This window comes from Centrocercus urophasianus, unplaced genomic scaffold, assembly GCF_019232065.1.
Source record: "Centrocercus urophasianus isolate 14NV4802_14NV808 unplaced genomic scaffold, USGS_Curo_1.0 seq_22, whole genome shotgun sequence".
In the NCBI taxonomy this organism is placed as follows: Eukaryota; Metazoa; Chordata; class Aves; order Galliformes; family Phasianidae; genus Centrocercus; species Centrocercus urophasianus.
In genome coordinates, this window is record NW_024884778.1 from 2,716,578 (window position 1) to 3,004,935 (window position 288,358).

General features: G+C 40.4%; 1 protein-coding gene across 1 annotated transcript; it reads left to right on the forward strand.

Annotated features, from left to right (window-relative positions):
* Positions 1-120,281: 120,281 nt before the first annotated feature.
* Positions 120,282-231,728, forward strand: CNTN3 (contactin 3). Its single transcript, XM_042823521.1, has 21 exons — positions 120,282-120,350; positions 162,284-162,417; positions 184,630-184,725; positions 196,870-197,073; positions 197,396-197,498; positions 198,499-198,683; positions 205,852-205,988; positions 208,182-208,311; positions 209,545-209,695; positions 217,398-217,525; positions 218,961-219,136; positions 222,325-222,442; positions 223,547-223,705; positions 223,796-223,945; positions 224,515-224,585; positions 225,436-225,670; positions 225,820-225,935; positions 226,312-226,498; positions 229,081-229,193; positions 230,840-231,008; positions 231,595-231,728. Exons 2-21 carry the CDS (start codon positions 162,363-162,365, stop codon positions 231,693-231,695), a joined length of 2,784 nt encoding a protein of 927 aa, XP_042679455.1. The 5' UTR covers positions 120,282-120,350; positions 162,284-162,362; the 3' UTR covers positions 231,696-231,728.
* Positions 231,729-288,358: the final 56,630 nt, after the last annotated feature.

The window sequence follows — 288,358 nt, forward strand, 5'->3', positions numbered from 1 at the left end:
TCGCATGAGAGGTCTGATGATGAGAGTGGTACATCTCTAGGTAGGTGTTACTGAAAGTGCTACCTATTTATGCCTTCTCCTTGAAAAATGTGAACTGTTCACATTTATTCAAGGAAAAGGCATAAATGGGTAATAAAATCAAAAGAAATATTGTTTCAGTAACTACAGAAGATGATCAGCTTTTTAGAGCAACACGTCTAACAAAGAAATACAGTTTCTGGCAACCTTGCTCTTGCAGTTTTCAAGGACAAAATTCAAGCAACTCATCTACAGATTTAAGTCATTAATCAGAGAGATATGATTTTGTAGAAGACATAGTCTATACATTGACAATTTTCTTCCTGTTGGCACAATGATGAAACAATAGATTTAAAAATATAAAAGCTGCATTCTTCATAAATAAAACTTGACTAAACCAACTGTTCAGTGATTCAAGCCAGATAGTCTTCATATTACCTACATTAGAGGAATGTACACTCTCTTTACCTGAATTTACCTTCAATCACAAAAAAAATGATTTTTTTCATTGTTTGGATTAACCATCCCAGATAGCCACAGCATCAGACAGTGATTCCAGTTTCAAGATTTGATATACTATAAAACAGCAAGAGATTTGTTGTCTGCATATTTTTGTTCATTTTTTTGTTTGTTTGTTTGTTTGTTTTTTTTTTTAAAGAAAGAAAAGAGGATCTGCTGTACAGAATGCTATTCCCAATTTGAACTGGTTTTTCTTGAAGAGTAAGAAAAGCTGTGGTTTCCTTGCACTGCTGACTTCCCTACAGACTTAGTGACACCTTTTAGAAAAAAACCCAACATTTCACTCTCTCAGCAGAAAATGAAGCAGAAGAAGAATAAGTGTCAGAAGAATTTGACCAGTTAAAGCATGGGTGTTCTGCCACCCTGCCTAGAAATAGTCAAGATATAACCTATATAACTTGCTCCAATAACCAATGCTATTTTATAAATTATGGATGATCAGTTATGGTTATCTCAGAAACATGTAAAATAGGAGCTCACTAAGAGCTGAATAGGTTATTGTCAGTACATGGTGTTTTACAACCTACATAGAATGCTCTCAGCTAAACTACACCCAATTTAACACAAAAGAGCTCTAAAATGTTTCTGTGCTGAAGCAAGCTCACACTGTTGAGAGCAACTGAGTGATGGGACAGCCCTGGGAATGGCCTAGGGCAGCAAACCTCACTGAGCCCATCCCCAACTCCAACCCACCCCTACAGCAGGCTTGAGGCTAGAGATCTGAATTTGCTCACTGGGATCACCCAACAAGCATTTATCCAGGTTTGGACATAAAGCTTCTCTAGGAACATCACTGCCCCTTGGAAAAACTGTTTGCCAGCATGACTGGCTCTGCAGAATGAGTATTGGCAGTGCAGATTGAAAATGATTACATAAGATTTACCAGATAAAAATGAATTTTAAGTATAAGCATCACTGCATAAATCAATGTATAAAATAAGAACCTCTAGGAGGTTTTTAAGAATTAGATTTTGGATCAGAAGTACAGCAGAGAAAGGAGATAGAGTGATTCAGGAAGAAGTGACAAAAGGAAAGTCCAACAAGAAAACAAGACCAGCAGAAGCAAAAGATGACACTTGGATTTCCTCTGTCAGGCTGAATGAGAAAAGCAAAGAACTGGGCTGCATTAACATTGAAATTAAAGCCAGAAAATCTATATTCCTGTTCTGCAAAAAGCAGATCTCTAAACACCTGTAACATAATATTACTTCTCTGTTACTATTCAGAAGCCAAATAATTTTCTCAGTTACGCAGATGAGCCCACGACAGATTTTAAACTATACCTCCTATATTTTGAAGATATATTTAGTAATTAAAATAGGATCGTGTGGTGGCAAGTGTGCTTTCTCATTCCTTAACATCTCCTTTAGCAACTGGCAGTAAATTTCTAAAATGCATTCATTTATGAAATATGACATTAACTATGCTGCCTGAATATGTGATCACCACACACCTTCATTTCTTTTTGGAGTGGAGCTTTGCACACTTTTAGACGTCTAGTTATTTATCTGTTAAGCAAAGAATGCTTTCTGACAACTGATTTCCCAAAAGAATTAGGATTGTTTGAAAATGAACTGAGCTTGTGCATAACTTTTAATGTAGGAATTCTTATTCCCACAAATCAAATCATCTGGCTGGGGGGGAAAAAAAAAAACGTTAGGAAAAAAGACAGTCACACATCCAGATTTGCCTTCTGACTCCACCTCTCGAAAAACACTTCAACCCATTCTCTGCAGACACTCATCGCTCTCTCAATTACTCAGTGGCAGCTGATCAGCACATGAATAGAATGAAGGCTACAGAAGGTGTCAAAACTAATTCCAGCAGAGCTAAATCAATGTTAAACAACAGCTTTTTTATTATTATTTTTTATGTTTGTTCACTGTCATATGGGAGACTATAAATGTGAATATTATAACCAAATTCTATCCCTAGAGTGACCAAGAGCAAAACCAAATACTTGAATGTTGGTTCGGAGTCCATAACAAAGGTTTTAGAGATGAAGTGATAACAAATGCATGTCTCACTGTGTTATAAAACCTTTTACATTTTCTTGAACTACAAATAGGCTCTCCTGAGAATAGTATTCATTATGTTGAGAGAATTTTCTGGCCAACTTTAGATCATGTTCTGTTACTGGATTGGGTCAAGCTGAATGCAACTTTTAGTTTTCAATCAGCTCAGTTTCCATGAACATAGATCATTTCAATCATTCTTTTGATTTTCTAATGAAGGAAGGTGTAAGAAATGCACAAAGCTGTGCCATAGAATTCATATTTCTCTTCCTATCTTTAAGTCTCCTTTTATTTTTCCTTAAAAAATAAAATAATAATAATAAGATTTTCATATCAATTAACATTTATTAAATACATCAGAAATCCAGAACTTAAATGGAAAACTTTGTTGAACTAAACTCTTACTGAATATGTATCACTGTTATCACAGGATAAATTTTTAAAAAGCCCACGTTCTAAGAGTTGAAACAGTGCTATTAAAATCAGAAAAGTCTTTCCCACTTTTCCTTATGCAAATACATACATTTAATACATTTTGGTCATACACAAACAGACAACTCCAGTTCTAGAGCAAACTGCCTATCCTTCCCATTAAGGGTAAGTGGAGAGAATGAGCTTCACAATGACAAATCCTCATTTCTTCAGTGCAGCTTATTTATATTTAGTTTTATTATACATTTAGAGCCTGATCAAAGTTAAATAAAAAAATAAACAAGTAGTGCATAGCATCCAATTATGGCTCTTCAAAGGCCTGTTGAAGTTCTGTGGCACTTTTAGTTACTGCAAGGTGATCAAAGTTATCATAACATTTCAGAATTCTTTATAAATTTGGGGTTAAGTTAAATAGCATAGGATATAACAGCAGTGCTTCTTACCAAACAATAACATGCAGACAATACTAAGGAGAGAAGCTGACAACCCAAGATATAACGGAATACAGATGTTTACCAGTACACAGAATTAACTTGATTCTTGCCCTGCCACATGGTTAAAAACAAATTTGTAGCGCAGTAATTAATTACTATCACAATCCCAGAGGCACAAACTAAAGACCCAACAATCATTGAAGTAATGAATGAAGACCAAAGTAGATAATATGAACTGCTGCTACTAAACCAGCAATCTAACTGCTGTCTGAATCGTCAGGAGTGCAGATTTTACAGGGGGTGGATTGTGCTCACAGCTTACAGAATCATAAAAGATCCACCAAGTCATAAAGGCAGCCATTAAATAAATGTAGAATTCATTAATCCTGCAGAATACCCAGGTGGATGGAACCCAGCTGTAAGCCCTTCTCCCACAGGTCAATGGATGGCCCTTTTACTTCTAGAAATGCATTTAACCACCTTACATTTTTTAAAATTTATCATGGATGCAGCACCATCGGCAGAACAAAGCAAAGAGAAAACTATATCTTCTATTTTTATGACATTTCAAGTTTCCTGACATCAGAAACCAGTTGTGAAGATTGCTTACTAATCTTCTGATCAGAGCAAATCTGATAGGAAAGCCAATTTTCTATGCCTTGAGAAACTTCTGATGATTTTTCGAAGCATGCCGATTTGGATGGGACAACCATATTTCTATGGCTCCTTGTTTAACAATGTGCTCATTGCCTGTTTAGAAATCCTGCTGTATTATAATGGCTATCAGTTTTGATACTGATGTAAAACTAGAAAATCTGTAAATTGCTCTTGCATTGAAAAACATATTGAACATATAACCACACGTTTTTTCTTCCTTTTTTTTTTTTTTGATGGAGTGTCAGTATGTAATCACTGTGATACTAACAGTCATGAAATAAATGCCTGCACACCAAGCACAGAATTTATCTGTAGTGCCTCCTAACAGGTTTATAATGGCAGCTGTGACAGACCCTGCCTAAGTCTGACATTACAAACATCCGCAGTGTAATAATTCTGCTGTGAAGTGACACTTCTGAAAGCTAGTACCTACCCAGATTTGTATCTCCCAGCTTTTTTGCCCAAACATTAAGTATTTCACACAACAAAAACATCACCTCAATTGCATGAGCTATAATTTTATGAGGGAGTCTGTTATCAGACAGAGCTACAGAAAAAAAATTAAGGCAATTTGATATTACTGACAACCAGCTGTTACGAATTATGCAAATCTCTATGATGCAAAATCGGGGTATTGCTCTGTAATGCACAGCAGCACCTCCATATAAATAAAGTTTAAGAACAAGACTATGACTTCACACACCTGCCTGCCAAAAGCAGCAACAAGCCAAATGAACAAGGCTAGGAGCAGCTTCCAATGGATTTACAGCTCCTAACAAGGTTTGCACTGATTTGTACTGAGCTTCTCTATGCTCTAAATACAGGACAGCATTTTCCTTCTGATCAAACTACTCTTGTCAGAAAGTTAAAGCACTTCAATGACTCCTAAACTATCCCCATATGGCCCACACGAACAGCAAGAATCAAACTGTCTCAGTACTCTCAGTACTCTCTGCCTAAAGTCTAGGTCTAAAACCAGTCCACCTAGGCTTTGGGTAAAGAAATAGCACTCCTTAGCTCCTAGCACAAAGAAAATGGACATAACAAATTTGTGGTGTGTGGGGGAGCTGCAGAAGAGAGTCAACTCTCTTGACAGCATTCCACACTAAAGCTACAGAGACATTATGTATAATCAATGAACATACAGATGTTATAATTAATACACAGGAAAGTTCGGGTAAGTAAGATTATTGCAACAGAAGGATAATAAATGAAAAATGCTCACTGATGTTGTAGGCTTGCAATACCCTCCACAAGGAGCGGTCTCCAGGAAAAGACCCTTCCTCAGTGTCAGTCACACTTCAATGGGATCTAGGAGAGATGCAGCCAGGCTCTACCCCTTCCTGTAGGGCAGGTGAATTGCCTTCACCTGTGCTCCCATGGCTGACTCATTGCTTGCCTCAGGTGGTCAATCAGAGGTTCAGACTGTGATTCAGCAGTTCCCATACACGTTATATATCATCTTCTCTAAGGTCCTCCTTAGCTAATGATTATTGTTTCAAGCTGTTTCAGTCTGACTAGAAACTCACTGAAAATAAAATGTTATGAGTTGCAGTTATAGGCCAATTATTAATTGCTCAGCCTTCAGGACTTTGGTCTTTATTTTTAATATGTTCCCTTCTCATTTCAAGAAGGGATGCAGTGATGCGAGGAACACCTTCTCTCTTTTCATTAAAAGCAATTTCTAGCACTATTCTAACATTGCTTCTGTAATCCATCCTGTATACTAGTCATCATAAAAATGGCATCCTTTCTCCACTTATTCAATGGGAGGAAGTAGTATTTCTTAAATATTACAATGCAAATACATCTCCAAATTTGGAGATAACTATTTGTATAGCTAAGATATAACTCGACCTGGCAAATAAGAAAAACAAATGCATCGTGAAGGCCAACAGAATGAAGAAGGCTCCCAGGTGCTGCTTAGTGAGATGCTTTGCTAGAAGCTTTGCCTTTGATTGCTCTCCCAGGGCAGAGCAGGTGCAACCCAATGCAGTTCCAATCTCATTCAATTACTTTGCACCCAGTAAATGATGGAATCGTGTACCTGAAAAGCAGCATTAAACTGTCCTTTTTAGATGAACAGTACCTCATTGAGGCTGAACAAAATGGTTGAAAAAGTCATAGCACGGCTTTCAGTTTTGGAGCAAGTTTCAGAAGCCAATGGCTTAATGCTTATGCCAATGGCTTAAGGCTTATGCCTTTATGGCTTAAAACATATTCAAGAACAGCACATTAAAATGTCTTTCAAGTCTTGCTAGCATACATGACTTTAAAACCTTTTCTACATTTTCCTTCTGTTTTCATCATAGATCACACTCCTTTTACACATTCACTGGGCAGATTTACAACAAATATAAGTCAGCATCATGCTACTGATGGCAAGAAAAGTGTGAAGATTTACAGCAGCCATGAATCTAGCACTTACTCCTCAAAATAGTTCAATTTTCTCCTGTACCATTCCCCTTCCATTTCATCTAATTTTTCATATGTTCTTCTACATCTCATGATCAGGAAACTCTTAGTTGTACCCTAAAGAGCATAATTTAAACTGGTGGGAATAATCTTGTCATTTGGTCTACAGTAATTTATTATGGACATGTCCAAAATTTTTGAAGTCTTTGCTGGAGCATTCTGTGAGACAGGGCAAGAAACTCACTCGTATTCAAAACTCCAGCAATACTGCACATTAAAAAATTATATATGCTGATCAATAAAGTGTGAAAGAGCTGATGAAACAGTCTGCATTTTTCTGGGACAGTAATTTTGTGGCATGAATTATTTATAAGGACTATGAAGCAGAAGCAAAAAAAAAAAAAAAAGGACAAGTAGAAGTAGAAAGCATGCAGCTTACCTTATCACTCATAATCTTGCAAACAGCCACAAAGAAACTATAATCATTTGCTACATGCTGGGACATCAAAGAACAATGTAATATTGTGGCATGTAAAAATGTACTATAATACATTAAAGAAATTAGTCCCTGGTGAGTTTATACGTTTCTGCTTCCTTCCTAAGAGAGAGCTACCATTTCTGCTGACAAAATAAGGGTTTCTTTAGAGCTACTTGCCAAAATATCGAGGAGAAAGTTTACAGTAAAACAGGAAAGGTTGCTGCTGCAGACAAGGAGGTATTCAAGGCCAGGCTGGATGTGGCTCTGGGCAGCCTGGTCTGGTGGCTGATGACCCTGCACATTGCAGGGGGGGTGAAACTAGATAATTATTATGGTCTTTTTCAACCCAGGCCATTCTATGGTTCTCTGATATGATTCTATGATTTCAGATTTGTGATAGGCAAAGAAAGGTGAATTAGAAAATTACTTCTCAGTAACTTGTGAAGAAAGTGTCCATAGCTATGGTCTTATGGTTTATGTATGATAGAAACCGTTACAGAGAACAAAACTAGAACAGTTCGTTAGTACTTGGATTTGGTTCGTATTTTTTAAGTAATAATGTGCTTATATGTTTCATGTAATAAGAAGAAAAGATGGAAACTGCAAATGTATGGAGTCCATACGGATGACTCAGTGATTTAATTTTGGATCAAGGATGTGTTTCGTTTGTGTATTTATGCTTTTATTTCAATCAGATATTTAAAAAATCATTCAAGTATTTTTTGTCTATATTCCCAGCTAAAAGGTACTTAAAGAAACAGCCAATACAAATCAAAGATGTTATGAGTATGATTTAGTTCCATAGTCTGAGATCCAAAATTAACAAATCTTTAGGTTCGGACTTTGGATTCAATTACTGCAATAACCTTACTAAAGCCAATGAATGAACCTGGCCATAAGGGAAAGATTATGAAAAAAATAAAATAAAATAAAATAAAATAAAATGTTGTATAGTTGGAAAAATGGACAAACTGAAGCATATTTCATTTCTCTCTTGTTGCAGAAGTTCAAAAATTAATGTCCTTAGTTCAAACCAAGTAAATAGAAAAATAATATGGAAAACTGTTAAACTAAAAGGAATTAAGGAAGGTTATATTTTCTATGTCATTTCAGTTTTTCCTTTTCCTCACCATGCTGACAGGTGACTGCTTGTAATCAGGAGAGACTAATCAAGGTCACCTGGGAAGTACTAAGTGCAAATTCTGTCCTATTCTGAAGTGTGAAGTCAAAACAAAGCTACCTGATTTATTCTTTTACCATAACTATGTTTTTTTGTCTAATTTTCTTTAAAAATTAACCTTTCCTTATGATCAGCTTCCACAGCTGCCTTTTATCTTCAGAGTGCTCACATTTCCATTGCAGTCACCACTTTCTTTTGGCAAGGCCATCATTTTTAAACACACCTCGGTGGAAACACCGCTCTCAAAAGCTGATTATAGCAACTGCTACGGAAAACTCTTCTGCAACATATTCTGCAGGCTCATCAATCAAACCCGAGACTAGAATAATATCATGTTTAACCTTTCCTTTTCATTATTACCATCCAGGCAATATTGTTTGCAGAATTCCCGGTGTCATTTCAATGGGGGCTGTCAGTCTGAGGCACCAAGCAGATTTCTTCCAAAATGTACATGCTGATGCTGCCTTCTTTCTTCAGGATCCCTCCTGAAAAGTTGCTAACAGTTGCTAATTAAGTTACTAAAGGCTCTCATTATGTGTTGATATACATGACAGCAAAATTGGTCTCATGACAACTCAATGTCACAGCACATGAACATGCCATAAATATTTCCAATGTACTGAACTGGGAAAAGGATGTCTCATGAGAAATGCATTTCCAAAGGCAAGAGGCAATAATTGTAAGTTAATCCCTACTTAAGTTTCAAAAATAAGTAAAATATTATTAAAAAAACACTGAAATTTGTAGCTACATACGTGAAAACCACAGACTCATATCTTAACCAGCAAATGGATTGTTGTCATCTGCTAACAAACTGTAGGCTCAAATGAATAGTATGGCTTTGGTGTGCAAAGAGCCCAATGACTTTCAGTTGAACTATGATAAATGGTTAAGAAAGCTTAATATGTTGCTTCAGAATTTCTAATAGACACATCCACCTGTTATTCAGTGTAAAACTCCCTTCTACTCCCTTCCCTGTTGCCATTTCACCTGTGGTTGTTGTTTGTTGTTATTGTTCACAGCGGTGATTTGTTTGTTTGTTTGCACTTCTCTAATCCTGAACAGATACCCAATACACAAAGAGTTTATGAAATGTGTCCCTGCATCTTTTAAAATCCAAACAGAACTACTCGTTCCGTATATGAATCCACTGTCAGTAAGAAGGCAAGACTATAAACTTACAGTTTTATCAATGCTTAATATTTGCTTTTCCTTCCCTATCAGCGGGAGTTTCTTAGTGTTACACCCTGCTTAGGGTTTTGATTTCCATCCTGTGTTTTTCACCCAGGACTGCAGACCAGTTATTTCTGAAATATGAGTAACATTTCCCACTGGGTACCTATAAAATGCACTGAGACATATTCTAATTGCCTATGAATATTCAAAACCTCATTATTGTTACTAGTTTATAATTATCGTATTCCCCTGACAAAAACATGCAGCACACAATAAGAAAGGCAATCCATTAAAAATGTTGACATTCATGTTCAACAGTTTTCTTTCTTTTTTTTTTTTTATTAACTATTAGGCTTTTTATCTTGGCTACTAAAATCATTTCTAGAACACACTTTGTTCCATATCTCCCACATTGTACTCCTCCTGCAATAACATTACAATTAATTGTCTGTATAGTTACTAACAACAGTGCTATCTTGCATAGCATACCCTACAGATTAGGCAATATCATAAAAGTATGTGCAATTATATAAAATATCACTGCAAGGCACAGTTTTTCTCCCAGTGCCAAGCTCCATGCCTTTAGTGTTCACTGAACCACTAAGGTTCAGAATCTGTGTTCAACTTGGAAAATGGGGAACAAGCCTCATATTTGAGACGTGCAGACAGGACACACTGGATATCTTTCATCTTACACCTGCAAAAGCAGGATGAGTCAAGAAGATTTTATCATCTGTACTTTGGTTGTACTTAGGCATGCAACTGACAATAGAGCTGCTGAAGTCAAGGAGCGGTGGTGGTATTTATTTTCCAGAACTTGGAAAACCAATAAACATTGCAAACAACTCCCTGCAGCTGCTTCTAAAACCACGAAAGTTTCAACCACGCTGCTGCAAAGCAAAAACAAAGCTTTATAACTTCAGGAGTTCACCCTTCAAAGTGACTTGGTCTCCTCTGGCGGCAGTCCCACAGAACACACAGAGGCCTTCTGGCAGCCTGCAGGATGCAGCAGGAGCCACAGCCAAAGGCACACCTCTGAGACTGAGCACGGTCTGGCTGTTCAGGGTGCTGGGAAGACATTTCAGTAAAGCCTGTAATGGATGAGCAGGAACACCCTGCTATCTCATCATCAAACCCATCCTCTGCTCTTCTTACTTTGTACCTGGACCAAGCCTTATCTACGCTATAAGACAAGAATACATTCATTCATTATTTTTTGGGCCTCTGTGTGCTGTATCTGTACAAACAGATGGTTGGGCATTACCTAAACAGACAAGCAATCTAAAGCAGAAAAGGATAAAGCAGAAAAAAAAAAAAAAAGCAAAAAACAACCAGAACAGCACAATGCAGAACAAACTTGACAAAGCCAACAGACGGCTGCAGAGACAACTAATGGCATTTCCTTCCAACACCAAGTTTGGTTATTGTAAGGATCTGATTGAGCAGTTGATATGTGACCCACCTGCAGTCAGAAGCTACACACATACAGACACACAGACATCTCTTTCAGCCAATTCTCCAAAGCTATTGCCACTCCAAAGGAATGATCAGAGTGCAGACACACCAGCCACAGAGCAAAGGCTACCTGGAAGGATGGTTCTTGCTCTGTCTCAAGTTATTCCTGAATAACTGTAGACATTCTGGTATTGGAGAGAACCCTCAGAGTAAAGAAGATTTTGTTTCTATTTTGCATCACAAAAACGTTGGTTAAAACTGAAAAAAAAAAAAAAAATACAAAGATGTTGCACAAAATATGTGCAGGAGATATTTCACTTTAAACATAAAACAACTGAGATACCTAAAGTTTTCAGGAGAGGAAAAAGAATAAACAACAAAAAACAAGCCTTGTCATTGAAAATGCTTTGCGTTCGCCTTTTGAAAGGTTAACTTGTCAGAAAGGTCAGAACTTTTCAGGTTGGATTTTCAGAGAACTGAAGTCAGCTCATCTGCTGACTTCACAGATGTGCTCGGTGCTAGCAGCAGCCCCATGCCCACAGCAAGGGAGAAACTGAAAACTGTTTTTTCTCAAAGGAAGACGTGGATGTATTGAGACAGAGCTTGGGCAAAAATGTGTATCTTTTCTTTAAATTTGGCTTCCTTGGTTATGGGATGTGTGTCCATATGTAAGTGCACATGAGAAGTACGGAGAGAATAAAGGGTGGCTGTCAGAAAAGCTATAGGATCAAGATTAGATTTGACATTGTTCACTGACCAAGTGAGAAAAGCAATGTGCGTGGTTCAGGCAGGAGCTCAGCTCCAAGAGGGAGGCACAGCTCTGCAAATCCTGTAGCAGGGTCTTCAAAAGAACTCAATCTAAGCACACTCAGTCTTCTGCTTTCTGAGATACGAACACTTCTTTGGATTCTAAGTAGGAGCATAGATGGTTTAAAAACAACAAAATCCACCAGGAATGTCCCATTCTTCAGCTGGGCTTGGGAAAAAAAGCATTTCAGTTATGTATCCTTTCCCAGGCCTGTCTGTCTGTCTATCTTTTCCCCTAACACCTCCACTGACTGCATGCTGCTACAGAAGCACACATGTTGGGGCTGAAATATTAAGCAATACTATAAAAGATTTCCATGGTTTCCTTAAGAGGATGTTCTGAATACATATGGAACAAATTACTGTTTGCTTTAGGGAGAGAAAATGTCAAAACAAGTACAACTCCCTAATGCTGTAACAGTCACTTCCAAAGGATGGCTTTTCCCACATCATCTTATCTGAAATACTTAAGAGTTCAGAACAAGAAGCAAATTTGCCATGATGCCACTAGACAGCAACTGCTGTGAAACACAGGCTTGAATTGGAGCCACTGACATGAAGGCAGCACAGAAATGAGTCCTTTTTTATCTCATGGCACATCTGCCTCACGGGGCTGGGAGTGCGCTGTGTCCTCCTCCGTTGCTGTAGGTGCACAGGTTTTCCTCCAGCTGTGCAGCAGCAATGGGGCAAAATGGATTTCAGGCTGGATTCTCGGCCACACATTCCTGGTGTCTCTGCATGTATCTAAGCACGTGTCCACACACACACTTACATGTTTCTTCAGCCAAGACACATAGCTCGGCAGGCATCTTGTGTTTCTCCTCACATCTGGGGGAATACTGGTCATGGCTCATTCATATCTAACATACACTAATGCTGTAATAGAGATGTCATGATCTAGTAGAGGGTCAAAGCCAAAGTGCCTGTTTTTTCTTAGGCATGTAAGTATCCCTTGGGAATAAAAATAAGGACACTGGAGTTGGAGGGTGGGGAATTCTGCATGGTTCTCCTGCTCTTACTGCTGAATAAAATCACTGTTTCTGTTCGAACACTCCAAATAATGGAGGTAAAACCGGAATGAGAGAACAGACAGCCTTGGTGCAGAGCTGTGAGAGAAAAATCTCAACTCCTGGAAAAACAGATGGCTTCCTGAAAACACTTCTTTTGTTTAGCTTTCAGATTTCGCTTTCAAAAGATGGTGATATTTATCAAATACCTTGATTGCTACATTGGCAAGCTTCCGTTACCTCCCTTAAGTGGATGAAAGCATCATGCTTCTGCTTCTGTGCATGCTTGCTTATTCACAACACATGCTGTAGCAACTCGAGGCACAAAATAATTGCAGCAAAACGTACAATATAACTTAAGGTACATCAAAGCATGTAACATTAAAAGAAAATACTGCTGTGGACAGAGCGTGGCAATCAGTCAATAAAAGGAGCCAGTTCTGCCACACGAGCAGCAAAATGACCTGGGCATGTTATTCCACTGCAGAACCTGGAATTTCAGCTGGAACGATGAGGTTGTAGGATAAAGAGTAGACAAGGTATTTCTATTGCACAGAAAATGAGTTGTTCCAAAATGAAATTAAGTTCACAATTTGAAAATGCTAGACGTGGTTAATGTAATATTTCTCAGATCCAATTTAGGATGCATAAGTTCAAGCAGTGCGCCCTGTAGCTTCAGTTTAGACATAAATCAGACTGCAGTCATTATTTCCTGTCCAATAAGGTGGATCAAATCATGCCAGAATAATAAACTGTTTAATGAAAAAGGATGCAGTCAGACAATGATCCATATTTAGCACTGATGAACAAGAGGATGATACCAGTGGAGCATGAATTAACACCTGAGGCATTTACTTAACAGAAAATTGAAAATTAGAATCCTTGTTTTGTGAAAATGAAAACAGAAATATAAAGAAGGAGATGTGGGTTAAGAAACAAGAAACCCCTACATGGTAGATAGAAATAGACTGAGCAAAATCCTCTATAAAGCAGTTTATTAAAATAATACTGGACATTTTCTTAACTGTTGAACAACACAGAAAATTTTCATAGCCGTTCTGGGGTTTCTTTTTGCTCAGGATTAGAACACAATTTAGGGTTGCTTTCCAGCTGCTATGCAAAAATCTTCCACTTATTTCCAAGGACCTTCCTTTCCCTGGGATGGATGCTTCAGTCAGAGATCTGTTTGCAATACTTAATCTGTATGTAATTCTTCTGCATCCAGATATCTTTAAATAATGTTCTTTTCCAGTTTTCACCCAACAACCACTCTGCAACACCTGTCCTCTCTATCAGCCATTTCTGAGTTAGTACAAATGTAATGACACTTGTGACAATTACATTCTCTGCTATTCAGTTGCTAACTTTCTCTTTATAAGGCAGTAATTCTCATTAAGTGCTCCTTGAGCAATCAATTGATTCATTAACTTGTAATAAATGCTTTTAAAATGCAAATTAAAGACCAACCTGCAACACCTATTTAAAACACTACCAATATTTTACAGATAGAAGTGTACACAGTTTGCATTGCTGTGCTACACATGGGCCCAAGAAACGACCCTTCCATAGAACACTGCCTATAAAACAGCCTTAGCTCATCCAAGAACCTGTCTCAGGCAAGACATTTTCTGGCCATAAAGATAAATGCCATGGGGAGCCACAGTTGTATGGGATGTACAAAATTAGAGATCAGATACTGAATGTTAATTCAGCGTATGGATTTGACATATAATACATCCTAAACGCACTGACACTGTCAGGTTATTGATCATTAAATACAGTTTGAAGTCATAAAAAAAAAAAAAAAAAAGAAATTAGAAAGAAAAAAAAAAGGTCTCAGTATAGCAAATGGAAAGGGATAAGCTGAAGGGAGATCCTAACTGCAGTTGCACTGGTCACCAGTTGGCACTCCCCATGTTTCAGATACAAGCTGTAACAGCAGGGTTCTGATAAAACTGGCCCCAGATCTGAAACCTGCAGGTCTTTCATAGGGTTTCCCACTTTCTATGAACAGAAATGTATGAAAAGATCAGACTTCTGTGATTTACTCTTTGCAATTTAGTGAACATGGAACTGCAAGAACATGAGGCCAACGAACTGTAAGCACTGCAGCTCAGCTGCATCCCACCACAAAGGATCCACACATCTCCCAGCCCAAGATGAGCACTTACCACAGAGCAATCACTGATTGTAACCATTTAAATCCGAGAAAGTCTTGAATCAGAATGCTGAAATGAGTCATATAAGATTTATATGAATAATTTCTTCCCCACTACTGATCTCGTAATTTTTTTTTGACAATAATGTTTTCATGCAACTTTGCTAGTGCTTAGACTTCCAAATACTTCACACCGAGTAAATTATTTACAATTTTTCAGCAGCTAATGAATAATTTCTTTGTGAGCAGCTTGCATGAATTGGCCTGCTCTGTTCTGAGCAAAGTTTCTCCATTGCCCACACCCAAAAATACTTCTTTAGCCATTTCAGAGAAACCGACTTGGGGAATGACATTGCCTCAACACAGTTCATACAGATAATTATCTTCCTGTGATTTTATCAGTCATTTTTATAAAACTGGTTACTGACTGGTTTGTCTGACGTTGCCAACACAGAAATCAACTGTTGATTCAGGAAAAAGCCATTAAACATAAAATAAATGAGTATCTGATGTGTCACTCCCTGAATGAATCACTGTCTTTATTATCCACATCTCTGCATAATTCTTCAACTTTTAAGACAAAAGCACACAAAGAATGGGTGAATGGAAGAGTTGAATTTCTTTCATCAGTTTCAAATACAAAAAATAGAAACGTCTGTAGAAGAATTCTACAGCCCACTGGTTGACCTGGGCATGTTGTGCAGGAAAGCATTTATGAAGTTGAAAAAAATAAAATAAAATTCATGGGACTTCCTAATAAATTTGCTCAGTAGCTCAGAAGCAGTCGCGAGACATTGCTCTGTAACACTGATGCAGATAAAAGCTGACAGACTCCTGGTTCGTGAGTTATTGGAATGCACTGGGACAGTTGTAGCACATCCACAGCATTTGGAATTTACCCTGGAAGCTGTACTTTTACACCCAGACCATGTTAGCACGGAAGAAAGGTCTGCATTCAGAATATAACCAAGTGAATTTTGTATTCATCGTTAGCACAGCATCACTTTGTCAGTTTAATACGTAAGAAATGAATAAACTGAATAATATAGTATATCATCTCTACTTTTCTCAACTTATTTTGCTAACATCGATAATCAGCTTCTAGTAAAAAGATCAAAGAAACCATATTCCATCCTGGCCAAATTATCCAAAATAAAGGAATCCCAGAAGGAGCCGTAGATTCCAAGATCTGCAAATGCAGTTTGATATAAGATTGCCCTCACCAGCAAAATATTTTTACTTAGTTTTCCTGGAGTAAATTTCATTGCAAAAGCCAATAGATGCGTTTGCCATTATTTCTATGAAGCAATCAACTTCATTTGCCAGGGAAAAAAATGACTGTTGCTCTCTGCTGCAGGACTAAAGAGGGAGCTATTGACTAAGAATGGCATGAATATGTCAGCGTGGATAAAGATATTCTCAGTGCTGAGGAGAAGCCCTTTTTATCTGCTGACACAGTCTGTGGTAATATTGATATGTGATAAAATACGTAATGATCCTATGGTGCTGTTGCATCAAGGAGTTGCATTTCTTAAGTCAGATGCCTTGTAAACATTGTCGGTAAAACCATCTTCAAATAAGTCAAAATAGGTTTTGGGTTTTGTTTAAGCTGTTCAGTCCTGTTTAGCACAGTGCTGGTGAACTTAATTTGTGCAAATGCTTCAGTAAAATAAAGGTGTTAAACTCAAGGCACACTGAAAGCATGTGCATTGAGAAGGCAGAATTCCTCTCAGTGTCTGCCAAGTAACAACAAATTCTGTACCTGCTGTGTGCTGCTGTACAGGGTTGGAATGCAGTGTGGGAAGATGTGGTTGGTGTCGTTTTGGTGACTCATCAGTATCTGTAGCATCTGTGAAGTGTTTTCATTATGGCTCATCATCAGCCAAGGGTTATTTGGGAGACAGTTTCAGGTGCTGCAGAATGACAGGATGAGGTACCAGCAAGCCAACCTCAACTGCTGCTGTCCTTGCACAGAGTCTGACCTGTGACAGTTCTCTCTCTTCTATATGTCTCATCCCAGGCAAAACTAACTATATTCACATCCATACAACCAGACATTTTTCTTCTGGGATTTTGTGATTGCTTGAATGAAATCTTCCAAGACAGCTGTGGGTATATTCCTTCCCTTCCTACAGAATTATGTCCTAAAACTAGAAAAGACTGCGCATACACTATGCACAAGGACTAGGTAGAGTTTGGATGAATACCTTCACAATTGAAAACAACTGTCTTTGTGCCCTTTGATTAAAGCATAAGAAATGGTGACACGAGTGTTCCATGGGACTGCACTTTGCCAATGACCAGTGACGAAGCATTTCTAATTGTTTATAGAAATAGAAGTGAAGACTGGGGAAATTTCAATGAGGCTTCTTCCCCATCAAATCCTGAAATAGGATTTTTCCACATCTGGGTAGGTTTATGAATTTTAATAGAAATGTTGCAAACCAATTCCTTTCTATTGACAGTGATTAAGCTACATTTATTTTGCTGAATCTATTGCATTTGTAAGTGTTGCATTTATCTCAGAACTAGCAAAAGGATCCAAAAAAATTCATAGCTAAGTACGTATCGCTCGGTACAGTGGCCCTTCCTGGAATAACACTGCATTGCTGGATTAAGACATGAAAGTCTCCCAAAGTGTTGTCTGACCGCCAGAGGGAGGTCACACTGCTCCACAAACAGACCGACACCGCCGAGAGTGACTGGGGAAGGCTAATTAAAATGAAAAACTAATTAGGAAATAAATAAATAATCACAAAAGTTTCCGAGCAAAGAGCTCCCCCATATCTATCAGGAGATTAAATTTCATAAGGAATTAAACAAAAAACCAAACAAATAAACACACAAAAAAAACCCCCATCAAACCCACAGCACATAAAAGCAATTGCACTTCAAATTTTGAAGCTGTGATAATGAAGTTCCTGATCGTTTCATAGCAGCATTTCTTTCTTTAGGTAATATGTATCTATCTGAAATTTGTTGCAAGTTTACGTTGTGGTCTGACTGTGGTCTCAACTGCTTCACATTTTCAGTCTTATCTTCAGCTTTATATGCTGATATACCATTTTCGGTACTTCAGAACTTCAATTTTTCCTCTTCTGAGCTTCAGGACTCATCCTTGGGGGTTGGTCCTGACAGCCTTTAATGCACTTTATTTATGTGGCAGTCCCTGCAGACAAAAAGGCATACTCTTTGAACACAGAGTTCATGTATTTCACAAGACTGAAGACCAAAGACTGGGGGGTAGGAGCAGGGGACAAGAAAAAGCAGAGAGCTGTGTGGAGGACATTGGGTAGGAGTTAGTTCCCACTTGCAGCAATAGCTAAACCTATTTTCTTTGGGCTGGTGCTCGAGTGGTATATTTTCATATATAGAAAAGGCAGGGTACAGAAGAATATGGAAATAGATTTCTGTTAGAATATTATGCCTTAAAGAATAAGTAACCCCTATGATCCAAACTAAAAACCAATTAAAATCTTTATACCACAGTACACTATCATGTATTATGTATATGCCGTACATTTAGCTGAAAAGCTATTTCAGAAGTGGTTTTAAAAGTTTAAGAATATCACCAGTATGAACAACTCAATATACGCAGCTTTATGGGCATATTAATAAAAGATAATTCCTTTATACATAGAGAGATCAAGCCTTCTGAAAATTTATATTAAAGAAACTAGAATTAAGATATGGGAATTTTGTTCAGTATCTCACGGGGAAAAGTTTTCTGATTTAATATCTCCTTTTTTAATTTCATGTCTGTTTTCGAGCTCCCTCTCCAAGTGCCAATGGTCTTTAGAATACCAAATAAATATTCGCCAACTCCTAAAACATACAAATAGGAAAATAATTTCATCTTCTAATGCTACCTGCAGCTTGTTAGTCAGTGTTACATGGACCAACAAATAACAAGAGAAAATCTAGAAGCAAGTTGTTTGTTATAACAAGAAGATAGATGCATTCCTACAGCCACAGAAGGAAGAACAGACACAACACTGTAGAGGAAATAGAGGATAAAATAGAATTTAAGATGCTGCCTGTGATTAGTATATCTATTTCAATATCTATAGTCCTCTATCTCCCCCCAAAATAATACAAGAAAGAAAAGACAATTAATAGGCATTTCTTTTAAGTAGACTCAAAATACTTTTTATGTATAGGTTCCAGTGACATTTTCTTTTAACTCCACTGATCATCCTTAGCAGTGGTTATCAATTTCCATAATAATTATAGAATCAAACAAGAACTGGGATAAATTGATGAAAGCTCATTTATTCTGTTCTGTCCTGTTTCTTGATATGGATCCAAGAGAAACTTTACGGTTTTCCTTTATCATTACAGTTTGATTTCTGGGGGTTTCCTTTGGCTTTGTTTTGTGACTGCTTTACAGACCATCTCTGATTTCTGGCCAGCTCTCAGTTCTACAGATACTGATGCAGAATGTGTTTTTTCTCAGTTTCTCAGTATTCTCACCAAGCATTAAATCCATAGAGCAATTTTCAAGCCTTCAAAAGAAAATGTTTCTATGTCTCGAGTTTAACCTCGGAACAAGGCAAATGTTTTAAAGCACTACAGTATGGTTTGTATTCTTGCCCCTGTCCCTACAGTGTGGCTAGTGGAGGCAGAGGGGCACAGAATAACTCACAGTCACAGGGACTGCTTCTTTTGGACCCACGACCCAAAAAGTTCCATCTTGTTTTTCAGTTCACCCTTCCAGCCACAGCAGTGCACCAGTGTTAAATTTGGCATGTAACTCACAGTCCCAGTACTGTCAGCCCTCAGAGCTGGGGGCTGTACAATTTCAAATCGTCTCTTTGACAGTGAAAGAAGGAACAATTCTAAGCCTTCAAAAGTAATAAATTATAGCAGGCTGAAACTTCCCAGTTATTGGAAGTGATAGTTGAGATGACTGAGTCAATGGGTGAGCTGTCAGTTCTTTGAATGCCACTTCAAACTCAGAGCAGATATCCATCAAACATAGAAAATTATTTATCCTTGTACTGTAACACTTTGAAATGCCTGTATCAAACATTGGTGTGAATTTGCCACATAAATGAAAACTTCAGAAAAAGATAGATTCTTTTAGTCCCAAAGTCAGAAATGTTCAAGATCTCTCTCTCGTAAGTCTGGCAAATTATTAGTTTTAGCCCTAAATGGCTTTTAGCTTTCTAATAGCAGCCATTCTTTCAAATCTTAATCAAAATATTTTGCTAGCCTACCCAAATAAATGAAGAAATAATTAGTGTAGGGATAGGGCAAATTCATGCCTCGTGGCTTGAAACTTAGATCATAATATTGATCAATGGGAAGGTAACAGAGCGTTACTGTATTTCATGACACAGGTGCCAACCACATGAAAAAAAAATCAATGTGAGCAATGATTCATTTTTCAATCTCCAGTTTGATTCAGAGATCACTGATCAGTTCTTTTACAACAAGCGCTACGAACCAAAGCTAAGACAATGATTCTGACAGGTTTACCAGGCTTCAAGAAAGCTTGTATCACATGGCATTAGTGCTCTGCAAAAAACTCACCTTTCTTTCACTTCTCTAATAAAGATAGATATGTTCTCCAGGAATATTTGAATGATCTCTCCTTCTATGCTTGTTATGCCTCATTGCAATAGTTTGAAGACTTTATGGAGGAGAAGGGAGGCTGAGCTTTACACAGCTACAAAACCCTGTTTGCAGCCTCTGTTGTTCTGAGGGCCAGCATAAAGCCTCAAGAACTCTTCATTCATCTAGGCCACTAAAACACAGGTGCCATGTGCAGAAGAGTTCTTGGGAAATGAATAAATGGCAGCTTTAATTATGCAGTCACATGGAAAGCATGTCAGGATTTTTAAAATGTTGTAACGAAATGGAATGCAAACGCAGAATCATGTGTAGATGTGAAGTTATTCGCACCATGAGCATTTTGAGAAGCTGATTATGGTAGATAGATAGGTGCAAATAAACTGCTAAGCTTTTCCCATTCACATTCAAAGCTTGATAACTCCTCTCTCTCACACACACAGAAATAAATCTGAAGATCAGAAACAGAAACCAGGTAGATGTAAAGAACATCCATCGTATATGGACACCACAGGTTGGTGGGCATCCACTGGGCCTTCCCATGCAGCAATGAACTACAGAAAGACTTCTTGGTCATTCTCTGCAGAGCACACTAAGAAACTTAGGCAAAAAAGGTTGTACTGCTGCAACTGCCCTTAGGTGCCAATATCAGTGCTGGCATTTGTGAATATTACATAGAAAAAACCTTCTCAGCATCTTGAAAAGTATTTCTTCAACTGCAATGATAAAAAGATATAACATTAAATATTGAAGTTAAAAAATATCAAAATAATTTCCACTTCATGGAATATTAATAATATTTCATTTAATTAATAGATGTAGAAATGGATGCAGTGAGATTTCCACATGAAAGGCCTGCCATAAGATTTGATCATGGCCAAGGAACACAAGTCACTTGTGTGAGGAAGGGCACACAGTACCACCCAAGCTTTGCACTGCCACAGTGTCCTGTCCTGCCATTGAGATAATGACCTGTTAAGATAATGATCTCTTGAGATAATGACCTGTTACTTGATCTGGGAGGACCAGATGATACTTGAAGCAACCTGTATCATCTGCACATACTGACAGCATGTCGTCTCAGTGCTCCCTGGGCTTCAGCAGCTCAGGGCCATGTCCCCTGCCCTGGGGAACTGTGCCATGCTCACCACCCTCTGGGGCAGACCCTTTCCCTATCCCCCCCCAACCCCCCCCTGGTGCAGCTCCATGCTGCTCCCTCAGGCCCCATCACCACCCTTCTGCTCCCATCATGAAATCTCAGAGCCATCACACAAACGACAGTGCAATTCAAAACAGAGCCCAGAGGAACAGACGGGCTAGAATACAGTTCCACATTTCTTTATTCCATGGGGACTGCACAGCATGGCCTTGAACACCTGGATTGAGAAGCACAAATTTCCTGTACAGTTAACAGGAATTTGTCATGGGGACGCCTTACGAAATTTCAATTCACTGGGATGAAAACCAGCAAAAAATAACTGATGAATCGCATCTCTTCCAAATATAAAGACTGCTAAAATGTCTTATCTTGCAGTACAAATGTAGACATCTGGTCATCAGATGTTCATATTCATATTTTTGCTGATAAATACACGTTGAGTGGGTGGCAGTTACCAGCTGTTTGTTTTTTTTATACAGAATTGTTGGACAAATTGTCTGTAAACAGGTGACAGAGCATCATCTCAGGACTAGCAACGGCATTTTTTTCCCCCCAGAGAAATAATGCTTTAGCAAAAATGCATTTTCAGCTTCATAAACCTGCATATTTATGGGTTGAATTTTCCTAAGTGCGATATCGGCTGAGAAACAAGGCAAAATAAGAAGAAATTATTTCATTAATTTAGATATAGTAAGGATGAATCATTTCAACTTATTTTTGAAAAGGTATTACATTTGAATATTTTATGTTAGATATTTTGTATGTTAAAGCAAAAAGAAATATTCAGGATTACATTTAAAAAAAATAAACTGAGTTCTTCAGGTTCAAATTTCTAATATTCTTAGGAGAGAAAACAGAGCTGATTTGTTTTTTGAAAAGGGAAGTGAGGCCAATAGAGCTCAGTGAACCACGTAGGGCAGGATAATATTCAAGTACCCTTTGGATACCAAACATCACATCAGTGAATAGATTATGCCTTCTCCCCACAGAAGGGAGCAGTTGGCTAAAAGCATTGCCACACCACTATCAAAATCCTTAATTACTATTTCCAGAGGTTTATTAGGGTTGACTAGGTCTGGCACAAAGTTTTTCATCAAGCACAGAAGGACTAGGAAGAAAATCTAGGGAGAGTCCTGTGCGCCAAGTTCTAGCCTGGAGCAGATTGTAATGGCTAAGTGGAGATAACTGACAAATAAATCTATTAAAGGCAAAATTTATATCAGAAACACTGACAAGCTCATCAGCTCTAACTGTGGTAGTGGTCACAGCTGTTATGAAGTGATGGCATCAATTTAGAAAGAGGATATTGCCTCAAATCTGAAGTGATGAGTGGTGTCTGTAAGGCAGCATCACTTTGCTGTCAGTGCTGGCCATGCATACAGCTGTGGGTAAGCATATTTCTAGCCTGTTCTATTGGTGTAAGATATGAATTCAACTAATCAAAGGCAATAAAATAAGAATAGGGCTATTCCACTGTACAGAATGACAGCTGCAGTTAATGCTTGCATATTAAGTACTGTGTCTGAGCGCTTCAGATCTCCACTATTTTAATATCCATTAGACAGAAAGCTGGCATTTGGCCCTGCTCACTCTTCCTCTCCAGGATGAGCTCCTTATAGTGAGCATGCAGCCTATCCCATCTGTCCTTCTCCATCCACACCTCTTTCCTCACTCTGAACCCACACCTTGCTCCCTTCACAAGCAACTCAGGGCAGGGCTGGCAGAACCAGGTCCTCTCCTTCCATCCCTGGCAATGAGCATCAATCCTCAGCACCAGGCTGGGCTCCCTGCATATGGAGACTGCTGAACCCTCTGCTGCTGGGCACTTAGCATGCAGGCTGGGAGCAGAGCTGGATACCAGCAGTCTGCAATGCAGTCTCCTGGTCAATAACTTCTTGAACTCAGAAAGATATCTTTGATTTTATCTGCAGATATGTGGAAAAAAAAAAGCCCAAATACTGAAACAGCCTAAAAGCTCATTTTGTGCCCTGAATTTAGCTGAAATAAAGCTCAGAATCTTCAGGGCTGACCCAGAAAAGAAACTATTCAACCATTAAGTATTCCACATAAATGGAAATATTTACTAGGCCATCTATATGTAATTACCCTAGGCTAGACCATTGACAGAGCACACTGAGGCTATATTTTATTTTCACCCAGCTTGGCTACTCAACTCATTTTTGGAAATCATTCCTTCAGCCTGAGAACTTTCCACGCAAGTCTAAGTCCCTGCAAACCTCAGGACTGTTGTCATTGGGAGAATACTGAAACTAAACTTTTGCCTCAGTTGACAAGTACTAAACTCTACAGATCAAACTCTGATTTTCAGATTATTCTTTGATATAACTGACTCTCAGCAGAAAAGGGATATGCAAGACTACAAAGATCCATGTGTTCCTTTCGGGCAGGATTCAAACACAGTTTAAAATTAGCTTGGAAATATCTGTGTTATTATCTATCCTCCTTAAGGTTCGTTTGAAAAGTTCTCACTCTACCATTTATACAGCATCTTTTTTTCATTAATATGCATATATTTCCTTTCATCCATTTAAGAATGTGATAAACAAGCTATGCTTCTCACTGATGAAGAACTGAACACTGGTTTGAAACACCACTTATTTGAAATTCATAAATCACTCTCAGTGTAATTCATTCTCTGCTTTCCATCCCTCACCCCACCTCTGCTGTCACTCAGAAAGCAGCAGCCAGCCAGCAGCTCACTGTGTGGCACTTTGTGCTCATTCATGTTTTGGTCCACAGGAGTTCTGAGAGTTCACTTTCATCAAAATAGCTTCTCTCTTAAGAAGGTCTACCATGTAGTAAACATGTCAGTATTTCTATTCGTTACAACTGTTAATTCTGCTTTTAATAATTGACAAATTTAGCACTAATATACTCTGAGAGTATGTAATAGTCTTATTTCTTTTAAAATAGTCTTATTTCGTTTAAAATAGTCTTATTTCGTTTTAAAATAGTCTTATTTCGTTTAAAAGAGTTCTTCAAGACTACGTTCACGTATAAAGTGGAGCAGAAACAAGACAAGCAGCTAAGTCAGTGAAACCTGACTGATTCAGTGTCCTTCTATCATGGTGTGACTGCATCAGTCATCAAGGAAAGACTGAACTGATGTCACCTCCTTGGACTTCCATAAACTAGGGGGCCACGGCCTGCCTGCAGAAGGGGGGTTTGGAACTAAATGGTCTTTAAGGTCCCTTCCAACCCAAGCGTTTCTGTGATCTGAAAAATCTTACATGTGGTTATGGCTCCACAGTCTCTTGGTGTTTGTGCCAGATAAAGGTAGATTTTTCTTGATTCCTGAAATGTGCTTTCGTGCAGGCAGTACAAGAGGTGTTCGGCTTCTACTGACACTCCTAATTAAAATGAGTGGTACACTTCCATGAAAGCACAATTAAAGCCAACTACTGCTTTTGGTTCGTTTTCAATACGTCAAGTAGTAGCACATTGCAGCTATGGAGAGACCCTGCTACTCATAACCTCTGATGCAGAACTAATAATTTCACCCACATGCAAAGTCACAGCTTGGCTGGAAGTAAAAATGCTCAAAAAACAGATTTCATATCAGACATCTAAAACAAAAACAGCTGCAACTGATCCAAACAAAATCCTTTCAAGATCTTTATATGTGCACACTACAGCTTTTAACTACTTTCAACATGTACTTTGATGGAAAAGCTTTCAGACTCATTTCCATAGCAGAATTGGAATCACGGTAGCAATCAAAGCTGAATTACAATAAATCTGTCATTTGCAGATAGAAAAACAAGATGACATATTTGGCCCCTTCATTTATATTTTTCTGTACTAATTTCTTCCCTAATCCTCTCATCATTTCAATAAAGGGAAGAATCAATTTATTTCACATTAATATAAAGCAGATCAGCTCAGACAGTGGTGGTTTGTGAAGGGGACCTCAGTTGTGTGTTTCCACAGGTCCCAACAAAGGGTTTTCTGAGACACATATGCTTCTGCCACAAAATGGGCAGATTTTCAAGTTTCCAGTTATTTAGAAAAGGTAATTCAATTCCTCTTTCTTTTTTATTTCACTCTTCCTCTCCCTCAAGAAGGATACCAGAGAGAATACTGATTAATCTAAGAAACAGACTGATCCTTTGGAGAGAAATGCTTACAGGGCATTTTAAAGACAATTATGGTCAGGTACTTTATACACCTCCCTCACTGTTCACCCACACTGAACCAGAGTACCCAACACACGGTGCTTTGTTGCTAAGGTTATTAAGTCCATAGGCTCCAATGGGAGCTAAGAAACGTGGCAGGGCCATGAAGTAGCACTGGAACATATGCCTGCAAACTAGTTTCTCCTGAAGCACCACAGAGCACCTTGGATCAATTTTAAGGAAATCATAAATATTCCACGCACTTTTCTTCAATAAACCTCTCTACCAGCTATTATATAACCGAAGAAGCATATGGAATTACATGACTTTCAGCATTAACTGTAATATTACTTAAGAGACTTCTTAATTTTTAAGGATGTAAGGACACGTTTTGAATAACAACAAATGTTGGCTCAGAAGCTGGCCATTTGATTTCAACTGACCAACAAGGGGGGAAACCTGTCCTGTTGGTGGCTGTGATAGGACAGCAGCAATTTCCAAGAGCAAACAGGTCCCAGCTATAGCAACAGCACTGACAGTCACTGAACAGAGCAACAAGATCGATTTCACTTTATCTAAATTCAGTCTCTCTACCTTAGAGATGATTTCTGCAGAACTGGAATAAAGGAAAATATTCAGCAAGACAAATTAAACAATTACAATTCCCATACAGTGCCATCATGATTTTTTTTTTTTACAGCATTCACTGGCTTCCTGAAAATCACGAAACAAAAATGCAACAAAAACCCTACTACTCTATCATCACCAAAGTCCAGCTTCAGTGATGTACGGCTCAGATGCTCCTTCTCTTGCCACCTGTCTGTGTCTGGTAACCCAGAGCCCAGCCTGGGGACTGACACCCCAGCCTGACCTTGCCCTTGACTTGCCAGGTGATCACTGAACTGTCTGACACTCATCATCATCACTGGGCCTGATCTCATCACTGTGGGCCTCTCTCATGATCAGGACCTTTTGCTGTCCCTGCTGGCACCACCAGCACTGCCCCACATGGATTTCTCTGCTGAGGGAGCACACAGCCTGCCTGTTCCCTGACACCTCAGTTATAAATTTTCATAAGAGCAAACACAATCTTGGAAGAGCTGTACAAAAAATACATGTCTAGGTGCACATCTCCTTCTCAAACTCTTCAACCTCTGTGCAGTGTAATAAATGGTCCTTACTGACTTTGTTGCTGTATCATCACGGACAAATAAATGAATACACCACTAGTCTTGTGTCAATGTTTCCTAATGAGAGCTTTGTTTGAGTTTCCCTTTTCAAGTATGTGCAGAATAATGGAAAGATCACAGTGAAATATGTCCCTCATATTCTTTGATGGAAATCATAAACTCTGACTACAGAGCTCCAATGATTTAGAGCACATCCAAAGCGCAGAGTAAAATTGTAAAATCCATTCTTTGCAAGACACTGCTGCACCTCTCATTGATGTGCTTTTTTTTTTAAATGCAGTATATAGAGTCATACACATTTTATATAAATGAAATATATATAAAAGCTTTTCACCTGGCCATGCAATTATGCAAAAGGAAATGTGAATATTTTATCTATGGCACTCACACTAGCTTAATGAAATCTCTATTCCCTTAAGTAGGAGAATTAATATTTCTGGATCTGAAGAGCACTGGTTTAAGTCTTTAAAAGGATCTATTTCTTATAACATAATGAAAGCGTGTTCACCTAAACTAATCATAGACAAAAGCTAAGCTTTATGAATGGAGTTTACATTTTTTGGTAAACATCTAATGAATCCACTTAAATTTGTTTTTCCAAGTTACTGGGGAGGATCATTTTGTGAATTGCCATTGAGTAGTCAGAGAAAACTGCAGCAAGGTTATTCATTATTCCAACTGGACGTTCAAGATCAAGATGCAGTCAAAAGAGTCATTATTAACGGAAAGCATAGAAGTCTTTTAATAATGTCAACCCACTTAAATTTTGCAAGTTCACATTTATATAGAAATTAGTCCTCTGGTAGATTTTGCTATTTAATTTATCTCGTGAAACAAGTAGGACAGGTGTATGCATCAGGAGTCCGTAAAAGCGTATCAGTAAAAATCAATACGTTCGTTTATCTTGCTCTACCAAGCAAATGCAATGGGATTTATAGTCAGATTAGGGCACATCTTCTAAATCTTATTTATTTTTAACTCTGATTTCACACAAGATTCAAGAGGAAGGGAGCTGAAGAATTAGGAGTGTCAGATGGAAAAGGCAACAAGAGAATAAGGAATGTAGAGGGGGAAGACATAACCTAAGTAAATGAAAACATATGTATACACCTCATCAAATTCTATGGCAACCAGGGTAGTTTTCTGATTTCAGTAAGCTTTGAGCAGGCTTTTAACAAAAACTCATTTGCAGTTGTCAGTAGAACAGAGAAGACTTTTGTTCATATTTTACTAGCTAAGACAAAAGTCAATTTTTCAGAAGTATTGCACGGATTTCCCCAAGATGTGACCTTATACATGATCTGGATCAGAAACAGTGATGCTGAGAGATGATTTTACATAAACACAGGTAACATTAACAGATTGTTTTTCAGACTTCAACACTACTCAGGCAGTATCGAAAGTCAGGTATACTACAGAGTGGGTGTATATGCAATATCATGCTTGACTTCTAAATATACCATTTTACACAGGTAACCACAGTCACTTTAAGTGACTAAATATAGATTCCATACTCAGATATGGCAGTTTGCATGAATACATAACTGATAAAAAAAATAAAAGTAAATAAGCAATGGAAATTAAATAAAACAAATGAAATATTTATCCTAACTTAGATACTCTTGGTTTTCCACAGCGTTTGATGAAGGGAGTCATTTACCTGCAGCCCTAATAACAAGGTCTTGAGAGATTCAGTGTCTTAAATTGATTGCAATGCTATCAACGTACATGCAGAGAAGAGGAATTCTATTTGCTCGGAACCTTTTTTTAACTATAAAAGTGAAAGGGAAATCTGAATAGCTATATTTCTTTTTAAGCTTTCTCAGAAGCCTACATCAAACGTGGATCCAACATTATTAGAAAGATAGAAAATGCAAGGAAAGATATTTGTATTCATATGCAAAAACATAACTTGAAAAGCATACTTCCTCTACAAAGGTGTTTATTAAATGGAGAGAAGAGAGCTCAATGGGTTATCCTTTACTCCAGAACAATCTTTCCCCCTATCCAAATCCTTCTAAAGAAATCTTCCAAACAGTTCCTCACATTCTTTCACTAGTGACACTCTACACTTCTCCAGCCATTATACGTATCTAAACACAATGCTTTCCTGAAAGCTAGAGCTGTCAGACTTCAGAGAAACGGCCTTATTTTTGCTTAGTTTCTGACAATTTGTATCCTGCTTCAAAATTTATAACTCCCAATGTTTGTCAGCCTTTTCTTACTGTTGACAATGTGTCATACAACACTTTGTCTTTGTGCACGGATCATGGTGACCTGCTTGTTCTCTGGCAATTTATAGCCACCATACAAACAAAATGCAGAGAATTGAGATTTTTGCTTTAAATTCAGCAAATCAGTTCATAGGATCAGAGCTTGCTTCCAACTTGCTCTTTTTGTTTCTTCTTATTAATAAAATAACCATTTTCTGTGTTCCTGGCAATTTACACACAGCTCCCATAAAATGAAGTGCTGGGATTTTTCAATATTAAACCTTGCAAATATTCAGAGCAGACATTTTTAAGCCTGGTAGTTTTAACTGTGTAACAGTGCAGTGTGATACGAAGTGACTTATGACTCAGATACAATATTTGTATTTTGTTTTGGCTTTCTCCACAAGAAACAAATCATTTATGACTATTAAAAAAAGGTGGATATCGATAATGCAGTCAATTAGATTGAGCCTTTAGGCTTCTTTAAACTGTGTTTGGTTGTGCAATTGGAATTTAGACTCTTGATCTGCTCACAAACCATAGGAGGTGTAGGAAAAAAAAGAGATACAGCACAGAAAACGATCCCATTTTGGTTGTCATTTTATGAAATGAACGTTGCTGGTGGCATTTCTATCTCTTCTACACTTTATAGATCTATGAAAGCTTGTTTCTTATGGCAACCACAGCTGACAACTGTTGAAACATTATTCACACTTCAGTAGAACCTGATGGGGGTTTTTAGCTTATTTTTAAATGGACTGTAATTTATTTGATTGTATGCAGAACAATGATTCAGACTGCATGGGGTAAATTCTCTAGGTGGTGAGAAGAAGGTACAGTATAAGCACAAATCCTGATATTTGTTCATAGAATTTACCTGCATCCTTCTGTTTATTCCTTTGAAAATGCACCACTGTATCTCATTTACAGTGCAATCCTATAGGGAATGCCATCAACTCCAAACAGACTGGGTCACACGTATGGCTCCACATACAGCACCATGAAGCAAAAGCTCCACAGGAGGACATGACCTTGGGATTAAACTTCCATGCAACTAACAAATTCCCTTTTTTACTTAGATGACCCCAATGCTTCTCCTCAGTACATTTGAACATGGCATCGAAAATGAGATGGTAAAGAGATGCAAAACATAGATGTATATTAGTAATGGATTGAAGGCTCCTGAGCAAAATGTGAGGGGAGGAGAGTGTCCTCATCCATTGTACAACGATGTTAAGATGGACAGCTGGCAATGCCCCTGATATTATTTGAATACATTGCACAGCAAATTTTGAGTTGTATTAAAGTCTCATTCCCTGCAACTATGGCTTATAACCAAATCCCCTCTGCCTTTTCAAGTAAAAACATGTATTTCTAACCTGTAGGATTGTGGGAAAGAAAGAAAGACCTCAAAAGCTGCTTTAAAAAAAATGTTTTAAAAATTGCCTTTGAAAGTTTCATGAATTTATGCTAATGTAAGCAATATCAGTTAAACTTCTTGAGGTTGGGATTAATTCAGTACCATCAAGGTAACATCCCAGCATTAATCTGTTCAAATGACTGGGATTAGGCAGCTGAAAGCTTTTAATGTTTGTTATTAATTTATTTTTGAATGATTTAGTAATGGGAAGGCAAGGAAAACAAGAAGTTATCTTTAACGCTTTCTGGCAAAATTTGTACTCACTTGTCATCATGGCATCAGTTTCCTAAAGAATCAATAAAAGAGCAGTAATAGAATACCCTGCTATTTAATGGCACCACAAATGAGCACATTTCCATTAAATAATTTTGGAGATATCTCCATGAAAGCTTGCAAACACCTACAAAGCAGAGCGTCACTCTGGAAAGGTGAGTGTGTTAATGTTAAGGACCTGTTATGTTGTCTATGAATACCAGTATTTTTTTCTTTCAACTATGTGATAATATTTGTAATAAGGGCACCACCATCTATAAATCAAGGAGATAGCCAGGTTTGATAAATCCAATGACAGTGGCAAAGTCTGTGAGTGGGAATAACGGAGCAATTCATATTTTCGGCCAGTTCTGTTTTCTTCAGAATTGAGAAAAATTCTTCAGAATAGACAATTCTGTCTTTTATTTTCTTCCACAAAATTACAAGGATAAAAAAGTTAAAAAACAAAATGATATAAAAAAATCAGGAGTGAATATTTTTATCATCAAAAGTTATGGAAAAAGGTGACTTTATATCAAACAGATTTATAGACATGCACGCTTTCTGATATTTTTCTCCTGCTCAGAATAACATAATTCTTTTTTACTAAGATACACATAAAATGTATTTAATGTTTTAAGCTCTTGTGCTGAAAGTCGTCATCTTGTTGCTTTTTTGAGAAGGGAAATCATACCAAAACTATTGAAAATCATATTTAAATCAAGTTGATAACTCACTCTTCACATTTTATACCTTTTCTTCCATTACCCTTAGTCCATTGGTTCATCCATTTTTAAAAGGTTTAATTTCCAGTTGGATCATTGACTGCATTTGTAGCAGGTTCTCTTTCCATTGTGAGTTTATGAGGCAAATAGCATGAGTGTTTTCACTAAAAGCAAGAGGTTTTTCTTTTTTTTTTTTAAGCTGTTAGTAAATCATTTCCACATACAAGTAAGACGAGGGCATTAAGGTACACCAAAGCTTTCATAACACTACTGATACATACTGCTCCTCAGCTATCATAATTCCAATGGCCATCGAGGTAGACAGAAAGCATGCAGAATGTCATATGCAAAGTGCTGCAAGTGTTTCTTGTCACTGTTTAAAGCCACTGCCACATGCTGCTGTTCAGTGACTAATTTAAGACCGCTACCACAATGTGAGCTGGGCCTTCAAGAGAAATTTTCTGTTAAATTTTCCCTCTACATCATCCCCATGGCAGTTTTTCCAGGTGATGAATTTTGGAGATGGAGCAATTGAGAAACTGAGATAGCTTAGAAACTGTGCTTTAAACATTTATCACTGGCTCAGTACCTTTTGAAGACTTCTGGAGATGCTGCTAGTCTGTGCTTCACAAGAGGGTCAAGAATGATGCAGACCTGCACCCTGAGAACATCAGGAAAGTTAATCCAAGATGATAGAACAAGTCGAAGGTGTAAGTTTCTATTTGTAGCAATATGTGCTTGAGTCTAGCTCAAAGAATAGATAAGGCAAATGTATCAATACAAATACACCAGTGTAAAACAACACTAATATCTGAGGGTTTTATACACATTAAAATCTCCAGAGTTTAGGCTCTTTACAGACTCTTCTTGACCAAGTTAACTTTAGAAAATAGGAAAAAAAGTGGCATGTGACCTGCAATATTTCAGATCATCGCTTAATGCAGGATTATACACACAGAAAAGATTTATAAGATACCTATTATGATATTCTAATCATAATTCGAAACATATATTCTAAAAGATGAATGTGATTTTGGTAATAACAGCTTTCACCACAGAATTGCACCACGTCAGATGCTGTGCACTGAGCTTTGGGAAGGATCAAGTAAATGACATAGAGATGGTTAATAACATCTCAGGGAAGTCACGTTCAGAGTCACAGTCAGCAGATTAACACTTCAACGAGAATCTGTGCCCAGTGGGATCATCTTCTCATGAGCGAGAAAACACTTCTAGCTCTGACAGTGAAGAGGGAAATGAGGAAAAGTTTGTATTCTAGAGCTTTTAACATCAAAGTCCATCCATTTGTTTTAGGAGTGAAGAAATGAAACCCAAAGCCTGGAGCATTAGGAGCACAGAAGTAAAGCCTTCCATCCACCATCTGGTTCTTTGGAAGAACTTCTGTTCTAGAGCGTGTTTCCAGCTCTGAGCACTGAACTTCTATAGGAGTTCAGATGCAGCTCCTGCCTCACACAGCTCATAAGCTATTTGAGTAACCAGCTGCAGAAGGATGAAGATGCTGAGGTTGCTGAGTATTCAGAATCCCTTTCTGTGGCAGGAAGCAAGCCAACAGAAACTTGCTGATACTGACATTAGCAGATTGATGTGAAGGCCAGCTGCAGACCCCGCTGATTCCTGAACACAAATGGAATAACACCACAATTTCTCAGCCTATCCAGAGCTCCCTTCCTGGCAGCCCAGCAAGTGTCCTCTGGGTATGGCAATAGGAAGGTGTAGGATTTTGCAGAAGAGGCTGTGTGCTGCAACAGCATGCAAGGTATGCCAGCCTTGCCTTACACCCAGCTCCCTGAGCAGATGCCTCTACCTCCCTCAGCAGAAGTGATGACCTCACTGGAAAGCCTGCACTGACAACAGCACTTAGCTTAATGACAAAAGGAATCCTGTAAAACGAGGATAATTATTTGTAATTCAGATAAGAGGCTAGGTAGGTAGGTTTTATTTAGGTAGGTTTTACTGCTGAATCACTTCATCATAGTAATACTGAAAATAACAAAGATAGCCAAAATCACAAATAGGCTGTGTTTCTTTCCACAATTACTCACATCACAACCACCAGAAATGTAAGCACTAAAGAAGATTCATATTTATGCATGTTTGCATAATATTTTTCCTACTCTTTTTCTTGATAGCATGGGCTCATTTGAAATCTGAATTATTTTTCATAGCACTTGGGAAAGGAAAGGGAATTCATTATAAAGACTCTTATAAATATTTTTTAATTTAACACTGGATCAAATATCCATTCATTTATTTGAACACTGACTGCAAAATGGTGATAAAGACAGTTGTTTAAAGCCTAATATTCTCACAGAGTGGGACTATTGACTTCATGCTCTTCATTAGAAGGTTTTTACATAAAATACCAAACAAGCGCAGAAGAAAGATATTTTGTGCTAAAGTAGGGTAATGCACAGGAAAGATTTTAAATACACATGTTAAAAAATAAAAACACACAAAACTGTTGTTAACTTGGGAGAGAAGCAGACTGATAATTACTGCCTGTATTAATCACAAGTCTTTAAATACCTCAACATTACGTATACAAAAGGTAGAAGTACATGCAACTCATGGATATGAAAAAACGAAGTGTACAGACCTATAATTTTTAAAAACTGTCAATAATTTAAGGATTTTGATCATTTAGCACAACATGATCATGCCAAAGTCTGGCTAAAATACCATTTTAACGTAAATTTCCTTCCCTAAAATAAAGTACCTGTTCCTGCAGAGAGCATGGTCATGCCTGTCTGCAATTCCTACCACTGTTATTTTTGAAACCATTTTTCCAGCTCTATGACACTCTCACCACAAAGCTGGGCACAACTTACCTTACAGACACAGCCCTCCTGTGTCTCTATGCAGCCTTCAAGCAGCTTCCATTTCTCGTGGGTGATGGTTATGCTACTCATCACGCATCTCATCCCTATTTCAGGTACCACTGCTCTTCAGAGCTTTACTCTAAATAATTCTTCTCAATTATACGTAATAGATGAGAAACCCAGGCTTCTGCAAATGTTGAAATTAGCTCATATGTAGGAGCAGTATAATTTTGTGCATTACTATATTTGTATTTTTAAAACTTTATGTAATTTTAAGCCAAGAGATGCTTCCTGCACTTCTTCTCTGCTTGGGCTTGAATTTAACCTTAGGTGGCTATTTAATTTAGTCCTTATTATCCTTATTTACAGAATTCAGAGTTACTAAACTAGGACTTAAGTAGACAGAGCAGATGGTGCTGTCTTTTCCTTCAAGGACAAAAAATATGCAGTCAAATCTGGACTCCTTAAGTGAAATAAGATGTGCGGAGCCTCCCTGTGCAATGGTACACCAGAACTGCCCACTGACTAGCTGTCAGAAACACAGTCCATTTGGAAGTCCAATGATAATGAAGAATTATAGTGCTTACTCTTGCAGCTCATGAAAAAAAACCCTCAGTACATATTACAGAAAAAAAAAATTATTTGGAGTACAAAGAAAAGGAAGACAAGTGCAAAAAAAGATTCATAGAAATTGTAGTAGTCCAAGAGGAAACTTACACCCAGAATGGATTAAACAAATAAAACGTGCTTGCTGAGGTTTTCTATATGCATAAATGAGTGCCAGTGAGGCTTAACTGAGATTAATGTGGAAATAATGTAGGAAAAATGTAGGAATAAGGACTTGTGAAATATTGTTAATTTTTTTTTGCTCTTCTTCCCAAATTCCTGCAATGAAGTGGTGGGACAGATGACTTTTCACTTTCCAGAACATGAAAACCAAGGCCTTTTCCAGTAGATATTTCTCTAAAGTTCTTACACATTCTTGGCACATTGTCTTTTACTGAAGCTCATAAGTTCTCTATTTACTCCATCAATTACACATGTATACATCTACATAAGCAAAAACTAAAAAAAAAATCCTTGCCATTATTTTAATACAAGAACAATTAGTGAAAGCAATTCTTCAAAAATGTGTATCTCTGGAATAAAAGTTTACTTACTTTTCCTTGCAGACAGGACAGCGCATAGAAGGGCACTATCAGCAGAGTCTGAGATGGACGCTGAGAGATGAGAAACAAGTTTAGAAAAAGACAAAGCCCCACTTCACACCTTGCCAATTGTCAGTGGGTGGAATGAGATGTGTGTAGCAGAGAACAAATGAAAGCTTCGAAGAGTGAATCAGAGCATTCATCAAGATAAGCTGCAACTGTTCAGTAGTTAAGCATGACAATCTCTTTCAATCCCAAATTTCTGTCATAACATTTTACTCAAGTGCTTTTACTAAGATTAAATCTTGGTGTGCTATATTACCTATGCCACCTAATCAACTTGGTTTAATATGACATCTTTTAAAACTTTTGTTTTCTATGTTATCTTCAACCATTCAGTATGATCTTTTACCTTAAGGGATGTTGTATTCCTTACATAAGCTCAGAGTCTGGGTCAACAGTTTTCTAAGTGAGCAGTGATTCTTCTTGGCATCTACTCAGTATCTGTTCAAATTTCTGTAGATGTCAAATATGACAGAGCTGCTGATGGCTTTCCACTGCATAACTCCTGAGTCCTCCATAATTTCCCCTAAATTAATGTTTGCTTGGGACCAATAGGTTATACTGGAAAACAAGAGAAGGTAAAGAGGGAAGGAGCCTGAGATGGGCAACTAAATAAAGACAAGTCTGTTGCCAGTAGGTTTACATTCTTTCTACAGAAGTCTCTAACAGAAAATTATTAAGCAACTGTGGAATTTTAGAGGTTTAGATTTCTGAATCAAAGAATTTTTTTTTTCAGAGTAACATCCAAACTAGATTTAAAATCATCACTGGAGAGCATTGCTAGACTTTGAGTCCAAACATCTCTCTGGGGAAAGGATCGTGTCTAACTCTTGTGAATTCAGCATCTGCCAAATCATACAAGAAACCTGACAGCCATAAATAATCCCACTGAGATGTGTGATGTGTACAGTGTCCTTACACTTGTGCAGTACCCATGACCAGGGGGCTGTGGTTTTGAGTAAGACTTCCAGTGCTGCAGTACTACAAATCTGAAATACAACAATACACATTTCTTGCTTATACAGTCACAAAGGATGCCATGTCAGGCAGAATTTTCCAAGGCACTATAAATCTTCAAATATCTCATAGATGTATATTAATTCACTTATCTGGAACTTGGCACCTCAACTTTTTTCCTCTAGCTCTGAGTTTTGGGGTAGCATTGCTGTTTTAACACTGCAAACCTTTTACCTGTGAAATTTAATTTTAGGATAAACCATTTCTAAAGAATATTTTTTTACAGAAAAATTAAAGTCTATGACTAAATGTTATTGCATTCTGTAACAAAATTATATTTGCTTAAAATCTTTTTTTAGAGGTTGAGCTGTTAGCTTGCTCACCTATAGCCAGCTAATTTCTCAGCATCAGTTTATTCTATTTGCAGTTTAAAATATAAGTTGAATATCCACTTTCAGCATTTCCCTTGCCTGCATTAGTGAAACCACCTTCTCCAAAGACTGAGAAGCTCCAGGTCTCAAAGATTAAGTCTTCCGAGATCCAGAGAGACATTGGAGTGTCTTCTGAAGGTCCTGTTTCCATCTGAGATTTGTATTCATAGGTGTGGAGCTCAAAGTAAGCATGGAGAAAAAAGTGGCTTACATTTGTGTTTTTAGCAAAATGCCCTTGTGAAAAGTGGCAGGAGGAAACAGAACCACGCGAGACTTGGTCCAGGCAGCTTCTGAATCCTCTCTCTTTCTAATAGTTTCCTGAATTTAAGTATCTTCTGTGCCACCAAATGCTAATCTGTGTGCTAATCTGTGCCTGTTTTCACCTTTCCTCTTTGCTAAACTTGAGGACAGCAGATGGGCTATGTTTATTGAAGGGATAACCTCATCTGCTGTTTGTATTGGGGAAGAAAAAAAGTGCTCACTGATGACTTCCTACTGACACCTCCAGCTGAGGCTGACATTTGTTTTTCTAGCTGTTATTGGTTTCTAATTATGTCTGGATATTCAGAGGATCCGCTAATTTGCTCCATAATTTTTGGAGGAAATTTTTAATTCCCTTTCAAGCTCTTTGCTAATTTCATTGAATTAAATATGCAAATATGGTGGAATGAAACCCATGGGGACTCCCCGGTGATTCAGTTCAGGTGCCTCAGTAGAACTGTCCTCTGCATTGCAAATACAGATCACCTGGCACACAAGTAGTTAGGATGGATGGCCAAGAAACACAGCGAGGTTTTTCTTCTTCTGTGCTGTCCCATTGACTCAGTGAGTCGACACAGGTCAATTCTTGTTGCTGGGTAAAGGAGCCATGGGCAAAAGCAGAGCAGTATGGAGCCTTGAGCAGAAGGTGGATGCTGTAAATTGGATTGTAAATTGGAGACCAGGGGACTCTTTTGAACTGATGAGACCACAAAAGACACCAATGCTACCAGCATGGAAAGAATGTTGTAACAGTGGTACAATTTGTTTTTCATTTTCTACTGCATCCTAAGAGCTTAGCCTTGGATCAAAATAATCTTATCATTAAAATTCAAACTTTATCAATGTATCACTGATAATTTCAAAAGAATGGAAAAAATGAATTAAGTTATTTTGGAGATCTTACTGAAAACAATTCACCGTTACTTCAAGAATATTTCAAATAAATGTATGTGGATGTATCCTACAGGGATAACATTGTACAGAAACATTTTGTCTATGGATTTTATCAATTATCATGCATCAGCAAGAATACAGGACCCTTTCAAGTTGTTTGTAACATTTCTATATGTTCCTATTTTGTAAGTCTGTTTCACTTTAAAAATCTGGGTATGTTTGAAATAATTGGAACAGTTCAAAAGAGTGAAGGTAAGACCCATGCACATTAACTAAGGCCCTATTATCTGCTTTGCAACGTGCCTCATTGCAATGCTAAAATGTGTACATAGATTCACAGCAACTCACAGATATCAGTTGATTCCCTTTATAGTTTCAGACCACACACACACTACATTCATTCTGTTCTCCCACTAATTTGGTTAAAGGCTGATATTATCTTTTATAGCTTGCAACAAAAGCCAGTCTTCTCCTGACCACCCCAATCATATCAATACCCTACAGTGAAAATAAATTGAAACAGATCCCTCACTGTTAAGGAAAAAAAAAAAAAAAAAAAAAAAAAAAAAAAAAAACAACTTGTTAACTTTCACAGAATTTAAACTGAGTGACTGCAATTGGCACTATGAATCCAGCAGCATAATTGTTTACTCTTCTTCCTCCTCACCTTCCCTAATGAGCTTCCTGGTCATTAGGCTGCTTCTACATGAAAATTTTCATTTGTTTTATTTTCCTGTAGTGTGATATTTCTTTTTTGGTGCAGAAAAACTGTTTTTAAGGAATACAAAATATCCTATCACAGCATTAAAAAGCCTTGGTTCCAGCTGAGTCTGCCAACCTCCTCTTTTCAAAGCCCCTTTGCCTACCACACATATAGGAGTTAGGATACCAAGCAGTATTTTCTTGAGACAACTATCTGCTGGCCTTGTTGGTGAGTGTTTTCAGGGCAATAATAATTGCTAAATTTGCACTATGCAATTTTGTATGTTTCTGGTTCCTCCTCTTGCAGACACGGACCTCCAAGCTCCAGAAATGTGCACAGGCTGGATAGTCTCGGATATATCAACAGTCCTACAACACAAATTATCAATAAAAATTCAGTTTTCTGTGAGTGAAAACACCAGTCTAGTAACAGGAAAGTCATGGGTCTAACAACTGAGCAATTGTTTGGATACAATACAAAAACAGAAGAGAACCATCCAATTTAGGTTATACTCTCCAAAGAAATTGGCTGTAGTCTCATAAAATCAATGAGAGGGTATCCAAAGCTTATATATGTCTGGCTGTACTAATATGTATATATTAAACAACATCTTCCAAGCCACAGACAACAAAACCCTTAAAACTCAACAGCTCAGGCAGTAGAAACCCATTATTCAGCTCTCTAGTGGCTAGCAGGCCTTTGAAAAGCCAGCTGCACCAGGTGGTCCATACAAAGGCAGTGGGTACAGGTTGTTCTAAGCCTACAGTCTGCACAGAAAAAGGAGACAAAAGTATAGGAACCACTCAAGTCTGACGGCTTCCCTGAGATGTAGAAGAAATAATTAGATTACATTTTTGTAATTTTGTAGATTCTGGTGTGGAGCTGTGACAGTAAAGAAGTTTTTCTCCTCTCTGCTAAGCTGTCATTGGTGTTCAGCTTTTAATTTATAATTGATCCTTGCTTTTAGCAAATTGCTATGAGAATATTTGAATTCCTCTTACAGTGACTCTCTCAAAAATGGTAATTGTGTAAATAAAGCAGGTTATGATAATGTATAATAATGCTGCAGAAATTTTCTCATTCCTGTTTACCAAATGAAGGCACAAGGAGCCCCAAGGTCAAGTCAGCAGTATAACAAGAATTAAGTCCTGACCCAGTACCAGCCCACAGTACAAGGCTTCTTCTCCTACATCACCACTGCTGCTTCCTAAGTGCTGAGCTTTACATCGCTGATCCGTCCCTAACGTTCTGCGGAGAACATTTTCTCTTTATCCACAGAATAAACAATAGTAGCTCTTGATCTGCACTGTTGCGAGGAGGGGGTAGGTGAAACTGAATAATCTTAAGAGATGACTTGGTGGATTATAACTGCAGTTTAAAAATACAGTTTTTTAATTCAGTAGCACTTACCAGTTCAGCAAGTGTTGTGGTTTAACCCAGCAGGTGGCTCCACACAGTTGTTTGTTCACTCCCTCCCCTTTCTCAGTGAGATAGGAGAGAGAATAGAGAAAAAACAAAGTAGAACTCATGGGTAGAGATAAAACTCTTTACTAAGATAAAGAAAAGGATAATAATTATGAGATTATATATATATGAATCTATATAGCAAATGATGCACAAGCAATTGCTCACCACACCCCAACTGATGCCCAGCTAGCCCAAAAGCAGTGGAAGAGAGCAAGATGAACTCTCATTCCCTTCAAAACTCCTCCCACATGATGTCATATGGTATGGAATATCCCTCTGGCCAGTTTTAACCAGCTCTCCTAATTCTGTTCCCTCCCAGCTCCTTGGGCCCTTTGCTGCAAACATCCTGGGCTCTGTACAACACTGCTTAGCAGCAACTATAAACATCAGTGTGTTATCGACATCGGTTTTCTTCTAGAACCAAAACAGAGCATCATACCAGGCACTCCAAAGAAAACAATTCTGTCCCAGATGAAACTGAGGCAGTAAGAAAAAAAAACATACTCAAGAGCACCTTCAGATTTTGGATCTGTTACTTTAAAACATATCTAGTTCCCACCACAAGCAGCAAAAAAAAAGGACTTACATCTTCCCTGTTCCCCCCCCACCCTACAGACAGCTGATAAGAGTCTCACTATTGCAAGAGCAATCATTCTGGAGTACTCAGAAATCAGATTTTATTTCCTCAAGTCAAAAAACCTTCCTCTCTGGCAACACTGCAATCATGTAATGGGATGTCAGACAACAGTTGTGATTAAAGTAATAGTATAATTAAAAAGAGCTAGGTGTGGACATAAAAAGTGTTTTTTTCTTTCAGGGTCTGCTTTGACTCATTGTTGAACAGCTTGCTGCAGATCTTTTGCTGCTTTCAGAGTGGGGTCATGTATTCTTTAGCTGTCTTTTTTTAAAGCAGATTTTCATCATAAAAGAATATTTTATTGCCACTGACAACACAGGAGATATTCAGCAGGCAACAGAACTCTGTCCCACATCCCTGTGACACACAGAGGATGAGTGCCAATCTCTGGAGCCAGAGGAGTGAACCTAGACCTAGCTGATTTCAGAAGCTGTTCCTACTTATCTTTAAGCACTGTGGGAGAAATATGCAACCTGTTGTGCAGTATGCTTGCTTTCAACAGCAGAAAAAAAAAAACAACATTTAAACCTCTGGTTTAAATCTGTTGAAATATATGATAAATTTTAAAATATTAAAAATAATTCATTATCAGAGGTTTATTTGTACTCCATAGACCACTTCACACCTTCTACTACACTGATCAAGTCTACATAAAACTTTTACTCTGTATCTCTTCATAACAATTCATGCATGGATACTAATATCATACAGTCGTGATTTTGTTGTACTACATCCCATAATGCATAGCACAGGGGCTATAAGGGTGTTTGTGCCTGTATGCTTTATTTTGCACAGGTAGTAACAGTACCTCTTACTATACAGTGATTTTTACTGAGAAAAAATGTTTTCAGTTTGAGACATGGGGCATCTTACAGCCTGATGCTGATTACATCTCCTCCTGACTCTTTGTTATAAGTAGACGCCTGTGGACATCATGCTCTTTGTCCAAAGGCTCCACACCTTCCACTTGTAAGCTGGAACACTGCTACATGTGCATTTAGTGCAGAAGTAGGTAGATCTGGTGGAAATTGGTAACTGGTGTATTATTCTGTGACTCTGTGTCTTCTGGGCAACATAATGGCTTAAGTACTTCAATCATTCTGCAGTGGCCAACCTTCTCAAACATCCCCATATGCAGTAGTTCCTCACTGTTATTTCAATTCAGAGAGATTAAAAGAACAGTAAACAATTAAAAACAGTAGACTGAGAAACTAAGCAGTATGTTCATACAGCGAATACATACATTACCAGATCCCTGTACAGTAATGCACTGTCCATTTTGTTGACAGAGTCTATTCTGTCAAATGCAGCTTAACTGAAGAAAACAAAACACAGCGTACATGAAAGAAAAATACTCCTGGGCCCAGTACTGGAGATTCAAGGCACCAATAACTACTTAATATGTATAAGAGACACAATGGTGGCAGCAGGCTTCATGAAAGATCAGAATTACATTCTGTTCTTGAGGTTTGATACTCTTTGGAAAGAAGCAATGCAGATAACCTATCTTTCCACATCAAATTACAAATCAGAAATCTTTCTTGGAAATGGTAAAACAAGATTTTGATGTGTGTACCTAAAAGCAAACTGTGTTCTTTGCTGTTGCTCTTATTCCCCTTCTGCTCCTCACTGTCTTCAGAAAGTCAGTTGGGTAATTAGGTCACATCCAAAGAAAGACCATTAAAATGATATTCACCTTTTTCTACCGACAGAAAGAAAAAAACAAACCACTCCTAACACTGAATAAAAATATCCAACATTTTTTCTGTGGCTCTGAATTTTCATCCTTAATGCACGGTGTCTATTTGTTGTTAAATATTTATGTAGCTAGGGTATTATTATGAGTGATATAAATGCTGTGTGTAGAATAAAGAAAACATTACATTATATTTTCTAACATGTCAAGACTGTTGTGCAAAAATACATCCTAAATATTTACATTCAGCAAGAAGAAGCATTTAAGCATAAATTCTACCAGACAATTGCAGGACTTATCTCTCCAATATATCAATCAAAGGAGACAGTATTTCCTCAGTTAGCATGCAACTACAAAAATCCTAACAAAGGCAAATTCCCTTCCTATTGTACAGGAATCTATTTCCTGAGGTTGTGGTGGTTTTAAGAGAGAATTCAGGTACTGTGGTAGTTTCCTTTCCCATCCTCAAGAACACTCATTGCCAAGCAACTGTCTGCCAAACCAGCAAAAGCAGACTGGGAAACTGGTCTGTTTTCTGCTTCATTATTTGCTTCTAGCAAATTCATCTCATTCCAGAATCTGGGCATCCCTGTCAGCTTCTGCAGTCATTGCATCGATTGAGAGCAGTGTTTATAACAATGCAGTACAAATTAGCAGAAGACCTGGAAGCTTGCAGCAGGACTGAGGAACAAATAGAATTGTCTCCCATTGTCACATTTAAAAGCATTGCAGACAAAAAAAAACAGCAACAATAAACAAACTTGGAAGCTTGCTTCAGAGCTGATGAGCAAGTAGTACATAATCCTCCCATACAGAAGGCCTGTAGAACATTGCCAGTCTTTTGGGATGGCAACCAGATGGTGGGAAGAACGCAGTGACAGCTTGAGAAGGCTGCATGGCTATCTGTATGAAGTTCTTATAGCAACATTAACCCAAGGGTTGTTGGGAAGACAAGAAGCAGAGATCTCTCTTGGAAACTCTGAAAAGCAACGCTAGAAAAGCAAAATATACACGTGTATGTGAGATGAAAGGAGTGTTACTTCTTATCTACCAAGGACAGATAATTCAGTTATATTCTGCACATGACAGCAGAGGAAAGGTGATACAGAAAAGCTTGGATGTTGCCTAGGAACTTTATTGTTTGCTCTCTTATTTTATTTAAGCTATTGTAAATTTGAGCAAAAATGAGGAACTATTTTTGCCTTACCCAGGGTGTTTCTCCATTACTAATATTTTTAACAGATGGTACTGTTAAACTCAAAGCTAAAAAGGAACGCAAAATAGAATAGTAAATATTAAATAGAAGAAGCTACCATTTTCAGGATCTCTAACCATTTTTCCAAAATAAAGAAATAAAGATACCTTTATTGAAACAATGTTCTTAAAAAAAAAAAACAACAACATTCCTTTATCTCCTACCTCTCGAAGGGTCACTGGTATCTTGATGCAGGTACTGGAATTTACCTCAAATTTATGACATAATGCGTTTCTCCACTCTCCAGACTACCATAAAATTAACATCTGACTTTATCAGGACTAAGATATTGCTAAACCTAGCAAAAGTAGGTGTTAAAATCTCAATATGGATCACTTCCTATCGATACAGATAAGGGATCTTCAAGCCCGAGTTAGTGATGAAGAGTGGAAAACCTTCATTTTAGCAGTACAAAAGCTCAGTCACATGGAGCGGAATTTGCTTTTATCACAGCATGAGAGCAGGCAGGAGCCTGGACAGGAAAACTGCTACCTGAGTGATCGAAAGAAAACACACAAATGATAGACCTTGAAAATCAACTAACTCGAAGAACTAACCTTAGTTTTATGGGGTGGCACAAGGGCTCTGCTGCCGTGACATTTTGTTCCCCAAAGACACCAGTGCTGCCTCTTGCAGTATTGCTAATGCAGAGAAATTTTCCACACACCCGTTCAGTGCTCCCATGGAAGCAGCAATGTTTGACAAAGACAACCAGACCTTCTCTATTTTCCATGGGCAAACACGGCTTGAGCATATTATTTTCTGTTTATTTTCAGAACAAGGATGAGAGGCCAGTAAGAGTTCAGAACACATGTATTATTCTCTGTGCAAACAACAGGGGAGATAAATGAAAAAGTGAGAAAGGAAAGAAAAAGCAAGTATTTTATAATTGCTATCAAGTCCTGAATATGAGATAGAGCAGAAGACATTGGAGACTTTGCTCAGCTGCCTCGACTGGCTACATGCAAGAGATGAAAACAACCCCCTTTTCTAGACTGTAAGCATGAGCTGACAGTAGGGCATAATTTGGAAACATTATTATAGCCATGAAGATACAATCAAAAGAGAGACGCTTTTCCCCATGGCTTTAAGCCATGTGGTTAATGCAGCTTCCAGTGCTCAGCTGAAGCTGCTGCAAGAAGTGATGAGAAATTTCTACCAAAAAATCTGCAGAACTGTTTATCATCATACAGAGCTCAGACACACATCTTGCAACACCAAGTGGAATCACAGGCAAATGGCCTTAGCAACACAACTTGCTGCCAGCTTGTCTGAGCTGTTACGCTTTCCAGCATAAACACAGTGAAGACTACATGGAAATATAAACCTAAAGTGATGGGAAACAACCTAAAAGTCTGGCCAGCTTACCTGTTGCCTTGATTGAAGTTCTAACACCATTTTTTACTAATATTTGAAGACACATAGAACAGTTGCAATACTGCTTTTGAATTCCAGACTTAAATTGCTGAATGCACCGCTCCTTACCAAAATGCAGAGCACTCTAAAGGCATTCATTGCCTAGTTCTCTGCACAAAACTGCCTGCTGAGAGCTGTCATGAGCTTCTGTTTGACCCAGCATACATTTCCTTCTCTATACTCTTCACTACTTTTTTTGCCCTCCAATTATATAACAAAAATGTTCTTCATCTGCTTTCTGCCTTCAAGTCAACTCTAAATATCACACTTGTAGCTCAAACAATTACAGTGAACCCACATTCAGGTCAGGGAGGCATAAGAGTCAGAAAAATTACCCTGAGGTTACATGGTGTCAGAGATGCTCCTCTGCACATCCTACTCCTGGATATAGCCATCCTATTGACCATGGATAAAACATCCACATTAATATCTGGCCTCTGGACTGAGACTCAGAGCTACAGGTTGGCCAGCACACAGCCTCAGACATTTGCCTACTAGGCTCACAGAGACACATTTAGTGGGCATGGTGGTGATGGGGTGACAGTTGGACTAAGTGACCATTTCCCAACTTTATTCTATGACTTCCAGATATTGCCCTGATGAGTAGACAATAACCTTGGGATGACATCAGTTGAGTGAATAAACAAACATTCAGAAATACACACCAGAAAGATTTATCACCTGGAAAGACTGATAATAACAATGTAATTTCCTATGAGAACAATTCTAAAAAATACAAACACACAATTCAGGCCATCTCAGAAACTGCAGACACAAAGTTTGGATGAATCACAGGCTCATATTTTGCATTTACTACAGAAGCAGACATAAGGTTTACTGAAATGGTAGCTTGCTACCTTTTAAATGAAAATCTACCTAACAAATAGAAAAGCCTCTGTCAGGAAGCACAGGAAAATATAATTCCTCCTGAAGACTGGCCTCTCTGGGACACGGAAGAACATCTTGAACACTTACAGTGGTAATTCTGTAGCATTCATGGACTCCTCGTTAGGTACTTCCTGGTTCAATTCTTGTCTAATTGCAGGAAGGTAAAACAAAACGCTCTGCTTGCATGAACATAATCTTCCCAACTGCATTAATTAACAAATAACCAAAAATCGAGTTCTCCCTACCAGCCATAGAAACAGGGAACACTAAAAAGCTTTAATTTCCCAGTGCCCCTATCACACTGCAGCTGTAACAGCCCAGTGTCTTCATGAGGATCCATGATTTCCTTGGACTTTTTCACATTTGATTCCAGAACGTTGCCACAGCTGTGGATCTGTGTGAAGGCAACCACGGCAAGAAATGCTCACTCTCTATTCTAACGCTCAGTCTATTCTAAAATCTTTCTGGAGGAAAAGAAAAAATTATATGTACATATTTATATATGGTAATATCATGTATTACCCTGGAACTGCAAAGAAAAAAAACTGTTGTGCTTATACTCAAAATAGCTTCAATAAATATAAAAAATAGAGCAGTTTAAAATGACAGGAGTTTTTAAAATCTGTAATTTATAAAGGTGTATTTTTAATTTTCATATCTGGAAAAGCTGTTTGGGCAGTTTTAGAAGCCCAACGTAAATGCAACTGTAAACATCCAATTGAAAAGCATAAAGATAAGTTGTTCATTTGCATTTTTATCTGTGTTGTCTTACAACCATTAATTGTGGAAATGAAATAGAGAAATGTGTATTAAACTCTGGGCTACTGGAAATTAATAACACATAAGGAGTAGAAATATCTGGAAGTTAGGGATGACCTCCATGTTTCACAGGAAGATTAATCAAAGCACAAGTTAAAGTTTGCAATTTAGAGCACGTCCTATTTCATAACTATACAAGCAATAGAACAGTTTCAGCAGAGCTTTCAGATTATCTGATGGTAACAAAACTGAAGCCAATGCTCCCATTTTTCAGGCATGAATCACCACACACGTAAGTTAGAAGTGCCTATGTTTAACTGCAGCAAATTTTAATCATAGGCTATCAAGTGGCACATACACACTTGAACACACACCTTCTGCAAAGCTGCTGTTTGCATTCATTTTTAAGCCATTCACAGCTCAACAGGGCAGATCCAAGCTGATGCAAATTGTGATGGCTGCATGAAAGGCAATGAGGCCAATGAAAACTTACACCAGCTGGGAATGGATCTTTGCATCTGGCTATTTAAAGAATCAATCTTAGAAGGCTTACTCACTCAGGTGACTTCTCTGACTTGCGGCTGATGAAGGACAGATTTGTGAGCAAAGGCCAGGCAGAACTCTGAGGAGCTGGGTTGGAGCATCTCACAGCAAAATTTGGCTCCTGGTTCTATCTCCAAGTGGTACCCCTAGAAAGAACGTATTAATTGCAAATGTAATCAGCTTAAGCTCATTGAATAAGCAAGTGCATTCTCTCAAGCCATACGAAGCTACAGTCCCTGTGGAACATAATTTTAATTTAATGTTCTTGTGTTAATAACTAAGAAATGTCATGGCATTTAAAGTGCAGGACTTCATTGTAGCCAGCTTCTCATCAAATTTAAGGCTGCACCCCATCACCAGGTGAGGGAAGAATCTGAGATGGGGCAAGCAGAAGACAGAGGGCCAGAAATTGCTTACAGTTGAAGTGAAAGCCCACACTTTTGTTCCGAACATGGGAACTCAGGGCTATAATTTGACTATGGGCAAACAGATTTCCTCAAATGGAAAAAACACACAGGATGCAGAATACCTATCTAAATGAAAATGACACAGCTTTATGTAAACCAACTTCTTTTGACAGTCCAAAACTGCCTCCCCAACTCCCACATAACAACTGCTAGGATGCAGAATTAGGAGTACCGTGTAAGCAAATCACACTGTTCATTTGAGCATCCTCATCACCTGTTAATTCTGCTGAGGACTCATCAGCAATTTTTTTTTTTTTATATTAGTCTCAGTATATAATTAGTGTTAATTATTACTTATTTCTATGTAGCAGATGTGTTCTGCCTTTTCTCAGGACATATAAAACTTTCAATACAGCAAATTACTGTCCATTAAGAAACTGAGGAAAGTGCAAAATAATCTCATTTCCACTTCCCAAGAACAACCAGGGAAGTTAAGAAGCGTGCCCATAGAATCCCCTTCTAGCCATTCTCCCAAGCTCCCAAGTTACATTTCTTAGCTTAGTCTCACAGGTGACCCAAGGCATATATATAAAGGCACAAGGCCACTGATAGAGCCATGACCCAAGTTAGCTTTGCTGATCACAAGCTTCTGTCCAAATGTTATTCCTATGCTTTAAAAAGGGAGGACTGCACCTCTTTTTTGCATATTTTTTTTTGAATCACGTAGAGACATATGTAACCAAGTTCCTCATTTCCGTCAGTTTTCAGTGGAGCAGACTCTTGCATTCCTAATGTAGGCAGTTTGAGACTTCTCCCTTGAATCTCCATTTCATCTTCACCCTCTCTAAACGCATTGATCCAAAGCTTCTTACAGGTAATTCTGAGCTTCTTATGCATACGGGTCACTTCAAAGGAATTATTTAGCCCCAGTCTTCAGAATTTCAAAAGCGTCAAAAAATGTTCAATGAGGTTTTGATCAGAAATATAAATTCTAATGAAAATAAAACACTGCTACAGTTGAAGGGAAACTTCACGAGTATTGAAAAAAAAACCATTTTGTTCACTATGCGTTGCTTGCCCAGCTGCTGTACTGCCCATATCCCTTTTTACATCTGGACTCAGGTCCAAAAGTCACCCAGATGAATCTGAAAGAATTGCTCTCCTTTGCACATCTTTCTGTATGAGCAAACATAATGGAGATGAGCGCAAGTTGAACAACCTGTCTTCAGATAGGGCTGGAAACAGAAAACAGATTTATTTTTCTACATATAGATCTACATAGATCTACAGCTAGATCTATACAGACGTACAGCTAACCTAACGTCCCTGGCACTGCACAACAGGTGTTGAACAGTGTGAGGAAGACACCAGCTTTGTGACAACCTGCAGGTCACCCTTTGGGGTTGCTCTCTCTGCTGGGAAGGAGCCAGCAGAGCCCTCAGAGGGTTTGACTACTGCAAACAGTGCATGCACAGAGCCTAGCACATAGGCTCATTAGTCTAGAACACCTTGGTACTGTTGCAGAGGGAATGACTAATAAGCATAGTAAGACCGTAATTAACATATTAATGAATCAGTTCACACCTTCTTCAGTGGAACACTTTTCCTGTATAAACAGCAAAGCAGTCAAAAAAAAACTCTTGCGTCCATACAGACTGATAATCACAGCTCACCTGGCTGCCAGAGTTAACGAGCATTGAACTCTGTTTAAAAACCCTTTTGATCCAACACTTGCTTTTACCCAGCAGTTCTTCATCTTTTAGATTTTCTGTTTTTCCTCCAGGGAGGACAGAGAAAAGCCCCGGTCAGAGTCTGAGCCCTGTGTGCCACCGAGCGCTGCTTGCCTCTCCGCTGCCGCTGCACAGCTGCAAGCAATCGCTCACAACACGAAGATGAGAAAAGTAAGTGAGAAGGATTGCATCATGATCGATGGCATGCACTGATGAATGGCGTCTGCTTTTATATAATTGTAGTTCTCAAAGCAGCAGCATTAGGACGGTTATCTGCCTTCAGAAACAAACTGTCAGCTGCAGGATCTCACATTAGCAATATCATTAGCCAGCTCAGTGTTGGATGAAAACCTTATCTTAAACACTCCTACTTATATTGAACTTCACCCACCCGTGCTAGTCATTTAATTTTAATGTTCCATTTCACCCAATGTATTTATCTGTTTTTTACTTCTAAATTTTGATCTAAGTCTCATTTCCCTTTTTAGTGAAAAAGCTGTGTTTAACTTCGCTGTACTTCAGCTCCATGACTCAATACAATGGTTTATGTCGTGTTCTACTGAGCTTTAGAAACATGAGGAAAATACAATGTTGATGAGGACTGCACTGAATAGCTCACTTCTCATTATCCCAGAGAAGTTCTATTATCATAGAGTACAGAGATTACCTTTGGGCTAATAAGATGAATGAAAAAGCGACCTAAAGGCAGAGACTTTTGCTCACGTTGCAAAGATTACATTTACAGCATGTTTCACCTTAGGCTCTCTGCTCATGTTTACCGAGACTTAAATATCATAATCCCCAAGAGAAATTTAAAGCGTAAGGAAATTAAATAACATTTAGTACTGAGGACGTTAGCAACGCTGTTAAGAAATATCAATTCCTTTGTCAATCCAGTGCCACTTTACCCCTATCCAGACAAAGGGGTTGTAATTACTGGCCAGAATCATATGCACTCATTCCGTGTGACACAGCTACCATGCTGGGATCCCTTCCCTTCTGCCTCCTCCCATCCTAGATCAGCCCTGTGTTCACCTCTCCTTGTGCTACAGCAGCAGTCAGCAGTTCTAACCAAAGACCTCAGACAACAGCACAATATTGCCGTATCTCTGCAAATACTTATTAATATGTTTAATCTATATGAGGGTAAGCAAGACTACTGCCAGCCAAGAGCCAGAGCCCAGATGTCACGGTTTTATGTTATTTGTTTAATCGGGTTTCAGTATTCCACAGTAAACACACAGTGTGATAAGCAGTCCCTTCACTTAAGATCCGAGATTTCCTCCCATTTCCCATGGAATTTTCTCTATAAAGCTCCAGAGTAAATGTTTGTGATCCTTCAGCAATACGTTGTCATCACTATGCTTTTGACAGCTTGGGAAAAAAGCTCCTTTTACGTCTCTGTAATTTCTATAGCTCTGTATAAAAAGAAAATGGAGCCAAAGGAACAACGTCCAGCAGTAAAAAATACGGATAGTTAGGCCCTATGCCTTCTGTTCTTTTCTTTCACAGTGACCTCTAAGATCTAAAGGAGAAGGCAAAGATCCAGGACTAAGAGTTTGGAGCCAATGTGACCTTTTCTTTAAGCTAGACAATAAACAGTAAAGGGTATTGTTAATACAGTGCACAGGCATTTAGCCACATGTCTCATTAACTTTAATGGGAGTCTCACCTAAATATCTGATCACGACTTCAAAAGTATACCCTAAAGTGCAATGTCTGGGGAAAAAAATTGCCCAGAGAACATATAAAAAACGAAGAGAAATATGAAAGAGCAAAGCCAGACACAGAAGTACACGTGTGGGTAGGAATACATGGGGGTTATTTGCATGTTCTGTGAAAAGAGGCAGCTCACCTCTCAGCCAGGCACGAAGGTGCTTCGGGGCAGTCAATTGAGGTAGATCATAACTAGCAGGGAAAAGGTATCAAAGGACTGGTTCCATTAGCAGCAGCAGGGAGAGCTAAAGAAAAAACATAAGGGGAGTCCATAGGGAATATCAATCTGCAAACCCCAGTGTGACAGTTTTATGTTCCACCATAATTTAATATAATAGAGAGATGTGGGCACTAAAGCATTCAGGTTAAAGTATTCATGAATAATAAAATCATCTTCATTTTATCTGGTCACATTCTATTCAAAATTATTTTACTATCTTCCAAAGGGTAAATCTGGCAAGCTTTTTGAACATGTTAAGATAATTTAAAAGTAACTGCTTAAGTTGTTTAAGCTTTTAATGGCTTCCTCCACGTCAGCTTCTGTGAAAACTATGAATGGAAGAGGAAGAGGAGAATTACAGCATTCATATAGAACAGAAGGGGTCAGGTTGTACTCAACAGGATTTAAACAACACATCTGCACACAGCTAACTTCACACGTAAACACTGAAGTGTTTTTTAAAAATTAGATTTGAAAATCAAAACGACTCTCTGAACAGAGCTGTTCTTTCACATTTACAGGATTACCACTGCTGGTTTTACTGATTCAAACCAGTCTGTGGTGTCTAACTGATAAAGCCAGTATCATTTAGCGTGGTGATCCCAAGCTTGTTCTTTCTGAGCCTTTTGGGCAGGCAGCACAGCACAGCACAGCACACTCATGGCACCATCCTGCCTCACACTGGAACAGCTGCATCGCTCCCTGCAGCACCTCATGCTGCCACAGCACAGCACAGAAACACCCGACTTCATCTCAGAAGCCAGCACAGGTTTGCAAAGCATGATGAAATCAGGCCCCATGCCTTGCCCCAAACCAAAGTGCAGTTGCCCACTGCATCACGCAGGGTCACACATTGTGTGGCAGGAGTGCTGCTGCTGCACACACCCTCACAGCTCCTTTAAGCTTCTGAGCCCTGTAAATCAGGGTGCAATTTGTTCTGAGTACTCCATGAGTTTTCTTCCCCTGTATGCACTAGGCCTGATCCAGAAAAGCTTTTGGGCACATACTGAAAACACATGAATAACCAAATGGCTTCAAGCTGCTCAGTTCCTCCCTTGCACCCTGGCATTTGGCATGATTTTCCTAGAGCCAAGCAAAGGAAACAGCAAATCATTAACTAAATAATCTTTACCCATGACAAAGACATTAATCAAAATGTCGGCATCCATGTTCCAGAGGGGCATTTAAACCATCATCTATTCATTCCTTCCAATACAACCCAATGTCACTTTAACTGAGCAGCATTCAGCCTTCCTTCCAAAAGTACAGAAGTATGTAAACTAATTTTAGCTTTATGTAACAATTTCCATGTAAAAATGCAGTATTTAATGGGGTTGAGTGAAAGAAAAAAACAATCAGTTGCGAAAGCCAGTATTGTGTCAAGCAAATAGGAAATATTCCATATCTGAACACATGCAGCCTGCCACCTGGACAAACGTCTAATAAAAAATAGCCACTCTTTTCTTCTCAACAGTGCAAACCTGATTGTTAAATTCCCATGTGCCCTGGTACCCCTCCCTTTCATTTCCCAACGATTCAAATGCTTCAATTTTAAATCCTTCAAAAGCAGATCTTCAACTGTGCATAAAATGTTAATTCAGCGAGCAAAAAAGCCCGAACCAAAATAAGCCACCTCCCCCCCCCAGCCTGCATTACCACGCATTTATTCCTCCTCAAAAAGAAAGCTTTTTTGTCATGAGCTACACAAAACACAAGACAATGTATCTGGAAATCTTGTTATATTACACAAATTATCCCACAATTGGAAACGAGGCTGTTTTACTTCTCCAGAGAGCAAGAAACCAATGCAAAAAAAACCACCCAAACTTTCCAGAAAATGTGTTGTTTCCTGTTGATTTTATTGTTTATTAGAAAACTAAGGAGAAATAAATGGAGCTACTGCTTTATTGTATATCCCTCCTAAATGTATAATTGTGGCACTGAATACGCTTTTCCTCTTGGAAAAGGTAATAATCAGTAATTCTGAACAAACATCAGACCTTGGAAAAATATAGGAATAAAAATAGTTTTATAAAGTGATGCAATTATCATAGTTTTTAATGCAAGTCCTCTTGGCTTTGATGAAGCATTTGATCAGCATAGAGTATTCCTGCTGAGAAGGTGGAATGACTGACAGCAGGCCCTGACAGGGGCTTGTGTATATCAAGCACTCTTAATACAGTGACTCAGCCAACAAGAAAAGGTTTCCTGAAAAAATATCACAACTTGGCATGTATCAGAGGTCTCCTTAACAGAGGTTAAGCAAAACCTTGTCATTAAGTCATAAATCTAATGTAATTTAAAGCAGCTTCAGTATGGTTGAGGAAATTCCACTTCTTTACAAGCAGGAGTCTATGGGATCAGCAGGGGACTTGCAGCTCCACCTTAGTGCTTGGAATAAGAACCACGAGGACACATACAAGCTTGTTTTCAGTGGGTCATAGCTTTGCACACAGCAGGTCTTCTGCAATCTATGCTTTACTTTCATGGGTAATAAATTCTAATGCTAATGTAAACAGGCTTACATGAATGAGAATCAAGTAAATGTAGAGAATTTAAAATATATTTTTAGTTGAAAACATGGGTTCCTGGTGAGATTTACTGAGGTTATTTCTCATCCTAGCTTCTCCGTGTTAATAAAATATTGCTTATCTACCTGTTCATTATACAACACCTCCATCATCAAGGGATTCTGTCCTGATCTTATATTCCATTACTTTTTCTGTTTCCTGAAAGCGATCAGCAATAAAAATAACCAAATACTTTGCTCCTCATTTATAGTTGCTGGAAGACAAAAACATTAAAAGGAAAACCTTCCAAGTATGGAGGTTGAAATTTGGTCTCCCAACTGCTTCATACAGCCTCAAATTTCTGAAATTCAGAGAAATTAACCTATTTCTTAGAAAAGTTCATTAATGTGGACCCTGCAACACTCTTGTATGGCTGCATCCACTGCTTCCCAGTCCATTCCAAGATCTGCAATTTGATGATGACACCATTCATGTTCTTGCACATCATCATTCATGACCTAAACCCCAGCTCTCGCACCTATGCCTCTTCCTTTGGCCAGTCCACCTCCAGCATTGGACAGATGGAGTAAATAAAGCTAGGTGGGTGCATGCAGAAAACACATAATTAAAGGACACCATTTAGAACTGCTATGAAATAAAGTGTGGAACTAAGGAGTGTGACAAATGAGCAGTTCCTTGACACTTGTGAACGTAGGCAGAGGTGAAAACAACATCTAAGCAGATCAGATACCTTTTTTCCACCATATATTACTGTAAGCTCCACTAAAATCGCCAGTCATCAGCTTTTTACTTTTTCCTCCCTTTCAGGAATTGTTTTTTTCCCCTCAGGAAATGTGGCTCTGTACACTGGGCAGAACAACAAAATATAACTTGTCTTTACTGTCTGAAGACCCAAATCTGTCAGTCATTTACACCTTTTCTATCATTTGCTGTAGTCACAACAGTGGATTGTGGAAGTCCAGCTAGTGTTTGCCTCATACTCCACCTTCAAAGTTTATTTCACCCACTTGTTTCAACATAAACATTTAGAGCTTGAAGACCTACACTGCACAAGACTTTCAGGTTCTTTAGTGATCTCTATTTCAATCCAAATTACAGCCTAAAAAAAATAATAATCCTTGAACAGACCGGATTATGAGTAACATCTTCTCCTATCATTCTGTTCTCTTAGTGATTTAACCTTTGTAACTCGAATTAGGTGATAAAGTGCAGCTTAATGGATATACCAGAACTGAATGTTGCAGTGATCAAGAGAAAGAAGGGGAAGAAGTCAGACAGTAATGGGATCTCTCAGGCTGATTATTTGACTTCTTAAAGGTACCTGAATCTCTACTCTGAGGACCAATGTTAGTTCTTTTTCACACATCAGTTAAATGCTATTGTTTTGGAGATGAAGGTTTTCTGTTTGTTTTCATTTGCTGTTTTTTTTCTTTGCAGAAGAACTCATGTTCTGAAAAATACAGTTTTGGGCAACAAAAACATAAAGTATTTATCAAGTGTGTCACATCTGAGTAATCATTTGACAAACAAATCAAAAATAACAAGTTGTCCTTTGAGATGTCAAAACATTTTTTTCAATTGAATTTCTCGATTTAAGAAACTTCTGGAACTTCTGCAGAAAAAGCAAACTTTAGCAAAGAAAATATTTGTAGTTAAAAAAAAAAAAGAAGCCTCACTTCAGGCAGAAAACCAAATCAGTTCTCCATTCAATTCTAATTTCTATGTAGAAGTATTTTTCATTATGAACACAGGAGCTTGATGAGGTCTAAGCTATGGGCCACCTCATCTGCAGTATGCAGCGATTTCCTGCTCGAGATGTTCATTATGTCTGCAGGCACCAGTCCAGTGGAATAAGTAGGCTAGACATCTATTGCTAGATTTTAAACGTAAAAAACATCACAGTAACCCCAATAATCTACCATAATAACACCAAGAATGAGGTTTGGTTGAGTGCGGGCCACCTGGCCAGGATGCTGCTGGGAAAGGCATTCCAGCAGGGTAGTGTCCCAAACCAAGAGGCTGAAAGCACAAAGCCATGATTTGGAGATTAAACTCAGAATTTAGGGAATTTACTGGATGCGCAACTGGCAGCAAGAGCAAAGAGAAGGTTTGTTGGGCCAGAAAGTTTTGGATGAGAAATGTGGTATAACTCTTCCTGCAACTCTGTAATTTTAAAGTACAGCAGTGAGCCCCACTTGAGGCAGCCCTCAGAGGCCATTTGGAAGGCAAGCCAGTGGCCACCTGCCTGCTATGCAGAACTGCTTGTTCACAGCACATGCCATTGCTGTTCTGCTGCACGAACTGGCTGCCTTTGAGCTGCCAGGTGGATCCCAAGCTGTTATCTTTGAAACCCTTCGTGGTAAGAAGGCTTTCAGAAAGGGCCTACCTTCTTCCCTCCTCATGCCATGCTGCAGTATCTAATGCCAGAAGGGATATTCGATGGAGATGTCCCACATGGCTGAAGTGAGGGCAAGTCAAGGACCTTGGAATGAGAGCAGCCAGATGCAAACACAGTGGTGAATAGAGAAGAAGGATTAAACAGTACTCTCTGTCAGGTGCTCAGCTCCACTAATCTGGAGCAGTCATACAACTGCTTTTCCAGATCTCCAGTAAATTCCTTTATAGAATGTTGCCCTACTAAGTCTGTCCCATATTTTGTTTGCTAAACCTTGTAATGGGCTGGGGTAGAAAATTGCAAAGCCAAAGTAAAAAGATAAATACTGTTTGGGTTCCTGCAGCAAAACACATTGCAGGGCTCGCAGTGGATATTAACACTGCAGTTTTAGAAGAGTGTTTTGAACACCTGATTCATGTTTCTTCTACCTACAGACATTTTTTAATTAAAATGAAACTAAAACCAAAAACGTTTATTAGAGGTCATCAACTTATTGTTAAATGTATGATAGTATTGTCATCATTTTGGCTCATAGAAATTTGACTCATTGGTTTAAACAAGGCTGTGTCAAGTAATGCTCCAATAAAACAAAAGGACAGTTCTTGCCCTGAACAGCTTACCTGTACAACAGCATATATTGCCTTTGCTACTGCCTCTCTATTTTCACTTGTCATAACAAAGAGAACATCCCTGCTGTTGCTGCAAAAATAAATTACTATCCTATGTATGGATCTTAAATTCCTAAGCTAAATTCTTTCTTTCAGCTGATCTTTCTTTGACTTCCACAGGAAGGTTATATATGATTCTCTCAAAGCTTCCCCCCTCCCCCACACCCTCCCAGTCTCAGATCAGGTTCTTCATGCGGAGTGTTGGGAAAAATTAAGTTGGGTTTATGTTAGGACAAGGGTGTTCTACTTCAGTTATTTATTACTATAATCACCCCACGGAACTGTGCTTTTCTCAAATTGCACATATAAATTATCAGCTATTACTCCCTCCTACAAAGGTTGATGCAACCTCTTGTTTTACAGATATAGTGAAATGTAGAGGTTAAAACATGCTTATGACTTGATTTTTTTCCTGCTTCACCAACTGCAAAGAAACAGAAAAGGAAGCCAACACATTACCATATGAGCAGCTTATATGCTAACTGGAATTATATATAAGCTTTGTGAAGCATTCTGATATGCTGTACATGAGCTTTGAGAGATCGAGCTTCTCACTCTTATTCATTTTTCAATTTTCAGCTTCAAAGATCTTGGACATTCTCCTCTAGGCTCATCTACAAGCACGAATCCAAGGTCTAGTCACATTGAATGAGTTTCTCAGACACAGGATTTGTTGCAGCAGTATTGAGACAAACCAGAAGAAGAAAAAAGGAAGAAAGTTGATGCAATATTAGAGTTGCTTTCATTTATCCCACATGCCATGACAATTCTATTGTCCTTCAGAGATGGAAGTAAATTTACTTTGTGGAATATGACTGAGATTATCTGTTTATGTACTTTATAATCTGCTTTTCAGTAAGTCTTTTGTGCACTTACATGCAAAACTGTTCTCTATGGTTCTGTGTTAACTATTGTTGGAGATACAAGAGCCTTGCTGACTGCTGACAATCAACACTACTGCACAAGGCTGTACTCCAACTAGGGGTTTAGTGAGAGAAGCATGGGAGATGTCATGCCATCTGGTGAAGTCAGTTGCAGATAGAATTAGAAGATGCCTGGGAAAGCTGATGTCAAATGCTGTCTGTGAAGGAAGAAAGGCTTTCAGGGAGGAAGTGTTCATCAGCAAGAAGTTAGGTGGTATATAATCACCACCTCAGCCTCCTTCAGGTATTAGAAATGGGTCTCTCGGCTGTGGTCTGCTAATGAAAGAATGTATGAGGAACCAATGCCATTCATGTATAAATAATACTGGAAATATATATATATAATCATTTCTAGTATAGGTATAAGCATTTTAAACTGCTGGCATAACACACGTACCCTAAAGAAGCAGGGACATGGCTGTGGGTCTTAAACACAACTGCTCTCTACTTCTTATTTTTAAGAGCCATGCTTCTCAAGCCTTTTTTAATCCGGTTTTCTCCCCATAGGCTTTTTACTACGTTCTCCAAAAATCAGTGCCTTTCAGATTTGCAATGCTCATTCCCCGCACAGCCGTATAGGTAACACCTCAGTAAGGAAGAAAGGCTCCCAAGCCTGCTAATAGCCAAGACCACGCTTTCTTAAATTCCCTCTCACTTTTCCTTTCCAGTCAACATCAATTTAAGCATATACTCTCCCTCTCTCCCCAGCAGGGGTAAGACACTTACCTGTGGCTGCGACACAGCTGTTGTGGCCTCCAGCAGCACGGGACAGAGCACAGACAGGGCGCACATCTTCTCCGCTGCAGACAGTTCCACCTGAGCGCAGGTCTCTCTGCTGTGAGAGAAGCCATTTCGGAGCACATTGGTACAGGACTGCCCTGCAGGCCCAGGGATGGCAGCGAGCTTCAGCCAGGTACGTTTGTGACAATACATGTGTTCAAAACACAGCCAAGGGAACAACCACCAGCAGAGATAAGCTCGGCCTACAGCCAGCCACAGCTCTGTGAGGAGGGCAGTGGGCTGCAGCCGAGGCCTGCCTCAGGCCCGTTGGGGCCTGGTGCTACCTCTGCTCCCTGTTCACAATATTCAAACTCAGCAAACATTTAAAAATCATCGAGGCGGAGGTGCTGCTGAGAGACAGAGGGATGCTTTTGTGCCTTTAGGTTCATTTCGGCAAGGCTGTGGTGCTGGGTTTTGCTGGGAGCTGTATCAGTGTTTGCAGCAGCGCAGGGTGCAGCGCATGACTTTGTGCAGCACATGGCACTGACCAGTCCTTTTATTCATCTGAGCGTTTGAATAAGTTATTACTAGGAAAAAATAACTAGAACTGCAAAAGAAAAAAAAAAAAAGGAGCAAGGTAAGGCAAGGACAAATACATAATTATGAATGTGGGAAAAAAAAAAAAAAAGTGGTGCAGCAGAAGTTCATGTTCTCCTGTGTGGAACACAGCCCAGTTAATGTACAATTTAGATGCAATAGTTTTTTCTGGCTGGGAAATCCGTTTGATTTTTTTTTCCCCCAGCTTACCCTCTTAAAATTTTCCTGGAGAAAAGAATGACAATAGAACTGAATTCCTTCAGCAGGCTGCACAGATTCATTAGTGAAATTATCAAAATAATGATTTCAAGCATGTGTCAGCACAGGAAACAGCACTGCACTTTTACTGGGAGTTATCCAGCATTCCACGTCTGCCATAATGTGAACGCACAGCTTTGCCATCTTCACTGCAAGAAATACAAGGTCTTTAAAAAGCTATATTTGCCATGTTCCTGCACATGCTCTCCTCATAATTTCAGATATCAAGGCTTGAACTGGTAATCAACCAGCTTCCTTTGCCCTCCAGAAAGTGTTTTAAGTAGGAGTGATCTTCTGATGTTATTTGATAGTCTTTCAAAAATCAGCTATGAAAATAAGTGAGCCATATGTTTCTTCCCCCACTAATTAGGCAGCCTGAGTCAGACCCACAGCTCCTCTGAAACAAAGTGTAGGGTGAAGGAGGCTCAACACCATTTGTGTTCCTCTGGAATCTGGTCTGGGATCTGCTCTGGAATCTGGTACATCCAAATGTGAAAGGTGGTCTAGCATCCCTCCTTACTGCTCAGGAAACACATCTTGACCATCCCAGACATTTCCACGTCAATTCTGGAGCACTACAGCAGAAAAATATGTGTTCCCATGTGCACAACACTGGTTCATACATGGGATTTGGATGGAAAAGGGTGGCTTTGTCTGAAATTGAATGTTACTTGCCCACCAACTGACTGTAGCTTGGAGAATATTTTAAAAGATGAGGAAAGGAACTGCTAAATTGGATGAGGAGAAGGCAAACTGAAAATTGCCATTGCAGTTGGGGGTGGCAGCAGCATGCAGCAATTTAAGGCAGTATGGCTGCCCTCAGGGCATGTGCTATTTATCAAACTCTATCTAAGAGTCTATGCAGCTTGTAGATTGAATATTTTCTCACCTAGACTGGCTGGCTGCTTACAACAACCCTCCACTCCTTTTTTTTTTAGCTTTCTCAGTGTTAAACTCCTGTGAGAGTAATGCTCTGCCTCCCATTAAAGGGATTGAAATTATAAACAAAAGCACAGGAATAAAAGGATGGCTGCAAGATGACATTGCTTCCTGTGTGTGTCTTTCCCTGTCCCAGCTTCAACAATTGCTGCTTAGTTCATATTTAGATTTTCCTGCTGTTCCCTGTTCTCAGCTAGTTTCTGTGCTTCAGGTCTCCCCATTTTTACTGTGCTCAAGACAACCAGTCCTATTTTTAGCCAGCACTGCTGTTATAAACATGATTTATTTATTATAATGAAGTTAATGATTCAAGATTACAATGGAGGAGATACTGGAAGAGCCCAATGAAGGAACAAACCATATAATGATATCAATCTGCCCGCTAACCCTTCAGAATGGTCCACAAAATGAGCCTTCCAGTGCAGTGGAGCGAAGCAAACAACTGATAACACTGAAGCTGGATATATAAATAATAATAATTAATAAAGCTTTTTTTTTTTAGAGATTTCTTCACAAGTTTTGCTGATGCATTGAGAAAGTTCATAAAGGAAAATGGGAAATTATAATAAATGGTGATCACAGCAATGTCATCCACTAACAGACTCTGATTCTGACCTATTTTATAAGCGTGTTATTCAAAATAACTCCACTAACATCATATAGCACTGGAGCAGGAAAAAAACAGAATCAGTCTCTGGGTGCTCGCCAAATAATCTGACACAAAAGCACAAGGGGAAATCTGAATAAACTCATAAGTAAAAGAATGCTTTAGCATTCTTTAGGATATTTTTTTTTCCTAAATTGGAAGCTGTTTTAATGACATACACAAAGTTCATCTATGGAAGATCTGTTGCAACTAAACTGGAACTATAAACTGACAATGCAATGGTAATCTACATATGTGAGTGTAGTATTTGTTGCCCAAACAAAGGAAGAAAGAAATGATAATACAACACCCTTCTTCCTCTAATGGAAGCATATGCTTTGTAGGCTTAAGGAATCTGGCAGGATTATTGCTAGACCAAATCGTACAAAGACTGGATGAGGCTGTAATTAACTGAAATTAGGATTTTTATTAGAGAAATATTCTCATGGATCATATCCAGGTCAAAGAATGTAAGGATGGAGGAAAAAAAAAATCAGAAATTGAGGATGGGATCTAGAGGAAGGGCTACATTTGTGCTTTTAGACTAGATTATAAAGATTTCAGTGTTTTCCTGCCTCTGGTTCTTGAGTATCTTCACTTCAGTGGAGAAGTTTTTAGGCTGCAATTATACTGTAGGATAAAGCTGCTGGAGTCCCTTGGGATGCTTTATAAATAGCAAGAACCTGGGTCTGGACATTTTCTCTTCTCCTTACAGAAGAAAGCCTTCACGGAGGAGAGCTCTGAGGAGTTTGTACCAGAGTTGTACACACAGATATGTCTTGTACTTGAAACATAAAGAGCACTGGAGCTCCTTAGGAGGAAGGGTACTGTTGGAAGTGCTCTCCCTAAGAGAGTCAGTATTGGCAATGTGCGTGTTTTATGGTCTTTCCTTGAAAGTGTGGCTTATCTTTCTAAACTGCAGGTTACTTTTTCTATTAAACACATAAACTATGCTCGCTCAATGGATGTCAGAGTCCTGAGGAAAAAAAGAAAAAAAGCATCTGTTTTCTTGGTACTCGGAAGAGTGATTTGAGGTGTAGAAAGGGGGAATAAAATTAATGCTGGGTGACAAGGCATCTACATCCTTTAGATGAGTGAAACAGAATGACGAACAAGGCAGCAACAAGAACATTAATGATTTGAACCCAGAAAAAAAGCAGTGGTCCCACTTAATTGAGTTCATCATTGTTGGGTATAGGTTGATGGGCTCAGAGGCAGAGGTGTCTAATGCTCATGTTGAGAAAACATGAATTAAATCTGAGACTAAATTGTGGCACAAATGAAGTGTGGGTACCTCTGAGTTAGTCTTAGCTAAACGCCTGAAAAAAGGTGCAAAACCTTTAGATGCTGGCCTATCTCCACTGCTGTTTTGAGTAGAAGTAGCTTGCAGGGCCTTGTTGAGATGTGCTTGCAATGGGAAACATACTTGTATCAAAGCTGGCTTTTTGATGGTGAAGAGAGGAGAGTGATTCTGTGAAGAACAGGTTTTGTGTGGCTGTGTTATTGCTTCGCAAGAGGCAAGTCTTGATACCTTGCATTCTTTTCCCTGGTCTTGCTCACACGTATTGCTCTTCCATTCCAAACTTTTCTCCCCCCTTGGAACTGTCAAAGTACATTTGCCAACTAACATGAGTAGAACCAGTCATTGCTTTCTGTTTAAAAAAAAAACTATACAAAAATTCACTCTAGATTTATAAGAAAGGAGAGGACGACGGAGAAACCTTTTTTAATAAACTTGCTATTTGAATTACTATTTAAGTTTCCTTACCTCTTCTTTCAAGTACTAATCTGCAGACTTGATTAACTTGTAAGCTCCATTTCATTTGTTCAAGTTTTAAGTCCTTTTAAGTGATTTTATTTTAGAACACATTCTTCTCTGTCCTGGGCTCTGGATACAATAATTTCATGAGAAGAAAAAAAAAGAATGATCTCACTTTTTATGCTCATAACAAACAATTGCATTAGCTGATCTAAAAATAAAATAAAAAGAAACACCCTCTGAGGCAAGTTTCAGCAAGTGCTCATGTCCAGACTAATCTAATAAATGTTTGAATTGAAGTTTGATGTTGTAGGAGGTGGAAGAAATGAATGACCTGTCTACAAAGATTTACCTCTGCTCTTTCCACTGAGAGGAATTTGCTTAAAATTCCCCTCTTGCAACTGTGACTGTGAGAATCCCACTCTCTGACCTCTGCATTATTTGTTATCTGTCTTTTTCTGCTGTCTCAGTGCCTTTAGCTTTTCAACCTCCCCTCCTTCTGACTTCTCTGAGAGGTGGTAGGATCTCTACTCCCCACTTTTTCCAGCACCACTGCTATTCCTCCCTGTATACAAATGTGGTGAATGATTTCCCCAAAGACTCCACTGGCAAATATTCCAGTGTGTTAACCTGCTATTTTGTTGAGTAAAACTGTAATATATCTTTGTCAGTTCATACCTGAACATATGGTGGTGTTTTAGTTGTGCATAATTTCCTTAATCTCCATCAGGAGGTAGGGAAGAACAATGCACAAGAAAACTATTCTTTCACCCTTGGTACCTGATCCAAAGCTCCTTGGAGTTGTTTGGTGTTTTTTAAATGACTACGGATGTTGTCACTTGGAATAAATACCTCTCTAGTTACTCACTGCAGAAATCCTATGCTGTGTGATATAGTGTCTTTTTTCTTTCCTCTTCTTGTGTTGCCCAAATGATCCTTTACAAAGATGTGTGTTGCTGGGACTCCTCATCTGTGTGTCCACCCAGTAGTAGTCTGCTTTGCAAAAACATCTGTATACATCACTGCATCTTCTATGATATCTGCAGACCAGTTTAGCAATGGGATTGTGGTCATCAACATTAACGAGGATGTGACCCAATGAAGGCGAAAGAGGAGATGCAATAGCACAATGATACTCTTCTATTCATTGTATTGGATTGTGCTCAAGTGAAGAGTGCTGCAGCAATACTCAATTTGTCTAATAATGTCTAATTTGAAAAGGCATAGCATTTTATCTTGAAAGTTGTTTTTAAGGGAAAAGAAGCATGTTTAAGGTCCCATATGAGTCAAGGTGAAATAAACTAAGCCTTCCCAGGTGAGCGCCCTATAAAACAAAGCTCCTTTCAAATGAAGGGAAATATCAATGTTTTTACTCTTCTGCTTTGCAGTTGTTAAGTAGAAATTACCACAAGAACTTGATGCAAAAGGAGTGTAAACTGTATCAGAAACACTTTACTTAACAGTCTGTTATTTAGTGCACTTACTAAGGAAACGGCCCCCAGAAGAGCTCCTGCAGAAGGTAACAGATGTTGTCCTCTGATTAACCAGGAATGGTGAAAGTTTAATGTGTGCCAAATCCTGAAGTCCTTACTCAGGCAAATAAATAAATAAATAAATAAATAAATAATTAAAAAAATCCAGTACTTGCATTAATTATGAATGTGATAATTAAGATAATTAAGAATGTGATAAAAGTATCAAAATGCAAAACCAAATCCATTCAAAAATACAGTGTCAAACAGCTCAAGCCTTGTCTGACTTGAGCTGTGTATTCTGTTGGCCTCAAATCTAGTGTTTTTGGTCACAGGAAAGGTTTGCTCCAGAATGTTTCCCTGGTAGGGCGATGAAAGTTCATGAATTGGATGAATTATACTAAAAGGAAGAATCCCAGTCCTTAGCATCTCTGCTGGCATCCAAGACAAGTTAGATATTGGGAAACACACAGAATAAGTTTCTTTCCAATAAACAGCAAATAAATAAATGAATAGATCTGAAGAGATGATATAAAAAGACAATGGCACTGAAGTATATAATGAGTCTGGACCTATGCTACTGCATTTATGTAGGCTTTCCAGCAATAAAGTAGGTTAAGAGACAAATTAATTGTGTGCTTCCTCTTCATGAGAAAGAGACCGATGGTAGTTACTATGGCAACTACTTGCAATTCATCCTATTAACTTTCTTATTGCAGGAACAATCAATAATAATACAGATCGCTTTAGGATAAAATATACATGAGGGTTTTTTTCTAAAAATATGTATCGTTTGCTCTACTTTCCAATAAAATGTGATATGTTCTTAAAAAGAAAAGACAATGTTAGACAGAAGCAAAACTTTGTTTTGCCTGAAGGAAAAAAAAAATGGTGAATCAAGTTTGTACCAAAAATCAATCTTCTCTTAGCAACTTCAGCAAACTGTTCAGATTAATTTCTTCTGAAATGTTTTGACATTTGTGCTCACTTCCATTGTGAAGGTTATGCCTCATTTAAAGGCATAATATTGCATGCTGATATTTCTGCTTAAACTAGTCATGAGTGCTTATACTCTTAAGAGGTCTAGGTAACCCCTCTAAAAAACCTTTTGGAAGGGCAGAATTGTCTTAAATGGCTACTGCAGATCCTGCACTGTGCTTCAAAGAACTCTTCAGACATGGAACAGCAAGAGGAGCCCTGTCAGGTACCTTCTAATTCCTGTGGTCCAGGCAGCAGCAACAGAAACACTGCATCTGTCTTCTGAGGAATGAGGACTTTTCAGAGGCGTGTATCAGATACTCAGTGGTTACCTGCTTTAGTTTTTGTGGTTGCTAGGAGACACAAATTGGATGGGGTTTGCAACCACTGATTTCAGAGCTACTCACCACTGGCAGGAAGGTACCCCATATGCAAATGAATATAGTTAATGAGTGCTCTAAAGTACGAAACTTAAAGAACAACTCTGGGTTGCATGATTTGTCAGTGGAAGCATGCTGTGTACTTCTGGCACTTCTGACAGAGCAGTGGATCTTTAGTTCAGAATAGTGGTTAGGACAGTGAGTTGGTCTTGAGTAATCTTTCTCAACTCAGCTGAGATCTTCCTGTGAGGTTTCACAGAATTTACTTTGCATCTCTTTCCCCACCCCACTCATGGATGGTTCTGTGCTGCCTTGTGTGTACTGCGACGAAGGTATAGTTGTGACTCTAAGGTAGCTGGATGGTAACTGGATGAGATTAATGTAGTCTAGAAGTTGTGGTTGCTCAAGGACTTCAGCATAAAAATACCAACTTGAGATTTCAAGTATTTCTTTCCCAGGTAAGGTGGAGTCTTTCCCTTTCTTACAGTGACAGCTGGGTTGTACCAGTTGCCTGCAAAAGGAGCAGAGATCTATTCCAGCCCCCAGTATTGATCAAAGTCACTGCTCTATGTTCCTTGTCACTGAATATGTCCCTAATACATCAGCAGTGGATGACTCAAGCTCTGCTTATGTGCATATGATTGTAAATATGTGAGACTTTAACATCATCCAGTTTATAATACTTGCAAAGGCAAATATGGTTTACTGCTATTTCACTTAGAGGTGTGAATCATAATATCTTATAGCAAATTTAAGGTAGTAGCCCTGTGCGGATTGCTGAGGGCCTTCTCTCGTGAATGTGTCAGTTTTTGAAGGCAGAATTTTCTGAAGATGCATGGCTGTTTTACTAGATCAAATGCATAAATCTGAGCTGCCTGAGAAGGAGTACTGGCACAGCAATGTTTCTGTGTCATGGATAAATCTGTACATCCTAACTTTATATCTGCTGTCACTTCACAGTCTACAGTTCTACTTGTGTTTCCCCTGATGGTCCCTTCCACAGAATTCCTATGCTCAAAGTAAGAATTAAAAAATACTCTTAAATTTGAAAATTTGAAGATAATAAACAGATTATTAATCTGCTTCCAACAGAAGCTGCTGATCTGCTGTTAGAAATTTCATCACACTTCATTAATATAAAAATGACCTGAACAGTAACAGCTTAACTTTCTTCTCCAATTCTCTTCTACCACTAAGTTATTTAACTTTTCTTCATGTGATTTGGATTCTTGAACTACAAGTGATCTTTGGTTCTTCCCTTTATTTCTTTGACCTATGCATGTTTTGTATATTTCTCTTACCAAAAACCTTCAAATAACTTTTCCTTTCAGCTGCCCAAAAACCATCCCAAACTCTTACCTCAGAAGCATTTCTTTTGCCTTTCTTCAGGACATACTAAAGCTATTTTGGGTTTTGATGCTTCTCAAAAGACAATCTGAACTGCAGTCACAGACTTAGAGATGTCTAATCATACTTACTATATATTCTTCTTTTTATTTCTCTTTTTCAGGCCCAATAAGGATAAGCTCTATAAAAATGTATCTTTATTTACCTGATTAGTCTTTTTATATTTTTCCCCATTCCACCCCTATTTTTAGAAGTATAAAATCAGTAATTATCCACATTATTAAGCAGTTTAAATGAAGGCTTACAAAGCTGCCACCCCTTGCCTCTTTCCTCTCCCTAGCCAAAGAAAAGCCAGGAAAGCAAACCAGGCAATAAAATAAATAATAATAAAAAAATAATCTGAGTATCTTAGGCTGTTCTTGTACAACCCCAATAAAATAAGACCCGACAATCAATCTGCCAGTTTGGTGCTCTCATATAAAAAGATGAACAGCAGTTCTCAGAGGATGAATTTAAAAGCTCTGCACAACTGCTCTCTTTGAGACTTAGTTTCTCCTGCCCTTTTAGTCTTTGGTTTTGTTTTTCTCCTACTTTTTCTTTTTTTAAATAAATAAATAATGATAAAAATAAACCTGAAGAGAAAACTGTCACAATATATTTGTAAAGTACTCTGAAATGTGAAGGCTCTTCCAAGACCAATAATGCTGTGCATACTGGGACTCTTCACCAGTTTGGTTAAGTAATACTCCAAATCAAGATGTTGTAAATCAAAATAACATCATCCTAAAATGGATTTAGGGACAGATTGCAGTATGAAAGCAATAACAAAGACTTCACAGGCAGGGCTTCTCTGCTTAGAGCAACCTGTACAATATATCTGTGAAATGATGCAGTGGGGATCCGTATAGCAGGTGGCACTGAGAGCTGAGAGTACAGCGCCTGCAGGGATTAAAAAAAGAAAACAAGACCTGGCAAGAAAAGTCAAAGCAACGTGATGCCATCAATTTAGGTTCTTGCTGCCTCAGTTGCCATAGCTTGTGTTCATGGATGAGAGCTGTGACTGAGCGACACAAAAGTAAAGAGAGGAGACTGAGCAGTCACTTGGAAAATAACTGAACATGCTTCAGTGTTTGTTGCAATTCTTTTCTTTCTTCTTAAGAGAAGAACTTAATCTTGAACTCCTCACTCTCTGAGGCAACACTGATTCTGTAAACTTGCTCTATTTGAGATCACAAGGACTAAAAAAGTTCTTGCTTTTGAAGTCTGTGTGTAGACATTTTATGTTGCAGGAACTCCTATTTGCATCTGTGGTATTTCAACACGCCATGTATTAGTGCAAGAAAAAGCCCTGTGTGTGTGCATGCATGCACAGTGCAAGAAGCTTTTTGAAGTCCTAGTGCTGCTGTTTAGCATTATTAACTCCTCCAAATATCCCTGGTATGTCCCCTTCCCATGAGGTAGCACAAGAGAAAAAGCAAGCTTTCTCTCTTCTACTGGGGATTTGCATTTCAGATTTCTTCCCTCTTTCAGCCTCATAGGGAGCTCATGTGGAATATTTATTTTGCCTTTTGATCAATAGCCACTGTACCAATTCCTCTCATCTATAATTCTGTCAGTAACTTTTTTTTTTTTTTTTTTTTTTTTAAGTCAAAAGCACGAAGAAAGGATTTTAAAACATCCAGTCTGGACACTGTTATGCAGATTTCAAACTCTTTAATGTCACTTGAAATATAGCTCATCATTTTGGTAGACTTTGCATTAGAGCCACACTTTGACATTATCTGTCTCAGTATTATATAACTTGTATTTTCCTGCTTAATTTGTGTTACAGTTTGGTGCCCTTCTACAGAAAAATGCTGTAGTCACTACGGTATGTGAGATGCACCCATCTCTTCTCCATTTTGCTGAAGTCACTTATGTGTTTAAATAATGTCAGTTTTAAGTGGGCTTGAGAAAAAGGTAGAAGAAAACTGAGGGATTGACTCTTTAGTCTCCTGGCTAATGCACTCTGATTTGGGATGAGAGATGTCAGGTTCAATTCTCTGCTTCAAATAAGGAGGATGGATCTGAACCTAAATATTCTGTATTCCCATGATTAACCCTGGGCAGCTGAATGAAAGACTCTACTTCTTTCTCCTCTTGGTTATGCTTGTATCTAATCAGGAAAACATTCAGATCTATGTTATGAATGTGGCACGTTCCCTTCAAACACAAGATTTCCAAATCATAGGGCTGACAGGAACCTATGAGGATCATCAAGTCCAACAGTGAGCATTTTCTCTCTCAAAGAAAAAAAGAAAGATTGAAACCATAACACATTCCTCAGCATTTCAGTATTTCCTTCAGGCAAACGCAGGTGTTGTCACAGTAAGCAGGCTGGCTTTTATTTGGGTCCCTCTAAGAACAAGGTGAGAATCCAGCCAAGAGAATCCGACCCCTGGCTTCCAGGGGTGGGAAAGCAGAGCTAAACTGGCTACCATTTGGTGGATCTACACCTTTATACACCTTTCGGTTACTTGAGAGAGGATCTTTTTTCCTCACTGATATATGAGAGACTTATGTCTCCACTGGAGCTTTAGATGTAAAGCACACCAAAAATTTCAAAGAAACACAACGTTAATAGTACGTAGATTTCTTTTCCTTGATGTTATCAAGAGCTCCCACTGCAGTTAGTAGCATCCTGCCTGCTGCCAGTACAAGAGTTCTGTTCTTTAAGAAGCTAGAAACAACATGGGGAGGTCAGAGGATACCTCAGCATGAAAGCAGTCAGCATCCATCAAGAGCACACCACAAATTCTGCAGGTGGCAAAATTTGCATGCTTAAGTACTACTCAATGCCTGGTACACAAGCATCTGATTTTAATTTGCTATGAATTATTTTTAAAGGGGACTTGACTTATTTCCTGCTTTGATGCTTTTTCTAGGGAAGGAAAACAAAATGTACAAGGGTTAAAAATGAGGTGGGATAAATAAAGTATGTTTGATAGGATAATGATCCGAGACCAGCTGTTGCTGAACAAACATTTATTATTATAAATCATCAGAGGCCTAATAAAATATAGACTTACCATAATAATACCAAACAGAAATGCTTATGTAATTATTAAATATGCAAAATTCAAAGCTCCCTAGAAAATTAATTTTTGTGGGCATAGGCCCAAGTCTACTTCTCTTGCATGCACATCACTCAGACACCGGTGCAGAAAATCCTGTGCCTTCGCTGAGATTTACTTTCTCATTTAAAGCATGATTTACACTGAGACAAAGCAGACATAATTGTGAAATACCCCTGGTTATGACTTATCACTGCTAGAGAACTCCATATAAATGTACATGCCCTGGCATTCTTTCTTCTAGGGAAGAAGTGGAATGCATTAAAAATGCCAGACATGACAAGCTATACTAACTTGAGTGCTTGAGTACGTTTCTTTCCATAATTTATATGCCATATATGTATTGACATACAACAATAAAATACGCCAATATGTTGACAATCTCCAAAAGCTGAAGAGTGAGAAAGCTGTGAATAGTAAGCAGTGCTGGTGTAGCTCAAAGTGTAGCTCAAAGTAGGAAAGTTTGCTTGCACATGTTACAAGGCATCACTTGTATTTACTCTATCTTCATTCTCTTTCCTTGAAATCTCTCGAATCCCTGCCCAGATAAGACTGCCTGAACACGCTTGGCCTATCAATGCTTTGTGGTACTGCAGTGCTGCCCCAAAAGGGATGCTTTTCCAATGCTTGGCTTTTGACAGTGGCATCCAAAACGAAAACCCTGTTCTGCTTGAAAGTATCAGCAGCCTTTTGGTGTCTGTTCCTGCCACACTGGGTACTCACCATCTGTGCTGGATGGAAAGCAAAAGATGCTGACAATCTGCAGAGTAGAACAGTCATTACACTTTACTCTGTGGCAAGATCTTTGACTGGCATGGGGTTAAGCTGAGCAGGTATTGAGTGGCTTTAGAAAAAGGAGCTGTAGGTATCAAAGAGTCTCAAAATGATATTTTAATCAAGCTTTGCTTGAGCAATTTGCCAATTACATTCAACTGCACTTAAAATTCTGACAACTCCATATTTTTTTTTTTATAGAGAAAATGCAGAAAATTGTTTTGGGTACACCACTGCTTATTCTGAATACCTCAAAGTCACATCATCCAGGAGAGATTTTGGCAGATCCTAGCAGAAGTCATATTTGCAATTTCCTTTCCAACATCACTTTGGAGTAAATTTCGTCACCAGTATATTCTTCTTTTCCTCTCCTTGCAGTACTTTTTTCCTATATTTAAGTATGTATAATGGATCTGCTAAAAAACATCAGAGACCATTAAGCCAGAGAAGCATGAAATCAAGTAGAAATTATTATTTTAATTCTATGCACTTGTGCATAACCATACGAACATGGTGCCAAATAAACATTCATCTGAACTCCAGCTCGTACTCAAGACAGTAATCTGATTTTCAGTTTGGTAGCAGGAGATATGAGCCTGCAAACATTTCAAGAGAATCTTAGCTGCAAAAAAACAGCTTGTATATACTCTGAGAGGCAAAAGAAAATGTCAATTTCTCAGTAGTAATTTTATTGTTCGAAAAACCTCTTCAAATGGCAGCACTGGGGCTTGACAGACAAGGACCAATCTGTAAATTGTGTTAATCGTGTGCAATATAGAAGCATAAGCTCAGTGTTCATGGGCTGCACAATCCTGCCTCGTTGTGAGCGGGCTGAGTTCCAGCCTCATGCACAGCTTCCAAGGGGAGCCTCTGGTTTGACTTGGGCTAGTTTGTGAAAGAGATCATTGGAGCATTACAGATGTTGGAAACTGTAACAAGTAACTTTTTTTTTTTTAGTGATCATTTACGTATAGTGATAAATATTTGTCTAATAAGCCTCGTAATGAGGACAAATTATCTTAATGTGGAAAGTGATATTTGGAGTAAGACCAAAACATCTTAATCCTTTTTTCTCTTACTATAACAACAGCTATTCAGTTATTTCATTTTAAAGATCTCTTTTTCCATGAAGGAACTTTTAGAACTTTCAGACAGAGGAGGAGAGTGATGCTTTATTATGAACAAGATTACCAGTCCTTTGTGTTTGTGTTGGAGTGCTGTCATGACAGTGCAGGTCAGAGACAGAAAAGGTCTCATGTCTTCTGGAAGGGCATTGAAGTGCAGAGGAAAAGGGCGCTTCCCTAAGGTCTCAAGAGAACTGGCCAAGGAGAGTCTCCAATATGGTCGCCCTGGATCCCAGATTAGTATTTGGGGCATTTAACAATCTTTTCTCATTAGTGTCACTGCATCTTAAAAGTGTTCTGGGCTCGTGGGTAATTCCTGGGCATGTCAGCAGCCTACTTGCAGCTGTGAATAAATTCAGAACATGAAAGATGAAGGAAAGGTGGGATGATAGAGTAGACCATCAAAGCTTGAGTTGGCAGAGGAAGAAAATATGCAGTGGAAGCAACTGAAAAGGAAAGTCCTCTCAGGTATCTCATGTCACTTAAATGTGGTTTTAACGACTATCCTTGAAAGCAGCAGTCTAACAGGGGGAGATCTACAGGCCCTACTTACCCAAATAACTTGCCTGCTACATCAGATTATTTATAATTGAAAGCTGAAGCTTTCAACAGCTCTTCTCACTTTCCAGCTGTAGGTTGGTTCAACAGCTGTGGTTTAATGCTGTCAGACTGGAACTGCGCTGGGCCATTCTCCTTCAGTGACAAATGCAGACGAGCTCCCAGAGTTCCTGTGTAAAATGCAAAGTAAGGCATCTCAGCCCACATGCTGCCTTCTAGCATGGAAATAAGTGGCTGTAACAAAAGGATGAAACAACGTTACCCCGCATTCTGTGCATTTCTGGCTTCTTGATGTTGTCTGCGCTGCCCTTTGCTCTGTCATCTCTCTCCCCAGCTCTCAGAACAAGGAGGTTACTGTGGCATACTAAAAGAGCTGGAGGCAGTTAATGAATAACAAAATGGAAAGTGCACTTTCACAGACTCCGTAATTTCTGCAAGTGCCTTACTGAATGGTAAGGCATCTGAAATCTCCAACCTGGAGTTTCAAAGAGGGGAAAGAGGGACACATCTTCTCAGTGTGTGCTGTGTGAGAAGGAGCTGTGAGCTCTAGAGGGTCTCCTGCTGTCATTGTGGGGGTGACATCTTCCACTGCCCTCAGAGAAAAGCTTTTACATCTGCCCTTTCACTCTTAAGAGTGCTTAGGTTTTTTAAGCCAGCTGAAACTGGGGTCCCTTAACCTTTCTGGTTTAGATTCCTGACCCTGAAAAGAAGATGTAGCTCCAGCACATGCATCAAAACTCATTTTGCTGCACATGGGAGAGGCAAAATGCCTCAGCAAAGTCAGGAAATCTATAGCTATACGGAAACTCACCCAGAGCAGCTTCATAGCACTTTGGATGCCAAAGCCTGTACAGGTACCCCGTATTATTGTCTTTGTGAAAACTTGCTGGTCTTGTATCTTTTTAGGTGATTGTCATCAATGAAATTTGCTTTATAGCAATGAATCCGCACAGTTTAAACTCTTAGACTGAGTTAAGTTCAAGTCACACAAGAAGTAACCATATCTGATTAACATCAAAAACATTAGCTAGAAAATGGGAACGAGAACTACTGCTACTAGATCTTTAAAAACATTGCATATTTGAGCACTGTAAGAAAGAAACAAGCTTATTTGGAACAAGATGAAGAAATAAATGTGCAATATTGCCTTTTTGCTATCTGTGAAGACTTTCTCTGTGTCATTCTAAGTAGCAGGCTGTCACCCACTTGGCGTGCACTGTGCTTTCAGTGCCATGTTGAAGTATTTCCACTAAGATGATGCTGCACGTGGGCTCTGAGAGCCCTTGCCCGTGCTAATGGCCTTCCACAGCTATGGACTGTAACCTTTTGCTCACCTGTACCTCAGCTCAACAGGGCAGAATTTCCAGCCAAAGGAGTATTTAGCTGATCAGAGGAGATGACACAAATATCAAAGAAATTATGCTCAAGCCAAAGAGGTATGTCTCTGAAAATAAACTTTAAAGAGAGAAGCAAGCAACTGCATGGATTTTTCTTAATACTTTTCATGCAGGATAACACATCTCCTCTTGGCTCTGGTTGAACATTTTCTCCAGTTAGCCCCCTTTGAGTTAGTCCTGTAGACTTGCTTTAGTACTGAAGTGACAAAGAATAATCTGCAGTTGTGGAAGTCTCTCATGGCTGAGCACAACGCTCCTCACCAGCAGGTTTCTCACTCGGATCCAGCAGCTCCACTGTTTCTTCCATTGCAATGTTCCTTAGCTACTTGAGTACACTGTGATAGGAACGTTGGCCTGCATACCTTTCACATCTGTACACACACACTACAAAATATTAATTTAATCTATCAGGGAAGAAGCTTTGAGCTGGTCAAAGGACGGCAATGCAGCTAACCATTCTGCCCTTTATCTGCAGCAGCTTTTCCTGTGTAATATTTGCATAGGTTCAGAAAAGAACTGACTCTGCATGAATTATTGTCTTCATATTTTTCTGCCTGGAACATGTTATCCTCCCAGTGTGGTTTTCTGTAACTTGCAGAAGAGGATGGCAAAGAGCAGAAGTAAAGTAATTTCAAAGTACCTAATTTATCTGGAGCTTTTTGTAGTTTGAAACAATGGTGAATATCCTCTTGTTCCTCCTTTGTTGCCATGGATTAGGAGTGATCAGTACTCCTGCTTAATCCTAGTGCTTATTAACTCTTGGCTGGACAGTGGAAGAAATGTTTTGAGAGTGAATGCTGGGATTTAGGATCTAGGAGCTGTCTATAAACTTCATTTTAGTCCTAATGGAACAGAGCCATCCAAGGGAAGTATTGATTAAACTGCAACACCAGGCAGGCTGGGAAATTCTGTTTCTAGGTAAGGCTCTGACTATTCTTCACAGCAAACAAGAGCTCCTGACAGCACTCTGCCTCCCTTCAGGGGCCGGTGACGTGCACCAGCCTCTGCACAGAAATCCTGTGGGCTGGCAGCAGCAGGTGACCTGATGGCAGCCCGGGTGCAGGCTGTGCTGCCTGCTGCATGCCATCAGCTTCATTACAGTAAAGGCCTGCACTCACTTGTAAGATGAGTTTTTTTCCTTTTGTACTGCTTTTGTCTTCCACGTTGCTGGCAGCAGCTCCACTTCCCTTCTAACTGCCTTTTCACTGGATAATTCAGATTGCAATCTTTCGCTGGTTGTTTTTGTTGTGGTCTCTTAATTTCCTGATTTTCTGACACTTCTTCTTTCTTGCTGGCACGTTGGAAAGAATAATGCAAAAGAGTAATCAACAACATGTGGTGCTGCAACTCTGCTTGTCTGTTGGCCTTATCCCCCCAGTCTCAGTGCTCTTTGCAGAGGAGGACAGAATTAGTCCCAAGTGAGGCATTTCCCACAGCCCAGATTTTCTATCTCTATTTCTTTTCTATGACTCTGGAATTACTCAGCAGGTAGCAGTGAGAACAATAGCTAGATTAACACAGACCTCTTCTGCCTAACATCCTGTGAGAGAAACGATACATAACGCTGCAAAGCATCATTGTAGGTCTTCATTTCTTTTGAAATTTGATTTTAACATTTTTTATAATCTTAGTAGTTAGCAGTATGGGGGTGGGGGGAGAGCAGGTTCTGGAGCTTTTGTTGTTGTTGTTTTTAAAAGAAAGTGTGTAATATCTTCTTTATTGAACAAAAGCTAGTTTGATTTTTATATCTATGGGAGGAGTGGCTCCAGCGAGGAGCTGGGCACTGAAGTGATGAATTCCATCGTGGTCCTATGAAAACTCCAGCTGAGTGCTCGGCTCAGCACTGCACCCTTTGTTCTTAGCAGGGCTTTATTTAAGATGTAATCTAAAGGCATACGAGTGGATAAGAAATGTGATTGATTGCAATGTTATTACTAATAATTCTTCGTGTTAAGTTGCATTCTTTTTATCTGCCCTTTGTCACTGTGTGCTCCCGCTCATAAATTTTAAGCTTAGCTTTATATTTCACAGAGAATTTTAAATAGCCTGGTTCAGTAGTAACATCTATTGGAACCAAATTTAATCTATGGTGATCTTTGAGGTATAACACACTAAAAACTACCTGAAGTGATAATAAGGCTGTGCCTCAAGAAAACTTAGAATATGCAGAAACTGTACATTTGTCTACTTCATACCCAATTAGTACATGTAAGATATCTTTACTGTTTAGCATTAAGAACGCTACATATCTTATTTTACCTAGTTTTTCTAATTTAATATAGATTAATTCCTAAGTAGTTCTTACATGATCAGCTAATTTCAATTTCTATTCAAGAAAGCCACATAGATGTTAAAAAACACAAGTGGTGTTGTGAGATGGCAATGGAAATTGTAGCAGTGGAAACATAAATTCTGTCTAATTTTACTGTAATTCTGCAGGAATACTTTTTTCAAAACACTGCATCAATTTCCAAATCCATTTGTTATTCATTTTATCAGACAATAATGAAATCATTTAATACACTATAGTCTGTCATATGTACTTCTCTTGGTGTTTCATTTTAATTTAGCAGTACTTAGTAGACAGTTAACTGATTGCCATTCTTAAATTTAATAGGCAAAATCTATCTTTATCTTGTTCTCTTCTATAGATTAATATTAATCTTATTCTAAGATAAGTTTCTACCATTAAAACAGAAAGGATTTCCTGAAAAATAATCTTGTCTAGAAGACTTACCTAGATCATATACTTTCTTGCTGGAAAAGGGCTGAACACTTTTAAAAATCCTTCAGCCTCCTGGAATGGTATTGCTTGATCAGAAACAAAATGAGGTGGGGAAAATGGGGCTCTTCAGACCACCCTAAGTCCAGATTCAGATAATAATTGATGGAGAAGAGGCTCAGAAAAGAATGGAATCAGGACTTGATGAGAAAATACAGGCAATACTGGCTTTTGTACTCATCGCATCTCTAAAGCTTCCTCAGATGCAAGATTTGGGCTGAGGATAGAAAAGGTGAAATATGAGAAACAAAGTGGATTCCAAATAACGTGGAGATGATGGATTTGTCTGTTGCTTTAAGGCTGACGTGGTCTCTGGGCTGCCTCCATGAGAAAAGGCAGCAGTTGAGCCCGCACTCTGGGCATCACCAGGGCTAGAACCAAACACCAGAAGATTTTCCCTAGGCCTTGGCATGGCCATATGGTTAAACCCCTGGACTGGAGAGGGGACCTGCAGAGATACACACCCTCAGCAGGGCATGGGATATGAAACACAGGGTTTGCTCTCAACTCTGCTTTGTATATCTTTATCCTTTTTTTTCTTTTAATTTATTTTTTCTTCTTTCTTCATTTTCTTTGCCTTCTGCTTAATAAGAGCCTGGCTTAATCAGCCAAGCCTGCATCTTCTGTAGCACTGCTGTGAGTCTGTGACCAATGAGACAGCTAAAGGCAATGCCCTGAGCAGCCCAGTGCTGCTAGAAGTTTGCCAAGTCTTGCAGTGGCTGATAAGAGCATGTGCTGTGCTCAAGCTGCTCCAGCTGCTATTGTGCATTTTTAAATGAGTTTAGGAGTGGTGGGGGAGTTCCAGGAGGCTGGGAAAAGCAAATGTTGTTCCAGTATTTAAGAGAGTAAAATGAGATGACCCCAGTAATTACAGGTTTGTCAGACTGGCTGCTGGTCCTGGAATGTCTGATGTAGAATTTGATTAATAAAGGATTAACAGTAGAAATCTAATTAATGCCAATCAGTAGGGGCTTAGAGAAAGCAGATCCTGTCAAAATTACTGTTTTGTGAATGAGATTACAAATTTTGTTGATAACCATAATAATGTTCGTCTAATAGCATTCCATAAAGTATTTGACTTGGTTCTGCATGATACTGATTAAAAAGAAAAAAAAACCACAACAGAAATAAAAAGTCGACGTAAAGACTGTCTGTCAGAGCTCAAAACAAACACTACTAAAGGATCCTCACAAGCCATACACTACTTTTACTTATGGACTCCATTAATTTCTTATTCCTTTGATATTTTCAGCCTTTTTAATGACTTTCAAAGGAAAGTTGTTACAACTGGGCAAGCCTGTAAATGACTGGTTTTGGAGGAATGCTTTAAAAGAGAAGGACCAGTCCCCGATACAAAACATGAACCGCATGTTTGCATCCAGATTAAGAAACAGGCATTTTAGTGGAACTACATGTAATGCCACAGTTAGAAACAAGGGTCTTCACTGAATTCAGCTCTGGGAAACTGATATTGAAGAATGCCCTTGGGGTCATAGTGTCTAACCATGATGAACGTGAGCTCCCAACATAGTAATGGGCAAATTATATTCCATACAATTTAGTACAGATGACTCTGCTGTGTTACTAATATGAATTGCATTAACATATAGTAGCAAAACTAATCAGCATTGTATTCCACACGGGCTAATAAATGTCAAACCCTTGGCAGGGTCTCAACTCAGCTTACATTCCCCTAGTGCACTTGCTCTGATTTAACCAAGGGTTCTGCCTCCACCTCTATTGATGCAGTTCTGCTGGCTCCCTCATATCAGATCTTATGATTGCCCAACTGCTGGGAGAATTGTATGAGCTAGGATTGTGAGGAGAATGGACAGGTTTCTACTGGAAGATGAGTGACGCATGGACCAGAGAAACTGGAATGGGAGTTAAATGGTTATTCTTGTCACTAAAATAGTTAATAGTTCCAGAATTTGCCAACTTGGCAAAAGGGGAAGATATCAGCAGTGAAAAAAGGACATGGAAGATGACTTGTATAAAGATTTGGGATAGTTTCTCAGAATTGGAGGGGTTAAACTGTCTACCCAACTTGCATGCTAGCAAGTCCCAGCTTGTCCCATTTATAGTGGCTTTAAATCCCTTAGTCTGCTTGGCAAATTGTTGCTGGCTCTTGGAGGAGTGGATTGCCAGCATTTTTAGTTCATATTTGGATAGAGGAAGAAATATCGGTGTTTGGTTGCTGGTTGCAGAAGATGATCTTAGAGGTCTTTGATACGTTAATGATTCTATGATTCTATGGTTTTTTTGTTTGTTTGTTTGTTTGTTTTCAAAGAAATATTTAGTCCTTAAAATGGAAAATCTTGGATAATCATGCAAGAATTCATTAAAGATTTAATCACTTTTGTGGTCAGGGAACACAGCTAAGAAGTACATCCTCCTTGATTAGTAGTAGCTAGGAGTTTAAACCAGCCTAGAAATATTGTCAGTGCTGGTAGTTAAGGTGATTAACTGTTGGAGAATAGGTCGTGTCAAACTCAAGCCTAGAGGTTTTCCCGGATGCTCCGCTCTAGTTCTCTCAAGAATAAATTCAGGAGAGTCTCATGGCTTGTATTAGGCAAAGCACTGTACATGCCCTCCAGCCTTTCAATCTTGATCTGAAGTGAGGATGCAGAAGAAAATCCATACCAATTAGAGAAGCAAAATTGGTGATGTGTCCTGTTTATTGGTTTCACTGGGGCTTTAGGAGGTTGGGGTTGTATTTGTTATATTTACGTTTAATATTCCGTTCTGTATCTTTGAATTCTTTTACTTCCAAGATTTAGGTTCAGTAGCAAATAGAAGATAGTTAAGACTGTTAAAAATATATATTTATATCTTTTATAATTTATATATATTTATATATTGTGTAAATGAAAAAACACAGCCAAACAGAGTTGTCTTTATAAATATATCTTGAGCCTCGGGTAAAGGAAATACGACACTTTGATGTATAGTCCAATTAACTGATACTTTGATATTTGTATGTTCTAATACAACATTTCTTCATTTTAGTAATCTTTAGAGATATGTTTGAGGTGGTTATTGCAGTGAGATTAAGGCTGAGGTCCTTGAAACCCCCTAAGGATCTTTTACTTTTTATTAGATGGTATACTGCTCTAATAATGTTAAAACCTTTTAATTCAGTGAAATGAATTTACTCAAATTTGATACAACAGAACTGTCACTTATCCTTTACCCACAAGAGAGGAAATTAAAGCCTGAGTTTCCAAAGGACCTTACTCTAATGCTGAAACTCTTTTGAAACTTTGATCAAGAATATCTTAAAGGCAATTTATCTTTCTTTCAAAGATTAAAATTTGGGATTACATCGACTTCAGTGATAAAATATATATAATATTATAGAATGAAATCCCAGCCTTGTTATAGTAAATAGCAGTTTTGGTGTGCTCAGCACTATTTGCTCCCCTCTGAGATGGAGATGTGACACACAAGGTAAACTTTGGAGTTCGCAGGGTTGTTAGATGTACTTTGCTTTTTTTAAATAATTGTACTGCTGCAAACTTCCTTAAGCAATGTCCTCTGCCTTGTGACCACCATAACCAGCTCTAAAGCAAGACTCTTCATCAATAAAAGGACTCACAGCTCTTGATAACAGAATCGATTGCAAAGTACTTTATGTAAACACTGAGATTAACATTTAGCAGAGCAGAATTTAGCAGCAAAGTAAAAGCCAACTTTTGATGCCACTCACCAATCTGAGGGATCAAGTAGAAGAGTTCTAGCATAATGTCAGTGATAAATGCTGCAGGAAGTAGAATTGGGAGTCTTGCACAATGACTTTGAAAACATCATATCACTCCCAAGAGCCTTTGATGTTGAAGGAAAAGAATTTGTGAGTGTGGTCCAAGTGATAAAATCAAACTGCAAATTATTGCCTGTTTTTGTCTTGAATTATTCGCATTGTGATTCCCAAACTAGCATTTTTCTTGGGGGTTTGTTGCCTCAATCAACTCTTCCAAAGGCTCATTTGAGGCTTTTGAGCCTGAGAAACTTTTTTTTTTTTTTTTTTAATAAAAATAAATAAATCAGAAAGCAAGCCTTTTATTCTGGATTGATTCTCTCAGGTACTTCGAACACCGGCCATAAAGTCTATCTGCAGCAAATGTGAATTCAGCCCAAGTCCAGGATGAACACAAAGCCCATCTGGAATATGCTGTAAAAATGGACAGTCTGAAAGTCAGGCTGAACTCCCCTCTGTAAACATCCTGTGTGTGAGACTCTGCACCTTCAAACGGGGATGCCTGATGGAACACGAGCAACACGGTGCCCGTGCTTCCTGCAAGAGCTGTGCTCACAACCTGCCAGCACTTCTGCTGCTGTAGCTTGGAGAGCAGCCATCGTGCTTCCTGCTAGCATGTTCAGATTGCGTTGGAGCAGAGTCATGCAATCCCCCTTGCTTTCAACAGAAGTTGTGCGGTTTAAATTAATGTCAATAGGGGATATGCACAGGCATCATGGGAAGAATAGACTTCACAGTGTGCTAATTAAAATATATTCCCCTTTTGTACTTTTCCCTAGCACCCTACTCTTATAACCAATTTACTCTGCAGAACTGATTATCATGCTAATAGCATTCCCTCCAGTTCTCAAATAGGACTCCAGTTGAGAATATCCATTAAATGTAAAGTTATATAACCTGTGAGGTGCAATATGGGAAGTAAAAACTTGTTAAAGGCTTTCTTTGGTATGAGTTTACTTTGTTATGGCTTTCTGCTTTTCAGCTTTATTTTTGGATGTTCACATAACAATTTCCAGGTGCAGATTGATTGATTCTATAGCTGAGGAGGAACGCCAAAGAAATCTTCTTTCATGCACTTCCTTACTAAGCTTTTCAGTTTCTTTTAGGTTGTGCTTTTACCTGATTCTTCCTTTACTTTCTCATGCTGTTGTTTTGAAGTCTTCCCCTTCTCACTTTATTGTTGTCTTTAGTTTTCCTATTTTCTTGAGATGTAGAGGTGTCTGTCATTCCTTCATCCCCTCCACACAGCCATACTCTTTCTTTAGGTTCAGTGGATCTCAGCATGCACTCAGTCCTGCAAGTGCTATCAACAGAATACTGAGAAATGAAGAAATAAAAGTAGGTCAGGGTGGAACTCCATCATCAATGCTGCTTTCCAAGGAGCACCTGAATTTTCTTTGTTTTTCATACAAAATGCTGTCCATGAGTCATTAACTTTCATTTAAAATTTAAAAAAAAATTCCATTAGCAGTACTCTTCCATAATTGGGCTTTAAGCAATATCTATTTTGATATAGATGTACTCCAAGTACTTTCAAGCTACAGTTTTCCCAAATTTTAGGTTTTTTCCCTCTATGGCTTAACTGAGATTTCAGTAGCAGCAGAATTTCACTCTATGTCTTTCATGAAATTCTCCACTAGAGAGCAAAGCTGAGAAAATAGATGAGCTACAAGAACAGGCATCTTTCTTGGAGACTGCAGATAAGGCACTCAATCATGCCAGCTTTTTTGGTTTAATTTCTGTTACAAAAGAGTGACTTTCCTGTGCAGCAATAACCCTTTTATAAACTGGTGGCAAGCAGCTGAAGCACTCCTCAACGTGCCCACTCTGTGGAGGGTCAAGTCTTTCTGCCTTTGGCAGCTGACCTCCATGCTCTTAACGTTAGGTACGTGCAGGTGGAAAAACACAAATTGTTAGCACAAAATGGTATATAAATCTTGAGGGAGCATCATCTGTGTGAGCGAACCAAAATGGGACCATGCGTATGTCTCTGATAATCTTCTGGAGTCCTCACCAACAAATGATCTGATCTTTTTTGAAAAGGTACAGTGATAGACCTCTCTAGCAAAGCAATTTCTGTGAAAGTGATTGAATAAGGCAGGTGCATGTAAGGAGGCCAGGTTCAACAAGGGAACCATTTCTGTTCTTTCATGTACAAGCTAGCTAGATAAGACAAGGCTGTCCTGAGAAGTACAAAAAGTCAGGAGATTATTTTCAGGCCAAGCCATGATGATTAAGACAGGTACGACTGAAAAGCCCGATGGTCAGACGATGTGTTTCTTTCACTCAGACATGGCATAAAGGTAATCTAGATTGAAAAATAGGTATACAATCACTTACTTTAGTTAAATGGGTTTAAACTTGTCTAAATGCTGTTAAAGTGGCAGCTTCCTTTGATAAGGACAGAGCAGACATGTCAGACAGGCATAAATGTTCATAGGGATCATCTAATAACCAGCTCAGTGCTGTGACAATTTCTTATTGCTTGTAGTGAATCGCAGCATCAACATACCTGCTTGCAAAATTACACAAATAGCATGAACATGGTAAATTTACAACAGACTCAAGATTGAAAATGCTTTTTTGTCTGCCAAGCTCCCAAACTCTTAAATCCTTTTGTCTTGATGCAGTGCTGCTTTCATAAACCCATGCAGCACTGATGTTTGCCGTGGGGGCTAATATAGAAATAATCTACCTGTAATTAAAAAAGATAGATATCTTCCAGCTCAAAGATTACAGCTCATTACTTTCCTTGGTCTCATGTGAAAAGTAGTCTCATCTATCTTGTCAAAAAATGTAATCCAGGAGTCTTGCCCATTTGAAGAGCATAAAGGTTTTATAGAAGGACGCTCAATAGGAAGAAGTGCTTGTATTTGATATGGAGAAAGTTACAGGAGGAAGTTATGGCCTTCAATACACTGTAATGTTACAGCCAACCAGACTGATTGCAAAGAAGCTGATGATTGCAGTTGTTTTGTCATTAGTTCAATCTGTGTTGCTCTGCAGAAGATTTTAATAGCTGATACAATTCTTAATGAATGCAAGCAAAAGTAGCAGCTGAAGAGAATTCAGAACTGCCTTCCTTAATAGCTGCTGTGTCTTTTAGAGTCCTGAGTTCCTTGACTGAAAGAGCCGGAGGAGGACAAGGCACGGGCAGACATTCCCCTGCAGAAAACAGGTGGCATGGAAGCACTTGCTTACACTGCTATACCTGGAGGGTAGAAGCAAGATGTGATGAGACAGTCTGGAAGAGCTCACAGTGTGCATTTTGTGTTGTGGGGTTGTTATGGTGAGAAACTCAAATTGCTTCAGTATCTCATGGAATTGCATCCTCCTGCAAGTGCTAGCAGGGCACATAGGGAGTTTGTTTTGAAAGTTACCCCAAGCTTTCCTTAAGTGGTATTTCCTTTAAATGCAGTACTGTAATAGGTTAGTGAGAAGTTTAATATATGAAGTGGCTCTAATTCCAGCCTGGAGACTGAGTGACAAATATATCAATGCATGCAGCATTTTACAACCTGTGGCTTAGCTATAGTTTCTGAACCAAACATCCGCAAACCACTCAAGTTATATGATTCATCCATGGTGCACAGTCCTACTTAAAAGAAAACACATACATGCAATGGATAGATATGAAAACCTAAAAGAAAAGCTCCCCTGTAATCTGCTCACATGCTGGCAGTATATTATAAGGAAACACTTAAACACTGAAACTAGTCATTATGGTCTGAGCAAAAAAGGCAAATCCCTTGACAGCTAACGACTGGAATTGAGTCTCCAAAATGATGATGATGAAGATACAAGTAAAGAAAGGAGTCCAAAACTGAAAAATGTCTTACTCACCAGATGATCCCATGTCCCTGAGGAAGTGTGGGGAGTGGAAATGTGAATCTCTTCCTACAAAATGGTAGTACAGACTGAAAAAAAAATGAGAATTTGTGTATTCTTGTACATGCAAAGGCATCTTTTTTGTCTAGCTTGTAAAGCTCTGATCAATGTGCTGGTCTTCTACTCATCCTTGCTGTGCTATACTGGCATATCATATTGGATTTAGCATAATTGGAGATATTTGAGCCTGTTTTGAGCATCTTTAGTGCTGGAGAATATATGAGGAAATAAAGCAAGTAGTGCTAAGGGAAGAACAGTTGCACATGAGATGCTCAAGAATTATATCCCTGTTAAGGTCTTGTGTAAGCTAGGGCAAAAGGTTGCAGTGGAATATGTGAAGTAAACCTACTGGAAACGTCTCCTGGGCACAAGGCACTTTAATGTGAACAGCTTAACACACATAAAAAGCTGTGTGCTCGTAGAGGCTCCTTAAACTGTTACCAGTCTTTAAATTTTGGGCCAGATAGTGCCCGAGTGATCAATTCTTAAGCATACAGCTTGCTGGCCTTTAATGCGGGAGAGCAGAAAATGTGTTAAAAATGCAGATCCTCTGCTTCCACTGAGGGCTGAGGCAAGGTAGCTTTTAATTTCTGATCTCAGCAGTATCTGTCCTCCATTCAGCCTAATGTTAGGGATGTGATTTAGAAGGCATTACAAAAATGGAAAACTTACCAGGAAAACAGATTTGTTTATTAAGGTATATTTGTAATGAAAGATCTGTAAGTAATGAAAAGAGACACAATAACAACTCTAAGCAAGCAGCAAGGCAGATTTAAGATTGTGAAATGGATTTCCACAAAAATCTTGGTAAGTCTCCTTGAAGCATATTATATTTAAGTGTATTTCTCTTACATATTAGCTGTTGCTTATTAACACTATAGATGAAGTTGAAAGGAAAGTTTTTAAGTCACCCAGATTTTTAGCCTGATGGTTAATAATTATGTGGATCTCCAAGAATTGTGGTGTTTTGTAATTTCATGCTAAAATAAAGTTGTAAATGTAGAAAATAATTATTTCTGGTGGAAATGTGCATACAGGCTACATAATGAAATGCAGCATACACAATGCTAGCAAAATCATAAAATCTGAAGCTTGTGCAGAATGACTAGTAAGAGCAGAAATTTTGTTACTTTACCTAATAATAAAACACTCGATGTGGAGCTAAAATTTCGTACTGAGGTCAATTCTGATTATCTTAGTTCCTAACCAACTGCTTGATCCACAGTGTTTTAGTTTAGTAAGAGGCCATCCATCAGCATCTACTTTCAGTCTCGAATGAAAAGCCCAAGTTGTGAGTTTGAAATGCAGCCAGTGAGACCTCATAGTTTGTTGTCATGCCAAGCTGAAACATATTTCAGAGGAGAAAAAAGGCTGAAATGCTGTTTTCATATCTGTTTTGTCCTTTATGCTATAAAATGTTCAATTACATATCCATAGTGGCAGCAAACAATATGCCATTTTGTATATTGAGAAGTTGACATATTTCATGTCATCTTTTGTCACAATCCAAAGAATTTCATGTATTCTTTTGTTGCTTGATTTCTTTAGAAATTACCATAAAGTAATTAGTACTGCTCCTTGGTAGGAATAAAACATTTTATGTGCCAACACACTTCTGATTGGTACTGTAATTAAGGAAAAACTGTCTTGAACAAGAAGATAAGCAATGAGTGTACTAAGTGGGGAGCAGCTGTTATCAATATCTTCTGTTTTCAAAGACAGGAGAGCACCAGATACCAGTGAGGTGATTACAATGAACAGTTGTAGAAGTGCATGTAACCTGTTGAGTGCAAGTAACCTGTTGAGTTAGGTTGGCAGTGTGGGAAAAGTGAGCTTTTGGGAAGTTTTGTGGATACTTGTACAGAGATCACTGGAGGAGGCAGGTGATGCTGGCTGGGACATTCCATGCCTTGGAGTAATGCTCCTCCTCTGCCCTTACCTATGGACTGATAGAGAATTTTTCGAAGGGAAAAGACAAAAATATTGTGAAGTAATGATTCAAAACAATGGGAAAGATCCTTTACTGTTGCACAGAAATTTTGCATTAAATGTGCAACTTGTTTGGCAGCAAGCATGGCAACACAGGCTGTGGTTCTTTCCAGATCAGCTGGTGAACTGCAGTACTAGATAGAGAAGTTAAATGATGTCTTGAGGTATTTCAAGCCAAAGCAGTATTTCTACTCATTACAAACACTCTATCATAAAACATTCATTACGAATTTTGTGTAACAGTGTTCATAAATTCCTGAAACATTGTCAGTCTGCAAATCTGGGGAAATAATGAAGAATTGAGCTTAGATTCCTGCCTCCATTAAGGCAATAATAGATGTGCACTTGAAAATCTTGCAGTTGAGCAGAGTATTTTCACAATCTCTTCAAAATAAAGGTTTATCTAATACAGAAAGGAAAATTGTTTGAGAGGAGAGGTGGTTATTTCAATAGGGTACTGAGCCCAGACCTTACCAAATAGTAACCTAGAGTTGTGTCCACAGGCATATAGAGCTAAAGATCTGCAAGGCAATACTCTGTATGGTCTAGCTCATTGATCATGTTTTCAGGCAGTATTTCAGTTAGAAAAGATAATATTCTAGCCCATTTGAATTTTTTGAGCTATCTTAGACTAATACACATATTTTATTTAGAGATTGTGAAACTTTTGTGTTGAAAGACTCTTGAGATGTGCTAGTAGATGTACATGGCCCTCCTACCAGTAATTATGTATGAAAGACAAAGTTCCACAAACTGAAAATGTTGAAATTCTGTTAACAGCATCTGACATCAGCATGATTGAAACCGTCATTCAAAGTAGAGCATTAGTATCCAACATGCAATTAATGCTTCACTGTTTTCTGTTTAGGCATAATAAAGAAGGCTGCATCCTCCCTGTAATATTTACCTAATTTAAATTTTTTTCTTGTTTTTTTTTTTTTTTTCTTGAATTTGGCTGCTTTCATATTTCAGTGTGTAATTTTGAGGCAAACAGTATATAAACTGCATATGGAAGTAGTGATAAAAAGTAAGCATGCTGCTTGCAGAGAATAATCCTTGCTGAATTATAACCATGTACCTTTGATTAGAAAGGCAGACTCTGCTGGATAAAATACACAGAAAGCACGTACTGTCATGGAGGGATGAGGATACATCTGATGCTTTTGAGAAGTCTCTCCCAGTTAAATATGTTGAAGTACAAGATTGTATTGCCACACCAGAAAACAGCAAGAGTTTGTATGAAGAATACAAACTCAGCAATCAATTATTTTGGACCAGACTATGTTAAGCATCTGTTAATGGGCTTTAGGAATCCATACTCTCCAAATGCAAGAGTCCACCATTGGACACAATGTGGGGTGGGACAGCCCTTTTGTCCACAGTTCTGACAGGGGATGGAGGACTGTTTTCCTCTCCTCTGAGAAGGCTGCTACATCTTGTCCTTGGGGTTTGCAGTGAGCTACCTCCCTACTGTTCATCGCTCCAGGTTAATAAAATGCAATATTCTTCACCTCAAATGATATTCAGATGAGTGTTTTTAGCTTCTCAGCATGAACTCATGTAGTTACACTGTGCTTCAGTCACAACTAAATAGGAATTTCCTATTAGAAGGCCAACAGGCAGATGGCCTGGGCTATAGGGATGCTCTTTGGACAGGTGACAAAGCAGCAAAGGCTTAAGCACCTTCTGCTCTTCCCCTCCTCCCTCCTCCCCATGCCTTCTTCCTCCTACAACTGATTCATGCCTTGGTTCTATTCCCAACTGTTAGCAATTTTTTTCTTTTTTTTAAAGATGTTTTAAAGAAGCCAAGAAATGTATGAAGCATTTGTTTGGGAGTGACTCAAATCTTTTTGTTACAGCTGCTAAATGAGAAAACAAAAAAGGTCATTTTGCCAACTAGTGGCTGGAGGGTTTAGTCAAAACCTGGCACCACTAAGTAAGACAAGGATTTATATATACATATATGTATATATATATATATTTTAAATTCATGAATTGTCTCTCCCGTTGCATAAGCCCTGAATACAGATTTGCTTTATTGGCCATTTCACAGCTGTTGATTAAAATAGTTCATCACAAAACTGCAAATGTGTTTATTTGGAGGAGTTTCACACAAAAGAATAGTCAAGTCCTTCCCCAAATCAGCTCCTGACAATAGAAAAGGAATTAAATGACTCAGTGGTCAATTAAAATATAACACACATGCAAAGTTTTTCTCAATGTACAGACAGGGAAGCAAATGAATAGAGAGGTTAAAATGTTAATTAAAGGTCGAGTCATATGTCTCATAAAACATCAGGCATAAAAAAAGCAACAAAAAGCTTACAGAATAGAGGAAAAGAATAGCATAAAATTGATGATAAAAGCAAAAGTAGAAAAAGAAAGGAATCATGCAGTAGATATTAATATGAATAATAAAACATGTTTCAAATGTATGCGGAAGAACTTAATAAAGTAGAAAGCCAGGCCTTCAGGAGACAGCAAAATGAATTTATTGACTGAGGAAGCAGCCCTTGATAAATAATTAAAGAAATTATTTGCTTCATTGTTCTCTGGGGAGCTCAAGGGACAGATGCTGGCAGCTGCTATATATCTTCATGGATGCTGAAGGCAGCATGTCACGAAGGACCTACAGTACCCATAGGGTGGAAGCAATGCAGCTGCAGTCAGGCATAGCTCTTGTACCAGAACAGAAAGAGGAACTGGGAGAAAAAGGGAAAGGGAGCTGTAGGTCTGTAATCTGAGGCTCTCCTGGAGACTTCTGGCTGTGGCAATAGAATGTGGACATTTTCTGAGTAATGCAGTTCAAGTAAGACAAGTCAATTGAGATTTATATCACAGAGAAAAAAAAAAAATCTTTTCTTCATTTGTGTGAGCTAACAAGCAGAAACATGAAAAATAAAATCCATAAGGACTGAAGAACCTCGTCGATGCTATCTGAATAAATAGCTTAGGGTAAATGTGAGGATCCTTCCTAGCCATTCTTAACCAGCTAACTTTGAATTAAACCATTTTGCTGTCACTGTGATTTTATTTTGTTAGTGGCCTCAAGATTTAAGAATGCTTTTTTTTTTTTTCCCTGGTGAAAATACAGCTCCTGACAGGAACCTGGGCTTCAGCTCAGTTGCTTAACATGTTAATAGCAAAGTCTACACTATACTGACTTTTCCTACTTTGTGGAGAGTACTTGTTCAAAGACAATCTATTATATTCCAGTCTGAAAAGCCTTTGAAAGACAGGAAATAATGTACTGCTAGCAGAGCTGGGTTTTCAAGATGTATTGAATTTGCTGTGTAAATGCACAGCCTTATTAGCTCCAAAAGAGAAATAGGAGAGAAACTTTCATTGACAAATGGTATCTTAGGTCATGAGTCAAGGATGCCTTTAAGAACATATCTAACTTGAAGCACACGAGTTGTTCTTGGGAAGAAACATTATAATTCCGTCGAAAGAAACGTCACAGCCTGCACATCAGTCTGCAGAAAGACATGGAACTGGCACAGGAAGAAAAGAGAAACGTAAGGAAATGGAGAAGGCTTTTCTTGTTGCCCTTGTACGGATGTGTTAGGTTGTGCTATTCAACTCAGCCTCCTCGATCTCCTTTCTCTCAAAATACTGCGGATTACTGCATTTATGCCTGATGGGGAAAACTGATATTGGATCAAACAGTCAAGTCCAGCTGTGCTGAAACATTAACAAGGAGGATGTACTCAGTATCTCTTCTTGTCTGTCCATACTTGTACACAGATAGAATATGTAAACTCAGTGTAAGCCAAATAAATAGCTTTCACTACTGAAGTGTGAGCTTGCAACTCATGAGTGCTGGAGCATGGCACCAAGGTGAGGCAGGCGTGTGTGATCATCTTCAGCACTGGAAAATAAATTGATTCTGAACCTTTCACTGTGTCTGCTATATTTTCCACTTCATCTGAGTATTTACATTTCATCTAGACATGGGGACATACAATAGCCCTGGAGCTCTGGATCACATAAAATTATGATCACCAGCAGTCAAACACATCTGCTGCCTCTGGTGTTTCTCCAGTGCCAGGAAGTCCCCCACGGCACATGCAAAGACTGTTCTTTGTGTTGTCTTCTGGCTTGTGCCACTGGTTCCTGCAGGGAAGCTGGTGATCCAGGGCTGGGAAGCACCAGTGGAAAAGCTAGAAAACAAGTGATTGTTTTGTCCTGCAAGAGCGCAGTGTTTTGACATTTGCTTTCATTTCATTGTAAGATGAAAGACAGATACATCCTCCTGCTTTGGAAGTGCCTTTGTCACATGAAGCTGAAGGTGCCAAGGAGAAGGAGAGAGTGAAGCCCTGGGTGTTTTGCCTGGAGCAAACAAGTTTGAACAGGACTAAACCTCACCAAAGACACAATGACAAATGGCTTGAGATGATAAAGACAAGAAAAACATCAGTGGTGTTTTTTTCTGAAGAAAAGAAAAATGTTTAACGTGTATCCTCAGAGGCTCATAGATGTTGCCAGCCTCAGGAGCCACCTGAGGTGGGGGAGTTTCCATCCCACTTCCACATCTCACTTAAGATCACTCTATAATGAAGGGAAAAGAAACTCCAGGAGCCTGATGGTCCCTGAGGAGCACTTCTCCCTCTCATTGACTTCTTGCTGATGAATTTGGGTTAAAGAGTTTCTTTTCATTTTCTTCTCTCTCATGTCTGATCCAACCCAGTATTGGCTATTTAATTTTAACAGCCTCAAAGGCTGTATAACTTTTCCTTTTAAAAAGATTGTTTTCTTGCAGAGCATTTCATCGTGAGGTCTGAATCACTCAGTCCCTTCCTTCTGTCTCTTTTGCTTTGTTTTTGCCTCTTTCCTTCTCTCCTGGATTGATACTGGAGAATACAAAAGAATAACACACACAAATATTAAAACAGAAATACTTCTTCCATTTGTGCCTCACTCAGGGCAGTGCAGCTTCTTGTTCCTTCTCCTGAGAAGTGTCCACATGTCAGCTCAAAAAATAGAAGTATAAATAAGAAGCTGTAGAGCTACTTTTCAGGTGTTCTTGAAACAGGTGAGCTGTGGGCCCAGAAAAGCTGTAAACATCTGTGTTGAAACCTGTGATTCACAATTCTGCTATTGCTGGTTTTGCTTTAAAGCTAGTGGAAGCCAGAGAGAATGACTTTTTGGTTTGGTTGTTTTTTTTTTTTTTCTGAGAGATACTGGGAGGATTTTCCACTCTGTCCCAGAGCTGTTCTGCTACTCCAGTGACAAGCTCTGCACTAGACAGATGAGATAGAAATGTTGGCATTGGAGCACTGTGTTAAACAAGCTCTCTGATTACGCTCGGCACAATTCCTCTTTGAATTGAATGGAAAACTTTATATGGATGGGATGCCTGATCAATAGGGATTTATAATAGAAGCTCTGTTAATGGGACAAATGTATAAATCCCATGTACCTGTATGTAATGACGTGTCTTTACTAGCTTATTTTTGGTTGGTTAAGTATTGAATTCTAATTGGGGAAACTTTGGTGAACAAAAACCCAATGGCCATGCAGAGAATGCTGACTGCAATTTGCAACTTTGTTAAATAGCTGCTTAAAAAGTCCTTCAGATAAATAGCAGCTGCAGGAAAAATCAGATTAAAATGCATGTATATCCTCAGCATTGGAAAGCTTCAGAATTAGCAGCTTCACTAATAGCCCACAGTGATAAAGGATTTCCTCCCGACATTAACACAGTACATGTTTCAACCTGAGTTTGTAAAGCCAGCTCAGGACATGACACAGTGTAAGCTGTGAAGTTCTTATGTCTTTTCTGTGCTTTTTCTGTGTGAGCTGACAAAGCTAAATGCTTCTGATTTAGCCACAGTACCAACCTAGTGCTTCTGCCTGGTGCTGTACCAAATACAGGAAAGCAAATTCACCACTAAGTGAACATTAACTATTTCAATTTCTATTCCTTCCTGCCCTTTAGACCTAAAAGTCAGTCTACCTTTATGAGGCTTACCAGAGCTCCTCTGCTTTGTGCCCCAAACAGGTGTACCCACAGGGATTTGAAAATATAACTGACAGAATTCCAAAGGAAAAAAAAAAGAGAAAAATCAAATGCAAATTAATCAAGTTTTCAATATTCAACTAATTACATATTTTATTGATAGGAACAGAAGAAATCTATGTTCCTGTTAAAGTTGTTTGGTCTGGTATATTGGGAGATTGATCAAAGTTGCTGAGAGAAATGGTTGCCTTTGTGGGAGATTGCCTGAATAAAGATTTCAGTGCTGTGCTTTCCAACAGGTAAAATGTTTCATTACTCAAGATCCTGGAGTATGAAGATTCTTTCAGTAGATGTGTTTTGCACCGAAATGTAATTGAAACATACATCCTGTGCAAGAGATGCCTTATGCTACAATGAAATAAATACATTGCAAGGTAGACACCATTCATATTGAAATAGGCAAATGGCTTGACTATTAAAACATGACATATTAAATCAGGTGCACCACTTGGAGCCCAAAGTTTTAGGCAGTGCTTTGTCATAAATTTCTTTTAGAAAGACAATTTTGCACTGCAACATTTAAAGCCAAAGTGCTACTTCCATTAGATACAAGACGTGGGGCGTAGTATGACAGAACTGTCAAAGTGGATTCCTTCTAAATTACTGTATTCCTTCATTAGGGATGAGTCTACATTGGTTTTCTAGTCAGACAGTTTCGTATGTGAAGCACGTAAGTATAAGTCACAGGGTAGGAGAAAAAGGAAACGACTCAAGGAAGGAAATGAATTCTCAATCATGAATGATTGTGGATTTCATTTGTGGAAATATCTGTAAATCATACTGTGGCATTTAGGTCCATTCTTAGAAACCTTCGTTTACTCTACTTCTGTATTTCTTTATAACAAAGATAAAGAAATTGTAGAACAATTATTCCAAAAATAAATGCTTTTGCAATTAATGCAGGCACAAAAGAAGAGTCTGAAAAATTAAACTCTCATCTTTTCTTCAAACACTGATGTTTTAAAATCTTTCTGCACAAATCTGCAGACACTTTTCTTGTTCTGTCTTTAAAGAGTACAGATTACTGTCTAAATTAATATCCATTATTTCTTTTTTAGTGCTTCTTAAATGAGGTTGAGAGCAGTCTTAGGCAAACACTTGATTAAAATGGTTGTCTCCATGTCAGTCAAGGCTAGTGTGTTTGCAAAGAGATGAAGCAGCATGCTGATTTATTCACAAATATATCACAACAATCTCTTTTTCTTTTCTTTTTCCATTACTAGATAGTAGTGCGCCGCAATATTTTGTGTGTCAAAATAAGAAAATGTTCCATCCACATTCCCTTCCCCAGGGTTTGAGTTTGCCTGTCAACAGACCAGAAGACAGAGCTGATAATGGTAAAGACAGGACAGAATTCACGTCTCTGAAAATAACTGCATATGCATCCTTCATGGGAACAGTCCTCAAAATACCTGCAGGCTGGGACCCCTGCCCAGCCCTGTATTTAGCAGTCTGGGTTTGACTGCAGCTGCACCTTTGTTTCACTAGTCTCACTCATTAAAAAGAAAAAAAGGTAGTTTTGTTTTCTTTCTCAAATTCATAGAAATGCAGCTCATAAAATTTCAAACACAGATTATTTTTATCTGTACCAATGAAAACAGAAAGAGGTGCTGTTTTCTCTTTTAGCTGTTGGTTGTGGGAGTTTTGTGCATTTTTTCTTTTTCTTTTTCTTTTTTTTTTGGCTTTGGAAAGTAAATGATGTCCCAGCTGGACAAAGGATCAGTAAGATCAGTAAGATCACTGATCCCTGCTCCCCTGACCATGGCTCCTGCACAGCCACCCCAGCACCGCCCCACCATGTCATGCAGGGCAAGTCTTCATGCTGTGAGCATAGTGTTACTAGCTTGCAATTGCAGACAAAGACCTTTCCTTTCAATTTCAACCCTCATTTGAAAAAGAGTACGACAGTTTCATTGTATAACAGCAAAGCCACCCTAAAGCCGGAAAGAAATGTCAGTCTGGTGTAAGGAAGTGTTTGGAGAATCTAACTGGGTCCCAAAGCACAGTGTATTCTGGTGTCTTCCTTGATGGCTAGGATCTGGATTTGTGAGCAAAACAGTGCATGTTTGACCTTAAGTTTCCTGTTTGGCTTTTCTCAAATACTTGCTTGGGTCCTGCATCGTAAGACAGATGCTGGATGTCGAGGAGAGAAATTCATGGTACTCAGAAAAAGCATCTGAATCATGAAAGCCAATGTTTGGATCTCATATTTATGTCCCCAGTGAGAGCTGTTTCTCTTGGAGCATTGCAAGCGAGGCACAACAGTGAGGTGAATTTGGGATAATGAGACAAGAGGAGCACCTTCTGTCCCCTCTTGTGTGTTTGGTTGGCCCTTCCTTACCACATAAATAAAATGTGCTGGTGGAGTTACAAGGCCAGGGGGACTGAACATGGAGAGGTGGGCTGCTGGTGGTGCCTCTCAGCAAACACAGTGACGAAGGGCTGCAGCCTATCCGAGTAATTGCACAGAGTTCCCAAAGATCTGTAATTAATAATAATGATCAGTCAGCTTGGATTCTTTATATTTTGTCTTTCTTTCCACATGTTCACAATAATGACATAATGAACCATTAAATAATATTATTATTAATTAATATTATTAGTTAATTAAATAATAACTGTATCCCCAGGACTGATTTGATATTGGGTCAAATTATCATAGCTCCACCATAAATATTGGCTCTGTGTCAGTAGGAGCTTCTTACACTATCTTACAGGCTAACATTTCTCATGCCTGTCTAGGAGCAGGCTCTCCTTCAGTGATGGATGAGGAAATTGTGATGGTAAACAACTTTGATCTAGCAGAAAAAAAGATATTAAAAAGATCTTGCTGAAGTGAGGCTAATTCAGATTTGAAATGAACATTTTCAGCCATTAAAATAACTTATCTTGGAATTAAATCGACTTTCTTCTCTGTTATACCCTTGAATCAAAAGCAGTCAACTTTGAGAAAGTACAGCCAAAGAGAATGGGCTTGATGAACAAATTACTGAGCAAGGCTGCTCAGCCCACGTTATCCAATGCGACAGACAGTGATTATAGTGGTTTGATCTGAAAATCAGGGGGTTTTATTATTCTCGTGTATATTCTGTAATTTCAAAATTAGTTTTGGAGATGTTTAAAAGAGAAGTCGCAGCACGAACTCAAATATTATGTACGAAATAAGCAGCAACTTGTTTTTGCTATGCTTTAGCAAGTCAAGAGAATAAGAACTGCTTTTATTCCATTTCCAGTATTTGGAGAGAACGTGCAGGACAGTTAGGAAGAAAATGGTGATCTGAGCAAGAGAAGTGATGGAAGTTTTCTCCTGGGAAGGAAACTGGAAGAACAAGAATAAAAGAAAATGGAAAAGAAGCAGTAATAGGTAACCCAAAAGCATGACAGAATGGTCTTCTGGCTTTAGTGATTTCAAATTTTACTATAGTTTCACACCTGAAAAGTCTTGAACTTTGTGTTCCAAGTTCAGTTTTGCTTTTCATTATTAACAGTGAAGGATTATTCCTGTCTTTATTTTGTAAAGAGAATTAAGAAAAAATTCTGTAGCTCATACTGGCTGAAAATCAATGACAGTTTCACGGAACTGGGATCAAAGTTTATAATTTTTAAATTTAATTTAATTTAATTTTTTGCTGCAGCAAGATCCCTAAAATAAGCTAGGAATAAGTTAGGCAAGGTAACATTGACCCACTCTCCTTGTGAAGCTGTAATAACAGGCAGGAGGTGCGAAAAGGTAAAGCACGATTTTGGTGCAAGTAACCTTAATGCTGATAATTACTGACAGCAGAAAGAAGGGCAGCCCCCTCTCCTGCTGCTGCGAGTGCCTTATACTTCAGAGAGACCATTCAAAAAAGAACAGTCCACCAGTGTAAAAATACATAGATGTGGTAATATAATGTCAGGATTGTATGAGTTAGACTGAGTAATGTGCTGTCTGGCTGGCTCTAACCCCTCAGTTAGAGCTTACTGACTGCTTTAACTTGCACATCGAATTCTTTTCCCTAGGCTTGCTGGAAGCATTATACATGCAACTCATGCCACTGGTCTGGCTCTGGGTTTTCTTTTCCTTCTACTGCATCATTTCTCATATTCTAGGGAAGATTATTTGGAGATCCAAAACACATGACAGAAATCATTGTATGTTTCCTGCAGTCAGAATAAGTGCCGTCCTCTAGCACTAACACGTATTCAGTGTTTAAGCTTGTTTTTTTGCTCTACAAACTGGTGGAAATACCTGAGGGAGGTAATGCTGTTCTGTAATCATCGAGGTTGCTCGGAGACATAGTGGTTGGGCAGCCAGCACTTCCTCCTGGGACTCTTCTTTACTGCTCTTGATGTCCCCAGACAGAAACATCGCTTTCCATCGCTTTCTTCTTATTATTCAGCGGGCATCTTTTCAGGTACGAAATGCAAAGGGAATTCTTCTGTAGCTTATACCTCACTCCCAGACACAAAATTCTGCTTTTTAACACAATAGCTGCGAGATCCATACAGTTTTATGCTTGCCACGCAGATGTTAGACTCTTCACTATTTGTCATGCATGTTTAAATTCCTCTATTAAGTCCATTGCCAGAAGGACAGACTGTCACCAGCTGAATTCACTGAACTTTCTGTTTTTATCAGAATTTCTCTGAAGTTTGGGTCAGCTTCATTTTAGATCAGGATTTAACAGCTCTTTCCTATTCTGATTTTACCTCTGTGTAATTGTAAGTTGTGGCTGTTTGAAGTACTCAGGAAATTATTTATGCTCAATAGCTGGGATTTCCTAAGAAGCCAAAGAAAGGTGGGCATTAAAATCTAATCAGACTTTAATGGGAACCAGGTACTTCAACACAATGAATAGTTCAAACTTACAGAAAATCCTACGGACTGCAAACTAGGCTAACAGCTACAAAATGTGTGCACGGAGACTTCTGCATTCTTCTGCAGATGCCATTGAAAAGATTGAGGTTGTTTTCCAAAATACACAGTGGAGGAAAACAAGCGTATAAACATAATAATGGCAGTCGATGAAAAATATAGCGAGGGAAATTTCTTTTCACTTTATTCCCAGCAAATGAAGAGAGTGTCAGTCGCTCTCCCTGCAGCCCTTTGGGATGGAAATTTTGCAAAGCTTTTTTCAAAATGTTCTATTCTTTGGTCCTAAAGGAATTCTTAATCAAGCAAAAATGACACCTGGATTTACAGCTCCTTCCCTCCCTCTTCCAGCCCGCACTCGCTCTTCTTCTACTTTTTTTGTTAGTGCTGAATTCATTCTGAGAAGCCTTAGAAGCAGAACTGTGCCTGATGTTGGGATTTTTTAGGGTTTTCATACAGCATCCATTTTCTGAGTGTTAAGGAAGCACTGGCATGTCTGCTTGCATCCACAGCCAAGATGTATATAAAAATTAATCAAAACGGAAAGTATGACACATGGCGATGGCAGTAGAAAGCTAAGGTCACTGAAGTCAGTTGGCAGAATGGCTGTATTTTTTGATTACCCTTAGAGTGAGGCATCATCTTAATTTCAAATGTGAAAGAGCAAACAGCAGTTACTGGGAAGGGTCTGATTCTTGCTTAGTTAATGGCACTCCTCTGTTGACTGAAATCAGTTGATAATCTAGCTTGGGGATTCAGGGGAGAGATTCCCAATTTATATTAATTTAAATGAGAGGAGAATCATGCTCAAAGAGTGTTTGTGCAGCAAATGGTTTCTGCAGATATATTTCTATTAATTTTGCTTGGAAGAAGGGCTTGTGTGATAAAACACTGCTAGGGAGCTTTACTTACCTGCACATCTTTTCAGGGTTTGAAAAATAGTCCCCTTCTATTTTCAAACAATATGCAGTCGTTCAGTGGCAAAGACAAATGCACACTGCAATGTTTAGATTTAAATTATATGATTCTGGAGGTCTAAGTGGAGGGAACATGCAGCATATTTCTCATTCATTGGAGATACGATCTGTGTGCACCCATGCTGAATCTCTCATGAGTTTTTACTCACGCCTTCCTGCCAGAGCACGTTTTTACAGTATGTTGGGTTAAGCCTTTGAACAAATTTCGTCTAAATCCTCAAATGAGGATTTTGATGCCCACTGAGGTGCTGCTGGAAGCAGAGATGGTGCTTTGGAGCAGCATACCCTGAAAGTAGAGACCTTGCAGCACCAAAACTCCCCGTGGTGTCATTCAGTACAGCTGCATGCAGGCACTGTGAATTGTGCCAGCTCAAGGCCTCCCATTTTAGTGCTCCTGCACTGGCTGAGAGCAAAGGCAGCCTCGCATGCCCCCTTCTCAACTCTTGGTTTCCTTGGTGGTCGTTTCCTGCTTTTAAATTGACTGCCCATTTTTCTGTTTGTTTCCTGAGGATGAGAGAAGTGTTCTTTTCCTTACATGCAAAACATCCCAAGCACACCCCCAGGTCCATTTCTGAGGCACTCACTCAGTGCCTGTGCTCCTGAGTGCATCATGGGACTATGAGAGGAGAAAGCATGGAGCAAAGTACAGAAAATGGCTCACGTGTGTCTGGGCAGGAATTGCAGGTGCAGAACCTGGTGTCGTCTGTTTTCTTCTTCTGTTCTGCTGTGTGTGATATTGCAGGTGCTGAAATAGAATCAACTTAGCAGCCATTAACTGGTCTCCAAAATAAGCATTGAATTGTGGTTTGTTTTTGTTTGTTTGTTTGTTTTTTAAAGTCAACAGCAACTTGTATAGATTTTGTAACTGGGAAACCCAAATGCATTAACTCATCAGAGAAACTGGAATTATACATGTTCATTGCAAAACCCTTAAACTCGGCTTCTAATCTCATTCCAAATGTGTGTCTTCAAGTGCAATGCACAGCTTATGTAGTGCAAATACACAATATCACGAAATGATGTTTATTTCCATAGTCCCCAGTCTGCAAACACTTACGAATACATTCCAGCTCAAATCTATGACTACTCCCACCGGTTTGTCAAATTAAGCACACACATAAACTCTCCCAACATCAGAGCCTTAATTTGTGTTGCCTTGAACTGGCAAGGGGCCCATATTCTATGTAACTTTAATTCCACCAGACAGTTTCTGTGTGCAGAGAAACGCATTTTAAAAATGGAGTGTCTGTATTAACAAGCACTTTCACGAGCAATGAAACTAATGAAGCCTGCTTTCTTATGGTTTTGTGTCTTGTAGTTGGATTCTCTGGTGCCTAATAAAGTGAGAACTCCATCTGAAGTTTTCCACACAACGGACGCATTCATAACGTCTTCCTGTACAGGAGGAAAGGGACAGGAGAAATGAAGGTATTTTGTCTCTTTTTTATTAAAACAACAAAAACATGCAAACAACATGTGTTCCTAACACTGACTTCTCTTCATTTTTTATTTTTATGGAGCTTGGAGAAATGTGATATTTTTGAGATGAACATTGGTTAAAACTGGTCATGTAGTTCAGAAGCTGTGTGAAGAAGGAGAGGACAGCATGATGAAGCTGATTCCATGGGTCTCGTATTCAATATGGTCCCATATTGACCGTCTAAAAACGGGACCATAATTTTTAAATTCTAATACACCAGTTCCAAGATGTATTGGGATGACAGTTATAAATGAAAAGAACAATTACTATTACAATATCAGTAACGTATGCTTCTCTCCTAAGATGAGTGTAAGCAAAGGAACTAACTAGCAGCCTCTTTTAAGCATCATATCTAGATATTTCATATCAAATACGTTTCAAGTTTTCCTTGGGTCATCCAAAACTAAACTCTCATGTTTGCTTTGTGGACAAGCTGGATTTCTTGGTTCCTTTCTCTGGTTATTCCCTTGGGGAGAAGTGTATATTATGAAAACACATGATTACAGAAAGCTGGGTAGGATTTTCTAATGGAGGATGCCCGTATCGCTTGAGATTTCTGTTTCAAAATGCTCAGCAATAAGACTGTTTGAGTTTGAAAAATGCTATTAGGCATATTCAATATTAACATCTCAGCTCCAGCAGGAAGCCTACCATTGATAAATAGACACTTCATCTGAACTTGGCACAACCTTCAGTCAGCTCTGCGTAACTCTGGATGGCATTACAGATTGTGAACAGAGCAGAATGCATTAAAGACGGATCAGGTGATATCAATTCAGCATCTTGCTAATTTCAGTATAAAATATTTCCCCACGTATATGAGAGCATGTTTACTCCAGGAATAAGTACAGTACCTGGAGGTTTTGTTATGTTTAAAGAGGCAATCAAAATGTAACCAAAGATATCTCTGAAAAAAGATACCTAAACCTTGTTTCTCCCCTTCCTGTGATATCTATTAATACTACATTTCAAAATCTTCCAATGTTTCTTATCTCCTCTACTTTGAAGGGTCCGTATGTCACAGAAAAGTCCTCTCCTTGTATGATTTAAAATATATGATGTATTTTAACTGTTACAAATCAGTTAGAGTTTAATGCAAAGGCCAATGAAATCTTCCAGGCTGTATTTTAAAATGTATGCTATTATTTAACACTCATATTTTAATAGTGGTGCAAAGGCATCTGAGAGACACTAACAGGAATTAATAGCTTAAGTGTAATTTCAAAACCCTGAATTTGCATCTTCTTTTAAATCAAATTCTTCAAATTAAGCTGTAATTTGATTTCTTACCCAACTCTTGTGCCTATAACATGCTGTGCCTGGTGTCCTTTCTGTGTCACAAAGTGACACAAAAAGTGCCATCATCAGTCTCAGCCCAGCAATTTTTCTTCTTAGTGCCAAATGTTCATATCTGGATCTCACCTGTCTCTTTATTATTAAGATACTACACACTTGAAAAGCCAGTTTCATATCAAGTTGTAGCATATGGGAAAATGGAGAGGAATGCACAGGCCTGTTAATAGATGCAGAGAGGAGAGGTTGTAAAAGGTGATGTTATCTATTAGAAGAACAAAGGAGGAGTGATAGCCCTGAGATGGCTGATGGAAAATCAATCCCATAACATGCCATTAGTCTGTTAATATCAGACAACTTAAGCCTGGAATCCTTGCTGTGGGTATAATGCAATATTCACCATTTGGAATACACCTATGCAGAAAGTAAATTAACTTTTTTTTTTTAAAAAAAAAAAAAAAGAAAAGAACAGCTATAGGAAATACAGCCCCTGTGTTGGCTGACCTCTCTATTGCAGTCTGTGCTCATCTTTCCCACATTTTCAGAAACAAGGTACACAAAGGCAGAAGAACTTTGTTCAAGCCCATGTAGTCCATGTCCCAAATCAGGAAGCATGTGGTAGAGAAAGGACTTCATGGCAGAGAGATCTGTTGGTCTGTCAACAGACACTCAAAGCCATGAGTAGATCTTTTCCTGACACAGGCAACTATAAATCTTTGTTGGCAAAAATATTTCTGGATAGGAGAAATAAGCCCTTACAGACCTCCATAAAGCACACATTAAAACTCGACCTCTATTCACTTGCTGCTAAGTTTACAGTTTTAGCAGAGCTAAATACAATCTGTGAATACAGTGTCTATAGTGGCAAAATATGGCTATAATGGCACTTGTAGCAGACAGACTGTACCCTACATCCCCAGTGGCCACAGTAGCCAAGAACCCTCAAATCTTCCCTTCAAAACTGAAGGAAGTCCCAGTTTGAATCCTGCTGCCTATCTCCACACAGACCTGCCAAAAAATACTGTCTCCTTGATGGCCTTTCCAGCAACACTTCTTTAACACAATCTGTGGCTTTCAAGCCTGGGATGTCTTGACTTCATCTCTCACTGCCACCCCTGCACCTCTCCATGTATTGCAATAACTTTCATTTTTCCATCATTCCCCATGTCTCTCTGGAAAGGCAATTCATAACCCAAGAACAAGTAATGGCTCTCTGAGTCCCAGCACACACCAGCTGCTTGGAAAAATAGTCAAAATCATGACAAGTGAGCACCAAAATGGATGAAAGGTGATGCATCTTCTTTACGATGCAGATTAACATTCAGTGTGTCCCACAAATACATGCTTTCAAGAAGTTTACTGTGTGCAGTATCTCTACAGGAGCCTTTCAAATGCATTTGCATGAAGCCAAATTGCATGTGTGGTGCTTCCTTCTGGTAAGCAAATTCTATAGATTTCCTAGTAGAGCATCAAATTCGTCTTTCAGAAAAACAAGTATTTTCTTAAGCTTCCTATATTTTAGCTAGAACGGCAAATCCTTCATCCAGCACTTACAATATCACGTACGGCCCTACTTGAAAGTTTTGGGGTTTTTTTTCTTCTTCTTCTTGTCTTTTATTTTTTTTTTTCCTGGGCCAGTAGAAAAGTAATTATGTTTTAGTGACCGAAAAGAGTATTCTTTTTCATAGGGATTGTAAGTTCATGGAGGCTCTGACAGGAGCGGGGATGAAGTGCATGGGAAAGGTTCGCCACAGTTCCGAGGGGACTCCATCAGGGTCTGTTGTTATTAAGTTTAACACCAACTATATTTCTTACGGAGTTATTTCCCTCTCTGAGGATAATTTGTCAGAATTAGACAGGCTATTCATTTCTCCCCGCTTGTAAATACCTGGTGTGTGCTCCATCACCTGCACGCTGTTCCATACTACAAGGGGACTCATAAAAACATGCAAAGGTCTGGTTAATAACTAAGGAGTACTGGGCTTAAGGGTTTTTTTCATACTAATTTTTAAATGAAAACTATTGGCTGCCTCTTTATTTGCTATGCAAGGCATTTTCATGCCCAGTCATGCACTTTGTATGGCCTAATAATCTTCTGGATGCCCGGCAGCAATCCAAAAACCCCACCAATTGGTTTTCATCTTCTGTCTCTTGATGAATTTTAGTACGCAAGAGATTTAGTCAAAACATTCTGGGAACACAAAATGCTCCTGCCCTCCAACTAGGAATTAATGTGCTCTTGAATTAAGCTGATAAAGAACATACACATCTACCACTCAGGCTTCTGTCAGTGGTTAGAACAGTTCTCTCTGCTGATGGAGACCACTGAGCTGTACTCCTGTAATGAACTTCCACCAATCTGTTTGCCCAGGCTGTGGCTGAACAAAAGAATTGGTATTTAATTTGATGTAATACTTCAGGTGAAATGCTGGTTTTGAATGCATAAGAAACGACATTAGTGAATGGCAGATTAAAAAAAAATCCTTAGCATTAAAATAAATTTGTTTTGTTACTGTTAGTAGGATAGGCTAGTCTTCATTTACAGAAAGCAAAGCAAAACAAACTTCCTTTACCTCAAAATTCATTGAAAACATTGCTGTGGGATATAATTAAGCTTCTATATTTCAACTTTCAATACAGCCACATTTCTCAAGGCTTCAGTCCCACAAAAATTTGTTCTTTCTTGGCTTTATGTAATGGATTGTTTGCTTGTCCTCATAAAAAAAAAAAAAAAAACAACAACAAAGAGAGAGACAGAGAGAGAGAGAAAGAAGAAAAATAACCTTTTGCTTTCATTGAGAGTAATATTCACCTCTGCCTGCAAAGGAATGAAAAGTAAAAGCGTGTGCGTGTGTTTATGGCTATGTGAGATCAGTCTGAACTGGGTGAACATCAGATCCAGAGCAGCTGATGACTGTTGTTGTGATTAAAACTCTTCTTATGAATTAATTGCTTCAAACCAAGGCAACTGTCAGATTTGGGCCATATCTCTATTAACATGGGCTTAAATTCTCACAGTCAAACAACTCAAATTTTTGCTGTTCATTTCCCTCTATCTCAACCCATCCTCCAGTGAAAATGGCAGGACAGCTTTCCAGGCAATTTTTTTTTTTCAAATTGAAATAATTTTAAATGCTCTGCATAAAATTTACCCTTGAGAATTACTGCTGGGTACAGCGGTTTAAGACAGCTCAGAAGCCAGGAGATTAATCCGGTTTGTAGATGAAGTCATGTGCTGGGATGCTAGGTTGATTAGAGAACATTAATTGTTTTTCTCAATTATAGGGGAGGTTTGTCATTGAACTCAGCATCCTTTCAAATCCTAAATTTGCAATACAACACAGGCTATAAATGGTACAATATTAAAACATCAGAACACAGGTTTGATTTGAATGCTCGATCCCTTTGTTTGCCCATCAGGCTCCAGGTAAACTGTAGCATTGAGGAAATAAATAATAAATTATAACAATTAATAATTGATTGTATTTCTTGATCTCACCGTTTCACATTCAGCGACCTACCTGGCCTCCTCTAAGACTACAAAGATTACCTGTCAGCAAATATCTTCTAATGGTTGCTTTTACCTCTTGTTTACTGGCATTGTTGACCCCATTCACATCCTATAATGTAATTTTAATGGTGCCTTTATAATCAAGGAGTGCATGTGGCTGAAGGAACTGTAGCTAAGATTCAGAACAACTCCAAAGCTTACAAAGCAGCTTTGCCTGAATGCATCCCTTTTCCCTTACATTAGGAGTACAAGTATTAGTTGCAGTGATAAACATGTTAAGCATACGGGGGCCATTGATTTCAGTGGAATTCACAGCAATTCAATACCTCTCTGGAAATTTACCCATATGCCTAGAAATTGGTTTACAGGAGGAGCCTTGTTCTGCTGCTGTGATGGGTGCAAGAGGCATAATAGGCCAGGCACCCAAGCTGCACAGCCTCTAAGCCCACACCTGCCCTTAGGATTTGGCTTAGGCACACGGATCAAATAACCCTGGCACGCAGGATTGAGTTTATGGAGCTGTTTAGAAGAAAGTCAATAAGTAGCAAAGAAGTGAATGAGAAAAACTTACGTCCATTTTCATTTTAATAGTTCACAAAATTATCTCCAAAGTCAGTACACTGCAGCAATAAGCTCTTCTGAAATTAAGTGATAGTCACTAAGAGAGAAATCGGCGGTGAAAACTACCCAGAAAGAAATTGATTCTGTATTTGACATGAAATTGCATTTGTGAATTTAATATTGCTGATAACATCTATTATGCTTGACAACTTGCTATGGTTCTTATAAAAATACAGTTAAGGGAAAATTTATAAGAAAACAAATACTGTGCATATTAGCAAACTGAGGTAAACTTTCTTTTGAAAGAAAATGTACGTTCACATATATATCTGTACATATATAAGTGAATACACGGCTCATGTGCCCCATCTGCATCCATGCATCTAAGATAATTAGTTATGCATGTATATCCCAAGCTTTTTAAAAAATGGAAGCCCATGGATTGTAGCAGATCCCACTACTGCTTAATGGATCTCTCTGATTGGAGAAAATGAGAAATGGGGAAAAGGAGGCTATCGGGGGGAATTACCCAAAGCTACATAGCTGCATAAAGATATTAACAAAGCTGGCAAAAGTGGTTTCCACATCCAAATGGCATCACAGGCTTGCAGAGTGGAGCTGACAATGTCATATACGGGGCGTTCCATGCTAAACATCTCAACACAATGTCCAACAACATCCATTTCCACAGATGTGTAGACAACTGTCTGGGAAATGATATTGGTAATTTGGGAAGAATGAAAATATCTCCAGTATATGACCCCACTGAAGAACAGCAGGGCTGAAATCAGGAAGCTCAGTTTTCTCTTAGCACAAGGGTGTCTGAAATAGAGGTCCAGTCCCCAGTGTGTAGTGATAGAAGCATCCACTTTGCCACATAGGCTTTGCTGCAGGTCTTCTAATGCAAACTTCTGCCATGTAAGCTATTGAACTGCTGGCAGTTAAAGTGAGTCAAGGTGAAAACAACCATTTCCTTCTGCTACTCATCATGCTGACCATTACTGACTCATGCTTCCTTGGAAAAGGCCTGAATCCATCCCTGCATCTGTGTTGAATGGTTTTCCATCTCACAGCACAATGCCAATGAACAGGAAAAAAAGAAATCTGAGTAATCAGTGCACTGCCATCTCTGATAAGAAGGGATCAAGGAACACTGCCCTTTAACTACCTGCTTAGCAATTAGCAGGATAAAATCACCTTTTCACTTGGGGGTTCAGAAGCTTCTAGAGCCTTCTAGCTCAGCTTCAGATGGATGAAGTGAGCAATAGTCACTCTCAAGAGTGCTCCAAAAGGCCCTTGGTCTGCAGTGACTGCAGTCTCTTTTTGGAGGCATGCCCAGATCCCCCAGCAACGTGATCTAGCAGTTGGGAATGCTCTGTACACAATCTCTGCAATTTAATTACAGTCAAATTAGTTAATTAATCAGGATATCAGCTTAAAACAGGAAAAAAAAAAAAAAGCGCCATATTTTCCTCTTCCTCTCTACACCTCAAGACTCAACTGATGAATGCATAAAGTAGCAAGGTGATAATAGCTGCTAGCTCCTGCTGTGCACAGGCTTCATTAAGCTTTCACTGAACTCTGTTGGTAAATCCCTTCATCCCATTCATCAGCAGATAGCATGAATCTGGTCTAGCTATTGATCAGCCTGTTACTCTGGTAGCTGAGCTAGTCAAAATCCCAGATATTCATCCTCACCATACCCCAGGAGAGAAGTGCTTTTCTACCTTCTTGCAGAACTGCTGAGCCAGAGACTTGCTGGCTTCTGATTCCAAACTGGTTACCTGAGCAGCACAGGAGACACAGGTGAAGCCTAATGTCTGAAGCCATATGTACAGTTTATAATGGATAAGGGAAGAAACACAACCTTCCTGGCCTCAGACCTGCATCCTAACCAGTGACCTAGTCTTCCCTCTTACTCAGGACAGCAAAGTTCTAGCAGAGAGATAGGGATGTTCTTCTGTTTTCTTTTAGCCTCATAAATCTCTGAAGCAGTTTGGAATGAACCACTAACCCAAACAAAACTCAACATTGTATTTTCAATAACTTTAAAGCTAAAGAAGCTGAGCTGCGACTCGGTTACAGAACAAACTCCCCCTGACTCACACAGTGATACCATTCAGCTAACGCTTGTCCTTCACTTGCCTTCAGCATCCCCAGAGGAAAGATTTCTTTGCTTTTTCACTAATCATCTCTGACATGAAGTTGGCCAAGTGAGCTGTGTGACCACGTCAGGGGTGTTCTGAATCAGCCTCTCCACATGCAGTGAAAACAGATGGAGAACCAAAGACCTTATTGCCTCAAGCAGTGGGTTGTTGTTTGTGCTTCTGTTCTGTGCCTACAAAATGCCACCTTCTGAGGCAGGTGTATTATTAAACACAATTTTCACAGGTGCAAATGATCATAGAAGGTGCAAAGCAGTCCCTGCATTTATAGCTGAACCTGTTCTGGCTTGCTGCAGCATAGAGGTGGAAGAAATACGTGTTTCCTGTTTGGCTTTATTACCTAAATTGCTTTCTCAGGTGAACCAAAACACAAAGGAGAGAAGAAGATAGATCAGATCAAAATGATTTATTTTCATCTTTACTACTTCCCACTAAGGTGAAACACCCAGCCCAATTCAGTTGTACGATATGCTTTGGAGAGGTAACATCCACAGTGTGCTCTAGGAAGCATAACTGCTCTTCTCCTCTCCCTGGTCTCTATTTAGGCAATAGTTCAGCAGTTGCTTATGCAAAATAAGGAGAAACAAATTTTCAATTTCTTTTCCTCTCTGAAGAAATTTAAATCCAATCTCATGTCTGAGATTTCCCTAATCACTACCATCTGTGCCTCTCCAGTGCTCCCTACTCTGTTTCTGCTTTTGATGATTAGGTAAACGGAGGCCATAACAGCAGTTGGAACCAGGTGGTGCACTCCTGATGGGGAAGTTGTACAGAAAAAGAGAGGCAGTGGTCCACAAGCAGTCTGCTCAGCACTTCTCCCTGCCTGCTGTCCTGTACGTGAGCAACAAAACATTTTCTTTTAGCATTCAGTTAGGTGCTGCTCCAAACCCACCTTTGCTAACAACAACATTGGCAGCTTGTCTTTGCCAGTATCACCTTCCTGTCACCTTATTCCCTGCTCCCATTCTACCTGGGCAGCATCCTAGTTCAGCACAGAGGCTGCCTGCATTTGGGCAGAGCCTGGGCAGCAAGAGCTGAGCAGGCAGCTGGGAGAGAACCACTCCTAAACACACCACAGCTGAGCAGAAACCATCGCATGGGTGTGCCTAAGTGCCTGATTACTGACTCCTGAGAAACAGTCAGGTGAAAATGAGGTTGATTGTGATTGAAGACTGCTGCGTTGGAGCTGAGCGGAGTCAGTGCTAATCCATGCAGCAGGATGAACAGAGTCCTTCAGCAGTTTAGCATAAAGCTTATAGTGATAGGGCAAGATGATGGATCAAGGAACCTGATTTACTCACTTTGGTTTTGGTGAAGCAGTTGTGGATATGTTTGTGTGACTTCGTGTGCCCAGCAGAACACAGTAGTGCTTCTGAAAAGGTAAGTCTGGCTGAGGCAATCTGGATCTCTTAGACTGGGTTGTTTGTTTTTTTGTGGTTTTGGCCTCGTTTCAAAATCTAACTGTGTTATGTGCTCCATTGATCTCAGGAGCTCTTTGCAAACTGATAAATCTCTGCTAGGCTGGTTGATGTATGCTTGAGCTTGGCCCAGGCTGTGCTGTAGGAGCTGCCCTTGGCGTGGCTGGTGAGCAGATCTGAGTAACTGGGTCTGTGGTGGGAGCCATTGCTGGGTCTGATATGCTTCTGGCTTCTTTCCTTACCTGCTGCGTGGTGGGAAATGTGCTATATCCTGCTGGTTTGGTATTGTAGTTGTTTTATGCCTCTCTTAATTCTGTGTTGTTTTTATGCCTGTCTTGACCACAGCAGAAAATACTGAGCAATGATAGCACACGAAGGGCCTCCAGAAGCACAGGTAGAGGGCTTCTGCTGAACTGAGGAGAATTTTAATTAGCATTTCTTTCTGATATTTCTGGTACTGTGTATGTAAATGCCTGTCTGAGGAATCACACTGAGATCTCTGTGGTGACAGTGAACTCTCATCTTCTAAGAATGTGACACAGAGACAAAACACAAAGCAAAAATCCGTTGTCTGTCATCAGGTGTTTTTTTTTCCCAGCCCTCTGGTAAGAGAAAGATAAGCTGTACTTTGCTGTGTCGTGGAGTGATAGGAGAGAGTGGTCATAATGAGCAGAAGAAGCTGTGTAGCTTCAGTGCCGTGGGAGTGCCGTCCACGTCCCTGGATGGTGCTGCTGCAGAGCAGAGCCAGCCATCTCCTGAGGCAGGGCTGCAGTCACGTTATCTGCTCCAAGCTTGAAAAATCTGTTTTTTTTTTAAAGTCTTGTTTTGTGGTACTCAGCTACTGAGTAAATTCTGTCCTTGTACTCCTGTTTTTATGTGTTATGTAGGCTTAAAAAATAAGTAATTGCATAGCCAATATGGCCATTAAGGGCTGCTCAGCAGCAGGAAGCGAGTAAGGAGGATAAGGGGAACACAAGAAAGGTATCAGCATGTGAGAGGCTGTGCTGTTGTTTTCCTCTTTTTTTTTTTTTTTTTGCCCAGTCTTTGCTTTATCTTCTCTTAAATCCTAAAAATTCTTTTCCAGGACCAGAAGGCACCCTATAATTTCCCAACCCAGTGCATGGATAGTGGCTGGAGGTGGTGCTTGACTTTGTCCATGGGGTTAGCATTTGTTTCTAACTACGAATCCTGGAGTTCTGTTGTGATTCTTGAGGATTTAACCAGCTTTTCTCTAAAATCTGACTTCAGAATCTCAAGCAGTACTTTTACTTATTGCCAACGTGATTGTGGCCATGTGTTGCTGTCCCTTGGAGCAGTCTTTTCAGCCTTGCTCCCAGGGAAGAAAAAAAGTTTGTTCCCATGATGTTCCTCTGTACACAACATACCTTTCCAGCCCATGGATGCCCAGATATTCTCCCTTGCCTGGCAGCCAGAGTACTTATGAAACATCACCAGCTGGCTTAATTGACAAGATTAATCCTGTTTCAATGTACCTTTAGCTTCACAAAAATTATGTAGATTTTCTTACTACACAAAAAAAGAAATTGTTTGCAGAAACTAAACTGTATTTTTTCGAACAGTGACAGTTTGTATGAGCCAGTAGCTCCAATAACAGATCAGAACAAGCAATATATGTGTTTTGCCTGAGCAGCAACAGTAATAAGTATGGGATGGATACAATCAAAACATACTGAGCAGTTCATGAATTTACCTGGAAAAGCTTCGTTGGAGGGTTGGGACAAAGGATAGGTGACCTCTCTTAAATATAAGGTGACAATCTGATGGAAGTTCTTGTTAGGTCTCTGTATTATACATGCTCTCTCATGGGGACTTTCAGCTCTGGTGCTTTGTGTGCTAGAACAAGGCAAACAACTGAGTTACTGGATTAAGAATTCAAAGCCAGTTGGACTAATGTTACTAGATCCCATTTGGCACAGATCTGCTCCACGCTCATATGCATTTCAAAGACACAGTCATGACAGCCTCTCTTTTTCTAAAATTAGGAAATGTGACTTAGGAGCTGAGCTGTGATGGGCTGTCCTGGCCCTGTGCTGTGTGGGCGTGGGTTCATCCCACTTGGAGAAGTCATTGACAGCACACTGTCCAAGGAACAGAGACACAGAGGAAAATGTATTATTTCGGTGAGTGTGTGGGCATGCTTGTAGGAGATTTTTGAGGAGCCTTTGGTATTTCATGAACAGGTACAGTTGTCCAGAAAAGTTTCAAACTTGTCTGGCAAATTGGAGTGCCTTTTTTAACACTCTGAATCTACTTCTTTAGCAGCTGCTGTTTAGTGAGTATCTGACAGTTAGAGGGCCTCTATTTCAACCAAAGGTTCTTCCTGCTTTAGCTCAATAGAGCCATTCTCCATTCTCCATGTGTTGGCCATCTGGATGGCAGCTGCCATACCCAGGCCTTACTTTTGTCCATTATCTTACACATTTCAATAAATATTTGCTGTATATTTGCCATTATTTTGCATATCTTCCCACATTTTACAACGCAAGTTTTCCACTGGCTGGGTCTTCACTGTAAACACATTAATCATCCTAAATTCTTCACGGATCTAATTGCTGGGTATACGCTATTTTCTGGAATTAATGCGTATTCAGATATAGAAGTGGGGGAAAAAAGTAAAAACGTTTAACTTTGATTAATTAAACTGTGTTGATTTAACAGATGGCGTGTTCTGACACCCACCAGGCTTAGGTTTAGATTTGTGATACTTTAAAGAGGGATCTCTGCCCCTATTATTAAATGATTTCTGAATCTCTACACAGCCCACAGATGTTCAGCTCAGGCTGGTTTTTGTTTTGCTGGCTTGTTTTGTCTTCAGCTCATGGCTGGTAATGATTGATTCAGTTCCGGGTTTCACTGAGGTTTTATATTGCTGCCTTATAAATTGAATCTTTGCTATGGAACCACTGTATTGTTGTTCTCAGGCAGACCTTGTTTTTTCAGTACTAGCATAGAAGAACTTAGTATTGAATCACCTTTCTACCAGTAAAGAATTAATTAGCCTAGGGAGGCCCTGCTATACTTTGATTATTTTGGGAAGAACCTTTAGAGAGTTCAGAGAAATTACAAAATTAATTTGGAAAGATGCAAGACTTTACAGGTTTTTCTAGCTGGACTCTCCTAACAGCTGTTTTCTTTGTGCTGCTCACACCGACTAACACCTATGCCTGTGTTCTCAAATACTGTGGGGTAAATCATTTTACTTACAGGTATATGCTTTTAATTATGTCCTATGCAGAAACAGCTGGTGTTGGACTTCTCTAGGGGTTGTTACTACACTAATACCCATATTCCTGATGGCCCAGGCAGCGTTATTAAAAATGAGCATGTCCCCAGGTTTTATTTACTTCTAAGTCGCTCCTCCTTTTCCAGTTGTTGTATTTTAATCTAGGAGCTGCCACTAATTGCACAGTATCAAGACTGTGCTTACGCAGCCTAGATATGCCAAAACACTCACCAGGGTTTCCAGGAAGCAGATTTGTAAGATGACATGTTCCTTGCATGCTTTCTGGCTCACCCTTGACTAATGGATTCATTACCCACTTGTGTACATGTGACAGAAAAACAAATAATAAAATGACTTCATTACAACGGAGAATGTAAGGGTAATGTAATGCATTTGCTTAAAACGATGGATTTGCAGTGAACAATGTTATACAAAGAAAAAACACATCAGGGACTCTCTCAGGCTTGTAGCCATGAGCCTGCAAAGCTTTCTCTGTACTGGCACTGCTATAGAGGAGCTGGTGTGACCTGCTCCTTGCTTGTTCGCTTTGGGGCACATCACAGCCCTGTTCCCCCCCCTGACTTCCTCCTCCTCCTCCTCCTCCTCCTCCTTCTCCTCCTCCTCCTCCTCCTCCCAGCTGGGCTCCTCAGGACAGTCTGTGAACTGTCCCTGCTCTGGAGAAGCCTGTCTGTCAGCCCCATTAATTAGTCCTCTTCTGCTCATAAGCTCCAGGCTGCTTCCCCTTGTTTTCAGCCTCTAAAAACTGGGTAGTGCTCTCAATATCTCTCACGATACATAAATTATATAAGCAGTACCAGCTTCTTTCAAGATTTATGACACTGAGCTTGCTTTGAGCTCTTTGCAGAGTTTACAAATGACATAAACACAACAAAAGAGAGATTTGTGAGCTGGGTTGTGCAATGCTCTACACATGCTCCTTTATATTTAGGAGAGCCCTTCAGGGCCCCCTTCTGTAAGCTGATGTTGTAGGTTGTATAGATCCTGTTGCAGGCAGCAAAGCTGCTGAAATGTGGACTAACCCTGTCCCCCAGAGCTGCTGAATTACTGTGAGTGGTTCCACAGACACAGCCCCGAGTACCAACCTCTGTGTTGAGACGAGCCAAGCTGTAACTCAAAAGCAACGCAGCTTGCAAATCATCTGGGCTCAGCACCGTGCAATAAAGCAGGAAATGTCACTTTTCTTACTTCTGAATTTCAAACCACGTTTTGTAACCTTTATATGCCATAGTGAGGGCCTTTATTTGTTTTTAGCTTATGTTACTTTGGAAGGTGTGACACAGAACTAAAAATGTTGCCTTTACAAACCAGCGGGGCAGTGGGACTCCAGGCTGCGTAACATGAGCTGAATTCATAGAAATGGGATGATGGAGAGTATAAATGCATGCATTCACTTGAGAATTTGGTGATTTCTTTTGGTGAAGTTTGAAGTGTATTATATTGAGTCTTGAAACCATCTGGTCCTTCTGTACTTGAACCCTAGTAGGGAAGAAGTGGGGGGAAAATGAGTGTAGTGACATTGGTGGGATGAGAGGAAAAATACAGTGAAGGAAAGACAGGGAAAAAGGATGGTTCTTTGCTTTTACCAAAACTAGTGCTAGCACCCAAGGCAGATCTTAAATGAGTGAGAAATTTCTCTCTCTGTAGATTACTTAATTATTCAAAATCAATAAGAAACTGTTGTATAATGAAAACTCAGAGATCTGTATATAAATGCTTAAAATTTTAGGTCAGTGAAGCAATAAGTCGACTTAGGGTAGTCAGGAAGACTAATAGAAAATACCTCAAATTCTCATGTATTTTCTTTAAAGTCGACATAAAACAGGAGCTAATAGTTCGCATGATTCTGGAATAAGTTTAGGAATTGTCATCTCTTTGTTGATCCCATTCCATGCAGATAGCTAAATCGTGCTGTGCTGCTGACAAGCCCTTGCAGCACTGCATTGCTGTTTTGAGAAGCATCCCTCACAGGATGCTTGATTGACAGGGATGCTGCAGTGGCTCTGTGAGGGGAAAAATGAAACCATAATGACTTAATATAACTCTTTAAAGATGCTGTTTTGCATTACGTGTTTGGGGAGGGAGTATGTTTGAACTACTTCAGTGACCTTTATTTTGTTTCTTCTATCAATATTGTTAATATTCCTGTATTTATTAAGTTGCTCCAGATTTAGAAAGAACACAGATCGCGTACCCCAGATGTGTGCGGGCCATTTGAACCAGGACTGTGTTGTGGATCCACATTTAAATCATTTTTCCAACATTAGCTAAACATGTCAGGTCTCACAGAACGTTGGTGCATTCAGCAGTTGTGGCATTTGGGGCTTCTTTTTGTTGGGTAGTTTTTAATCATCAAGAACATATTGAACACGATAGTCTGTGCTGTGGCAACGCAGTTGCCACCACTCTATCACTATATCACTGCACAAAAGCCTGGTTCTAAGCAGTTCTCTTAGTACAGCTATTATTTTGTCTCTGATATTTACATGGTATTGCAATGTAAGCCCATAAAACTTCCACAATACGGATATAAAATCCTCGATTGCTAGGATCCCAAGCCAAGTTCCTGTTTGGCTAATGCATTCTATTTAAAATTCACACTTCAGTTCCCAATTTGTTGTTGATTGGACTCTCCTTTGCTTTCTTGCTCTGAGCCCATCTGTGTGTATTTAAGCACCCCCTGTGCCCCCCCACCCCCCCCGGAACAGCACTGGAGGGAACTCAGTGTTAAGTCAAACTCTGTGCCCTGCTATCTTGGCAGCCACAGCTCATGAAGTCATTCTGTCTGGTTCTGAGCCACGGTTGGTTGTGCTGCTCCCATTACTTCTACTGCAAAACTCTTCCAATCTCTCGCAGTTTTTTTGATGCCAACTGACCTCTGAAGGCTTGCTTTTGGACCATCTCCTCTTCTGTATTTTAATATTCCAGCAGAGTATGCTTAATATGCATGTGAACATTGCCACAAAAGCAATGCATAGTTTAAATGTCCCAGACAGTGTGGTGAAAAGGTCCATCAATACTCAGAGAAGGAAGACAACAAGATAAAGGTTTTTCCTTTTATCCTGAACATTCCATGGAGTTGTCAGCAAATGCTTTCCTCCATGTGATTCATTACATACAGGGGAGAAGTAAAATACAATGTCTACTTCTTGCTGAATCTGTTACTGACAAATAGTTTCTGAAAAGGTCCAATGCATGATAGCAGAAAGACACAGTCTTGGAGATAACTGTAATTAATGTTCTGACTTCATGGTAAATGTGTAGGAGTAGTGTTTGAGTCTTTCTTTCCCTTGCATGCTGGTGATGCTCACTGAGTATGAAGGAGGAATCCTCCCGTGTAAACTCTTCTGTATACTCTTCTTTATTGTAATTAACCTGAGTCAACAATACTGGCTTGAGCCACTCCTTGCATGCTTAACTTTATTTATGTTGTCACTATTTGAAGTCCTTTTTAAACAGAAGATAATTATCCAGAAAACAAATAGAGCTAGAAATCACAATGCTCTGCCCATGTTACCCATCAGTGTCTGTTGGCCATCCGAGAGCTGCTTCAGCCTTCAAGTCTTCTGCTGCAGGACATGGTTATCTCCCCGTTCTGCATCTCCAGCAGCTTCCTTAGTGCTAAGTGAGTTGCCCACTTTAAATATCTTTCTCCTCCAGCTACACAGATAAGCGGGCTTATAGTCTTAGATTAGATTAAAGCTAGCTCAGATATATCAGATAGTTAATAAGAATGTAATTCATCATATGTAAGCTTCATTTGTGTTAAAAATTGGCTTGGAATATTCTCTAATAGTAGAATCTGTCTAGCAATCAAAGTGCTACAGTGTTCAAAGCTTTTATTGTACATAATTCATTAATTTTCAAGTTTTTATTTTAAAAAGTGATCTAAATGAAGAATAGAAAGCAACACAATTCATTTTATGAGAAATTTAGACACTTAGTCTGAAACAAAACGTCACATATTCTATCTCAGTAATAACAGGTGTGACATTGTCAGCGTCCTCTTTGTGATATCTGTGGAAGGAAGATATCCAATGACATTCAGAGCCAACTGTCAGCTCTTCTTTCCAGGACAGATACTTGTTACCTGCTTTGACAGCATTTCTAGAAATAAGTTTATGTATGAAAGAATTGTGCGGTAAGATGAAAAAAAAATAAAAATAAATTAAGAGAAATTAAGCAGAAAGGGAAGTAAGGATGACAAGCAGACCAGGAAAACCTGCTGGTAGTAGTTTTAGCGACCAGTTTGTGGCTGAAGGAAGTTCCTAATGTCTGTTCTCAACATTGGAATTCAAAATGAGTATTGCACCTTAGGACATAGAGCAGGTCAATGGGGGAGTGAGGGCCAGCTGTCTGTCTGAGCAGTCGAGATGGCTTTTATTGGTGTTGCTTTAATTCTCGTATTACCCTCATGTGTGCAACATGCAAATGCTTTTGCAACAATGAGGAGGTTACTGAGAGGCTGCTGGTGGTGTCTGGAGGTGGTGGTCCTGCTGCAGCTGCTGCTCTGTGATGCAGTAGAGCCTGACTTCTTGTAAATGGATCCATAACTGGATAGAGGACTACCACAAGACTGCTGGGAGAAGGAAATACAGTTGTGAAACGTGTGAAATTGTCCCTGCAGTTTTGTTCTGTTCAGTTGAGGTCCATTTAAGGAAAATAATAATGGGGGAAGGAGTGCAATTAATGGCTACAAACTAGTTTATTTAGGTTCCGGCAAGCCAAGAAATAACTGATGGAGAGGAAATAAAAGTGGGATTGATGTATGATTGATACATTGGTGCAAGGTAAAAGTGTAGTTAACAATGCCATTGCTAACTATCTGAAGTGTCATCTTGTGTCTTTTGCTGTGAACAAAACCCTTGAAAGGCAATTCAAATGCTTGATATAGGAGACAATCATATTATAATTTCATCTGTAGGCTCAGTTAATAGCTTGCAATGATTGTATGTATCTCTATGATATGAGAATGTGATGAGAATGCTTGCACAGTGTATGCAGCCATCATAAACCCCAGGCTGGAAGTAGAGCTTGGTTTGCAGTTCCAAAATGGTAACTTTTATTTGCTAAAGCAGCCAAAACGATGTCAGATTATGTAAATGACCTGTCTTCAGAAATGGTCCCATGGTTGGTATCTGCTTTTGGGGATCCTGGGGCCCCCCCCCCCCCCCCCCCCCCCCCAAGGCAGAATATATTTATTATCAGTGGCAGACTGGATAAAATTCTGTAAGGTTTAAATGCTGTTACTGCTTTTTAAAGAGAATATTTCTCTAGCCATATATAAATAAAGAGAGTGCTTCAGTGAGTGCCAGGACAGTCTGAAATATTTAGCCAAGGAGCTGAGATAAAAACAAATTACTCATTTGGTAATACTCATGGCTAAAATAAAGTAGTTCTTAACAAACATGTGGACAAGTTCCTAAAAATAAAAGCAGCAGCATGCTGAAAACGTTTATTCAATATGCTGTCAGAAAACTTCTCAGAGATTGAATGCTTATAGGTAGGTTGGTGTGGAAGATAACTACTCTCTATTTTGAGCTTCCCCATAGCAAGAACACCAGAGAAGTAGAAAGTAGACCAACAACAGCTAACGGTGTTTGGGTTTTTTTCTGAGGGATTTGGTTTGGAGCACAAATTGTGCAAATATCCAAACTGCATCATGCGTTCATGGATAACTCTAATCTATAAATAACAGCACTGATATCTAAGCACAAACATAATATTGAAAAATTTTGGCCTATTTTGGTGTGTAGGCTACACAAATAAAACAGGTGTGTGCTCGCCCCTTATCCAGATGTAGCATTTCTTCCATGAAAATGGAGGCTAGGTTCTCTAACACAGCAGCAGGGACTCTCATCTTCACCCAGCACTCATCTCTTCCTCTCATCTCCTTTTTTATGAAGCTGATCTTTCATCAGAGTGGAGGCAATGGAATATGTCAAAAAGTAGGAGCCCAAAAGGCTCCTACTGTAAGTCCTGTTGCTCAGTTTTATAACATCAACTTGGAAGGAAATTTCTTTTTAAAAGATTTTTTTTGTTAATTATTATTATTATTATGAGGAAGATCAGAGTATTGGAAATCTCTTGGTATTGTCAGTGCTCAATCCCATTGAGTGGACCCTACAGACTTCTCTAATTATTCACAAAACATTTTGAGCAGATGTCCATAAAATGAATTATCTGCTGTCTGCCAAAAACTACTTCTGGCAGACAGCATAGCAGGTAAATAAAAAGAGAGGTTGAAAACATGAATAAAACATGAATAGAAGAGCTTAGGGCATTTTGATTCTCATAAATTCAAAAGCACCAGTGGGATCCATAGAGGTGTAGAAAGGAGCCTCCTGTACGAAAATATGTAGAAAGGAGTCAACTTTGGAGGAAATACTCTTAGCAAGTACTTCATCCTCTTGGTGGAAGCACTGCTGTGCCAGGTAACAGACAACACTTTCAGATATGGGGTGGCAGTATTTTTCTGTGCCTACCATGGGACGCCAAGAGTCTGAACTTCCAGCATCAGTCTGTGTCCTGGGTCACTAAATTTAGTACAAGTTGCAAATTCTTGTAGTTCTTTCTATTCTGTTGTTGGCAAGGGCATCTCTATATAAGCCTTGCTTTCAGTAACCAATTAAAAAACGAAATCTCCTGAGCGTAATGCTTTCCTAATTAAGGCAAGCTGTTTTGTGTTGTTAGGATCACAAAAAATGTAGCATCTACCTTCTGAACAAGTTGAACATTGCAGTTACTAAAACTCTGTGAATATAAACGCTATTAAAGAGAGGTATTTAAAGGAACCAACCTTATGTTAGCTTGTGAGGTTCTTAGATGGCATGATTTCAGGCAGGTAATATATATAGGATAAAACCAAAGAAAATATCAAATATTTGAGAGGAAGGAAGTTTCCAAAGGCTTAGTATCAAATTAAAAAGTACTGTATTCTGTACTGCTTCACAGAATAATAAAAAAAAATCACAGTATTCAGGAAAAAGTTTTGTCCTACATCCAAATCAAAATCTTGTCATGTTGGACAAAATGGACTGTTTTTCTGTTTAGAAGAGAAAACCTGTAATTTGTTGGAGGTTCATTAGCAAAGAAAGTAAATACAAGCATAAAACAACATGAAGGAATAATTCTGGCATATGGGAAAAGTTTCCACGTAAGAAAGTGGAAGAAAGAAGCATGAGAGGACAGAATGATTCAAATACTGTGATTAAAAGAAATGATAGGCAGGCAGGTAACTTCATAAATAACAGATCAGACGTGGTGACGGCGGTGTCATTAAAAGCAGTGATAAATTAATGCCAAGCAGGGGCCCATTTCTTTGTAATACTTCTGACATACTCTGTGGAGCCATTGTTACTAATTCATACAGGATTATACATAATTGGGATGTGCAATTATAACAGTTGGGGTTCAGAAATGACAACGTCCTCTTTCCTTCAGGGATCTGTAATTTATTCCATCACCTTGAACTTGCATTATACAATATGCCAAAATAAAATTTGCGAATGTTCTCCTAAATCCTGCTATCTTTGGTTCATACTGTATGTGTAAGGGAAACATGTTGAGAAGATTAAAAATATGGGGAAGAATTACCATTTTAATACTTGTCCGTAAGGAGACAATAGAAGGTTTTCAGCCTCAGTAAATCCACTTTAATTTATGTAAATAGTTCAGGCAAAATGGTTCTTTTGCATTGTCTATGTGAAAGCAGTAGCAGCAAGAGAGGGCTAGAAAGGTCAAGTTCCATTTGTTTACCAGAAATGGATCTGGTGTAAGTGAAGACAGATAGTAAGAAAAATCACAGGGGCTGTGTTTTGTAGGGATGTCTTCCCATTCTTATCCACCAAAACATTTCCTTACAGCATTAACTCATGTGAAGTCTTATGCAAAAACTGCCAGGAGAAATACCTACGTTTGCAGAAGTGTGGCTGATGCAGTTTCCCTGAACTTTGAAATTTCCAACTTGGAGACCAATCTTAAATTCAACTAATGGTTTTTCTGCCGTCTCTCCAAGCTGCTGAGATATTCTTTTCTTCAAACACTTGTTATCCTAATAATCTGTTTATACAGAATAAATAAAGTGTTGCCATGGGCAACCCGAAGCTCTCAAAAGGAGGCTTCCTAAAATAGGAATTTCTGGGGCAGAGAATGGCTTGTACAGATTTGGTTCTTTCCAACTGTTCCTTTGTCACTGCCTTTGCTCCTGGCACTCCTCTCTGCATGATTCAATAGGTCTTCTGCTGCTGTTAAAGAAGCAGAAACTGGAAAAATGGCTTACTAGGGTGTTCCTTGAATGTTACAGGAGCTGGGTAAGAGCCATGTGAGCAGGAACATGAGAATCGAACTTACATGAGAAGGTAACTGTACAGCTGGCTTGTTTATGAGGGCATTAAGTATGCTGGAGAGTTCTGTACGGGAGCTTCTAGCTATGGGGCTACACAGCTGTCTTAAAGGGAAGAAAATAGGAGGAAGATTATCTGGCTAACTTGTTGGGAAATGGAGGAAGATTTTGTTTTCCATTATAGCTTTATTTTTAATGTAACATTGCACGTGTTTCTTTGTGCTAGAATGCTCTCAGCCACAGGACATGCAGATACATGTACGAGCTTTTCCAGGGTTAGGAGAGGATACTGTATGTATCCTTATCCTATATGCATATGTAGTATATGACTGCTGTCTTCTGATGCTACTGATGTCTTTTGATGTCTACTGAGCAGTATCCCTTTCACTTAAGGACTGAAGAGGCACTGGGATACTTTCCTGCTGAGTTATGCAGGATTCCTCATGTGGGATCTGCCAGCCTTCAGTTCTGTTCTAATACTTTTTGTCCTCCTACAAAGGCAATTTGGCTATGCTTTAGCCCAGTGCAAGGACATGGCTTGTGCTGCTGTGCTTTTTGTGTGTCAGAAACCAAAGGTGTCAATTGTTATGTCACTGGCTTGCCACTTTTTTTTGCTCCATCTGAATTCAGTTTACAATGAAATGCTTTGGAACAAAGCCAGAGATAACCTTGAATGTCAGAAATTGTATTTTTAAAGTGATTCTGGATGCACAGGCAGCCAAAGAAGTTCAGCCCCTCTTCAAAGTCATGATGGGAGTATTGTAATGTAGATTGCATCGATTTGCTACTAGTTACTGACAGCTAGCAGGATTTTTTTTTTTTTAAGTTTCTCCACAGTGCCTGAAGAATAAAAAGTTCTCTACTTTAAAAACAAAAAAAAAGTTGTATTTTCATGCAGATGATCCATCCTAAAAATAGTATCCATGTTATGTGTATGGTAAAACTCAATTTTGTATGCTTTATGGCAGGATTGTAGCACAAATGAAGCTTACTCTTAAGCATATACGTAATGCCACAGACTCTGATGCATGCTTAAGTGCTTCCTGCTTACTCTTAACTAATTAATTTATTATAGAGAAGCAACAGAAATGCTGACTTGCAATGTGATGACAGTAAGGTTGCTCTAGTTCCGAGCTATCCTTGTGCAGGACCAGTGTGCAGGTGTATGATGAATGAGAGTTGACAAGCTTCTACAATGAATGCTTGAAATACCAAAGCAAAGACTACTGGAGCGTAAAAGAAACACTGTACCTGGCCATAATTCAACCCAGGACTCCATTTACAAGTGTAATAAGAGTAATAGAAAAGATTAACTTTCATAGGAAGTTAGCTTGTGCATTTATACACGTGTTTTTTTTTTTTACAAAGTTCAGTGTATTCTGGGCTTTGTTTCTACACTTATCTGAATGACTTCAGACCATTGGTAATGCTGTGGAATTCTGTACACGATGTTTATAAGGCTGCTTTGTGCTGGGGACTTGGGTTTTGCAGTAATATCTGCCTTTCAGGCTTAACCATAATAGAAGCAGTGTAAATTGCAGTGTGTGCTCATATCCTTTCTTCTGTAAAGCCTTTGGGGCTCTGCCTGGACAATAGCTGTAGTCATATGCAGAGGTTTGCATGCTAGAGGAATGTTCTCCAAAATCTGGTTCTATATGGAAGTGACTTAGATGCAGTTCACTCTTTGTTCAATACCATAACATGAGCTGTCCTCCACAGCTGCTCATTATATGAGGACTAAGTGATGTAACACGTAGCCTTCCCACAAATAGTGTGATTCAGTGCACAAAAGAATTGCTTGCATAGTGGAAGGTGTTTCACTTTCTCAGGCTACAGAAACAAGGGCAAGGATAGTTCACCCTTAGGATCCATTTCCATCCTGTTACTCTGAATTGATATGCCTGGGATCAGGGTGAAGACTGAAACCCGTATTTTCAGAGTCCCTGGGCAATACTGCAGCCCCTGGGGCTTCCTTTCTTCCTGGCCAAAGCTTATAGCCTTATTGCTCTATCAAAAGGCGCAAACAAACCAACCCACCAAAACAAGATCAGTGAAGAGGCTGTGTTATTCAAATGGTACTTAATCCAATATAACAAAATGTGATTATGAAAAAAAAAAAAAAAAAAAAAGAGAGAAAACTAAATCTTTGTTCTGCTTCTTCCTTCCTCTCAACTTCTGCTCCATGTTTGAATTCCACGGAGGTTTAAAATAACCCTCATGAAAAAGTTGCTATCAATTGCATCTCCAGCAGCTTTATTATTTTTGTGGTCATAGCCTGTCAAAGCTGGAGCAAAACACTGTGCAAAATCCCTTTTTTTTTTTTTTTTTTGTTGTTGTTGTTGTTGTTGTTGTTGTTGCAGATCCAGGAGCACAAAATACAGCTTGCTCCAGCTATAATTGCTGCCTTGGATTTCAATTGGCCACTTCCTAGCTTTATTCACAAGACAGCTTTATTGCATTTTGAGATCTGATTATTAACTGTCATGAAAGCCTTGCTGCCAAGGAGGACTGACATCCCCAGTGCTAAACATGGGGAAGCTGTCATCCAAAGGCGACACAGTTCCTGTACTCAAATATCACAGCTGTTTATAATGCCACCGTGGTGGTCCATGGCCACATCAATGCTAAGAGATGTCAGAGCCTTCGCTGGAGCTGCAAGGCCGTGTACCTGCTGGTGAGGTGCCAGATTGCATCCTTGGAGTAGGTTTGTCTAGCTGCTGGCAGGAGAAATGCTAGGGCTGTGTTGTACATCCAGCATGCTTCACATGAGCTTCCTTGATTTCATTCCTTGATTTCATGTCTTCAACTTATAGCTATATTTGTGTTGTCATCCTTCATCACTGGTGAGGAATATTTTGCCTCGTATCATGTAGTCCTTTTAGGGCCACAGAAAAATACCAGTATTACCAGTTAAAATAATTTGGAGTTTCCTCAGGCTTTCGAAGTATTTTGTACAAATCTTCCTCTTCATAACTTTCCTTTTTTCTTTTCCAAGAAGCCCTTGACTATGACCCCAGCATTTTCAAACTGTGTGTGTATGCATCTCCATGTGTATGCACATATAAATATATCTACTTCTTTAAAATTGCATGTAAAGCTGATATTTGTGTTTTGGCTCACCTCCACTGGAAAGTGTGGGTGCAACAATACTCATGTCACCTGCTTAAGGCTCTGTACCTTTCCTGGAAGGTTTTCTTCTGTCTGTTCCTTGTAATGCTCATAATAGGCACTGTGCTTTTTTTCCAAATGGCTCCAGAGATAACTATTTGGAGGATAATTTTCAACTTTGAGGATAAAGACAGTGCAACAGAGTTGGGTTCTCTACTTAACTGCGAACGTGAACGTTTCATTTCCCTATATATTTGCCATCATTCAGCTCTGTTGTCAATTGTTCTGTGTACTCCAAGTAAACTTTGTATAGTTGAGGTGTTTTGCAAAACCCATAGATCTGAGCTTGCAAATATCTTGGTTCTGGAAGTCCAGCTCAGCTCCTGTACGCTGAGCTCTTGCATGACTTACACTCTAAACTGGAGGTCCTTAATGTGATGAGCCATCTATGAATCTTCACTGTAACAGGTTGGGGGAAATGAGGGAAAACATTAACCTTTGTGCTAAGTGCATTAACTCTGGGGATGTTCTTAGTAAGGCAAGGGAGGGTCTAATCAGAAAGATTAATCCAGTAGTACCATTAACTAACTCCCAGATTTCAGACCTCTTGCAATTGAATTGGAAGTAGTGGGGTCTAAGAAATGATTATAAACGTGAGTACACAGGCAATATACTGCTATTTAGTAGAATTACAACTGTTTTGGACGAGTAACTAAGCCAACACAAGAGGAGAGAATCCAAATAAAATTACGTTTCAGTGGAACGTGTGAAAAAGTTAATGAGGGAATTTTGGGAAAAGCTTTCTAGGGTTTAATCTGAATATCATTGGTAGATGCATAAATAAATCAAGGAAGAACAGATTGCTATCTAGAACTTAAAACCACCTGTAACCCTCTGCGTGTTTTGGTTGTTTTGTTTTATCAAGGAAAAAGAATTTAATGTCTGAAGTCAAAGTTAGACTCAATCAATATGTTCAGGGCTCTTGAGAAATTTTGAAAATAGTTTCCTACTTGTAGTGATTTAGGGCAGTCAGGCATGTAAAAAGATCGATTTGGTTGTGAGAAATCAATGACCTCCCCTGCTAAGATTCCCAGCAAAATGAGAAGTTGCCAATTACAGTGGGAGTTTTGATAAGGCCAGCAGGAGGAGGATGCTCCAGACTCAAAGAAACAGTGCTGCAGTGCAATAGCTATTATTTTTTGGGCCGTTAGGGTATGAGACAGAGGCTAAGAATGGTATTCTGAACATCTTATCTCAAAACTCCACAATCTCTCATGGCAGATTAGCAGTGCTGATACAAACCAAAGAAGCAGAGCTTACACACACATGAGATAATCACATCCATCTACTGGTGATGTTTGCAGACCTCTGCTCAGCAGGTGATGGCAGTGCTCCTACACTGCAGCCTTTCAAACCTCCCATCAGAACTCCCTCTGGCCATAACACCATGTAAAATATGACGGATGTGTCTGCTCTGAAACCACTGTTTAACAGAAGTATTGGTATTTTCTTATTCTCTCAGCACTGTGGTCGGTTCTGTGCAGTGCTAAGCATTGCTATGTGCCATCTACTAAAATGCCTGTTGTAAGGATGGTCTGAGGCTGGGGATGAAGCACTGGGACCTCAATGTAATCAAAGGTGTGTGAGGATTGAGGACCCACCCCCCAGAAACCTGACTGCTGTGGCTTTATGTAGCGCTCAGTGATTCATCCAGAAGGGAAAGCCCATTCCTTCGTTACTCTGCCTTCCATGAGCAGCGTTTTAGAGGAAAGCCAAATAGCTGTGCCTACAGGATCTCACAGAGATTCCTAAAAGCTGATAATAAGGTTTGACAGTCATGTCATAATTGTTAACAATGATACTGGAGATATGCCAGCAACCTCACGCTCTTGCTGCTTCTCTGGATGAGAGGAATTGCTTTATAGCTCTAAGTCTGCAAACCGAATTTGACATAGAGGGACATTTCTCACAAAGGGAAATACAAAGCAATGCATCATATTGTGCCAGATTATACAATGGCTTTTAGGATGAAGTAATGAAGAAGAAGAGACTTTAGTGAGACTTCATTACTGTTCTCTATACATACAAATATATTATACAGCTAAGAAAGCTTTTAGGAGCATGGTAGAACAGCCTGATGAAAGGTTTGGCAGCAGGTATGTGGAATGGTCCACTTATTTACCACCACTAAAACCAGGAGTGATTGATTCAAGTTTGCTGATGAAATCTTACCTTTTGAAAAGCCATTGCTCATTCTCTGTTTCCAGCACCACGCAGAGAAAAGTTTCTTAAAGTGTAGTTTGGGGCTGTTTGTGCTGCTCTCCTGTACTGCCATTTGTCCTGGTTAACATGCACCCAATAATGTAGCTGTCAGAATAAATCACAGCAAACGATACTTTTTCGTATGGGTATCACGAATTTCAAAGCTCAAGGCTCTGGGATTTTTTCAGGCCAAAGGAAAAGGTTAGCTCCTTCTGAAATTTGTTGACCCTCAGACAGCCATAACTCTTTAAAACCGTTCCCTGAAAAAGGAATCAAAATACAAATCAACACTATAAAATTGGCGTATGAGAACAATGTCCTTTTTGCCTCTGTTTATAATGCCTTTTCAATGGCTTTATGAGAACTCATATAAGCAAGCCCATGCAGACTCCTGCAAAATTTGTTAATTATTATAGACTGTTGCTTACCTTATTGTGGAAGCTGTCAGTAGACTTAATTAATGGCTTCTTTTTCTTTGTCACGTGGATTTTTGATTAGCAGTTTACCAGGTCACTCTCCAAATCCTCAGGGTCTCAGTAGAATTCTGGAAAATACATTATGCATATGCTTGTGCTTGCTCCTAAACTTGAATAATTTCTAGCCAAGAATTATTACATCAATTTCACAGCACTGCAGATAGAGTCCTGACCACTCCAATTATCTGTCTACTCCCAAATACAGCAGTAGTAACTTCAAGCCATCATAAAAAAGTTTATTAATTTAGCTCCAGTGAGAGCCAACCGTTTTACTGCAGTGCAACAGAAAGCTATCTACCACCATGTGAGAAACCCTTAGCTATTTTTCTCTAAGCTTGGCTCTCTGAAAGGACTTTCTAAAATTTGCAAGTATGAATAGTGGGACCTATACAGAATCTGCATGAAAGCCTTCCTAAATCCCTGCAAGAACAAACAAGCATTTAAGGCTAGAAGCTGATATTTTCTTAGTCTCAAAACAGCGCTGGTTGGCTGGGAACTGCAGCAGAGTTTAGCTCTCTTTTTCTCATAATTTCTAAGGGCTTTGAGTTTGTTTGTTTACACACTTATTGGTGTGTGCTTTTTACCCTTTGAGCAAGTTTTTGCCAGTAACAGAATAGAAACTTCTGCAGTAGCAGAATATAAACTTCCAAGTTCACTCTTAACCCCGTTCTTCCCAAGACTTTTCCGTCTCAATATCCTGAGCACTAAACGTACCTGTCTTTCAGGCCATGTCCAGCACCAACATTGGCTGGCATTCCATTTTGCTCCCAGATCATACAGCTGGGATGCCAGGTGGGCTAGTGGGAAGGATAAGGCGGCAGTGAGAAGGGATGCCACCAAACAGGTAAATCCGTGCATCAAATGGCCAGTGCACCACAGAGCCTTCCTTTGTAGAGGAGCTTCGAGCACCCAGATGAACTGCTGCAGGGGTAAGGAATGGAAGAGGAAGCTCTTTGCCTAGGCAGAATGGGATGCTCACCCCAAGGGGAGAAAGTACCAGAGGTGGGGAGAGCTCTCAGAAGGTCTAACTGGACAGAGCTGCCTCCAGCATGGTACTTGTTCTGTGCTTTTCATATGCCAGAAATCCCATAGGGATTCTTTTTCCTTTGCCAGAAAGGCGGGTCTGGAATTCTCTTTTGAGAGGATTGCTTTGTTGACAGCAAGAATTATATTTTTCTGCTATACTGACTGAAGTGTTAAAGCAAACCAAAATTCCCTAGATTGTGGAAAGCTGGCTGCAGCAGCAGAAACAGCCATTAAAACTAATCTGTCTTTACAATCTGATCCCCACTAGTTATTTCAGATGTAGAGATTCTGATGCGCTCTTTGAAAGCGTTAGTTGTCATGAGTATAGAGATGCAATTATACCAGTAGCTTTTCACTTTGCATTTTTTTGCTGGTTCCAGCATCTGAAACCTGAAATTCGAAGTCTGTCTTTGAATCATGTAAGGCCACTGCCAGAACTGGTAGCTCCACGGCCACAACTTCATCAGCTATGCCTGGACCAAGGGGAGCAATCCAGGACATGATGCAGGATTGCTATACCCAGAGCAGGGCTCTCAGGGTTTGCAGATCACCTTAATGTGCCTGCTGTGAGTGTGGAGCCTCATGTACTGAGTGTTGAATAATGAAAGGCAGGTGGGGTTTCCTCTGCTGTTCCCAGAGGTTATGCATGAACCCCCACAGCAGTCAGAGAAACAGAACACAAAAGCACTGACCCAGATTAGCTGCTGAAAGTGGGAAGAGGAAAACAAGCAGCTCCTGTCCATCACTCCTAACGCTGCTGAAACTGACTTTAGAGAGACATGTACCCGAGCACGGTGCCCAGGGTAAAGGCCATGCTCCATTTCACATTAATATCAAACTTACTTTGAGAAGTCAGGAGGTCTTCCTCTGAAGTGAAGATGAGCTGTTGCAGTGCATGGACTATTACTAGCACAGATGCTCCAGGTTATGAAAGTGCAAAGACAGATTCGTGGTGTTTAAGTAAAAATACCAGCGAAGAGGCAAAATGGAGATTAGAGAGGGGTAAAAACAAACGTAATAAGGAACTGATGTGAAGTAACGATCTGAAAACTGCTTCAAAGCCACTTCAGTCAGTGAGTTTTCATTTTCCACTTGTTTCAGTTGGCTTTTAATCAGGGCAATAAAGGAGAGACAAAAATAGATGAATGGAAATCAGAGAGGTGTAATCAAAATGTATACCTTAATTTGGAAATGGGACATAAGATGGGCACTTTTGCCTTACACGGTGATTAATTTGATACTTTTGAAGATACTTTGAACAACAGTCAGACTTTAATTAGGAGAGAACATAGTAATCTAATAGGCTTTGCAGATTTCTGTAGTAGGCTAACTATAAAATGTATCACCTATAAATTGAGGTTCAAAAGGTGACACAGGCTCAGAATATTAAATACCAACATCTCTCCCTTAGTTGATCTACCTGTTACAGCAAAATTTATTGCCAATCTGGCTGCAACATCTGCATAACTAAGGGACTTGTTAAAGAGAAATGAAACTTGTCTTTCTGCCAAAGTTTGGAGAGGCTTAAACAGAAATTAATACCTGTAAGTTTTCCTGGAGCGTTTTTGAGAAATTATCAGGCTGGCAATACCTGCTGCTATTGGGAGGGAGGAAAAAAAGGCACATTTCACAGTGGAGCTGAACTTGCTGCATAGAAATGGTGATGCTTTGACATGTTTACTTTCTAAGTTTGATACTGTTGTTAAGGTAAATCTGTGCTATCAAATCCAATACTAACAAAGCCAATCTGATATATGATCTGTGAAAATGGGCTATAGTCGTATTTTCAAAAAGCCTCACATGTTGATGCTACATACAAAGCAGGTGGTTGATACTGCAAAGCCCATTGTTACGTGCTAGTGTAAGGTGGCAATTCAGACAGCTCTGTCCTTTGGATCATACGTTCTGTCTAGAATGGCTGTTGGAGAAATACTGCAGGAATAGGAATATTATAGTTGAGATGGCCTTTGAATGCACACGTTGTGCTTAAACGTTAATAATTTGAAAAATCAACCGTGACGATGTATAGGGATGCTGAATTACTCACATTTTTCTTTTATGTTCCTGTCCTTGAGGGGGAAAATGTTTGTATGTGTTTAATAGGGACTGCTTTTTATTAAAAAAAAAAAAAGTGCAGATTCAGAGGTGTTTATTTGGTGAACAGCAAATCCAGACTTCGGTCAAGTAGTGAAAAGATGAGTTTGGCTGAAATTCTGCGTATGTCTGATATCTTAACTTTCACTTCCCAAACTTTCAGTGAAGTCACGAAGAAATCCCTTTAAGCAGCCTGGTGCTCCTTCAGGGATGAGTATGAAGCTACCTGGACTGAATTGATGCTAAAATTCCCATCTTGACAGTTTACCACTTAACAATTTCTGTCAATAAACTATCCAGCTGCTTATAGTTAAACATGCTAATAGTTCTCTTTCTGAAAATTTGGAATCCTCAAGTTCCTTTTAATTACTAGATTAAAAAAGACAAATAGTGCCAAGGTATTTACTTGATGGCATGTTGCTTCTCCTTTCATCACTGAAGTATGATGCCTGCAGTTTCTACTACTTGTGATAACAGACCCTGGAAAAGAAAATAATCTTTATTATTTAATTTTTAAGTCTGAATTCTCTATTCTTTTCTCAGTGCTCCTCATTGAGAACTGGGCTATTCTTCATTAGCCAGCAGGAGGCACGCGTTCCTACTGAGCAATATTAGACTTGCTAAGAGACATGCCAGAACTCCAGGCTCAGAGTACAATGACTGCACTGCACACTCTTTGAAGTCTTGAACTTAAAATTGCAAGGGGCAGAGAAGAATCATTTAGGAGAGAGCAGCCAATGGTGCGAATTTAGATCCCAGCTGACAGTGCTGGGGATGGCTAAGTGCTGAGATACCGAATTCATGACCTAGAAAAAGAAATGTTGATTAGCCAGTAGTTGGTGGAGCTCCAGAAACCAGGTTGCTGAGCACTTTTTTATTTGATCAAATCATTCCATGGACTGTAAAAGATAGAGCAGGGAGATGACTTGAATATCTCCAACAATGTACAGACGACTTTTCATTCCTGTTCAAACTGCGAGAAACTCATTCACCTAATTTGTGAACAGTGAGGACTGTGAACAATGATTTTCTTTCATAATGCTTTGGTTGTTATGACACCTTCTGGTTGTAAATTTCAGTTAATTAATGGTAATTATTACATCCAGAGCATCTTTGAGGCCAGTGTGATGCAATAAGTGAAGGTACCATCACCTTCTTCTCATGTAAGTCCTTCTGCACATGACAAGTTCATGTTCTGTCATGCCCATGGGGACAGATCTTTTCTTCTTGACATACTGACCCAGACAGAACCAAGATGCTTTGTGCCTGTGGAGTTTCAAACTTCCGTAGCCTTCCAGGTGTCAGTCATGCAGCTCCTTCATGCATATTTGATTTCTGCCTTGAGTGGTAATATCCTTGCTTTTAATGTATGTGCACGTTGTGCAGTTGCTGTGGGAACCATATCTTTGAGGTTACGTGATTTTTTTTAAAAAAAAAAAGGTATTTATAGATTCTATTTATTTTGCTTATGAATCAACACGTTAATATTGATGCAATGGAAGAAGAAAGGAAAACAAACTTCTGAACAGAAAGCATAACATCAAACACAGATCTGTTTGTTTTTCTCTACAGCAGAGTTCCCACAACAGGCACAATTGCAGCAACAGAAAGGGAAAAAAAAATATACAAAACAAGAGAAGACAGAACAGGATAAAGCAAGCAGCAGACAGCTGAGTAGTTAATTTAAGTTGTTAAGACCACGTTTACCAGTCATGCAATGAGATTGCAAAGTATCATGGCATCTTCTTCTGGTTCTTGCTATGGGGCCCCTGGCACTGAAGCTCACCTAAGATGTGAGGTCAGTGCAGCAATCTGCTTGATGCTGGTGCCATGCTGATCCCTCGGGTCTGGGTGGTCACAGGGAGGGGTTATGGGGTGGCCAGCCAGGCTTCAGGTTCTCCTGAGCTCCCCTGAGGGAGGACTACAGAGGAAGGATCCAGTATTGTCTTCCTATGTATTAGGGCATGAGGAGAGTTTAGCTGGGCTGGTTTAGCACTTCCTTCTCAGATGTGCTTTTTCTGTACTGCTATTATGTGAACTACAGCCACAGGAGGTGTGTGATTTCAATGAAATGTGAAAGGGAAAGGGAATTCTTGCAGCTGAGGGGGCTGGGCGCGAGCTGGGCAGGGCTGGGAAGCGTGAGGGGTGTGAATATGTATGAGACTCTAATTGGCTCCCATATGTAATCAAGGTGCCTGCAGTTCCAGGAACATCACCTAATTGTTGTAACCAATTAACAAGTTAGAGTCTCCTAGAGCCACGCTGTCCCATGCAATTCATTCCAAGAGCGAGGAGAGGAATAGCCTGTGAGAGCTTCCTGCAGATTAGAGTACCTGGGGCTCCTGGGTAGAGCAGGTCACACTGATGTTGTCCCAGCATCACCTCTTGACCTCCTTTGGGTCACAAACTGGCGTTGTCTCTTGGTGTTCTCAGTGTGACAGAAGCCCCTGCTGCAATAGGTTGTGCTTCCCTGGTGTCAGGGCAGGCTGTGTTAGGAAGCACTGAGCAGCACTGGGCCCTGGTTCTCAGAGTCTAAGAACTTCTCCTGAGCTTAATGCATTCATCACTGCGGCATTCATGTGTGTGCCGAGGAGATGCCAGGCTGTGCTGGGGCTCTGTGGGCACATAAAATCATGTTGGGAACGACCTGCAAGATCTAGTCCAACCATTCTCCCATTACCATATTAGAGCTGGCAGCACCCAATTCTTTGTGGCATTTGAGCAAGCATCCCTCCTCACCTTACCTCTTCACCACCAGTGCTGAACGTAGGCTTGCTGGGTTTTTAAGTGCACAGTCCCAGTCCTTTTGTCTGCTTCCTATAACTATCTTAATTGTTTCTCTCTCTCTTTTTTCTTTTTCTTAAATGCCAATTCAATTTTCCTTGTTCCATGCAGAACGTAAGGTTGCTTTTTCTTCTCCCCCCAGCATTTCAAGTCCCTTCACCTGCTTCTCTGATTGTTTGTCTCTGTCTGGTTCTCCTGTTTTCTCTGCCATTCCCAGTGCCTTTACCCACCCATACTGCTGCATCTTTCCTTTTCAGCACATTTGAACTACAAGGCAATAGAAATGCTCTTTGTCTTTGATATCATCATGTGATATATTTAAAAAAATAATGTTTTTTACTGATTCAACAAAGATTTATAGTAGATTTTAAATAGTCTTTAGCCTGGAAAACTACGGGATTTTTTTCTTTGTCCAGAACAGCAATAAAGCTAAATCCATTTGGAATGCATAGCAATTCAATGCAATACTCATGTCTGACATGGTTGTATTTACTTCTATTATAACACAATTCTCTGCAGACAAGTCAGCAGAGAGAACTACACTGTAAGCACGAGAGCCTCTGCTTCTGTGTATGATTACAGCTCATTTTGGTGGCACAGATTTCTCTGGCAACAGAGCACTTAATAGTGGACCAAGATTCCCAAAACCCCATGTTATTTGTCCCTACCTCATTTCCAGATTCAGTTATTTACAAATAAAGCCAGTTACAGGGTGCATTAGAACTTAATTCTGTGATTGACGATTTTGCTTCTGCTGGTAACTAAACTCCCTTTCTACTTCAGAGGGACAATGTTGGAGCCAAAACAAGGGGCAAGATTATGCTGGCCTCTTCATCTACTGATTATTATGTTTTCTGGAAGGTAATTATTTTCCCTCCTCTCTGATCGATGTAGTCTGATATTCATTTAATCTGTAGTCTGTAGCTACAAAAGGCAGAAACGCGAGGAACCCAAAATGATGCGTTTTCCCAGTAGGCTTAAAGAAAATTGTGAAGCAGACTTCCAGGCCATTGCTGTTTTCTGCATGGATGTTGCAGCTGTTTTAGATAAGAACGTTGTTGCCACTGTATTGAATGGATTTTATATGATGGTATAAATATGTCAATTAGTATTTCAATTAGCATCCGTGACTAATCCTGCCCACGCTGGGAAGTTGCAGTATGCCAGTTCCTTACCAAAGGGTATGTTTGTGTTCCTTCGTTATTCAACTCTACTGTTAGTTGGTAACTTGAATAGTGGGGATAGGACAAATTATGAGCTTTCTTTTTCATGGGAGGTGAAGGATTGGATAGAAACATTCAGCAGAGGGCGAGGTCCCAAATCTCCTGCACTGTACAAAATTCTGTGTTCTATTGCACACTGTGCATGAACTCCTACAGGCTTTCTTTCAAATGGTTGAATGCTCCAAAGTTTCTATCAACTTTGTAAAGGACTTTGTCATACAGTTTTGTTCTCCTGCTCTCTGGCTCATTGCAGACCTCCTTAAAAATCTCATTAAATTGCTTATCCTTATCTTTACTGACATACCATCTGTGCCATCATCTTCATCTATGGCGAAACCACTTTGTATTGCCTTACCAGTGTAAGTGGTCTTTTTTTTTTTTTTTTTAAACTTAAAATTCTGTGAGAAATTAATCTGCTGATGTTTCATAGTGAGAATAACGTAGTCTTCAAATGTAAACAGAGCCAAAGCAATGAAAGGAAATGGGTTTATGGTGCTCTGTTCTGATACCCCCTGCGAAGAAGGGATTTCTCATTTTTCATTATTTCTATTTTGCCAGTAGAGGGCACAAGTGCTCAAATCACATGCGCTCCGCACGCGGTGTGTTGTGCTGAAAGCAATTAAAAAATATATAAATAAAGAAATATAAATCTATTTCCATTAACGAACATTTAGGGGAGTTTTTCTCCGTTATCAGGAACTGCTAACAGCAAAAAAAAGGTTAAAGTTTTAAAGAATGTTGTGTTCCAGACTTGCAAGAGTGGGTCTTACTGTAGTTCGCTGGCAGAAAGCAATGCTCGGGGCAATGCAATGAAGGGAAAGAAGGATAAAGAGACGGCAGTGCCTTGGTTATAGTACAATCTTACTGTAAAATCATCAAACACAAATTAGCTGCTTGTAGATACTGAGAATTAGAAGGCTTGGCATTTGTGTATTCCAATTTTATATATAAAAATTTAGCAAATTATATTAAACAAACAAACAAAAAATAAACCTCCCATCTGCACTGGAAAATCAATTCTTGGGTAATTTTTGGTTGTATTGCTCTATCTGACATTCATGGAATGGAAATGAGAAAGGAGGAAAAACCATGGGCTTAAAAATGACAAAAAGAACAGTTGTGCCTTGTATGCACATCTCATGATAGGCTTGAGCCAGTGCTTATTTCTAGAAAGGCTTTAAAAAATCCCCAATTTGATAGATTAGTGGCTTCCTTGAATCATAAAGGAACAATGAATTAACAGTAGGACAAAGTTTAACAACATTCAGACACAACTGTGACTTCCTTCTCCTTTCTGCCCAGTGTCTATACATTTTTGAAGATATCTACGTGCAGTATTTAAAACTGATTTGTCTTGTTGCTGACTTTTGCTGAAGTGCTGCAGCTGAGGAGCAGCTTTCCTCGTGCCTGCAGTTCCTCTCGCAATACTCTGTAACTGAACTGAGCAGCAGAGTAACTTAGAGTTAGCAATCACTTACTTAATAAGCGCGTGTTCCAGCACCTCCAGATCCCTCTCAGTCTTCACATGGGTGCCTCTACAAGGCAGAACTACAATGACTTTCCAATTGAAAACAAGGAGAAACAGCTGTGTGGGACCTCTACCCTCCTGGAATGTGTTTTATCAGCGCAGGGACACAGTGCAAACACAGCTGAATGCTTTGGGTGATTAAATATAATCTGAATTAGAAACTGTATTTGTTGGACGCTGCAGCTGCATGCATTACATATATGAAAAACGTAGATAATTTTAGAACAGGTATGCACAAATGTTAATTAAAATCTCTGATTCTGTATTTGGAGTTAGATGGCAATGCATTCTTTATTTCCAATACAAGTTCTGCAACTCATTTGTGCTGGACAACAAGATGAGCACATGAATGTCCTCAGGATCTTCCTTTTTATTTTAGAGTTTTCTGAGGCTCTTTTACAATTGGTTTCAGTATGTAAAAGTCTGCAACTGCCCTCATGTTGAGATCCAATGACATTTTGGTTGGAGGTCATTTATAATACTGCTTTCCTTATTGTTTCTGTTCAAAGTGCACTTGCATGGAGCCATTTGTATTCATTACAGATGCAGAGTCTTCCCATCAGGGTATTTATAGATCTCAAAATTATTAGTGCTTGATTTAGGAAAGCATTCTTAAGCAAGACAGGAACGAAAGCATACGTTTTCACAGAGACAGAGGTAAATACTGGCTGAAATATTTCACTGAACTCAAGTTCTTGAGTCACTTTCCATCTAGCTTACTGTTCAGGTATGCTGTTTTTCCTTTTGCTTTGTTTTTTTTTTTTCATAGGTTGGCATCATTTACGTTCATGGTTTTCTTTGCCTGCTCTTGATCCTGCTGACAAAGTTTAACATTAAGTGCACTTACTCTTACTTTTCTTCAGGCATGCTTGGAATACCTGAGTAAACTCATGAATGAGATTGCATGATGCTAAAACCCAAACCTACTTAATCATGTTAAAATTAGAAGAGTCAGGTGATTTTCAAGACCTACATACAGAACTACAGTGCTGGAGCACAGCTCCGTGCTTGCACAGAGGATGCCACATAAGCAGCTGATGGGTGATATGATGAAGATAATTCCTGGGTTTGGGTGTTGTGATGACTGCCTTGAATTTCCCAGCTAGAAGTGAAAGCTCTGGAGGTGACTAAAACTCAGCACTGCATTTGGAAATAAATACCCTGTGTTACAGAAATGAAAATATGTATTCTTGTAACTTCTGTTGAGCATAATGAAAAATCATTCACACTAAGAAGGGAAGGAGGAGTAGCTGACTGTTTCCTCCACTCCTCCAGCATGATCACATTTCAGAATGCTTTTAAGGAGTATTTCTTCACTGTTCTAAACTTTACTAACCACATCTTTACTGGCAATGGCTGTCTGTGCTTTGGTTTCTGTCTTCCAGCTCTTAACAGTAAACTCAGAGTGGTGCTTTGGATGCATTTAAGCACTGGGTGTTCAACTCCCAGCATGAGATTGGAGTGGTTTCCCATTCTGTTAGAGTCCTCATGCCAGGAGAGCTCCTTGGGTTGTTGTGAACAAATACCCCACTTCTCCACTGCACTCTTGGTAATATTAAAGCATCAGATTTAGAAAGCATTCTATATTTAGCAAACTGCTGAACAGTGTGTGAGGCACTTTGTTTGAACAAAGAATGGCAGGGTTGTGGGAATATAACTTTGCATTTAATTCTATTTGATTAGGAAAGCTACCAGTCTGTCACTTAGCTTTCAGGACAGCCTTAAAACGTCTTTGCCTTCCACTGAGTTGCTAGTCAGGCCTCCAGGCATCAGGTTTGCTTCTGCTTAGCATTCCAACTCAAGGTTGCCAGTTAATATATAATGATAAGAACAGATCCTTCGCATTTTAATACAGATCACAAAATCAGGCGGAAGTACTGTGAGAATAACTTGATATATAGGGAAGTAATTCTACTTTAATGCCTAGTAGTTGCAGATGTTCAGATTTTGTAATGTTATTAAAATGAGCTTCTATTAATAAACAAATATTTCAATGACACAAATCTGCAACAAAAACAAAACTAAATTACCTGTTTATTGGCATTTCAGTCATTCATTTGTACCAGGAAAATGCCTGTATGTCTGCAAATACCGTGCTCTCACCCTGTCCTCTTTCCCATAATTCACAGATTACTTTTATGCCTCCATCTACCAGTATGTAAAATCATTTCACCATTTTAATTTTCTCTCTCTGTGATTTCAAGATATTGTATATCAGTTTGCACTCACTGGGCACTTAACCTTCCTGTTATCATTTTCTTTCTGTATCGTGCCCTCTGGTATGACAACACATAACTCACTTTCTTTTATCAGTTTTATATTAGTCACTGTGGTCTGATCTGGGTTCGGGCTGCATTAAGGAAATTTGCATCCATACAGCAACACCGCTGTGGTTATCACCAGCATAAACCTTTAATGCATACAGCTGGTGTCAGGGCAAAGCGAGGTTTTCAGTGCTGCCATTTAATCCAGTCACATAATTAATTTCCTTAATACAGACAGGGCCTCTCATTAGCCTCCCCCTCCCCGTCCTTCCCCCTGCTGCTCCAAACACCATTTGCACTCTCTGTTTATTAGCACCAACAGGAGCTCATGGAGACAAGGAAATGAAATTTTTAAGATACTGGTGATTCAATCAATTGCATTTGATGCCAAAGTAAGTGTTACCATTGACTCCACTGAAATTGGGCTAGACTGTTGCTACTAAAAATACTCCTCCTAGACCTGTGGGGAGCAGAGTTATACGGAACAGTGGTAAAATGCAGATGGCCATTGGTGTGGGGAGTATGACCAGCACTGCTGTCAGTGACTGTGGAGCAAGGATGGGAGGGCATGCAGCTGATGGCCTGGCACAGCCACAGCAGGGAGTGCTGGGCTCAAGGAGACTGTGGATTATCTTGTGACATACAGATCCAAAATGCCTCCTAGCTACTGCATCTGATGTTGGCCTTGAAGAAATGCAAAACGTATTATTGTCCCTGCAGAGCAAGACCTTGGGGAAGTGGCATCAACGTTGGCTCAGAAAGAGAAACACTTATTAAAAATGAGAATGATTGGCTATGTGTTAGACATTTTTAAATGTGAGGTTTTGTGAATAGTACTGGAGAAAGTAGGTTGTTATATACCTTCAACTGCATCCAAAGCATCATATATTTTGTCTGTGTATTTTGGTCATTGACATTACTGTGCCTGAAAGTGTGATTGGAAAATGGAGTCTATAAAAACCCTTATACCCAGAAAGATGGAAAACTATGTTTACAACTGCTTGTCTAATTTTTAAAATTCTATTGCCTGGTGGCCAATTCAGATTCAAGGAACTGATCAGTCTGCTTCCAAAGAAACAGCTCAGTGGTGATTCCTGTCCAGTGGTGATGGCAGAGCAACAGCCTGCTGGCTACGTATCCATGTGACCCTACAAGCCTTTTGCAGAGCAATTCGGTTTAAGCTTGAGGTGACTTAGTTGGTATTTTTTGCCTTGGACAGGAGAGATTTTGCAATTGAAGGTGTCTAGGAGACAAGCTATGATTGATTTGTTCCCTGGAGGAAATTGTGGTGGATCTGAGCCTACTTGTTACTGGTGGCTAAATTCCATCTAAAAACCTGGAAAAAACAAGGGCTGTCACAGCACGTAGCAGGCAACAGCAGAAAGCAGTTCTATAGGCAATGCATGGGTTGAAAACGCAGGTGGAAAGCATGACTTGAAAGCAGACATAGCAACTATGGCAGTTGGCAGAGCTGTGTCAGGGCTGCAATCAGCAGAGCAGGTGCTCTGATAGCTGTCATTTGTGCCAGCTGATATCAGGATGGAGGTGGTTAATTTGAGTCTCCCAACCAGATTATTAATTATTAACTGGCAAGTTTTTTAGCTGATTTACTTAAATATCATATTCATTTATCTGCTTATACCCATGCCACGCTCATAAATTAGTTTTCTTTTTTTTCATGTTAATCCTTAAGAAGCATTAATTAGACAACGCTACAGCAGAAGCATTGCTGTCCTTCTCATGTAATTCCTGTGATGTGCTGTCAGTGATGTTTGAATGACAGGTGGGAATGAAAAAAATCATTAGGCTGGAAGCAACACGAGACGTTTAATTAAATTATTATTGAGCGTGTGTATTAGAGAAGCATTCTGGAGATCTGGATGGCAGAAGGGCATCGTGGTGTCAGGTAGTGTGTGGAAAATGTGCCATTTAGCCCCAGAGTCTTCTGTCTGCAAATTGATTATCTTCACAAGTGTATGGTAATATAGCAAGTTTGCAGTGTTTCCTGAAGTGAATAATACAGGAAAAAATACTTGCCAAGTGACTACTTCTAAGTATTACAAAATAAGAGAGGGGAAGAGTGCTCTATTTTCTTAACTCCTCTTCCCAAAGGTTGGTCAGGTCTCTGACCTCACAATCTCATAAAGTGCTTGCCTGGCAAACTTCAGAAAACCTGCATCTTTTCTATGGAGCAACTTGCTAGCTGTGATAGGGAATTGAAGTCCCTCATTTAAATAATTACTGAAACTGAAAAATGTATTAGTTGGCAGTGGCAGTCAAAAGGTGGGACTGGGTGGGAGGCAGACAAGGGCGCTGGGCACTGGGGAAGGCAAACTGCAAAATGCATTCTCAACATTTTCTCTCCTATGGTTGGTCAAGCATAAAATAGTGGCATAAAAACCCCGTGCTGATCTGGCACAGCTGATGCTAACAAGTTGAGAGCCACGCTGTAGGGCTGTGACCCTGCCAGCTCTCGCATGCCCAGAAGAACCAGGTGTAATGAATGTGAGCACGCCAGGTGTGCAGAGCTGCCCACGGCACTTTGGGCTTTGCTCCTTGTGGACCCACGCGCTGCAGAGGCATTCATAGCTGCTGTTGTGCCACCTGTGCTGGGGTCTGCTGTAAAACTAGAGCTTGGCCCTTGTCCTGTAAGAATGCTTAAAAAAGGCAATTCTAGGCAAAAGCCCAAGGGTGGATTTTAAGACATAGGATTCCATGCTTTAGGCCCTCGCCTGACTGGTAGCAACAGACTGAGCGCCTGCTCTGTGCCATAGCTGAGCTGAACCATGTTAGTCTGCGTCTCAGTGCTCAGCTCATGAGTGGGAGCTCGTTATATCACAGTTACTCCATCACCTCTATGAGTCCTATGCGATTGCGCTCTGCCAATTAAAAACGTCTCGTAGTTTTTCAGAGATAATTTATTTTTTTTGACATCCTTTTCTCAGAGCGGTGCCACATTTCATTACAGAAGCGATTGCATTTCAGTGTCAGACAGCCCTTAATTACAGACGCAGACATTCACGGAAAGGTAACGACGGTCTCCTCGGGTCCTCGCAGTGCACGGGATCCCAGAAGCCGTGCCAGCAGTTGGCACCTTCCGCAAAATAGAGCTGAGGGGGAAGAGGGGCAGCGTGTGCTTCACTGCACCGTGCATCGCCCTGCGCGGCGAGGATCCTGGAAGGTAACGCGGCTTTGGGAAACGCACTGCTGGCTGTCGTAAGGGGCTTACAAGAGTTCTGCTCAGCTTCGCTGCAGCTGCGCAGCTCTAACAGCGCGATCACCTGGCGCGAGGCTCAATGAAACGTCTCCCCGTCTCATGCACGGAGGCCGACGCGAACCTTTGAGTCCGAGCTAAGGAGCCCAGTCATCGCACCAAGTTTTTGCCGAAGCTCCGCACGCGCCGCCCCTCCCTCAGCGCCGCTCCCCCGGGCTCTGCCCGCCTGGCGGCCCCGGGCACGGCGGCGGCAGCGCGTGTGGGCGGGCAGCTCGCGCCGATCCCGCCCCGTGCCTGGAGCTCGGCGCTCCCCGCTCCAGAAGAAGCGTCGGGCGCTGCGGGAGCCGCAGGATTACGGCGGGGCCGCTCGGCGGGTGCGCGGCTTCGCGTTCGGACTGCGGGCGGGGCGGCTCGGTCCGAGAGAGTCTGTCCGGCGGCCGCGGGGCGCCTCGTTCGCTCGGCCCGGCGGTGGGGACCCGGCCGCGGTCGTGCGGCTGTCGGCGGCGGCTCCTCTCTCGGCTCCGGGTTTTTTCGCTGCTTTTACGGACGAGGAAAGGAGAAGCGGCGGTGCGGGCGCTGGGTGCGTGCCCGGGATCTCTTGCTGCCCGCCGGCTGCGGTCGCCCTTCCCAGCACGGTACGTCCCCTCCCGCGCGGCTCGCTGCGTTCTCGCACGTTTTATTTCGGAGATGCCCTCGGGGCGCTGCGTGCGGCTGTTGCTGAGCGCCGCCCGAAGTTCGGAGCGGTTCTGCCTTAGGGCTGCGCTGTCCGGCTTTGCTTTTGCAGGTAACCGTCTGAAATTCAGCGAGAGCGCGCGCTGCTTCTCCTCCTATTTGGCGTCGGTGTGCGAGCCGGTAGCCCCGCTTTGCTTTCGCATCGCGGAGGGCCGCTCCGTTCCGCTGAATTCTGCCCAGAACTTTTCCAGCGGGCGCAGGAGGGGCTGCACGGGTTTGCTCCGCGCCCGTCCCTGCAGCAGCAGCAGCAGCAGCACGCGGCTCCGCGCCGCCGCCCCGTGCCGCTCCCCGCCGCGCCGCCCCGCTGCTCCTCGGGCGGCTCGTGGCGTTCGGGGTGCTAAGCGGCGCTGGGTGACCTTGTTGCTGCTCTGATTAACCCAAATTCGAGAGCCGACAGCCTGTTTCGAATGGGAAACGTGGCAGCGCCAGCCTCGGGTGCGGGCTGCTTGATCAAGATTGCTGTGTTAATGGCATTGCTGCTGATGTGTGCGTGTCGTACCGATCTTAGGGTGTTTGTTTGATACGAGATAAAATATCACGGGGCTGGGAGCAGCAAACTCTTTAAACTATTGACTGATGCTTTTTGCGCGAGGAATTTGAACTCGCTGGAACTGCATGCTAGGTTTGGCCAGAGAAGCACTCGTTGCTGCTTTAAACCTGTGGGAAGTTGTGAACAAAATATTGAAACGAGGAGTGGAAATGCTGGGCTGGCTGTAAGCGTCTAAGCCCTCTGCGGGGTTATTTCTGGTAAGTTGGCACGAGACTTTCAGAATTAAACTGTGGCGTTTGTGAAAGGATTTAAGGGAAAATGGTGCGAGTAAACGCGTGTGGTTCTTAGCAGAGCGCTGCTGATCTGATGTCAGGACTGCGGCTTGAAGGTGCGTTGTGCTGCGAGCCCCGTACAGCTCCCCTGCTCATCAGTCACCTGCGGGCTCCGTAGGGTTTCTGCTTTTCTGCGTTCTCTGTTCTAGTGCTGCCTTATGCTGCGAGCAAGCTGGGCTGAGCCGAGGGCGTTGCAGCAAGCAGCGGTGCAGCGCTGCGCTGGGTGCTGAGGGCTGCAGGATGGCACCGCCGTCTGTGCCTGGGGACGGGCGCTCCTTGAGCTGAGCGCTGGGCTGGAGCTGCGCCGTGCCGCTGCGTGCTGCTGGGGCGCTGAGCTGGGACGGTCGCCGTGTCTCAGCTCTGTACCCGCAACGGCGGTGGCCGTGCGGTCCCAAGGCATCACATCCACACCTGGGTGCTGTGGGCCCGCAAAGCACCTCGGTGTTGGTGGAGAGCAAGTCTTGTAGGCGTGAGCAGCACCTACGAACGTTGTGACTGCCTCCTGTAATGCTTCTGCAAGGGCTTGTCCTCCAAACATAACACTGCAAGGCATTTGTGCAAGTGGAACGTTTGTTTTCTTGGAGCAAAACTCGCTGTGCTTCATATGTTCTAGTGGCAGTGCTGTCATGGGAAGCTCCCGCACTTTGGTTTGAATTTTTAGGTGTTTGTTTTTTGTTTTTTCTTTGTGGTAGAAACTGACTCTCCAAGTGCCATAAGCCCATAGTTTTGTATCTGTGTAATTGGTTATTACGCATTGGGTGCCATCCACAAACATGGTTTTCCACTATTCTGAACCAATGAGAAATGCGGTGTGTTGCTGTTATCGGTGAGGAGCCAGAAAGCCTACTGAGAGAGGGGAGGAATCATCAGAGCTGAGGAATGACTGCACTGAGTGTGCTTCTTGGGTATGGGAAAGACTTCGGATGAATTAATTATGAGATTTAATGGAAATTGGGATAAGTGGGCTGTCTGTTCATCTGTTGAGGTTGTTTTTTTGGTCTATTTTAATTTTTAACCTTGGTGCTTACTTTGGCATCTGGGTCTGTCATGTTCTGATAACAAATATGTTATCTTTTGATTCATATTTAGAAATCAGCACGATATTACAGTCGGATAAGATGCAAACATGCATGTGTTCAAACTGAGTGCTACTAAAATTACAGGTGTCTGTACAGGATGACTTCTTCAAGAGCCTGTTGTGATGAATGCATTGCTTAAAGTCACGTTGTACATGGATGATGCCGAAATGGATTAAATGTCAAGGTACTCTGAAAGCAACTTTTGTTTAAAGAAGTTTAGAAACGTATTCTTGTTCTTCAGGGTGGTTTCCATGGCATGCTCAACCCCTGGAAATGAAGGGGCAGAAGACTCACTTTAGTGCTCATGATGTGAATGGTTGTGCTTTTGCTGCTGTCCTTAATGAAGCACCTGCAGTGGCAGGAAGTCTTTTTCCAGCTCTTGTTTGAAGACCTACTACTTAAATTTCTGTCAGAGGCAGCCTCTTGCAGCCAAAACAGGGACAGATCTGTCACTGATTTTGCCAATTAAAAACAATTAAAATGCAGAAGCATGAACTTGATAGAGCTGCAGCCTTCTCTAATGCTAACGTCTTCACCTTTGATTTAATGAAGCTGTTCAGAGTCACAGCCCCACTTCTTGATGCAGAATTGAGTATCCAGATTTCATAGCATGTGGTGTAGGAGAATGCATTGGAGGAGGAATTTAATGAATCATTGGCGATGCTTTGTCATGTGCCTTAACTTGGGAAAGGATCAGAGAGAGGCTGCAGGACTGCATGGAGTGAGATACATCCCTGTTTAAAGGTACTGATTTGGTGCTCAGGCAGCCATGTCTCTCTCGTGTCCATTGACAAATGAAAATCAGCCCCAAGCTGGTGGTGGTGTTGGATGGCCTTTGCAGCACGTGTTCTGACAGAGTTTGGGTAACGAGTAGAAGGAGAAAAAGTATTTGATTGCAGTCATAGAATCATTAACAGTCAGAAGGACCTCTGGGATCATCTAGTTCAACCGCCAGCCCATCCCCAAGTCGATTAAAATTTGCTATCTGTGGAATTTCAGTGTGTTGCATCATAGAAAGAGAAGAGGTCCTGATACAGGCTGAGCGGAGGGGCAGAAGTTCAGAAGTTCTGCCAAGTTCTGCTTGGTTGCATGAAGAAAGAGAGGTGCTGGTTTGGAGTAATGGGGATGGCTGGTTGATTAAAACTGAGCTCGTGATGCTTGTAACAGTGGCTTCATTTGGAACAGTTGTTGATTTTACTCTCTTGAAGAAGCACTTTTTAATGTATTAAAGTAATTATTCTTCAAAATCAGTGAGAGCTTTCATCTTGCATAACTGATGTGTTTTTTTGTTCCTAGCTTTCACTTTTAAGTAATGGTCTCTCAAAGAATAAATAAATGGATCAATGTAAGGAATAATTAGCTGGCAGGGCTGCTGCGTTTCCAGCTGAGTGACGCAGCGGTTGTTGCTGCTCAAGTGCTCAGTGCTGACCCACGTCCCATCTGAAACCTGTTTGTGCTCTCTGGAGAAACTTATCTGGTGAGAGTGGATGGTGTTTGAAGACAGCATGCATATATTTTAATATTTTGTAGGAAACGCTCTGTTTGCAGCGTTTGCCTTCGTGTGGTGCACAAAGCATTTAAAAGACGAGTGGTGGAGCTACCAACATGGAGAGCCCCAAGGAAACAAGTCCGAATGGAATTCTGAGCAAGAGAAGAGAAGGGAAAGAGAAGGAGCAGGCTTGGCTGAGGAGTGCTCCTTGATTGGGCATTTGTGGGGTGCAGAGTAAGAACAAAATGGAGGCTCCTCCATGAGGCGGTTGCACTGCAAACTGCTGCCGGTTGTGATGGGCTGAGCGCAGGTGTGAGGATCTCCCTGAGGGGAAATGCATAGTTTTTATTTAAAAAGCAACTATTCCTGTCTTCAGTGTACTGACTGATGTTTTTTTTTCCTCTTGCTCTGCTCTAATGTCCGTGCCATGTTTGCAGTTTGGGGAGCGTATTTCAGTTCAGTACAACTCGACGGTTCCAAGCAGTGCTGTTGCTTAGCATACTTAGGTCTTTTATGAAATTTAAAATATAATAAATTACAGCTATTTGTAGCTATAGACCTGTATTTGGAAAAAATTGGTGGGGAAAATCAACTATTTTTCCACAGCCTGACTTAATGTAAGGCATGGCCAGTGTCCCTCTCGCTCGTGCTGAGGTCAGAACAATCATTTTCAGCCTTTTGTACTGCTTGACTACATAAGGAGCAATCCAGTCTAATCCAATCCAGAGCAGGTCAGTGAATGATAAATGTAGTTTAGCTTACAAGCATACTGATGTTCACAGTTCATTTACAGAAAAATCATGCATCTCTGCTTCTGAAGACTCTCCATTTGTTAAAATCAGCTTCTCTTGGAATTCACAGTACGGCATGAGATGAAAGAAACTGCTTTAATGGCATATTATTGTAGAAATATTTTACGTGTAAAAACTGGGATATCAGACTGCTGTGATTCACGCAGAAGCCATAATTATTGAATCTAACCAAGTATTTTAATTTCGTCCTGGCTTAAGTAAGGTTTATGCAAATAGCTAAAGGTACCTTTTTCCCCATTGATCCTTTCAGTCAGATTGGTCAAATGGGCTGCATGTATACCTGAGGGAACAGGGTCTTGTCTTTGCTACCCATTACCTTAGGGAGCATCATGGAAATAATGGTTGGAATATTGATGGAAGAGAGCTGCTGGCCAGGCAGTGAGCTCTGGTGGGCCTGAGCTGTGTGTGGGCTTCAGGGCAGCAGTGCTGCCTGGGCAGTGGGGCTGTGCCGTGGTGTAACCTGTATCTGCAGAAAAATAATGTCTTTATTTCCAAAGTTTGTGATTTAAAAACCACCAGTATTGACTACAACAGCCGTTTTCTTCATTAAATAGTAACTTTTTTGTCACTTTCTGTTTTAAGTACAGTGCAGGTCAGCATAATGTGCAAATGAATGGTAGGAGAGCTCTGTGCTGCATCCTTGGTTCTTTAACGTGTCAGCCAAACGTGTTGATGTAGATTGTAAATGATAATAAAAAGAAAAGGCTGTGCATGCATGTATCTTTTACTAGGGTAATTTGTAAAGCACGGGATTCTGCTAGGTCAGTGCCTGACCACCAGCAGCTCCTCCATGGGAGCGTGCTGTGCTCCTGGAATGTGCTTCTGGATAACCACCGCTCTGAAATCTGCTCTTAAAACTTAGAAACAGAGGTGTATAGAAGCCTAGCAAGCAGGCTGAAAGTGATCAAGAGTTATTAGCATGTTCTTTCTCCTGTGTGCACCCAGAGTCTTTCCTTTCCGTTATTAAGACTAGCAGAAGACCCTTTCTTTTTAAATTCAGAATTTCAAATCTGGACTTTGTGCACTGTTCTCAGTTATGCAAATGCTGTGTGAGAAATTCTTTGCGTATCAGCATTTTATAAAGTATTTGGAGTTAAAGTCCATATAATCTTTAAGGCTATTCCGCTGACTTTTCTGTCTGCAGTCAACTTTTTGTTGCAGGAAACTCGTAACGTTTCTTACAGTAAGACCAGAGGGTATATTTAAATAGTTTCAAATAATTGCTGCAATTGATACACTATTTTAAAACAGCATGATTTATAAATGTAATGGTATGAGCAGTGTGGGATGATGATTATACAGATAATTATTGCGTGTTATCAAAGCAGTGAGGGTTTGAAGGTGGGATTTTTTCCCTAGTGTTGCCACAGTTACTGCAGAGATCTGTGTTGTCTTTTCCACAGCTCTTGCTGGCAGTTGTTCTGAGCTTGTGTTCCTTCCCAGGGATGCTAGCCATCCGTGGGCCCCGTGGCACAGCCTCACGTGGCAGCCCTGCTGCAGGCAGGTGGGATCTCAGGGTTGCAGTGAGCGTATTTCCTCTTGCTGTAAAGCAGTTAAATCATATTACACCATTTTCTGTTATTTCCTACCTAGTGGAACACTGGGCTTTCTTAGAACAGTTTCATTAGGAAGTTCAGTGTGATGTGGTTTATTTCCATTCATTCAGGTGATGGTGTTGAGGGCTTTGTTCCACGAATGCTGTGGCTGTTAAATCTCTCCATGCTCTCTTTTCTACCCCTTCTCCTTTGAAATGTAGTCCTTTGGAATGCCGAAGGAAAGGATAGTTGCAGAGAAACCAGAAATGCATTGGAGGAACAGCTGGTGCTCTTCATTTCTTCTGGTGCTGCCAACTGAGAAGGACGGGCGAAGGGCACAAGGACAGGAAGGAGGCTGTGCTTTGTCACACTTTCAGGCTTTGTCCCTCAACACCAGAACAGAAGGAACCCCTGGCCCGTAGCTTGGGAGCCAGGTGCCCATCTCAAGACATATCTGCTCATGTGGAACCGAGTCTGTAGGTAAAGAGCAGAGCTGAGTTATTGCTGGAATGGGTCTTCTCTTGTTACGGTGTACTGTTGGTTTTGATTTTGTTTTTCTTCTACAGTGGGGTGTGTACCTGAATAGTTGGTGGGCCACTGCTTCCATTCTGAGTTGTAAATGTCTGTCCCTGAAATGCGTATGAAACTTAAACCCTAACAGCGTCTCTGTCACATGAATCTGGGCTTCATTCATTTCACTGGTCCATACAGTGCAATTGTTAACGATGTCAGTTAAGTTCTCTTTAACCTTGGAATTTGAGAATAGAGTGTCTTACAGTTATTAAAAGGCAAGCTTTGCATTGAAAATTTGTACTGCATCATAGGGGAATTTATTTCAACATTGATTGATTGGAGTTAAAACAAGTGAGCAGCCTTGCTGCCTTTGAGAGATGCCTGTTAAGTGCTGGGTTCGAGCAGTGCTGCTGGCTTTTGGACCGTTCAGGTCTGCATCTGGCTTTTTAGGAAAACTCCTAATGTTTTTGTACAGGAGCTGGCATTCGTTATGTATTAGAACTGGCTCCAACCCTTTCCTTTCCATCTGTCCTAATTTTTGCTCGTGTTGACTAAATACATGGAGAGTGTGTTTTTTGACTGAAGATGAATGTATGAAAATGAGTATCTGCTTTGGAGAGTCCACACTGAAAGGATAGACTCTGTAATTTTTCTCTCTTCTTTATTATGAGATTACATGTGAATATGCAAATTGGCTAGCATAAGAACTCCTACAGAGTAATGGGTGTAATTTATTTGGGGTTTCCAAGTGTTCTCGTGTAGCTGCCTTTCCAATGAAGCAGAAGCTGCAGGATGCGGTGAATTGAAGCTTTCCCTGGGAATGGTGGTCAGGCTGGTAGGAGAATATAAATATTGGGTTTTCTCTTCGAAGTGTCTTTTCCAGCCTCTGTGTCTTGTGAACTGGATTACTGCTTAATGGCTTAAATCATTGGCAAATGCTGCTGAGCAATACTGCTGCAAACGTTAATGGAAGCAAAAGTTGTTTAGCTGTTCTGTTAGTCAAATCAGCGGAGGTATAAAGTCAGTCCTTTGGAGATGTAGTGGAAGGGTGGTGCTTTTCCATTAAAGGCTGCTAGGGATAAGTTGGTCAACTGACAACAGTGGAAAGGGAATCAGCAGCTGAGCCAGAAGGTGGATTTCTACCTTGATCCCCCCTGTGGCTGTTCCCCACTTATGAGCATAAATACTTGCCTTGGTGGTTAATGGGTGGATTAACTGTTAGATAAAAGGTCAAATTTTACGGAATTTCTCCTAAAATCTATTCACAGTACCATCTGTGCTTAATAATGCTGTTGTTTCCTTTTTCTTCTGTGGCCAACATCTTTCTAATTTGTATCACTGAAAACCTCTAAATGGGTCACATAGCTTGGGATCTTCAGGGAGGTGATTTGTAAATTGCTCCAGTCCCTCTCTTCAGGCAGATGTGCTTGTTGGATGGGCTGGATGTCGAACGGAATGGATGACTGCCTGCTGCTGTAAGTTTGGGGCATGACCAGGATTGAATTTGCTATTTCAAAATGAGATTTCTGTGTATTAACTTGAGTTATCTGCTGAGTGGGACTGAGCACCAGAATATGGAAATGGGGAGGAAACAGTGCGACTTGATGAACAAATGCCACGCTTAAAAGAATAACTAAATATTTAGAGTCCCTTTAAATGTTGAGGACTGAAATATGCAAAAATGTTGGAAATGTGCAGGTTGGCTCTGTAGGTTTGGTGAATATCTACTGTTTGGTCTGTAGAACAACACTTAGGGCAGAACACTTGAAACACATCCCATGACCTGGCTTCCCTGCCGTGGAGGGGCAGTGCTGGCAGGATGCTGAGGCTCCCTGCTGAACGTCCCCTGGGATTTTTTTCATTTTTTTTCCTTTTGAGTTAAAGCCTGAGAGCATTAAAATGGAAAAGTGCTTCTTTGATTCTTTGCTTGAGGAAAGTGAATTGATCTGGTTTTTTTAATCTGTTTTGTAACCTGATTTGAAACAGACAAACTAAACCAACTTTAACAGAGAGGGCTTTTATGTTTATCACCCATATGCTATACGTTTTATGCATCAGTCTCTAGCTCTCACATCTTATCTTTAGGATTTTTATTTTTATTTTTACCTCTCCTGTTAATTTTGAAGCAAGCTGCTGAGGTCAGGTGGTTGCAGAAGATGTTTTCATATAAAAAAGAAGATGGGGAAGAGGTCACAGTAGAAATGAGAGTTTTAGATACAAATTTGCAGAATTCATGAGCTGAGGCTGAGTTGTAGAGTTTTTAACACTCTCAAGCAATACAGGAAACATAAGTTTTTAAGTTTCTTTTATGTCAGTCATTGCTTTGTGGGGTGAAAAGCAGTTTTCTATGGTGTTTTTTTTTTTCTTTTTTTCTTTTGGATAATAGATAGAGAACAGCTAAGGGCAAAGAAATCAAGTAACTTATTCTATAACCCTTGAATTTGACCTGCATCAGCCCTGTGTCTGCTCATTGCCAGGTGCAGGTGATGCCAGCTCTGCTGTTGGAGAAGTGTTGGTGTGGCTGAAGCCTCACAGTGATGAGTGCTGGGGAAAGCAGAGCTCTGGTTGGTAAGGCTTGTGGTGCTTCGTGTGGGGTCTCCAGCTGCAGTCCATAGCATCGGCTCAGGCATTTAAGCTTACATTTTTAAGCAGCACGCACCTCCCCTGAGTAAAGATTTATTGATCGGACAGAGATGTTCTGTGTACTCGTTAGGTTTGTGTGCACATCATTAGTGGCATATGAATAGCCTCTATTTGTACACTGAGCATTTTCCACCAGAGAAGATACCTGTTTTGTTGCTTTGATCGTTAAAGATTTTATTATTCGTACCACGATAATAGTAATGAAAAAGCATGAGGTGGACCAAATGACTGCATGCTCTTGATGAAGATGAGCCTTCCTTAGGTTGGATATTGACCAGCCATAAGGACAGCACGCTCTGATGGCCTTCTGGCAAGGTAGCAGGAAGCAGCTGCTCACTGCAGTGCCTGCCTCCTGCTTGGGCATTTTCTGTTTTGCCTTATTTCCTAATGTTGACTAAGCAATAGTTAATTTTGCCATTTCTGAGACAAAAGCTAACGTGAAAGCTAATTATTTTCTTTTTCCCCTTCTCCCCACCCCTCTGTTTGAGGTCTGCTGTGTTCCTCATTACTGCTCCTTGTCTCATGTTTTTGTTATTCTACAGAGTTTTGTTGAAATTGTAGTGGGAAGAAGTGCTGACACCTTTCAAAGAATTAGCCAAGGATTTGTGGTTTCGAGTACAATTACTGAAGTAGTCACGTGTAAGCAGTAGTTTTCCTTTCATATCTTTAGCTTCATCTGCTTATGGATGTTCCAGTTCTTCATTAGAGTTGTTGTAATTATTGGACTTTGAATCTCGAGTTGACCATCTTTAGCAATACAGCAGCAGAGAAACTACAGATCTGTATAGTTCTGATGAAGAGCTGTGTTTCTAGTGCTTTGAATGATGTGGTTTAGTCTACTTGAGAATCCTTTTTCCTTGGTAAGCTTAAAATGCAAACAGAAGAGGTGCAGTACTTAACTGTGCTCTTTTTGTGTGGCTGTTAGATGGTAACAAGTACAAACTTGGATGTCAGGGGGAAATTCTTTACAGAGAGAGCGGGGAGGTGCTGGAACAGCTGCCCAGAGAGGCTGTGGATGCCCCGTCCCTGGAGGTGTTCAAGGCCAGGTTGGATGGAGCGCTGGGCAGCCTGGGCTGGTATTAAATGTGGAGGCTGGGGGCCCTGCATGTGGCAGAGGGTTGGAGATTCATGATCCTTGAGGTCCCTTCCAACCCTGGCCATTCTGTGATTCCTTCCCTCTTCTCTGGAGAACAAAATAACGTGGTGGCTCTTGCTTGGCGCTTCGTTTCATAAGAAGTTCTTTGGTATTATGTAACTGGTTTGTTTGCTGGCACCTGGATGCTGCATTGTGTGTTTCATCAGGCAATGGGAAGCCCTTCTGCACAGCTGTTCTTCAGCGCTGCTGGCTTTGACCTTGTCCTGTCCTGTCCCAAGAATATCTTTTGCTGGGATGCACTGTGGGCTGATTTTCATCTGAAAATAAACCACAGAGTTTATCAGAAGTCCGTTCTTTGCCTAAAATACTTGGAGTATTTATAACTGTGTTGTTTCTACAAGCATTTCCAGATGACTGTAAAGCAGTTGCTTCTTAGGCTCTGTGTTGAAAATGCAAAACAATCTCATTTGTTGTCCAAGAAACTGGGCTTATTGTGCACATACCAATTTTGTAAGAGGGAAACATCAAGGAGTACAAATATAGCACTTGTCTCCTCTACTGAACTGGATCTAAGTGTTAGTGGGTCTATGCATAGATGTTTTTTTTTCCCCTTTCTTCTTTCTGCAGTGCAGAGTAACAGTACTCAGGAGGCACCATCCCAGATGTAACTTGAAAACTGTTGGTATTGCTGAACGTACTTCAGAGTTGGGAAAGTTGCATAAGCTCCTTATGCAAAGCTACTACCTTAAGCTGCTTAGCAAAACTCCACCACCTCGTGTTTCCTGCCTTGAAGCGATTTTAGCGTAACGTCATCTCCTTTTCGAGCATCTGAACATCTCAAGTCCATAGGTTAGATAATGTGCATAATTAGCTGCTCATGCCTGTCTGTTTTCCTGACAGAACAGAAAGCTCCCTTTGGCATAGTAGTGATTTTAAAAAAGCATCAGTAAAACGTGCAGAAAGTGATGGAAAGCAGTATGGAAGGCACTAAACACATTGGGTGAGATTTACCCTGAAACATACACCGCTTCTCTTTCGTTCTGAGATGGACACAGTTCTTCAGCACAGAGTAGGTGTGGGTTCTGAGTCCTTCCATCCCCTTAACTCACCTCCTGGCTATGGTGTGGTAGTGGAGCGCTGCTGCTCCCTGATGCCTCTTCCACTGTAGCAAGATGAGAGTTGTTTGTAGGCCTCTAGCATGGAAATCACTGATAGACATATGAGCACTCTGTCTAAACTTGTTCCAAAAATGAGTTATTCATTGGTTATTGTATTTCAGACTTTTTAAAAAAAAGTAATGGACAAATCACAGATTTGATAATTGATTTGCTTTATATAATACAAACCTGAGAACAGCAGCAGAGGGCTGGAGATTTTGTGTCATGCTGCTGCTTAGCCCTCGGTTCCCTTCTTCATTCACCTGAGGGAAAAGTCTCCACTTCCATCTGACTCTCAGGAAGTGTGTCAGTCTGGGCCTGAACACTGCAGAGAGTTAGCTGCCTGCAGTTTTAATTAGCATCTCATACAGATTCCAGATTCATAAGGATCCACATCCCCTTCTGGCTCACTCTTTCTTTCCAGAAGACTCAACAAGTTGTCCACTAAGTCTGAGTACAAACAGTTCTGTTTTAAAAACTCTGGACGCTTCTGTCTAAAAGCTGTTATTCCTAGAAGTAAAATTGCAGTGATACTTTATCATTGATTGCCAAAGTTCTGTTAGGGTTTTCTTCCCCCGCTGTTAAATGTATGTAGATCCAATTAATATAAGAATGTGAAAAAAGTCCTGAGAGCTTGCCTTAGTACTAGGCCTGGAAAACTTCTTTTATTCCTTTGTATCAGTTGAATTTAATGATCCTGTTGGTCAGAAAAAGGCTTCTGAATCCTTTTGAAGAACTAAAATTGCTTCTTATGTTCTTATGGAAACATGAGTATTGTAGGCATGGTTTCCAATAATTTTGCAAAGGCTTTTCTTAGGGCAGCTTATGCCTTATGTTCTTGCTTTAATAATACCTCATCAGAGCCATAATCTCTTCTTGGGAGCCTGTTTTAGCCTGAGTTCCAGTCTTTTTTCACATTGTATGCAATGAAGGATGCAGAGGCTTCTCAAATACTTGTAATAATTGCAGCATCTTTCATGCCATGCACTGGGAACTTGACTATTTGGAATTCATATTCGACTCAAAATAATTTGTCTCTGTGAGTAAGGGGAAGACCCCATCTGATACATATTGAGTACACATGTATGCTCTTCACATCAGGTATTTCCTATTGATGAGAGTGACTACAGAAAAATGCAGTGGTGAAGATCTCTGATCTCATCAGGTTTCTGTAGGAAAAGGTGCTGAAAGGTGCTAAGGGCTGCTTCCTCCTGGTCTTAGGGGTGTAGGGAAGTGTTATGTGGAATTATCAAGAAGGCTTTGCTCTGGACACAGGGTGATGCTAGTTCCATCACAGATAGAAGCTGTGTATCGCTGGGGATAGCTTTTTAAGCTGTATGCCATGTCTCTAGTGTAATTGTCCATTTCTGTTGTCTACAGGCATTTTTCTGACGCACAAGTGTTGTTAAAATATATACAAACAATTTCCACTCGGTGCCATAAATGAAAGGTGGTAGTGAATCTTGTGAAAGAGAGTGAAGAAGCTTGCCTGCTGGGGAAGCACTGAGCTTTCTAGTTCAGTGCATTTATTAGTTCTTAAAGAGTTATGAATTTAGTTGGAGGTCATTCTGGAAAGGCACTTTCTCTTGGTCTGCAGTACACGATTAATAGCAAGAGCAGTGCCAAGTACATTAAGACACAAAGTGAACCTTGGAGGGCCAGAGGAAAATAGCATCTTGTGGCAGCAGGAACCTGTTGCTATGTCCCTGTTAGATGCTGCGGAAAAGAATGTTTCTTCTCTGTGAAGAAAAAGTAATGTTTGAGAATCAGAGGAAAAATACGAGCTTTTTAGTGAGAAAAGCAACAAGTTTTGTTTGAGCATAGATATTTTGTAACTCCGTTTCCAACTTGTTCGGGCAGCCATGAATGATTGCAGAACAAGATTATAATTGAGATAAAATAGAACTCCTGAACCTGAAAAATTAAATTTGGAGTTCTCAAATTCCTGATCTCTTTCTTTGACCTTTCCATGGATTTGTTTTCCTGCCAGGGCATTTTGTATCCAATTACTCTTAATGCTTTACAAGGCAATTAACCTCCCTCTCCCATCTTCTCCTCCTCCTTTGGTTTTCGGAACCTCTGTCAGCCAGATGTTTCCTAAGTTGGATTTAGTTCCTTAGTCAGGAAATTGATCTTCCAGTACATCACACGTTCTTAAGTTCATCACCACTGAATGTTATCTCTGTACGTTCTGTTTAGCTCTCTGCTCCTTCCAGGAGTGTTTCTTTAACCAAAACTGACAAACTTACCCAGCAAAGCCAGTGCAGTCTTTATCGCATTAACCTTGTGCTGGTATTTAAGGAGATCTTGTTAAGTAATTCACACACTGCTTTTCTCAACTCTTTTTTTTAACATAGAAGTGAAGTCTTGTTACCTGAGAAGGATAAAAGAGATACTTTGCAGTCTAGCACTTAGTACTGTTCTTCTTGGCCACTGACCAAATGTGGTTACCGTCTTTGTGCATTAATCTTGGGATAGACCCTGAAGTTCCTCTCCTAGTGTTAATGGAAGAACATTCTGTTGAAATTTAATTTCTTGCATTCTGCTTGTTTCGAATGGTGGTCTTATGTTCAGAATGAGTTTCTTTTCTTGAGATGTAAGTAACAGGGATATCTGAGTTATGATCTCTGAACTGTGCAGAAGTGAGGTAACTGGCTGCCGCTTCACTGCTGTTTTGTCCTTTTTGCCCTCTGCTTTCTGTGGTAGGGTGTCTGTGTGCTGTCTGCTGGTGCTGAGTTGGCTGTGCAGGGATGTGTCCAAATTAATGCTGTGCAGGGGGCAAAAAAGAGAATGAGGAGTGGAGGGGGGAGTGTTCTATTTAAATAATAGTAATAAAATACCATATTCTACAGTCTTAATAGTAACGGTGCCATGGTTTTGTTCTGTTATGCAGTGCAATGTCCCTAATCAGCCCCAGTAACCTACTGAGCATCTCAGTGCTTTATCCAGTGGGTGACATTCTACCTGTCAGCAGTTTGTGTTTTTCCTGTTAGAATCTCATTTTGGATTTGCTGTCTTTATCACAGGTCTGAAATTTGGCTTAAATGCTGTATTCACATTTTCGGGTAATATCTCATACTGTCTCTTTAAAAAAACAAACAACCACAAAAATGCATACAAATACTGAGGAACTTTCTTTCTATCCATACAAGAGGAAAGTCTCAAACTAAATAACTTTTACAGTGAAACTTCATTGACATCAGTGCAGATTAAGCTGCCTGGGTCTCAAATAAGAAATGGGGAGCTGGAGGAAGGAACTGAAACGTGTTCAGATATAACCATTCAGCCATGACTTTGAGCTTCTCTTTCCTTTCATATCAGAGCTCTATCCTGCAGGGGATTATTTTCTTGCGTGTGACTTAGAGTGTGATAATCACAGACTTAGATTAAGGGTACCTGAGGCAATAACTCCTGGAGCTCAGTTCTGTGCTGAAATTGGTGAATTCTTCCATCAAACTCCTCCGATCCCAGACTGTAGGTATTTTTAAAGAAAAGACAAGATTGCATATGAAATGTATGTTCTTGTGAGTGTACGTATTTCATAAAACATAGAATTTTTACTTATGTTCTCTTTGCCTATATTACGGAAGGCTTTACATACTGTGTTTTAGGGGGCGAGTTTAGGAAATGCTTGGAATGTTTTTGCAGGTGCTTGAGACTGGTCTGTTATTGCTCTCTGGTATTTGTTTGCTTCCTGGATGCCTCGGTTTGGGAAGGTGGACATGCCTGAATTCCAGTTCCTAGCATTTGAAGCCTCTCAGAAGGGTAGGAAGAGCATTGCCTGTCCTGTGCTGTACCTCTCTGTAGGTACTGCATCCCACTGGGGTATTGGGGTGCTGTAGGGAGCCCTAACCGTTGTCCCTTGGGCTCTCCAGCCCCCACTGCAGCAGCACTGGGTACTGGTGCATTCTGGGGTATGATGAATAAACTTCATTCGGGTCAAGGAATATCCAATTATGAAATCAGTGCATGCTGTGGGAAGCAGTGAGTTATATTTTGGCAACCATGCAGAGTAAGATAAACTTTTAAACTAATGATTTGTATGAGATATTTTGGAAGAAATGCTGCATTACTTGCACCTCACCAGGCACTATCCTCCACGTGTTCATACTAAGGCCACTTGTATTTTTGAAGCCTGAAGTACTGGCTCATTGGCAGCATCATTAGCATCCCAAGGCTCACAGTGCTGGAGGTCAGCAGGAGCACTGGAGAAGTTGCAGTTAGCTTTTGGCAATGGCTGAATGTGGAAAAAAATACGTATGTTTAAACTTTAATAACACTTTTGGGGAATTTCAAACTTTTCTTTGTGCTGAATAAACACGATTTCTCATTACTGTAGCTTGAGAACTTTTATGAAGAAATTTCAACCTGAAAGTCTCAATATGCTAAAAATGTCCTTCTGCCTGCATGAAGTGGAGCTGTGTATACTTTTGGTACCAATGATGGCATTTTACTTGGAAACTCAAAGTGAGATTGATGGTGAGTAGGGCATGGAAAATCTGTGTGAACACTGCAGCAAATCTCCAAGTCTGCTCCTCGGAGTTCCGTGACCAGCATGAGGCAGCAAGGCCAGGATCTGAGGTTTTTATCAGCAGTGTGCATGCTTGAAATCATGTGTCTTAGCTGATGCTGTGCATTTAAAGAGTAGGCCACATGTAAGTCTGAATAACTGCTATTTCATCTGTGAGTAGAGGCCCTTCTGTTGTTACTCTACATCTTCGTTAACTCAGATGCCATGGAAAGAAAATGTCAGATATTTTTTTTTAATGTTTCTGATTAATCTGGTCCATTACATGCCATTTCATGGGATGTGCTAGCTTCTGCTGCTTCGTTGAACAGAAAAAGATGGTTTCAAGATAAGGTTGAAGGTCCTAGGAGTGAACTGTGCAAATATGCTTTCTCTTGTCATCCCTGAGTTGGTAAATATGACTCTGTTTATCTTCAGTATTATATTTTTTTTTTGATCTGGAAAGATTAACTGGCTGTCAGTGTAAGACTTTCACTGTACCACCACAAAAATTGATAAACCAGGTTTGAATGATGGTAGCTAAACACGTTGTCAAACTTGATTTTACTGTGCTCACAATAACTGTATTCCATGTGAGTTGGGGATGGAGTTAATATTGCTTATAATGACTTGCTAATTTGAAATTTTGTCACATAGTTGATTTAATTGAAATAGTTGAAAAAGATTCTGATAAACATTCCCCTGTACTTAGGGAAAAAAAAAGAATGCAAAGCTGATTCCTTTGTAAAGCTTTCCCATAGGTGTACCAAAGTTGATTGAGGCAGGCAGTCCCTACAGGTGGTCGAACTGCGTGCAAAGCAAAGACCTCTGGCTAGATTTGAAGAGGCTCTCAAATTGCTGGCACAGAGGTTAATGTGCAGAACTGTAGAAGCTAGCGGTCTTAAAATAGTGTAGGTTTCCTGAGGAATTTTAATATAAATTACGTTCCCTAATTATTTATTTTGCAAGTTTTCTGCTTTTATTGACATGAAATAACTGCCTGTGGTAAAAGGCTCAGCTGAGTTCTGTTCTGCGGTGGTTACAGCTCTGCAGGTTTAGGTTCAGTGAGTGCTGGCGTATCCAGAGAAGACCTCAATGACAAGAATAATATGTGAGGTAGAGGTGCACTGTGTTGCTGTCTGTGGAGAGATTAGTGTACAGTGAGAGAGGGCATCCAGTTATTACAATTTTTCTTTGTTCCACTGGGAAAAGGATGGGCTAGAAAAAGCATAGGGCAAGGGAGGATGGTCTGTAAACCAGAACCATCCATGCAGTCCCTGTATCCATAAAGCTCTATGATGCTTGTATAAAGCACAAAGAATATATGGTCAGGTAAAGCAGGGGATTGCAACTGGAAGTCGATAAATAGAGTAAGATCAGAAGTTGTAAAACTCTGCAGAATGGTTGCTGCTACTTTTCTTCTGAGCTTTTGTAAATTCATTTTGTTAAAAATGTCTGCGGTGCTTTTAATTAAGCCTCTGCTAATGACGCACTGCAGATGGCTTTAATCCTACCTAGGGCTTGTTAATAGCGGAGTTCCTCTGAAAACTTTCCTGCTCATCTTTCTATTCTTACAGCCCAGCTTCATCAGGATGATTTGTCTATTGCTGATATCCCTATAGGGACAGGGAGGCTGAGTGAGAGCCACAGGCAGCCTAACAACCGCTAGGAGCCTGCAAAGGCTGCTCGTTAATGAGTGGCGCTCCCATGCAGCGCTGGAACCAAGATCTAATGAGCCCCCAAAGGAGCCGGGCCGATTGCAGTTTTCCTTGGAGCACCGTTTCCAACTTTTCTTTGGAACAAGTCATTGTATTGCTTAGTAGGGGTTTTAACTGTATTTTGTCATGCTTCTTAGCTTTTAATTGGTTAATTCTTATGTGTCCAGAGTCTAATTCAGGTGTTTTAGATGGATTTTTGTGTGGTGCCAGTAGTGGCTCAATAGTACTTGTACTGCATCTCAGTTTTTCAAAGCCTTGCCATCCTCAATGTGAAATTACTCAGAATCACTAAACCCAATGTCGTGTGGAATTAAAGAATGTGAAAGGAGGAATAATGTTGAACAGCAAGTGCTCTCATAGTGAGATCTGCTGAGCTGCCAGATAGCCTTCATGGTGCTCTGTAAGGTGAGGCTCTGCTAAGCACTGCTCAGCAGGCTGCCACCAAAGTACATCAGCAGGTCTTTGTGAGCTGGCATGGATCTTGCTTATCCCTTCAAATACTCAGATTGCAAATGCTGTTGCTTTCTTATATGATCTTTGTGGAGGATCCCCATCATAGACTCATAGAATGGCTTGGGTTGAAAGGGACCTCAAGGGTCATCAACCTCAACTCCCTGCCACAGGCAGGGCCACCAACCTCCACATTTAATACTGCACCTTGTGTAGCAGAGAAGTACAGGGAATGGACTCCAGCACTTCAGCTGCAGATAGAAGCTCAAGTGGATTTCAATATAGAGATTGCCAACTTTGACACTGGATGAGATCAGCTTTAAGTTATTATTTATACATATGTTCATCACTTTTGTTTCTTGTTTGTCTCAGCAAACTGATTCCAGCTCTGGGCTACTTTGGTATCAAAGGAAAGCCTAGGGAACAGGAATATTGTGGGAAGACTAGCTTGTTAAATTATGTGCAAATGGAGGACTTTCATAGTGGTTTTTGTAGTATTTCGTTTGGGTTTTAAAAAGACCAAAAATGTTGAATCTTTGAATCTGTGACTTTTTCACTGTGTGTGGTAAATACACCTTTACTTTTCCATGGCTACACTTTCATCCATCACTGGTTCTTGTCAGTCTTAGAATGTGAGCTACGAGAGGTAGAGACTTGATTAAATGATACGGAAGATTGAGAGCCCACCATGAGGGTATTTTTCATTGAAACAGAGTGTACTGGTTGATTTTTACCACTAGTAATTGCATTTTGAGGGAAATGAGAAATGGATGTTTTCAATTTATTTTATTTTATTTTATTTTGAAACGATGTGGCTACTTGAAATTGCTGAGGGATGGTTCTCATTAGTCTGTGCCTCTCATTTGTATGATGCTGTGTGGAGATGACTTTAACTAGAATGTTAATATCATAATTTATCAAGATGAAATTTCCTTTTTTTCTTGTCAAAGATCACAAATCTTCCTGTTGAAAGTTTATATTGGGTTCTCAAGCAGGTCTGAGAAGTTCAAATACTGTATGTAAATAAAAATCCCCCCTTTGGAGAACAACTGCTTCTTGACTGCTGTACTCAGGGTTGTAAGAATTGAGGTCACTGCATAAGATTACTGATCCTGAACCTCTTCCAGGCTCTGTTTCTCCCAGACCTGCTTGTCCATCAATTGCTGTGCTATGTGGTGTGTTAGTATGTTGGTTGTGAAAAGCTAATTTCGAAGGAGGAAAAGTTGAAACTTTCAGTGTATGTTTGTGCTTTCATCTTGTGCCATCTGTTTGGCTGCTGGTGTTTTCTTGTTATCCTGTAGTTGAACTAGTGAGAACTTGCTTGTCTCTGAAAGACAAATGTATAATGAAGTCCGTTGTTTTTGTTTTTTTTCCTGGTATGTTTGCACCCATTTCCTAGGTTTGCATTCTTGATGGTTTGCAGCAATCAACTTCTTGTGAAAATAGTGTTCTTATAGGAAGAAAGTTTCTCGTTTTCCAAAATAGAGGCAGATTTCCTCTGCATGCTCTTTTGGTAGTGGAACCAAACGTTCAGATACTGAAGCTGCTGCTTACCTTTATCCTTCTGGATGATTGCATACAGTGTGCCAGAGCTCTGCCCAAGTGATTGAAGTCGTGTTAATTTCAAAAGCACCAAAATGCCTTTGTTGAAGCCAAATGTGCTACAGCCCTGTACCTCTTGACCCCAGGGCATGTTGGATAAGGAACAGAGCTTCCTCTGGAAAGCCCTCAGCAAACATACAGTGCAGATAGAGCCCAGCAGCTTGTACTAGCACTGTTTCATCAGTATATCACAGTGTCACTGTGCGGAACTTGTTAATACTAGTCAATAAATTATAGAGGATACTGCAGAAACAATATGCAAAACGCAGCAGTCCTGAGGCTTCCTAGCTCTGATGCTTTGAGATTTCTTTCAGAACTTAGTTCTTGGGCTGTGTAAGGTACTTCTTTCTCAGCAGATTGTGGCCATTTCTTAGGTTGTCGTGAGAAGGAGCGGGTGTGAGGTAAACTCTCTTGTCACACAAGTGCTTCAGGGTTTTGGCTTCAGCACAGAAGAAAAGGAAAAAGCGTGTTCGTGTCACACAGCTGTCACTTGAGCGAAACCTGAGCAAAGCCAGGTCCCGGGGGTCACATCTGCTGGAGGATGCTCCAAGCCAAGTCAGGCTGTTGCTCGTTCTGCATGCAGCCTGTCTGCTGTGTGCACTTCTCTATGTGCTCTCAGATGTGTCCCCAGTGTGAAGTGGGCAGGGGGTGGAGTTGGGCAGTATGAGAACTGCCGTTCCTTGTGCTGTGATGCTGTGGATGGGGTGGGGATGAGGATGCAGTCCTCAGCTGAGGGTAATCTTCTGTGTGATTGCCTTTCTGGGGTGCTTAGCTTGAAATGCAAACACGACATTCATAGAAGTATGAGAAAATTTTCACTGTAATGTGAAACACACCGGAGAGAAGAACAAACAACAGAACATGTTCAGGCTTAGCAGATTGGCACCTCGAAATTAATGGTTGTCTTTTTTGCCCTTAATATTTCAGTGTGTTGATTCGTCACCTCAGTGCCGGGGGGAGTGATTTGATGTAGGTCTGATCTGTATGCTGCAGAACCTCCAACTTTGCCTATTCACTGTTCTTATGGGGAAAAAAGGGATGCTGTGGAAGTGATGCACGCAGTGTAGAGGCCACAATTGTCACACAATTTTAAAAAATGCATTGCACAGCTTGTGTAGGAAAAAATGAAAGTAAAATAAGAACAGTGTACCCCACACATGGAGCATGGCAAATTCTTTGTCATTTTGCCAGTAACGAAGGTAGAAATGGAAGCTAACAAATTATTTCACAGTTTATCACTGCACCTGATGCACTTCAGTGCCACATGCTGAGATTCTATTTTTTTATTCTATTTTGAAATTATTTTTGGTTGCTGCATCTTCCTTTTCAGACTTCTATAATACTGTTATGTACATCAAGCACAGGTCTGGAATAGTAAAACAGTAAGAAGAGGGGAGAGTGGATGTGAGTTCAATCAAATTGGTTACTGCACGTGTTCAGGTTGTTGTCAGTGTGGTGTATACAAAGCAAGGAGGATGAAAGGTGTTCTTTAACAGCTGTTTGGCTTCCAACTGCTGTATTGTGTGTGATTGCACCTCATGTATTCTCTCTCCTTTTAAAACTCTGTTTCTTACAAATAAATGGGTGTGGGCAACTAGAAAATTGGTGTGCTTGTCAGCTGTGCTCCTGCTGGGTTACCTAATTTGTGACACTCTATAGCCATACATGTGTATTTCTCTTTGGGGCTCAGTTATAGGAAAACTGAGGCACTGCAGAGCATCTGTCCATTTTCTATTTGTTAAAACATGCATTTACAATGAAGGCAGTTCTTAAATTTGAAGTTGGTGATCGTTCTGCTATTTGTTCTTTTAACAGGTAAAACCTTGCACATGGAAGACTAAATGTGTGGTTCACCTGAAACAAAGCCAAAGTTACTGAATTGAGGCAACTGAAGATGCTGCTGCTGTGGAAACAGCTGTTCCTGGTATCACTCGTTGGCTGTCTTGGAGGTACCAAACTACAGTACTGCATGCTAAACTAGAATTTCAAATACTAAGAGTGAATTAATTAAAATAACTTCTCAGAAGTTACTCAACAGAGCTCTGCCAGAAGATATTTGACAGCATTAGAGATGCCATTGGTAACGCATGCATTGTGGATACAGTGATGTAATAACTTCAGGATGTGTTTCTGTTTAAATGGAGACTTTAAATTCTTGCTGTTGCTGGGGGTGATTGCCACAGCTTTTGTCAAAGCTTCATTTACTGTAGAATGGGTTTATTTGTGAGGAGCACTGCTGTTATCACTGCACCAATCAGCAGTCCAGAGATTTGCTTTCCCACTCTGCCAGACGATACCCCTCTAGTTTTTAGTGCTGGGAAGCTGTGCTGCCTTTCAGGTCTCCTTATGCCCTGTTGTCTCATTCAAGACGTTGCTCCCTAGCTTCCTGAGATCACTGCTCAGAGCAACAGGAGATGTCCCAGACTACTTTTGGTGGTTGTTCAACATATGGTTTGCTTGCCCATCCCTAATGATGCCACTGTGTGTGTGAGGGGGAAGGAGGAGGTCCCTATGCTGTCCTCAGTGGTGATTTGTGCTGGTGATTTCTGTGCATGATGGCACCATCAAGGTTGCAAAGAGCAGATGTAACTGGTGGGGCCCAGATTACCAAAATGCATGCTCTTCAGTAAGTCACTGCCACCTTGATGATTTTATTTCCTGTGATGGTAGCACTTTTGTGCTACCAATGAGGGAAGCCTTTTGTTGTACTAGTTCATCTCATTTGATAAAGGTCTGGAAAGTTCTTGAGCATGCAGAGCAAACAGAAAGAAATTTCCTCGTGGTGCATCTCTTTGCTGCATAGAAGGGGCTGGCTGTAGGCTGGAGGACAGACTGGAAAGCAGTGATCAGTGCTGTCAGAAATCTTGAGCTGATAGGTCTGTTCCTTGAGGGATTTTCTCCCTGTGAATGTGATGACGCCTGTTCTTCATCAGGCCTGTGTGGAAGGTTGCTCTGAAGAGTGAGCTGAACTGGCTGAAGTTGAAGGTATTTTTAGTGATTTGAGAGGAGGGAGGATAGTATGTATGTGTGCGCTTTAATTGAAACAAGCAAATATTGCTCAACATGTGAAATAGCTCATGGTGTGGACTACAGTCAGGGTCTGTTGTGAGCAGTTGCATGTTTCTTTGCAACAACTTCAGTGAGGGGATGCAGAGGGTCTGCAGTGAGGTGGGCAGACCATGGTGGTACAGCAGCGTGCTGTGCAGCCTCTGTTCTCACCTCTCCCCTTCTATACCTGCACCCTGTGCTCATGCTTTGACTGCCCTCAGGATGAGTGGTTCCCCATTTTGAATACAACTGAAAGAGATTTGCAGATTTCATCCCTAAGTGCGGGTCCAGAGGGCCAGAGATGGTTCAGTGATCTGACATACCTCCCTGTAATCTAAAAGGAACTAATATGGTCTCTATCAAATGCAAACACTTTTTCTCAGAGAAATAGAATTCCAGGAGACTTAAAGATAGGATTTTTTTTTTCTTTTGCTGCTACTTTGTACTTTGTTTTCTGGAAGAGATATTGGATGTTTCTGACATTGAAACAATCTTATGAGATTTGCACAAAGTTACAGTTTAAAATTGAAGGGTTTTGTTTAATTCTTCTTTGAACTGCTGGGAGCAGGTTGTTTATAAGCAGACCCAGTCTTGCTGCTGCTCCTAGGCTTTCCCCACGTCTGTATGTCCAGTGCTATGCCAAGCAAAGATGTGGTTCACTCTGAGCCTCTGCACAGCCCAAGACAGGGAGGGAGAGAGCAGCAGGGGCTTGTTTCCCTACAGGTCTATAGGCACTGTTTTATGGCACTGCTCTGTGCCACTTGTTCTTCCTGCTCTTTTTCTTTAGCAGTGAATGCATGGAGCAGCAGTCCTTCTCCAGGCCAGAAAGTGAGGGTGTGAACAACCTGAGTTAGCCAAAAAGTGCAGCTGTATTGGCCAGGGTTGGGTCTCCCCTTGGGCTGCATCTGGAAATGCTTCAAGATAGAAATGCGTGTGCAGACTTGGAACGATTTGAAGGATGCACGTCCGCTTTGTGCCGTGCCTACTGCTGTGTCTTTGGCAACATTGGTGAATTACTTGCAAGGCCAATCAACCACTCCAATGTCTGAATTAGCACAATTTGACATTATAGGTGTCAGCAAAGCAGTTTGGTTTTGTAGAATATATGTATGCATTTCTGAATCTTACGTGCAGCTTTGGAGTTTTGCTAACTGCTCAGTACAGTCATTATTCAACAAAAGAAATTTCAAGTAATTAGCTGATGTAATGAACGATCTGGGGAGTGAGGCTAGAACAACAAATACAATTAGCTATCTAAATATTATTTTAAATGAAGTCTCGCAGATTTTGACCTGCTAGGTGTAGGTTTTTGCTAGGTTTACAGTACAGTACTTCTGAGTATGAATATCTTTTGTGACTTAAATCACAAATATCGTTTCAAGTAGAACAAATGCTTTCAGTATCTTCATGGTTATGTTGATGTTAAATGAGCACTGATGCTATAAACAACAACAAAGCCTGATTTTTTAATCTGCTAAACCTATTTATTTCTTTAAGCTTTTCGTTTGATAGTAGTCTTTTATCTTTCTAACCGTATAACCTGATTTTTCTGTAGTTTTTCATTTATAAAATGTAATACCTATCCTTTGAATCATAGCGAAAATCTGAAACACAAACAGTATAAAAAGGGAAAACCAAAATCCAATATTTAATTCACAGATAACGTGGAGTAAAGGGTTCTTTTTCAAAAGAACAATCATTTTACTCTAATTAAACTCTTGCTATCTTTAATTGCAAAGCTTGCAAATCTTCTGGGTTGTGCTGAATTTAAATATGCTCTGTATTTTTTAATTTTTAAAAACGGAGATGATAAAGGAAATCAGTTCAGACCGAGGAGGATCTGCTGACCCTTGCTTGGCACAGGGTTTCCTTACAGAATGGGATAAGGAGCAAGCTGTAGGCATGGCCAGTTGGAGTCTTGCAAACAGGCACATGGAGTATGGACTGCAGGGTCTGTGGAGCTGCTGCAGTGATGCCCTCAGACCTGCACTGAGAGCAGTTTGACCTTGATGGTGGTTCATGTGCAGAGGTACCTAACCTCCTTCAGGAAGCATGAAAGGTTTTTTTGCTCGTCTGTTTAAAGGCTTTTCTGACCTTTAATCTTTCTTGTATTTTTTATTGCATGTCACCTCAGTTCTTTTCAGTCATGTTTTAAAGCAACTTAGATGGAAGCAGGTTTTGTTTCTGCTGCTTGTGAGGAATGGTAGTCTTGAAGACGCAGCGTGAATGTTGCAAATTTATGTTAAATCATGTCAACACCAGGTGTACCAGATGAGTTCCTGGGAGAAGAAGGGAGGGGGAAGAAAAACAGCACCAAAAAAAAAGAAGCAGAAGTAAATGTGTGTTCTGTGTAAGAGTAATTGCAGAAAGGAATGCTGTATGAAAGGAATTACGTTAGCTGCAGATTGTTCTGTTTGCATATCTCAGATTGGCATTGAGTGTTGTGGAGTTTGCAAAGCGAATGTCAGAGCTAATAGTAAAATGTTTGTTATTGAGATGACTACTCTACTTGTAAAATTAATTTGCAATGACCATTGCAGTGACAAGGAAAAAGCTGGTAATATTTTGAAGGGCCAGTGCTTCTGATTTTGTATAAGACTGTATTTGTTCATCCTACTAGCCTTGCTTTGTACCCATTGCAGGTTGTATCTCTCCAGTATTTCCCAAATGTTAGCTGGTGGATTGGAGAACAAACAAGAAGTGAAGCAAAAAATGTATTTAATTCTAACATTACCTTTTTGCTTAAATGGCTTGAATGTTATTAACAGAGCTTTGCAGCAGTAAACTCTTAAAATCTACCCAAGAATCATGCAGTTCAGTTGTTTCAGGACCAGTTTCAGTGAGAGCACTCTGTAAGCATGAAGCAAGTTGTAAACAGTTTGGAGGATATTACTTTTAAGCTATCATCAAGACAGATCAGCAGGTCTTCTAACTTGCTATAGAAAACGATTTTTCTTATGTTCTTCCAAAACCTACCTGCAATTTACTGTTAGGAAATAACAGCTTTGGAAATGGAGATGTTGCTGATCTTGACTTACAAGTCTTGACGTTCTCTGTCCTTACAGATAAGGTATTTCATACTAGGTTCTTATTGCAGTGTGCTGTATGGAATTGCTTTCAGTTTATCCTATGTGAATCTTCAGTTTATCAAAGTGGGGATGTTGAGAATATCTAATGGAATGGGGGGAAAAGAATAAGGCCCTTGAGGTTTTGCTTATTGGACTGTGTTTGTGTTTGTATAGCTAATGATCCTGTAGTCTTTTTGTCTGTGTACCTTAGGGATAACAAGGTGATGATTCAGCATTACATAGTATGTCAAGTTTCAAACAAGGGGGAGGAATGCCTGCTTTGTGTTCCTTCCAACTCGAGCCATCCTGTAATTCTGTGAACTTCTAAAAACTATGCTTTATTATCGTTATTAAATTACTCTGAAGAACAAGCTGAAAAATGAGTAGAAAACACAAAAGAAAAAAAAAAATCAGCAAAAGCATAAAAAACAGACAAGAGCAATTCCCAGAATCACTTGGGTTGTAGGCTGAGAGAGATCTCTGGTGGTCGTCTCGTCAGACCAGTGAGAGTGCTGAGCTGAGCGGTGCACTGGTGGAGTTGTGAATCCTTTCCCGGAGCATGATGGCTTTTCCTGACTCTCCTGGGCATTTTCCCAAGTGAAATGACCATTTCCCTGCCCCCAGTGCAGTCCCTTCAGGCATCATCCTCTCAAGCACCTGAATGTGCTCAAACACAGAAACGTGATGTTTTCTGCACAGAACTACTGTTCTTGCACTAGTGAAGATACACAGTGCTAAGATGACCGTGTCAGGCAGGCTGTACTTTCCAGTGAAGCATTGGAGCGTTAGGAAAAACAAACCTCTTGTCAATGGTGATGTGCTACACCTGAGTTTGAAACTCCACTGGAAAATGAAATAGGAAAAGGTAGGAAGGCAGAATGCAAGGAGAACCGATTAACGTTCTTTCTCTATCCAGTCTTAAAAGTGCATGACTGGAGCATTGATCATATTTTCCAGATGTTCAGGTCATTCTCAGTGCATCTTAAATAATGACCTGCCAGGAGAAAAAAAAAAAAAAGTATGTAGTTTAACATATAAAAACCATTCGGGCATTGAAGTCCTTTACAGCATAGTCTGTTAACAGGGAGACTTTTTCTGTTAACTTATATCCCATCTGCATTTTAAACTAGATCATATAATTATTGCTTTCATGCCAATTCAGGTGTTTCCATTGTTTTCACTTCCATTTTTCCTGTTTCTTTAGTCAGCCTAACTCTTAGAGGAGAACTTGGTTAAACTGCCAGACTCCACAGTGTTGTGCATCGGACCCACTGCTCTCCTCTTTGGTGGTATTAAGTTTAGGAAGCTTACAAAATTAGAAGGTGTGGTGGTTCTCTTTTACTCCCAAGAGGGATGGAAACAAACCTTCTGTTTTCTTCCTAGTGAAGGCTCCTTGGACACTGGCAGAGTGGCAGCTATACCTTCCCTGTGCACAGATAATGCTTTTCCTTGAAGTTATTAGTAACTTCCAGTAATTTTGATAGTCTCTGGGGGGTTTCTGTATGGGTGAGAATCTATTAGAAGAAAAGCCATCATCATTTAATACTGTGACATTCTTCTTGTTAGAATTTGTTTTTCATTAAAAATTACAGTAGTCACAGAACCAGCCTATTTCTCAATGAGCAGATTTTTGCATATTAATTGCAATACTTTTGTACATTACGCATGCACAGTCATAGGGTTAAGAATGCATCTATGCCAGTAGTGACTCAAGAGAATTGTTTATCTTGGAGTCCTTATATATTGCTAAGAGGATTGGTTACATTGATAGGAAATACTTGTTTGCTTATTGAATTAAAAAATGAGGAACTAATCTCTGAGTTGTGATTTTCAAAGTTCTGACATCACGAGCACTTTATACAGCTCTGGTAACAGAAAACAGAATTACTGCTGTAAATCTGGAAAGGCCCCACTCTAAATATTTCTTTGCACTTAAAACCAACATACCATCAAGCCTAATTACCCCTGTTATGGTGAGCAAGGGATCCAGCGAGCAGCCTGGCATGTAAACTCCAGAGCCAAGATATTTGCCCTGCTGCAGGCATTTTGCCTTCCACTTATAAAATGACAGATGGTGGTAGCTTACTGAAGACCCACTTTCACCTTTTGAGATGAATCAGAGCAGATCTTGCTTCCTCTTTCTTTCTGCAAGTCTTGTTTTTAATACGAATGCTGTCTTGTACACTCAGTGCTGTGAGCTTTTCCAATTTTAGCTTAATGATGGAGCACACTCTTGTTAAGAATGACTTTTTAGAGATCTTCTTCATTCTTTGGCCTTACTCAAGAAGACAGGGAGCAGACAGGGAGCAGAAACAGCCATTCACTTTGAATTAAGAGAGGGAATAAATATATTCCCCTTAGCCACAGTCATCTTTTTTTCTTCCTAGCTGTATATAAAACTGGAGCCACGTTGGTGAAAAGGCTGTTGCCCTTTTTGACTTACTGGACTTTCTCTGTGTTCACTGGGTTTACACATGTCTGCATTTCAGTGGTGAGCATGTTCCATCAGATACAGTGCATAGTTCCATAAGAGTAGATAATGTTGTGATACTGAAACACTTCTCAGAGAGACCTTAACATTTCTACTTCATGCTCTGAGCTGAAGAGCACTTCCTCTTGAAAAACAGCTACTTCTTGCTGTAGATACTGTCTGAGTTTTAAAATTGAACCCTCACCTCCAACCAGTTGATGTCATTTCAGCATGACAAATGCTGTTCTTGTATTTAGTAATTAAACTCATCACGGATTTTTATGATGTTTGAACAGAGAACTTTTGGCCACTGGCAGTTTTAAATTTTGTGTAACTTACTGAGGTGTTGAGGTGCTTTTTTTTTGCAATAAAACTGTAGTGTTGCAAATATCATAGAGCATAAAGGCTGTGCATCTGTTTTTATACACTCTTGTCTTGTGCAGTTTTGATAAGAGTTGGTGATCGCTTCCATTGCCTTGGTGCTTCTGTTTGCTGTGTCCCTCGTGGATAGATCATTATGCTGTGCATGTTAGTTGTCATCTGACTTCAGTCGCAGTTGCCTTGGGGAAAGAACCTTCTGAAGGTAGATAACCTGTCCTTAAACAGCGTGTGATGTGCTTGTCATGTTTGCTTAATCTTTGTTGGTTAAACAGCAGCTGTCATTGGCTGCTGTTAAAAAATAAATGACCAGGATGGATGAGTGATCTCATCTATTTGATTGATTCCTTGTATTTTGGGTAATACTTCGCTATTTCTTACCTGCATAACCTGTCTGGTGCATAAGCTCCTTGCTTTAGGAAGGCTGGAGATCTGCAGGTTAGACAGTCTGTAGAAATACCAAACCAAAGGAGGGGGGAACCGTTTTCTCTGCTAATGAAAAGACAGAAATCAATAGGGAGGGAGCACTGGGGAGAAAGATTTCCAGTAGAAGGTCACTGTGCTGAATGCAAGCTGTATCAGCCCCTTGGGAAGCTGAGAACAGGATGATGGGATGGAGGAACGTCTTAGAACAGTTGTGAGCAATGGTTGGGAAAGCAGGGAAGTACTCAGAGTTTGAAATCTAAAGCTGAATAATGTGACAGATGTTCAGGAAAACAACAGAGCTGCGAAAAAAAATACTTTTATTATTATAATTATTAGAAAAAGCCTTCCAGAAGAAACTGCTGCAATTTTGATGTTCTTAATGACCGTGCTGAAAATGAACGTTTGCAGATTTTTATTTTTTTGGTAATGTTGCATTGCTGCCAGCCTCTTGCTAAAAGCACGATTATTGTGGGGGAGCACAATTATCCTTGTTTAATAACAAATGGGAGAATGTTAGCCTTTAACTTCTCCAATGCGTTCATCGGGGATCAGAACGCAGTTTACTCTCTTTGTTTATAGGATAAAATAACACGAGGTCGTAAAGCCAAAACCTAACCTCAGCCTTATTGCTGTGCATGCTTGAAAATCTAAGGAAATGAAGACTCACTTATTGCTGAGTGATTAGCACCATCAGAAGTTACTGATGCTAAAAGGAATTAAACTTCGTAACTATAAGCAGAATATTAAGAAATGGCAGTGTTATGTAGTGGAATGTTTTTTTCCTGGGTAGAACAGTTCTGACTTCATTGTGTAGTTTTTAGAAGTCTTGAAGGCAAGTCAAAAACATTTCAAACATATGCCATTTGGCAGGAAAGCAGACCTTTCTCTACACTGGGGCTGCTTTCTGTCTTGGAAGAGAAGGCAGAACATCATTTTAACATGACACCTAAGTGAATGCATTTTGTGCTCGATTATCCTTTACCCTTTAACAGAGCTTCTGAGGGTCAGACTCTCAGGACCAGCGGAGAAGCTTCTGAATGCGGAGATGGTTCTGTTTGAACCAGTCACTGAAAGCAGCTTTAATGTTTTAATCCAACAGAGAAGAGAGACCCTTAGTAAAGTTAGGGTGGTATGGAGTAATATCATGCAATGATAACATTATGTTACACTGAAGTTAATTGGATGCTTCGCTGCAGTGTGAGATGAGACACCTGGACTACTGCCTTCTTTCTGTTAAAAACTGCTGAGGCCCCAAGCATCCCCTGGGGGTGGGAGTTGTGCCTTGCACCAGGGGCATGAGCTCTGCACAGCAGCCTGTGCCTCTTTGGTGGCCTGCAGCAGGAGGCAGAGGATGGCAGTCGACTGGCTTTTCTCGGTTGTGGTGCAACGAGAAGTTCAGTGTTTGAGACCTGAATTAAAAGCTGCTTAATGTGCATAGCCCAGTTCAATTAGCAGATATTTTATCATGTTACTCATACGGCTGTTTATGACTGCGGAAGCAAGCAGGAAAAAAATCTGCAATTAGTTTGGTGTAAGATTCAGTTAAGGATTCTCCCAGGCTTCTTGAAGTGGCAAGTAAGGCTATAATTGTTAGTAAATAACTGAACTGTCAATTCTGCAGTATTGAAAGTAACAGACAAATAGTGATGAAGTCCTAGGAACAGACAGGATTTGATTCACATTCATGTGAATGTACCCTGATGTAACTCTTGCAGTGGCATCATAGAGGAGCTTCCAGTTTGCTCATTGGGCATTTTAGGAGGCTGTTACGTAGCAAGAAGAGTTACAGCACAAGTAAGAAATGGTCTTTTAAAGCTCTGCTGTATGTTGAGGAAAAGTTTTTCAGCTATTTCGCTCCAGATTACTTTCTGCTCTTTATGTTGCTGGGGGTCATCCATCAGTAGAGAGACTATGAATTGAGGCTCTTAAGGCTTCATCACATTTCTCATTTCTAAGGTTCACTGTGTAAGGAGATCATTTGCTACGTTATTTAATGAGTGTGGGCAGCTATGGGGATATGTAATGAAAGGAAATGGATTTTCCCCACATTCTACCAAATGTAATGAAACATTTATCCTGCATCAGCATTAGACATATAGTAGCATTCTGTGGGATGACTGACTTCAAAACTGGGGAAGCTCATTTCTTTTCATGATATTTCATGCTAAAAATGCTGGGGGGGGGGGGGATGGTGGGCCAGCTGTTCCTGCCTTCAGAAATGTATAAGAACTTCCTTTGATTGCAGCTGTGGGAAAACAAAATCAAAATTTACTTCCTAACCTATGCAAAATGTTAGCAGAAGCCATAGATGGTAGTTTGAAGACAGAAATTTGTATGGCTGAACTTACTGCTTATGTATGTTTTGTATATAAAATATGGAAGATTCATCTTGCAACAGGATGTACATCTGTAGCACTGATGCAGAGTGGATGGATTTCAGCTTTTAGTCTGTAAGTGCATGATGGTACCCTTGCCATAGAACCGTATTGGAAAACGATAATTCTGATTTTCTTTGGAGTTTTTGAATCTTGATCAGAATTACATTGTTATTCTATAAATAGTGTTTGAAGAGAAAATGAAATCTACATAAAAGCGGAGAGTAAATGAGGGAGATAAAGCAGTTGTTACAGATCATAACCTTATCAGTTGAGGTGACAGTTTCAATTCCTTTTGAGTTCGCTCCAGTTGTCATCTTTTTTTTTTTATGTAGGATTTAGTAACAGTTTTTGTCATTTTATTCCCATAGCAACTTTTTTTTTTTATTATGAGAATCTGCTTGTCTCCTCTTATCTTACAAAGCTTGCACATGAATAACTTGTGGAGGAGTATGGTGAGGAGAGAGACTTTCTGGCACAGAAAACAAGGAGAAGAGTGTTACGGATATATAAATAAAAGAACAGTATGGACTTCATGGTTTGTGTCCAGCACTCCTACCTCAAGCCTTAGCACAGGTGGGCAAGTGAGACTGCGAGCTGCTGAAGGATGGCATCTTGGTGGGTGTGCTGATGGCTATCATTTTGGCTTAGAAGAGGAAGAAAATATTTAAACTTTGTGCTCTGAAAACATGCCTGGTACTGCACTTGGCACACACACTTTCTCCTCTCCAGCTCCTCCTTAGAACAAGGGTGTGGAAATTCCAAGTTGGTCCTTGACTGGTGGCAAACAGCTCAGCAGCTGGGGGATCTCTGATTGCTGTGTATCATGAGAACAGGGCCTAAAATCAGGGAGATAACATCAGCTTGTACAAAATGGTTCCTATCCTTTGTGTGTTAGTTGCTACTGCTCTCAATCATAAGGCACTAAATGAGGTTGAAAAAAGAAGCTGTAGCTTCATCGCTGTGTGTCGTCTTCTCATATTAAATATTTCACTTGATTGGACTTAATATAATGAGTGTCTGAACTGAAGCGGTATGGAAGATAGTGAAGTAAATTGATCCAAATCAAAACTTTTCTTCCACATCTCTAACAGAGAGATTTAATTGGCTGTGGCTGTAATCCCTGAAAGCCACAACTTGCTATGAAGCTGTATTTCTGGTTACACCATGTTGAGAATAACTTGTAAATGTCACAGCTCTATATCTCCTTGCTGTACGTGTTCAGGCTCTGATCTGCTGCCAGCCTGCCCACTTTGCCTTCTGATGTTTGCTGTCAGTGCAGCTACTTGCTAAGCAGGTATTAACACCAACTTGATGAAACTTGAGCTATTCCTTTTACATTGCATTGCTCTTGTCTTTATGTTGTATCGAGATATGTTTACATAAATGTTTCTAGTAGAATATGCTGTTGAATGGTAAGGGAGCACAGACTGAGTTATAGGGAGTGTCATTTTATAGCCAAGCAAATTCTCCTTACTTATGAGAAGAGGAGCAGTACCTGTGTTTTATTTTCCTCTTATTACCTCTCTCAGCCCTGCAAAGTGAGAGTTCTTCATTCTTTTTTATGAAACTGTATTTTTTAAGCCCTTGGCTTTTTATTAAGTTGTAGTTAACAATATACTTCTGAGGATTACACCACCCTACACAGAGCAATTTGGCTTCTGCTGGAGATCAATCTGCAGATAGCGCATCTGTCGCTGAGAGATTCTGCTCAGATACCTGCAAAAAGATCTGAGGCCCCACTGCGTTTCTGGGGGGCTTCTCCTGATGGCTGTGTCTCCATCTATTAAACTCACTTCGATAGCACTGGGATCGTATTTGTTTTCATGAACAGAACAACAGGTAAGTATTTCTGGGCAGCGTTTTTTCACATGCCCTGATTGTGTTGTCAAATAGTCTGATGCTGAATATATTTATCTATTCGGCTGCTTGCTCAGGTGTAATCCCTTGTTCAGCCACATCTATTCATCCACTGAAGGATGTGCACATTGGTACATCATGGCATATTAAAGGTTTACCGCAGCCTGCCACAGCTGTCATCACTTTGACCCCTCAGTAAACCAACAGTCTTCCACATAATTTTGCTTTCATTCAAGTGTAATGCCATTACTGCAGAGGCAGACAGAATGCAATTCTCTGAAGATCTGGTCTCATTCCTTCCTTTTCCAAGGAGGTCAACGTGCTCAAGTGATCGCTGTGCTTTCTTTTTTCACTCTTTGTTGCTGCAGGAAGAACGAAAAAGAAAGCAGACTTAAATGGTCTGTTTGCATTACATTGAGGGGATAAAGTGGAAGGCTGAACTCACCACTTGGATAAAGGCCTCTTTACAACTTCCATTCCAAACCTCTTCCTTTGTTTCCTTAGCACTTTCATTTTTTAGCTTTTTCCTACACAGTTGTACAGATTATTATTTTTTATTAATTTTTTTTACTTCATTATTATTTTTTCTAATGCCGTTTACTACAGAAGTAAGCAAGTCGAAATCAGCTAACTCACAATCAGATGTTAATGTTGTATGAAAATGACCTCAGTTAAATCATACGATCACAGAATGGCCTGGGTTGAAAAGGACCACAATGATCATCTAGTTTCAAATCAGTGCATTTACAAGGGGTACCACTTCAAAAAACAAACAAAACTTTCTCATTCCAGTTCAGAGCTTAGTTATGGGACCAAGCATACTTCCACAGTTTTTACTGACTCCATTACAAGGTTGATGTCCATTGCTTCTCACATCTCAGTGTCCATTAGAAGATGTAGGACTGCAGGCTGGAAAAGCACTGCCGTGTGTTGCAGCTGGTTTTGATTGAGAGCAAGGCACTTGAGCACACCACAGGACTTGTCTGCCACGCACCCTGAATTTCACTGATGTGTAGAGATATAAGGTGTCAAAATAGATCAAGTTAGAGTGAATTCTTATCACAAAACATTGCTTTGTGTAATGAATTTAATTTATTCAGAGTCATGCTTGCAAGGTTCTCCTATTCTTTCTCCAGACAATGAAGTATCAGATAGCAGTTCATTTTGAGCAAGACCAAGTGCAGTTTTATCACCTATTTACCTCTTTCTTTAATTGCTGAAGGATCATTGTTCGTGCCTTTGCAAATCAAAACGTGGAATTTGTTACCCACAAGAGGATTAAACTTCTTGATTTAAGTGTTATATCTGGGTCAGAGCAATGATTAATACTGAACACGAGGATCTGTAACAAACTGACGCCCTGGTGCACATCCCAAAAAAGGCGATTCTGATTTATGAAGGTGTATGAGAGGCAGAGGTAGATGTGTCACAAAGCAGATGAAATTTTTGCTTAATAATAGTCAGCAGATCTTGTCTTCATTTCCAGTCGGGCTGATTAGCATGTGTTTGTGTGGTGGGTAGGAACAGAGCAGCTCTTTGGTGGGATGAAAGGCGGTGTTTACAGCACTTAGATTAGATGCCCACTGCAAGGCATGCAGGTGGCACGTGGCTGGTGGCTGCTGCAAAGCCTCTTCTCCTCCTGCTGGGTACTGTCTCTTGTTTATTCCTGTGGCGTGCATTTGCTTGCTCTAAATGAGTTCTTTTATTGACTCCTGTGAGTCTGTTGATAGTGAGGGTACAAGTGTAAGAAAGTTGCTTACAGTGAAAACATTTCAGCTGAGATATGTGGAGCTGTTGCAGGATGTGTAAGTCACCCTCGCTGTATGTGTTAAAGCAGCTCTGAGGATGCTGCTCGGGTTTCCTTGCATGGCCCACTAGGAACACAAAGTTGCTGCTCAGCAAGAGCTGCCGTGCATTCAGTCTGCTGCAGCAAAATAATTTGACTTCTTCCAGTGAGCATTCAGACTCTCAAAAACTAATTAAATACACTCAGTAGTACTTGAGAAAAGGAGAGGTTTCTAGATAAGAAAAGACGTGGCTGCTCTAAAGGCAAGAAGCTGGTAGAAATCATTAACTCTTCATACTGAACTGCTCCAAAATGAGCCAAGCATTCATGTCACAGCATTTCTTTCCCTGTGTACTTTACACGGAGAAAGAAAGACCCCTGTCTAGTTCTTTTCCTACCTATGAAGATGTACCATTGGGCACATCCAAATTCTTGATTGGGGCCCGTGCTTTTGCTGTTTGTTGGCGTTGCTCTGTGGTGCTCACTGGATGGAATCTAGCATGGCCATGCAGAGGAAGAGCTGCTTTGTCTTGTGGTTGGACCCTTGCAGCAAAAAATGAAATCTCTGTGCAAGAACAGGGAAGGGTGAGGGCATTTTACTGTAATGAATGCTGTGATCGTAATCGTAAGGAGTGAAGAACTGACTGAATGATTGGTGAGACTGAAGATAAGGAGATTTAAAGAAAAAATGAGGAATGTGCTGAGGCTGAGCATCCAGATTTCAGGAGATGGGGATGGGGGGGAAACAAAGCTTGAACAAGGAGGCACTGGGGAGAAGGGACAGGGAGGAGGTGTTGTGAGGAATGGCAGAAATGTATAGGATCTGGGATGCCTTGAGTTCCAGTTCTTATGGGAGAGACCATGGCCTTGAGACTGGAGCTGGGTACAAGTACCCAACAGCTCTGTGTTTAAGCAGTTGGGTAATTGGTAGTGAGACTGTTAAAAGAAAATCTTTTTTTTTCTTTTTTTTTTTTTTCACATAGATGAATAACAGTGCTAGCAATCTGACAGGGATGGCCATGTACATGTGTGCACAGTTCACTATTCAATCAAGCAAGTTGAAAATCTTATTTTTCCTGAACATTTGTCTCAATAAAACTTAGACTCATGGTTCATTTATTTGAAACAATCCCGGTCTCAGGGAAAACAGAGTAGAAAAAATCCACCTAGAAGCTATTCACCTGCGAGCTATTTGCAGAGCTTGGGTGAAGGGGAGGGCTATGGGCACTGCTGGTCTATCTTCACAAAAGCTTTTGTTTTTCATGTGTTTTCACCCCAAACATATCCAGGGAAGGTTTTGAGCATGGTAGAAATGGGTCTCAGTGTGTATTTATCTTGTTCTCTGAATTGAGGCTTCACTGCTAGCTGAGAAGCTGGTGTTGGTGGGACAAGATTAACTGGAGTTATGCGGGATGTTAACAGAGCCAGTCTGAGGGTTGAAGAGCTGTTACCTTTGGCAGTCTGATCCTTAGAGAACTGTCTGCAGACTGATGAAGGTTCACTCTGTAGATGGGGAGCAGACCCACTGGAGCACCACGGTTCCCTCTGGGGGGCGTGCTTTAATTAGCCATGTTGGAGCTAACTATTTGGCTTAAGCCAGGTACCACGCATGTTTTGAGATGGGAACTATAAATGTTTTGAATAGTCTGTGACTATTAGGTTTTTATGCTGATGAGCTGGTGTGTTTTTAGGTGTGAAACAGCAGCTGTGGTGTGACATCTGTTGATAGGACACTTAGTCATCTGCTGTATGTGTTATTTGTCATCATTACATCTGTTACAGTCCACATGGCCCTGATCAAAGCCGAGTGGCTTTCTGCCAGTTTCTGCAGCCCAACAGGGGCAAAGGAAGTGGATTTGGTTACCCATGTCCTGGTAAATGGGTGAAAACCCAGCTGTATTCAGTGATGTTTGTTGGAGCGTACCTCCATTTCTCTGAGGAAGGGTGCAGTCTTCAGAACGATAAAGGAATGAGATCAATAGCAAAAACAAATAAAATCCCATTCTATCAGCATGTTCTCAGTGCTTAAAAAATGTCCTAAGATGTCTTTGATTTATTTAGAGGAAAGTCAAAATGCTGCCACTTAAATAAACAAACAACCCTCAGGTAATGAGTCCCGGTGCATTTATCCACCTGTTTAACTATTACAGTATGAACAGCTGTAGTTCTTCAACAAAAATGTGAACAGCCCAATAGTTCTTCAACACTAAACCCAAATCTGCTTTGTGGTCACGAGCAGTTAATGATAGAGGTGCTTCAGAGACTGTCAGGCTATTCGTAGAGTTTCTTTTAGGAAAGCTTTAGGGGGACAAAATTGTTTCATGTGCAAAGTCGGCTGTAAGATAATTTGCTTGAGCAAACATTGTTCCCTCCTGAGATATTTCTTAAATTGCTTGAGTTGCTTTGTTCAGTGCTGTGTTTGAGTAAAGGGATAATTCCCAGATAATATGAATTTTGAGAAGGTGTATTTTTGGAAATACTGGAGAACGTTTTTTCTTCATTTTTTCTTTCAAAGCACGCAGTTCTATTTTTCCAGGTTTTCTTCAATGTATTTTTGCCAATGCAAAATGCCTTTAGAAAGAAAAAAAAAAATCTGTTCATCAGATGTTGACTCAACTTTTATGCTATTGATGTTCATCTGCTGCTATTTTTCTCTGCTCTCTGATCTCTTCCTTCTGCTCCACAAAGCCCACAAAAGTATCTCATCTCCCCTCTCTCCCTTTTTTTTCTCCCTTAGTACTTCAGTCTCTTTTGCCTTTTTGTGCACTGGCATTTCATGTTCGCAGCACTCTGATACACCTGTGCCAATTTCTTTTTAGCTTTTCATGTGTGTGCTTATGTAACAGACTTTGTTTTATGATTTTTTCATATGATTCCCATTTAATCGGTGTAATCTGTGTTTCCTGTTGCATATTTTGCCACACCCTGGGTGGCTCAGTGGTGCTAAGCAATACAGGTGCTGTCAGTTTGCTGCTCTGAGCTGCTGCTATTGCAACAAGGAGCACCTGCAGCCTGCCCGTCCCTGCATGGCTTGGTGGCCAGGCACTGATTTAATGCATCAAGAACAACCTGCAGGTCCTCTTGTCTGCCACGTGCACTTGAAGGATAAGTTCCTTGAAGGATGTTCAGGCTGGAAAATCGAGGTTTGAGTAGTGTCAGTTTGTAACTAAAAGATGCCTTGAGGATGGGAGGCAGAGACCTCTCTCTCTGCCCTGTCCTGGAGTATAGGAAACGAAAATGACCAGGACATCCATGGGAAGGCAGGGGCTGAGCTGCTGCCCTGTGTCAGAGCTAGCTCTTAGCCTGGGAGAGCAGTGCTCTGACTGTGTTGCTGCTCCTGTGGCATGGAAGAACACAGCCTCTTACTAAAATGAGGTCTAGAGAATATTCTGGTGTGTATATATAACCCATTGTGCAGTTACCTTCCTACAGATAAATGTTCTGCTATAAAATGAAAGTTCAGCAGTGTGCCACAGCATTAAGAGATTTCATAGAGGTTGCTGTGAAATTATATGATTTTCCTGTAATACCAGCATGACAAAAATGAAACCATGGAGATAGTTCTCTGGTAGCCAGCGAATTTCTTCTCCAGTGACAAATCACCCAGTTTCTTTGCTTGCTTTGAGTAATGTTCAATTCTGCTCTGTTAACATTTTTTTTCTCTCTCCTTTCCACCTCCAACAATAATTGATGGTTATAGAGGTAATGTGGGGAGGAGGGATGCGAACAAAAGTTATTCTTACGGGATTGATCCGAAGCCCTGTGAAATCAGCAGAACAACTCACTTTTTCCATGTGCAGCTCTATTGAGCTTGTTCCCAGTGGTCTGCAGGCACTGTTCTGGCTAGATGGCCTCATCTTCCAACACTTCTGTTAAGCTGATGGAAGTATTTTTAAGGAAATTATTCCTTGTATATGTTGTTTCCAGTGTTTGTCTCAATAAGTATAAAATACATGGTCATAAAAATTCCTCGATATTGCCAAATTTGGGATATTGAGTAGTGGGAAAGAACATTTGCCTGTGCATATAAGTAGTATAGCTAGTGGTAAAAAGCTTTCCCAAAAAGAAACAGATTTGTCTTATTTTCTCCAAAGTTGTCATTAGCAATGTAGCTATTACAGCATGCTTAAGCTGTTATTCTTAAGAGCTGAGGGACTGCTATTTCATTTCTTCTTAAATAATGTGACTTGTACCAGGGCGACCTTGTTGTGCATTAGTAGTTCATTATGTGCTGGCACCAAAGTCCCCTCTGTAGAACTGCGTACTGAAGAAAACAGTTATGATTTGGTTGTCAGGCTCATTTGAGGCACTTGAACATCGCACCAGTACAAAATTATACATGAAGTATATTTAACAAGTTCTGCAGCATTGAAAAATAATGAATCTAATGAAGTAATAGAATAAATATTTTTTGTCTGTCAAAGACACTTATCTTTATAGAGCATGAACCCTTCTAGAGTTTTTGAAACGTGGTAGAATTGCTAATAAATGTGCTGTGACAGTAAGTATCAATTGATGTAAGTATGATCAGATGTTTGGGTGCAAATGGACTTGGGTGCTAAATTCTGCTTCTCTCCAGGGCATGACATTGTCCTGTGCATTACTGAAATAGAAGTTGGTGTAACCTCCAGAAGCCTCTGCTAATCTTAATCTCAGGCCCTATGGATGACGGATATGTAGCTGTGGTGCAGTGCTGCTGCAAGCTGGCAGTGGGTCTGTCTGAAGCAGCTTTGTCATCAAAAATTCTGTGCTTTTTTCATTACATGGTGTTAAATCTTCTCAAACCATGGATGTTTGATCTGATCTTGCATCATCCATTGCCTTCCTTGATTACACAGTTGCACAAACCAGAAATGTCTTGCAGGATACCTGCTGTAGCAGCAATGAATGCAGGCAGGCATTGGGCAAGACTATCATTTCATTTCTTTCTTACCTGTTGGTATCAGGTGAACACAAGAAACGTTATTTTCTGTGGAGGTCTTCAGATGCTGAAAGCTCTGCTGCTCATGAATTCACAAATACGTTTTTTTAAATATCATATCATATGACTTTTGTTCCAAATACAAAAATGGTTATTCCAGAGTAGTGGCAGTGTAAATGATGCTCATGTTACTTCTGCTCCATATTTCTAAAATCTTTCTTAGCATTGTACTTAAGGCTTAAAACCTAGCTGGAGTGGAAGGGATGTCAAGGTTTCATTTCCGTGGTGTTTGTATGAATGAGAACACATCTGATTATCCTGCCTGAAAAGAAGAACGAAAGGCTTTACTTAATAAATAAACTTGAATTACGTTTTCTTGCTCTTTTTTATTGCAATGGCAAGTGCATTTCAGCTGATGGAATGTCATACACTTGATGCTGAAGCAATGAGGCAAAGTTATGTGTTATCCTGGGAGGGGAGGAGTTGCTGTTTCAGGACTCCAAAACATCTCCATTGCTAATTTTAAACTTGATATGTCAAACTATATATATATAAAAAGGCATGAAAACATTTAATTTTCCATTTACACTGTTCTGGATTGGTTTTAAGGTGCATATTTTCTGTGTTAACTTTGGGCAAGTTAAGTAACAAAACTGCTTGTTTCCTACAGGAGCAATAGCTTTTCAGATGAAAAAAGATAAAAGTGGGGCATAATAAATCATAATAAATGCAAGTAAGAAGTAAAAAGGCGTGGGCAAGGGGAACTAAGTAAAACAGTTTCAGCACCTAGTTTGAGAGAGTAGATGAAAACCTGAAACATCCAGTGGTGAGATGATCCATGCATAATAAATAGAACAAAGTGCGGCAGTACAGGTGGTTTTGTTTAGCCCTGAGCTGGTGCATGCTGAGAAGTGACTTGTATATAAGTAGGGAATAATTCCCAAGGTCAGAAGTTTGGACTTAGTTGCTTAATACTCATGGAGGATGTTATTGTTATTTTGCATGGTAATTTATAATTATTTTTGAAGTGCCACCAGCCAGTGCGTAGAGATGATAAAAATATCTGAAGGAATTGAGTGATGATACTTGTGCAGCTGTGTGATTAGTCTGGTGCTTCAGCCGTTCTGGTAGGTACGACAGAAAGCTTCCTGCTAATTAATGAAGAATGACTCTTTCATTGTAGCGTCGCTCATATTCTTTGTTTTATGATGGATTCTGCTTTCCTTCATGTTTTCCTCCAAAAATTATTCCCTGGTTGACAGCAGCCTTCACTGTAATCAGTGATGAATACGCTCAGCTGCACTGAATGGCACCATCTCAGACTGTAGAGCTGCAGTGGGTCACTGGGTGATGCAGCACAGCACAGTGTGCTGAGTCCCAAACCTTCCCAGTGGCTCCCAACCCCATCCCATCCTTCCCATGTATTGGACAGCACAGACAGCTGTGTTTTTAGGCAAGTGTGGTTGCAAGGAATGAGTGTATGTGCTCAGAAAGCAGTGCTAAACCATCTCATTGTAACTGCAGAAATAAGAAGTGTAGGTCGATCTGAAAGTAATGCCTCCTACTTATTCCCATGGAAATAGCATTGTATCTGTCATTGCATCTATCTCTTTGTATCTGTTGTTATTCAATAGAGCAAATTCTCAGCTATGTAACACTCTTTTTCACCATAGTCACCTGCCTGGTTGCCATGCTTGTAAAGATCTGCACCAATGAAGGTGGCCCCCACTATTTTACAGCTGTTACGGTGGCAGTGTTTCTAGGAAAACGTTGCCCACACAGTCCAACTTCCACTGTGCTAAAATCCATTGTTTGATCTCTGTAAACATTACAAAGTATCAGTGAATGTCAGTGGCTGCTGTTTTATCTGCATGTAGGAATTCAGTGATGTCAGACACCATTTTGTCAGATTGCCCCTCTGCTGCCATTTGTTACAAGGCAATAAAACATAACAGAAGATTGGTGGGAAGGTTCAACCTCTACTGTCATCCCACCAATATCCACTTCTGATGTTGTGGGCCAGCATCATAACACAGGAGGCATTACTTTTGGAGCAGCCCTCTTATATAATATTTACAACTCACAGTGGTTAAGGTGTAAGGGGGGGTGAAATTCCATCTAAATCCATTTTATACATTATATATATGTGTGTGTGTATGTGTGTATTGTACATTTTTGCATCCAAGTTGCAACATTATTTTCATCCTAATATGGAACAGAATGCCTTTTCCCCTGGGATGTATGCCATCAGAAAAAAGGTCTGTAATCCAGGTAGGGAAAATTCTTAAAGGTGCAAGTGAAGGTGATGTTGGAAATCTCTGCATATTAGTTTTGTTCTGGCTGGTGTTCCACAACCCTCCTTCCTCAGCTCCTTTTGTGCTCTGTTGTGGTGAGTGCACTGGGATGCTGTTAGCTCTTAGTTCCCCTCTTAGGGACTTGGTGGGAGTGCTAGGAAGGGCTGATGAATTTATATTGGATATTTATATTGATAGAGGGGAGGGAATGATGTTCAAAAGACCCGGAACAAATTCTGAGGCAGGCTGTTTTGATCTCCCAGTGAAATCAGTTTAGTTGTGGTTGCTTATGAACTCCAAAACACGTCTAGCCAGAAGATCTGAACTCATTATGTGAGTGAGGACATAGGTCCTTGAGATGTACTTACAGAGAAATTCAATTGGAAAGCTGAAAGCAACCATTTTAAGTAACCCTCTGTGCAGTAACAAAGAATAACAGAACAATATCTTATTGTGGCAGCAAATGTACTTTTTTTAAATGAAGCATTGAAATTCTAATCACTCTTGTTCAGTGTTTAGACTGCAGCAGCTGTTGCTTCTCAATATTAAAAAAATATTATGTTTTGGGAAACAGCTAGTGTTGGTCAACTCTGTAGTATAATGCTTGTTACAGAGATAGCCTTATCTTAAAACTTCTCTACCTTTTTGAGCATCTCTGCGTATCAATATCCTGTAAAAAGTTAGAGGAAAAAAGCTTTTTTTCTTTTATTTAAGATTCCTAGCTGGCTTATTACTGTCTGAATGTTGTCATATATGGCTTTACTGTGATGTGATTCCTGGAAATACTTTCCTGGGGTAGAACTTCAGTGCCAGTTTGTATTGATGGCTGTATCTAGCTTTATTCAGGGTTACAGTGGAGCCTTACTTTCTTAGTTCTCGAGTCATCAGTTAGAGTGAAGCTTAGTTTAAAGTTATAATAAATATTGCTGCTCTACAGTTTTGCACTTGTGCATTGCCTGCAGCATTTGGTTTCACTCTTACACAGTTTAACACGATAGAAGACCAAAACCAGGCAGAGTGCTGGGTTGGTATGCAGAGAGCAAAGTGCCTGCCCTATCCATGCTGCAGGGCAGTAGCTGGGCAGTGCTTTGAGGGGCTCTGCCCACAGGGCTTTTTTACCCTCAAAAAGACATATCTGCTTTCTGAATAGCTGTGACATCAATTTACAGCTGGTTAGAGGAGCTCAGAGGATCTTGAAGCTATTTTCATCGGAGCCTTCATTTCAGCACAAGCAGTGGCTTAAAGGCCTATTTTTAAGTTATGCATATGATTCCTTTCCAGTTAGCAGAGTTATGGTAACGTAAGAGCAAAGTTATCCATAGGATGTGTTTAATTAGGTTCTTGTAAATTATTTCACTTTAGTCCTAGTTCTGTCATCCTCTCTTGTGTTTAACAGCCACTTCAGCAGCAGGTCCAGGAGATCTCAGAACCACTCTGCGTCCTGAGTGACCTGAGAGCAGGAATTGGACAGCTTGAGCCTCCTGTATGGTGGGACTGTGCCATCTCCTAACATCTCACCTTTCTTTCTAAAACAGACCCTGAGAGCTCACGGACGAAGATGAGAAGCACTGTATCCGTGCGAGAAGGGCAGGGAGTGGTGCTGCTCTGCGGAACGCCGCCCCGTGCGGGAGGTAAGGAGCACTGGAGCTTCCAGAGACAGCGGGTGAAGGTGGGATGTCCCGTGGTCACAGCAGGAGGGCGGCAGGGAGCTCCATCAGGGAGCAGCAGTGAAACCTCGTCTCCTACAGAGAGAGAAGACAAAGCCAAAGGAAACGAGTGCGGGAGAAAACAGAAGGGCTGTGGCCAGGAGAATGTTCTCCTATCTTGGGATGCCACCTCGGTGATTTCTGTGCACTTAACTGGTTCAATTTTTATGATATCTCTGGCAACCGGCTGAGTATCTTCTAGAGTTAAATTCTCTCTGATTTCATGAGTGCTGAGCCTCAGTGAATCTAGCTTTTTTCTATATCCAGACAGTTGCAAAGTCCAAATTGTTCTCTGTAATTATTCTACTGTGTGCATGCATTCCTGAAACTGAAGCATTTTGTAGTTTAATGCAGTGTTGCAGATATAATTAAAACACTGCTGTCTTGAGGGGAAAACTGTATAAATGGATTCTTTGTGGGCCAGGAGTGCGTTTTATCATCTATTATCTTCTGTCCTTGGTAATTGCTGCTGAGTTTTAAATAATATTTGGAAATAACTATTTCTTTGTTTTCTTTTATTGATAAGTAGTCTCATTATTGAAGGTCAGTGATGTTAAACATTAGACTTAATAGAGACAAGGTAATATAAACTAAACATTGTGAATATGATAACATAGGTGTTGTGGCCTCTTAAATTTGACAGAGTCAAAGCAGACAGAGCCATAAAGTGACATTTTACAACTGTCTGAGCTTGCAGAATTTTCCTCTCTCCAAACTGATACGAACTCTTAAATCATCTTTATAGCTTTACAACAGCTTTGTCTTTTAGCTGCTGAGAAAATGGGTGATTCCCATGGCTATCTGTAAGAATTAGGATGATTAAATTTTGCTTCTGTATGCAGTTCAAAGTCTGAATTACTGTGGCTGTTCCCATACTTGTATCCTAAGCGTGTACACACACAGAGGTGCTCATCTGACTGACTGCAGTTCAGCACAGTGATGCTGGAGGTGTTGAACAGGAGGTGACACAAGACCTGCTTGTGCTGCTTAGGGCTGTGGCTCACACTGACACATGAAGGAGGTGAGGGTTCTTTCACCATCAGCAGGTGGGGTATGATTGACACTCCACGCTAATTGTGTTATTCATGCAAAAAAGAGAGCACTGAGGGCCCTATGAATTATCAAATGGAATTGAGAATTGGTATGAGAATTATTTAGAATCCTCGGATTTGTGTGGGAATTGAAGCATATTAACCATTAAACTTTTCAGAAGGCTTAGGAAGAAATCCTTCCTTGTCTTTTTTTCATTTTTTAATTTTTTTTACTGAACTGAACTCGCTGCATGGTGATGTCAGGCATTTAGTGACTGTAGATCTGGCATGATACAAATTGGTTGGTCTTGGATAACGCTGATCTATTAAGTGGTAGCTTGTTAGGAATGGCTCAAACAACAACAACAAAAAAAAAAGTGGTGAGAAAGCCAAGCAGTGTTTTTAAATATATATAAAATGTCTGCAAAGAGAAATTAATCAGTTCCCTGTATTTGGGAGGAAATATTTGTGTTCACTTTGGCAGGAAAATACAGTAATCTGAGTTAGATGCTGGGACCAGATTGGTGCAGATTATGGAGCAGTGGCAGTGATTCCTTGATTCACGAAGGAGCTGGCATTAAACTGAATAGCCAGTAACTGTTGTTTTTTTGGTGGCTGCTGGTGGTGTTTCATTTTGTTATTTCATTTGTTTTAAAGAATTTAAATATCTGTCTGGAGTGGTTTAGAAACAGCTGACCGCAGCTCTCTGGGGTCCTTTGCTGATCTGTGGTCTGATTATTGTTTGATTCTGTGTTGGTTGCACTGAGAAATCAAATTTAAGCGTACAGATTCTATGCAACAAGAGTTCTGAAAAGTCTGAAAACCCTTGTTCTCTCTGTGCCATTAGGCCCCCAAATATTGTAGAATGGGAAAAAGACAATTCGGCATACTTTATGGCTTGCCTCAGCTATGGATGTTAATGTGACTATTATGAATATCCCCTTTCAATGAGGAGCAATTTACTTGTGCGGTTAATAGTACTTTTGTCCTTACAAAGTTTGCAGTTTTACGAGGGTGTGAACATTGACCATTTAAACCAGCAGCGAAAGTCTGTTTAACTTCACATTTCGGGATTACGTGCTGAGCTTGGATTTTGGCTTTGCACCTCATAGCTGTTGGTGTCTGGGGGGAGGAGGAGGGTGCTGGGTACTTCTGCTGAGGATGCACCCAGTGGCTTCGTATCCTGGTGGTTAAACGTAAACTGCATCACAGACTACTTCAGTTTTTTCTTATGAGTTTTGCTGCATTCTCCCTTTTTAGCATTTCCCATTTTAGCCACCTTGTTTGAGATTTACTGGAAGGGTGACTCAGTGAGTGACCAGCTTGGAGAGATACCTCCTGCCTTTGTGGTGTTTGGGGCTTTTTGTTGCTGTTAGAGCTCTAACTGAATGGAGATACCTGTGTAACTTGATGATAATTACTGGGTTTGGATTTCTAAGTGAAAGTATAGAAGAGTATTTAACTCATTCTTTCTTATCCTCTTACTGGAAGTTGTATTTGAGCACTGTTTTTTGGATGATTAAGATGCTTGTTGGCCGTTGTTCTGCAGAAATGTGACTATTTTTGTACATAATTTTAATTCTGTCACAGAAAAACCGTTAAAATACTTTTTATTTTTATTCGCAAATCACCAAGTTGTCACCCCAATATTCTAACAGTAACATGGCATCAAAAATTGATTTATCTAAATGCACTACATGTAGATGAAGAATTGTTACAATTCTTACCTTCTGCTGAGCTCTCTACAGCTGTTCAGACTTGCTACTGTGCTACTGATACGTCTGTGATAGTTTTAAAGGAGTGCTGGTATAGCAAACATCTCAATGTCAGATATTAAATTCTGTGTGTTAACATGCAGCAGGTTTGAAAAACATATCAGGCAATGTTATTTTTTTCCATTTTGCCAAGAAATGAAAAGACCAGGCATATGGAGATCTAAAAATGACTTTGCTACTGATTTTGTTCCAAAAGCAGCAACTAAGAGCTGACAAAGCCTCAAGTAAAGCAAATCTGGAAGTTCCTTTAGGGTATTCCCTGATATTGCTGCTGTGTGTGTGCCTTGATTATCATGTAGTTTTGTCTTCCAATATTGTGATTGATATTAATTTGACTTCTATTTGATTAGTATGGTCAGAGTTAGCAATTTGGCAACAGTTTTGTATTTCAGAAAACATAATTAATTTGAGATGTTTTGAGTGTTTTGAAGAACACAGTGAGGCATAGGCTTGAACACAGACAGATCACATTATGATTTCAGGGCTGCTTTATATGTAGAGAAAAAAATAAGTCTTAATTGTAGAAGTGAAGCCTTCTTTGATGGGTATTCATACTTTCCAAGAACTTCAGGCTTGACTGGAAAGCTAAGCATTCATTTTATGTTGGTGGATGCAATAAGGGGTATGAACATAACCTACAAGATACGTTGTGAAGCCAACAGAGCTTACAGCTCTAGGAGGAAATTCACTGATTTTGTATACATGATCAACCTTGTGTGATATGTATTACTATTTCATTCAGTATGCCAGGGGTATTTCTACGTAAATAAAGAAGCAGAGAGGTCCTCCATCTAATATCACACCTTGACAAAAGCAGATTTAATTGATAAATGAGACCATGTTTGAATGATAGTGATCAATCTAGCTTACACCTTATTATTTCAAAGCTGTGACATATTGGTTTGAAACAATATTAGGTCACTGAAAAATGGATCCCAATTTATTGCTCACTGCTTGGTGTGACGAATCATTTACTGAATAATGTCATGTCTGTTGCAAATTGGTATTTAGACTTGCAGATTTCTGCTCGTGTCTCTGTATTGCCATTTGGAGACCTGCATGTTCCAGCAAGACTGTGCTTTATGAATAACATAGCATGGAAAGTATCTCAAACACCAGAAATATTTTGATGCTTTACTATTTTTTTTTCTCTTGAATATCAATGTGTGATTTTTCCAAGGAACTAAGGATTGAGTTAATTTTACTGGCTTTGAAAACATTTCGTACCTTTAAACAAAGTAGAATCAAGCTGATAGAACTCCAAAACATGGTTTCTTTCCTCCTGCCCATTGGTGTGTTTGTAGAAAGTGCAAAACATCCTATTTTTGCACACTTGCTTTTTGCTTTAGTTGCAGATTGTGCATGACATTTGTCTTGGCTTGAGCAATCCATCATGCTTGCAGTAGGCACACAATGAGGTTTTTGCTCAAAAGTGCATTCTAAGGAGAACAGTAAGCTGAATATTGTAAAAGCAATGGCCTAAGAAATTGTTCCATGGTGTTCTCGAACTGTTCTCAATCTGCCAAAGAGAAACGGTGTTTTTATTTAAAAATATATATTTTGCAATATTCCTCCTGGTGTCATCAGCAGCAGCGGCACAAATTTCAGCTGACAGTTGGAAATCAAATTGCACCTGAGAGACACTTATATTTGCCCATACAAGAGACAATAATGCATGTTCACAGCTGGAGCTTACAATGATTTCTCTCTGACAGAGCATTATTCTCAGCACCAGTAACAAACCAGCTACGAAGAGGCACTGTCTGCATGTTCTACACCTTGTCTAAGCAGTGTTCTGATGCACCGTGGTAAACCTGTGTTCCAGGCTTAAGTAGAACAGGCTGAAATTGATATCTCCTTATTGATGTATTTGTGCAATATCTGCAGCTACTGTACACAGCTGCTTTCAAGGTAGTGTGAAAGTCTGTAAACTAGCATAAGAATCTTGGTGCAAAACGTGTAGGATTTGTTTGGGAAAGGGCAAACTAGATGGGCTGGAGCTCTTCTCTAACTCCATGTTTCACTAGGAATGAATGCTGCTTCTTGGTGGGGTGTTTGTTTTGTTGATGGGGAAGATGGGGGGTTGAAAGAGGGAGAAAGAGATTAGAAATAATTAAATGATCTGAAGAAAAAAAAAAAGAAAGAAGAAAAAAAAGAAAGAAAATCAGGTCGAGCTTTTCCCTTTGGCTGGTCCCTGGTAGCTCAGATATGCCTTAGGGAGAACAGAAAAGAAATGTCTCTGCTTCTTTTCCAGGATGGTCTTTATCCCTCAGTTGTTACTTGTAGGTCTCTCACTCTTCATTATCTTGTCGACTAAAATATTTTTTTCTCCTTTAGAAGCAGGATAATTGATTAGGAAATGATGGGAGGGAGATGTCTGCAATCGCAGAACACGTTCAGGGTTGATCCTTGCATTGTTAACAGGAATACAAAAATAATTGCTTTTCACAGGCTTTTACCAAGTACCTTCTCCTAAATGAGTGGAAGACTAACAGAAGTTTGCCACTAATTACTGCTACCACTATTAACATTAGAATATTTATTTGAAAATGTCTACTTCCATATTTTCATTAGGTTTGTGTCACTAATATTTAACGTTCAGAATAAATCAGATGGGTTTTATTTGAACAATGCATTAAACTATCATCTTTTTATCCTCTGTTATTAGAGGCACGAAGCAATTTAAAATAGTTTTAACTATTTTTAATAGGCACAACAGAGTTGTTAGAGAATGCTCTGAGCAATTACATACAAAGTTCCGGGGAGGTGATGAAAAGAACAATTTGTCATTTGCAGTGGATATGGCTAATGGCTGTATGTTCAAATATTGCTTCCTAAAGCAGTTTCTTACTTTTGTGCATGCTTCCAGAGTGTGAACAATTTGATCAGAGCCAGTACATTTTGAATGACATTGCTGGTCTGAAACAATTAGTTCAGAAATGCGATAAAGAGAAACTAATCCATCATCCCTCACAGCTACAGGGTAAAAGAAATTAGGTTTTTAGTCAGCGTTGGAGTCCAGTGCTGAATAAAATGCAGAAAAGCATTTTCTAAGGCTTTTCCATTAGCATCTGGATTTCCTTCAGAACACCAAGGAGCGTTTAACCTGCTGGTTAAGAAGCACTTCTGCATTACGAGGTCACGTTGGGTTTGAAACTTTAGTGCCAGCTGATGGTCACGGCCCACAGGGGAGGGAGGAAGGTAGAAATTAGCAGCAGGCAAGGCTGGATTGCTGGTTGTGCTGTTTGGGATTGTGTTTAATGTGAGTGTGTGGTGTGATTAAGGAGACAGTGCTGCCAGTCTTGAACTGTGGTGTGCAGAGAAAGGCAGCAGGACAGCCCTTCTGTACAGACTGCTGCACATCACAGCAGTGCCAGCGGTGAGGCTTCCCCAACATGCAGCTGCTGAGAAGGATTCAGTTGGTGCTGCACTCCCATTTATCCTGTCACTCCTTTTTCACATGGCATGGCTCACTTTGAAAGGAGAAAACAAGCAGACTGTTACCATATTCCATTTGATTGTGACAATTAGGCGTTAGCTCAAATTGCAAGGACCTCACTTTAAGCTGAAACATTTCAACATTCTTATTAAATGTGTAGATTGAAATTGCAAGGTATTATATAGGTCTCTGGCACTGCTCTCGTTGTTGTGGGTTATTCCATACGCAGGAGTTGCATGCCTAATTACCTGCACAGCACGCTGAAAATTGATCTTATATGTTTTATCTGCAAAATAATTCACCTTTTATGCCAGAAAGATTAATGGTGTACATTAATTTCAAATCTGAATGTTTCCTATTAAACTCTGGAATAAAATGAGTTTCTGAGAGGTGTTCTTTACTTTTTGCATTTGGACTCAGTTTCCCATCGTGCAATTTACTTTTTTGCTATAAGAAAAAAAAAAAAAGAAAGAAAAAAAGATATCAAAAATATATAATATCTATATAGAAATAGATATCAAAGTTTTGTGGGGAATTTCAGAAGCTCTGAGACATCTCTGAGCTTTTTTTCCCAAGTTTATGTACTATGGTGAGCACGACAACTCCCAGCCAGAATCTCATGGCCTCAACGTACTGCTCAAGCTGTGTTAGGGAGGTCTGCTGGGCACTCACCATTATGGTGATGTAGGAAATGCTAACAGAAAGTAGCCAAGACCTGGTATTCATATATAGACCATGGTGTGAAGTCTCACTGTGTCTAGTGTAAGTATTAAATATTATTGCGTTCTTAGTGGTTTAACTACTTTTAAGCAAATGGTTAAGGACACCCCACAGAAGTTGGAGTGTTTAAGAGTTTGGTTTGAGGCTTTTATGAGGGAGGTGGTGGAGGTGGTTTTCTTCCCAGCTGAGCATATTTAGGCCAGTGTTCAAGGCTGTGGGCATTTTAGTTGTCCAGCAGTGTGCAGTAAAGCCATGAAATAATGTACAACTTATTTACACTAATAATGTAAAGAGTTTTTTCTTTGCAAGCTGTATTATTTTTGACAGTGGCACCCAGATGGATTGTGATATGCAGTTTGCACGTACTGGGGGATCCTGTATTGGAGGACATCATTGTTTTGTCTTACACTTGCAGTGCATGAGATTTTTACTGTGAAAGTGCCATTTATGTTTGCCACCAAAAAAAAAAAAAATAAATAAAAAAATAAAATTAGCAATGATTTATTTTCTAACAAAAATAATTATTTCTTCTTTTTGACTGAACTCTAGGAACCACGCCTGACCTGCTAGCTGGCTGCAGGAGGATGGGCGGGAGGGTGTTCAGTGTATTTTTACTACGTGCAGATTAATTTCCTACCTTTAATTAATTTGTTTCCACGTTGCTAGGAGTTCCATGCAGACAGGCTCATTGCTGTGCATGTCCGTGTGAATATGTGCATGGAGCTGTGCTCCTCTGTGCTGGCAAATGGGCACTTGTGCCTTAAAGCCATGTGCATGAGCAAGTGGTGGCCCAGGGCAGAGCTCACTGCTTCCCAGTGATGCTCTCCTCCAGCACCTGAGATGCTTCTGCTGTGCACTGTCATGGGCTTCACAGTGGGAGTTGAAGTCGGGGCAGATGATGGGCAAATTCTTTTCTTTCTTAGTTATGTCATCTCTCATTACCCTCTTAAAATCAGTGGTACTTTTCCATTGCTTTTAATTTTATCTCTAAGGCAGATAATTCAAAATTCCTGGTTTTTACAGATTTCCCTGTCTTTAATTGCAGTTGGTGTCATTGCTAAATTTTCTCCGATTACTCCCTTCCAAACACTGTAAAAGCCATATGCCATCGTGTGGTTTAGGCAGAATTTTAATAGGGAAAATAGCAAGTTACTTCAGTTTCCTCTTAGTCTCTATTACAGAATATTGTAAAATATGAATTGTACAGCTGCATGAAATAATGCAGATTTTGAGCTCAGTGGCTAATATGAGACATCATCTGCTGAAAACAACAGCAGACCAACCAGATATAAAATAACCTGAAAAAAATCAGAGCTGGGACCTGTTGCTGAGTCAGCACAGTGCAGCATCCATTGCTGTGTTTTCAGGATAGAAAGCATGAAAGCATCCACTTCCCTAACCAGAACCCAGTCAATTTGAAAACAAGACGTTTCAGTCAGTATCAGAACAGTATTATTCATGTCTTTAACTTTTGGCTGTCTTAGAAATCTCATCAGGTGTGAATTACGGAACTAGCTGGTGTGAATTAAGTAGGTGTAGAGGAGTAGTTCCAAAGAAAATAACCATTGGAATGTAGGCTTTAAGTGTACAAACCAAGCTTTATGAATTATCTTACTCCTTTAGTCGTAGGCCTGCCTGCATTTTTGTTTCCAGGCTTTTGCTTTGCTGTCATCCTGAATTTCCTTACAGTCTTGGTTTCCCCAAACCAGTATTGCCTCTTACATTTTGTTTGTAAGAAATAAAATCTTCCCACTTCCACTCAGTGTTTCCCCACTGATGTGCTTGCTGTCTTAAAACAAAAAGGTACAATTTAATTTAAAGCCTTTTTTTTTTCTTTTCCAGAAACAGTGATGTAAACATAAGACCTAATGTTGAACCCAGTTAGAAGCTGCTAGACTTCTGGGGCTGATCTCCCCCCAGAAACCTTTAGCAGCATTTCATTTTTGTTATATGGGAAGTGGTGTCTTTTCAGAGCTCACATAAGGCAGAAGATGACCATGGCAGACCCTGACAGTCACGCAGATTTAATTGTTGAACCTTATATAGTTTAAAAATGACAGGCAATTTTATGAAATGTTTTCTAATTGAGCCCTTAAGTGCACAGAGTGCTTAGAAAAGTATGAGCATGCTTTGGGTGGTAGACTGTACAGTAAATAATAATCAAATAATACTAAATAAATTGTAGAAGCCAACCAAGATGTAGCAAACAAATTAAAAATGAGTAATAACAGTAATTTCTAATACCTTGTCCATGTACAGTCACCAAATAAGGAAAAAAATGCATTGGAAAGCAAAGGCTTCGTTCTCTGAGGAAGCCCAGGAGAGGTGTATTGCTTTCATTTATAACAGAAAATCAACTGAAAATTTGTAATTGACAGAAAGGAAGTGAGTTTATGTCCCTTGAGGTGCAACAAGGAAAGGGTGTAAACAAAATAAATCACAGAACAAGTTGCTTAATGTGAATTTTTTGGAGAAAAATCAGAATACTGTTTTGTAAAATACAGTAAATATAGAATGAGGTGGTGGCTGTGGGGCACTGGTGAAAGAAATGCCACTCTCCATTTTTAATGGAGTCAATGAAAATATATGTGTAATGGGAAGTCAGGTTTCCAGGAGTGCTCATTCAGGCTGTTGAAGGATCTAATTGAACTGAATACAGTTTGCATGGCTTTCATAACTGTAAGGACTGATTTCAGTGAATTTACTCTCAGCCTAACCCAGTATAACGGTGACAAAATCTAGCTGCTTATTTTCCTGCTGAGTATACAGACATGGCCATCTCTGTTGAATGTTGTTAGTTTTTAAATAAAATAATACTTTGAGTTCATCAAAGCAAGTAGCTAAGTAAGTACCAGACCTGATAAAGCCTGGCTTCCCATACTGTTGTCTTTTGGAAGTCAGAATTTGATATTAAGCTGAAAATTAGTTGAGGTTTGTTGTTGTTTTTTTTTTTCCCTAATGTTCCTGCATTGATACCTAGTTTGTGCTACAGTTTTCTCTGTCTTACAATTGCTCTCATCCCTCGCTGCTGTGATAAAATATGATTTTCTAGCCTTTTCCATTTCGTAAGACCATACAAAGAGGCTGTGGTCCCTTTCAAATCCTGTAGACCTGCTGCATCGCTTCATTTATTTATTTACCTAGTTTTTCTGTGGTTGATGGAATACTGCATGGTGCTGACTGTAGGCAGAGCCATCAGTGGTGACCCTCAGTGCTGCACTCTGCTCCCTCATCCCTCTCTGTAACAGCAAGGCTGCATCTCGTTGTCTTTGTTGTAAGGCAGGAGAGTAGCTCTATAGGACTTGTGTTGTTGTGGACTGGATGTGTATAACTTTCTTAGGAGACTTGGGCCATATCTCAGGCATCTTGCTGAAGTCACACTGTCACAGAGTTTCCCTTCCCATTCCAGTAAATGCTCTGTGTTTTCATAACAAATCTGTGTTGGCCTTTGTTACAATAAATTCAACCTCTCAACTTACATAGGAAGCAACTTCTAGGGGAGTGCATTGTTTCACTGGAAGTGTGGTGAGTCTAGAAAGATAGGTGGTGATATATAGAGATATATCCCCTTATAATGGAAGTTTAACTCCCCTTATAATGGAAGTTTAAAAAAATCCCCTTATAATGGAAGTTTAACTCTTGAGAATATAACTGAGAATGTCAGTTGTTCACATGCACTGTTCCAGCAAAATTATGGTAATGGAAGGAGTTTAAATATTGATAGAAGGAAATTAAATGCAATTATGAGCTATTTCATTTGATGCACTTTTTACATTAACCAGTCCATAAATACTTTAATAATTTAATTTGAGTGTTTTTTATCTGCAGTATCATGCCTTTTGTTAAATTATCCTGTTGGCTTAATGCTTTCCTGGCTGCGTGTTCACACTCAGATATGGGAGTTATGAAAATACCTGCTCTTCTTTTTGCAACTGCATCCAAATGTCTGCACTTCCAAATTAAACCCAATGGATGATCTCCATTTTGTAGGGGCAGTGCAAGTGCTACAAGACACTTCAGTGCCAAGGCAGGTCAATCAAATTATAATCGTTTCCAATTAGCACTTGTAGAAGCTCTAATCTTTTCATAAACTTTCAGCTGAGTGGCATTTGGGTGAAAAATTATTTCTTGCCTGGGAAACCATTAAAAATTAATTTCCTTTCATTCTATAGGATATGAATGCAACAGGCACATGGCCTCTCACAGGAAGGGGCTTTTTCACAGCTCAGAATGGTATTCAGAGAAAAATAATTACATGTAATTTATGCCCAATCTCCTCGATTTATCTTTTCAAGTGAAGTTTTCCTTTAAAGTGTCCATAAAGAACTGCTGTTTCATGCCGAGATCAAACTTTTCTATGAAAAATGTAGTTTTGCTTTGTGCTGAGCTCTTCCAGGTGTTTATGGATCTTTGGATGTTCTTTTCAGCTGCATGTGCCAGTGCTGTTTCTCTCAGGTATCTAGCTGGGCTGTAGATAATAAATGATATTTCCCTTTTAATAAATTGTGGTCTAATTCTGCTGTCTCAAAAAAAAAAAAAAAAAAAAAAAGGATCCTTGTGTATCACTTTTGGATAGTGATAGGACAAGGGGGAATGGTTTTAAAATGAGACAAAGGAGATTTTGGTTGGATATTAGGAGGAAGTTTTTCACACACAGGGTGGTGATGCACTGGAACAGGTTGCCCAAGGAGGCTGTGGATGCTCCATCCCTGGAGGCATTCAAGGCCAGGCTGGATGTGGCTCTGGGCAGCCTGGTCTGCTGGTTGGCGACTTGCACATAGCAGGGATTTGAAACAAGATGATCATTGTGGTCCTTTGCAACCCAGGCCATTCTGTGATTCTATGGTAAAAGATTTGGAATTGTTTTCGTGTTTTTCTGGAACAGGAGGTTTTGTTGAAGAAGCCACCTGCTTTTTTAGTTTTGCTTGTTTCTGATGCTTTGGTGCTTTTTTTTCTGTCATTGGTTCTCTGGTCCTGTTACATAATATTATATATAATAATGTTACAAGATGCAATAAAATAAAGACCTATGAAGATAAAAATGTGGGGGAGGAAAAAAAAAAAACCAACCTTACCAAGCATCTTTATTTTTATAACCGATCAGAGTTGTCATTTGCTTGGATCTTCAACGAGTATCCATCGTTTGTCCAAGAGGACAGCCGGCGATTTGTGTCTCAGGAGACCGGCCACCTCTACATCGCCAAAGTGGAGCCTTCAGATGTGGGAAATTACACCTGTGTCGTGACCAGCACTGTGACAAACAGCCAGGTCCTTGGGTCACCAACTCCTCTCGTGCTGCGCACTGATGGTATGGCTTTCCTTTTCCCAGTCTCGAAATAACACTACTTTCACCGTGTTACAAACAGCTAGTTTCCAGTGGATGGGTTTTTTTTTGTGGCAGTGTAACCTTTGGTGCAGTCTCAGAGTATTGGTTGCTTGTAAGAAGATAAACTATTCTTTTGTTGTGCATTCCTCTGCTACATCTGACAGCGATTTCATTGTAAGGTCATTGTGCGTGAGTTTCTAAATGGAGCGCAAGACAAATAAATTTTGAATGTGATGTTATTCAGTGTTTTAGAGAACGATGGCTTGAAAAATGAAAAATTTCTTTTCTCACTTGTCTTGCATAGGTGTGATGGGAGAATATGAACCCAAAATAGAAGTTCAGTTTCCTGAGACGCTTCCTGCAGCGAAAGGCTCAACTGTGAAACTGGAATGCTTTGCACTAGGAAAGTAAGTTCTCATCTTCACCCATACGGCAAGGCTGAAGTGTACTGGAGTTCATTTGCACAACAGATGTGGGCATCTAGCACCATCTTTTCAGTAGTCTTCTCCTAAGATCAAGTTTTGACCATCATATTTACTGCTTTGGAATAAGATGTGAAAGAGCCTTGAAGACACTTCTGTTGTTGTTTGGAATTAAAATGTGCATGTTTGCAGTGCAGGAATCTTTGTTTCACTTCAGATTCTCTTGAACAAGATCAGTGAGTTTTGCAGATGTCCTATGAGTTAGCTCTGCTTTCTCAGTATAAAGGGACTCTTGTTGAAGTCAGTGACAGTTAGGACTGAATTTCACTGTTAAATGTACCTGATGCTTTTCTAATGTTGTCCTTCTTTTGTAGCTGAAATCAAGATTAAAATGCATTCCTCTTCTCAATGACATTTCACACATAATTGCTATCTTTTCTCCTTCATAAACGATTTGAGAATGCATTTATGTCTCTGTAAACGTATTTAGTAACCACTCTGCAGTTTATTTGCAGGCAGCTTTGTCAGGTGTTCATAATTTTAAACTCCAGAATGGTAACTTAATCACATGTTATTGCTTCTGCTCCCCAGCTAGGTAAGGGAAATTTTGCCTATCAGAGAATGAGTGGCTCTTCTAGGATGGAACCTGGGGCTCGCCTTGATTCCCCTTCCTTTGAGGACACTGGTAAAGCTCTCCTGTCTTCAGGGGAGGCCAGTGGTGATTTGCTGGAAGTTTTCAAGTCTTTGAACGTTCAGATACTCGTGAAAAATCTGATGCCATAAATAATAGCATGAGGAACAGAACAGCATATGCAAATCAGTAACCATGCTGTCTGACCATCTGTCATGTACAGTATGAATACTACTTTTAATGCAAGCTTTAGTCACTTCAGGGCTTTAATGCATATTAGTTTAAGTACCTAATTTTTACAATCAAGTACTTGCAGCACAGTTATTTAATGAAATCCCATTATTTTCTGTTTAGCCCCGTGCCTCAGATTAACTGGAGAAGAACTGATGGTATGCCATTTCCGAGCAAAATAAAGCTAAGGAAATCCAATGGCATGATTGAAATACCTAATTTCCAGCAGGAGGATGCAGGACTGTATGAATGTATTACTGAAAACTCAAGAGGAAAAAACATTGCAAGAGGTCGTCTCACTTACTATGGTAGGAAGTTTTTTCTTTCTCCCTCTCTTCTTCTTTACACACGAAATATAAACCACTATCAATTCGTTTGGGGTTTACAGCTTCTACAATGCTATTGCAAATTTGTTCATAAAAGTTGCTAGCCTCTTGCAGAGAAAGAAGGTAACTTCTTCACCAATGTTTTGCGTAACACTTTTGGTAAATGTCCACATTCAAAAGAGCTGCAGAAAGTGACTGTGCTTGTTTAGAAAAATGCTGGAATGATATATGTATATATTTAATACTTTCTGTTGGTCTGTGGGTGAAAATGTAAATTTCTAGTGGATTAGATTTATTCAAGGGACTGCATAGGCCTCACATTTTCAGGAAATGACAGTTTTGTCTTCCTTTGGGAGAAGGTTATTGATGGATATTGCCAATTTTTTGCTTTCAAAAAAAAAAGTTTTTTTTTTTTTGAAGAATAAACAAATAGGATAATATATTCTAGAATAAGAAATGAAATAATAGGGAATTTAATTGCTGGAAAACTGACAATCTCTTGTGCATTTAAGGCTACAGAGTGAAATGAATATCAGCAAAGCACGATGGTGGTGGTTTAAAGTTAGAGCGATTTGCAACGAAGTGGTAATTGACAATTTTTGTTAAAGTCAGATCTTTGCAAATTTAATTTTCTTCAGGTAAACGGCAATTTAGAGACTGATTCAGGCTTTGCTTTGGAATGTTTTCATCGTGTAGGAATATTTGAGCAAAGATTTTATTCCTCTGTCTTGTGGAAAAACACGGCACGCACCTACTGTGCCACTTGGTTCTTTCTATGGGAAGCTACTGTTTACTGGAACAGTGCAGCAAGGCAGATTTCAGTCAGTGATGATTTTAATTTAAGAAGCAGGTTATGAAGTGGAAGGAAAAAAATATTCCCCTCCAATTCCCAAATAAATAGTTACAATAAATTTTGCATATGCTAGTTATAGTTGGGTCTTTTAGGTATCAGAAAACATAGGAAGAAATAGCTAAGATGCTTTCTCTGTCAGTGTCATCTGCAGTTCTAAACTTGGCAATATACTTTTCATTAAATAGCTTATATAAAGCTGTTTCAAAAGCTTAAAGTGAGCTGTGGTTTGCACGTCAATTTGGTTCGCTAGTCTTACAGCAGCTCTGGATCAGAGCAGCTGTAAAGCACGAACCAGATAGAATTGGTTTGTTCATTAGTTCTTCCAATGTATTTATGAAGGTGGGTGATTTTGAAGTATTTGCACTACTTCCAGAGTTCTTTTTCTGTCATTAAAGGGCACAGATCTCAAATAAAAGATGTTGCTAATCAATAAAAGCAAGTGAGCTGCAGTTCTGAGAGAATTGTGATTTGCAGATGCTCCGTGTGAACATCTTCATTACAAACCCAGAAAGGGATCTGAAACCTTGAATAGAGTTAATATTCCACTATAAATGTCTGCCTGTCCTAGATGCATCCCTAATATGGTTCTTTAGACTGAAGAAAATAAGGCTTGTAATTGGCATGAATGTTACTCCAACTGTTTTATTTTGCTTGTTTTGCTTAATGAAACCCATTCTGCAGAATTAAGTTTTTCTTATTTTGTTACTTGCTTTCTTTTTTACAAATAGAATACCAACAATTCTGTAGTCAGGACAAAATAATTTTACAACTCTTTGAGAGTTAGGAGAATTGTTCTGGTTGTAGTTTAATAGCGTTCTGTAGCTGTGGTATTTGGATTCCCAAAAAAGCTTTATAAGGAGTTGGGGTTAACATTTTCTGTGTTGTCTTAGTGAAACAAAATGCAAAATCCATCCCTTCACAGATGAAAAAAAATATAAGCAAAATGGTGCAATTTGACTAAAAATACAGGATTTTCTTTCCAGATTTTAAAGATTATTTGCAAATGAGACATTAGCCTGTCCTAAACAAAAGAGGGAAATACTTTTTTCCTTTGTTAGGGAGCAACTGAAACATTCCAGGGCTGTGATTTAACAGGGAGCTGTTAGAGTAGTATGGTCAGGTTGCAATTGGTCTGGATGATCTTTAATGTCTTTGCCAACCTGAGCAATTCTATGATTCTAAACTGTAAATCTTGAATTCTGAAAGTTGGGGGTTTCAGTGCCGAAGTTTGATTTAACAATCAGTTGTGTTTACTCTGCTGTGCTGTCTCTACTTCTTCCCATCATGAGTCGAGGTATTGAAGTCATAAAGCATTGGAATGTAGGCTCAACTTCAGTCGTGCCCACAGTGGTTGCCTCGAAATGGATTTTATGCTTGAGTTTGGTAACTCTGTGTGCTTCTGTAACTAAAAAAAAAAAAAAAGCAAAAAAAGTTCTGTATTTTTCTAGTTTCATTGTGAGGTTTAAATGTAACTCTAAAGACATAGCTGAGTTGATTATTCACATAGATATTCTAAAACGTATTCTGATTTCTTTCATAACATTACTAACAGATTATTAATCTTCCTTTTTCCTCATGAAGGATTTTATCAAGAAAAGCCCTACATCAATTGTTCAGTTCATTGTCCCCTGTGCAATTCCAACATGTGTTTAATGACATTTTTCTCCTCGGTGGAATTCAAAATGTGCTAAATATAGGATGAGATTATCTAACTATGAATTAATATAAAACCTGAATATATAAATAATTTGCTTTCACTTCAGTAGTACATTCATTTGTCATTACCATTTTCCATAAAGAGATACTAGAAGAAGAAAGAGTCCATGACTTTTCATAGCGTGGAAAAATGAGAAGAAATTAAATGGTTACATTTTTGCATTTTAAGATCCAATTAAACAACATGTAACATGGCAGAGATATGTAAAGCAATTAATTTAAAGGGTAATTAAAGAAAAATACTCTTAATTAGCACGTGTTGATTTAACGGATCTCATGCTTGACAGTACTGAGGTAAAATGTTTAATAGGGAGAAAAAATTCTTCTGTTCTGCAGCAGTGGACCAAATAGCAAAGGTGAATTGTGCTGGTGGTCAGAATCGGCCAGCAAGGTCACTTCTGCTTGCTTATAGCAGCAGCCATTGCTGTTCACTTGGCTGGATTTCCATTTTATGTAAATACAAACCCCCCAGTAATAAATAGCAGCATATAAAATACAAAATACACATTAAAAAAATACTGACATATTGGTGAGAATGTACCACCCAAATTACACTGGAGACACATTGCTCTTCAACGTGGAAGAGCACCATAGTTCAGTGGTTTTGTCCTGACTGTCTAGTGGTTTGGGGAGGTCCTCATATCATTGGCTGTAGAACTGTAAACAGCTGAATAGCATTGAGGAAGTGCTGACTTTGATTAACTTGAAGCTTAATTGACTTAATAATTTAACTGCCTTGCTTCAGAGGTACTTTGTTCAACTTTCTTGGCATACTGAATGGTTCCTAACAATGCAGTGAATGCTTCTGAGCATACAAAGGAAGTAAAAAAACCAAAACAAACAAACTTGTTTTCAGGTATCTGCGAATGGAAGTTACTGCATGCTTCTTTGGGTCTGGTTGTTTTATCAGAAAAAAGTTATCCATGCTTAAGCTCGGTTAAATCTTTGAGTTAAAGGTAGGCTGATCACTGCTGGATCACTGCTGAGGGCGTCAGGATGAGTGTCATCAGTATGAGTGTCCTAAGTCTGCCTTTCAGCGAGGTACTACCTTGAAAAACAGAGGTTATATTTTCTGTTTTTGCGAAACGTTGTGAATTCCCAGTATGCTTCATAGCCTCCTTTTCTTGAGCTATGGAAAGTGCCTTTTGATTTTGATTTATTGCCCGACTGCTGAGCTATCCTAAGATGTTTTCAGAAGAGATTTCTAGATCGGCTTTCATTCTGTAGCTTTCAAAGTAAAAACATGTATAAGCAGATTGCATCTAATGCGTAGCTTTAATTGGGGACCATCCTGTAGTCTTCTGCCTCCAAGCAGAGGTATGGCATCCTCAGCACTCCGTGGGAGAGCACAGAAATCATGTTCCTGAAGCTTTGCCTTTCCTGAATGTTCTCATTCTCTTCCTGTGGTTTAGAGGATTTAAAAGGAGCTTTTTATTGGAGCGTCTACTTTGAAGGAAGTCGGATTTAAATACTCCTGCTGGCATGCATCATGGATGCTGAGGACTCTGTGAGGTACACTCAAATTGTTTACAAATTGGATCTCAGCACAGCTTCTGGAAGGCTTTAATCTCCAGCCACTGCTTCCAAGAGCTTCAGCTCATTCACTCGTTGCAGTTGGTCTTCACTCTCACCAAACCCCAGAACAGTCAACATAAAGAGATTTCTTAAAAATCTAAAGAAGAATTGTCTTTCTTGCCTTATGGCCTAAGGGGATTCCCCTGGGTCTAATGAGGTAACAGCTGTTTTCTCCAGGATCACCTGCTTGGCCTATGAGCTGGAAGAACATGGTGGTCGTATTCACCCCAGGAAAACATGACTGAGTCTTCTCCCTGTCACCGAGGCTAAATTTTATCAAATGACACACTTGTATTACTTCATGCCTGTGGGACTGTGAGTTATTACAAGGAATATATGAGGCAATAACAACTGAAGCAAAATACAGGCTGGTGCCTTTACAGCTAACTGACCATGATGCTGATGGCTGACATTGGTTAGAAATTCAGATACCTACAAGTATTTTGTCTTAAGGGAACCTTTTCCGCATCTTTCATGGAGATAGCACTGTGAGTTCCAGAGAACTGCAAATACAGCACAGACTCCTATCGTGATCTTAAACAATGTGCTACAAACTCCATTAAAAGTAACTTACAGCCTCACAGCTTATAGGATATCCTGTCTTTTTCATCTCAGTGAGGGTATGTTGCCCATTTGCCTGTTCTGTGCTTAAGGATGAAGGAGGAGGGGTGACCTCAGGAAGATCATGGCTGTGCACCAAACCAACACAACAGCTGAGTGAGAATGAGGCTTCATACCAAGTCCTACAGGAGCACAGATAAGGAGTTAGCATCTCCAGAATGAAGCCAGATGTTCTAAGCAGGTGGTATTTGTCTGATGGTGACAAGATCTCAAGAGGAATTTTTGTTCAGAATCATTCTGGTACAATTGGGCAGGCTGGATGAGGAGGGTGGAGCTGGGCTTGGAGAGCAATATCTATCTTCTGAGAGGAACTGGAGATTACTAACATGTGGCCTTCTGTCTGCTGTTTTCTCAGCTGCTGCACTGTGGACATCTCTGCTAAGTTTCAGAGCATTGCGTGGAATACTTCCAGTTGTAATTGCCCCATTTATGCTGTCTGTTCAATTTTGAACTGGTTAGTTGAATTTAGTTGAATTATTTTTCTCAAAGAACTTCTGATATTTTTTACAGTCATTTTTAGAGACTTTTAGATGCGGAAGATTGAAAAGAGTATTTGTTTTTCTGCTGGATTCCTTGGTCAGTAATTGGAAGAGACAAAGAACTTCCCGCAAGGAAATCACTGAGGTCTACATCAACACTTTTGCAAATGATCAAGCACCATGAATTTCACACACAGTGGCTTTTGAAGCTGTGTTCATTTCTTTTCTGTGCGATGCTCTTGCTGCCATTCTTCTATCATATACACCCTGGAGAACTAGGAGTGCCCTCCTATGGAGACTATCTAATACAATAAGTCCTTAAATGCAAATTTGCAGTGTAGTCCGTGTTCTTTTCTCTAATGAAATTGAATTGAAGGTCGTGAACTTGAAAATAGGCTACAGTTAACTTACATTCAAGTGGAGATACTCAGCAGATGTGAAATATCGCACATGTATGGATCCTTCAATAATTCAAGTACTGTTGCTTGTTGCATAAATATTTAGGTATGCAAAGTGCAGAAAGTGTGCTGATGTGGAAGCTGGAGTTTTCGTTCCCTTGACACATGTGGGACAAGTACTCCTAGTGGCAGTGTGAGTTAAAACAGTGGCTCTTCATTTTCCTAATTTTAAACTCCAGTGTAGCAATGTTAGCTTTCAATATTTAACCAACATGAATATCAGTAAAATAGACGTAGTATGTCTGTCTGACACGAAGATCAGGTTATCCTGTCTTCTACAAGTGACCTTGATAAAGACAGTGTAAAAAATACATGAACCTCAAAATCAGTGCAAGGTATTAATGCTCATGTGGCATAAGATAACTGCAAAACAAAAGGAGTATCAGGAGGTTTCACTGTCAGCAAATACTGGTCGAATTCCAAAGCCTCCTAAGTTAGTATCTAAATGAATACAAACGTAGTACAGTTTTCTGTGAGAAGATAATCCTGACTATTATTCATAAATGGTGTTAATCCTTTGAGTCAAGAAGTACAGTACAGTATGTGACTGTGTTGAGATCTTACTGCTGTTCTGAAAATAAGGAGAGAGAATTTATATGAACAAACGTTTTTTAGTGAAATGAATCCCAGTCCTCATCCAAATGATGATCTGCTGGTCTTGTTCCTTTGGCAGTGGAATAGGTTCAGCTCTCAGCTGTGCTGCAGACTTCCCTTGTGACCATAGGCGACTCATTAATTTCCCTAGTCTGAATTAATTGCTGCTATAACGCTGTTGTAGTAGGAAGTGCAACAGGAATTAATCTGACCTTAGGTGCTTCCATCACTCATCTGTAAAATACTGATGTTTTCTTATATCACTGTGTTGTCCTGTTTTGTTTTGATTTGAGAATGTTGGTGTCTGTACTTAAGGAAATAAAGGATTAAATGTCAAATATCTATTATGTTTTAGAAGTTGATGCTTTCAATTTAGTAGCTGAAGTATTGCTAAAAGAAAATACTGTTGTAAATATTTACCTGCACGGCTGCCTCTCATGTACATTATGTGGCTTTTGCTGTTGTTTGCAGGAACAAAGTATAGCCTTAGCCTCATTATAATATGCTTAGATTATCCAGAAGCAGAGATCCTTAGATTCTCTTCAGCATTAATTTGATGGTTTGGCTGCATCAATTATTTAATTCCAATAATCCTGCTAATGTCTTTGCCTTACATTTACCCCACTTTTAAATTTGTGTTGATTGTACTCCTGAATTAGTGATTTTAATATTGGTTCGACTAGTTCAGCTTTAGTGATATATCATCTCAATTTCCTTTTGTTTTACTACTCGCAATAAAAATATTTAGAAGGAACAGTGAGTAATTTCTTTCATTAGTGACTTGAAGCAGAACCAATGAGAGACTCTGGTGATACATTTAGGGTCTTCCTTGTTGATACATGTTTCATCTGCAGCAAAACCACACTGGATCCAGATGATAAAAGATACTGAAATTGCCGTGGAGGACACCTTATACTGGGATTGCAGAGCAAGTGGCAAGCCGAAACCATCATATAGGTGGCTGAAGAATGGAGACCAGCTGTCAGTAGAGGTAATATTCATTTCTGAAGAGCACAGTGGTATACAAAATTAGCACTGCCTCATGTAGCAATGAGAATTCAGAAAGTCCATGTAAATAGTCCAGATAGTTGAGATTTTGTATACTTTTTCATGTTTGTTCATTGGGAGCATCCAGATAGAAACATCTAAAGCTGCAATATCTGAAACACAAGGACAAATTATATTGTACAAACATAACTCAGCTAAAAGGATATTAAAGAGCAATGGTAGAACCATGGAAGTAATTATATAAAGAAAGGCTGGAGAAGGAAGTTAATTAAAATTATAGATTAACAACTGTAAATGGGGGATAAAGAATTTAAATGATTGTCTTACATTTGCTATTCGAATTTTGTTAAAGGTAATAAGAAAGCATTTGCAAACTTCTCGAGGAAAAGATGGCAAAAATTGCGGTGTTTGAAAGATAAAGAGTAGTGTAACATCGGTATTTGTTTTAATTCTGTTGTTAACCTAATGGAAAGTCATGTATTTGGTGACAGGGAAAAATGTAGTTAGCAGGTCTGCCAGATCAGAAGTGCAGAAAATCACCAGGTACCCGTATCGATTTTAGTTCTCACTGTGCACTGAGAAAACTGCTGAATGCAGGTTATTGGGAATGTAAACTAGGGGCAGTAGCCTGTAGCAGGAGGGCATTTTGCCCTTGGCCACTGCTGTCAGGACTGCTCAAATTCTGCACACAGCATTGGCACCCAGAGTTGAAGAAAGGATTGCTCGAGTGAGTTCAGTGGATGGCTATGGAAAATGACCTGAGCACTGAAAAACAATTCGTAGCATTCAGGGTGTTATAGTTGCATGCACACTAACAGGAATGGTATTGTTTTGTGGGCAAGTTCAGTGATGGAGTACAAAATATATTGGTGATTTAAGAGCGCTGTTACTAAATTATATGGAGTCACTGAGGTAATGTGCTTTTTAACCTCATAAGTACAAAAATACCTTTTCTCATTCAGATTTCCCAGTTCTCCAGCTTGGAGCACTGGTGTCAAGCCTTGAAGGCATGATGTAAGGGAATAAGCATGACTGTGGAAATGCTTGAGGGCTGTGCACTGTAGGGCTAACTCACTGAAGGCGGGCACCAGGGAGACAGCAGAAGAAGAGTTCTTTGTGTATCGTGATCATTTGTCTTCAGCTCCTGTGATAATCCTCCTTCATGCTGGGTCTGCTCCACAAAAATCTCCTGCTGCGGTTATTCCACTTAACTTCCCTTCCCCATAAATGAATCTTTTGTAAGGAGGAAGAACAACAGGAGCTCAGGATGCTAGAAATAGGATCAAGATGTGGAGAATAAAGCTTGTTACTTTTAGGGACTGTTTTGTGCTTTGTCTAACTTGCAATTAACTGGGAATGGATCCGTCACAGAGGGGGCTGAGCTGTGTTGGCTTTATGGAGATAGCTGGATTTGCCCTTCACTGGGATCAGCTGTGAGTATGAGCCCGTAGCAGAAAGGGCAGAGTGAGTACTGTTATATTAAGCCTGATGAGCCTTCTGCAGGACCTCTGCTTGGCACTGCTGCTCCAGAAAAGCAGAAAATGTTTTTTGTGAAAATCATTTGTCCTTGTGATCGTTATTACGTCTTTCCCCAAAGGAGAAGCTGTTGGATTTGTCTTTGTCAGTGGTTCCTCTTGTCACCAATCCCTATCATTCCATCCCAAAGCAGTCGCTTCCCACTGTAACTCATAGAGCTTTCCAGGAAGCATCAGGTTGAGAAGCATCCTGTTCTTCATTCCATAGCCTTGTCAGCTGTAAGGCACTTAAATATGTCTTCCATTTAATGACTATTGGAATTTTTTCTGCGTAGCATCACAGAGAGCTCATTAACAAATGGCAAGTGTGAAATCTCTAAATAGTGTGAAATGCCAGTGCCATCTGTGTGTTTTGGATGCTCTCGTCTTCCTAGTATGATGTCCACATTTCTGGAGAAATGCGAGGGTATTTGAGAACAAAAAGCCTCTGTGAAACTGGGCAAGTTTGAAGAATTGATTTTATACACTGTATTGCCAAATCTCAGTGCTGTCGTATGAATTATTTTAGAACTGTTCTTACGTGTATGCTGTTACGTCTGCCCTGTTTGTCACGTTGATGCTGTCCTATTTGAATTTCTTACTTATTTTAAAATTTTCACGTGAAATACATCATCAGTAAGGATATTTCTCTTACTATTCAGGGAAGGATCCAGATTGAAAATGGTGCACTTACAATATCGAATCTAAATCTGACAGATTCTGGCAGATACCAGTGCATAGCTGAAAATAAACATGGTGTCATCCATTCGAGTGCGGAGCTCAGGGTTGTAGGTAAGATTTTTCCTTTTATTAAATCACAGCCTTCCTTCTCCCTCTCCTCACACCGTCCACCTGCCCAGTGCTCCACCTCCTCATGGTTTCAGCTTTATAATTCCCTCAGACACTGTTGAATTAAACATTTTTGTCAACCTATTATCTTTTTTATCTGCAGTGCAGCGGAGTTTATTCATCTGTTTCCAGAGTATTTGCAGTCCAATCATTCATTGCTTTAAAACAGAACACAGATGAATAATTAATTAGGCAAAGAGCAGATACAGAGGCTTGGATACAGGCTTGGACATGAAGACTTCTCAAGGGTCTGGACAGAGCCCTGGCTCGGCACATCAGTCAGCTGCACTGACCTTCTGCACTGTGCCTCTGGTGTTCCCAGGAGAGCAGTGCAGTGGGCTGCTCTTGTGGCAGCCTTCCTTGATTGAGGGGACAAGAAGTTGTCAGTCATTCAAATGATGTGTGTGGGAGTCTAGAATAAATGGCAGCAATTTACTTGAGGAAAAAAGTGAACTTGCAGACTGCAATATGCATTGATATGCTTGTGTAATTTCTACCTCCAACACAGAAAGACTGAAATCAAAACTAAGCCTACAAGAGCAGTGCTTTTGGGCATGAGTTACTCCCTTTATATTGTATGAGGTTACACTTGATCGGCAGGCTGCTCCCTCAGCCTCATTCTCCTAAAATCCTGAATTTCCTTTCGAACTTCCATGTTGCTATAGATAGAAGCCATGTGCTGTTTTTAACTGTTAGCTCATACAACCTGTGCAAATACAGAATGAGCTGTGCTGTAGTTTTCTATCATTTAATATGTGTGATCCATCATTGTACTTTGGCACAAAAGTAGAATCCACCACATTGCTTCAGTGTTAATGAGACTTGATGTTGACTGCTCTCACTGGAGTTAGACAAGTCATGCAAGCTCAAATTTGATGTAGTGAAGATAGGCATGTTGTATCCAGTGAGCTTCAGTTCCAGTGAAGGCAACGTGATCTTAGGTGCGTGCTTCTTTGCAAAATTGAAACATCTACTTTTTTTTTTTTTTTTTTTTAACCAGCATAAAGAAGAAAAATGCATAATTGTCCAACAGAAGATCTGGTTGAAATAACTAATTCATTTGTGTTTTTAATTATGCTTGGAAGCTGAGAAGTGTCATGTACGTGCTAAATAGTAGTGTCGTTAATATAATTCAAGATGCTTTATTTCACTGTCAGTATTTCTTTCCTATTTCAGCTTCTGCTCCAGATTTTTCCAGGAACCCAATGAAGAAAATGATTCAGGTTCAGATTGGCAGCACAGTTGACTTTGAATGCAAACCAAAAGCTTCCCCCAAGGCCAGGTGTTCCTGGAAGAAGGGAGGTGAGCAGCTACACGAAAATGAAAGGTATCAAATCTATATTGGTTTATTTGTTTTAATTGAAAAAAAAAACCAAACCAACTCCTAAAATAATTTTTAATTCAGTAGTGTCATCTGTAGATCCATATAGTTGTGAACCTCTCTGAAATGTCTTGTGAGAGGATGTGGTTGGTTTTTGCTTGTTGTTGTGTGAACTGAGAATGCATATATATCGTTTTCTTTCAGATCAAGAGCCAGCTTTTACTTTCAGTCTGATGTAAATTTGAGAAAATAAAGTAGTGGTAGAAAACGTGGAAAGTTTCAACAAAATGGTCTGAAAGCACTGCTAACAAGGTGTGCTACAGCCGTGGTGATAATGTGTCTGAGAGACAAAAATAGATTTCTACTTGGCAAGGATTAATAATCAGGAGGACCAGACTTCGCGTTCTTACCATTCTAATATATTGATTTTTTTTTTTTCTGTTCAACTACTGTGTTGGCTTCTATGGAAAAAATATTACAAAGATGGCTCAAAGCTGTGGATGCATTAGAAAGTCATATGAAAATATTCAAGATTTACTTTGTAATTGCAAGAATTACGTGATGAGCCCAGACCAGTGAGCTGAAAAGTGACAGATTAATATTGACAGACATGTAACGCGCTTTAGGAAGAGACAGCAAAACCTCTCATGGTACAAGTATTGTGAATTAACTTAATGCTGAGGGTAGGGAACCTGCATCACTGTGCCCAAGTGGGTGCTGTATCTCCTGAGTATGTGTTATCAGTGGTATGTATGGGACAAAACAGAAAGTGACTTCTAAAATTGTGGTGCTGTTACCAGAATCAATTCTGTTTCTGTAGAACACTGTGTAAAATTTCTGTTTCTGATTTGGAAAGATGTTATCAGATCAGTAATTTTGGAGGCTCCATTGCATGGCTTGAGGGGTCTCCTTGTACCCAGTAAGTTTGAATGCTTGTGTCTTCTTGGTCTGTGCAGCCACAGCTCTTTCTTCGAAGGGCACCCAATAAATAGTCTTCATGTGTTCAGTTGTTGGTGTTTTGGCAGGAAATTAGGCTTCTGATAATTACAGAGCTTGAACAGTAGTGCAACTACTGGTAGAACAGTAGTACAACTAGCTGGCTGTGTGCCTGAAAGTAAACAGAGTCTCATTCAAAATAAGTCCCTTGTTGGATTTTCTTTCTTCGTGAGACATCCCGTTGTCTTGTAATGACATCATATCACATTCATAAGGAAGTCTGTGACGCATGGCCACAGTGTTTGCTGACACTATGTGAAGCCCCTCTCTTTTTGACAATAAGTGTGCAAATAAATACACAGCACAGGATTCTTTCCATGTAGCTTCTCCATTCTTTCCATTCCTCGCTTTTGCCCTTGCATCATTCCTCAAAGAATGCAGAGGAAGGTAGCCTTCCTGTTCCTGCTGTGTTGGAGCTGCCTGTCAGCAGCAGATAACCTGCGTTGATTAGAAGGATATTCAGAGCAGTCAGATATGCACAGACCATGCAGGGCTCCACATATGTCCAAAGAGTTCTGGCCAGGAGTTGGACTCTGGGAGCTTTCTGGATAGACACCATCTTTGCGGCTGCTTTGAATTGCTTTGATTTCAGATGTGGTGCCTGTACCAGTGGAAGAAAGTGATGTTCAGTTCCTGACTGTTTTGAGCGGACATAATGCTGCCTGCTTACATCTATTGAAACACAAATTCCGCCATTTAGTTCTGCAAAGTGCAGATATTTCCAAAATACAGCCCAAAGTGTATACGGCCCCTCTGTATTACTGACAGCACATATAAATGGCTTACAGAGGAAACGTAATAACAAGACAGTGCTCCTGAATTAATCTAAATGGAGTCCACTTTCCTTCAGAGCAAAGGAGAAATGTGATTCTTTGCAGAAAGCACTATAGTTCATTACTGTCTGCTATGAATAATTGCAATTCACAGATTTCTCACAGTTCTACAGTTCTTCCCATTCAGTTTCCAATTAGCTGTATTTTTAAGCCATTAACTAAGTTTCTGATGGAGCAGTCTGTGGGGGCTGGGGCAGTGGGTGTCTTTTGACTTCCCCGAAGGGATAATGCTGGACATGGAGGTGCATGTGCTTTACCTACAGGAGAGGCAGAACGAGCTTGATGTGTTTGATCCTCAGACCTGAATGTGTTTGATTCTCAGACCTGCAGTGTGGTTCGGTCTCTCTCATAGAGCACTCTGTGAGAAATACATGGAGTCGATTGGAGTTTGCCTGTGAAGAGCCAGCAGGGTAATTGCAGTCTTCAGGAAAGTGTGGTGAGCTGTTTGCTTCTTCTGCAGAAGGTGGTTCTTGTGGGGGCACAGCTCTTGTGGCCCATGGGGATAAGTGCATGTACAGTTTTCCTAGTGTATTTGTCTGTGAATAGTTAGAACCGTGGTGCTGTTGGTTTGGTAGGTTTGCCTGTGGTGTAATGGACTTGTTTGTTCAGCAAAGTGTAGAACAGGTTGTTGAACATCAGGCAGTGGGATGTTTTGGTTTTTGTGTGCATCCATGCAGGTGTTGGAGCCTGTCCCCTCTGGGGGGTGTGCCAGCACAGTCCCATCCCCACAGCCCCAGGCACACTGCATCAGTACTCTGCTGCAGTACAGCCAAGTGCTACTTCAGAGTACTGCTGGTGTTTTGTTCTGTGTGAATTTATGTTTCACTGGGGTTACTGATCACATTACTTCTGTAAAGCCTGAAAGATTTTCATTTTGATGGCAACGTTGCTTGTATTTCTAATTTATTTTTAAATGGTGCTGCATTTTCAGTATGTAGGAGATTTGGATAATGACTCAGTAAATTTTAATTAAATGAGCTGAATCTCATACATCTTGTAGAGGGGAGAATGTATAAGTCAAATGGATTCGAGAGCCTTTGGACTGAGAAATTGCTCAGTTAAAGAATACAGTCTTGTTTCTTGTTAGTTTTGCAAAATATTCCATTTATTTATTATTATTATTATTATTATTATTAAGTATATCTTGAAAAGAGAGAACAAGACGGTGAAGAACAGTGTTGAAGAACACAGAATTAAGGCACGTGGTTCAGTGTAGAGTATGCAAAAGTGAAGGCATAAAATGGGAATGAAATGAACTGGGTGCTAAAACAGGGAGCAGACCCCTCCAAAATGCAGTTTTGGAACTTTGGAACAAATTATTGTGGATGTGCTGAGTGTGATAGTCAGGAATGAGCAAGAATGTCTTCAGTGCTTCCAGATTAGGCATTGATTGTGGAAATCCGTGGTTAACTGGCACAGGTCTGTTTTTACCCCATATTATGATTGTGTTATCACTGGGCTAGAAGCAGCTTGTGTTTACTTAAGCTGTTCTTTCCAGTCATTTCTTGTTGTATGGCCTTTTAAAAATGTCTGCAGTTGTTAAGCTGCATCCTGGTTGTTTTTATTCAAAATTATTCTGGAGCAGCTTCTCCTGACAGCAGAGATCACAGCATCTCCAGGAGGGGAAACCTTCCATCTTCTCTGTTGAAAGTCCCCACCTCCAGATGGATGAGCTTTTATTTCTTAATGTGTATTTCAAAAAAGAGTATGAGACATTTTAATCAAGGTTAAATACACTCAGTGCTAGTTTATCTCCATCAGAAACAGTAGGCGTCCCAAATATGGTCCTAGGTACCCATTTAGAAGATTTCATTGAATGTTTTTATATTATTGCTCTAATATATGGCTGGAGGAAGATTAAGATTTTGAGTTGGTGCCGAGCAGTGTTTCATCTGTAAGCTCATCCACCTGTATTCCTGCATGTTTGTAAATATACTAAGAGCAGAACAAGATGAAAAGATATTGCAGACTTCACCTTCACTGGCAAACATCCCAGTGCAAGTCTCCCCCCCCAAAAAAAAACACCTTCCAGTTTTAGCATCTTTCACTGTGATGAAGTGATGTCAAGTTCAGGGGGAAAGAGAAGATGAGGTACTATTCCTGATAAAATATTGCATAATCTGTACAAGGTTCAGTTATGGGTTTCAAATTAAGCATTTGTACTTCATTTCATGTTACAGTTTGAAACGCTGTGATCTGGAAAGTAATGCATTTACTTACCAGTGCTTCAATAGGAGCTGATTTTGGCTGGCTTTCTCGTTAAGTAATCTGATTTAATTTAGTTGGAATTTGCTTGATATATAAAAAGCTGGTTTGACCCACTTTCCGCTGATCCTTTGTACTGAGGAGTTATGAACTAGAAAGTAATATGTTTATATTTATTATCAGATCACTAAGGGTCTAAAATATTTGGCTTTTCTGCTGAATAATCTGACAAATATAAAAAGGCAGTGATTTACTTTAACTGTCTGTTATTTTAGTAGCAAAGCATTGCCATGGAAGATGAACAAATTTACGTTCATTAACAATTTCATTAATGGCACAAAACTTCAAGTGGCAGCCTTGCATTGGAAAAGCTGGAATCCTGGATCCTGAGGCGTCTGCTGGCCTTCATTGGTGGGTGGTTATACTGCACCAACATTTCCATTTAACACAGTTTTAACAAGTAAGGGTAATATATGTAAGCCTCTGTGTAGTGCAGTCACAGTTGTCTGAGCAAGCAGGAGTGAGGACAGCAAATGCAGAACAGCTGGGGTGTTCTTAGGCAACATACAGGAAAGTCAACAGATTTCAGATTGGCTTCCTGGAGCATCACTTGCCTTCTAATCCCCAGTGATGTTATTCTCAGTGTCTAAAAGTACTGGAAATATGGTATAGTCTGCAACTGTAGTAAAATAACATGTCAGTATTAGAAGTATATGTTCTCATTTCATAGCTGGCTTTCTGCATGGCTGGTTATGACCTGATGAGTAAAACACACCTGGGGTACTGGGCAGAATTAATGGAGGCTGTAACTTCAGTTGGCTGGAAAGGTCTTTATTGCTAAATCCATGTTCCTAATTTAGGTGGGATAGGAATACTCTGCTAGTTTTGTCTCTCAAATCAGAAACCCTGAAATCTACTCCCATTCTTTTGACAGCAATCAAAGAGCATGACTACCTGGGCGTGAGTTAGGACATTTGGCTTTTCTAGGTATTTCTTTATGCCATCCTTTTGACTGCTGGAGAAGAGACTCTTCTCAAGGATTCATTTCCTACAGTTTTTCTCAAGAGAGAATGATTTCATTTTTGTCAACCACATTTTGATCTGAGGAGCAGATAGGTCCTTGAGTCAGTCTCCAGTTGTGCTAATGCACGTGTGCCAAAGCATTATTCAGCCCATTATTTTATGGGGCTTACAGTTTCTGCTGTTAGTTCATCAGAAGTTTGCAGGTCATGGAAAATGAAATTAACTTTAAAAATTTCTGGTCTCCAGCAAAATGTATTGGGAGAACTCCTGCAGATACAGAGAACTCTCAGAGGTGTATCATTGGTCTGTGTTAGAAATCTGGATCTCTTCCTGGCAGCAGGCTGCCACAGTCTGTTTTTCCATAGAGTGTGAATATCTCATAACTTTAGGTGTACTAAACACACCTCAGTTTGTCTAGTTTTTCAGCAGAAAGTGGTAGAGCTATTGCTAGGTGTTGCATTTACATAAGCTGAGCTGTATTTACTGCTCTGTAATTGAAAAAGTAAAGAGTTGCTCTTTCTAATTTGCCATAAAGATTTTGACAGTCAGTTTTCTTCAAGAATTGATTTATTGGGTGGTGGCTGTTCTTCATTCTGGAAAAAAGACTTGATTCTAAACTATGTTTTGGTTTTAATAAACCTCTTGCTTCATTGGTTTAGATGAGCTAGGCTTTGAGATAGCTCAGAGCACTGTAAAAATGTGTTTTCCTTTCATTTTAATTAAACAATAGACATTTTCTATTCCATACCCAGTCCTATTTATAGTTTATTTGATCTAAGAGTTTGTCATTGCTGTTGGGTTTTTGTTTGTTTTTGCAGCTTTTCTGCTGAGAACTGCTTCAAAATAGGTGATGCAACGCATGCCATTGTAGGATAAACCAATAGGTGGGAAGTCTGAAAACTTCATAGCTTGCTTGAAGTCATAATTCATGATTGATTTTGCCCAAAAGAAGCATATCCCAGGTACCACAATATTGAGTGTCAGAGCACATTTTTAAAGAAAACACACACAAAAAAATCAAAATAATTAAGAGAAACAATTAAAAGCTGAGCTTAATTTTATAGTGCTTTTCATTGCAAAGAGCTTTGTACTGTCAGTGAAGCAGTGGAAGGAATCCAGACTGCTCTGCTTTCAGACATTGGAAATGCAGTCTCCATGTGGCCTGGTGATGAGGTGAACCTGCTATTAAGGGAAAGCAGCAGAACTACAGAGGCACAGTGAAATCCCACTGCTGCGCTCTGTGGTTGGTGAGGATGGTTTTGGAGGATCAGGGAAGCCAAAGGTAGAGGACAGAATCACCGAAACCATCAGTCTGAGAGTTGGTTTAAGCTGTCCTTATTCACCACCATCATTATTCTCTGAAAAATGGGTTCAGTGCATTGCTTAAAGAAATAATGCCATCATCATGTTGTATTATTTATAACATAAGTCAGTATAAATGGTTATTGACAGTGCAGTTCACTGAAGCATATGTCCTTTAAGGGCCAACTTGCTTTCGGCCACATAAGGTGTGCCCCAGCTGTGCCTGCCTGCAGTTCCAGCTGCCCAGCACTGCAGCTGGAAGCCCTCCTTGTCCTTGGTCAGCTTCCCAGAATGAGCCCAGCACTGCTCATGTGGAGCTGTTAAGTACAGTGTGTGAATGGCAGAACAAAGAACTTGTGTGTTCAGTTGAGCATCCTGCTTACCCCGAGCCTGGGGCAAGTTTTGAGAAGGAAGTGCTCCCAATTCCCACTAATACTGAAGACTTAATCTGCTTCTTATAGAGAACCGAATCTCAGTTGGGACAAGTTATTGATACTAATTTCCCTCGTGTATATTAAACATAAAAGGAACGGCAGGGATGTGTATTTAATTTTGTACTGAATAAAGAAGCAGGTTAATGCTGGAGTACGTGCAAGCGAGAAGACAAAACCCTCGTGACTCTTCTGGAAAAGGGAAGATAGCAGTATTAAGTTCCAGGACATTGCTGCCTTCTCAGATGATGTGTGCTTTGACAACTGCGTATGACTCGCCAACTAATGTGGTTAGAGGTTTGCCTCCAGTATTAAAGTTGTTTGCTGTTCTGTAGATTCTCTTTAACTGGTTGTGAGGTGTCTGGGGCATTTCCAAACAGCCTGCTAGCTAAGCTGCCGAGGGGATTGGCAGTGTAGCATCACTATGATTCATTTGATGCCTTTGAAATGGACTGATGTATCAGGAAACTGTTGCTTACCTTTTTTTCCCCAGTTATTCTGAACAGTTATGTGCAGTTGTACAGGTCTGTGTGCAGCTCCAGGTTATCTCAGGGAAGAGCTGGTTGAAGGTTCTGCACATAAGGATATGACAAATGAGAGGACCAGAAACAGGGAATTAAAATTATCCTTGCCTTTAGGTCCTGCTGTTGTCTAGGATCTCAGCTCTACTATTGGGATGTTGGATTTCTTGCATATCTATCAGTAATGTCAGTCTCCTTTGAGTCTCCTTTGCTTAACTTTTTTTTTTAGTGTTCCTGTTTTTTTCCATGTATATAGTCAGTGTATACCATCAAAACTTTCAAATGCCATGTTGCAAATTGATGCAGTTTGATATACCACTGTAACAAAATGAGTATTCAAACATTTTGTCAACAAAACAATGCTGTAACTTTCAAAATATCTTTGTAATTTTTTTAGAATCACATTATTAAAGGATGGAGGACTAAGAATAACCAATGTGACCAAAGTTGATGCTGGAAGCTACACTTGTGTGGCAACAAACCAGTTTGGAACAGCCAGTGGGACGACAAACTTAGTAGTTACAGGTAGGTGGGCTGGAAAGAGGCTCAGGTTGACATTGAACTGCAAACTGCAACAGAAGCCTGCAGTTAGATGAATTCTGAATTTGCGCTTTGAACAAACACCAAATGTGTTGAAAAGCAAAGGTGTGACAAAATACATATTGAAGAATGTATAAAAATAGAAGGATTGATCTCTGGTTAGTTGAGAGGAAAGAGACCGAGGGATTTTCTCCCTTTTGGCACAGAGATTTCATGGTCCTGGTAGCTCAGATGAGGATGTTCTGAACACTTTCCTCCATGCTCTCTCTTAGTTACCTGAATAGTAAACAATGCACGTTTGTTGCACTTCTTTTTATTTAACTTGTTAAAAAACAGTGTATGAAATTCATGCCAACCAAAAATATTAGAGGTCATTATACATTCCAGTCCAAAAATCTCTTTAGCCCTAAGGAACTATACACTTGTTTGCTCATGGAAAAAGATGTGGAAGAAGCTCCAGCTGCAGGAGTGCTCAGGGACCCCACAGGCAGTAAAGTATAAAGTCTTTCAAAAGCTAATTGTGTACATAATTGCTGTTAAAAGAGTTCTTGCCCCTTCCACTGAGATGCCCATTGCTAGCTGCTGTCTAAGATGCTGACTGGGGAGGAGTGCTTCGTGAAATCTAATTGAAGACTGTCTTTTCTCATGATGTTCTTTTTTAAAGATGGGAATAACTAAAAGATTTTCCAAGTGCAGAATTATCTAATATCCTACTGCATTGCATATCCCATACATCTCATAGATCCAAACAGAATTATTCTGTTCAGTGAAGAAACTGCTACAGATTTTCAGTCTGTTTCTAAATGATTCATGCTCTTTTATGCACAAATAACAGAATTATGTACAGAGGATTTATAGAAGGAAATTTAATTTTTCCAGTATTTACGGTATATGATATTTGTTCTGTTCATGTGATTCAGGAATTGTAAGCTGCTTTTCTTAATGGCACTATTTATGTTTTATCTGATATACAAACCCAGATACCCAACACGGCCTACCCTATATAGATTTCCTCTGGTTTCCAGGTTTTGTTGTCTCCTTCTTCCACTCCCACCTTTTAATCTTCCCCATGGCTGCTACCACAGCATACTGCTCCAAATCATATGGGTTATTGCTGAGAACCACATGTGCTTCTGAGTGGTAATTTCATTGCTGTGGGTTGCAGTGCATTTAGCTTGGTGAGGTGTATTGGTCTGTACACAGTAGGTAAAAAGCTACTTTTTCAGTTTCAACAAACTCCCACTGGTAAATGTGCAACAGTACAGTGCTCCAACAAGGGAGGTCAGTCAGTAGCATTTATAGTCCAGCTGTATAATTTGAAGTGACTGTCATTAATCAGATTTGTAGAACATGGTAGAACATTAGTGGCAGACAAGTCGTAGTACTACAGAAATCCAGTAACTGATTTTTCTGCTCTCAGAGCCAACAAGGATCACTTTGGCACCTTCAAACATGGATGTCACTGTTGGAGAAAGCGTCATCTTGCCTTGCCAGGTTCAGCACGATCCTATACTGGACATCAGCTTCACGTGGTATTTCAATGGGACGCTCACTGACTTCAAAAAAGATGCCTCTCATTTTGAGAAGGTTGGAGGGGTAAGTTGTGAACACTTCTCTTACAGACAGGCTCACTTACTCTTTCCAACACTGTGAAGGTTTTTTCTTCTCTTCTGGGTGTATGAAATGCAGTGAGCTACCCTGCAGCACATGATCTGGTATGCAGACATCTCATATTTTAGACCTGAAGTTTTCTAAGTGCCTACCTCTGTCTCTGCACCTGGCCCTACATGATTTTCCTTGGAAATGAAACGTAGCAATGACAGATTGAGGAACTTGTTTCAGACTTTGAGAGCTCCAGCCTAAAAGCAAACAAAACAAAACAAAAATCTATCTTATTTTTCCTGCTCTTGTACCCCTGGTGTTTCCCTCACTTCTCTCTTTATGTCTCCCCTGGTGACAGGGGAGGTCCTGGAGGTCCCTTCCAACCCTGGCCATTCTGTGATTCTGTGACAGAGGGGGGCCATACTTCTCTTTTCCCCACATGAAAAAAAAAAAAAAACGAAAACAACAAAGCAAAACAAAACAAAGAGCTTAAAAAAAATAGGATTTCATGGAAACTTCCCAACCAGTTGTGAAAGAAATTTCAGAGTATCGAGTAACTCAGACTTCTGACTCTAGAACATCTTACCTGGGAGTTTGTTGTATGGCATAGAACCAGGGGTAGTTATGGAATACTGAGGTTTAGGTGACTTTTTTTAAAGTCTTACTTGATGGGAAAAGGGGATTGAACCTCCTTGATGGAAAAACTCCATGGGAGATACAGAGAACTATTATGTGGGCTTGTCTGGATCCCACTAAGGTTGATGGAATAATTTACTCCCAGTAAGAAGCCTTCCAGTGCATATTTGTTCAATGGAACTATCTGTGCATAACTCCAGCTTTGTTGATAAAAATGGCAAAAGGAAATGATTTTTTAGTGGATGGAGATTTGTGTAATGATTTTTTGGCAGTCCCTGCCATGCATGCTTGAGATCCCTGACATGTAGTGGTTAGTGGGAATGTTATGGCACCATGTCCTGGTCTTCCAGATGGTTAGAAAAATATAGGATGTATCACTGTTGTACTGTACTTTTTTGTCAGATAAATGATTTATAGGCAAACCAAGCAGATTTCAGAGTTCAAAACAGATTCCCTTTAAATTGCTTTTGGTATCATCTGCATATTCATACAGGCCAGCAATGGCTGAAATCATCATGCAGTCAGGAAAAGCAAAAGCTATTCCAGCAAGATGTTTATACTGTGTGTGCACTTCTGCTTATTGCTATTCTGTGTAGCATTGAGAAAGGAAAGTGGCCTTACTGTCACCTGGACTTGTCCACACTGACAGTGATTTAATCTGGCTAGGCAAGAATGTGGGCACTGCTGATGGTCAGCAGAGCCATGTGAGCTGAGTGTCTTTTTGCTTTTTGCTGCTGCAAATCTTCCCCTCAGTACTTCAGGATGCTCCTGCAAAGCACCCACAAATAGTTTAAATTTGGTGTTAATATTTCAGAGCTTTATGTTTCAGTAAAATTATTCTATTTGATGGTCCCTTTGCTTAGATGGTTTATTTAAATGTAGTTTGCTACAATTAGTTCATGTAGAACATGATTTGCTTTGTGTGCATCCGTTGTTGCTGGTCGTTTCCTGAATATCCACTTCCAATCAAGTTAGATGGATTTTAGATTGCCTTCATCTTAACTTTTAGGGTACTGGAGGCAACCAGTGCTGGATTGTCCTCTAAATGCTTACATCCCTGTTTTTAAAGAAGACCTGGCATTTTATTTATATTATCACACTTGGAAGGGAAGCAGGCAAAGTTTTTTTCAGCTTCTATGTGAGACTTCCTTATGCTCATCCTACCCATTAATTGCAGGTGTTGACATGAGTGAATGAAACTCAAGCTCAAAAAGAAATACTTGTGACAAAATGGCACAGCTGATTTGCATACAGTTAGAGATTTATCTGAGATGACGGCAGTCTTCATGAAAACAAATCATTCTTGAAATATAAGGATCCAAGCGGAAACAATTTGTGTGAGCATAAAAAATAATTAACTGCTAAAGGCAGAGGGTTGGGAAGATTGTTAACTTCTGTTTTTTGGAGATCACAGCAATCATGTCTTCCCTTTCTCCCAAATCACTGAGTTCTCAAGAATCAGTCGTGGTTGGAGGGCTGTGAATACCTGCAAAGGACGGATGGTTCTGTCCTCAACTGAAACCGCTGCTCCAGAAAATTAGAAAGAGGGGAAAAAAATTGAAATCTGACAGATTTTTCACCTGGAAGCTTTGATGTGAACAGGGCTGAGGCAGTCATTCAGCTGGCACATGGGGAGGTTTTGAAGCAAACTGGCTACCAGAAGTTTAGGATTGAGTGCTCTATTTCAGTGATGTAGAAAACTAATAATGCCGAGTCTGTAAGAGTGCAGAGTTACAGCTATCACTCACCCAAGCTTTTTGCATGCTTTCTTTGATTCTGATCAACCACACGCTGTAACGTGAGAGAGGACAAAGGAAAAGAAATGACCAACGTTTGAATGCATTATGAAAAAGAAAGAAGTAGGACCTTAAAATCAGGGCAGTCGGCCAAAGAGCTGCAGAGGTATAATGCTTAAATCCAAGTGTGCTCACAATGCAAAGGAACTTGGCAGAAGGAAATCCCAGACAAACTGCCAGGGATACGAGGTGCTCAGTGAGGGGCCCTCAGCAGCACACTGACCCAGGGACTCATACTGTACCTATCTGAATTCTATCCTTAATCCTTCAGAACAGACCAGGTTCAGCTTTGTTGCTTACCTGTTTTAACTCTTTGAATGTCTGTGCTAACTGGACTTATGAATTCTGTCTAGAAGTCAGATTGGGTGGCGGCTGTAGAAATCACATCTTTCTTGTGGCTTGGAGGCAAGCAGTTGGTCACAGGGTGCTGACTTTCTTCGTGGTTCTAAACAGCTGTCTGCAGGTGTGTTCCCAGTGCTGGGCACCTGTGCTGCAGCTTGCTTCTCATGCAGGTACAGGCACTAACTCCTGTCTGCTAGGAGAGTGCTTATAGACATGTAGCATGGAGCAGCTGCTGGGTAACAACCTGCTGCACTGCCTCTTTAATTTTGGGACAACTTTAATATGAAGTTTATTTATCTAGTTTATCTTAAACTTTATATATTCGGAGTGATAATTTCTCCACTTCCAAAACGTGAGCTGAATATTAAATAATATGCTAATTCATTTAACAACTTTGTATTTTGACAGAGTGCATCAGGAGATTTGATGATTAGAAACATCCAGCTGAAACACAGTGGAAAATACGTTTGTATGGTGAAGACAGAAGTAGACAGTGTGGCATCTGCAGCTGACCTTATAGTACGAGGTAAATTTCAGCTTCAGGTACCATGAATTGTGTTTTCTTACCGTTGTGTGCTGTAGATTGCAGAAACAGTTTATGGTGCAGATTACAAAACATGTTCACCTATGACTTGAATTATGTGATTCTGCATTGAAGTTAGGCTCGGTTTTGGGTGAAACTTGCTTCTTCACAGAAAAAAAAATAAAAACTGAAGAATGTAATAAATCATGGCGTAATATCTTTTCTTATAACAGTCCTTCAAGCCACTGATGAATGGAGTTCAGTACTGACAGCTGTGATGTTGTTGTTGTGTCTGCTAAATGGTGACTTCATGGTCCACATCCTTCCTGGGAAATGGGCGTCTGCTGCCAAAGTGTTTGAAGGGCTTTGTCCTGGAGACACACAGGAATTCAAATTATATAATGCAGGGTTATTTCTTTATTTCCTTTTTTTTTTCCTGAGCAATATTGCTTGCGGACCTAAGCATGAACTATAGCTTTCATTGTTGATGATTACATTTCTAGCAAAATAAAAGCAGTAATCCAGAAATCAACATGATGCAATTAAGATTTATTCAATGCATTTCAAAATATACCAGATATTTTATAACTGCCTTTGTACTGTTAGTTATATCACCTGTTTGCTGGTGCAGATAAGACAGAAACAGCATTTTTGCTAGGCTGCCCAGAATCAGGATTTTTCCAGAATGCAGCAGAACATTTGCCTGATGGAATTGTTGCTCGTGGTGCTGATCAGTTGTTCTGATGAAGAATTGCTACAGTGCTTCATAGACTAAAACAGCTGTAGATAACAAGTAGGCAGACTACAAAGACACATTAGTAGATTAAAAGAGAACATCAAGGACCAATGTAAAAGATAATGTGGAATGGAAAGAGGAATCATGCTGAACAGAGGTTGGTGGACTAAACCTGTAACCTGTGTAATAGTTCAGGGTTCCTATTTCAGAATTACATTATCAGATGCAAGTATAATTAATGTTAATAAATATTTATCCTAATCTAAACGTTATCTTCTTCTCTTAATAGAATGGGAATCCTTATTGCAGTATTAGTGATTTCCAGGGTACTGGTTTTACTGAACACCACCTATTTTTCAATCTTTTCCTAGGCTCACCTGGGCCCCCTGAACACGTGAGGGTGGATGAAGTAACTGATACTACAGCTCAGATCTCCTGGCAAGAAGGCACAGACAATCACAGCCCAGTGACTGCTTACACTGTACAAGCAAGAACACCTTTTTCAGTCGGCTGGCAGCGAGTTACCACAGGTAATACACATTTCTTGTCACAGGCTCTGGTGAAATAGGCTTGGCCAGGATGCACTAGCTTCTTAATTAATTTTTTTTTTTAATTAATAGTTCCAGATGTGATTGATGGAAATACATTCACAACCACAGTGGTGGATTTAAATCCTTGGGTGGAATATGAATTTCGTGTAGTTGCCAGTAACAAAATAGGAGGTGGAGAACCTAGTTTACCCTCAGAAAAAGTAAGAACTGAAGAGGCAGGTTAGTGGGTTCTTCTATTTGTCTTTAATTCAGCATCTTGAATATATTTTAAAAAAAGAAATCATGCTTTTGGCTCATTTCAATTAAACTTGGAATTGTCATCAAAAGTCTGTAACTAGTTTGTTAGTATTTGTGTTTAGCTTTGGGACAGTTTATGTCCACATATCCAAATACATTTCAGCTGTTTTTAGCATGGCAAACTCTGTTCAGTCAGTGCTGCACAGTCTGAAGATGTTAATGAATGGGGAAGAGATGAGTTTTGACAGTTTTCTGCTCAGAAAGACTTGATTGAAATCCCAGATGTTACTTGGGATAAGTAAGTTAGCCCTGTTGAAAACTGGAAGCATGCCACTGATTTTTAGATGCTCATAAACATTCAAAGCAGACCATACAGGGTTCTGCAAATGCTCAAAAAGAACCTGTCCACCCCATGCAGGTTCTAAAGCACTTGTCTCAATTGGCAAAAGAAACAGGAAAACTAGAGGGTTAGCTCCAGAGAATGAGGTTAACTTGTGATATCATCTCATCTATTGACACGGCGTAGACAGCTGTATGTTTCTTTTTCACAGTTCCTGAAATTCCCCCAGCTGAAGTCAGTGGGGGAGGCGGCAGCAGGTCTGAACTGGTCATAACATGGGATGTAAGTTTTCTGGCAAGCAGTTTTCTTCAGAGAATGGTTGTTTTCATTGAAACGCTTCTTTAAAGATGAATTTTCCTGGCTGCAGCAGCTTCTCATCTAGGATGTATATGTGCTCGGTAACATTCTGTAATGTGAGCTATGCACGTTTGCCTTCCCTCTTTAACTTGCTACTGTTAGACTGCAATCAGTAAGAAATTCAGTTAGCTTGTCTAAGGTGATTACTTATGCTCTCAAACAGTTGTCAAGGCAAAAGGGGGCGGGGAGGGATGGGAAATGGAAGGGTTGGTTGTTCCTCTAAGGTTAAGCCAAAGTGTTACACAGCTCAGTGCAGCTTCCCAGTTTGTGCTTTCCTACCATTAACTCTCCGTGTATGCGCTAACAGATCAGATACTACTTTAATGAATCCTATTGTTAATGAGTTAAAAAATGGTACCATGCTATTTCTTACTGATATTAGCAACTCTATGTTGTTACTTAATCAAATCACATCGGGGAAGGTACAGATACCTTATGAAGATAGTGCTGAATTCTTTGGTATTATTTATGTACTATGAATTGTGACCAGAAATTGAAAAGATATGTTTACTAAAGTGTCTTAAAGCAATGTACTTACTGGAGAACAAGAAATGTTTGGGGGAGTTGCTCTTTTCTAGATGTGCAGATAGTTTCAAATGAAAGCATTTCACTCTACTGCACCAGACTTTATTTGTTGATGCAGTGATCCCAAATGCAGACCAGAACCAGTTTACAGTCGCATGCATTACATCACAGTGATGCTTTCTTCCTTCAAAGCTTTTCCAGTGTGGTATGTAACATCATGGGCTTCTGTCACTGATTGCTTTTCTCACAGCCCATCCCTGAGGAGTTGCAAAATGGAGAAGGATTTGGATACGTCGTCGCTTTTCGCCCCTTTGGCACCACAACGTGGATACAGACTGTAGTCACCTCTCCTGACACGCCCAGATATGTCTTCAGGAATGAAAGCATCTTGCCATTTTCACCATATGAAGTCAAAGTTGGTGTCTATAACAATAAAGGAGAAGGGCCATTCAGTTCAATAACCACCGTTTTTTCAGCTGAAGAAGGTATGTGATTTTCTGCATATGTTTAATGAGATGTTTTATGAATGAATATAGCAACAGTTGATAGAACTGAGGTCAGCTTGAACATGAACATATTTATTTGCACCATCACCTATGCTGCTCATCTCTCCAGTGCTGATTTCCAATTACAGAGCCTACTGTGGCCCCCACTGGCGTGTCTGTGACAAGCCTGTCCTCCTCTGTCATCGAAGTCTCCTGGAATGCCATTCCCTGGAAGATGAGTAGTGGAAGACTACTGGGCTATGAGGTAACATCATTTAAAATGCTCCTCTTGTTCTAAAACGCCACAATCCAGAATGCCTTCACACACATAGCTCATGCCAGACAAGTCTAACTTGTTTACTTTGTAGATGAAGCAGTGATTTTCTTCTGGTCGTCATTTTTTAATTTGAGCAAAATCTAATGTTTCAGTTCTGCTTTTTCTGCAGTCAAAAGGGCAGCAAGCATGAAAGGCAGATGGATGAGCAAATTTTGTTGAAATAGTGTACACATTTTGGAAACTTTAATATATTTCTACCTTTTTCAGCTGAGGGATATGCACCTGAAGGACTCAAATGCAATGCTGTTGCAGGGAATTGAATGTTTATCCAACATTTTAAGTAGCTTTGTTTTATATCTACTAGGTGAGGTACTGGAATAATGGAGGAAAAGAAGAATCTTCAAACAGAGTTAAAGCTGCAGGGAATGAAACTTCAATAAGAATAACAGGTTTGAAGAGCAACTTAGCATACTACACAGCTGTCCGTGCCTACAACAGTGCTGGAGCAGGTCCCTTCAGTGCCACAGTGAATGCTACCACAAAGAAGACACGTAAGTATCACAGATACAAAGTGGGGAGGCACGTGATGGTGTGTGAGCATTTGCAGGCCAGTGAGGAATAGACACATTAGTGGGAATCACCATGCACGTAAGCGACCTAAATCTTCATAAAGAATAGAAGAGCTGGGCAACTAAATCAAGCATAGATCCTCAAGTTTTTGCCCTCCGCTATTTTAGCAGAATGAGTGCTTAAAACTCATCCGTGCCAACGGAGCTGAGGTAAGATCATTTCTGCATAAAAACTTTATTATTCTTTTAGTGACTTAAGGAATGTAACCTGGTGTAGGGAACCTGCTTTGGCAGGGGGGTTGGACTCGATGATCTCTGGAGGTCCCTTCCAACCCCTACAATTCTGTGATTCTGTGAAAAAGAAAAAATTCTGTTACTTGAAAGAAAAATAGTGATTATTGAATTTCTCAGGGTTTTAGAACATCTTTTAAGTTCTCCAGGGCATGGCATTTGAATCATCCTCACACTATTCATGCAAAATAATCATTCACGTCCATTGTTCTCCCCTAATCAAGTTGCACAAGAGGCCCCTTTCCTATTACAAAAAGGAGAAATTAAGCTGGAGAGCAGATTGTCAAAGACTGCACTAATTTTTCTAATATATTTAATGTGCTCTTGCTTTGTAAATACAACTCAAAATCAGGGTAATCAGTTTTGAAGTATTTCTTCCAGATTCACAAGAACAGACAGTTATATCTGTATAAAAGGTCATCCTCCCTGGAACAGTCATTCATGTCCTTCTGCTGAAAGGAGTTGTATCATCAATATTATGAAACTGTAATTTCACAACAACTTCATATGCAGAAGCAAGCACAGATGACCTCACTCAAATTAATTTATATTTACTGGGGTTTAAATACATTAATTACATTACACAGTAACTTCCCATTACTGTAATGACCTCATAGTCTGCAACTTGTCTCTGCCACTAGTTGTTTTCCCAAATTAGTCTTAGATATTTTGTTGTATAAAATTGCACTTAATTGTGGAGGTTTTGCCTGAGTTTACAAGGTGAGATATTGCTATTATTTCATGTTCAGGAGGTCTTACAACAAACTGTTCTGTCTGTCAGCTGTAATTAAGAGAAATATTAGTGAGTGACTAACTTTAAGCATCTAATGAGTCCTAGAGAAATCAGTGTAGCTATTTGCACACTTCATACTGGACATAATAGTTTGGTATTGTCTATTGCAAATTTGAAGATTATTGGAGATTTGGGTAGCTGAAGCAAAGCAGAGCCTTTTGAATCCGTTCTGTAAGTCAGATGGTGGATAGAGGCTTACAGTTTCTATGTAATTATTCTTCGTTTTTTTAGATGACATTAATATTGTTTTGGATTTAAGAGAGTGACTCATTTCTCTCAAATTCAGCTTTAATATCTGAGTGTGTAAACTGTTTTATCTGTTATAATATTCAAATCTCAGGAGAAAAACAATCTTCTGTTACATTTACAGAAATTAGCTATTAGTGCATCAGGTTGAATCCTATTTAGTATATGGAACAAGGCAAATACTGCAGAAGAATAAATCTTTGAATAGTTGTTAGACTTCAGTTATTTTATATCTTAGCCTCACATTTTGTGTCCACACAGTGCTGTGCTCTATAATCAGGTGCTTTATGATCTGACTGCTAATGGAACTACCTATGCAAATAAGCTTAAAAATAAAAGGAAGGAAAAAAAAAACAGCCACAAGCATGAGCGCCAGCACAAACTCTTAAAGCACTGTTAGTTGTAGTCAAAGCTTTGGAGCAGTCCACCTAAGCAGCAATAGCCTCCACTAGGTGACAGCAACAGTAAATTGTTTTCCTTAACACATTTAGAAATATTTTAATGGCTGAGTGGTTTGCAGCATGATCCACTTTGTGGGAAGTCACATTGAAGCATCTTGAACAGGTTTGTACTTCACCTTTCCATTGAAGCATACAGCCACAAGCATAGCACTCCCTTTGAAAACAACTCAGGTTGTTAATGAACACTGCCACAAAAAAAAAAAAGCAAAAACCAAAAGATTTGCTTAGCTAAAGCCTATTAATTGTTCCAACTGCAAGTAGTGAAACCATACAGACTGCATTTCAAAATCATGCCTCAAGAGAAGAACAAAAAAATCTTGTCAGCTATTATATTTCAGGCATGTTAAAGTAAATCAGCATAGCACATTGGTTTGAATATTCACTAAGACTAAATTTATTGTGGAGTGTTTACTTATTCTTGAAAACATACTACAAATAGGAAATGTCTGTTATCATCATTGGTTTCATTAGAGCATGTGCTTAATTGTTCACCCGTGTCCTGAGAAATGCTTTTGTTTGACTGCGTTTAATGAAACGCCATCAACAGATAATGCAACTTCAGAAATAACATTTATTTGCTGTTGTTTTCTTTTCCTTCTGTTTTTCCAATTTATTCTCTGAACCATAAAGTGTACAAATGACGAGGCTGTATTCGACTTGCTTTTACATCCAACATGTAATGACAATCAATTACCTGAACTGTTATTTCCTACTGTAGGATAAATCACTAATGCTGATTAAATTAAAGTCATGCTTTTATTATGTATTCAAAGCACCCAGTCAGCCACCAGGAAACGTTGTGTGGAACGTTACTGACTCCAGAGTCATCCTCAACTGGGAAGAAGTAAGAGCCATGGAGAATGAGTCTGAGGTGACTGGGTATAAGGTAAGCAAAAAAAAAAAAAACCAATCTAAAAAACAACTATAGGAGAATCTGGAAGCAATACTCCATTCCTTACCTCATCTGTTTGCATCCTCTAAACTTCCTGCCTTGCACATTTCAGAACTGTCTCATTTTTGTACATTGAAATCATATTCAGACTGTCTCTCAAACCATAGTCCTTTCCCCAGTAATGGTACACTGATGCTTTCTATTGCTGGCTAAGTAGATTTTTTTAGCAGCAGGCATGAAATTGATATTCTTAAATCTTTTTCTTCTTACTTCTGTGCGACTTGCTCCCTCTCTTAAAAGTTACATTGCTACATCTATTTCAGAGCTGATCAGTGCACAAACATACAAGTATTTAAATACATCATTTATGCTTATGAGAATTGCTGAGAAAGTTCTTAATCAGTGTACAGCTGGACCCCTCATGTGACACTTACCTGTATAAAAGTTTACATGAAGATGTGATTATGCATTGTTCTGGGGTGTGCTGTCAAGAAATAAATGTTGAAAGCTTACCTGGTTTCACAGGAGGTGGGCCAAACAAAAGGAATCCAGCATACAGTTCCAAATTGCGTACTTTGTCTCCCACAACATTCTCAGGTTTCTCTAAAAAACACACCAATAAGCTCAATTTTGATAATGCTGGTTAATTTTACCCAAGTAAAAGCATTTAGGGGTGTCGTTTTTTATCCCTAGAAGCAAGGGCACTGCAGTTAACAGAAAGCTGGTTTGTCAAGCAGAATATCCAACAGATGACATTGAAAGCAGCAGAGCAGCCGCAGCGCGGGCGTTGTGGAAGGCAGCCAGATGGTTGTGTCCCTCAGAGCTTTTTTCAGCACAGCATGGCATTAGGGAGCATGGCCCGAGGGTGGCAGCGTGTAGCACAGAGCTGGAAGGGACTGAGAGGCCGCTGTCATTTAGATGGATTCAGGATCCTGGATTGGTGATGGATCATCATTAAGTCATTCCAGTGGCCTTGCATTTTTTGCCATCCGTTACTGTTGCCATTATAGTTTCACACTGCATGGGGAAACCCCCGACTCACCTGCTTGTCAAGTTTGTAGAACTCTGCCAGGAGTGTGCACTGGATCTAAGACCAGAAGAGAAGCTGATATTGCTCTTGCTTGAGGCTTCTGACTGAATGCAGCTCCTGGTGTTTAAAGCAGGACACTTTCTGTAATTAACAGTAACGACAGACTAATTCAATTAGCACTTGTGGAACATCTTCCAACACAGCTCCATAATTTTCACATTCTGACTAGTTCTCTCTTTCCCATACTATGCATTGGCATAATCAGTTAATCTAGATAATGACAGACTCCAAATTGAGGGGTAATTTAAAAAACAGTACATGATGACAATACTCAACAGTCAGCAGAATATTCTATCACAGATTCTGCCATTTCAGATTAAAGTTAGTAAAATACTTTCATCCATGTTCACTTCTTTCACTACTCCTCTCAGTACTGAACGTAACTGTGCCCTGTCATGTTAACCAGAAATCAGACTTTTTCTCTCATCATGCCTTTTTAAGACCAAAATCTTTTATCCAAGAAACATAAATAAAAATTGCATGCCAGCTCCTACTGGAAGAAGTACTGCACTATGGATTTTCTAAATGATGCTGTTTGCTTTTGTTGCAGGTTCTGTACAGGACAAGCAGTCAGAACAATATGAATGTGCTGAACACAGACAAAACAACAGCTGAACTTCTGCTCCAGTTTAATGAAGATTACATTATAGAAGTAAAAGCAACAACTGAAGGTGGAGATGGCACTAGCAGTGATCAGATCCTGATTCCCAGACTAGCTAGTATGTTGAAGCTGAACTGCTGTTGTTTTGTCATGTGTTTATGTTCAGTCCTCAACCACTATCATAACCTCCATTGTACCACCCACAATACAGAGACACGTCTCTGCCTTTGCATAGTGATGCATTATTAAATGTGCAGCTGACACCAGGCAGTTGTCACAGGTTCTCTCTACAGGAATTGAGTCCTTATTGATAGGAGAACAAAAATTGAAAGCGTGTATGTAGTATGGTAATAAGGTATTAAAAAGAAAAGCAATTAACAGTCTTCCTGCCCTTATGCATGACAAACTTCATTCTACTGAACTGGTACATTACCATGTAAATTGGTATTAAACAACATTTTTTACTTTTTCTCTTTTTTTGTGGTCATCTTGACAGTAAAGACCATTGATATAGCTTAAATATTTTGCAGTGCATTTCTGTAGCTTAAAAATATGTAGTGTTTCTATTTATACATCTTCATCGGTTACCAAAAATAAACAATGAAAGTAGGTTTTTTCTGCTTAGTATCTAGTAAAAGAGTAATGATTTGACACAACAGATAGTCATGCTTTCATTTAATCCTGACCTTTTTCATCTGTCACAGGTATGGATGCAAGAGGCTCTGGTCCATCAACCTTGAACATCTACAGTCTATCTGGCATTTTATCGACAGTGTTTTCCTTCACTCTTAATTCAGTGTTGTGATGCTGCATTTTCATTTGCTAGAAGAAACAAATTATCAATCAGTTATTACAGAAAAGTGCTTTTTCTTAAAAAAACAAAGAAGCTGCAGTGGTTAATGCATGTTTTTCTTCTGACATGTTTTTAAATTCTTTCTATTTCACTGTAGGATGAATTAAAAAATACCATGTAAAGTTTAGCAAATCCTTTAAAAAGGAGTCTGAAATGCCTTAATACTTGAACCAAAGGAGTTTACATATTACGTACTACAGCTACAGTGTAAGAAGAGAGTTGAAATGGCACTGTGATCAGTTACAAGGAAGAGCTTGGCTCTACGAAAAACTCAGTTTTTACAGTGACAATGAATTGTTTGGAGTATATTTTACAGTATTATGATAACATCATTCTACATATGAAAACTGAGAGCAGAGCATGCAGTTTCAAGCAGTGGAAAACATGAACTACTTGGCAGTTCTTTAAGACAGTGTCAGTGGCTTGCTGCCCTTTACAGAAGTTATTCTAAATCTAGCAAGAAATCAAAGCTAAAAGTTAGAGAAGTCGCAGTATTAATGTTAGTTTTGCACAGTCCACACTGGGGTGTCTGGAGGCAGGGCTTCCACTGCTTCTAAGAAATGAGCTCACAGCCACGTTTCAAAGAAAGCTCTCTTCTATCCCAGCGTTCATCTGCGTACTCTTTCCAGTACTTGACCTTCCTCCTAATCACTTCTAAGGTAATTTCCTCACATCCTTACCTTATATTCAGTAGCCAGATCCTTTATTCATAACCGAGTTATGATCATTATTGCCCCCTTCTCTGAACTCCTATCAGTGTGTTTCACTGACACAAGTGCCCATTTGTAAGCATTACTGAAATGCAGTTGCACCACGGCCTTATGAAAAGGAACTGCTACCATCTTCCTACCTTGTGGTGTGGTGCTTCCAAATATGCAGCCCAAAATTACCTTGTCTGCCGCACCGCACGCGCTGTAAATTCAATAATACATTCATAATTCTCCTTCCAGCTGCTCTTTAATCCGTTCAGACTATTTCACCTGGTCCGGCACTCTAATACACCCCATTGCTATCATCTAATTCTAGTAAGTTTATGGCAATACTATAGCTTATAATTTTAAAAATACATTGAGGTTCTCAAGCTCGCTACAGTGAAATCCATGCTTTCTTTCATAGCAATACCTTAAACCTGGTATATCTGACTTTCACCGTTGTGAATTTAGACCAGTCAGCCTGTTGGACACATCCATGGTACAGCAAGTGTTCATGTGACATAAAGCATATCTTAAAGACCTTCATTTTTATCTCACGAGATTATGAGAGCACACAAACACGAAGAACCAGGATTAAAGGTATCATGATAACACTATAGAAATACCTTGATATGCATTCAAATAGATCAGCATCACATCCAGATGAAAATAGTGCTAGCTGTTGAAGTAAGCAAGATTTGTATATACTGTAAATATATAGTTATAAATGGCTAGTTGCTTTTCAGTGTGGCTAACCAGTGATGTTTTCAGACACTTGCAAATAGGGGGGAGGGTGGGAGATGGAAAACAGGGGTTACTAGTAAGTATATAGTTCTGTTTCTTGCAACAAAGGGTGAATCTTTCTATTCTTGTTTCACAGAATTGCAGTTCACATTCCTGTATTGCCATTTTCATGCTATTACCGTGTATTATTTAATTTCTAGTTATATATCTCCATGAGATATGTACCAAGTACCTTGTTTCATATTGAAAAGTTTAAAATTTCTCCTTAAACTTCCAGTTGTGTGTGTATCCTATGGTTATCTGTATGCATTTTTCTATTCTAATAAAATATTTATTACATAGAGGGATACAAGACTATTTCAGATATTATTGCATGTCCGTATATTATATACTTGCACATGGGGATTCACTGCAACTAAAATCCTTGTCTGTGCTCCTTAGAACATTTCTGCTTCCTGATGCTTCATGGCAGGACAGGAGCGGTTTCCTTCTCAGCAGTTCTGCTGCCATTAAAATCCTCACCTGTATACCCAGGCCTACTTCTACAGAAAGGAAGGCCAGAGGGAGAGGAGGAGTAAGGGCTACAGCTGCTGAGCTCTGCCTCTGCCCATAGTTCTGCATCCTGACAGATGAAAACCCACCTCACTTTCCTTGGCTTGGTTTCCTGTCTACCCAACTAGGCTGCTTCCTCTCCTCAGAAATGAAATAGAATGTAATTATATTAAAGAAGAGTTGGTTCTTTTCAATAATTTCTTTAGTGTATCACTATTTATCATTAAATTGCATAGTGCTTTTTCTCCTGCAAATTGCCTATTTGTCACATACTGCAGTTTCCCATAAAGCTGGTGACTTTCTAGCACTAAAACCCGCTCAGTGGGAACATGAGCAGAGCAGAAACCATATTTTAAGCTTCCAAAGCATGGAATACCTGGCTATCACCTAACCTACATGAAAGGAGCTGATCCAGATGCTGCCATAAGGACTAATAATAATCCCAACATGGCTATTGCATATACACTTATAAACAAGACCAAAACCATTTTTCTTGAGTAAAGCATGGTTTCTTTTCCTGATCACTGTAGCTAGACACATGGCCTTGCTCTGTATTTCATCCTGTATTCACATTAGCCTTTTAAGATGACCTCTGTTCCTAATCTCATTTCAGTTCAGTTAATATTTAATTGTGATAATAAGACTGACTTAATACTCCAGGGAGAGTCAGGAAAAAAAAAGTAATTACTGGGAAAATATTGAAGGAAAACATAAAGAGTCATTAAGAGATAACATGAGTTCCCAAAGCCAGCCTACCTCTCGTTGACTTCTCCAGAGCAGTTTCTGTCACTCAGCAAGTTCAGGAATTCAATCCTGGGAAAAAAAAAAAAAAAAATCAGATTAAGCAATAATGAAAAAACATGAATAACATCACTTGGATGAGGTGAGGTTTGCAGTGCTGGGACCTTGCACCAAGCTTACTAGCAGTCCTAGTGCAACATCGAGGCTCACTGGAGGCTTCCAAGCAGTTCCCCAGAAACTCTCAGTTGGATGCTGTGAGGGGGACTGCATGGGATATTTTGGAAAACAAACTGTTGTGAAAAGGAAGAAGAATACAGATGTCTTGCCATTAGCTTGAATACATGCACCACAGAAAAGGGACCAACTTAGCTTAATGTGTTACCAGCTGTGCCTCGTATCCTCCAGCAGCTGTAACCACTTTCATTTGGGGCAGCATGAGCACTGGGGTTTGGAGACTTGAGGCCATAAGGATTATTTGTTGGGTTGTTTACTCATCTCAGTTACTCACCTTTATAACTGGTTTCTTGCACCATCCAACTAATTTGTCGGGTTGTTTTTTTTTTTTTTTTCTTTCTTTGTTGGCACACATTTATGCAAAGGGAGTTGACTCCTGTGACTGACAGCAGTTTCTCAGATGTAGCTGTTCTGTGAATCAAAAAAGCCTTCTTTGGGCAGTTTACGCTGTCAGATATGTTGTGAACAGGCAGAATCCCCCCTGAATACAAAATGAGTTAAAAACTAATATCACTTGAGCCCCAAGAAATATTGGAGATCTCCATTTTCTACTTAATTTGCCTTTCACTGGTGGATTGCAGACGTGGGCAGTGCTTGTCAGGTTATATATGTTATATCTTAATAACGGGCAATAAAGCAAGCTGTCCTGCATGAGGGAATGCATTAATCTGACAGCTTTCTGTCTGAAATAAATAACAATGGAGTATTGTGAAAATAAAATGAGTTTGTAAACAGGCATTCTCTCTCTTAGGAAAAACAGCCTCCTTGATTGTTTTATGCTAATGCTTTGAACTACTGGAAAGCAATAAAAATGGATACGTTTAGCAGAGATATAACTGAATGTACATGATTGTTCTTTCATCAAGCCTGTTTGATAAAGAGAGACACTACTTGCCTTTAAATCTGATGCGTATATACTGCATGCTACAAAATGGGGGAGGAAAAAAGTATGCCACTTACCTGTATCTCCAGGTACCGGTTTTACATTCTTAGAGCTTTTTTGTGAAGACTTTTCTTATTTGCTTTCCTGATACACACACAGCTGAGGTCTTGCTGGGAAGCAGGATGGGCAGCCTGTAAGGAAGGTATGGGCATCTGTCTTTCCCCAAGCTCAAACCTGTTTCAAGGGCCCCAGCAAGAAGGGAAGCTGCCTGCACCCAGCTGAGCTGGTGCCCTTCACCTGTGGGAGCTATTAGCATTTCAGAAGTGCTGTTAATGTCTCACCTTCAGCTTGGAAGTCCTTCCTGCAGCCAGCCAAGGCATTTGGCTGCACATGGAAGTCTCGCTGCTGACCATGGGATTGGTTGGAATCACACCATCAGACAGTGCTGGCTGCAGGACAAGGAGATGCACACGGGCACTGTTTGGCAGCCCTCCCAAAGCCCAGCACATCCCCACCATGCCCTTGGCAGAAAATGTCCCCTCCAGGCCACGCTCTGGTCTCCTGAGCAGCCACCAGCTGCCAACTCAGCAGGGATTCTGCTGGGAGCTGCTCCTAACACAGCATGAGCTGAGAGCAGCAGTGTTTCACTTGTGACAGAAAAATGCAGTGATCTCTGGGAGATCTCCTTGTAGGTCACCTACAACACTCGCAGACAGCTGGAGTAGGGGATAACCACAGCCTGCCACCAGTTTTGGATCTGGTGTCATGTTTTCCTCTTCCTGACAATGGCTACATACTGCCTGATCTCCGACTTGTCCTTTGATGCATCAGGTGCACGGAACTGATCTCCTACCCCAAACCCTGCTATTTCCATAAGCAGATTCAAATATCTTTCCTCTTCACCGTACCTTTCCTGGGTTCCCTCCTTCACCATTAGCTTACACTCACTTTCATTCACTGTCATATTACAGTGTATGCCACGACACTCCTTATAAGTCAAACAAGTTTATACATTTAATATATTCTCTTGAGCTTCTTGCTGATATTTTTTTAGGTCAATAAGTATCTTTGTATCTTTGAACGTCTCTATGTTTTAATGGACAAATATTGGAGGTATGGAGATATGTCAGTAGCTCGGGGAACATGAGCATTATGGAGCATTACTAAGACACTTTCTTTCCAGTGCACCTCAGATTATTTTCTTACCCTTTAAGAACATAATTAGTCCCTTGAGGCTGGACCATGCCTGTTGTCTGTGCTGTGCAGTCTTCATGCTACTCAGCGATTAATTCCCCTTCGGATGGCAGAACGTCACGGCACTGCAAGTGCTGAAAAAGGAAGAATAAAAAACATCCCATTAGCCTATGGAAAGGATGCAACCTCAAGATGTTCACTTTCAGCTGATGACAACTTAAAGTCAAAGCAGTTCCTAGGAAGGGGGGGACAAACCAGAGCCATCCATCAGCAAAGAACCCCTTCCAGAGGGGTCACATCCTCCCCGGTTTGGGAAGTGGAAACCTCAGCAGCTGCCCTGCTCTGCTGCAGGGCCCAGCTCTGCACAGCCACACAGTGCTTCCAGCACACAAGTGGTTTTATTTCAGGCACCGTGCACCAGCTGCTCTGCAGCTCTCAGTGGGAGCACGGATTGATTTTTGCCATCTCCAAGGAAAGTGAATTCTCTGTTGAGACCAAAGCACCTGGGTGTGCCCTCTGTGCCATTAATGGAGCAGGCAGAGAGGCCTTTGGTGCCACTGCTCTCTCCAATGATTTCTGTTTTGGGGATCTTTCTGTGCTGGAACACGAGCAGTGACCTGTTCCATCAGCTGAAGTCATAAAAGGAAACGAGGCAGAGAAAATGAGGGAAAGCCCTCTCTTTCATGTCTTATATAATACAAACACTAAATCATTTTCTCAAGGGAGGACTTGTAAAGGAGTCTATCCAAAAGGACGTCTGTTTAACAAGAATCTCTTTCATCAGCAATCCAAGAAGGGCCACAGTTAAAGCAGACGAGTAATTTAGTTTTTGTCTCATTTCCTAACATTGCCACCAAACTGAGGCATTTAAAGTTACCGTTGTCACAACACTAATTTATCTATTTGAACACTGGAGCTCTCTGGTGATTGAACGAGTTCTGCAGCAAGAACAGATTATTTCATCAGCTGCATCTATCTGACTTTCATCGTTTTATGGATATTGGAGAGAAACTGACTACGATGAGAGAAAGCACAGCTTTCAGTGCCTTGATAGCAGTATCAGTGAGACAGAGAAAACACTTCTGCAGCCAAAACCTTCTGCTCATGTATGGAAAACCAATGTCCTGAGCTTTCGTGTTGCCTTGGAAACATGAAATATAAATACTATTAATAAATTATTTTCAAGCAACCACAGTATCCAATGCTGGGGACCTGATCCGAGTTTCTCTGATCCACTCTTCCAACTGAGGGAAATAGCAAAGAAGAACAAATCTCAGCCAAGTTCCACTTGCGCTCGTGTTTCCAGAAGAGCTAGCACAAGTTTTTCATGGGATCCCCACAAACAGGACAGCCGTGGCTCCTTTCACTCACAGGACACCTGTGTGCCCAGGGCCTGGCCTGCAGCACGGGGCCATCGGTGGGAGCATGGGACACGACCACCCCAGGCTGCAGCAGAGGGGCTGCTTCCACCACCATGCTACATATGAATGTGGCAGTGCTATTTTTACACTTGGTCCCAAACTATTTCAAGCAAAAATTTGCTCACCACAAGACTTCCTTCAGTTAGCCATTCATTTTTAAAGAGCTGTTCATAGCGGTGATTTTGAGTTTTCTTTCTCCAGTCTTCCTCATTGCCAAACTCCACAAACCTCTTCTGACTCCTGCTGAAAGTTGAACTGGCTACAAGTCTGGATCAAAGGGGGAAAAAGCCTTTAATCTGGAAGCACAGAAGTATTTACATAACACAAGATAAGCTCAAACTCTTCATATCTAGCATGTAGACACGCTTAAGAGAAGCATATTAAAATAGGCCATTTTAAATTTGATTTGGGGTGGGGGGAGGAGACTTTTATAGCTACTGCAAGAGGAAACAAGACTGGCAATCGAATCAGCACTGCTTGTGAGGCATTTAAGTGAAAAGCTCAGCATTTTCAGGATTTCCTGCCTGAAGGAGAACAATCTCTTGGAGTCATTTTCACACACCGGAGGAAAAGAGGACACAGAATCCTACTGCAGCCTGGGGCTAATGCTTTCCTCAGAGCTGGAAACCAAGGATCATCATGAGGAGCCCTCCTGAATAAGTTAAAGGTTCAAATGTCAGCTCCTCAACTGCGATTGCAAATTTTGGCAGCAGTCTACTAATAGGACTGATGACAAAACGTAAAAATTGATCTGGAGTTGATCTATTGCAGAACTATACTAAAAATGAAATGTTTCTCAAGAACTGTCCTCTTTTTAGCCAACTCTGGTAAATCCAGAATAATGGAAAGTTCAATACATGTATTGATATTTATTCTAATGACTTCATCATCTGTCCTTACGGATGCACTGAAAACAAACACAGAAATGCTTCAATATCAAACACCCACTTCTGCCTGCTCCACTTCTGCAGGAGCAAAGCTATCTATTCTGCAGCTAATTAGCTATCATCTATAAAGCAATGGGAAGGGCCATGCTTTAATTTAGACCCATCTGGTAAAGGCTTTTTTGAAAAGATGAGGCTTATATCATATTTTGGAGTTATCAGAGCCAGAGGTTTCCCAGAAGAGGCCATCTATCATTGATAACAGCTGCCAGCCCTCAAGATTATCAGTTATAGCTCTTAATGATCACATCTATGAAAATGGTGACCAAAGGATCAGGAGGCAGTGGCTGACACATGCTTTAGGAACACAAATCTGAGAAAAGCTGAGACAAGGAGCGGGGCAGAGTTTCTCAGCACCAAAAAATGAGAACGGAGAAACATCTCAGGGGTCTTTCTAGGGTCCTCACTGTCTTTCCTTCAAGAAAATAGCAGAATTCATTTTTTTTTTTGAGTTCAGGTAAGAACCAATGCCCGTCCCATTAAGCACGGGGCAGGTTCAGTTCCCTCTCCTGGCTGATCTCTCTGATTGTCCTGAAGTCCCACAGATCAGAGCCCTCCTTTGCTCCCACTGCTGCCCACAAGCACCTGAGCTCCCAGCTCCATATCTGAGTGAAAGCTGAAAGCTAACGATGTGCTGATGAGGCTCTGTCACACACACAGCACGGTCACAACCACAATTTCAAGGCTAAATTGCTGCAAACTGCACTTCTCCAAATCTCTGAGGAGTCTCACACTACAGCAGGACTTGGATCTGATTTTTTCCCCCCATTCTAACGTAGCCTCAGTTCATTTCCAAAGTGCTGCCTGCTCTATTCTCTGGATACAGAGCAGCTGAAGTGCAGTCAAACGCATCCTGCTGCTTCTAAAGCAGCTTCTGTCTCGCTGCTCTTATCTGGGCAGCACAGGGCTGGGTCCTGCTTCTAAGGAGAGAAACAGCTTACATCACTTATGATGCCTCACGTTGTCAAAATAACCAGACAAGCTTAAAATACAAGCTGACACTGCTAGGAACTATGTGCTTAAAATGTTGAATAGTAGTGGCACAGAATTGGAAATACTTGCAATTGTTAGAGAATAAAAATGCAAGATATCAGAGAAATGTCAAACCTTTTCTGTATTTCACCCATCAATAACACATCATACATCGCTGTAAAGACAGAGGATGACAATATCCAGGAAGCCCCAACAGGTGCCAAGCAAACACTGTTGCAGGACCTGTGGTGCATCACAGGAACATGTGTAACCTCCAGGGAACAGACTCACCAGGCAGCTGCTCCTCATGGGCACTGCAGACATTTCTCATTAGTGATGTAAATAAAAGCATTTGGGCCTGATTCTCTTCATGTGCAGGACACCTAAAGTTGCATGAGCATGGAACTTACAGACAGAGAAAAGAGATGCCAAGAGGCCCTGGAGCATCATTGCTCTCAGAAGGAAATCTTACAGTGAAAACTTCAGGATCCATGGGAAAACTTCAGGATCTACTTGCTCACATGGATGAGGACCACTGTATAAGATGCGTGCCCAGAAAACCAGTGGTTGGCTGTATTCTACACACCAGATAAGATGCTGAATGCCAAATTTCAGACGGGCATCATGCATTTTAGAAATTGAAATACATGTTTTGGGTTTTTTTAACCACATCAGTTGGATTTCTGTCTGTGGGAATCTTTTCCTCAGAGAGGCTCCTTTCATGGAAGCAGCAGGGCAGTGTGATGTAACAGCATGAAACGAGGGATCTTGAAAAGCAGAGATGCTCTGCAGAAAGCACCACATTTGCATTTTAAGCTACATCTATTCTCTGAATACTCAGACATCTGAAAGCAACCCCAGACTTTTAGTTAGCAGCAGATCTTTTCATTTCAGCCTGAATTTAAAGGTCGTGCATGTTTGCAGCATTTGCACGGAGCAGCACCGCTCAGCTCTCCCTGGGAGCACAGCACTGTGCTGAGCTGTGTTCGGTTGTGCCCTGCTGCAGTGAGCAGTGGCCCCAGCACACCAGGGTGTTGTGTGAGGCACAGAGCTCTGATACTGCTGCCCTCAGCAGCAGTACATGCTTTAACATGTGTCAGAGCTATGACAGCTGAGCCTTTTCAGCCATATAAAGGCAGTATGAGTGATAAGCAACTGAACAAATCCCACTGTCCCTTTCACAAAACAAAAGCCCCGTAGGACTTTGGAGGAAATTGGAGATACTTCAACTCAATTTTCCACTTACTTTTCAGCAGGCTGCTCAGGAATTGTTGAGCATTGCAAGGTGCTCCTCAACATCTCCAAACTGCCCAGAATTCCACTTCCTTCCTTCAGCAGCCTGGAGAAGGTGAAGAGGAAGAGAAAGAATGAGGTTACAACCCTTGTCAGCTCCCCAGTGAGAAGCAGTGATGCAGCAGTGCGTGAGCCTTCAGGAAAGGGGCAGACTGCGTGTTGGATTTATTGACACAAACGTTGGTCTCAGTTATCGACTTTCTGATGCAGAAGATGCTGGCAGAAAAATTATCTGTGTGCAGAATGGATAAGAGCTGAGGGTTTGCTTTAGCCTGTCAATATGCACAGGACTTGAATGAGCATTGGTTTGTTTAGGGTTTGTGATTAAATTGATATGGCTTATGCCTAATTATACTGCTGATATAGATTGGCAATTAAACAGCACTAAGCAAGCAGAAGCTAACATCTTCAGTCACCTGCCACGCACTGGGGAGCCTGCAGGGAAGGGCCCTGAGGGGTGATTTAAGGAATCCCTGCAGAGGTTATTTCTGCAGTTCATTGACATCACATGAGGCCTCATCTCCTCTGACACTGGATTGTGAATCCTAAGGCCACAAGGCAGAGGGCAGATGGAGTAGGAACAGCTCTGCTGCCACATACCAGTGACAGGTAGCAGTGCTGTGAGCAGAGGCACCAAACAGCTGGGCTTCCAGCACAGCAGCACCCAGAGGGACTCAACCTGTTTCTAGATGCCTTCCTTCCCCTCCCTCTTCTTCTCATGACACAGAGACAGTTTCTCCCATAAGTGGAGGAAAGTGCCTGACCTCTGAAGACTATCCTGTTGAAGACTGGTTTGGCTTGCTCAAAAATCCCAGATGCGCTGGCTCAGCACATCGTTAGGGGGTGAGCTCAGGTCTGACAGCAGCAGCTGGCAGGTGTACAGCTGGTGCCACCAACCCAGGCTTGCTTTTCCAAAACTCAGCAAGGCAGAGTATCCACCTGGGGTTCTAGAAGACTCAGCTTCTGGCCCCAGTTCCCTCGCACGAGTGCATTCCTGCTTTGCTCTATTGGCTTCACAAAAAGCTGACACTGTTGAGGCATCTGGTGTGCTGAGACCACTACTTATCCTAATGAAGAATGCAACTAAACTGCCTGGAGTTTGGCTTCTTTATAGCTGTTGTTTGTAACTAGGCAAAGCCCACTTCTCCCACACAGCACAAGATTATGCTCAGGACCAGCCCACATGCTAAGAGGAAGAGAGGAACAGGAAAAGGGATCCTCCTTTCCCTCCTTCCTTTCAATAAACCCACATCCATCTATCATGCTGCCTTACAACATCCAGTGCTGCTTTGCACGCCTTGGCATCACCTGGTCCTTGGGCTGACCATAGAGCTGGTACCAGCCTGGTACTTAACAGGAGAAAAACAGTGCTGATGGGCATGGCCAGACTTCCCTAGCATTCCTCCCTTCCCAGCTATATCCCTCTGTGATTGCTGCATTAAATTTCCCGAGTGTTACTGCTACCTTTAGGGTGCAGAGCAGAAGTTATATAAAGCAGCAGCATCCCTGTGTGCAAGTCAAAAATTATTTTACATACAGCACAGAAACATTTGTAGCTCACAACGGCTGAAATTGAGTTATATAAAATTGCAGCCTGTATAAAAAATTTTGAAATAGAGACAAAAACGTAACACCTATAGAATGGAAATATTACACATTACTTTTAAGCCCATTATTTTATGAGAAATGTGGTCATGTGGGATTTAATCAATTAATTATCTCAGGAGTTAGTACATCTGTTAAAAATGTCCATGGTCAAGATAAGAAAAAAAGGCTTTGAATGAGTTCTCACCTTTGGTAAGCTCACTGGGGCAGCTCAGGCTCTCCAGCACAGCTCCGTATCCTGCAACATGCCAGCAGCACAGCTTGGGGCAGAGCAGAGTGCCTTTGGGAAGGGGGGAAAAGAGGTGATATATCACAGTGTCAGTATTTGGGGAATACAAGAGTCACTGCCATTGGCAAAGGCCCTAACATGAGCAACATGAGCTTGAGCAAGAGGCTGCAAGGTAGGTAGGTATGAGATGCTCGCATCTCCATATAGAACAGAAGGAACATTGTTTGTAACCTGTGGCCAGATGGATGAGGGTTACACGTTATCCACATTTAAAACTCAGTTATTTACACATAACATTCAAAAATGTAAAGGCAAGTAAGAGGTAGATGGGAAACATTTGCTGTTTGATACTCCAGTTAAAGAAGGGGACTTTAGAAAGGAAGGGCAACGCTATTCCTAAACGTACAGCTGTCAATGGTCTCAAAAACAGCTGAACAAAAATAAATAATTAACAAATGTTGGAGATGCAGTACAGAAAATTCTGGCTTAACAAACATGCAGGACAACTGTATGGATCAGAAAGTCTTGCCCGGAAAACACAACGACTTTACAGGGTCCAAAAGTTGGAAAAAACCTGTATCAGTCTCCTTTGCCTTTCTCTGCAGCAGGCAATGGGGAACACAGGCTCAGCCCAGCCACCACGAGGGCTGTTCACTGCCCTTCCTAACCCATGTGAGCATGGATGAACACAGACAGAAGAGAAGGCTGATGTGCATTGTGTGTCTGTGTGCAGGTGTGCCCTGCTACGTGCAGTAATGCATGGGCTGACCATTATCAAGCAGGTGTTTAAAAGACATCTGTGAGCAGTTCTGCTGTAGTCTAATTAGTGCTCTAATACGTATTACAGTGCAGAGTCATCATTATTTCCTCTTCATTAGCTGCTGATATATAATGCATCTTAATAAATCTTACCCATTTCCCTTTTTTTTTTAATAAAAGAAAACCAAGAGTTTATTTCTCCCATTAACATAACAAAGGCAAAAGGAATATGATTAATGCTTGCCATCTAAACTGTGTGCACTAAACATGAAAAAACAATGCACCATCTCAGCCTAACGCACCTTCACAAACTCTAAAATACACTTGTCAGTGTTAACAATTGCACACAAACAAAATGGTGCTGTAGAAAGAAGCAACAGAAGAATAAACCATTCCCTTCTCACCGTCTTTTGACTATCACAATTCCTTGCTCCACTTATTTGAAAAGACAGAGACCACGAAGCCTCCCAGGATGCTTCAATATCATTGCAGGCATGATAAGGCCTGGCAGACAGAGAGCACAAGGATGCATTTCCTACAGGCACTGCTGTGAGAGCCCTGCGTGCCAGTTATGCCCAAGCACACAGCTGTGGGATGGGCACTGCTGAAGCACCAGCCCCCCTCTTCCACCTCACAAGTCAACTCTCCATCAAACGTGTTGAGAACTGAGATGAACTCACCACAGGGGCTAGCAACTGAGGAAGGCATGTCTGTACGCTGTTCTGCCTCTGACAGCAGCCCTGTAACATCATGCACATGGCAGCCTGCAGCAACTTGCCAGTTGTGTCTGATCCCCCAAACCAACACAAAGCTGCTCTGCAGCCCCACTCCCCACCTCTTGTGACAGAGCCACAGCAGATGCCTCACAGTCCAGTCCCTGATAAGCTGTAACATGAAGCATCTCAACATCAGTGCATCCACATAAGCAGACAAACGCTGAGTAGACAAATGCTGACCAGCATCGAGTAGGATAAGCTTCAGTGCCCTCACTTTACAGACAGGGAATCAGCAGCTTAAACAATTTAGCATGGGCTGCTCAATAGAAGAGTCTCAGAGCCTGGGTGGCAATCCACAGATCTTGTCTCTTGCTACAGTCTTCATTTAACTTTACTATCAGCACCTTAATTATTTTCCTTTGTTGTTAAAGGCAGAAGCTCAAGTATAGCAAATAGTATAAACAAGTGTGCAAAGCTTAAAAGAATGCTTGATGGGATTTTGTCTCCTTTGCTACAGATATCCAGGACAAAGAGGAAAAGCTTGAAAGCAGATGGGCAAATGAGTTTTCTTGGTTTAATTTTACGCGTTTCTCTTATTTTTATTATTAGCCAAGAACACTCTGAAGCCTCCAAAGGAAAGGGTAACGGTGTCAGGAAAATTTAACATGTGTTTGAGATGAATTCAATGCAGCTCTATTAGCTTTAGGTCTGCTCTTTTCTATACTTTTTTTTTCCCCTTGAAGACACCTTTACATCTCAATTTAAAGAAACTACTGAACCACACGTAACTGGAGTGGTGTGCTGTACCTTGAGGCATACCAAGGAGCCAAGAAGCACAGCAGTTTGATAACCATCTTAACGCAACACGGACATAACATTTGATTTCATATATTGATCACTCTATTTACAGTTAGTTCAGTAAGCACAAGTTTACCATCGGTGCTGGTTCTTACTCTTGTTTTCTGTACTGAATAAAACTGGCTGATGCATAAGGATGGGAAAGCAATCATGTTTTACGAGCATAGAAGTGATATCCATCCCCAGTAATGAAGCATGAAGATTTAAAAAAATAAAAACACAACACACAGAAGAGCAGTCCATGGAGTTATGCTAACTGGTCTCTTAAGTGGATACTTAAAAAAAAACAAACTTGATTTTTAAAGGTATATTTAACTGAGGTTAACCTCCAACTGTAAGAAAGTTAGAATGACTGCTTGCTTAATTTCATTTGCAGACACATCTGTATTTAATAAGTATAAAGATATTAAATATTTTTTGCAATTTTTCTTCCCCTTTCATCTGTTTAGAGGCTGCAGACACATTGCACACCTTTTATCAGTGGGACTTCTGAAGATGCTATTCCCAAACATCCACTCCAACCAGCACGCACGCAGCACACAAGGAAGTAACCACAAAATCAATTAACACAACAGTTACTTCTGCAGTCTAAGGTCTAATTACCAATGCAATACTGATGGCTTTCAGGCTAATAGAAAAACACCATTTCTGGTCAAACTGGGCCATCTTTTCCCCCCACACATCCAAGAACAGCAAAGCAGTGCTGGAGCGTGAAGGAGGAGACATGAGATGGATCTCATCTGCTCTCAGCCAGCTGAAACACAACGAGCCCAACCAGAACCAACAACCAGACCTCTGCCAGGACAGGGCCTGCCCTCACTCCCTGCCGTCCTGGGCTGGGTCCTTGAAGTGCACACACAAGCTCCTCAATTGTGTTGGCTCCAGCTGTGGATGCTGGGTCTTAACAACAATTCTAAACATTATAATTAGTTCATATATCTCAGACTTACAGTGGCCTTTGTGTAAAAGTGCTTTACAGTTGAATAACTGTGATTCTCTTTATGTAAAATACGCAACATCAGTATAATCCTTAAAATCTAATAAAGATTCCATCAGGGTAAAATCATTATCCTTAGGCAAGAAAGAACCAATTCAATTATGACGTTGGTTGAAAAATCGAGGGTGAAAAGTTGTAGTACATATTAAACTTGAGGCTGAAAAGTTGTAGTACATATTAAAATGGTTACTACAAAATTTGTGCATCCAGGCTAACAAATGCTAATATGTTCTTTTGTTACCTTCCAATTTCTATGATTCATATAAGCCTGCAGCAAGAGGAACTTGCTTTAAATTTCATCTATGTTAAAAAATAGCAATGCAATTAATTGTAAAGTTATTAGCATTCATGTCTAGTTGTGTTATTAAGCTGTACACATCAAATCTGGTAGTACAAGTACAGGAATGTCATAATGAAGTAGAACAGCATTTAATCAGAAGAATTTCTAAAGGTCATCAGAGCATCATATAAATCCATCCATGCATGACAGCAATATGAAATAAATAACTGTAAGAACACAATGAGAATAAACTTCAATCTTTGAGCTTTGTTTCCAATAGTAGAAGAATTAGCTAAATTTCACGCTGAGAGCACAGCTAACAGAAAATGTTGAATTCTGTAGCTTTAATTAATGAAAGACTAATAAGACGTAGATAAGGAATGTTACACAAGGGAGCTAACGAGGTATGTACACTGATAGCTTCCCATGAACAGCTGATCTCATACGTCTCCGTAAAACTGAAAGGAAGTGTTCTGTTCAGCTTTTTCTTCCTCATTAGCCAGATGAGCCCTAAATGATTCCATTTAAACAACCAATGATTTATTAATATCTTTTGCACTCATACCAACAGTTTGACTGCTTTAGGGCACATATTACATGCCTGGTGCTTGGCAGTGCCAAGCACTGGACTCATTTCCTCTTCTAAGGATGTAAAAGGCTCTCTCCCACTGCATGCATGGGGTACAGCAGTGACCCAGGTGTCATGCACAAGGCTGGCATTGAGCTTGCTCCAGCACCACAGCCCTCCTTGCTCCTCCCAATGGCTCAGAGCCCATTGCCCTTCCCAGAGCAATTCCTACACTGGGTGGTGATACCAAAATTTCACACCCTGTGTAGTAATACTAAAATCCTAACCCATACATCATCCATCCGCCCAGGTAAGGCATGACACACGCTAGGAGGATATTAACACTGTCATTTTCCATTTCCTTCTTTCATGCATCCTCTCCAAGCCCAATCAAGAAAACAATTATTATTTTTTTTAATGCTAAAAAAAGACTGCAAAAAGCAGCAGACAACTCCAAAGGCTGACTACATTCTCATGCATCACTTTCAAATTATTATTTTTTTAATTCATTAGCGTCTGCCCTAAATGAAAAAATTTATAACCATAGGCAGGTTTCCCAAGGAATCATCCCAGCAGTATGTTTACTGAATCAGCAGGAAAGCTGAACAAACAACGAAAAATCAGAAAAGGAAAAGGCTATAAGTGAAAGCGTGAGGAGCTGAAAAGGACCATGAGATTATAATCTTAAATTAAAACTGCAGTGAAGGTAATATAAAAGGTATTTTAATCACTACATCCAATTAAATGAATTAAATCACTAAAGCATGTTAATTACCTTAACTATTATAATAATTAAGAATCAAACAGATACAAAGCATCTCAGAGAGTCCGCTGATGTGCGGGCAGTGCAGCTCCCAGCTGCTGGAGGCTGGAAGCTCTGCAGGGCCAGCTGTGACCCACTGCCAGGTGAGGGATCTGACTTGGACAGCACAGCATTGAGCACAGCACTGCTGTCTTGCCAGCATTACATCAACAATCTCAGCAACCACAGCCCAGCAAAGACGGTCGTTGTCGTATGCCACTTCAGGGAGCGTTGGTGGTAGATATTTTAATTAGTGAAAACAGCACCCGAGAAGCACAATTTAAATGTATGGTTTATCTCTCAAGGTACTTTTCCATCTTTTCTGCCACAGCTGGAGCTGTAAGCTTCCTGAACACAAAAATACTGCAATGGTCTGAAGCAGCACACACACGCACGCACTTCCAGAGTGATTTCCAGTTCACAGAGTTACAGTTCACCCTTGCTTATAAAGGACCAATTTTTCCTAATTTCCACATGCATGGGGGGTTTGCTTGCCTTCAAGAAAGCCAAACTTTCTGAAGCTAAGGTGAAATGATGTGAAAGTTGGAAAAAAGTCTTTCTTGCCCAGACAAAATGTGCTCCTATTTGGCACAGATGGGTCCTAGGGAGGGAACTTGTCCTGCCGGAGCACTTTGCTACGTTAAGATCTTCTGGACAGCAGGGAGACACTTTCACAAGGGACAGAGAGCACAGTGATGGAGGCACCATTTTGTGCTTTGTTTCCTTCTTGTTTGGCCAGCTCTGTAGCCCTGAACATTATAAGCAGTCCCCAGTAGCCACAGGGTCCTACTCTGTAGAGAGAAGGAATGCTGTTTGCATGCCTGCGTACACGCTGGATTTTCAGAGCATGCAATTATTTTTAATAGTTCTCCTTCCATTTTCCCTTTGCATATGTCTTTTATCTAGCAAAATTTTGTGAATACTCTTCAATAAAATAAAATAAAATAAAAAGAACAAAAGAAGCAGTGAGTTTGTTCTCTTTGTTGTTCCTATTTGTTTTCCCTATAAGAAAAACGCACCGAAGTGCTCAGGGTAGGATTTCATACACTGTAATTTTACCTCCAGAATGTAATCTCTCCCACACTGCACTGCATGAAAAGGAAGAGAATACAGCAGTAATGTGCTTTTTTTCATTCCTACCACTTCTTTATTGCTGGCAAGTAAATACAATTACACATCATGTACAACAATACACACTAAAACTACAGAAACTACAAAAGAGCTGCAGTGTATCTAAGTCCATTTAAGAACTATCAAGCCTCCATTAGGGTAAAGGAGAAGAAAAGAAAGAACTTACAGAGGCACGGATGTTCTGGCAGCAAGGAAGAGCTGCACCCTGAGGCAGCCAGCACCAAAGCCCTTTACTGGAAGACTGCAACACTCCCACCCTACAATTGCATTTGCAATATTACATATAAGAATCTCATTTTCACAAATTTCAGCTCTATCTCTCAAACCACAGAGCTGTTAAGGTTTTCCATGTTAGATTTGGTGTAGGTACTGCACTTACAGGACTGATCCTTTGCTTTACTCCTCTCTCAGAGCACAATCTGCTCCAGTCCTATTGCTGAGAACTCCTGGCAGTTCCCAGAAATCTGTGGGTTCTCCCCAGCCATAGAATCATTAAGGTTGGAAAAGACCACTAAGACCAAAAAGCTACAATAAAGTACCGGCATGAATCCAAAAAGGAATCTCTTCAACATGGATACTTTTATCACAACCCAATTCAAACTTCTTCAGTTTTAACACAGACCCTGCACAGATTTTGGAAGAAGTCCCAGAGCCAATCTTGTCCTTCAGCACATACGGCGTGGGCTCAATGGGACACACACTCTGCTGGCCTCCCTGCTGCCCACATCACCCCTTCCCTGAGCCAGGACATCCTCAGAATCCCTCCCCAAGGTGTAAGCAGCCATCAGACATGTTTCACCTCCCACCATATAGAGCTTACACTTCCCTATGTCTCAATTTCAGTCTGCTTTATCTTACCACTTAATATATCTAAAAGTCATTCACTGTCCCATGTTATTATCGTGCATTTGAGCAGTCTCGCTCAAGGAGCATCCTTATCTATGGGTATGAAAGCCTGACATTTCTCAGCTCTTTTTTCACTGTCGGATTTGTTTGGGCTGATGGACAACGGGTGCATAACTGCTGAGCATTCCCAGCCCAAATCCAACTTCAGGCACCATCCATAAACTCCTCCATAACTACTCTGCCTTTTCTTTCCCTAGATTATCCCAACAGTGAGAAATCTGCCTCTTTCAGCAATATTTTGGAGATGTGGTGTTTCCTAAGCGAGGACAGCTTCCTCAAGAGTAGGGTAGGAGGGCCGGGGCAAGCAGTTACTGCAGGCATCTTGACCAGATGCATGCTTCCATCAAGACTTCACCTGCTAAATTGTCTTTTTCATCTGTTTTTTTCAGCTCTTCAAAAATATAACATTAATGGAATTCTAGAAGTTCTCATTATATATTCTGCTTTTCAAGCACAGTAAATTGTGATCCTGAATGCTACCCAGTGACAGCAAGTTCTTTAAGGGTTCTTGTATACAGCACTGCTCTTCCCATCAAATTTCCAATAAAGTATTTCCATTTTTATATCTGAAATCCCAGAAATGGCACTAGAGAAACCTGGCATTTTACTCTTAAATTTAATACAAACTATTTCGCTCAGCATGAAAGCATTTTAAAATGACTCCAGTGCAGATTGTGGTTCACTCTGTTGTATTTGGTGAGCTTAGTATGTCCATGGCAACTGATGAATATTACTGCTGCTATTGCTATAAATAACAAACCTATTTGGCAAAGTCTGAGATGTAAATATTAAATCCCGCACAAAGGCAATTTTCTGTTCCTTCCTTTGCTCCCTTCTGAGTTGGGAACCTATATTTGCCTGTCAGTAGATTATTTCCAAACAGATCTGCAGGTGTCACAATATTACAGAAGCCAGCAATTTCTATTGGCACAGCCTTCCAAAGGGATTTCGTGGCTGGGGCCAGGTGTTGGGTGATGCCAGAGGCAGCCCCAGCCCCAGCAGAACAAGCAGAGCTTTCCAGCATCCACTAACACGTGTGCTATTCATGGCTTCATTTTTACAAATCCACAGGCTGAGCACCTGCACTAGCCCATGCACAACCAGGTTGCTATTTTACATGCACAATTAGGCACGGGGCACACAAACGGAGTTAATCCCCTTCCAACAGATGGTAGCAGTGCCTGCGAGCCCCTCTGGAAGTGCTTTGGAGGCAGCACCAGAAGCTGTTCAATGATGGGTTATTCCCAACCCAGACCTCGCCCATCAGTCCCCAAAACACAGCTGGCTATACCTTACCCAGGAGCTGCCAAACACGCCAACACAGCAGCCAAAAACCAGTGCAGAAGGCACTTGAATCAGAAGAAAAACAGAACTCCTCTCCTCTGAAGAATTTGCTTGTAGTCCTCTTACTTAAATCTTGTCTTGTTAGGCAAAACAGCCTGCATCAAGGTGTGCTGCTCTTGACATTTTGGGATGTGAGTAAACAACGTAAACATGAGCGTGGGAGAAATAAATGGGAATGGCAGAGAACTGCTGCTCAGATGCAGTGTGAAACCCTCAGGCACTGAATGCTACAATTCTTTGTCATAAACACATCAATTACAGTGTTTATATCAGAGCTCTCCATAGATTATGCTATTAATACAAAAATGACAGCTGTCACGCAACATATACAGCAATGTCACCGTTTGTAAGCCTACATCACAAACAGGGGGCTGAGTCTGCACAATGCAGGCTCTTGCTCAGGCAAACATTTGATTAAACTCAGCTAAAGACCTCAGACTTTGTGCCAAGACCACGCTTGTAATGCAATTTAAGTACATAATTCTAGAACAACTAATTCTCAGCGTAATACCAAGTAATTAAATTGGCAGTGCGAGCACCTGTGGATTTTTTGGTGTACATAACATTACATTTACAGCTGCAGAATACTGTGAGGTTCACAGAGCCCATCTGTACCTGGAGCAGTTCAATCTCTTCCAATCTGGGAATCACCTCTATGAGGGTTTGTGTATAGACAGACAAGGAGAACACAAACTCTTCCTGCACATCCCTCTGTAAGCTGCATCAGTGCAGGAACACAGACACTGCCCTGCACGAGGGCGGCCGGGGTTGGCTCCAGCTCAGGCAGCTGCTCTGGGAATGGGACCAACACAGATATTGGGGTGGAGGAGGGAGGAGGTCAAAGCAATCATTTGAGAAAAAGCAACAGCAACTGAAGCCCGCCATGAAGAATTAAAGTGAAAAGCATTTTAATTTGCACAGTCAGGTGGTAGCCTCCTAATTACGTAGCATAAACAGGGGGGAAAAAAAACAACAAATGATTAATCTGCACTTAACATCAACTTCACTTCTTGTACAATTTTTTACCAGAATAAGTTATTCTCGTTTAGAAATCATCACGTGGGAACCTATTTACTCTCAGAATTTGAAAGAAGGTTTGACTTCAAGATGAGTCTTTGAAGCACACCTCGGAGCACCGAGGCTCTGAGCTGGGCAGAGGGAGCTGAGCCAGGAGAGCAGCAGCTCCACTCCTCCCAGCTGTCCTGCAGCACAGCCATGGAGAGCACCCAGCCCATCCACTCATTAATTACAATTGAGTAAGATACAACTATTTCCTTTAAATTGATGAATTTAAAGAAAACCCTTTGAGAGAACCATGTCACCAGTAAGTTAGCTAAGGGCAGTTCAGTGGCTGAGTTCAGGAGCCCATTGCAGCCTCAGCTTTCTGCTGAGGTTTAAATTCTGCTGCACTCAACACTCCAGTGCTTAAATCCTCCTCTGAATCTTGCCCTGGGCCACTTTAAGTGCACAAACAGATGCCAAATGAGTCTTTCCATAGTGAAATACCTCTCCAGAGCCCAACCACTTCCCAACCCGCTCTGCATTTTGTTTACTGACTGTTATTGCCTCATTTCCCAAGTGCCTGCTTTTAAAATCTCTGCTGCTAATTGTACCGATTTGAGGTATTTTCCTTTCTTTTCCACTAGCAACCTTCCCTGAATTCTCTCATTACTGATACCCAGATGGCCACTCCAGAACCACACCTTCTGCATGCAGTGCCGAGTGCAGGAGGGCTGCACTGAGTTATGCTGCAGCTTTCTCTCATCTCTGAGCCTCTGTGAGCATGAGGAAGTCTTTCAGAGAAAATAGGTTTTACTGCCACAAACGCTAAGGAAAATCAATTTATCTTTGTTCTTATCTATAGCCTTATTTGCAAGAAAATATCAGTCCGATGGTTCTACATACTGCTGCTAGTTCTCATTGTCTGGATTAAACACTTACATTTTTCCATAAATTGCCACATTTGAAATTTTTTTATGGCCAATTTTGGAAATGGAAAGCTCCCATTGTTTAAAAATAATCGTGCCTGCAGTATTGGAGGGAATCGTTGCTTCTCAGCTGAACCAAACTGTGGGATGGCAGGAGCACCTGCAGCACAGTGCTCACCCCAAAGGCTGCACTGGAATCAGCTCCATTGGTTCATAATTGTGTTTTGTTTCTCTTAAAGTACAGGAAAGAAGTCTGTAAAGGCAAGAGGTGACTGAGCAGAAATCCAGCACCCTGATTTGACCCAGCACATGTCCAGAGCTCCTTGGATTCCTTACAGATCTGGGCTGCCTGCTAGGCTGAGCCCTGCCCCTCCGCATCTGCCCACAATGGGACCACCTGCACCTAACAGAGGAATGCCAACCCCAAACTACCAGGCACATCCTTACTTCATCGAGCCACTGACCCAGCTCAGCAATTAGCTGCTCCAATGTAAATGTGATCTAATCATAGCTGCAGTGCTATCTCCGATTAGTGGAGCCGGTTTCTGTTTACATGCTATTTACATAACTGCATGGGGCTATTAAGCATTTGCACCCAATTAAAAGCTGAATCATTCACAGGATAATTTCCCAGCGCTGACCCACCTGCTCCTTCTGACAGTTCTGCTCAGCACCCACACTGCCGATCTCTGTGCTGAGATTGCACCCCATACATTTCATAACACACCAAACTAAAGACCTACAGACAGCTATCATTTCAGATGATATACATTTAATTTCAGCCCATAAAGCTGCTAGCACTTGCCACAGAACCTTTCTAAGACAACAGTTCTGTGTTGGCTAAACAGCATGTATCCTGCCTGCAGCCTGCAGCCAGCACAGAGCCAGGATAGACAGCTGGATTTGAATGGGGGAAAAAACATGAAGACACAGAATCACAAGCTCTGCTGAGGCAACAGAGCCACAGCTGCTCCCTCTGAGCCTGACCCAGGGCAGAGCTGGACCAGTGGTTGCATGCAGCAGTTAGAATGCTGCTATGTCCAGCTTGGTGCATCTGTCTGACATGGCTAGAAGGCCCCTCACAGACCCTAGAACACAGAGGCAGAGCTGTGTACATCCCCAACCCTCTGCCCTTCTCTGGTGAACCCCTCCTTGCAACACACTACTACACCTTTCAGCAGCAACTTGCAATCAAATTTATTTCCATAAATGCACATCATAGTACAACCTTTCCTTTGCTTGCTGCTGTCTCCCCTATGTTTCAGTATTTCAAGCCACTTTCAAACACACTTAGCTATCTCTCCTCAGCACACACTGCCAAGTCCCTGTGCAGGGTTTCGATGTGACTACGGGAAGAAGCTAAACAGAGAAATACTGTCACAAAGAAAAAGGGAAAAGGAAAAAAAAGAACTTGACAAGAAGAAAAACTGACACTGGAAAAATGCCAGCCCTATACAGTCAATCTTCAGGTTGGCAGAAGAAACACCATTAAGCACAAAGAAAGAGGGTCTCTGATGACAGATGTATGCACAGGCTTAACATGGGGATGATTAAAAAATAAACAACTACAGAAAAGTCACATTTCTCTCCATTTAGTCTTAGCAACGATCTGTTGCAGCTCACGGCCGTGACTGTGCAGATGCTGACAGCACGCAGTCACAGCAGCCCTTGCCCAGCCCCACTGACCAGAATAGACATTAAGCCTTTCAGCCCAAAGCACCTAGTGCTATTACAGGTTTACTGTTACCTTTTTGTGGAGGCATATCATTTCTGTGGCACCAAACCCAAAGAAAGCTGTTTACAAGAGTGGGTGATGCCACAGCAATTCAGTCCCATGGGGTGCAGTAACCACACACCTCTCTGCCATGGCAGCTTTCTAGGGATAGCTGCATTGGCACCCAGGAGCCCTAAGAGAGCAGCCAGGCTCTTGCACCCCTGCCCAGGCTTTTCACCTCTGGAGACAAGACGTACCTTGTCCAGTTTGACAGAGCCTTTATTTAGCAATAGCGCTCCAGGCAGCTTGTAAAAGTCTTTCTACTGCAGAAAGAGGAGCTGTTTTCAAAAGCCCAAATAATTCCATTTCAGGGTCTTATCCTGATAATCACAACATTGATAATTTCCTAAATACTTGTAAGAACTGAGATCTTAAAAGTAACACGGACTCATTACAAGATCCAAAAGAAACGGCACTGGAAAGTTAAACTTTTAAGTGTATGCAGGGCTATAAAAGTGTTTAGATGTGTAAGGATGCAGGTACTCACCCAGCAGGACTTTTTTTCTGACTGCATTTTTCAGCCTTTAAATATACAATAAAAAATGGCTCACTGCTGCATTTTAGAAATAGGAATATGCAGCAAGATCTTTAAACGAGTTCAGATCCCAACTCCCATACATTTTGCCCACAGCCCCTAAATCATTGCATGATTTTTGAAATGTTTATCTTCCAGCTAAGCAGTATCAGTTGCCTGAAAACCATAAGTGCAACAAATATCTGCCATGGTAAATTACCCAGCCAGCACAGTGAGCGCCCAGACACATGATTAAGCTGCCATGGTTTAACAAGCAACTACATTTCACTAAGCTGCCTGTACCAACACTTTTAGCCCAATGCAAATTAAGAAAAATGAGTTAGCATGAACGTATTTCACCAGGGTCTGAGCCTGCGTTTGTCATGGGCAGAGGACATACACAATCAGTTATCACAGTGCAGCCAAGCAAGCATCGCTCCAGGACTTTGCTTGGGGCTCCAGCAACTCCAGCAGCACCCAGAGAGCAGCCAGCTGTACCTGGGAGCCATTCACTCTGAGTCCCTGACCACCAATGTCACAGCAGCATGGGAGTGGGAGGAAGTCAGAGGGGCAGGTGAGCACCCAGTGCAGTCAGCTCCTCTCAGCAAAACTGTACAGTTGGGTGGAGAAGGAGCCACTGAATAAGCCAAAAATGCCTGGTAATAATGTGCTAAAAATAATCGAGTAAGTGCATCATCTGTTAAGCTGGGAACTCACTGCCAAGTCTTCCTGGAGTAGGAGATGCATTCCTCTCCCCTTCCAAGGCATCCAAAGATGTAGATATTGCAGAGGAGTCAAAATAATCTGTGACATATACATTCCCATGTGGGAGGAGAAAGAAGACTCCCCTATAGACTCCTATGTTTTTCTCACAAGCAGCTGGTGCTGGCCACTGTGAACAAAAGGATGGTCTTACATGGTGCTGTTCCTATTCTGCTACGTCAGTATTCTGTCTTTGTTTCATTTATTGCACGTTGTATAAAAGCTGGGCTCCTGACCTCAGCAGAGAAGGGTCAGCACAGTATTTCTTACTTTGTTTTCTGCACAGACCCTTATCAATGAGGGATATGACCCTTTCTGGAGACCTCTCCTTTTCTTGCTTTGTTTCTCTCTTCAGCTAAAATAACAGACAAAATGGATTTGGACAGTTTTTGTCAACAGGGGGCTATAGTTAGAGCTGTCTGGGAAATAAAACAGTGGATTTTTCAACAATAACAAAAATGTTTTAATGAATGCTCTGATTCTACACAGGGATGGAGAGAGCCAGGCACCAGGCAGCTCCATCCCATGGCGGCCAAAGCTGTGGTTCCCAGCCCAAGGAGGGATGCAGGGCTCCAGCAAAGCACTCACTGCCAGAGCAGTGATCACACCAATGCAGAACTGCTCCACCCCGTAACTGCTTTGCTGTGGCCTACAGTCATCCATTTCCCACAATCAATTGCTAATTTAAAGCAATACCATCCCTAGAGTGCAGAGACTGGCCTGCAAGGCAGGAGCAGGACTCTCCTCTGTACCTGAAATCTCTGTAAAACATGACTTTTATTTCTTATGAATTGACTCTCAGCCCTCTGCTTACTTCCCTCTTTTCCCTACAATTCTCATCTAAGGTTTTCTGTAATAGCAATCTCAAAACACAGCTCAGCGAGCTGCTAGAAGAGCCGAAAACACAGGTCCTGAGGGATTGCTATCATCCAAGTAGGATGAGGGTGAAGCTGAAGTTTTAAGCCAAGTAACTCCAAGCAAAATTCAGACAGCGCAGAAGTAAAGGAGGGCTGGGGGAGGGGGGCAGGAGGAGAAAGGGAGGAAGGACAGCTTTTGTTTAGGGGAAGGAGTGATTTAAGCCAAGAGACAGTTAGTTAGTGTCCATTCTGGAAATATCTCAAAACTGCCCAGAGGCAAAACAAACAAAACCAATTCTTTGCTGGCATTTGGGACACTTGGAAGTTCCTTGCCCAGGGTACTTAATTTAATATAAAACAAATCACCCTGGAGCAACAAACAGAAAATTTGCTAGTAAACAAGACAGCTCAAATTATTTAACAGTGGAATCCAGAATAATTAAGCCACAAGATCCTGAACATCTAAAAGCTAATTATATAAGCAAGTACCCAAAATATCTCAGCAATCTTTTGGAGAACAGAGAGCTGGGTATTCAATTTCAAGATGAGCGCAGCCAGTGCCTCCCAGGACAGCTGGGCAGTGCAGTGTACCTTTGCCTTTCCTGGTTGCTGGCACATTGCTGGCAGCGCTGCCAGCCCATGCTCTCTGCCTCTGTCCCTGGGATGCCCGCAGCTCTGCTGTGCTGTGCCACCTCCTCATTTCTGTGCTCAGACTGCAGTATCTCCGGGACCAAGGGCTCAGTACACACAAAGCTTTCCTTGCAAAAGGTTTTTGGAAGCTGTGAAGTCTGGGACTTGATGGACACGGCATGGAGGAGTTGGCAGTGCTGCTGTACCTGGGATGGACAGTGCAGCCCCTGGGCAGCCATCTGGGAGGCTGGCAAGAAGGCTTGGGGCTGCACTGTTCAACCAGATAGTTCTGGCAGCACAAGGAACAGGTTTGGAAGATGCCAGGAACATGTCAGCTGCCAAAAAAGGTCGAGCTGCTGCCTGTGGTCCAGGATAAAACAGCTGTTTCTCTTGATGTGAGGGTGTACATGGTACCCAACAGCATGAAGCTTGCAGAGATGCCAGAACAAAGGGCTGGTTTATCAGATCAAGCTCCACTTGGTACTGCAGTGCCTCATTATCCTGCAGCACATGGTGATGCTTAACACAGCATGCTTACAAGGAAGCTGTATAGGCAGAAGACCTAGAAATAATGCATGTTTTTCATGTTTGGGATCTACATCTTCATCAGCTGGGGCCGGGGGCCTGAACCTCGGGGAGGATCTGGGGCTCAGTTCCTCACCTCTCTGCTGCAGCACTGCACACACATGCCCCTGCAGTGACCTCCCAGTTAACATCACTGCCAGGACACAGGAGTGAGCCTGGGGTGGGAATGACAAAGCTGAAAGGGAGCCATTGGGGCAAAGCGGCAGCTTGGAGCACATCTGGCTCCAGACCTCCAGCCCTTCCCAGATCTCACTGATCAACATCCACCACAGTAGCTCTGCAGATGTTCTTAGGTATCTGGGCCCTGTGCCAGATTCACACACCAACCTTTGAACAACAGCTATTACTCTGTGACCATGCTCAGAGCATCAGCCTCCGCTGGAACCATCAGTCGCAGAAGTGATGATTCAGTCTCTGTTTCCCTTCAGACTTCATCATTACAAGGTCATCAAGCACAGCGTGATATAAAACGCACATAAAGCAGCCACCAGAGTTCCTAGGAATACCAAGCAGTTTCACTGTCTTTCTGCAGTACTTCAATCTGGCTGCTGATTAACTCGTGCTTTATGTTTAAAATCTCCTTGCCAAAAGAATGTCTGAGGGGGTGTATGAGCACTGAATGACACGACTGTAATTACAGGCAAACGGATGTCGCATGTATGAGAAAGGACGGCTGCAGAAACACCGAGGGGTGAAATTAAACGCTTGTGAGAAGTAATAAGAAAACATGAATGAAGTCCAGAAATTATGAGGATTTTAGCTAACTGCTTTTCAATCTCTTTAAATGTGCCTTCTGGCTTTTGAATACCTCGTTCAGATTTTTGTCTATTGTTCGAAAAGTTGGAAACCCACTTGAAAGTAGAGCATGAATTTCTCACCAGTGATGCGAGTCAGAGAACACGGGCAGTAAGAACTTGCAAGGCACTGCACAGCTCAAAACGGACATGGTGAGAGTTGGTAGCACAGGTCCCCAGGCTCTGCATGCAGGGAACCAAAGGTTACAGCCACCTCTCCTCTGGATGCTGCCAGCAGCATCCACACCTTCACCAAACCCATTAACTTGCTGCCAGCACTCATCTCTCCTCCTCTCTTCTCTCTTTTAAAATAACGCTTCCTTTAGATCCCTGAGCCTCTCTCTGTCAAAGCTCTGGGCTTCTCATCTCTCCTTGCAGCACCATATGCCAAGCAGAGTAGCCAAAACAACCTTTGCTCTTCGCTTGATTCCAGCCTGCTTCAAACTGCCTTCCTAGCACAGAAACCCCCCACTGATGTTGCTGACCCTCCATGCCTGCTTCTTCCCCGGGGCACTAAGAGTTCTCCCATCCTCACCTACATCCTGCTGCCCACAGGACTTTGCCACATTCACAGGGAGCCCCTCGCCTACCCCATGGACCTGCAGCTCCTCCTATGCATGGCTATGGGCTCCCTGCAGAGTACAACAGCCACATCCCAGCAATCCCTGGCTCAGAGGCACTGCCTGCCCTGGGCTGCGTTGCTCATGACTCTGACACGTGTTTGTGCTGATCTTATTTCAGTTGCACACATCGCTGCAGGAAACTTGTTCAAGCTGACTTACTTATTTTTTGAGCTGTTAATTTAATGGTTTTATTAAGTGACTCTGAACGAATGCCATTAAAGCACATAGTAGTTGGGTTGATTGAATGATTGATTTTACACAGCTGTCTTCTTCCTGTGCTCCTAAGTACTTTTAGTTGTGATTAACAAACCCCACCATTTTGCTATTCCACTTCACAGCTCTTTGGCTCATTTTCAGCTTCTCTTTTTACATGTTCTTTATGGGGTTATTATGGGGGAAAGATTTGGACATTTTCTCCAACAGAACTAGTGGGAGAGGTGGGGCCAGTAACCACTGCTCCAGCCTCGTCCCTGGGCTTTGACATTTTCATACCAGATAACACAAGGCCAATGAGAGAACAGCCCACAAACTGGACAAACTCTGAGATATGTCACCCCAAAGAGTTTGTGCCATTTCTAAGTAAAGGAGCAATCTACTTTGATGCATACTACAAAGCTGTCATTAGGGAGCACCAGAAATTCTGATAAAGACATCTCTCTTACTAAGACGAGAATGCAGTTATAATTTTATATTCTAGAATAAACAAAACATTCCACATTTTTATTAACACACTGCTGATATAAATATAGAATATCAAGGAGTAACATATACAAGTGATTACTAAAGTGTTCTTCAGAAACAGACCCCAACTTTCCTCATTCCATGATAACTGGACATTTTAGATCCTTCCTTCCTAAAGAGGGACAGAAATTTGTGATCCTAGCACCCAGTGCAACTTCAGCTGCACTTCAGCAACCCAGTGCTCCACCTGGCCTGTCACAGTGATTATTTTTGATTCTTGACAAATATCAAACAAACTCAGTATATATTATGTTTCAAAGAAAGAGTTATTCTGATGCACAAAAGGTACTGCAGAAAGGCAGGGTACGCCAGGCCCTGAGCCCGAGGCGCACAGGAGATGCAGCGAGCTTTTGGCAAGATGAAAGCATCGCAGAGGAGGAGTGCTTGCTTCAAGAAATCCTTAAAATAGAGCGGCATACAATGATACCCCATAAAAAGAGAGATTGGAGGGCTGTGCAAGGCTCTGTTTGGAGAGTGCAGAAAGCAATCAAAAGTTTTATATACATTTAAAAACTTTTTACTGCTCACCCAAAAAGAGGAGCGTTGCAAGAAAATTTTCCCTCAAGTCCTTAGAGAATTTAAGGGCAGAGCAAGTTGGGACTCCTGGACTAAGACAAACAAGACAGTTTGTATTGCTTTTCAATTATTTTAGGCTGGGGAATCACAATGGAGGAAAGGAAAAGTGTCAAGTTGAGATACAGAGCAGAACACCCTTTATTAGTGGAAGGTGGATTTTCACAGTGCTGCACAGCTCCAGCCACAAACCCCTTTGCCTCTCATTGCCCAAACCCTACAGTTGATGCTGTCCTTACCCCACTTGGAAACTAAGGCTGGGAGGGGAAAGGCACCCTGTGCAGAGAGACCATACAGCCACAAATACACATCAGGGTCTGCAGGGGGAGGCAGAATTCCCATTGCTGAGCAGGTGACAGAACTGGAGAAAACCAGCAAGCCTTCCCTGTTCCCCAAGCACGAGGATGCAGACTCCTCACATCATAGAGCAAAGAGATTTCTTTGCTCTGAGTGAGGAGTGAGATCAGCCACGTGTTATAACACACATGAGGCAGGACAGCAGAGCTGCCTTTAGCTACCTTTAGCTCAGCAACCTGGACTTTGTGCTGTTGGACAGAACACCTCCCGTTCCCCAGAACATGACCCTAACTGCAGCCACACTGCTCTGAAGCTTCCCTTTGCTCAGGATTACTGAAGGTTTGTTGTGCCGTTCAGACAGATTGTTTTTCAGTGAGTGTCATTGTTATCACCATCTGGCCATCTTCAGATTCATCCTGTAAGGAGGAGACACGGTGCCAGTCCACACTCGAGTGATTATTTAAGTACCTTGTCTAATGAATGTTTAAAGTAAAATCAACATATATTCACCGGGGCACAGGCATGAGAGGAGGAATAAAATCAAACTCTGATTCAAAGGGCAAGAAGAACATTTCTGAACAAAGAATTAAGACTTCTATAAGAAAAAAGCAGCACCACTGATGGAGAGAAAGAAAGGAAAGACGGGAGACGTTTGTGATGTGTTCTATGATCAAAACAGGAATGAGTAGAGTTTTGAAAAGGAATGAATGGGGGACTCAGGAATCTGAACATGTTGGTGGGGAAAATAAGAGCAGAGGCAACAAGGCCAGTGAGAGCACAAAACACCTTGGCAGCTCCACTGAGCAGAACACAAAGGATGATGTGGTGCTCCTGGCAAGGGGCTCGCTGTCATTCTACCATAACAGGAGGAGGAGGAGCACAATGCACAGATGTGGCCAGAATGACAAGTCCAGAATTTTGGAGAAACTGTACAATTTGAAAGGACAAACAAACCATGGAAATGGAAAGAAGTCAAGTTACAAAACACTTCAGTGTTTGCTGTGCTAAGATTGAGTGTGTCAAGGCAGCAAAAGATAGGCCAACATGTGGGATTAGGATGATGCAGTTTGTGAAGGTTCTCCCACCTAATAGAGGCTCAAAGGCAGCTTGCTGTCTCCAGAGGTCCCTTCCAACTCCTATAATTCTCTGATTACAGTCTTCAATAAAGTATGCCCATCCCCTGCCTGTGCACAATCCTAGCAGTAAGCCATACCATTAACACATGCATAACTCAGTAAAGGACTGAACTGCTCCATCACCTTCATTACTGCCACAGTAACGCTTGATCTAACACAACAAAATCTATGTACATTCACCAGGAACAGTTACAGCTGCTAGCATTCTGATGCATAAAAGCAGCATTGGGAAAAAATGCAGATTTGCAGGGAAAAGAAAATTCTGTTGCTGCAGATACACCAACACACCAATCTATTTTCGCCTCCAAGCTGAAACAGGTTTTTGTTTGGCAACTGACAAGTATTTGAGTCACAGCTGAGGGGAGAACATAATGCCCACCTGCTGTCATATTGTTCTCCAGCTGATTGTCCTCTTGATCTGCGGTGCTCACATTCGCAACAGGGGGTGTAAGGAGACAGAGAGAGGAAAAGGGGCTGGGCAGATGTGCTGGAGAGAATCGTCAAAAATGCACAGAATGGCCTCATCAGCACAGCAAAAAGCCACGTCTTTACAGGAGGGGGAAAGTGAGAGGAGAAAAGGTCACTGGGAGAGATCTTATCTAAGCAATAGCCAGTATGAAATTAAGTCTTAAATATCACTCAAACAAACAGCTCCATCTTGTTATATAAAGGTGATTTTTCCTCCTTGACTCCAACAAGTTTGTTGAATTTTCATGCTGACAGCCATCTTTTGTGATACTTCTAGAGTTCTGCAAGGAGCAGCCAGGTACAAGACTGCTGCTGCCCCATGGGATGCACCCACTGCAGGAGGGGGACAGGAAGGAGCAGAACAGAGAGGCTCGTGGTGCTTCTTCTAGGCTCAGATCTGACTGTGGAGACCAACCATGGGTGGGAGGGTGGATAGGAAGAACAGGATTTCATCCCCCTTTTTTCAGGCACAGCAGTAGGAAGATGAGTTTATGCGCACATAGCTGAGACGGCTGAATGTTGCCCCTGCCAGTGAGGTTGGGCACAGAAACACAGATGAGAGTGGCACAGAGGACAGATGGGACAGTCTGCCCCTGTAGCAGGACCCTTGGGGTGAGCAGTGGCAGCACAGCTGGATATTGCCATGCTTGGAGACGCACCCAAGGTCACCGTGCACCCCTCCAGCCCCTACACTTGCTTTTCCTGGAACACCACCAGCCTCTACCAGAGCCTACAGTGGCTCTGCAGTGTGAGACAGATTGCCCCAGAAGTCCCATGCAACCACTTCAGTCTGTCCTCCAGCACAACCCAACGTAACGTCTTTCTCCCATTCTTTCTCCCTGTGCATCATACCACAGCAATAAATATCCTGTCATTGTAAATGCCATATCCTCAGCAGTTAGCAGAATAGATATAAAAATCATTCTAACTGCACTGCTTTGCCTTGCTTACTGTAAAATAAAGGTATTAAAATGGTTTATGTACATTTAAATTCAATATTTTAATACCACTTCCAACACAAATAGCTTTCACAGCCAGACAAGCATATTACTCCACAATGTTTTTAAAAGCTCACAAGATCTGATTATTTAGCAGGCTTTCCTTTCACTGGCCTGTGGGCCCTTTCTGTAGCACCCAATATACTCTGCTGCAACCCATTCTGGATGCCAGAACTGAATATACATCTTAGAGACCCCTTCTGAAATAGAGTATTAAGCAAAAATTCCATTGAATTAGGCTGTGGTTACACAAAAAGCCCAAACCCTACTGGCTCTCACTCAAAATGAGCACCACCTTTGGCTTCTTTCAGTAAGTAGTTTTACAGAATTGCCTAGAGCAGTGGTGCCCAACTTCCCTACTACCTGCATAGCGATATTCATCCAGCTGAGAGCAAGAAATCCCACAGAAGCAGAGCTCCAAGCTTGCAGTGGGAGATGTTAAGGACCTCCAAAGCATCCTTGTGTCTGAAGGGATGAGTGAGTAGCTCTGAAGTCACATCTCCCTGCACATCAGGAGCTCTAAAGAGCAGAAGTGCCCTTCTGCCATTCGCTCAACACAGTCCTAACGTGAGAAAGCACCTAAATCTCAAGAACATGGGAACTGAGAATCAATCTGTGACCAAGTATGAAAATGAGAGCTCTGCCGAGAGGACACAACCACTGCAAATAAAGGCTTTCCAGTTAAACATTCAAGATAAGCAAAAGTCTGACAAACGCAAAAACATTAATGCAGATTTTTCAAGCATGACCACACTTTCTGTGCTGCTGTTAGGACACTGCTTTCCCATTCTCAATGCTGCCAGTTTGCAACTGCCCCTACTGTTGCCCCTATGTTGTAACTGCATTCACTCCAAAGCAAGTGCTGTCTGTGAGATATGTTTGGACAGTGTAATTGCTTGCACAAATGAATTGCTTTTTGAAACGCCCATGATCCCAATGGGGTGCAGGCTGCTGATGGCTCCCATCGCTCCTGCTCTGTTCAGACTCATGCCAAGGCTGCACTGCAGCCCTGCTGTAGCCCCACACCTCATCTGCTGTTGTACCCTGAGACCGTAAATGTCACAACCAGGTGAGTTAGAATAGATACTAAATAATAATAATAATAATATTATATAATAATAATAGATCTAAAACTGGTGGGTTATCTAAGATAGAGCGGGACAGCTTTGGTAAAAGTCCAATCCTAATTATGTTTCAGTTTATCCTGGTGTCTTTAAGGAGGAAGACTGAAGAACACAGCCCAAGTTTGGCTTCCTATCTTGCAGCACATCGCAATCTTATCCTGATCCATACCTGCTGCATAGATTCTCATTAAGTATGACATAGATTTGTTACACTGCTGAGCTGGCTGTAAATTGAACTTGTCATAGTGAAGTGCATGTTTTCCACTTCTTCATCTCTTTGGTTCCTGTTGCTATAGTGACCATCAGAAATCAGAGCAAAAAAGGCAAAGGAAAAGAAGATCCTTTCTCTGTTTAAATAGTACCTTCCATCTATAACACCAGCAGTATTCTTTCTTTCCAGCTTTACTTCTTTGGATAACTACACAAAAGAACTTAGCTCTTCCAGATTTCAGGGTCTCATCCAAATCCAAAGTCACAGGCAGTGTTTTCAATAGCTGTAGGGAACCCTGGATCAGGTCTGAATTCAGTACAGCTTTGCAGTACTTTGCAGCTCATGTCTGCCTAAGAACCCCAGTGCAGGTATATGCTGGTGTCCTGCTTAGTGACTGATGGTAGGAGCAAAGCAGAATGTATATCCATACATACAGACATCAGCCTCGTGGATAAAGTCAATGCTGCATCTCACTTGCTATACCATGCCCTTCTCATCTCCTGGATTTATGTACCTCTTCTTTGTTTAGACAACAGAGTAAATGCTCCTTCATACTGGGCATTAGCATTATAAGATAAAAGTAAGCCAAGCATTAAATGACATACATTACAGCCTCACCACAGCCTATGTATGTAACTGATGGACTCAGCCTATTTAGCAGCAGAGCACTGGCTTTTTGGCACCAGAATCAGCTGTTGCTGCTGACAGTGGGGAAGAGGCAAGGAGCCACTACAGCTTTCATTCAGATGCAAACCCAAAGTAGCTTAATTAAGCATCCCATACGCCAGTTAAACAGACAGTCCTATAGGCAGCCCCAGATTTGCCAGTGATTGAATCCCAAAGAGAAAAGCTTTATGTCTGAAAGCGGGACCTGCAGTCCAGCAGACCAAAGACTCTCAGCTGCATGCTGAAGTTCATGTCTGAAGCTTTGGGATACAAAAACCACGTACTCAGATTCGGTTCCACCTCCCAGAATCCCGCCTATGCTCAATGCAAGTCATCAACACAGCACCACACCATTTACCAACACTTCATTTTATGGAAATATTAAAAACGAAATGCCAAACAGATGTTCAACAGACCTGCTGCAATAAGAAAACAAATCAGAAATACAAGTTATGAAACTAATGACTTCTTTAGGGAGAAAGGGCAAAGAGCCTGAATTTTGATAAAATTAATAAAAATTAGGAAATTAGAAGCTTTAACTTTAAAAATAGGTCAGAAGCCCAATTTTGCTCATGCTGCAAAGAGAAAGAACTGATTTCTGGGCTGACAGCAGGTGGTAGCAGGATTTCCACTGCAAAATCCTGAGTTACAATGACAATCCCTACATAGCATTTGAATAATTTCATCTGTGCCCTAAGGTTGTGCGGTAAGTGGGCTGACAGGAACAAACCTGGGTCGAATGCATCTTCATTTACACACACTGCAAACCACTCAGCCATCAACATAAGCTTATAATGCAAGGGTTGAAAATAGTTGGTGCTGAATGTTTCCAGGTGATATATCTCTTCTTCTTGTTGTAAGGCCAGAGTTTACACCACAAATTCAAACTCTGTGTTGATGCCCCATCACAACCTGTGTTGTACATCCTCCTTACAAGCACAGGTTGGGAATGTGATGATGAAGTATTTTTACAAAGCATCAATAAAAAGCTGATAACATATGAAAAAATGCATCGTGTTGCACTCTGCCAGCCTCCTAAAGGTTAACCCAGAGAACTATCTGGAAAAGGTATGTATGAAAACAACTGAAATTTGTCTGACGCAATCACACCCCAGTCAGGCTGGCTCCCATAAAAACCTTATTGAATTTAGCACAGAACAGAAATAACAAGCGAAAAAAAAAACAAAACTATTTCCAGTGACATGTGGGTTTCAAACACTTAGCCAAAATAAGCTAAAATAAGCATTATTATAATACCAAATTTATCAGGGCCTGTTAAGTGCAGCACGAGACCAGCATGGAGCTCCTATACAGACAGCAGGCATGGCCCAAGGAGGGCTTCATGCTCCCATTTCTGAAAGCATGCAGTCCAGACTCAGCTCTGCTCCCATGGAAACCAGTGCTAACACTTCCCCTGATTTTAGCACGGGAATAAGCAAAAGGAAGGTGGTGCTTAGAGTCTGTAGCTATTTCAGCCATCAGGCAGGTATTCCATATTAGTTCTTTACAATGACCTGAAACTGCACGTGAGGGAGAAAAAAGAAAAAAAGAAAAAAAGAACATCAAAAGGAGAAATATCCTTTCAAACAGCAGCTTTTTCCAATTTTTTTTCACAGTTGTAGTTAGCTTGCTTATGATGCTTGTCCTTCAAAGCTGCTGGAGGGACAGAGGAATTTCGGCGTCAATGGGAACAAATGAGGCCAAGACAGCCGACTGCAGGAGAGCAGGTAGGAGACCCCAGCGACTGACCCAAAGGCTGCTTAGGCCAACAGCAATGACACGTTTTGAAATAAGCCCTTGGAGAACAGAAACTGTGAGAGCAGGAGGGCAGAGGGGCCAGCGCTCACCCTGCAATCACTGCACTTAACCCACCTGCTCCGTGTTTTGGCAGCTTTCACAACCACAGGAAAGCAGCGAGCTCAGCTCAAGGAGCCCCGTCTGCTGTCACACACGAGCCTCAGCTGGCTGCACTGAAAACTCAATCAGAACTGTGTTACAACAAGGAATGAGATGGATCCCAAGGTGCACAGCCTGCTCCTCTGCTTTCAAACCCTATTGCTCTCTCATATTTTACAAAAAAAACTTTGATGGAAAATACCTGTAGATAGTTACTCCTATGAAGGATAGATTTTCTAAGTGTTTCTATGCTTAAATAGAAGTTCCGCCAAGGTGAAGGCAATTCCTTCCTCTGTCCCCTTGTCATCCTGCTTTTAAAGGATGAGATACAAGTCATTAATATTGCAGAGACTTTGCAATTCATTTACACAGTTTTACTACTTTGGGCAAAACACAGCCAAGTTCTGAGCTTGATGAGATATTGTTATCCATATAATTCATTCTGTGCAGCTTCAACAAGGTATTTGGATTTGTGGCTGTTCCCATCAGAGTTTGAAATTGAATTGAAAATTCATATGTAAGCTGCATGAACGAGGCAAGCCTGAGTATCAGGGAAGTGTCAATTAAATTCACCTTCCAGAATGGAATAAAAGCCTGATGCAAAGGCCTTGAAAGAGTCCCCATTATCATATCAATTGAAGGCAACAGAAATAACTCAAGTCAAAGGTGAATACAAGCCTATTTCAAGACATGATAATAAAATTTCAATCTATGTTATTAAGAGTTTGAATGTTGATTGCTGTACATAGTAATGGGATGTAGCGTAGCAATTTATGGTTTTTCCTTTGATAACATGCACTTATTAAGGATGTTATTGATTAAACGTAAATTAGCAGCTCACTGATTAACTCATCCCTCATCTTTACACTTGTAGCACAGCAAAGGCTGTATGAGCAATTTAGGAATCCAGGTATTGCTATGAACTTGTATCAAACCGACAACCTGACGTGCTCTCTTGGAGAAACGGATGCATGGCACTTACAGGATTAGCATTGCTATTGTAGAACATTTGCAAATGTATGTTTTTCCTAAGCAATGCTACTGGGGAAGCATTTCATTCAGAAGACACGAAAAATCACTGAACAAACAGTGCTCTGCTAGTGATAAGAGACTATTAGAGTGCTGGAGTCTCCACCAGTTTTCTTTTAGATTATCACTGAAAAGATAATCTAAGGCAATACCCAGGCTGCCAGGCCTTCAAGATACTGAAAGGAAACCAGCCCCCCAGTCCTGACTCGATGGCAGTGCTCAGAAACAGCCTGCTGGCAGCACGCATGTGCTCCTCTTGCTAACACCTGGCTAAAGAGCAGCAAGGAGAGCCAGGCTGACTCCAACCAAAGATCACTCATAAAGAAACCACACCTTCCTGCTGCTGCCTAGGTCTTTCAAGTCTCCCTGTATCACGTCCTCGAGTCTCTAGTAATTTACCCTTAAGAAGTGGCCAGCTGAACAGGTTCAAAATGTCTCCATTGGGTTAATTGATTCATCCCTTATTGCAGGTTTCATGCACCAGCAGCCCATTTACATGATTGTAACACCAGTTTGGAGAGCCCTTATGGAGATGACAAGAAAACCTCAGCAGAAGCAGAGGTCAGAAATATTTTATGCCAAATGCAAAGCTTCCTTCCTTACCTGCTATGTGCCAGTTTAAGCACAACACACCAGATTTTCAATCAGATAAAGGATGTCACTAATTACAGTGCCTGGAATATAGAGATTATTTAGGAGGAAAGCAGTGCTTCAGTTACTTCTATAGCTGGAACTGATTTGTAAAAATGACCTTAAATTTGTCAGAGAAATGTTCTCCCCACACACAAAATTTACACTCGTACAGACTAAAGATGAGAAGAGCTTAATGATCTGTAGGTAAAAAGACACCAAAACCCCCAACATAAAAAAGATGGAACTGGGAGCAGAAGTCCAGCAATTGGTAGAACAAGGGTAGCACCTTGAAATGACAGGAGATGTGCTGAATCAGTGATCATTAAAACAAAGCACGGAAGCAAATGGAGTTGCGTATGCAGAGTAGTACAGAATCAAATCACAGAACAACCAAATAATAGATATCACTATGGGATATCCTGGCAAATAGGTGATCTGCTGACAAGGTCAGGAAAAGCCAGGCAAGACCAGTATTTGCACCTGCAAAGCCACTTCAGCCATTTCTAGATGAGAAATGAGCTACAGAATGGCACTACTTCATGGTTCAACAAAGTCTCTAACTGCAAATGCTCTATATTCCATCACAACCTAAATAAATCCCAGCTCTAAAAACACCCGAGCACTTCGTGCAGCTCCTGCTGTGCAGTTCTGACCAGCTCTGAACACATCTGGGCTTTTGCATGTACTCAGAAGCTTTCATTTTGTTCTTGCAGTTTTTGAGTCCGCCCACTCTGTTCAGAACACGTATTTCCATACACTCTTACACAAGCACGCCCCTCAAAGCACACACTGAGCACATCTGGTTACTGTCTAGAAATAATTTTAAAAAAGAAAAAGAAAACTCCCTAAAAGTATTCTACATGAAAACGTGAGTCAAATGAATACATCAAACATAGTTCCACATTTATTCCAGAAGAGTCCTTTCATCCGTATTGCAGAGCTAACTATCTTCAGCAATCCTGAGCAAGAAAATGATTGAGAAGCAAATCAAAAGACAACTAAAATATGAAGTTCAAAGCATCATATTAGCTGAGGCCCAGCTGAGCAAGGAACCTGACCTGCGGACCTGAATTCCAGCAAAATTTCCTTGCATTGGCCCTAACAGTGCTTGATTTGCTCTCAGGATTCACTTAACCACAAGGAGCATAGTGGGCCACAGCCATGACTGTCCCCTGGTGTATGAAGCATGCTGGAGGCTGAGGAGCCGTAGCCATGGTGTATACAAGGTTATTCTAACTTCCACTCAGGAGCATAGCTCTGGAAGCCTAAAAATAGCTTGAAATCACCTTTCCTACTTCCCCAGCCCATTCCAAGAGACACAGCGCTTGGTCAGAAATGGCATTTCTCACCATCTGACGTAGAGGCTGAAGAACAGCCAGGCTGGCTTCCAACCTGAAAATAGAAGCTCTTCTAAGTCAGCCATTCTTGTGTGACATCCACAAAGCAGAGGGCTGTGCTACAGGGCTAGCAGGAGACACGTGCATGCAAAATTACCCTTGAAGAACCATAGCACAGTTGTGCAAGCTGCCTGGCAGAGCACTTTGAGCTGGATGACTCTGACCACATGGAACAGAAGTGCCACAGTAACGTGTTGGAATTCACTTCTCGTTTACAATCGTAGTAAATAACTCTTGGCAGTTTTTAAACATTTCCCCACACCTGAATCAGAACGGTGAAACTGTCGATTCTGAAAATATTCTATTGAGATTTTTAAACTCTGAGATAATATAAACTAAAAAGGGAACACCAGGAAAATATTACAGGTTCATGTACCTTCAGTGGTCTGAAATTAAGCTCATTAATTAATTAAATTCATTTTTAATCTTGATTTAATGAAGATCATTTGTTTTTCAGGGGGCAAATGGGATAATTCGTGCTTTATATGAGAAAGTCATGCAATTATTGTATGTTAAAAGCATGGTCTTGTTTCATAGTAAGGAACTGTCTATAAAATCTTCATCTTATTCCTTTTACTTAACAAGACACTGTGGATTCTCTCACCTCTCAATGCACACAAAATTGTATAATGCATACTGCACTATTCTATATTGTATAATGCAGGATACTGCATACCCTGCCTTGCAGCTTCTTTTACTTATTTTGTTCCAAAAATCTCAATTCTAGAACCTGACGTGTTTTGCTCTTCAGATTAACTAATGCGCCTGAATGATGCCTAATCAGAAGCAGATTTTTATCTTTTTATTCCAACAACTTTCTGGTAATATAAATCTCATAGCATCATTTTGAGGAAAGTTGATTGGAGACTTGAATTTAAGATGTCTACATCACATTCTTACCTTTTGAGTCAGTAATCCCTACAGACCAGACACCATCTCTGGGCTGGTGAAAAGATGCACAACAGAGCTTGCATTTTCTGTAAACTTTTTGCTTTTCACTGGCAGTGATTTAATATTTGAATATTTATGTTAATTTGCACATTCTGATCTGAAGCAATTATGATATTTGATCACCCTGGCATTATGTAGAGAATTTTTTTTTTTTGCCCTGGTTGAACATACACTAATGATGATATCTGTGCCACCACTTTTCCCACTGACCACAATTATTAACCATTATTTACAATTATTAACTGCCATGTGAAAGAAGCAATCTTTACAATATTGCAAAAACTATTTACAGTAGAGCCAAAAGCAAGACAAATGGAATGAATATTCATTGCATACAAAAGAAAACATCAGTGTAAGAGTATGCATTCCCACAGCAGATCCATGATTGAATGCGTTATCCTTCCTTTTTCTCAGCAATTTTGCTCTTTGAACTTAGTCTGTGAAGTATTGGTTTTAGAAAATACAGCTTTTAATAAAACTTGCATACAACACTTCCAAATTCAGCTTCTCTCCAATGCTTAGCATGCTCCTACGTCACATATATATGTGAACCCCAAAAACTTTTGTAGTCAGTTCGTGTAGAAAGGCATCAGGCAACAGGAATTTTCTGGTTCTGTAACTGATAACGTATGGGTACTCTAACAGGGGACAGAGGAAAAGCTAAATGATCTCCAGAGAAACCTGGAGGCTGATGTGAATGCTGACACGAAAGGCAGAGATGAGCCAAGGAAGTTTTTGGTCACTGTCCTCTCCTTGAGAATGGTCCCAAAGCAGCAGATTTCACAAGAAAATTCCCTTGTACTCTGTACAACTCAGCACAGGAATCACTTATCAGGATCCCTTTCATCACTGTGAATTAAATGTTCCATAAACAACAGCAACAATTCTATTTAAAACTCCAAATAATACCCTAATACGTCATACTTGAACTATTCTCCCTCTTCCCAAGGAGTTTAACTACATAGTTCAATAGAAATGTGAATGCCAATAAGGAAACACAACTTTATCTCTATCACCAACCTGTAATTTTAGGGATGTAAAGAGAAAAGATTAATTTTGGCACATTAACTCCTGGTTGCAGAGTTTTTGTCACCAAAATGAGTTGTTTTTATACTATTCTTCCATTCTAATTATAAACTGTCAAGAGACCAAGTTGAATTACAGAGCTATGATCAACAGAGTTGACCTTTTTGCCTTCTCAGTACTTCTGCTAAGTCAGTTAACTGAGAAAGTAAAATTAGAACTAAGACTGACATTGATGGAGTAAACATGAGGAAAACAGGGAAAATTGTGGGAAATTGCTGTGCTCCCACCTCAGCGTGGCTTTAAGAGCACAGTCTTATTCTCTGCTGAAACCTAAGTCTCCTAAATTAGGTAGAGGATTAGAAAGGAATGTTCTGATTGTTAATCATGAAATGTGCTGTAATCTTCGGCAAGCAGCTCTAACCTTCTCAATCAGCAGTCTTTTCTTACTTAATTACATGATTTTAAGTACCACTAAGGAGGTGCTGTCAGATTTACATTGGAATTCTCTTAGACGTTACTGCTGTAGTCATGGTGATGATATATAGAAATGGACAGAATGCCAGAGACCGGGGGAAATGTCAGAGTTATGGTACACCCACGCTTGCTCCTTGCTCACTATTTTTCATTTAGCTTGAGAGATACTTTCACTTGGTACATTATAACACCAAGATAACAAGTCTAATTGCTCTCTGTAATCTTCCTGCTAAACACACCCACTTGGAGCAGTTTTCACTTCTAAGCATAACTCATAACTGTTTGGGAGACTCCTGACATGGGCTGCAGGTGAGAAAAGGGCACTGGTGTATGCAGGACATGGGTTGAGACTGGCTGAAAACACAAGCCAGCAGAAAGGGTTCCGAGCACTGAGGGCTCCCAGGCAGGACAGCCTCACATCCCCCATCACACAGACAGGGCCATGGGCACCTCGCTCCCCAAAGGATGTGATATAGAAGCAATCCTTATCTTTATAGAGTAAGGAGGTCAGCATTTACTGCTGTATGCCCAGGAAGCGCACAGAACTACAGGCACAGTTCGTCTGTTCATAATTTTTATAGTCTGCAATACATTTCAGACTGAAAGATTGCCCTCTTTACAAGGGTCACATGGACAATGTTTCTCATGCTGTTCCAAATAGATTTTTGTTGTGTTTTCTTACCTCATCTTGCAATGAAGGAAGAGAACACCCCAAGGAAACATGAAGCTGGAGGCAATCAGTTCTCAGATTCAAGGGGTAACACTGCTTTTGTGTTCTCAGGAAAAAATTACAGGATATAAATCAAGAACAGAGCCAGGAATTAGAAAAGGCCACATCAGCTAGAAAAAGAGACCCTATAAGCAGCGTAGGAGCCGTTACCAAGGTAAAGCAGTTGTAGATAATAATGTCTTATCCATCTACATTTATCACTGTACAGAGGAATTCTGGAATAGAAAGTAACTACCTTGCCTCATCTATAGTATGATGTATATGTATAGTATGTGACATCTCCACATAAAGGACCCAATGGGAATTGGGCTTGAAATCCCATTTCCTGGTTGTGCCATCGCTGTTGGTCCTGATGTCTCTTTCCCTCATCCTGCTGATTGCTGATAAGTATTTGCTTATTACAACCATCTTGTCAGTCACAAAGGCCATCACCGCAAGTTAATAATGTACCACTCTGCTGGATCAATATCTTTACAGATTCTCCTGTCCCTGATACAGAAAAGTTATTAGAAAGGTTAGACTGGTTGAGCTCATTCATTCACTTTGTGATGCAGGGGCTTCCCATCCAGCCTGTTGTGAATAGGCCCAATGAAGAACAGCCTGGGAATACAATCATGGCACAAATGAAGAGGAGATTGGCTTTTCTACCGTGGCTATGAGATTAACAATTAAATCAAAGCAGCATTCTAACACCATTACAAAGGTCACTGCTAACCTCCAGCACGCTTTATGTTCAAACTCAAATCCCATTACAGAGTGCATTTAGTAAGTAGGATTCATGGACATGTTCTTCCCTTTGTCTGCCCATGAGCTAGCAGAGCTGCTGTGACCACCGAAGAGTTTTCAGCTAAAGCACCTAATTGACTGGAAAACAGTAATGCGATCCTTGTAGTAAACCTTGAACTTGAGTGAATAAATACCAAGACAAAATAAGGATGCACTGATTATTATTCAGGCCACTTTTGTTTCTCCTAATATTTCTTGGGTGGTGCTGGCAGATGGGTGACATTTAGCTGGGGTGGCAATGGCTTTTGGCTTAGAAATGCAATGAAATGCCACCAAAGAAACCCCTCACTCTCTGCCCCTTCCCTAGTTAACAGCCAGCCAGCTTCTTTTACACTGCATGATAGCATGGATATCAGAAAGATGGCAACTTTGCTTTCCTTCAAAGAAAGCATTTCATTAAAAAATGGAAAATGACATTAGCATACATTGTACACTTCCTCCAGCATTTACCAATAGTATCATCAATGCTCAGTAGATGTGTCATACAGGGTTTAAAGACCCATCTCCCTGGCATCATCTCCTGTGCCATGTGGAGCATTTATCTGCTATTGACATGTCTGGATTTCATTAAGGAAGGCCAACAGGTATTAGAGATCCTCAGAGGATTTGCTGCTTCCTGTCTATGACTGCTGCACTCTTCTCCTCAATGCAGTCATTACTGCATATCATTTCCTCTTCCATAATTATTTTCTAGCAGCAACAACATACAATTGCATTGGATTGATACACAGCCCTCTGAAGTTTCAGAGCATCACCAGGGTTTTGAAACTAGGAGCAATTCCCCCGAAATACAAGCAGGACTGTTGACATGCAAAAACGCCATCTCAAACATGAATGAATCCATCCCCAGTTAGACTTCTATTCAATAGATTTCTTTGTATTACATTCTGCAAAATTAAACAACTGAACACTGCCTTTATCAAGGAAGAAATCCTAATTAAGTGTACCAGGTATGATTAGAAATAAAAGATCATTGAAAAACAGAAAGTGAAGCCTACTTCTTTGCATTTCTATAAAGTGTTAAAATCTTATTAAGGAGTGTATCTGTAATTTGGCAGTTTAAATCTTAGAACAGCATTAGGACTTTCAGACATCATCCTTTCCATTTTTCCTAGAGGAAGGAATGGAAGACTACAGAACTTTTTACAAGTGCGTGCTGGTTTTTATTTATCATTTTAATAAATAGAAAAGAAACTGCTGAGTCCTTCAGAGAGAACAAATGCTTATTTATTCAAATCAGCTATTTAGAAAAGCATGGAGTATATTCTCCTCTCTCACTATTTAGGGTAATGATCCATTTGTGATCACAATACTATAACATCTGTCCTCTAGGGGAAGAAAAGACATAATTTCTTAGGACAAAATGGTAATTTTTTTTTTTTAAATCAAGTTATTTTATACATTAAGAAGAAAAACAGGCATAAATTCCCCATCCTTTTGCAAAGCAATCAAGCTTACTGACACGTTACTTCATAAATTCTTCTGTTTTATGTACTAATAATGAAAACGTTCCATAATTTCTTGATCATTCTACCAATTGTGATCACGCTCTGATGACTGAAATAGAAATCAGACTTCTGTGGATGTGGGGAGGGGAACTGTGAAAATCTTCTCATGTATCGAACCAAACTTAAAGATAAAAAGCATCCACATTCCAGAAATCTGCAGCTGTGGTAATGGATTATCTCTTATCCTATAAAATTGCATTACTTTCTACAGCAAGAATAATAAGATGGAGTCTTCAGAATTTCATTTTAAATAAATTAACTACGCAGTGTTTGTAGTGTGCAGTTATCACCAGTAGCCCAGCATTCATGACGCCACAGGAAAGATGCTTCTCAAGGAAAGGTCTTCAGATTTGAATATCAAAAGACCTTAATAATAAAGGAGATAACTGCAACTGCTGTTGAGGGTTTTAAAAGTCTTACATTTAACCAGATATAAATTGAAAATAAAACCAGGACTGATGACCTATCAGCAACCAACCCAGGTTAGAAAATTTCTACTGTGAGCTCATTCTGTGAGCAAGAAAAGAAATGACAGCCTGCTTGAAGAATTCTCCAAGTAAATTACAGCCCTGTAGTACTTCATATTCAATATGCTGCAATAAGTTAACAATGTGGGATCGATATTCTGTTAAATTATCTCATTTAAGAGATTATAGTGAAAGATCCACTGTAAGCAGTCTGTTACCTTCTGCTTATGGAAACTACTCTCTGCTAGGTAGGCATTGAAGCAGCATAAAACAGACTGCCTGCAGAGAGAGATTTTAATAACTAATGCAAAAGACTGTGGAAAAATAATCTGTAACAAACACCAGCCAGTGAAATACTCATTAAGTTAATAGAAATCTCCCTTTCTGCACACTGATCCACCTTGGCAGGTCTTTGCAGACCACCTGGTTTCTCACTTGCCATCAGTCCCTCTGTTATAATCAAGTTTTGTTTAGCAGAAGAATAAAAGAAGTTTTAAACAGAGTGACAATAAATGTTAAAACAACAACAACAACACGGGTTTATGCCATGAGAAAGCTTTGAAGGAAATCTTTGCATAAGCCACATTTTTAAGATGATCAACATTCAACAATACACATTAATCTGAAAAAGGGGACAACTTCAGCAACTCCACATGGAGACAACTCAAATCTAAAACTCACTGCTCATCTCCTTGATAATATCTGACATCAAAGTCCATTTCATATTTCTTGCTTAGAGCCTGACATTATTTACCTCCATCTTCTCTAATGCCAGCCCCTGTTCTTTGCAGACCAACAGGGTAACAAAAGTTCAATACAGAAGGGTGCACAAAACCCCTGCTCCTACACACCTGCAGCACAGTGCAGAGCATATCCCCCCACTGCTATCTAAACCACAAAAACTATCATGTGCCACAGCAAGAAAGGTGATGCTTCTGCTCAGACCTTTGCAACAGGAGAGAATTGGGTAAGTGAGAATCAGGAATGCCCTAAAGGGAGTGTTTCGATGCCAGCACAGCTCTCTGCTGCTCCCCTTTCTTTACACCTTTACCTAATGAGCTACATCTGCTAAGCCCAGGCCTTTCAACACCTTGAAAGGAGGGACTGAGCCAGGAGCTTGAACCAAAGTCCAGCTGTGGGACTGTATGCAAAGCAGACTGGGTATGTACTCACAAGGCCCTGTGTTACTAAAGAGAGAAATGCATGTAAACAGCCTGCATTTCAGACGTAACTGCAGCAGTCAATGGAGAGCAGGTTGTATCTTACACCTGCACACACACACAGACTGGTCCCCTTTTGGGATACACGCTTACTGACTGTTTTAAAGAATGTAAAAAACCTCACAATTAATTCAGGACTTGCTGAAAATGGAAAGTGTTCAGTCATGAAAAATGGGAGAACTGTGCCAACACCATCATTTATCCCCATGGTAGAAAGAGCCTATTCCTTGGGAGGCTAAAAAAATCCCCCCAAATACACTATGTCAGCATCTTTGCTTTGAGATTGTTGATTTATGAATGAAGTGCTATCCATACATTGGCAAGAGCTTTTATGTGCATTCACACTAGATTGCAAGTTTCTCAGGGCAGAGACGATCATTTTGCTGTCTGTCCATTGGCTAGAACAGAGGAATTCTGCCTGTATCAGTCTATTCAGCCCAGATAAACTACAAAGAAAAAAGCAGTGGTTATTAACTGCTGCCAAATGTTTAACTCCATTTCATTTGCTTTTCATAAAATAATATTAGTCACCACCATGGGTGCCCACGTGAGCATGAACAAATACAGAGGTGGAAGCTCAGTACATGCAGAGACTTCACCCTCCAGTAGGTGCATCTGCATGGAGGCAGCAATTCAGCCAGGCACAGAGCTCTTGTTTCAGGTGAACTAAGAGAATATTCCTGTATAAATCCAGCACATGCTCAAACAAAAATGCCAATGCATTATGGAAAGAAAGGAAAAAAAAATAAAAATCTTCCCCTTCTGAGCATAAAGTCTGACATAAACACCCAGCAAGTCTAACTTTCTCTTGGCTGTGAGTTCACTCTTTCTTCCCCTGTTCAAAATGGAAGCTGCGCCATAAGATGTGTGATCTGTGAGTGTGCATTAACACAATGCTCCAGCTGGGAAGAGGAAACAAATCAGTTTAGCATTTTTATATTTTTAAATCTCCTGCCTGCTGATGTTCTCTTTCCTCTCTGCTCATTTCCTATTGAAGCTTTACTGTTGTTCAGCTTTCACTTTTATTTGTTAATATTACAGTAATCCGATTATAAAACTGGAAAAAATAGCATGCAATTTAGGTGGATAATCAAACAGCCTGAATGTCAAATTGCAATTCTGGAATACCTATAAAAAGGCACTTTGTGGCTGATCCAGAGGCAGCTGAAGTTAATGGAAACAGCTTCAGTGTAACTCATAGTGAGCAACCAGAATCATTGTTACTAAAAGTTTATCACATTAATGTGAACAACAAACAATTTAATGAGTGACTTCAGTTGCCTGCTCAGCAACAAAGAGTTATGCTCAGCTACAGAACTGTTTACTGTTGGTAGCTTTTGCGTGATCATCTCCCCTTCTCTAAGCTACCAAGCCACAAAACTACCAGCCAAGGAGCGAGTTTCTTGGGTAGGGTAAATGCAATTTTTAAAGCAGTAGTTCAGTTTACATCAGCAAGGAGCTGGAATTTGTCTCAATTTTTAATTGGTCAGGCTGATGTGCATTCCTGTGCCTGATCAAAACTGAGCACCTCATGTATGTGAGATAAAAAAACATCCACCGTGGAACAGACATCACAACTGGAACATGCCAAAGTATGAAATCCACTCACTGCAGGTACTGCTTTGCCTTGAGCAGCTTTAGTAGATAAATAGTTTTAGGTGTAATATCCTACAAACACTAATGTTTTAACTAGATGCTTTTGTTTCCTGTGATCTTGACTGGACAGCAATTACTGAGGAAGAGAAAGCCTTCCACCTGTGGCCTCTTTTGTTCATCTCAATGGCATGTCCTTTGGGACAGGGCAACTTCATTCAGCACCCTGCAGTGACCTGATGCTATGATAACACAAATACAAGATAGCTCACAGACAGTAAGATGTACTAGCAGTCCTATATGCTGCTCATATCACTTTTTGTAAGACTTTTCTGTCCTTACTGTTAAAAACAAAGAGCCAGAGGATATTATTAAATTATAGAAAGAAAGTACAAGCATAGGTGAAAATCCATTAAGTCTTCACAATTGCCTTGCTATTCAGTTGCTTGTAAATAGACCCATCATCACCAGCTGTTGATCCATAGTGGCCAAAGCAGATGTGCTGCAGTTGGTAAACATTTCTAGCAGAATTGACAGCTACACAAGGAGGGAGCATTACAGCAAAGCAAAGCACAGAACTCCTTCCTTCAAGAGTGATCAACAATTTCCAGCCATTTAAACGCTGACATATGAAGAGAGGATGCACTGAAGACCTGCACAGAAGCAAACAACTTCAGAGAATTTCTACACAAACAGAGCTAATCACCAAACAACCAAATGCTCTGCTGAAGCTATTGCAATTACAAATGTGTGAGCAAAACCGGCAGCCTATTCAGCAAGATGTGCTTCACAGAATTCCAATACCAGGTGTAAAAATACTAAACTTATTTTGAAAACTGTTCTTCAAAGACCAATACTTGCTCTATATTCCCAAATAATCAGTTTCCTTTCAGTATCATGTGCTAAAGAAAACTATAAATGACTTTTAGAACCTATGGGGGGCAGCAGTATGGACCTGAAGCAAAGAGTCTCTTTTCAAGAGTATCTTTGGGCTGAGAAGTAAAAAAAATGAGTGTAAATGAGAGCATAAGGAGGAACCTACATTTAGAAAGTGAGTATACAGCACCCCTCCTTCCTTAAAGGAAAATTAAGTTTTTTCAATCTTCCCTCTCTGAGGGCTTTTTTATATTAACTCCTAGCACACTGTTCTCCAATTTTCACCGTCTCCCTCCACCCATTTCCAAGCGCGTGCCAACAAATGCCAGGTTGCCACCGGGCCATTTTTGATGGAGTTAATAGGACGGTGTAAGAAATTAGTTTCAATCCCAAATTTTTGAGGAGTTACCACAGAATCACAGGGGTCATTCAACACAGCAGCTAGGTCACCATGGTCAGCTACAGACTTAGCAGATACGCATCAGGAATGTGTTTGAATCCCCACTGGCTTTGGGGTTCTGGTGCAATGCAAGGAGCTGATGGATAGCAACATTTCCTCTGGGTTCAGTATTTACATGAACCCTTCCAAAAAGCCAGGGCCTTTCCTCCCAGCACAAAGCAGAGTGCACTGCCACAGAGAAACAGATCGCCTTTCAGCTGGTGAAGATGCATCTGGCAGGGAAAGGAATTTCCACCAGCTCTGCAAAGCACAAGCAACTGAAATAATTTCACGTATCTGCTCAATGTAACATGGGATTGTTTCACACCGCTGCTTAGGCCACTTACACAAAGATTCCACAACTTCCAATCTCATTCGTGCAGTGAGGCCCTTCCCAGATTTTCATTGAATCAGGGCTCGGTGCTGCTCGGCCGAGCTTTTTCTTTGTGTTTCTAAGCAATCCCTCAGTGTCAGCCAGTATGTTTGCTCTTCAGCTGAACTCTGCTTTCTTATGCCTGCTCCAGACTCCTCCTGATCTATCAGCACACCAGTGGACCACTAAAGCACCTCACTTTCACTGCTTTCCAGCCACTTGCATGCTAGCTGCCTTCGCTGTTTGCATCCTTGCCTTCCTGGCAGGCTGAAATTCTTCTCAGTGCTTCTATCCATTGTACACAATTTATAGAGACCAGAACACAGGGTCAGAATTCACGTTAGCCCAAAGAGCAATGACTGATGTACCTGCAGCCTTCGCACCCACCCCTAGTCACCTGCAGCTTTCCAAATGCCCGAGACAGATGCCAAACAGTAAGGTTAAAAAACTTCCAGCAGATGGGAAAAGCAGAATGAGGGGTATGCCGTAAAAACGTCCCAAATGCAGCAGTCAGCACGGTGGTCACAATCTGGTGGTTTAACTTCAGTTTTCTCACCAGTCCTAGCAAATGCGTTTTGAATAGAAGACAGCTGTACAAAAGGCAGCTCTGCTGTGCACTTATTAATCTATTTTGTAAAGAAAAAGCACCAAGAAAATATTCCTGCAGGAAAAGATTAGAGAGCAAATCTGAGAGGCTCCAAGGAAGCGAGGAAGCTGCCTGTTGGTTCATTGTCTGCTGCAGCTTTATCTAGAGTGCAATCTTGCAGAAAATGCCACACTATGCACTGCTCACCTCTATACATCTCGGTAATTTAAGGCACTTTTCCAAGCAGGGACCATCATTTTTTGTCCTAGAGAACTATTTATAAATAAAGCTGATGTTTGTCAAACCTCTGACTTCTGTTACAAAACTTGCAACTACAGTTTTCTTCCTTCACTGCACTTCTAGAGACTTATTGCTGAATAAAACCTCTACATACAGTTGATATGCAGTTCTATAAATGTCAAAGTAATGGAATATAGATCAGGAATCGATTCACTGGGCCAGGGCAGCTGCGGCCTCCCACCATCTCTCCCCAGAGCCCGGCCAGCTGTACAACACTCACATGCAGGAGGATTCTGGCTGTGCAGTTCTCCTCCCTCCTGCCAAGCACAGTATCAGCCCATTTGCACGGGGTGAAAAATAGCCTGCATACTTATTTATACTATTATCTGTTATTAAGTATTTCTGAACACTTGTGTTTTGCGGTTGGGTTTTTTGTTTGTTTGTTGTTTGCTTTTTTTTTTTTTTTTTAATTTGTTACCCTAACCTTCATTTTCTTTGCTCCATTAAAATTTAATCCTATGACCATAAAATGATTAGTTTTTCCTTTAATAAATCTCTCCTGGCAGACAGTCAATCTAAACGATAGCAGATCCCTGCAGTACACAGCGGGAACCAGGAGAAAAAAAATTATTATGAAACGCATCATGCATTACAGAATCAGTACGACATGTTGTATCCACAACCTGGTTTACCCAAAGACAAGACAGCCTTCCATCATTTTTAATCTGCAAAAGAATGCATTTACCATAGAACTGCTTAAATAATTACAACCTTAATTGTAGCAGATATAATGAGAGTAGCTGTGATAAACTAAGAAAAATTTCCTAAAATGCTAATGCAGGCTCATGTTTTAATTGTAGCAAGTCATATATGGGAAAAGCCATTGGGTTACCACAAAATTAGGTGTACTGTAAGGCTACTCAAAAAGAATACAGAGCTTTGGCACCCAGAAATGGCTTCGCAATGCAAGCCAATACATGGCAAGAGGAGCTACTCAAAGATGTTAAGGTGCTCTCCTGGACCCATGGGAGTAGGCTAAATCTTAAACAGCTACAAAAACCGTGCTTGGACACCACTGGGTACCTGGTGGCAATTCCCAGTGCTGCATTTGACAGCAAGGCTCCTTCCCAAAGCAAAGCTCTGAATTAGCAGTTACAGAATAAAATCTAGGAAATCAATAGGCAGTCACTGAGATAGAGCAGAGCACAAAATCAAAACGATGCTAGGTTGGATCAAATTAGGGACATCACCAACTTGTGTCCTCAACACCAACCAATTCATTGCTGTCTAGGTGGAAGTGTTTCAAGTATGTGCAAAGGAGTTGAATATCAGGAAGAACTGCAGGAGCTTGAAGATTCAAGTTAGGGCACGCGTTAAATTTGGCTGCTCCTTTATGCAGAAGGCTTACACATTGAAGCTCATCAGATGAATCCCACCATCAAAACAGAAGTCCTCCTTTCACCCACCACCTCCAGACCTGGACTCTGCTGAAATCTGAGTTCAAAGCCAGGCAGAAGATTAAGGTCACTGATGTAAGTTCACAGCCAAACCCACCCACCCTTCCTGTAAGTGCAAGCACAGTGCCAGCCAACAGTGCAGTCCCTAGGGTGCAGTTGCCTGAAGAGCAAATAAACATCAGGCTCAAATGAATACCCTCACAGCTACCTGAAACTTTGATAAAACAGAGGGGGTAAAACATCTCTGCAGCCCATCACCATGAGAAGTGCAAGGCACTTCACCCTGTGGAGGTCCAGGGATGCATCTCGGCAGTGCTGGAGAAGAGCTCAGGAGCAGCATGGCTCAGAGCTGCTGCTGAGCAGAAATATTCCAGTGAGCAGTTTGGGTGCCTCTTACAAGGACCAAGAGAACAGTTCCTGTGTTCCAGTGTCTGCAGCCAGCCCTCCAGCCAACAGTGGGGCTTTACAGCAAGAAATCTCTGATGCTGGCATAAAACTGCACCAGGGAAATCAAGGTTTTTTTCTTCTGGTATATTTGAAACTCTTGAGTATCACATGGGAGGAGGCTACTATTAAAACACACAGCTAGCTTTGTGTGCTTATAAGATCAAAGTAGCAGAAAGTGCTTTTCCCAGCCAGTGCTGTTATGAGGTCCCAGAAGGGCTCTGTGTGCTCTTGGTCACATAAAATGGGAGCAGACAAATGTCTCCTCAGCATCACCCTTGGCTTTCCCCATCTCTCTACTCTCTGCACTGCATTTTAAGCTGGAGCATCTGTTTTACCCAAGAGGCCCAGCAGACACACACACACACACTATGAAACCATTTCTGAACTATTGGATTTTAGTTCCTCCTAATCCATAAGCAAATAATTAAGTTCAAAGGATCTCTAATGGCCTGTAGAGGCCTGGCTGACAAAAGCGCTGCCTCTACTTTAAAAGAAATTCAGGTTTGTTAGTAGGGTAAGCACAATTAAAATGCACAGTAGCCCTCTCTAATAGCAGGTGAGAGACTTCAGAAGGATTGTTAGGCTGTGAACTCGGCATTTTCCTTAAAACCTCTCATCATTAAAGTATTTTGAGAAACCCTGAATAAACAACACCAAGGGCTTTATTATTGCGAGTGAGTGTAATGCAGGGCAAACAAAATAAAATCCAAAATTTCAACAGATTGCTCCAAGAGATGCATCAGAGATAATGGAGGCATTCTGAGTTTCCTCTTTTTCTGGTCGAGGCTGAAGAGCAGCACTTTGTTTATGGGGCAATGAATCAGACAGAGCACTTGCCTGGTTTTGTCTCTTTGCTAATTGGCCTTTAATGTGCACTACTTACTTTATTGGTGTAAAGCACATCTTGAAGTGTGTTTGCTGGGCAAAGAGCCCAGAGTGCTAATTAATATCTCGGAATGACCATGGATTAATGATACTGGTTTGGGACTGCTGTAAAACAGTTTTTTTTGCTCAGCTTTTCCTAAAATCAGGAAAGTTCATGATATTATTTATAGGAAGCTCCATCCACAAAGACACTGTGGTAGAGAATACAGGCAGCACATAACTCGTGGTGATGGTGATGACAGATGGTGATGCAACACAAGGTGCCTTCAGAAAGAACCACCTCACCATTAGTGTCATGAATCTTTCTCATGCATTTGGAGATCACTTTTTCCTTCCCATTTCCTACTAGCTGTATTTAGCAAGAAATTGTCTTTTTTTTCCTCCCTGAGTAGGGGAAACAGATACATGTTATGTCTCAAAATGCTGATTTTTGTCAATACATTCAGCTCTTGAAGTGTGGAAGAAAGCAAAACTAAAATCTGTGTTATGCACCAATTTGTTTCTATGGTTTAATGCTGCAGGAAATCAATAACTGCTAAACCTTTTGGGGATGCCTCAATCTACACCACAGAGCACGAGCCTGAACACGGTTACAAAAACTATGCAGACTCAGGGTGTTGGTTGCAAGTTGTGGGTAGTTGTGGTTATTGCTGAGCTGCTGTAGCTGCCATCACCACACCTGCATTGAATGGATGAGGGTTCAACCTCTGAGCCCCCTTGGGAAGCCTGGGAGCAGACATCCCAAGGGTGTGGGACCCTGTGAGCACAGCCTGCACTGAGGGCAGCTGGGCTCCCCTGCACCAGCTCGAGATCCTAGCTTTTATAGATGCTGGGTATTTTGCTCCAGTGTCCTGAGGCTTCTATGAGAGCTTTTTCCATTAATCATGAACAAAATGAAAACATGCAGAAGCAGCTGTTGTGTTTTTGGGTGCTGAAACTAGAGGCATCCACAGCTCTTACAGATTCCCCAAGTGCTCAGGATGCTGCAGAGCTCCTGCTATACCAAAAGTATCTTGCTTAGTAAGCACAAAGCAGCGGCATGCAGTTGCCCAGCATCAGCACCTGTCTGCTCACCTCCACTTCTCCATCCCTTAGATCACACACAAGACTTAATTCAGGCAACTGAATACATTTGGTGGTGCTGTGTGTCCGTGTTGTTATTCAATCCTATACATTGCTGCATTGTTGAGTGAAAATGTTGTTCCTTTTTAGGCAAGGAGCACTCAAGGAAAAAAAGCAGATCTTGCACTGCACTGTTGTTACATATCAGGAAGAGGAAGGCTCAGAGAACATTTAACTCATCATTCAGTCTATCTTGGAAGGAACGAGCAATTCTTGCAGGGCCCTTCAGCCTCCCAGGCCCAGAACCACAAGTGCTGAAGCAGAAGGAAGGATATCCCTGTTAAGCCTCTTGGTGTCAGTCATCATGTGAAGAAAAACATTCTGTGATAGCACCTGCAGATTGTCCTGTTTGATTTTGGCAGAAAAAGATGCTCAGACATGCACATGGGCTGTTTCTAGCAGAATAGCATCTCCTCTAACAACATTAATATGAACAAAAGTGGAAATAATATATTTAGGACAACTTAAATAAAACCATCCCTACGGACTTCTCTACAATTAAACTTTACGTCCAATCAAGGCTGCTACAGAGATGTTTATGTCCCCAAGGATTGTGGGATGTTATGGCTCACGAAAGTTGTCCAAACTAAATAAGCACCATCACCAAATGATATCGATGCCAGAGTAAGTAGGAGCATCACAGGGATTTTGATGGTCTGCTGTGCCAAAAAGCAACTGGAAGCCTAGCAGACATGACAGAATCAGCAGGACTTGAAGACAGACTGAATTTTCCTGTATGTAAAATGCTATATTCTGTAGCCTTCTCTACAATATTTCCCAAATATTCCTCAATAATTTTAAGTTCTAGCAATTATTTATTAGTACTTCTAATCTAAATCTTCTAATCTAAATTTTCACTATATTATAGACCCTGCTAGTGCTGTGGTCTTACACCTTCATCAGAAGAGAAACCTACCTACTTTATGTGCACAGTGGTTGCAGCCTATTAGTGCATTCAGACCCTTGAATTATCATGCCCCTGGCAGGTGTAGCACAGCTCTCAGAAGGAAAAATAACTGTGAATTATTCCCTTTCATTCTGTAATAAGAAAGCAGCAGAAGGTGGTGTGAGGAGCGCAGTAACAAATCAGTCCTTTGGCCTTCCTGCAGTTCCCATATCCTCTGTGGAAACAGACTCACAAGATACACATAATGGATGAATAGCAGGGTGCTATTATCATCCTGTTCTCCCCTCTTCCTAGCTACATGTTACACAGCAAAGAGCTTCTGCCCCTGGTACTGCACATCTCCCACAATACTTCATTCTCAGCAGATTTTGGAACACTTATACCTGTACTGTATGCAGAAATGATCTTCCCAAGAGAAAGAAGAGCTGTAAACCACCATGCATTAGCCCAGAAGCTCCTCCTTCTACCCCCTGATATCGCAGAGCCTGCCTTTGGGAGCAACAAGGTGCCATCCTGGTCCGCATGCTGTGACAGGCAGGTCTGATTGCCAAGGAAACAAGGCAGCCAAGCACGTGCTTCTAGCTGGATGCACAATAAGGATCTTCAGAGCCAGTGCCTATTCTCACTCAAACATACTATCACATCTGTGCTCTTGGGCTCAACTTCATGTTTATTCTCAGGGTTTTAAATTGTTTCTCTTAAGAGCATTAGTTCCCCACTGGATAGCTCATCAAAAAACATGAATGCCTGAAGATAAGCGCTATGAATAAATAACATCAATTTTCTTAGCCACTAAATTGACAACACTAACAAGAAAACTTGCAAAACTTATTTTGCAGCTATCATTTTTGTTTATTTAAGTCTTTTCTTATTGGAAATAATCCACAAAAGAGAGTTTGGCATCCTTTTGTTTAACTGAATTTATCATTAAAAAAATATGTGAAATCCTTTTTCTTCCACCACCAGTACACACTCAAATGTGTTGCTTGAGAAATTAATTAGTCAACATTTTAGCTTTGCAGTCTAA

Coding starts and splice junctions, on each gene's coding strand:
- CNTN3 (XM_042823521.1), top strand. CDS start 162,363: ATGCTGCTGCTGTGGAAACAGCTGTTCCTGGTATCACTCGTTGGCTGT. Junction 222,443..223,546: donor AGCTGACCTTATAGTACGAG/GTAAATTTCAGC, acceptor ATCTTTTCCTAG/GCTCACCTGGGCCCCCTGAA. Junction 224,586..225,435: donor AACTGGTCATAACATGGGAT/GTAAGTTTTCTG, acceptor CTTTTCTCACAG/CCCATCCCTGAGGAGTTGCA.